This window comes from Stegostoma tigrinum, chromosome 1, assembly GCF_030684315.1.
Source record: "Stegostoma tigrinum isolate sSteTig4 chromosome 1, sSteTig4.hap1, whole genome shotgun sequence".
NCBI lineage: Eukaryota > Metazoa > Chordata > Chondrichthyes > Orectolobiformes > Stegostomatidae > Stegostoma > Stegostoma tigrinum.
Window position 1 is genome coordinate 166,752,479 of NC_081354.1, and position 288,358 is coordinate 167,040,836.

Sequence of the window (288,358 nt, forward strand, 5' to 3'; positions counted from 1 at the left end):
CCCATAAAATATCACCCGTCAGTATCAGTGAGGCTCCAAACTCATTCCCTATTTCTGTGCATTTAACTGGTCTCAATCATAAAACGATCCCACAACTAGCCTCAGGGTTAGTAGATGGGAGAAAGGTTCTTGAGGCACAACACCAAGCCTGGCTTCAAGCCCGGTAATGTGTTATAGTGGGTTGATTAAAACTAGTGGAGGGTAGGGCAATGTTCCAGTTTGTTTCCAGGGAGCTAGGGAATTTCCAGTCAGGGAAAATTCCAAAACTGTGGCAGTTAGTGAAGGATAAAATGTGCTTGAGCTAGCCTAGTGAGACCCCTGATATGCCCCAGTTCCTTAGGAGCTGAAGGAAATGTGAACTTCAGGGTCAATTTTGACAAACATTTTGCTTGCTTTCGCTTCTCACATTATGGCAGGTACAACCAATTTGTTTTTATTCGTATGAGATATAGGTCTCACCATTAAATACTGTGGGTCTGGAGTCACACATAGGCACACCTGATTGAAGAGACATTTCCAGCATTTTTTGTTTTCGGCACATGGAGGTCAAACCAGGTGAGGACAGCAGCTTCCCTTTACACCAATTGACAGTGGTCAACATTAGGTTGCTTTTGAAAATAAATCAAGCAAATCCCAGACGTCCACTGAATTCAAATTTCCACAGCTGCCATGTGTAGGATTGTGTGAACCCATGATTCCAGATGCTGAGTCTTTGGTTCCAGATTACTAGTCCAGTGGCATTTCAACTAAATCACCACTTCCTCTAGATAAGGCCCTGGGTACCTGTGAGTTCAAAGTGATTGAACCATTGCCATAGAGTCATAGAGTCCAGCAAGGAAACAGATCCTTCGGTCCAACTCATCCATGCCGACCAGATATCCTAAATTAATCTAGTCCCATTTGCCAGCATTTGGCCCATATCCCACTAAACCCTTTCTATTCATATACCCATCCAGATGCCTTTTAAACACTGTAATTGTACCAGCCTCCACCTCTTCCTCTGCCAGCTCATTCCATACACACACCACCCTCTGCATGAAAAATTGGCCCTTAGGTCCCTTTTAAATCTTTGCCCTCTCACCTTAAACATATGTCCTCTAATTTTGGACTCCCCAACCCCAGAGAGAAAACCTTGGCTATTCACTTCTCAGCTTCTGACACTCCAGGGAAAATAGCACTGGCCTATTAAGTCTCTCCTTATAGCTCAAACCCTCCAAAAATGGCAACACCTTTGTAAATCTTTTCTAAACTCCATCAAGTTTCACAACATCCTTCCTATATAAGGCAGACCTGAATTGCACACAGTATTCCAAAGTGACCTAACCAATGTCCTATACAGCCGCAATATGACCTCCCAACTTCTATACTCAATTCATTGACCAATAAAGGCAAGAATACCAAAAACGTTCTTCGTTACCTGGTCAACCTGCAACTCCATTTTCAAGGAACTATGAACCTGTACTCCGAGGTCTCTTTGTTCAGCAGCACTCCTCAGGACCTTATCGCAAAGTGTATAAGTCCTGCCCTGAATTGCCTTTCAAAAATACAGCACGTCACATTCATCTAAATTAAACTCCATCTGCCACTCCTCGGCCCATCGGGCCATCTGATCCAGGTCCCGTTGTACTTTGCGGTAACCTTCACTGACCACTAAAGTTGCTGTTTTAACAGGACTGTTCTTATTTTGAAGAAATAAAGAAGGGTGCGCCAATCCAGCCCTGAAGGAAGCTGTTCGTCACAATCTGAGTGTGCTGACAATCTAACTTGGAGGAATGGTTATTGCAGTCTCCCTAAATTCAGACCAAAAGCCCAGAGACTGAGTTATTTATATTGGGTTTAACGTTTTGCAGAGTTGACTTTAAAAAAAACCTGGACGCACAGTAGACCCATCGCAGAATCTGAGTGTGACGTTCACTGTCGTTTCTGCAGCCAGTTTTGTCGTTCTATAGCCCTACATCAATATTACAATAGAACTGTGGCAGTTTTAAGGCGGTAAGTAACTGCTCGAGGCAGAGGATTATTGGAGTTTGGTGGTTTACGTTTTACAGTCCCTCGTTTAGACCTATCGGTATCAAGGAAGTTTGAGACATCGCACAGAGAGGGACAAACGTGATATAAACCGTCCCAAATAATTTTTGAATGAATATTGTGGAGTGCCCACCCTTAAATGTGAGGTCGAAAGGTTACAATAATCTTGACTAGTAAGGACGCAGTTGAAGCATAAATAGCCCGTCGGTTCCCGCCGATTTCTGCAGAGGTTCCAGCCTCAACACCTTGCAGGAGAACCACAGCACACCGATTACATTAACAGCTCAACTTGCAGTGAGTATGCCCGGGCTGTACTCCTGTATCAGAGTAGAAAACCGTGCAACTACACAACAGCTGGCTCAGCTACCCAGGCTGGGTGTCTTTTCTTGCACAATCCCTTCATCTGCTGGTTTTATAAAGTTTGTTATTTTTAAACTCTGTCTTGCTGGGGAAACGGATCGATTCACACCGTACTGTAAAGAAGGATTTCCTCCTAATCTCCTTGTGATAGGCTTCGGTAGTGATCTTTAAATATATTGAGCAGTCTCCGCTCTCTAAGGCGTATTGGCAGTTAATTTAGACTTTATCAACGCAACATAACACCGAAATACGTTTTGGTACAGCGTTGGCAGTAATCTTTAACGGTGAAGTCATTTTAAAGATTGTTGTTACATTTAACATTAAGGCAAAATACATCTTTTAATAGTATACTTGTTTTCTGCAGCACTTATTTTTTGTATATAAGAAAAGCCAGAAACCAGCCGTCCGCAGCGACCCTGATGGCGATGTGTGAATTGTGGAGAGTTTGCGGGATGCTTCTTGTGACGGTCCTGGGCTGCGGGCGATGCCGGCCTCTGGATGGGGAGCCTCCGTGTGCGGCCAGCGGCCGAGCCAAGTACAGCCTCATCTTCACGGGCAAGTGGAGCCGCACCGCCTTCCCCAAACAGTACCCGCTGTACCGGCCCCCGGCTCAGTGGTCCCCTCTGATGGGTGAGTGTGGTGTGTTCCCTTGACGGAGTATAACCGCTCCCCACGCTACCTACAAACAACGCGTGCACAATTCTGACCTAAGAGACTACTTTTTTAAATAATAAAACTAAAGTGACTTTATAACATAGCTTCCCAACTGTAAAACCCTGTCAGGTCTGGATTTTTTTGACTGCCACTAAGACCAGTTTTAAAGTTAACTTTTTTAACAAAAAAAATTTACTTCCTTTCAGATATCTCACCCTCAGTCTCTTCCTGCCCGAATGAAGTGGCCGCTGCTCCTTCTCCCGCAAACCTTAGCGAAACATGGGGATGGCGCTGCCACCTGGCGGACACTTCATCTTCTCCAACTCTCTCTCTATAGCAATTCTTGTTAATCTTTTGGCAAGTTACAGTGGTATGTGTTGTGCTACAATCTTAGCTGTTTTACATCAACGAGAGGAGATTTTCCTCTCTGGGTGGCTTTTTAAAAAGGGTAATTGCAGCAACCAATATTTGGGGCAATCATCAATCAAATTAACCTGTATACACAGGATGAGATTGTTTCCATTAACTTCCAGTCACACCTGAGAAAGCTAAGGACTGCTTTCAGCATTTTTTAAACAAAATCAAGACTCCAGAGCAATATTGATGGAGTACAGTACTGACTAAAATTTGGGTGAGATATTAAAGCCACTTAGATACCCACCAACCTCCTCTGCCCCTGACATTTTTGTTCTTTATCTTAAAGGCACACTACTTCCCCTAGTGAGGTAAAATTATCATCCTGGCTCAGCCCTGTTTTCTAGACCATAGAAAAGGAGATATTGAATCTATTAGACAAGTGTGTCTATATTTTCAGAATGACCCTACAGTTATTTTAAATTGTTTCTTTCTGGAGTACAGAAGAGTGTAGTGCTATCTTGTTTGTGCAACTGAATTAGTAAAGCTGGTTTTCTATTTCCTGAAACAGTGGTTACCCACAGCAGTGACTATCACATGTGGAGAGTGGGTGAATATGCCAGCAATGGAGTTCGAGAATTTGCGGAGAAAGGTGAAGCTTGGTCTTTGATGCGAGAGGTGGAAGCATCAGGAGAAAAAATCCAGAGCGTCTATGGAGTTTTCTCAGCACCAGCTATCCCCAATGGCATAGAACAGACCTCCACTGAATTTGAAGTGCATACCAGACATTCTCTTGTGAGTATTCACCCATCTGCGTTATTTAGTCTGTACAAAGAACAATACAGCACATGAATAGGCCCTTCGGCCCTCTAACCCTGTGCCAACACATTTTGCCCTTCCATATTAAAACTGTCTTCACTTACAGGATCTGTATCCCTCTATTCCCTTCCTATTCATGTATTTGTCCAGGTGCTTCTTGAATGCTGCTCATGTGTCTGCTTCGACCACCTCCCCTGTCAACATGTTCCAGGCACTCACCACCCTTGTATGGAAAACCTTTCTGGCACATCTCCTTTAAACTCCACTCCACACCCCACACCTTGAACTTGCAACTCTTAGTAATTGACCCCTCCACCCTGGGAAAAAGTCTCATACTTTCCACTCTATCCATGCCGTTCACAATCTTTTAAACTTCTATCAGTTTATCCCTCAACCTCCTGGTTCCATTGAAAACAAAATCAGCTACCCAACCTTTTTCCATTGCTAAAATCTCCCATTCCAAGCAACACCCTGGTAAACCTCCTGTATCCACATCCTTCTGGCATTGTGGTGACCAGAATTGTATGCAATATCAGTTTAATCTATTCGGAAAATGGCCCATCATCTCTGAGTTAATCCATCAAAATGTGCAACAAAATTATCTTAAACTGGACAACCTTTTTTAAAAAATATTATTGGGGCTCATGATTTATCATAGAATGCAATTTATCACAGCATCGAGAGGCTATTCAGTCACCTCCAAGCCAGAGCAACCCAGCTGGTCTTGCTCCCCTGTGCTTTCTCCGCAGCACTGCAAATATTTTCCTTTCAGATTATTCTCCAATTCTCCTTTTGAAAGGTTTGGTTGAATCTCCACGCATTCGTCAGACTTGCAGTCAGAATCTAGTGTTTCTAAAACTATTATTGGCTTAACGAAGGGCAGCAAACTGGATGATAGACAATGAGGGGAATTCTACTTTTGGGTGATGGTGAAAAGTGGGTGTTATCAAATTAGTATTGTACAGCATGATCTTTATTTTCCTTGGAAGTCATGAGAAGGAAGTGTCGGGTGTGTTGCATGATGAGTTCCTAATTAAATGTCACCAATTTTGCACTAATATCAGCAATTAAAGTTATCCACTATGTGTGAATTCACCAAGATCCTTCCTAATATGATGCAAGGCATGAAATTGCTTGGCCTACTTACATTTGTAGAAAAAGATCAGACAAGTTTGCAGACGACACAAAGGTCGGAGGTGTCGTTGACAGTGTAGAGGGCTGTTGTAGGCTGCAGCGGGACATTGACAGGATGCAGAGATGGGCTGAGAGGTGGCAGATGGAGTTCAACCTGGATAAATGCGAGGTGATGCATTTTGGAAGGTCGAATTTGAAAGCTGAGTACAGGATTAAGGATAGGATTCTTGGCAGCGTGGAGGAACAGAGGGATCTTGGTGTGCAGATACATAGATCCCTTAAAATGGCCACCCAAGTGGACAGGGTTGTTAAGAAAGCATATGGTGTTTTGGCTTTCATTAACAGGGGGATTGAGTTTAAGAGTCGTGAGATCTTGTTGCAGCTCTATAAAACTTTGGTTAGACCGCATTTGGAATACTGCGTCCAGTTCTGGGCGCCCTATTATAGGAAAGATGTGGATGCTTTGGAGAGGGTTCAGAGGAGGTTTACCAGGATGCTGCCTGGACTGGAGGGCTTATCTTATGAAGAGAGGTTGACTGAGCTCGGTCTCTTTTCATTGGAGAAAAGGAGGAGGAGAGGGGACCTAATTGAGGTATACAAGATAATGAGAGGCATAGATAGAGTTGATAGCCAGAGACTATTTCCCAGGGCAGAAATGGCTAGCACGAGGGGTCATAGTTTTAAGCTGGTTGGTGGAAAGTATAGAGGGGATGTCAGAGGCAGGTTCTTTACGCAGAGAGTTGTGAGAGCATGGAATGCGTTACCAGCAGCAGTTGTGGAAGCAAGGTCATTGGGGTCATTTAAGAGACTGCTGGACATGTATATGGTCACAGAAATTTGAGGGTGCATACATGAGGATCAATGGTCGGCACAACATTGTGGGCTGAAGGGCCTGTTCTGTGCTGTACTGTTCTATGTTCTATGTTAACTGAACCACAGATACCAGCATGGACTGGCTCGGAAGGACTGTTGCTCTGAACTTTTTATTTCTCTATTTTCTAATTAATTCCTACAATTTGAAATGTTGAGCTTTTTATTTTTAATTTCTAATTTTTTTTACCTAAGAAGTCTACTGAAGAATCTGTACCGAGGTATCTTGGCATCTAAGATGGTGCTGTAAATGGCGACGTACTAACTTTTCACTGTGCTCATTTGAGTAGATGTGGCAGTAAGCTAATTCAATTCAATTAATTTTCAACAGAAAATCATCGAGTAAATGCAGCCTAGGAAGCACCCTGGGGTGTTCCTCCTCAGTGTTTGAGTTCACTTTGATCGTGGTAAAGGCTTTAAAATTGCATTGATTCCTGATGGAAAATGGGAATTTGTGTATCTCTTAGTTGACTCACTTTTACTGGAAATTTCACATTTGGGATGAAAGCTGCCCACAGGTTATCCAGCTGTGGGGGAGGGGGAAGTGGAACAAAAAAGCCAGATATGTGAATAAATAAGTGAGCTGTAAACCAAGCAACAGCTTTTGGATAGAAAGGAAAATGGACTGATAACAGCATAACTGGAAGTCTATTGCTGCCTGGCTGGTTGGCTGTTTGTCTCTTTCTACTTCTCAAAACAGCACTCATTGCAAAAGCAAATTGGAGAAACATTTATTCACTGTATCTACATCTAAACATCTATACTCGGGAGAATCTATAAATTATAGCACTGGTCAGGATACAAGACGTTAAATAAACAACAATTGTTTCAGTTCAAAGCCAAACATCTTAGTGCCTCTAAGGATATTTTCAACGGCCTATTCTTAACCTTCCTTTTTGTACGAGGCAGTCTCCCCTTTTAAAATTATAAACCTGTGCTTGTATGTATTTTTGTCTTTTTTTATCTCTGAGTTAGTAAGTAATAAAATGCCCTTTTTTATTTTCAGTTTAATAACTATTCTAATTAGCCTCTTCATTGTTGAATTGTTTTAATTGAAATGTAGTATAGCTGCATGCTAGAAATAATTTAAAACCTTCTATTACAGACAACTGAGGTGGCAGTAAAAATAGGGGAGCTGATTCACCCACCTCACTTGGGCATAACCGGGGAGAGAGCATGACCAAACAGAAATTTGACAGATTTATTTCAGTTACTTGATTTGGATCCTCAAACGTTTTGCTAAGCTCCTGTTGCCTGTCTGGCCAACGTCAAAAGGCCCACCCATTGGGAAAACCCTGCTGTTAAGGGATACTTGAAATATGGTGGCCAGTAGCAATGGAATCATGCATCAGCACACTGTAACCTTTTGATAGAAGGTTACAGATAACCCAGGGGTCATGGACTTCTGGTGAGGAGCAGCAGTTTTAAAAAGCATGCAATCTGAATAAACAAATATATCCAAACTATAACGTGAGAATGGTTTATCAGTCGCTACTTACTTGGAGAGCTTCCCTGTCTCCATCAACCTTCCTACTGCCTTAGTTAGCTACTTACATACCTTTATATTTTAGGGGTCAATTGTTGCATCAGTTATTCATTTAATTCCATTTATCCATTCATTTCATTGGTGGACGAGGAGAAATGAATATCTGAGGTGAACTATTCCTAACCTAGGCTCCAACCCCAAGAGATCATTCTTTCAATTATCACTTAGGTAGATGTTGTGTGAAATATTTTACTGACCCGCGCTGGAGACTTTGCAGGTGAGAGTCCCGTAAAAGTTTCCAGTTGGCTTCTCTGCTGCTCAGCTTTTTGCTGCCAACCATCTGAAATTTCCGAAGGGGACAAAAAGACCTTGCTCCAATTGAGGCCCTTGGCTTCTTCACAACTTCTACTAACTATGGCTTTGCTCCTGACTAATCTAGCTACTCCTGAGTTATTGGCCATTATTCATCATACTTTAGTCGGATATGTAGGTAATATACCAAAGTTATTAGAATCGTCAACTCAAACACTTCACTTGTCACTATTAATAAAGCACCATCCTGGATCAGACTGTTTGGTTAATGTAAAACATTTCATTCCAAAGGCAAAGTTGCCACAGTCCTACTGAATGATAGGTTGCTCTCACATTAGAGAGAGAGAGAGAGAGAGAGAGAGAGAGAGAGACGAGGTGGTGTTGATTTAAGTTGAGTGCCACCATGCCTTACAGGAGAGAAAGATTGAGAAGAAGAGTCATTCATGGTAGCTTCAGCCAGTGTAGGAATTCAACTCTCACAGGCATTGTTCTGCATCACAAACTTGCTGTTTGGCCAACTGTGCTAAACAGCCCTGATTTCCTTACTGATTACAAATCTGTCTATTTCAGTTTTGAATATTCTTCATGACCCAGGCTCTCCAGCACTCTGTGGCAATGAATACCACAGACTGACTACCTTCTGAGCGAAGAAATTCCTCCTCCTCTGTCTTAAATGGATAACCCCATACTCTCATTATGCCCACTGATTCTAGACTCCCCCACAACAGGAAACAAGCTCTCTGCCTCTACCCCGTCAAGTCCTCTGAGTATCATTTTGATAAGGTGCCTCTCATTCATCTAAACTCAAACTCCCCTTCAAGTCATGGGGTCAGCCTTGTGAACCCTCTCTGGACTACCTCTGATTGATGCATTCTGTCGCCTTCATCGTTCAGCAACAACTTGCCAGTCAACACCCTTTTCTCATGTAATACAAATTACTGCTGCCTTTGAAATTAAATGAAACGTCAGCTTTTGTGCTCCTAAGATTGGTGCTTGGCCTGCTGTGTTCATCCAGCTCCACACTTTGTTATCTCTGCTTCAAAACATTGTCTGTTTTACAGCCACCCAATATTACCAGCTTTTAGGTTTCCTGGAAATACTGTAGTGTTGTGTAGTGCTGATTTTAGTACCTCCTGTTATGCAGGCAAATAGGACTAGTTAAATTTGGGAAACTTGGTTACCATGGACAAGTTGGACTGAAGGGTCTGTTTCAGTGTTGTGACTCCATGACTCAGATCCTCTCTCATTCATCCTGGGGAAAATCCCGTTCAGCAGTACCCTCGAACCCATGCACTTTGGGAAGACTCTATTTTCTCCTTGTGTGATGTTTCCTTTAAGTCCAAAATGGTCTGCACAATGTTCTAGAAAGGAATTAATTAGTTAATGCATGTGTGACTTGAACATACCATGATGCAAAGGATAAATATAAAGCTAATTACGGTGGCTTTTTTATTAACCTTTCCTTTACGGCAGACAATTCAAGACACAGAATCTGTATGAGAGAAAACAAGCCTAGCTCTCTCAAAATGGAACAATTTTCAGTATGGCAGTTTTCAAGCAGATCCTTGTTTAGCAGGTCTCTAAGATTTTATTGCTTCTGTTGTGTAATGCAAAAGAACAGAGAGTTGAAGAGAAAAGGAGCAAGGAATTGTGGATTGGACAAGAACCAATACTACTAATTTGTGTGACCAGAGCCTGCGAGAGCCCCCCAGACCATTGTAATATGTCAGAAAAGGGAATCTCGGGCAATTCTGTGCCTTTGGGACTTGTCCATTGAGCGAGAGAGGGTTTGTAAACATGCGACTGCTTGGCGTAATTTTTGATGGAGCATGGCTCCCGGTGAATATGACTCAAGGACTGAAGCAATTGAGCAAGAAGTAAGAGATCCCACATAGCACAGGCCAAGTTGTTAGAAACTGAGATTGCATGTGCCTTGCATGTACATTTGTGTAAGGAGTAATGTAAGTCAGTATAAATACGTACGACCTTGTTCAATCCTCATTTCATTCTCCTGTTTTGCACCTTCTCTGAAACTTACTATATCCTTTATAGTCTTCCTTTGGTGGGGTTGGGGGGTGTTGCAAAGTTTAGTACCATCGGTTCCAAAATTCATTTTCAAAATGCCTGAAAAACTTTGCACCATTTTGTTGTTGAATATCTTAGGTGCTTGATAGTTCTCCTACTACCCTTACGTGTGTGCAGAAAAACAATATTCTAACAATGAACCAGCCCTTTTCAAGGAGACGGGGATAAAATTGAACCATTTAACGCAATAGATACTTCAATAAACTGTTGAATGCCCTGATGGTCACACAAAGTAGTGAATTGGATAGAAACTGAACATTGCTGCAGATGACCCGATCATTAATTCTACCGACTAAAGATCTTTGGGGCACAATTAATTGGGTGCATTGACCTATCTACCAAATCATCTTGTCTTATCTGCATCCCTTTCGAGGAGTTTCTTTTTTTCAAACTCATTCATGGGATGTGGGTATCACTGGCTGGACCTGCATTTATTACCCATCCCTAATTGCCCAGAGGGCAGTTCAAAATCAACCACATTGCTGTGGGTCTGGAATCACATGCAGGCCAGACCAAGTAAGGATGGCAGTTTCATCCCTAAAGAGAATCAGTGAACCTGATGGGTTTTTATCCCCCTGACATGGATTCATGGTTATCATTGGACTGAAAATTCCAGATTTTTATTCAGTTTAGATACTATCTAGATGCTGTGGTGGGGTTCAAACTGGGTCCCTGGAACATTAACTGAGTCTCTGGATTAACAGTTCAGTGATAACATCACTAGACCATTGCCTCCCTATGTTATATTGCCATCCCTCGCAAGAATTGTGTGCTTGTACTTGTACTAATATGGCACCTTTCTGGAGGCTGTTTTTAAATGACATTTGGTGAGTAACAGAATATGATTTGAGACCTCACACTTATGCAAAGAAAAGAAAATATTGATAGGTTTGTACAAGTCATGAAGTTATGTTTATCTCTGATCCAGCAATATGCATTATTAGCTTTCAAACCGTCAAACATAAATAACACTCCTTGGAAACATCAAAGGATTAATGGAAAAACTTTTTTTTTGACTTTACTGTTTTGGATTCAACCTGACTACATCTATCCATGCATGGACACCACATTTGTATAAAACAAAGAACTGCAGATGCTGGAGATCCGAAACAAAAACAGAAATTGTTGCCGAAACTCAGCAGGTCTGGCAGCATCCGTGGTAAGAAAGCAGTTGATGTTTCAAGTCCGGTGACTTAGACAAGTCACAAGACTCAAAACGTTAACTCTGCTTTTTTTCCGCGGATGCTGCCAAACCTGCTGAGTTTCGGCAACAATTTGTTTTTGTCTCAGGCAACACATTCATGTTTATTTGCTGGAACTTAGTTGTAGGTTTTAAAGTTTGGTCTGCCCACTTCGAAGTTAGGGAAGGAAACTGCCATCCGTGTGACTCCAGGCCCACAGTAACGTGGTTGACTCTGAACTGCCCTCAGGGCAATAAATGCTGCCTAGCCAGCAACGTCCTTATCACGTTAATGAATAAAGAGGAGATCTACAAGTTCATAAACACTAACATGGTAAACTAGAAAATTTGGTTTTGCAGTTTCTAGATAAAAAATGGCTGTCTCAAAATAAAACTGTCCTAAATATTTCTGAAGAAGGGTCTAGGCCCGAGGCGTCAGCCTTCCTGCTCCTCTGGTGCTGCTTGGCATGCTGTGTTCATCCGGCTCTACACTTTGTTATCTCTAAATATTGGTTGCTAAGTTTATTGTGGGTGAAGCTGCAGGTTTACTGGGCATCATCTCACTCAAATAGTGGAAAATTATGGCATGAATTGCTGGAAATTTCCTTTGCTTTATTTCATACAGAGAAATGTGAGAGTCTTTGTGACTGAATTAGCTGTGCTCAATATATGGCACTACTTTCATTTCTCTCCCACTTCCTCCATTTACACTGTCACTGTTTCCCACCCATGTCCCCATTCAAGATGACATTTATCTTCTTTGTCCTTATCTCTCTCAATTTGCATCTGACCTCAGATATCTTCCTGCTGACGGGCTGTGTTCCTCCTTGCTGTTGCCCCCTTCATTACATCTGTTAATAGATGGAAATTCATAAATTAGGACATTAATCCCAAACTCCTGGACAGCATTACTACCATGAAATTCAGTAGATCTGAAAAAATGGCAAACATTTTGCTTCCTCAAAAGCTTTGTACAGCAGAAACAATTTATTTTCTACTTGCAGATTCGGTTTTATGTCCCATCAACACCACAGCTGAGTTCTCCATAATTAACTCCATTTGGGAGCATAAGAATTGACATTAATATGTTCTGAATAGAGTAAATTTGCTTTGTTTGCTGTTCAGAATTGAATTTTATTTTCAGTTGTAGATGAGATGTCAGTATGAAAATTCTTTGTTGGCAAGGACCATTGTTACCATGGTAACTTGCCTTCCCTAACACTTCACTGTGTTTGTGTAGAGATGAGTACAATGATGAGCTGCTGTGGTATCACTAACTTACCTATTTTGTTCATTACTTCAAATCTCTTTATATACTGCATTCCCAGAGATTAAAAAAAAACTACTTTGCTTTGTAGAATTTCCATTTCAGATCACAGAATTGTTGCTGCGCAGAAGGAGGCCATTTGGATCATCTCTGGCTAGCTAAACAAGCATCTCTTTTTTAGTGCTGTTCTTGTTTCACCTTGTGACCTTTGCATATTGTTCTTTTCTCCAACACAATTTACATCCTCATGACGAGACAAACCCCTCACACTACCCTTACAATTAAGCCCAGTGCCAACCTGTTGAAGCAACAGAAAAAGGATTACTCGCATGCCAGTAGCTAAAGAAGCATGTGACTGAGTAAAGCCATTTCCACAACCAGTGGATCAGATTAAAGTTCTGCAATTCTGCTACATCCAATTGTGAATGGTGGTGGAAAATTAAGCAGCTCACTGGAGCAGAAGGTACACAAATGTCCCTATCTTCAATGTTGGGGGTCCAGCATAAAAGCTTCACCCTTCACACTGGTGGATGAAGACTGTAAGAGATAATTGGATGATCCATCTTAGCTTTCTCTATGTGTTAAAGGTCTCAGGCAACACAGATACCTGCCTTCAGCCAATTTGATTCATTCCAAGTGGCATCAAGAAATCGCTGAATGCACTGGGTATTGCAAAAAGCATCGGCATTTGCAACATTCCAGCAATAGTACTGCAAACACTAATAAACTGATGGGAGTGTCAACAGTGCTATGAAGTGGTGCTTGCTGAGCAAGAACCTGCTCTCTGACTCTCAGTGTCAGTTTCAGCTCTGCTAGGATCATTCAGAACATGACCTTCTTACAGCCTTGATTCAAATATGGACAAAAAAGCTGAATTCCAGAATTGTGGGAGTGACTGCCTTAACATCTGACTGACAAATATATCACAGCTCTTTCACTGTCAAGGGCAGCAGATACATGGGAGCATCGCCTGCAAGCTCTCCTCCAAGCTACCTCGCCATCCTGATTTGGAAATATTTATAGCCATTCCTTCAGTGTCACTGGGTTAAAATTTTGGAGCTCCTTAACAGCATTGTGGATGTACTTTTCCCAAATGAACTGCAATGGTTCAAGAAGGCAGCTCATAACCTTCTTGAGGGCATTTAGAACGGGCAATAAACATTGGCCTAGCCAGCAATGCCACTTCTCCTGAGCGAATCTTTAAACATTACATAAATCCTATGGTTAATGTAATGCTGATAGTTTAGCGGCCACAACAGAAACACATGTAAAATTAGAAAAGGACTCACTCTTTACTGGAAAACAATAATCTCTGTATATGAATACCAGAAACTTCAAAATGCTGAATGTCAAATCAGATCTTTTCAATTGTCTTAAAAATCTGTTTTGCAATTGTCAAAGAAAAAAACCCAAATTGGAAGTGTTCTGAAGGAAGATGGTTCTTTCATATAACTATTTAAGGTCTTGGAACGTCCATTCTGGCTTCTACTAAGATAGCTCAGACTCTAATGAGGATTAAGTAAATAGTTTGGATGTAGAAGAATCCATTTTCCCAGAAACTGTGCTATACCTTTTATGCATTCAGCCCTTTCACCCTAATCAAAAGCTTTTTACGAATTAGTTCATGGGATTGAAGCATCGCTGGCTAGGCTAGTATTTGTTGCCAATCCAAGCCGGCAGTTAAGGGTCAACCACACTGCTGTGGGTCTGGAGTCACACATTGTCTAGACCAGTTAAAGATGGCAGTTTCTTTCCCTGAAGGACATTAATGAACCAGATAGTTTCACTGATGGTGGTTTCACAATCATTAGACTCTTATTACCAGATTTTTATTGAAATTTTTATCACCATAGTGGGATTTAAGCCTAGATCCCCAAAACATTAGCTGGGTCTCTGAATAAACAGTACAGTGATAATACCACTAAGCCATCACCTCAGTTATGTTTTCACACATGCACTCTTAATAGCCAGCTCTACATTACCATTCCCTCTCTCAACTCCTCAACTATTGCTAAACTATTAGACTGCTTATCCTGATATCCTGTAGTGTTTGAATCAAAGTCTCCACAAATTAAATGTTGGCAAGACTGGAGCCCTAGTTTAGGTCCAGCTCTGCCCCCTGTTCCCTGCATACTGACTCGATCGCTTTCCCTGGCAACAGACTGGAATTAATCCAGCCTATTCCCAATTTTTTGTGTCATGGACAATGATTTAATTTGTTTATATATGATTTCTGTTATTAGTATAGGTGACGAAGTATGGTAACTTAAACACTTTTCACTGTACTTTTTAATAAAAATACAAGTGACAGTAAATTATTATTCTATTTTAAGATTCAACCCAAAGATGACTTTTCAATCTCATTCGTGTCATCATTAAATCCACCCTATTTTGAACTTTGTAACATCATCCCGTCTTGGCTAATCAGTTGCCTAAAAAAATCACATTCATACCTATAAACTTGACTATTTTCAACTTAGTCTATCCCTAGTAAAGATCACTGGGTCCTGCAATGAAATGTCGCCTTGCTTTACTCTTCCCCCACTGTCAAACCATAGGAATTTCCAAGCTAGCAAAATTATTTCTAAGTTTGCGATTGCCACCTTTTTGACACTCGAGCATTTATTACAAGAATGAATCTGGATTCTGCTGTAGTAATGCATTCAGGGAACTAATGATAGTTAGATGTCAAACCTGATTCAAAATTACATACAATTTTTAAATCCACCATACAAAGCAATGACATATATTTAAACAAATAGGTATTATGAAACCTGTACTCCCAATCCATATCATTTCTAAGTAAGTACGGAGGATCTTTGGCTCCAATCACAAAGGGGGAATTCCTTTTAAAACCTAGTTCTATCCTGTTTCCTACAAGGTGGCTGATTTGTGTTGTATATCCACATTTTAGCTTTTTAAGAATTTTTTTTGAATCCCTGCAACTATTCAAAATAACAGGAAGTTGTTGTGCTTCTTTTAGATCTTATAGCACAGAAGAAGTTTCTGGATGGTCATAGTAGTCTTTTCTTGCTAGTGAATAATTGACAGTAAACAAATTCACGGGTGTAAAATTAAAAATGGCAATGAGGCTATCTTTTCACTTTCCTATGCATGCAACACTATATCTGAGAAGCTGGGTCCTGGTAACATTTCAAATTCTCATACTGCTTTAAATCCTATTTCAAATCAAACGCCTTAGTTGTAGGCTGTGTTTTGATTTCCTTTGACACTGCTGGTTTTATTCTCATTTTCTACCAATTGGAATAAAATGTTGACAGCCTCTGGCACAGTCTGTGATAATTGGAAGCAAACTTTTGTTGATAATGAGCCTCAGTAAATTCAGCAAGGTCATTCAGAAGTAGATGGTGGACCCAGCGTCTTTCCAAGACTGGTACAAACACAAATTGATTTTTCAGTAAAAAGAACAATGAAAGAACTGAATGCAGAAAAAAATCAACAATAGCAAAATGCTGGACTCTATTGTACTTACCCCTGTCATATCTAGTAGTTTAATTAGCTACTTATCCTACTAGCTACAAAACTTCAAAATAAATCCTTAAGCAACTAGCACTGCTCATGATTGAATTGTTTTGTAATGCATTCTCAGCCTCTTTATCCAATCTGTTCTGCTTACTTCATGACAATATATAAAGATTAATCAAATTTCAAATTTCTTCTGCTTATTCCTAGATGTCCTTTATGGTTCGAATTGTACCAAGTCCAGACTGGTTTGTAGGAGGTGACAGTATTAATCTGTGTGAAGGAGATAACTGGAAAGAACAAATGTCTATAGACCTGCATCCTTATGATGCTGGGACAGACAGTGGTTTCACTTTTTCTTCACCAAATTTTGCTACCATTCCCCAGGAGACCGTCACTGAGGTAACTATATGATATCCATAAAAGTGCAAGTATTTTAACACAAATTCAGTAAATGATTTTTGCCAGGTCAAAAATGTTCACGCTATCTATATTTATAAAAGTACCAATTGTTTCTTTAATAAATACAGCAATTGTGTTGTACAGTCCTAGAGGATTGTATGCTTGATTTCTGGAATGTGCTGAAATAATGGTCTGGTTGTTGAAGTGCTAAAGTTGGCCACGCAGTGATGTATGTTGATCTTTGCTGTGATGCATCCATTGTAAAGAAAATAGCCTGCTGATGCTCATTGCCAAGGGCCATGAAGAAAAGGCACTTTGAGATACTGGAGGATAGCGTGTATACCATCATGGCTCAGGCCCTTTAAAGACAAGGAGCAGCTCATAGCCAAGGTACTGCACCCCCTCACGGTTTGAAGTCGATTGGAGTCAAGGAGTAGGATTGTACACCATTGTAAAAATTCCTCACTGAAATAATACAAAGCTGATTTTTGTTTACAGATTGGTATATTACATTTGTCAACTTCCAGGAATTCCATTAAATTCATTATTTCTTTCATGGGATGTGGGTAGCATGTATTACCAGGCCTAAATGGGCATTAGAGTCAGCCACATTGCTGATATCATGTGTATGCTGAACGAAGTGCAATAGGCAAATTCCCTTCTCCAACAGCAATGGTTACATGATCACAATTTGATTGGTTTTTATTCCACGCTTTTAAACAAATTCATGTTGCCTCATTGGCCATGGTGAGATTTGATACATGTTCCCAGAATATTATCACAGGGTTCTGGATCACTAGCCCAATGATTATACCATTATCCCACTGCCTCCCTCAATTAGTACTTTGATCTTTGTTTTCCTTAGGTATATTTTACAGGTAATACATGACTTGATTGAAATATTCATGGTCCTGAAAGGTCTTGACTAAATGGATGTGGAGAGGATGTTACCTGTTGAGAGATTTTAAAATTTAAAGTTTGGCCAAGTAAAATTGATATTAGGTGAAATTATTTCTTTGAGTTTATTTTACATTCATTCACAGGATGAGGGCATTGCTGGCTATGCAACATTTATTACCTATCCCTAATTGCCCAGAGAGCAGTTAAGGGTTAACCACATTGCTATGAGTCTGGAGTCATACGTAGGCCAGACCAGATAAGGATGGTAGTTTCATTCCCCAAAGGACATTAGTGAACCAGATGGGTTTTCCCCCCAGCAATCCACAACGATTGTTGTTGATGTCATCATTAGACTCCTATTTCCGGACATTTTATTGAGTTCAAATTCCGTCATCTGCTGTGACAAGGTTCAAACCAGGATTCCTAGAACATGACCTGAGTCTCTGATTAACAGTCCAGCTATAATAGCACTAGGCCATCACCTTCCCATGTTTCTTCGGAGTTCTATTCTTGAATCCATGAATATTTTTAAAACAGAGATAGAAAGATGTGGAGGCATTGGAAAAGGTGCAGAGGAGATTTATTAGGATGTTGCCTGAAGTGGAGGGAAGTTCTTACAAGGAAAGGTTGTGAGAGCTAGGGCTTTTCTCTTTCGAACGACGAAGGATGAGAGGTGACTTGATAGAGCTGTACAAAATGATCAGAGGTATAGATAGAGTGGACGGCCAGAGACTTTTCCCTAGGGTGGAGGTAGTTGTTATGAGGGGCATAGTTTTAAAGAGAGTGGAGGTAGATACAGGGGAGTTGTCAGAGGTAGGTTCTTCACTCAGAGAGTGGTATTAGCATGAAATGCATTGCTGGAGAGGGCAGTGGAGTCAGCCTCATTAGGGGCATTTAAGTGGCTATTAGATAGGCATATGGATGATAATATAAGGTAGGGGTGGAGGTTAGATAGACCTTAGGATTAGGGTAAAGGTTCAGCACAACATTGTGGGCCGAAGGGCCTGTACTGCGCTGTACTATTCTATATTCTATATATATAACTAGTTTCTTGATTAGACAAGAGAGTGAAAGTATATTGCAGGATAAGCAAAAATACAGTGTTAGGTAACAATGAGATCAGCTATGACCTTATTGAATGGCAGAACAGGATGAAGGGACTGAATGGCTTGTTCTTGCTCCTTGCTTGTACATGGGTCATGATTTTATATGCTTGTGAGTCTGTTTAGGTCTATGTTGGTATTTCTGGAGCCATTCTATTCTAGTAATCTAAGACATTTTATATAGGTCATTTTATATATTGCTGGACTGTTAATCCAGAGACTCAGGTAATATTCTGGGGACCCTGGTTTAAACCCTGCCACATCAGATGATGGAATTTGAATTCAATAAAATGTCTGAAAATAGGAGTCTAATGATGACATCAACAACAATCATTGTGGATTGTTGGGGGGAAAACCCATCTGGTTCACTCATGTCCTTTAGGGAAGGAAACTGCCATCCTTACCTGGTCTGGCCTATATGAGACTCCAGACTCACAGTAATGTGGTTGACTCTCAATTGCTCTCTAGCAATAAATGTTGCCGAACCGGCATTGCCCTCATCCTGTGAATGAATATAGTTCTGTTATTTTTCTCCGAATCATGAAATTGTTCACTGAAATTTGGTTGATGAATTATGATTTAGTGTTTAATGCACAAGATATTTCTACCTGGGTCACCAGAGATTGTCAATTTAACTGTTGACTGCCAAAATAAACAGTCTATTTGGATAGATAAGTATAAAGAAATAGAGGATGCATTCGTTAGCTGTAACATAATAGGTCAAGAAAACAACCACTATTCTGACTTTTACTTATTGAATGTGCTGCTTCATTCAGATAACGTCGAGCTCACCAAGCCACCCTGCAAACTCCTTCTTCTATCCCAGACTGAAACAGCTCCCTCCGATTGCCAGGGTGACATTGACAAAGCTGAAGGACAACCGGTTAATTGGGATTATTCCTGCCCAGTCCAACCTCATTCCCATGGGTAATGAGATAGATGATATTGTATCAGGTAAGTTGTAAAACACTTTAAATCCGTCTATGATTTTAATTAGCCATATAATCATTGAGTTATAAACCACAGAAACAGACCCTTTGGTCTAACTTGTCCATGCTGACCAGATATTCTAAACTGATCTAGTCCCATAAACCATCATTTGGCCCAAATCCCTCTAAACCCTTCCTATTTCTGTACCAACCAGATGCTTTTAAGTGTTGTAATTCTATCCACCTCCACCACTTCCTCAGGTCATTCCACGCATGTTCACCCTCTGCATAAAAATGTTGCCCCTCAGGTCCATTTTAAATCTTTCCCCTCTCATCTTAAACCTGAAATGGCAGATGGAGTTCAATCCAGGCAAATATGAGATGATGCATTTTGGAAGATCCAATTCAAGAGCGAACCATATGGTAAATGGAAAAGCCCTGGGGAAAACTGATGCACAGAGAGATCTGGGTGTTCAGGTCCATTGTATCCAGAAGGTGGCAACCCAGGTCATTAGAGTGGTCAAGAAGGCATGTGGCATGCTTTCATTCATCGGATGGTACGTTGAGTGCAAGAGTTGGCAGGTCATGTTGCAGTTGTATAGGACTTTGGTTCGACCACATTTGGAATATTGCATACAGTTCTGGTTGCCACATTACCAAAAGGATGTGGATGCTTTGGAGAGGGTGCAGAGGAGGTTCACCAGGATGTTGCCTGGTATGGAGGGCGCTAGCTATGAAGAGAGGTTGAGTAGATTAGGATTATTTACGTTAGAAAGATGGAGGTTGAGGGGGGACCTGATTGAGGTCTACAAAATCATGAGAGGTATAGACAGGGTGGATAGCATGAAGCTTTTTCCCAGAGTGGGGGACTCAATTACTAGGGCTCACAATTTCAACAATTACAACACTTAAAAGAGGGGAAAAGTTTAAGGGAGATATGTGTGGAAGGTTCTTTACGCAGAGGGTGGGGTGCCTGGAATGCGTTGCCAGCGGAGGTGGTAGAGGCAGGCACAGTAGCATAATTTAAGATGTATCTGGACAGATATGTGAATGGGCAGGGAGCAGAGGGATACAGATCCTTGGAAAATAGGCGACAGGTTTAGATGGAGGATCTGGATCGGCACAGGCTTGGAGGGCCGAAGGGCCTGTTCCTGTGCTGTAATTTTCTTTGTTCTTTGTTCTGAGCCCCCTAGCTTTGGACTCCCCCACCTTGGGGAAAAAGAGCTTTACTATTTACCCTATCCATGGCCATCATGATTTTATAAACCTCTGTAAGATCACCCCTCAGTCTCTGACACTCCAGGGGAAAATAGCCCCAGCCTATTCAGCCTCTCCCTGTAGCTCAAACCCTCCAACACTGGCAACATCTTTGTAAAGGGGTCTATGGGAAAAATGGGATTCGGGGCAGATCTTCAGGCAGTCTTCAGCATTGGCATCATCGAGTCACAGGTTACATTATTAATTCAATTGAAGTGAGACAACCAATAAAGTGCCAAAGTTCAGTTTACTGCTAAAAGCATCATAGTTTGAAGAAGCAGACAGTGATCAGCAAAATTACAGATTCTTCATTACTGCAGCCATCACTCCTGCTTGAAGATCTGCAGTCAGGATATGCTACACTTGTCTGTCTTGCGCCATTCTCTTACACCCCTGTATCTCATTAGCGTTACTTTTTTTTAGCTCTCATCAAATGCTGACATTTTGTTTTCTGGATGACATTTTTTAAGAATATATTTTTCTTTCACAATTTCAAGTACCCTTTAACTTGTACATGGAATTTCTAGCGTACATTTTAGCATACACATTTCAGTAGCATCCATTTTTTTCCAAAGATCCTTTAGATATTGACCAGGTTTCTCAGATGTCCAGGAAAGTTGATAGAAGTAGCATCTGCTGAGTTCTTCTTGTTAACACATCCTAATCTTCACAAAATTGCTTCTGTTGTTATCCTTGCTTTTGCAAAGCATTAGCATCTTCTGTTCTCATTTGTCCTAAATAGGGAACTTGTTCCAATATGACACTATCCACTGCAATCTTCACTCTCCCTACTTCCTGCAAATATATTTGATGAAGCTCAAAACTATTTTTTCCTTGGCTACAATATTCTGTATGGCCTCTTCTGATTCTATAATAGCACAGTGTTGTTGGCATACTGCTCTTGCTTCCAATTTTTACTCTTAAAAATGCATCTGACTGAGTATTTGACCAATAATGAATAACTGATTTTGGCGATGATCTAACACCTTGACTTTCTGCTCCCTTCACTTGAAATATATTTGGTTATCCCCTTATTAGTCTGTTTTTTTTTGCAATTTGCTTCCAGTTTGTGGATAAATCTCTCATCTTGACTGACGTTATTATATTCCAGCAAAACTTCTCAACTTGTGGTGATGTCATTCTGATTTGAATGCTTTTTCATAGCTATGAAGGTAGTGAAACCTGTGTTTTTTTTTACCAATTTCTGTTTCAAATGTGCCAATTCTTTCTATTATGACTTGCAAGATCACTGCAATGAGCTGACCCATTAAACTTGAAGTTCTCACATTATTGCCCTCCATTGCTGTAGTTTCTTCAGTAGCTTCATTATTAGTGCAGGTCTCAATTCACTTAGAATGTATCTTTTAGTATATATTTGATAGGAACTCAGTAGGATATTCAGCCTGTCAAGAATGCTGTCCCAAATGATGCAATCGCAGCTGATTTGAACACTTGAGAGCTTTTTATCCCTACAATCTCCATTACCTATGAGGTTTTATTCTGCTAACCAACCTGCTGTGCAAGATCTTATCAAAAGCTTTCTGAAAATACAAATATACTATGTCAATTTATCAATTCACGTTAGTAATACAACAAAATAGAATAGTTAGTAATAAGCTCCTTTATTATTCAAGTGTCCATTTGTCAGATCTTTTAAAATAGATTCGAGTATTTACTAGTTTCCAACCTACAGGAATTGTTCCAGAATTCATAGAATTTTGGAAGGTGATTGTCAATGTATTATCTGTCTGTATAGCCACCTCCTTGATACTGATCTGTAGACCATCAGGTTTCAGAGACTTACCAAGACTTCCAGCCCAATTAATTTCTACAATACAATTCTCTGAGCAATATAAATTTCCTTCGTATCATTATCCTTAGTCACTTGGGACTCTTGATTACTGGAAATTTCTTGAATCGTCCTCAGTGAGAACTGACACAAAGTAATAACTTAGCTTCTCTGTCATTTCTCTATTCCCCATTATAAATTCTTCTAATTCTGCCTGTAATTGACCCACGTTTGATTTAGGCAGATATTTTCCTTTGCTTAGGTACAGAAGCTTTTACAGTCCATTTCTTGTTTTTTTTTGCTAGATTGCACCCATAGTTTATTATTTTTATTGCCAGTTCCTTGAACACCTTTGCTATATTGTAAAAGCCTCCTAACACACAGATGTACTCCTATTTCTGGCCACTTGCTTCACATATCAAGCAATGTACTGTGGATGCTGGAAATCTGAAACAAACAAACATTGCTGGCAAGTCTCAGGCAGCTTCTGTGGGAAGAAACAGTTAACATTTCAGACAATTGATCTTCCATCAGAACTGAAGACAGATTAAAATATCAGAGATTTAAGCCAGTGTAACAGGGCAGGGTCCAGGAAGAACAAGACAAAATGCCTGTGATGGGATAAAAGACAAGGGAGATTAAGCAGTAAAAGATCTCACAATGCAACAGCCAAAGAGAGAGGTAATTGGTAAATTATATAAACAAAGGTGTTACCCAAATGAGGTATGATAGGCTTTACGTAACCTTCTGTAGAAGGAGGAAAGGATTAATTGTCAGATCTCAAAAAGACAGCACAATCTGCGAATGCTGGAGTCAGACCCAATACAGTGTTGTATTGGAGGAGCACACCAAGGCAGGCAGCATCAGCGGAGCAGGAAAGTTGATGTTTCGGGTTTACACTGATGAAGGGTGTAAACCCGAAATGTCGACTTTCTTGCTCCTCTGATGCTGCCTGACCTGTTGTGTTCCTCCAGCTCCACACTGTGTTGAGTCAGATCTCAAGTTCTGATTTACTGGCTAAATTAAAACCATATTATTGTCCAAATTTATCAAAGCAGGATTAAAAACTATGAGATTTGGCTTGCCTTTTCTCCACGCCGAAATTCTTTTTATTTACCCTAGACCTTGAGGTCAGGCAGGTGGAGGTGGAAATAGGTGGATTAGCCATAACTCTGCACTTCCACAGCTGCTAGGAATTAAACAACAGTCTAGATAGTTTCCTCTCAAGCAAATCTATATTGACTTGAGAAATAAAATGCATGAATTACAAAATGATGCAACAAAAAAATGATTTGAGTGAAAGTTCTTAGCTGAAGAGAATGCTTCGTTGTCAGAAGTGCTTTCTTTTTATCCACAACTTCAGGTGGTCTTTAAAGATCTACTGGTGTGGCAGTATCTAAAGAAGGCTACCCTGGGTTGTTGGGCAGTACTCCTCAGCAACATCACCAGAAGCATATTTATCATGCATATCCAGAATCAGAAGTCACATTCTAAGGATACAGCTAGGCCGTTTTGGACTGAGATAAGGATAAATTTTTCTATCCAGAGAGTGGAGGACCCTGTGGAATTCTCTGCCACAGAAAATGATTTAAGGCCAAAATATGAATGTTTGAGAAGGAATTAGATATAGTTCTTAAGGCTAAAGGGATCAAAGGGTATGGGGTAAAAGTAGGAAAGATGAGTTAGATGATCAACCACAATCCTATTGAAAGGCAGGACAGATGTGAAGGATGGAATGGCCTACTCCAACTGCTATTTTAAATGTTTCTATATCCATGAACTCATAGGATTTGGCTATTTTAATAACAGTTCAAAGCAATTCATTATGTTTGAGAAAGTTTTGACAATGAGTAATATATAGAAGCATAGGAAGTTTTACCAACTAAATGATTACTGTGATTTTGAAGACCAAACTAAGTTGCCTTTTACATCGAAGTGTGAAAAAAAACCTTTGTTTGCAACAACTCCTTTTCCAGACCAGTATGATTGCAACTGACGGGTTTCTTCATTACAGAGACCCCGTTGGACTGTGAAGTTTCCACCTGGTCTTCTTGGGGCCTGTGCATGGGGAAATGCACAGAGATGGGTGTGAAGCGCCGTACTCGCTATATCCGAATGAAACCGGCCAACAGTGGTACTCCATGTCCAGAGCTACAGGAGGAAGAGCCATGTGTGCTGCACAACTGTGTCTAAAAGTGACACTCGATGACAGATGGGCTTTGACACCCTTTGGAAATTGGAAGGGCTGAATCTCAACAAAGATGGGTCCCTATGAAATACTAATTAATTCAACGAATTGTTACTGATTCAGGGTTAAAAATGACAGCTAAGCTGACAGTCATTCTATGTAAATGCTAATGCTTCTCCTATCAGTTTGATGTCTACTAATTAGAGACTTAAGTTTCCACCTCCCTCATTTGTCATCAATATCCTAGTGTACAGAAAATGCTGCAAGCAATGATTCAAAACCTCAGTAGTAAACTAATCTCTTGAGTAAACTCTCAATTTAGACTGTGGCTTGGAAATCACTCTTGAATCTTGCATTTTTTATACTGTATAAATTTCAATTTAACAAAAGCTTTTGAATTCTTCTGTTTTTGTTGTTGGCGTAAATGGTAATCTGTGAATGCCTTCCGGGTTCTTGATCTGTGATGGTATTACTATCAGAAGATTAATGGTGGTTAGCAATGAGAATTTTTTATAATCTAAATGTAATTACTTGGCATTAAGTGCAGTAGCTAATTAATAGCTTTAAGAAAATAATGATGGAAATTGATTTGAAAGTTGCTGTTAACTTGTATTTTGCATGCATTCTTGTTTAAAAGCTCTCTTCGGCAGACAGAATACTATCTGAAAATCTTGAAGGAAGAATTAACATGATTTTTTATAGCATTCTCATGATTATTCATTGAGAGATTACATTACTAACTTAATTATTTCCTGAGGAAAAAAGTTCATTTTGATCTGGTTTAAAGCATTTTGTCCAGTTATGTCTTTCAGTTTAAACCAAAATTGTTTTTCAAAATCAATGTGTTTAGATTAAGGAAGTTATTGCAATTAAGTCCAAGTTCTTTTCTTTATCTCTAGAGGCATTTTGTTCGACAGAGAAATTATTGCAATGTGTGAAAAATTGTTTTATTGAATTTGGGGAGAAGCTTTCTTATGAAGATGTTGCATCCTTACTTATTTGTCCTTAAATTAACCCAAATTACAAAACATAAGTCATGAAATAATTTGTAGATGGGTTATATAAGAACAGGTGCAGGCCATTCAGCAACCCCCCCCAGCCTGTTCCACCAGTCAAGGAGATTATGGCTAATCTGTGGCCTAACTCCATCTACCTTCCCCTGGCCCATATCCCTTAATAAGTCTTTAATATGTTTTTGCTCCACAAAAAGTTATCAATCTCAGCTTTAGAATTAACAATTAATAACTGATCTAGCAGGGTTGGAGGGGATGCGATGGAGAGAGCTGGCTGAATTGGTTAGCTGCTTAAATTTTGAACTATTTCAGAGTATTTATCAAGGTATCAACCACCTCCAGCTTGCAACATGTGCTCATGATGAGACAATTCATTGGGTACGAATAGCTGAAATATTTCGGCAGTGTCATTAGGTAATTGAAGCCAAAGGATACTCTGATTGATCTATCATTGGTTGAATCAATCTGGGGTTCCTCACTAATTGATGTCTGGTGAATCCAATAATGGTATAGATTGCTACGCCAACATGTGGATGTGACAGATTAATGTCAATGCTATGGAACGGATGTGATACAATCCAAAGTCTATTCTAAATTATATTAGGAACCTTTAACTTTAACTCCATGCTTGTGGGGGAGCATCATATGAAGACCAAACACCAACTCATGACAAAGGAAAGAAATCCTCAGGAAGAGGCCCCCTGAATTTATGAACAAGGAACAAAAACAAAGTTCCTGGAAAAGCTCAGCAGATCTGGCAGCATCTGTAGAGGAGAAAACAGAGTTAACGTTTCAGGTCCAGTGACCCTTCCTCAGAATTTACATTGCACTAGTAATCAATCACAGAGTAGAATAGCCAACAGTGTAGAAATGTATCTTCGAGATTCTGTGTGCTGTCTTTAAAAAATCAAATACTTCATTGTTATAGATGTTACTGGTGAGATCAGTGCTATTCTAGTCATTTTGAATTTGATACACCGGTCTGACTTGCCAGTCCACTTCAGAGAGCATTTGCATTCCAAGCATGTTGGTATACAAATGGAATCTGAACATAAGGCAGAAGAAGTAAGGATGGCACTTTTTCATTTATAAATTGACATTTAAGAGAGAGTTGCATTTTGTGAAATTTATGTTTTTTTGTATTTGAAGACCTTTTTTAAATTTGAATTCCCATTTTCAAACAGCCATGAAGGAATCTGACCCCATGACTGACTAGGGTAGATTTTGATTTCGATAACATGACCACCACACTCCCATACCCCTCATTGTACTGAATACTTAAACAAGAAAGTAAGGAAATGCAGATGTGGTAATTAATCTTCCACTTAAATCTAGCTGAATTATAAGTCACACCAAAATTAAGAAGATTGATTGAAATAATTGATAAGATATTATCATATATGGTGACTGTTGTCTTTATAAATTATTGATCTTTCATTCTTTGTCCATAAAAATAAATGATTCACGAAAGTTCCTTTGGAAAGAAAATCTGCATGGCCTATGTATGACTCCAAACCCTCAAAAATCTTTGCCTTGGATATAGCTTAAAACTGATAAGTTGCATTCTAACAGATTGATCTTAGCTTGGTGGAGGATCATTGGGATGTGCAGTAAATGTTATTGCAATGCCAACAGCCCATGCATAAATGAATGAACAGCAATAAGCTCAAAGGGTCAAATTTTTAACTCTCCTCTGTCAAAACCGGGGAAGGCAGCATTTAAAAATGGCAAAATAAAAATGATGTGCTGGAGAAAATCAGCAGATTTGTGGAGAGAGAAACAGTTAATGTTTCAACTCTGAAATGACTCTTAAGGGTTTTTTTAAGTAAAACGCACCTACCTATTTTTAAGGGCAGGACTATGGCTATGAGATTTGGCAGATGTGACCATGCCTACTGTTTTGTGCTTGGGGTCACAACTGACAGTATGAGAAGCCCTATCTTAATGAACTCATGAAAATCTTTATTTGCATAAACTAGCTTATGTTCTTTATCCACATGTAGTAGATGTTGCTTCTGAAAGAAAAACTATAAATTCATGTTCATGAAAATTATGTCTGGTTTAAAGTAGGCGTGCATTGGCACAAATTGGATACATACCTGTGCAATAACATGCCTTTCCGTATGCAATGTGTACATGCATATATCATGAGAATTAAACATATATTTCCATTTATTTAAGGCTAATCTTCCCCTTCAAAGGCTTGAAAGGAGTGCTGTATGCATTTGTAAGAATCAGGCCACAGGTTAAAGGGTTAAATCATGAGTACAGTTTACATAAATTTAGCTTATAATACTGAGCTTATGAAGTGTCAGTTGACCTAAGGAGGAATTTGAAATGATTAGGGCACTTGATAAGGTTGGTATAGGAAGCTACTTTCTCTGGTGGGAACACCCAAAATAAGCTGGCTATCATCTCGGAGATAAATCAGAAAGGGCCTTACAGAGTAGAAGATATCTCCAACGCTCAAAAGGCTGTGGATGCTGGCTCAATTGATTTTTTTTAATGGCAGTGGGTTGCATTTGTAATGTTTAAATCAGCCTTCTTGGGAGCCTGCTTCTATATTTGAGGGTTGACAGTTGGGTTTCACAAAGTTTGGAAAAACCAGGCTGTTAAAATGTGGATGGGAGCAACTGATTGCAGAAGGTTGGTGTTCTCCATAGCACCCTTGGAAGAGCAAGACTACTTTCCCTTAACTCCTCAACCTAATCTTCGACAATCTGCCCAACATCTTTTACTATGATTAGTCACTCCTCTTGACCCTTGCCTTCTTCATCCTACAACTCTGATGTGCATCTCTCATTTGCAAGTCTCTGACCCCACCTCCAATCCTTGACCCCTTCCCAATGAAAAGACACTGGCCCTAACCGTTTGAAACTTTGACTTCTGACTGCCAGTTTTCCTGCCTGGTAGCCTAGCAGTGTGGCTGAACGCTGAGTGAGAAAAGGAGTGTAAAAATGTTGTTGTGATATTGTCTTTGTATGGTATCTTCTTTTCCCAGGTGTTCTCAAATTCTTTCCCACACCAAAGAGCTGTGTTCCTTCTGTACATTCCTATCTCCAGCTAAATATTGGAATGGGGGAGGGGGCAGAAATGAGCCAGATCATGTGAAAATGTGCTAATGAATTCATTCTCAAGCAGTCTGAAAACTGGAACTCACTGTCCGGACAAATTCCGGATGCTGAGTTGAATGGAATACTAAGTAAGAATGGTAATGATGTGGAGGAGATCTGTATGCAAGGAGTTAAAGTACAGATCAACACGATCAAATTGATTGACAGTATAATGACCCATATCTGTTCCTAATGTTCATTTGGACTCTTTTAACAATGTATTACACTATCTGAAGTATGCTGTACTCTAATATTTCATAAAATGGGATCCAAAAAATGCACTTGCACTTAGTTATTGATTGTATTGGAGTGTTGTGCATTTATTAATATTGAAAGGACTACTAGTCATGTCACTAAAAGATTGCAGTAATCTCCTACCAGTGTGTGTTGTCTTTACTTCTGAAAATGACTATCTTGCTGTTTGTTTATCTTTCCAATGAACATGCATGTGTATATAGCTGACTGCTTGTATATTGTTGTATTTAATAGTATAGTTAGCTTAATCGACCATTTTTATAACAGTTTTTTTGTACAAAACTAAAGGAGAAAAGTGAATCAATTACACATCCTTGTTATGAATTGAATAAATAAGTGTTCTAGATAGAAAGTTTGTTTCTGGCTTTAATTTCATGCTAGAAAAATAGGATCTGGACAAACCAGATGGGTTGTGCCTCCTCCTGGATACCACCCCCAGGCCTCCTATCCTCCCTCGACCTCTTCATCTCTAACTGCTGTCGAGACATTAACCGCCTCAACCTCTCCACCCCTCTCACCCACTCCAACCTCTCCCCCGCAGAACGGGCAGCCCTCCGCTCCTTCCGCTCCAACCCCAACCTCACCATCAAACCCGCAGACAAGGGTGGCGCAGTGGTAGTATGGCGCACTGACCTCTACATCGCCGAGGCCAGACGCCAACTCTCCGACACCACCTCCTACCGCCCCCTCGATCATGACCCCACACTCGAGCACCAAACCATCATCTCCAACACCATTCATGACCTCATCACCTCAGGGGGCCTCCCACCCACAGCCTCCAACCTCATTGTTCCCCAACCCCCCACGGCCCGTTTCTATCTCCTTCCCAAAATCCACAAACCTGCCTGCCCTGGTCGACCCATCGTCTCAGCCTGCTCCTGCCCCACCGAACTCATCTCCACCTATCTGGACTCCATTTTCTCCCCTTTGGTCCAGGAACTCCCCACCTACGTCCGTGACACCACCCACGCCCTCCACCTCCTCCAGGACTTCCAATTCCCTGGCCCCCAACACCTCATCTTCACCATGGACGTCCAGTCCCTATACACCTGCATTCCGCATGCAGATGGCCTCAAGGCCCTCCGCTTCTTCCTGTCCCGCAGGCCCGACCAATCCCCCTCCACCGACACCCTCATCCACCTAGCCGAACTCGTCCTCACCCTCAACAACTTCTCTTTTGACTCCTCCCACTTCCTACAGACTAAGGGGGTGGCCATGGGCACCCGCATGGGCCCCAGCTAGGCCTGCCTCTTTGTAGGTTACGTGGAACAGTCCCTCTTCCGCACCTACACAGGCCCCAAACCCCACCTCTTCCTCCGGTACATTGATGACTGTATCGGCGCCGCCTCTTGCTCCCCAGAGGAGCTCGAACAGTTCATCCACTTCACCAACACCTTCCACCCCAACCTTCAGTTCACCTGGGCCATCTCCAGCACATCCCTCACCTTCCTGGACCTCTCAGTCTCCATCTCAGGCAACCAGCTTGTAACTGATGTCCATTTCAAGCCCACCGACTCCCACGGCTACCTAGAATACACCTCCTCCCACCCACCCTCCTGCAAAAATTCCATCCCCTATTCCCAATTCCTCTGCCTCCGCCGCATCTGCTCCCACGACAAGACATTCCACTCCTGCACATCCCAGATGTCCAAGTTCTTCAAGGAGCGCAACTTTCCCCCCACAGTGATCGAGAACGCTCTTGACCGCATCTCCCGTATTACCCGCAACACATCCCTCACACCCCGCCCTCGCCACAACTGCCAAAAGAGGATCCCCCTCGTTCTCACATACCACCCCACCAACCTCCGGATACAACGCATCATCCTCCGACACTTCCGCCATCTACAATCCGACCCCACCACCCAAGACATCTTTCCATCCCCACCCCTGTCTGCTTTCCGGAGAGACCACTCTCTCCGTGACTCCCTTGTTCGCTCCCCACTGCCCTCCAACCCCACCACACCCGGCACTTTCCCCTGCAACCGCAGGAAATGCTACACTTGCCCCCACACCTCCTCCCTCACCCCTATCCCAGGCCCCAAGATGACATTCCACATTAAGCAGAGGTTCACCTGCACCTCTGCCAATGTGGTATACTGCATCCACTGTACCCGGTGTGGCTTCCTCTACATTGGGGAAACCAAGCGGAGGCTTGGGGACCGCTTTGCAGAACACCTCCGCTCAGTTCGCAAAAAACAACTGCACCTCCCAGTCGCAAACCATTTCCACTCCCCCTCCAATTCTTTAGATGACATGTCCATCATGGGCCTCCTGCACTGCCACAATGATGCCACCCGAAGGTTGCAGGAACAGCAACTCATATTCCGCCTGGGAACCCTGCAGCCTAATGGTATCAATGTGGACTTCACCAGTTTCAAAATCTCCCCTTCCCCCACCGCATCCCTAAACCAGCCCAGTTCGTCCCCTCCCCCCACTGCACCATACAACCAGCCCAGCTCTTCCCCTCCACCCACTGCATCCCAAAACCAGTCCAACCTGTCTTTGCCTCCCTAAGCTGTTCTTCCTCTCACCCATCCCTTCCTCCCACCCCAAGCCGCACCCCCATCTACCTACTAACCTCATCCCACCTCCTTGACCTGTCCGTCTTCCCTGGACTGACCTATCCCCTCCCTACCTATACTCTCCTCTCCACCTATCTTCTTTTCTCTCCATCTTCGGTCCGCCTCCCCCTCTCTCCCTATTTATTCCAGAACCCTCACCCCATCCCCCACTCTGATGAAGGGTCTAGGCCCGAAACGTCAGCTTTTGTGCTCCTGAGATGCTGCTTGGCCTGCTGTGTTCATCCAGCTTCACATTTTATTATCTTGGCTTCTGCCTGTACACAGCTTCGACTGAGTTCCTGTGGGGCTGTTTCCTCATACTATTGGGAGGGCTTTAAACTAATGAGGCAGACATGTGGGAAAAAAGACAGGATAATGAAGATGAACACTATGGTTCCTAAAAGCATTGAAGATACATTTGGCACTAGTAGAGAGAATAGCGAGTTAATAGATGAAGTGGGATGTGACAATATGTGCCTTTTAAGAGGGATTCAAAACATAGAACATTACAGCACAGTACAGGCCCTTCGGCCCCTGTCATACCGATCTCAAGCCCATCTAACCTACACTATTCCATGTATGTCCATATGCTTGTCCAATGATGACTTAAATGTGCTGAAAGTTGGCGAATCTACTACCGTTGCAGGCAAAGCGTTCCATTCCCTTACTACTCTCTGAGTAAAGAAACTACCTCTGACATCTGTCCTATATCTTTCACCCCTCAATTTAAAGCTGTGCCCCCTCGTGCTCGCTGTCATCATCCTAGGAAAAAGGCTCTCCCTATCCACCCTATCTAACCCTCTGATTATTTTATATGTTTCAATCAAGTCACCTCTCAACCTTCTTTTCTCTAATGAAAACAGCCTCAAGTCCCTCAGCCTTTCCTCGTAAGACCTTCCCTCCATACCAGGCAACATCCTAGTAAATCTCCTCTGCACCCTTTCCAAAGCTTCCACATCCTTCTTATAATGCAGTGACCAGAACTGTACATAATACTCCAAGTGCGGCCGCACCAGAGTTTTGTACAGCTTCACCATAACCTCTTGGTTCCGGAACTCGATCCCTCTATTAATAAAAGCTAAAACACTGTATGCCTTCTTAACAACACTGTCAACCTGGGTGGCAACTTTCAAGGATCTGTGTACATGGACACCGAGATCTCTCTGCTCGTCTACACTGCTAAGAATCTTACCATTAGCCCTGTACTTTGCCTTCCGGTTACTCCTACCAAAGTGCATCACCTCACACTTGTCTGCATTAAACTCCATTTGCCACCTCTCAGCCCAGCTCTGCAGCTTATCTATGTTTCTCTGCAACCTACAGCATCCTTTGTCACTAACCACAACTCCACCGACCTTAGTGTCGTCTGCAAATTTACTAACCCATCCTTCTACGCCCTCATCCAGGTCATTTATAAAAATGACAAACAGCAGTGGACCCAACACCGACCCTTGCGGTACACCACTAGTAACTGGTCTCCAGGATGAACATTTCCCATCAACTACCACCGTCTGTCTTCTTTCAGCAAGCCAATTTCCCGATCCAATCTTTCAGCAAGCCAATTTCCGATCCAACTTTCTGTACTATTTGTTCTGTACTATTCTTCTCAAAGAAGAGTTATAAACCCAGTGACAAGGTATCTGTGCCATGTAAAGCAGAGTAAATAGCTTTGGATTTTCTTTATAAAGTTAGGTAAAAGAAGCATGAGTGAGTGGAGTCAGGCTTACACAGACCCAGGGTTTTAGCTTTTTGCTTTTAGTTGATGAAGCTGGGATTTTGGCTTGAAGCTGCAAGCTAGCTTTCTCTGTGCTGCTACAAAATGCTGGACCTCTGCCTGTTGTTAGATTCATTCTTCCAGCTTTGCCTTTCTGCTAGACTAGAAATAGCACCCGAACAAATCTCTTTTGCTGAATTTGCCTTTGCCAAGGTTGTGTTTAGGGGATACTGCTATACTGCAACAGTCATGAGTAGTAGTTAAGTATTATATTATTTTGTTCAGTATTTTGATAGAATTAAAGTTATGCCAATTCTTATTTTTGTTTGTATTTTAACTGAGGTGTAAGAATAATGTGTGACAGCTTAAAGCCCAGTAGTTTGACCAACTGAATAATACCTGGAATGTAAAGACTTACACTCTCCTTCAAATAAGATAAAAGTTAAGGTCTATGGAATCTCTTTGATATGTTTTAAGGCGTTTGGCCTAGTCCATAAGAGGGAGAATGGAAAAAAAAATTAAATCTAAATCCAGGTTACTGTGCACATATGTGAATGCACGCACAGGGAGGTGATGGCCCAGTGGTATTATTGTTGGACTGTTAATCCCGCAACCCAGATAACATTCAGGAGATTCATCTTCGAATCCCACCATGGCAGGTAGTGGAGTTTGAATTCAATAAAACATACCTGGAATTAAGAATCTATTGGTGACCATGAATCAATTGTCGGGGGGAAAACCCATCCGGTTCACTAATGTCATTCTGGAAAGGAAACTGCCATCATGGCCTACATGTGACTCCAGACCCACAATAATGTGGTTGACTCTTAACTGCCCCCAGGGAAATTATGGATGGGCAATAAATGCTGACTGGCCAGTGATGCCCTCATCCCATTAATGAATATGGAGGGAAATGCATGTAGTACAGTTAACATGATTTCACAGGCACAGATTGTCTTTTGAATTGTGATAAGAGGTTAAGAGAAGGGCTGTTTAACATTTCTGGGCACAAGGTGTTTGGGTAGAAAATAAAAGGATGTAGCAGTTTTGGTTCAGGAGAGCATTGCCTTGCTGGTATAAGAGAATGTCTTTGAAGCTTCAATGACAGAATTGTGCTAGACCTCAGGAAAAAACAATGTAGTTGTTTAATGTAGTCTATCGACCACCAACTAATAGGAAGGATTTAAAGGAACAAATTTAAAAGGAAATTTTAGTTATGCCAATGCTATAGAGGAGGGATTATGTTGGGCTTCAATTGCAACACCAGTAATCCAGTCTATAATTGAGTTAAGGGCAGTGAGGTGTAAATATGCCTAGATTGCACTCAGGATACTTTCATACAGCAGCATGTGTTCATCCTTTCTAATTAGGCTGTACTGCTGGACCTACTTCTTGGAAATGACATAGACCAAGTGGCTTCATTGTCAGTTGGGCAACATCAAGGAGACACTGATTATTGCATCATAAGGTTTAGGATGATGGTGGAAAATGATGTCAATCACAGGGTTATACAGCACAGAAACAGACTCTTCAGTCCAAATCATCCATGCCGACCAGATATCCTAAATTAATCTAGTCCCACTTGGCAGCATTTGGCCCATATCCCTCCAAATCCCATCATGTACCCATTCAGATGCCTTTTAAATGTCATAATTGTACCCCTCCAACGAGTCCTCTGGCAGCTTATTCTATGAATGCCCCACCCTCTGAAAATGTTCCCCTTAAAGTCCCTTTAAATCTGTTCCCTCTTACCTTAAACCTAAGCCCTTTACTTCTGGACTCCCCTCCCTGGGAAGAAGACCTTGACTATTCTCACTATCTATACTCCTCATGATTTTGTAAATTTCTGTAAGATTACTTTAGCCTCCAATTCTCCATTAAAAAAAGCCTCAGCCAATTCAGCCTCTCCCTATAGCTCAAACTCCCCCAATCCCCGTAATACCCTTGCAAATCTTTTCTGAACCCTTTAACATTTTACACAATTGTTCCTATAGCAGAGAGACCAGAATTGAACAAAGTATTCTGAAAGTGGTCACACCAATATCCTCCACAGCTGCCACATGACATCTCAATTCCTATCCTCAATGTCCTGAACAATGAGGCAAATGTCCCAAATGCCTTCTTCACTACCCTGTCTACCTGCAACTCCACTTTCAAGGCCACATTCTCCAGGGCCCTACTATTAACTGTATAAGTCCTGTCTTGATTTGCCCTATCCAAATGCAACACCTCAAATTTATCAAATTAAACTCCATCTGCCACCCTTTCATTCTATTGGCCCATCTGATCAAGGTCCCATTGTACTTTAAGATAACCTTCTTCGCTCTACACCACCAATTTTGGTGACATCTGCAAACTTATTAACCATGCCTCCTACATTCACATGCAAATCATTTGTATAAATGATGAAAATCAGTGCAGCCATCATGATTCTCACAGCACACTGGTGGTAACAGAGCTCCAGACTGAAATACAACTTCCCTCCACCAACCTCTGCCTCCTATCTTCAAGCCAATTTTGTATCCAACTAGTTAATTCCCCTTGGATTCCATGTGATCTAACCTTACTAACAAGTCTACCATGTGGTACCTTGTCAAACGCCTTGTTGAAGGCAATACAGACAACATTTACTGTACTGCCTTCATCAATCTTCTCTGAAATGGAGCAGCCTTGATGGGCCAAATGGCCTAATTCTGCTCCTACATCCTATGGTCTGTAGGCATTTAAATCATAAAGGAGTGGTAATAGAATGAGTAAGATTGATTAGAGAGATTTAAACATAGAGACATCTTTAACAATAAGGAGATGCTTTCTAGGCCATAGTGACGGGGAGGAAATATCAGTCGATAGAAATGTTTGAAATTGATAAAGATGTAATACTAGACAGACTAAATAAGTTGCATCCAAAGATACTGGTGGAAGTAAGAGTGAAAATTTAGGGGATACAGACGATAATCTTTCAGATATAGAATCCCAACAGTGTGGAATCAGGGCATTCAGCCATTGAGTGTATACCAACCCTCAGAACAGCATCCTACCCAGACCCACCCATCTTGCATTTCCCATGACTGATCCACTTAACCTGCACCTAATCTTTGGACTGTGGGAGGAAACCAGAGCACCCAGAGGAAACTTACACAGGGATGGGGAGAATGTGCAAACTCCACACAGATTGTCACCCAAGGGTGAAATTGAACCTGGGTCTCTAATGCTGTGGGACAGCAGTGCTGACCCTCACTGAGACACCATGCCACTAAGATTCAGGAGAGGTGCCAGAAGCCTGGAGCATTGCTTCGAGCTTTGTTTAGGAAATGTAAGGGCCACGCACCAATCACGGATCTGTCAGTTTAATTTCAGTGGTGGGGAAGCTTCGAGAGACTATTTTTCAGGATAGAATGAGTAATTACACAGAAAGAGGTGAGTTATTCAGAAATGCCAGCATGGATTTCTGAGGAAGGCTTCATGTTTGACCAACTTGCGTAAGATTTTTTTAGAAGAGTTAACACAGTTGATGTAGCATACATGGATTTTGAGAAGTGTTTGATACAGCACCATATAACAGACTCATGAGGTAAGTTATAGCTTATATTATGAAAAGGTCAGTAGATATAAACTGCTGAGTGATAGAAAATAGACAGTAAGAGTCAATGCACATTTTTTGGGCTGGAGGAAGATTTGTAGTGCAGTTCCTCAGGTGTCAGTACTGGATCCCTGCTTTTCCTAAAATCTGTTAAAGAGCTGGATCTTGGAGTGCAGGGGACAATTTCAATGATTACAGATGACACAAATGTTTGAAGTTAGACACAAAAGTAAACTGGACAAGGACAGTGTAGAACTTTGAAAAGATAGTTAATCAATGTGTCAGCAGGCGTACAGTTCACAGATGAGCTTCAATGCAAAGAGGTGTGTGTTGATGTATTTTGGTACAAGAAAACATTGAAAGGCAATATGAAATAGGGGTGCAATTCTAAAGAGGATGAAAGTTCAGGTGGAATTGGGTATATATGTGCACAAATCATTGAAGGTGGCAGGATAAGTGGAGAGATTGGAGAGGGGATTTGATAGAAGTTTCAATATCATGAACAGGCTGGAGAGAGTGGGTGGTGAGTGACTATTCTTATTTGTAAAATGAACTATAATGACAGGGACATTGTGACTTGCAACAGAAGAAATATGATGAGAAAATTTTTTTTCGCGCAGTGAGTATTTAGTTTATGGAATGTGCTGTCTGGAAAAGTGTGGAGGCAGGTTCAATTAATGCATTTAAAAGGGCATTGGATGACACTCTCGATAGAAGAACTATGCATGGATATCAGGAAAAATGGGAGATTGACACCAGGTAATGATGTTCGGTTGAAGAGTTAGTACGGACATGAATAGCTGAATGACATCTTTCTGCACCACAATTCTTCTGTGATTGTGCATTCCAAGCTCAACACGTGACCCACTAGATTCCACCACCAACCAGGACTACCAGCTACTCTGAGCATCTCCCCCAATAATTGGACCTCCCTGGTGGCTCCCTGCCACAACTGGACTACCCACCTCTACCCAATCCCCAACCCCTGCCCCTGCCCCCAACCAAATTGGGCTGCTTCTGATTGCTACATTCATTCCTGCACTCCACAGTCTATTTCTTGCCCAATCCTTATCCACAATGTACCTACTGCTCTTGTCTATTTCAACTGTAGCTTTAGAACATAGAACATAGAACATAGAACAGTACAGCACAGAACAGGCCCTTCAGCCCACAATGTTGTGCCGACCATTGATCCTCATGTATGCACCCTCAAATTTCTGTGACCATATGCATGTCCAGCAGTCTCTTAAATGACCCCAATGACCTTGCTTCCACAACTGCTGCTGGCAACGCATTCCATGCTCTCACAACTCTCTGCGTAAAGAACCTGCCTCTGACATCCCCTCTATACTTTCCACCAACCAGCTTAAAACTATGACCCCTCGTGCTAGCCATTTCTGCCCTGGGAAATAGTCTCTGGCTATCAACTCTATCTATGCCTCTCATTATCTTGTATACCTCAATTAGGTCCCCTCTCCTCCTCCTTTTCTCCAGTGAAAAGAGACCGAGCTCAGTCAACCTCTCTTCATAAGATAAGCCCTCCAGTCCAGGCAGCATCCTGGTAAACCTCCTCTGAACCCTCTCCAAAGCATCCACATCTTTCCTATAATAGGGCGCCCAGAACTGGACGCAGTATTCCAAATGCGGTCTAACCAAAGTTTTATAGAGCTGCAACAAGATCTCACGACTCTTAAACTCAATCCCCCTGTTAATGAAAGCCAAAACACCATATGCTTTCTTAACAACCCTGTCCACTTGGGTGGCCATTTTAAGGGATCTATGTATCTGCACACCAAGATCCCTCTGTTCCTCCACGCTGCCAAGAATCCTATCCTTAATCCTGTACTCAGCTTTCAAATTCGACCTTCCAAAATGCATCACCTCGCATTTATCCAGGTTGAACTCCATCTGCCACCTCTCAGCCCATCTCTGCATCCTGTCAATGTCAATTTACATTGGAAGACTTCCCACTCACCTAAGTGGCAAACATTTTGGATGTGTTTAGAAAACGTACACCAACCAATTTTACCCAGATCTTAAAAAACTAGCAAACCAGTTGCCAACTTTGAAGCAGTCCCTCATCATTCCCAAACTTCTAAACAAATTTCCAATCCTATCCAGTCTCTGAGAGGGCCCTGGTTAGCTTTGGTTTCATATTCTATACCTACTGACAAGTCTAGTTCTTTTTGCCAGGTTCCAATTTGGAAAATATCATTGAGAAATCTACATTCCCACATTCTGTTGTAAAACTTTTATTTATTTGTGTGACGTGGGCTTTGCCGGCTGGCCAGCAATTACTGCTCATTCCTAATTACCCTTCAGAAGGTGTCTTCTTGAACAACAGCAGTCCACTTGGTGTAGGTGGAGCAATAATTTCACCCAGTAACAGAACAACAGCAGTCCACTTGGTGTAGGTGGAGCAATAATTTCACCCAGTAACACTGAAGGAATGGCAATGTAATTCTAAGTCAGGATAGCGAATAACTTGGAGGAGAAATCGCAGGTGGTGCTGTACCTATCTATCTGCTGCCCTTGTCCTACTGGAAGGAAGGTTTCCCTCAAAGGAGCTTGATGAAAAGTGTGAATAAACCAATGGTTATGCTGTTCTGTGTGCAGGCAGGACAGACCCAGCAGAGGGGATGGCACAGTGGTATACTGTTGCGAAGGCGTTGCTCTAGGAGTCCTGAACATTGATTCTGGACCTCATGAAGTCTCATGACTACAGGTTAAACATGGTCAAGGAAACCTCCTGCTGATTACCACATACTGTCCTTCCTCAGCTGATGAATCGGTACTCCTCCATGTTGAGCAACACTTGAGGAAGCACTGAGGATGGCAAGGGCATAAAAAGTACTCTGGATGGGGAATTGAAATGTCCACCACCAAGACTGACTCAGCAACAATACTGCTATCGAGTTGGCTGGGTCCTAAAGGACATAGCTACTGGACTGGGTCTGCAGCAGATGGTGAGGGAAGCAACAAGAGGGAAAAACATACTTGACCTCATCCTTATTAATCTGCCAGCTGCAGTTGCTTCTGTCCTGACAGTATCGGTAAGAGTGAACATCGCACAGTCCTTGCGGAGATGAAGTCCAGCCTTCACATTGAGAACAAACTCCGCCATGTTGTGTGGCACTATCACTGTGTTTTGTACAGATCTAGCAACTCAAGATTGGGCATCCGTGGGCCATCAACAGCAGCAGAATTTTACTCCAGCACAATCTGTAACCTCATGGCCCAGCATATCCCCCACTCAACCATTACCATTAAGCCAGGGGATCAACCCTGGTTCAAGGGAGAGTGCAGGAGGTCATGGCAGGAGCAGCACCAGGCATACCTGAAGAGGGGGTATCAACCTGGTAAAACCACCAAGCAGGATTACTTGCACTCCAAGCAGTGAAAGCAGCAAGTGATAGAGCTAAGAGATCCCACAACCAATGGATTAGATCTAAGCTCTGCAGCCTTGCCACATCTAGTCATGAATGGGGGTAGACAATTAAACAACTCACTGGAGGAAGAGGCTCCACAAATATCCCCATCTTCAATGATGGAAGAGCCCAGCATGTCAGTGCAAAAGATAAGGCTGAAGCATTTGCAGCAATCTTCAGCCAGAAGTGCAGAGTGAATGACCCATCTCGGCCTCCTCCAGTGGTCCCCAGCATTACAGATACCTGTCTTCAGGCAATTCGAATCACTCCATATGATATCAAGAAATGGTTGAAGACACTGGATCCTGCAAAGACTATGGGCCCTGACAGCATTCCAGCAATAGTACTGAAGACTTGTGCCCCAGAACTTGCTGCTGCCCTAGCCAAGCTGTTCTGGTACAGTTACAATGCTGGCATCTACCCGACAATGTGGAAAATTGCCCAAGTGTGTCCTGTACACAAATCCAACCCAGCCAATTACCGCCCCATCAGTCTACTCTCGATCATCACTAAAATGATGGAAGGTGTCATCAACAGTGCTATCAGTAGCACCTGCTCAGCAATAACCTGCTCAGCGATGCCCAGTTTGGGTTCCGCCAGGGACACTCAACTCCTGATATCATTACAGCCTTAGTTTGAACATGGACAAAAGAGCTGAATTCCAGAGGTGAGGTGAGGGTGACAGCCCCTAGATATCAAGGCTGCATTCGACCGAGTGTGGCATCAAGGAGCCCTGGCAAAACTGGAATCATTGGGTATTAGGGGACAAACTCTCCAGTGGTTGGAGTCATAACCAACACATAGGAAGATGATCATGGTTGTTGGTGGTCAATCATCTCTGCTCCAGGTTAGTGTCCTCGGCCCAACCATCTTCAGCTGCTTCATCAACAACCTTCCCTCCATCATAAGGTCAGAATTGGGGATGTTCTTCAATAATTGCACAATATTCAACACCATTTGTGACTCCTCAGGTACTGAAGCAGTCCATGTTCACATGCAACAAGATCTGGACAATATGCAGGCTTGGGCAGACAAGATGCAAGTGACATTTGTATCACACAATTGCTGGGCTATGACCATCACCAACAAGAGAAAATATAACCACTGTCCCTTGACATTCAATGGTGTTACCATCATTGAATCCCTTACTATAAACATCCTTGGGGTTACCATTGACTAGAAACTCAACTGGACTCACCACATAAACATACTGGCTACAAATGGCTCCCCAAAGCCTATCCGCCATCTACAAGGTACAAGTCAGGAGTGTGATGGAATACTCCCCACTTGCCTGGATGAGTGCAGCCCCAACAACACTCAAGAAGCTTGGCAACATCCAGGACAAAGCAGCCCACTTAATTGGCACTACATCCACAAGCATCCACTCCCTCCACCACCGACACTCAGTAGCAGCAGTGTGTATTATCTACAAGATGCACTGCAGAAATTCACCAAAGATCCTCAGACAGCACCTTCCAAACCCACAACCACTCACATCTAGAAAGACAAGACCAGCAGGCATATGGGAACACCACTTCCTCCATGTTCCCCTCCAAGTCACTCACCTTGCTGACTTGGAAATATATTGCCATTCCTTCACTGTCATTGGGTCAAAATCCTGGAATTCCCTCCATAATAGCATTGGGGGTCAACCCACAGCAGGAGGACTGCAGCAGTCCAAAGGGACAGCTCACCGTCACTTTCTCAACAGCAGCTTGGGATGGGAAAGAAATGCTGGCCAGCCAGCGACACGCATATCCCACAAATAAATAGAGAAAAATAATTGTAAGTTGAGGCAGTTTCTGTAGGAAAAATTGTTTCTATTTGTCCTGCGCATTGAATTGAGATGAACCGGCTGACTTGTAACTCATGTCCATGTACTTCATAACCTGCACTTCCCTTCGACATATGGAACCTTCCAGAAATAGGGATGGGACTTTTGGGTTTTTGTCTTTTCTACCATTTTTATACATTTCTGCAGTGCATTTTGATAGCCAGACCCTTTTTCCCAGGGCCAAATGAGTTAAACTAGGGAGCAGAATTTTAAGGTGATTGGAGGAAGGTATAGGGGAGATGTCAGAGGTATGTTCTTTACACAGAGAGTGGAGGGCATGTGAAATGCACTGGCAGCAGTGGTAGTGGAGTCAGATACTCGAGAGACTTTTAAGCGACTCTTGGGTAGGGACATGGAGGAAAGTAAAATGGAGGGTATGCAGGGTAGATTGATTTTAGTAGGGTAATAGATCGGCACAACATTGTGGGCCGAACAGCCTGTGCTGTACTGTACTGCTCTATGTTCTATGTCTTAAGTCCTCATTAAAAGTATAAAAGACTGCATTATTCTACTAATATCCAGCCTGTTATAGTTAAGATATTAATGTCCCTGTGGTCCAACTCCAACCGTCTCTTTCTGAAAAAGCAGTGATTCACCCATTAATAAGTATGAGAACATAACCTTTATAACCGGAACAAACCATGAAAGCCAGTAAAACCCATCAGTTTTTGATCAGTGCCACATGTTGTACATTGACAAACTATCCTGTTCTCAATTGCTTATGGTGTGTTACTACACCATTCAAAACAAAAAAGCCTTAATTACAACCTGTGGTCTGGCTTGAGTTAATTAAATTCAAGCAAAGTGGTATGAGGCTTCAAACACACTTAGCACTGTGGTGGTGTCTCTTTGTCAGAGCCAGAAGGCCCAGGTTGAAGTCCCATCTGCTCTAGAGGTGCGTCATGACATGCCCTGATGGGAGTTGGGGTGGTTGCTAGTGTAATTGAAGATTTAGTCCATATGTACGGTCTTTGCTAGTCTGGAGTTCCCCGTTGTTCTTGCGTTCTACCATTATGTCCAGGAAAGGTAGTTGGTTGCTGTTCTCTTCTCCTTTTGTGAATTTTATCCCAGGAAGTTGCTCATGGGTCCATGGGTTTCTTCCAATTTTGTCCACTTGATAATCATGAAGGTGTCACTTACATATCAGACCCAGATTGGGTTGTATATTGGGAAGCTCTGTCTGTTCTGACATTTGCATGACTGCTTCTGCAATCCCACTGGTGTTTCATTGATTTGCTTGTATGTGCCATCGTTGAACAAATAACCAAAAACAAAGTAAATTACAGCACAGGAACAGGCCCTTCGGCCCTCCAAATCTGCACCGATCCAGATCCTCTTTCTAAACTTGTCACCTATTTTCCAAGGATCTGTACCCCTCTGCTCTCTGCCCATTCATGTATCTGTCTGGATACATCTTAAATTACGCTATCGTGCCTGCCTCTACCACCTCCGCTGGCAACGTGTTCCAGGCGCCCACCACCCTCTGCGTAAAGAACCTTCCACACATGTCTCCCTTAAACTTTGAAATTGTTGAAATTGTGACCCCTAGTAATTGAATCCCCTACTCTGGGAAAAAGCTTCTTGCCATCCACCCTGTCTGTACTTGTCATGATTTTGCAGACCTCAATCAGGTGCCCCCTCAACCTCCATCTTTCTAATGTAAATAATTCTAATCTACTCAACCTCTCTTCATAGTTAGCGCCCTCCATACCAGGCAACATCCTGGTGAACCTCCTCTGCACCGTCTCCAAAGCGTCCACATCCTTTTGGTAATGTGGCAACCAGAACTGTACGCAGTATTCCAGACGTGGTTGAATCACAGTCCTAATACAACTGTCACATGACCTGCCAACTCTTCTGCTCAATGCCCTGTCCAATGAATGAAAGCATGCCATATGCCTTCTTGACCATTCTATCGACTTGCATTGCCATCTTCAGGTACAATGGTCCTGAACACCCAGTTCTCTCTGTGCATCAATTTTCCCTGGGACTTTTCCATTTACCGTATAGTTTGCTCTTGAATTGGATCTTCCAAAATGCATCACCTCACATTTGCCTTCATTGAACTCCATCTGCCATTTCTCTACCTAACTCTCTAATCTATCAATATTCTGGTGCATTCTCCGACAGTCCCCTTCACTATCTGCTACTCCACCAATCTGCGTGTCATCTACAAACTTGCTAATCAGACCATCTATATCTTCCTCCAAATCATTTATGTATATCACAAACAATATGGTCGCAACACAGATCCCTGTGGAACACCACTGGTCACAGTTCTCCATTTTGAGAAATTCCCTTCCACTACAACTCTCTGTCTCCTGTTGCCCAGCTAGTTCTCTATCCATCTAGCTGGTGCACCCTGGACTCCATGCGACTTCACTTTCTCCATCAGCCTCCCATGGGGAACCTTATCAAATGCCTTACTGAAGCCCATGCATATGACATCTACAGCCCTTCCCTCATCTATTAACTTTGTCACTTCCTCAAAGAATTCTATCAAGTTGGTAAGACATGACCTTCCCTGCACAAAACCATGCCTTCTATCACCAATAAGCCCATTTCCTTCCAAATGTAAATCGATCCTATCCCTCAGTATCTTCTCCACCACTGACGTCAGGCTCACCGGTCTATAATTACCTGGATTATCTTTGCTACTCTTCTTAAATGAGGGGACAATATTAGCAATTCTCCAGTCCTCCGGGACCTCACCCATGCTCAAGGATCTGCAAAGATATCTGTTAAGGCCCCAGCTATTTCCTCTCTCGCTTCCCTCAGTAACCTGGGATAGATCCCATCCGGACCTGGGACTTGTCCCCCTAATACCTGTCAGAATAACCAACACTTCAGTCCCTCCTCATGGTGACTTGACCTACAGCAATCAAACATCTATCCCTAACCTCAACATCCACCACATCCCTCTCCTCAGTGAATGCCGACGCAAAGTACTCATTAAGAATCTCACTCATTTTCTCTGACTCCTCACATAACTTCCCTCCTTTGTCCTTGAGTGGGCCAACACTTTCCCTAGTTACCCTCTTGCTCCTAATGTATGAATAAAAGGTTTTGAGATTTTCCTTAACCCTGTTTGCTAAAGATATTTCATGACCCCTTTTAGCTCTCTTAATTCTTCATTTCAGATTGGTCCTACTTTCCCAACATTCTTCCATAGCTTCATCTGTTTTCAGTCACTTTGACCTTATGTATGCTTCCTTTTTCCTCTTTGTCAGTCTCACAATTTCACCTGTCATCCATGGTTCCCTAATCTTGTTCTTTCTATCCCTCATTTTCACAGGGACATGTCTGTCCTGCACCCTAATCAACCCCTGTTTAATGTCCTCCCACATTTCAAATGTGGATTTACCCTCATACAGCTGCTCCCAATCCATATTCCCCAGCTCCTGACGAATTTTGTTATAGTTCGCCTTCCCCCAATTCAGCACACTTTCCTTAGGACCACTCTTGTCTTTGTCCATAGGTATTCTAAAACTTATGGAATTGTGATCATTATTCCCAAAGTAATCCCCTACTGAAACTTCAACCACCTGGCCGGGCTCATTCCTCAACACCAGGTCCAGAATGGTCCCTTCCCAAGTTGGACTATTTACGTCCTGCTCTAGAAAACACTCCTGGATGCTCCTTACAAATTCTGCTCCATTTAAACCCCTGATGCTAAATGAATCCGAGTCAATGTTGGGAAAATTAAAACCTCCTATCACCACCACCCTGTTGCTCCTACATCTTTCCACAATCTGTCCACATATTTGTGTCTCTATCTCATACTTGCTGTTGGGAGGCCTGTAGTACAGCCCCAACATTGGTACCGCACCCTTCCTATTTCGGATCCCTGCCCATATTGCCTCACTGCTCGAGTTCTCCATAGTGCACCCCTTCAGCACAGCTGTGATATCCTCTTTGGCCAGTAATGCAACTACTCCACCCCTTGTCCCTCCCTCTCTATCCCGACTGAAGCATTTATATCCTGGGGTATTTAGTTGCCAATCTTGCCCTTCCCGTCAACCAAGTCTCAGTACTAATCCAAGCCCTAAGTTCATCTGCCTTACCTACTACACTTCTTGCATTAAAACAAATGGACCTCAGACCACCTGTCCCTCTGCATTCACCATCTGCTCTCTGCCTACTCTTCCCCTTTGTCACACTGACTTCATTATCTAGTTCCTGTTAGTTACTGCCTCCTTATTGTCCACTAACCTCCTCATTCGGTTTCCATCCCCCTGCCACATTAGTTTAAACCCTCCCCAACAGCATTAGCAAAAGCAGCTCCTAGGACATTGAGAGATAATGGGAACTGCAGATGCTGGAGAATTCCAAGATAATAAAATGTGAGGCTGGATGAACACAGCAGGCCAAGCAGCATCTCAGGAGCACAAAAGCTGACGTTTCGGGCCTAGACCCTTCATGAAGGATTCTGTTCTTCATGAAGGGTCTAGGCCCGAAACGTCAGCTTTTGTGCTCCTGAGATGCTGCTTGGCCTGCTGTGTTCATCCAGCCTCACATTTTATTATCCTAGGACATTGATTCCAGTCCTGCCCAAGCATACACCATCCAATTTGTAATTGTCCCACCTCCCGCAAAACTGGTCCCAATGTCCCAAAAGTCTGAACCCTTCCCTCCTGCACTATCTCTCAAGCCATTCATTTATCCTGCTTATTCTTTCATTTCTACTCTGACTAGCACGTGGCACTGGTAGCAATCCTGAGAATACTTTCTCTGACATCCTACTTTTTAACTTGGCTCCTAACTCCCTAAATTCTGCTTGTGGGACCTCATTCCATTTTTTACCGATATCATTGGTGCCTATATGCACCACGACAGCTGGCTGTTCACCCTCCCCCATCAGAATGTCCTGCAGTTGATCTGAGACATGCCTGACCCGTGCACCTGGGAGGCAACATACCATTCAGGAATCTCATTTTCAATCACAGAAGTGTCTATCTACTCTGCTTACAATTGAATCCCCTGTGACTGTAGCCCGTCCACTCTTTTTCCTGCCCTTCTGTACAGCAGAGCCAGCCACGGTGCCATGAACCTGGCTACTGCTGCCTTCTCCTGGTGAGCCATCTCCCCCAACAGTGTCAAAACGGTATGGCTGTTTTGGAAGGAGATGACCACAGGTGAAGTAGATTGTGAGGCACAGATCTGGGAATTAGAGAGGGTGTGATTTGTGATTATTATTATTATTACTATTATTATTATTGTTATTATTATCATCATCATCAACATCATCATCAGATTTGTGATTATTAAATGCACAAAACTAGAAGAAACACAGCGACACATAAAATTCCCTGCTTCTATTTGTGGAGGCATTTTTGGGCATTGTTGATTATAACCCTTATCATTCTGGATCTGTTCTGTTCTGCTGTCCTCTGTGCCTGTGGATTGTTGATAGGTAGTTTACATTTTAAGCTTTGTGGTAGTATCTGCTTTCTGAGGCATTCGTGCAGGAAGTGCAGTTGTTATAAAATTGCATGCCAAAAAATACACTGTACTCTAATGTAACTGACTGGGAATGGACATCCACACTGGAACAAGCCATCCTTATACAACAATAAAAAACCAGAACAAAGGAAAGAATAACCCTACAAGAAAAACTGTCCAAAATCACCTACAACAATGACATGGACAACACAGATTCATGGATTAAAAACATCTCAGACTGACCTCTTACAGACACTGAGAAGACTGTCCTAGTATGAAGACTGAATTATAACTACAGAGATGCTAAAAAGACTGACTTCCTGGTTGCACCGGAATCAACACTAAAGAACAATGGACTCACGGAAGAATTACAACAGACGATCAGACAGGCAATAGTCCCAACTCTGAGCAAAAAAGGCAAGTGGAACATATTCAACACGGAAGAGCGGAGAGCTTAGGAAAAGCTGTGGCAAGATGGGAACATTGTAATCTCACCAGCAGACAAAGGGCATGACAGTAATCCTCAATAGAGCCCAATGCATCGAGAAAGCTAATACACTACCAGCAGATATTGACACCTACCAACAGGTGGTGATAGACCCGACACCATAGCTAGCAAACTGAATTACAACGATCCTGAGACATCAGCAAGACAGACTTCCAAAAAATGAAGCCAGCCTGAGGGATCCAACACACCTCGCTTCTACAGACTCCCTGACATGCACAAACTGGGGGTCCCCTCAGATCCATTGTCTCGATACCAGTCACACCAACATATAGACTTGCCAAACAGCTACAACAGAAATTGAAATGCTTAGATGACAACACTACCCATTCAAGATAATGATATCCTTTGGTGTAACAGCACTATTTACATCCATTAACATCGACCTAGCCAAAGAAACAATTGCCACATTGCTAGATGAATCAAGTATGCCGACAACCCAGGACACCATCATCAATAACAACACTACCATGAAACTACCAGATCTGTGCCTCACAATCCACTTCACCTTCAACAACAACACATGCAAACAAATCAACGGAAAACCAGTGGGATCCCCAATATCATGGCTTATTGCAGAAGCAGAAATGCAAAGGTTAAAACAGACAGCACTCCCCACTACACAACCAAAACTTTGGGTCCAATATGTAGATGACACCCTCGTGATCATCAAACACACAAAATTAGAAGAAACCCACTAACACATAAACAACATCCTCACTCGGGTAAAGTAAAATCACAAAAGAAGAGAACACGTGGCTGCGCAGCTGGTGTAGGAGGGAGGGCTTCAGATATGTAGATAATTGGGATGCCTTCTGGGGAAGGTGGGACCTGTACAAGAAGGACGGGTTGCTTCTGAACTGCAAGGGGACCAATGTCCTGGGTGGAAGGTTTGCTCGAGTAGTTTGAGAGGGTTTAAACTAGTATGGCAGGGGGGTGGGAACCTGCCTGTATACCGGAGGTGAGAGTTGATGCAGGTGAGGCAGTAGCAAGAGGTAGACCAGCTAGTGGGAAGGATTTTCCTGGGAAGGAACCAAGGGATCAGTTAAAGTGTGTTTGCTTTAACGCAAGGAGTATCAGGAATAAAAGTGATGAACTTAGAGCATGGATCAGTACCTGGTGCTATGATGTTGTGGCCATAACAGAGACATGGGTTTCTCAGGGGCAGAAATGGTTGCTGGATGTTCCAGGGTTTAGAGCATTTAAAAAGAATAGGGAGGGGGAAAAAGAGGAGGGGGTGTAGCACTACTAATCAGAGAGGGTATCACAGCTACAGAAGCTTCCATTGTCGAGAAAGATCTGCCTACCGAGTTAGTATGGGTGGAAATTAGGAACAGCAAGGGAGTAGTCACCTCGTTAGGGGTTTACTACAGGCCCCCCAATAGCAGCAGGGAGATTGAAGAAAGCATAGGTCGGCAGATTTTGGAAAAGTGCGGACATAGTAGGGTTGTTGTAATGGGTGACTTTAACTTTCCCAATATTGACTGGAACCTCCTTCAAGCAGAAGATTTGAATGGAACTGTTTTTGTAAGGTGTGTTCAGGAGGGTTTCCTAACTCAGTATGTTGACAGGCCGATGAGGGGAGAGGCCATTCTAAACTTGGTGCTCGGAAAGGAGCCGGGGCAGATCTCAGATCTTGTGGTGGGACAGCATTTTGGTGATAGTGACCATAACTGCCTCACATTCTACATAGCTATGGAGAAGGAGAGGATTAGGCAAAATGGGAGGATATTTAATTGGGGAAGAGGAAACTATGATGCGATTGGACATGAGTTAGGAAGCATGGACTGGGAACAACTGTTCCATGGTAAAGGCACTATAGACATGTGGAGACTGTTTAAAGAACAGTTGTTGCGAGTGATGAATAAATATGTCCCTCTGAGACAAGCAAGAAGGGGTAAGATAAAGGAACCTTGGATGATGAGAGCGGTAGAGCTTCTTGTCAAAAGGAAGAAGGTAGTTTACATAAGGTGGAGGAAGCTAGGGTCAAGTTCAGCTCTAGAGGATTACAGGCAGGCAAGGAAGGAGCTCAAAAATAGTCTGAGGAGAGCCAGGAGGGGACACGAGAAAGGCTTAGCAGAACAGATTAGGGAGAACACAAAGGCATTTTACACTTATGTGAGGAATAAGAGAATGGTCAAACAAAGAGTAGGGCCGATCAGGGATAGCATAGGGAACTTGTGTGTGGAGTCTGAGGAGGTAGGGAAAGCCCTACTTGAGTTTTTTGCTTCTGTCTTTATGAAAGAAACAAACTTTGTAGTGAATGAAACCTTTGAAGAGCAGGTGTGCATGCTGGAATGGATAGAGATAGAGGAAGCTGATGTGCTGAAAATTTTGTCAAACATTAAGATTGACAAGTCGCCAGGCCCAGACCAGATTTGTCCTCGGCTGCTTTGGGAAGCAAGAAATGAAATTGCTTCACCACTTGCGAAGATCTTTGCATCCTCGCTCTCCACTGGAGTCGTACCTGAGGACTGGAGAGAGGCAAATGTAATTTCTCTCTTCAAGAAAGGAAATAGGGAAATCTCCGGCAATTACAGACCAGTAAGTCTCACGTCTGTCATCTGCAAGGTGTTAGAAAGGATTCTGAGGGATAGGATTTATGACCATCTGGAAGAGCATGGCTTGATTAAATGCAGTCAACACGGCTTTGTGAGGGGCAGGTCATGCCTCACAAACCTTATCGAGTTCTTTGAGGATGTGACTAGAAAAGTTGATGAGGGTCGAACTGTGGATGTGGTGTATATGGACTTCAGGAAGGCATTTGATAAGGTTCCCCATGGTAGACTCATTCAGAAGGTCAGGAGGAATGGGATACAGGGGAACTTATCTGCCTGGATACAGAATTGGCTGGCCAACAGAAGGCAGCGAGTGGTAGTAGAAGGAAAATATTCTGCCCTGAAGTCAGTGGTGAGTGGTGTTCCACAGGGCTCTGTCCTTGGGCCTCTACTGTTTGTAATTTTTATTAATGATTTGGATGAGGGGATTGAAGGATGGGTCAGCAAGTTTGCAGACGACACGAAGGTTGGAGGTGTCGTTGACAGTATAGAGGGCTGTTGTAGGCTGCAGTGGGACATTGACAGGATGTAGAAATGGGCTGAGAGATGGCAGATGGAGTTCAACCTGGATAAATGCGAGGTGATGCATTTTGGAAGGTTGAATTTGAAAGCTGAGTACAGGATTAAGGATAGGATTCTGGCAGTGTGGAGGAACAGAGGGATCTTGGTGTGCAGATACATAGATCCCTTAAAATGGCCACTCAAGTGGACAGGGTTGTTAAGAAAGCATATGGTGTTTTGGCTTTCATTAGCAGGGGGATTGAGTTTAAGAGTCGTGAGATCTTGTTGCAGCTCTATAAAACTTTGGTTAGACCGCACTTGGAATACTGCGTCCAGTTCTGGTCGCCCTATTATAGGAAAGATGTGGATGCTTTGGAGAGGGTTCAGAGGAGGTTTACCAGGATGCTGCCTGGACTGGAGGGCTTATCTTATGAAGAGAGGTTGACTGAGCTCGGACTTTTTTCATTGGAGAAAAGGAGGAGGAGAGGGGTCCTAATTGAGGTATACAAGATAATGAGAGGCATAGATAGAGTTGATAGCCAGAGACTATTTCCCAGGGCAGAAATGGCTAACACGAGGGGTCATAGTTTTAAACTGGTTGGAGGAAAGTATAGAGGGGATGTCAGAGGCGGGTTCTTTACACAGAGAGTTGTGAGAGCATGGAATGCGTTGCCAGCAGCAGTTGTGGAAGCAAGGTCGTTGGGGACACTTAAGAGACTGCTGGACATGCATATGGTCACAGAAATTTGAGGGTGCATACATGAGGATCAATGGTCGGCACAACATCGTGGGCTGAAGGTCCTGTTCTGTGTTGTACTGTTCTATGTTCTATGTTCTAACACCAACCCTTCCTGGACATAATGGTAGAACGCAAAGACAACTGGGAACTCCAGACTAGCAAAGGCCATACATACGGACCAGATACTCAATTACACTGGCAACCACCCCAACGGCCACAAATGGAGCTGTACGAGGACACTGTTTAAATGAACCACAACACTTTGCAGCAACCTGGAACCAAGCAAAGCACAACAAGAGCACTCATACGGAATCTTCAAAAGAAGTGAATACCCGAAAAGCACATTCCACCGTTACCTCTGAGACAGAACACAACGGGAAGACACAACATGACCAGAATCACTTATCATCCTACCGTACATCAAGGGCATGTTAGCGATAACCACAGGAATACTTAGACCCCTAGGTATCAGAATAGCCCACAAATCAACAACCACCCTGCGACAGATACTGACAAACGTAAAGGATCCCATGCCCAAAACTGGCAAAACTGGGCTAATATATAAAATAACACACAAGGGCTGTGAGAAGCACTACATAGGCCAACCGGAGGAATATTGACAATACTGATACCTGAGCACCAATTAGCCACCAAGAGACATGACCAATTCTCACTTGTATCATTACGCAGGGACAAAGAGGGGCACAAATTTGAATGGGACAATGCATCCATAATCGCACAAGCCAAACAGAACCATGACAGGGAATTCCTGGAGGCCTGGTATTCTAACTGGAACTCCATCAACAAACACATTGAGTTAGACCCTGTGCACGAACCGCTGAGAAACAGAACTGGAAGTTGAACCAAATACCCGACAAACAGAGGCGTTTAAATAACAAGCAGGGCAGAACACCAACGCTTCACTGGAGGCGCACTGACAATGTTACCTAGCAGGGTGACGAAAGGATGCAACTAAACACCGACTCAGTGAGCATGTCTACAACCTAATATTCTATGTCTTATGCTTGGTTAAAGGGGAGAAACAAATTGAGCAGGGATTCAGATCTCTTTTCAATTAAACAAAACATTTACACATTCTCTTCAATAATTCTTGCAAAATCAATTTTGAGGGATCTGCAATTATAAGTTTGTGTCTGATGGGCTGGGCTTATATGTCATGTGACAAAATATCCAGCTGGTCCGATGGAAAAGTGCTTCAGTAAAATCAGTACAGATTTTATATGACGTGTCAGTTGGTAGAACTACAATATTCAAACCTCTGGCTCTCTGAATACTCCACGAATTTTGCCAAATTCTAAAGTAAAATGAAATATCTAGTCACAGAATTTCTGTTCATTTTGAGCTGGAGTCTCACCTCCTCTCTCTATTTTCATCAGGGGGAGAAAGAAGAAAAGTGTATCATAGAGGACATACCAGGTGATACCCTGGTTACAGGTGAGAGTGTATACATATTGATGCTATTTTAACAAAATCCAGAGAAAGACTTCATCATTGATTAAGAAGATTTAAAACACCTATGATATTTTTTACATAAGTCACAAAATTACTTGCTTTTTTATCAATTGTAGATGATTAAGGTAATATGAGTGATGGTAATGAAATACAACCCAAATTATCAAAAACTAAATGAGTGTTCATTTTTTACAACTCTATTTTAAATTGATTGGACACTCCACGCATGTCTATTTTCATCTCTGTCTTTGCCAATCTGCCATTTCAGTGAATGTCTTTGTTGTCAATAGATCCGCAGCAGTATGTTTATAACATTATAAATGGGAATCTTTGTTACTCAGCATTTACATTTTATAACCGTAGAATTAATTGAAGCTAAAAGTTTCTACACACAAATTAAACAACTTGTAAATCATGAAGGAAGTTATCTGTTACTGTTAAGCTGAAAAGGTGTTCTGCACCACCTGCAACATTCTCAGGACAAAAGGTGTACATTGTTTGCTCTGAATGTCCTTGGAAGTTTCATTGATTACATGCATGTTGCAAAAATGTTTCTTTATCAGTTTGCTAATAAATTAATGTTACATAATAATGAATACTGCACAATAGTTCTCATTCTCAAATTCTACATATATTGTTAACTGAAGAATCTTTACTTAATGAAATCTATTAAAATTTCATTTACAAATAACTCCCTAATCATGTGCAAAGTTCGTAGAGAATGAGAGACTGACTGTCGATAACATTGGCTTTAGCATGATAAGGTAATTTACTTTGCTGCTTTGTCAAAATGTAGGTGATTCTTGAAGACTTTAAAATACCAGATTCATTGTTTCCACAGTTAGAATAACTTTATTTAATCTTTTTTGGTCAGTTGAATTCTTGTCAATATACCAAAAATGTAACTGCATATTAATTTATTTCTGGACAAACTGAGAGTTCCTTTGATTGGTTGACAATGCCCGATGCTGTTTCAAAGATGCACTCAAAGATAAATGATCTTCTCAGCAGTCCTCAGACTATGGGGAAGAAAATAATTCAGGAGATAGAAGAAACATGTAAGAAAGGCACTATTACAATACCCACTGAGCACTTCAATATACAGGTGAATTGGGAAAATCAGACTGGCAGCAGATCCCAAGAAAATGAATTTGTGGAATGTCTATGAAATGGTTTCTTTGGAGCAGTTCATGGTAAAAGCATACCGGGGAGCAAGCAATTCCAGATTTGGTGATGAGTAATAGGGCAGATTTGTTTAGGGAGCTCAAGGCAAAAGAACCTGAGGGGACAATGACTATAACGTGATGGAATTGGCCCTGCAGTTTGAAAGGGAGAAGCTTGAATCAGATGTAATTACAATTGAGTAAAGGGAACTATGAGGGAGGAGCTGGACAGATTTGATTGGAGGGGATGTCTCGCAGGTAAGACAGGGGAACAGCAATAGCAAGAGTTTCAGGAGTTTTTTGGAAGGCACAACAGAAATTGATCACATGAAGAAGAAACATACTAAGGGGAAGACAAGGTAACCATGGCTGATAACAGAAGTCGAGCATGGATAAAAGCAGAAGAATGCATACAATGTGGTGAAGATTAGTGGGAAGCCAGAAGATTGGAAGCCTTAATAAAACTATCAAAGCACAATAAAAACATCTATAAGAGGAGAGAAAATGAAATATGTTGTAAAATAAATGTACTATATATATAGCTAGGAATATAAAAGGAGATAGCAAGAGTTCTGTTTTAGATAACTAAAAGGTAAGGGAGAGGCAAGAGTAAACATTAGACTGTTGGAAAATGAGGTTGGAGAAGTAGTAATGGGGAACAAAGAAATAGCTGAGGAAATGACTATCTATTTTGTATCAGTCTTCATTGCAAAAGACAACATTAGTACACCAGACCCTCAACAGAGTCAGGGAGAGAGATGAATATATTGGCATCACTAAGGAGAAGGTGCTGAGGAAGCTGAAATGTTTGAAGGTAGATAAATTACCCCGACCAGATGGAGAACAGTCCAGGGTTCTGTAAAAGATAGCTGAGGAGATTGTGGAGATATTGGTGGTGATCTTTCAGGAATCACTGGAGTCAGGGAGTGTCCCAGAGAACTGAAAAATGGCTCATGTTTAAGAAGGGAAGGAGGCAGACTACAGGAAACTATAGGCTGGTTAGCCTGACCTTGGTAAGATTTTAAAGTTCATTATAAGGATGAGAATGTGGAATACATGAAAATGCATAGTAAAATAGAGTTGAATCAGCACAGCTTTGTCAAGGGAAGTCATACCTTATAAATCTGTGAGAATTCTTTGAGGAGTTAGTGAGCAAGTTAGACAAAGGAGGGCCAGCGGATGTCATCTATTTGGATTTCCAGAAAGTCTTTGGCAAGGTACTGCACAGGAGGCTGCTAAATTAGCTAACAACCCATGGTGTTAGGAACAAAGAACTGGCATAGATTGTGGTTTGGCTGACTGACAGAAGGCAGAGTGGGGATAAAGGAGTCTTTTTCAGGACTGCATCTGGTGACTAGTGTGACTTCTGCAGGGGCCAATGTTGGGACCACAATTATTCACATTATACATTAACAATCTGGATGAAAGGACTGAAGACATCTTTCCTAAATTTTCAGATTACACAAAGATAGGTGATGGAACAGGTAGTGTTGACAGGGTGGGGAGGTTGCAGGAAGACTTAACAGGCTAGGAGAATGGGTTAAGAAATGGCAGATAGAGTACAATGTGGGAATATTTTATTATTCACACATGGGACATGGGTATTGCTGGCCGGCCAGCATTTATTGCCCATCTCTAATTGCCTCTGAGCTAAGCCATTTCAAAGGGCAGTTGAGAGTCAATCACATTGCTGTGGGTCTGGAGTCACATGTAGGCTAGACCAGGTAAAGATGGCAGTTTTCTCTTGTAAAGGACATTAGGGAATAGATGGGCTGTTCCCTGACAATCAACAATAGTCTCATGGTCATCAGTAGATTCTTAATTCCAGATTATTATCAAATTTAAATTGTACCAACTGCTATGGCAGGATTTGAACCCGGGTCCCGAGAACATTAGCTGAGTTTTTGGATGAATAGTCTATTGACAGTACCACAAGGCCATTGCCTCCTCCTGTGTAAGGTTACATACTTTGGTAGGAAGAATAGAGGCATAGACTTTTTTTCCAAATGGGGAAAGGTTTCAGAAATCTGAAGCACAAGGGGACTTGGGAGTCCTTGTTCAGGATTCTCTTAAGGTTAACCTGCAGATTCACTTGGCAGTTAGGAAGGCAAATGCAATGTTAGCATTCATTTTGAGGGGGCTAGAATGCAAGAGCAGAGATGTATGCTGAGTCTATTTAAGGGTCTGGTCAGACAGCATTTGGAATATTGTGAACAGTTTTGGGTCCCTTTTCTAAGGAAGGATGTGTTTGTATTGGAGGGGATCCAGAAGAGGTTTATAGGAATGATCCCAGGGATGAAGGGCTTGTCATATGAGAAGCAGTTGAGGACTCAGGGTCTATACTAGATGGAATTTAGAAGGATAGGGAGAATCTCATTAAAATTTACAGAATACTGAGAGGCTTTAGTAGACTGGGTGTGGAGAAGACGTTTCCACCAGTAGGATACAATATGACCTGAGGGCACAGCTTCAAAGTGAAGGGACAACCTTTGAGTATTGACAGATGAGGAATTTCTTCAACCAAAGGGTGATGAATCTGCGGAACTCATGCCACAGGAGACTGTGGAGGCCAAGTTATTGAGTGTAGTTAAGACAGAGATAAGATCAAGGGTTACACGGAGAAGGCAGGAGAGTGGAGTTGAGAAACGTATTAGTTATGATTGAATGGCGAAGCGGATTCGATAGGCAAAATGGCCTAATTCTGCTCCTATACCTTGTATCTGATGGATGTGCCCAAAATCAGAATACCTCCATGTAAATGAGAATGAATTCCAGGCACTTTTTCAAACTAAAACAATGGCCATTTCTCTATTTATTACATACGATGAGATATAAACTATGCAATCTTCACATTTTACATCACTTCTCAATAATTCACTTTTATTGAATTCCTCATAATGAAGGCATTTGCTTTCAAATATTGCAGGAACTATTTTATAAAGCTATGTGCATTACAGACATTTCTTAAATGAGCAATGTTGATGAGTCAGGACTAGTAGTGTAAGTCACCAACAGAACATCTACGCTGTCTCTAATTTCTGGGTTATGAACTACATGTGGACTGCTGTGGTTTAAAAAGTCAGTTCATGACCTTCTCAAAGGCAACTAGAGTCAGGCAATAAACTCTGTCCAGCCAGCGATGCCCATTTCCCATGAGTGAATAAATAAAACATTGCTTCAGCCACTGCACAGACCTCTGCCTTGTGTGCATGCAGCATCCTGAGAAACTGATATGTCAGTTGGCACGTGTGGACCCTTGGACCATTTCTTAGAGGGAACCAATACAGTATGAAACAAAACAAAAGTTGATCACAAAATTGGTTAAGTGATGCAACACTTGCATTATAAAAACAAGATAAAGGGGCGAGTGAGGAAACAGGAGGTTCACAATTTTGCAGAGTATGATTTGTAGCAATTTACACTACAGCATCATTTTCACAGTCAGAGCTCTTGCCTCAGTTCACTCTTTATAATTGGTAGTGATTAGCATGACAGCAATTAATAATTACCTGGACTCTCCTTCTGTTCAGGACATTACAAAATCCAATCGTGGGATTTGGCCACACGAGATTTTCTTCCTTCTGCTCCAGGTTTGGGGATGTTTGTGAATGTCAAAGGTCCGGATGGGCAGGTACAAAAATATATAACATTATGAATTTTTAATACATTATTGCAGCTGACATGGCTAACGGTTAAATAAAACTTATGAAATGGTAAAGATATTGCACACAATAAATTCTCCTGCTTAAGTTATAAAAATGTTTTTGGTTTTTTAGATTCTTTTTTCACCCCATGATCTGAATGTCCTGGCTTACAATGATCCGCTTGTACTGCTTGTAAACAAATCTTTTCACTGTACTTAGGTGTGCATGACAGTAAATAAAACAAATCAAATCAAATCAAGTAATAAGATAAAAGTCCATTGTGTTGGAGGTAGCATATTATCATGGATAAAAGATTGTGAAACAATGGAAGACAGAGTGCTAGGATAAGGGGTGCAGTTTCAAGATAGCAAAACTGTACCGAGTGGAGTCCCACTGCTAGGACCACAAATATTTACAATATATTATCCCTTGATTGAGGGAAGTAAATGTACAATGGCTAGGTTTGCTGATGATAGAAAATAGGTGAGAACGCAAGTCATGAGGATGACACAAAGAGTCTACAGGGAGAGATAGACAGTTTAAATGAATGAGGAAAAACTTGACAGATTGAATATGATGTGAGAAACAGTGAGGCTATGCACACTGGAATGAAGAATAGATGAGATGAATATTATTTAATGGGGAAAAATTACCAAAAGCTGCAGCATAAGGTGAGATTCCTCATACATGAATCACAAAGCCTAGTAACCATTTTCAGCATGTGATAGGGAAGAAAGAAATGTCAGCTTTTATTTCAAAGATATGTCCCCTATTCCCCTTACATCCTAGTGCCAAACTATGGCCCTATGTCCACCACACTGCATCCACCCCCACACCCCCATATTTGAAAAGTTCCTCAATTATTGACTTTTGACAGTCCTCTGGGCTGTGAAGTCCAAAGCTTCACCACTCTCTGAATGAAGTAAGTTGTCCTCACCTCACTCGTAAATGGCCTGCAGAAACAGGCCAGCAGAAACATCATTCCCTGCAATAATTTTGTAAGTTTTAACAAGATCACTCTTCATTCCTTGAATTTTGCTCATTATTTTTGTTTTCACATATTGATAGAAGAGTTTATGGTCCACATTCGTGTTCCTAGTATCCTTGCATTCTCTTTTTCCTTAGCAATTTCTTTGCCATCCTTCACTGGGTCATAAATTGCTCCCAACCGCAGACTTATCACAATTTCTGACATTCTTATAAGCTAGCTTTGGATTTCATCTTTCCAAGCCTACCAGGTTGCATTTTGAACGTGCCAATTGAACAGCAGATCAGGTTGAGCAGGTAGAGTCATGAATGGGCACACTAAAACCCATGCCACTCACACACCTCACCGCAAAAACTGTAAATGTGTGCCGGACATACAGGTACAGGCTCCCACTGCCATTTTTTGCAATGATAGAGAAAAGTCAGGCTGATATGTTTGCTTTCACTTGAATGTCTTTCATTCAATGTATAATAAAATAACTGCAGAAAATTGTGTCATGGCTAAGTAATTCATGTTCCTTGTTTTCTTGCAAACAGGTTTTGTTGCATAAACTGTATGGGCCGGACAGTCGTTTTACATTTCAGTCACACTTTCAAGGGGAGCACCATATCTGCCTCATGTCCAACTCCACCAAAATAGCTGTGTTTGCTGGGACCAAACTGGTATGGCTATCAGTTTACAATTTGCTTTTGAGAGAAATTGTAAATTACCATTTACAACAGAATGGCTCAAATGCTGAGAACACTTAATTGGCTCAGCAAGGGCTGGTGACGGAGCGGAATTATGGACTGGGAATCTAGAACCTCAGGCTAACGTTCTGGTGACATGGGTTCAAATGCCACTATGGCACTGGGTCAATTGGAACTTAATTAAAGAAAATTCTGAATTGAAAAGCTGATCTAATGGTGATCATGTAACCACTATAGAACATAGGACAGTACTGTACAGGTCGGGCCCTTTGGCCCCCATGTCATGCTGAACATGACACCAGATGAAACTAAACCCTTCTGACTGCCGTTGGTCAATATTCCACCATTCCTTGCATATCCATGTGCTTACTTAAAAACCCTTTAAAGCGCCCCTATCGTATCTGCCTCCACCAGCACCCCTGGCAGCACATTGAAGCGCATTTCAGAGGCTCCCTTATCGCAGGTGGCCTCATCTGAATATATGGGACTGAGATGGAGGAACTGAGAGTTTTCCTCCACTTGGCTGAGCTTGTCGTCACCCTCAACAACTTCTCTTTCAGCTCCTCTCATTTTCTCCAGGTAAGAGGGGTGGCCATGGATACCCGCATGGGCCCTAGTTATGCCTGTCTCTTTGTGGGGTACGTGGAACATTCCTTGTTCCAGTCCTATTCCAACCCGCCCCCCGCACCCACAACACTTTCTCTGACACATCAATGATATCATCAGTGCTGCTTCCCTCTCTCATCTAGAATTGGAAAACTTCATCAGTTTTGCCTCCAATTTCCACCTTGCCCTCACTTTCACCTGGTCTATTTCTGACTCCTCCCCCTCTTCCCTTCCGCGACATTTCTGTTTCCATTTCTGGGGTTAGACTGGCCACTAATATCCATTGCAAACCCACCGACTCCCACAGCTACCTGGACTATACATCCTCACACCTCACTTCCTGTCAAGACTCCATCCCATTCTCCCAGTTCCTCCATCTCCATCACATATGTTCAGATGAGGCCAACTTCGACAAGGGAGCATCCGAAGTGTCCACATTCTTCCTCAACCAAGGATTCTCCAGCTCCATTGTCGACAGGGCCGGCAATCGGGTCTGACCCATCTCCCTCACTTCTGCTCTCACCCCTTCGCTTCCCTCCCACAACAGCGATAGGGTTCCCCTTATCCTCACTTACCATCCCACCAGCATCCACATCCAGAAGATCATCAGATGCCATTTCCGCCACCTCCAGCCAAGATGCCACCACCAGACACATATTTCCCTCTCCTCACTTGTCCACCTTCCGCAGGGACCGTTCCCTCCGGGACACCCTGGTCCACACTTCCTTCACCCCCGACACCCCCAACAACTCCCCACAGGCCTACGGCACCTACCCCTGTAACTGGCGAAGGTGCAACACCTGTCTATTTACCTCCTCCCTCCCCAGAATCCAAGGGCCCAAACATATCTTCCAGGTGAAGCAACACTTCGCCTGAACTTCCAAGAATCTAGCCTACTGCATTTGCTGCTCACAATGTGGTCTTCTCTACATTGGGGAAACGAAGCATAGACTTGGCAATCGCTTCACAGAGCATCTACGTTCTGCTCGCAAAAAAGACCCTGAACTACCTGTTAGAGATAATGGGAACTGCAGATGCTGGAGAATTCCAAGATAATAAAATGTGAGGCTGGATGAACACAGCAGGCCAAGCAGCATCTCAGGAGCACAAAAGCTGACGTTTCGGGCCTAGACCCTTCATCAGAGAGGGGGATGGGGTGAGGGTTCTGGAATAAATAGGGAGAGAGGGGGAGGCGGACCGAAGATGGAGAGAAAAGAAGATAGGTGGAGAGGAGAGTATAGGTAGGGAGGGGATAGGTCAGTCCAGGGAAGACGGACAGGTCAAGGAGGTGGGATGGCACAATAATAACATCAGACAATAGTGAGAGCTCTTTTTCTGAAACTGAGTATTTGTTATTCTGGTAACAAAGTGTAGAGCTGGATGAACACAGCAGGCCAAGCAGCATCTTAGGAGCACAAAAGCTGACGTTTTGGGCCTAGAGTCTTCTGTTTTAAATAGCCAGGAATAACTTTACTTTATGTTGAAATTATAATTGCATTGAAGTTCAACAGAAATTCTTCTCAACACCTTTTGTAACCATAGTAAGAGATAGACAGGATCGCCATCCAATAATTTTAGGGAAGCTCAACTAAATTCAGAACTATATATTGCTGGGCCCACTGTTTTCTGTCACTTACAGAAATGATTTAGATGTGAATATAGGAGGTATGGCTAGTAAATTAGCAGATGACACCTAAATTGGTGGTGTATTGGACAGTGAAGGTTGCCTCAGAGTACAACAGGATCTTGATCAAATGGACCAATGGGCTGAGGAGTGGCAGATGGAGTTTAATCTAGATAAATGTGAGGTGCTACATTTTGTGTGGGGGGGGGGCATGGTGGCTCAGTGGCTGTGTGGAGTTTGCACACTCTCCCTGTGTCTTTGTGGGTTTCCTCTGGGTGCTCATGTTTCTTCTCACATCCAAAGATATGCACGTTAGGTGGGTTGGCCATGGGAAATTGCCTGTAATGTTCAGGGGTTTGTAGCTTAGGTGTGTTATAGGGAGATGGGTCTGGGTGGGATGCTCCTAAGGTTGGTGTGGACTTGTGCTGAAGAGCCTGTTTCCACACTGTAGGGATTCTATGAAATACGGCAGGGCTTATACACCTAATGGTCACAAAGTGACCATGCGGTGCAGGTTCATAGCTTCTTGAAAGTGGAGTCACAGGTAGACAGGGTAGTGAAGAAGGTGTTTAGTGTGTTTGTCTTTATTTGTCAATGCATTGAGTATAGGAGTTGGGAGGTCATGTTGTGGCTCTACAGGACATTGATTAGGCCACTTTTGGAATACTGGCTTCAGTTCTGGTCTCCCTGTTACAGGAAAGATATTGTGAAACTTGAAAGGGCTCAGAAAAGATTTACAAGGATGTTACAACAACAGCAAAAACAGAAGTTACTGGAAAAGCTCAGCAGGTCTGGCAGCATCTGTGAGGAAAAATCAAAGTTAATATTTTGGGTCTGGATGAACCTTCCTCAGAGCTGATGGCAGCTAGGAAAATGTTGGTTTATATGCAGAGATAGGGTGGTAGGATAGGGAATGGAGTCCAAAGAAAGAGAAGAGCAGTTGAATATACAAAGGAGTTGATAATGATCTGGCTAGGAGGGTGATTAGCTGTTAATGGGGACTGTTCATGACTAACAATAGGTGTAATGGCAGACTACATGATAACAAGGCCTGGTGCATGGAGCTGGGGGCTTGGACATGAGAAAGTTTGGACCCTAAAATTATTGAACTCGATTGTGAAACTGAAGACCTGCAGGGTCCCCAAGCAGAAAATGAGGTGTTGTTCTTCGAGCTTGCGCTGAGCCTCGTTTGAACACTGTAGCAAAAGGTTAACTCTGAGTTTTATTCGCAGGTGCTACCAGACTTGCTGAGCTTTTCCAGCAACTTCTGATTTTGTTCCTGATTTACAACATCCGCAGTTCTTTTGGCTTTTGCAAGGATGTTGCCAAGGTTGCAGGGTTTGAGCTACAAGAGGCTGAACAGGCTGCGGCTGTTTTCCCTGGAGTGTCAGCGACTGAGGAGTAACCTTAAAGAAGTTTATATAATTATGAGGGGCATGGATAGGGTAAATAGTCACAGTATTTTCCCCGGGGTAGGAGATTCTAAAACTAGAGGACATACATTTAAGATGAGAGAGGCAAGATTCAAATGGGACCTCAGAGGCAATGTTTTCACGCAGAATGTGGTGCATGAATGGAATGAGCTGCCAGACGAAGTGGAGGCTGGTACAATTACAACATTTAAAAGTCATCTGGATGAGTATATGAATAGGAAGGGTTAGAAGGATATGAGCCAATTGCTTGCAAATGGGACTAGATTAATTTAGGATATTTCATTGGAATAGATGAGTTGGACCGAAGGGTCTGTTTCTGTTCTATACATCTCACTGAATCTATGAGTACATAAAGTTATCTTTTCAGGAGTTGCTGCACTTTTCATTTTTAATACCAATGCCATTTCATCTATTCTGTTTTACAGCGCATAAATCTGGATGTTCAAGTTGGTGAACAGGCCATTGATGAGTCTCTCAAAGAAACTAAAGACACAGTCAATGAAGTGAAGGAAAGATTGCTGTATTTGCTGAACCAGATGCAATATATCAGCAGGCAGCAGGATTACCAAAGGGTATGACGGGGTTTGTATGCAAGGAATAGTTATATCAGCTTTCGGAATTATAGAGATACGCCCCCTGACCTGAATGGCCTTCTGAACTTTGGATTTTTCATCATATTAGAGGTAGCTCTCTGGCCTGAACAAGAGTCTGTCAAAACCTAGGTGGAGTTTTGGTGTGGCAGATCTATGGGCATTGTTTTTAGTTATGAATGTCACTGACTAGGCCAGCATCTATTGCCGATCCCTGATTGTCCTGTACATGTAGTTGATGAGCTGCCTCCTTGAATTGCTGCAGCTTTGGACTCAGCAGTTCTGTTGGAAATGAGTTCCAGGATCTTGACCCAATGTCGGTGAAGGAATGGCAAAATGATTCTCAGTCAGGATGGTAAGCTTGGAGAAGAACTTGCAGATGGGACTGTAGCCATGCATTTGGTACCATTATCCTGTTTGATGATACAGGTTGTGGATTTTGAAGGAGGAGCCTTAGTGAGTTACTGCAATGCATCTTGTGGATGGTTCACACTGCTGCTCTTGGGTGCCAGTGGTGAATGAAACAAACATAGAACATAGAACAGTACAGCACAGTACGGACCCTTCGGCTCACGATGTTGTGCCGACCTATTATCCTACTCTAAGATCAAAGTACCCTACATACTCTACATTATATTATCCTCCATGTGCCTATCCAAGAGTCGCTGAAAAGTCTCTAAAGTATCTGACTCCAATACCACTGCTGGCAGCGCATTCCACACACCCACCACTCTCTGTGTGAAGAACCTACCTCTGACATCTCCCCTATACCTTCCTCCAATCACCTTAAAATTATGCCCCCTCATAATTGTCATTTCAACCCAGGGAAAAAAATCTGACTATCCACTCTTTCTATGCTTCTCATCATCTTGTACACCTCTATCAAATCACCTCTCATCCTTCTTTGCTCCAATGTAAAAAGCCATAGCTCCCTCAACCCTTCCTCATATGACCTGCCATCCAGTCCAGGAAGCATCTTGGTAAATCTCCTCTGCACACTCTCTAATGCTTCCACAGCTTTCCTATCACGAGGTGACCAGAACTAATCACAATATTCCGAGTGTGGTCTAACCGAAGTTTCATAGAGCTGCAGCATAACCTCACCGCTCTTAAACTCAGTTTCCCTGCCAATGAAAGCCAACACACGATACGTTTTCTTTACAACGCTGTCAACTTGTGCAGTAACTTTGCGAGATCTATGGACATGGACCCCGAGATCCCTCTATTCCTCCACACTGCCGAGAATCTTGCCATTAACCCAGTATTCTGCATTCATTTTCAACTTTTCCAAGTGAATTATTTCAACAAAGTTATGGAAAAGTTCCTGTTTTATGTAATTTTGATGCTGTAATAGAACACACAAATAGAATAGGAAGTGAAATTATTTCATCATTTCAATGAAAGCTCTTATGACATTCAGAAAATTGAGTGGAATTTTCAAATAAAGTCCTGTAGGTATGATCAGTTAAGTAATACATCTACATCTTCTTTCTTATCTGCAGTCACGTGAAGAAGAATTTCGTCAAATAAATGAAGAAACTAACAGTAGCGTCTTATGGTGGGCCATTTTTCAAACCGTTATCCTCCTCTCAATGGGAGCTTGGCAAATGAAGCAGATGAAAAATTTCCTGATAGCCAAGAAACTAGTATGAATTTATGGCCATGTTTATGCCACAATTGATACTTTATCTGGATATTATTGAATAGTTGGTAGTGGACTTTGCCGAACAGCAATTGGTTGCTATTTTTCCTACTTTACAACAGTGAATAAACTTCAGAAGCATTTAATGCGTTTTAAAGCATGTTGGAATGCCATGGACTTGTGAATGACAATTATACAAATGTAAGTCTTTATCTTTCATTGCCAGATCTAGTGGTCACTGCTGAGGCCTTGTTGTAGGATGATCAAAGTTATGAATAAGTCTGTGATTTTAGAAAAGACAAGCTGGACTAACTGTTCTACATTCAGAAAATAAAGGCATGAAAATAAAAATAAATAAATAAATAAAATGATTTTAACGAAATAAGCAAGCAGAAAAAGCAAGCTGAAATATTTGCTTGTGAACATATAGATTAAATAAGATTGCTGTTAAAGCTGAAAAATCAGACCAATTATGTGAACCACCCTCATCTTTTAAATGTTAAGATGATAAAATTAAAGCTAAGTATAAAGTGTTTGCAAAGAACTGAAGATTTTTAATCAACAAGTTGTTTTAAAATGGGTGTAAAGTTTGGTGTCACTTCAGCGAAGTTGGAAATTAGCAATGTCTCGTCACAATAGTCTCTAACATGGGATAAACAGCAGAGCGCAGCTGCTTGGTTTTTGCACTAATTGGCCTTCAACACCTGTTCTAGTCAAGAAGTTTAACACAAAGATTAAATTCCTTCAAAGCTCTGGGTTTTATCCCAGGTTGTCAGGTGGTGGTTGGAATCTGTGTGCAAATTAAATATTTTCAATAAAACAATCCTTTAGCTGAATGGACATCTCAAATAATGCGATTTTTTTTCAATTACAGTGAAATCGTGATTGTCAAGTTCAATAACCCAAAATTACGGTTGCAATGAAGTAGTCAACCATTCCCGGTGGCAGAATAGCACATCTAATAGAATGATGCCTATGATAAACTGCTGTTCCAATCTGGTAATTCTGAATTAGCTGATGTCATGTGAGTTTGTCATGCAACCAGTCCTGAAGTAGGGTCATACCCTAAGCGTTGACTGCTCATTTCCTCCAGATGCTAAAGTGTGAAGCTGGATGAACACAGCAGGCCAAGCAGCATCTCAGGAGCACAAAAGCTGACGTTTCGGGCCTAGGCCTCTCTGATGAAGGGTCTAGGCCCGAAACGTCAGCTTTTGTGCTCCTGAGATGCTGCTTGGCGTGCTGTGTTTATCCAGCTTCACACTTTACTATCTTGGATTCTCCAGTATCTGCAGTTCCCATTATCTCCTCCAGATGCTGCCTGGCCTGCTGTGCTCTTCCAACCTCCTGTATGTCCACTACACCAATCAATCATTGAGGAATTATGCCATGCTATAGCGTGTAACAATGGAACACTGGGCAAGCAATCATCTCACATTAAGATCTCTCTGTGAAAGGATATTCAAACCCAGTAAGCATGGCTAAATTTGTGAGCAAGTTAAAAGTGTTGGTCAGGGAGCAAGTGGAAAACCGGGTACAAAATGAAAAGCGGACTTCACTATGGACAGGGAAATTCAACCAATCATTCTTACGCACAATGGCAAATGGAATTTAATTTTCTCATATGTGTGAGGCAATGTATTACGGGAGGTTTAAAAAAAGGAAGGATATACACAAGGAGATAGTAAGAACTGCTCAGAAATGAAGAAAAGTCCTGACCTGAGGCGTCAACTTTCCTGCTCCTGATATGCTGCCAGGCCTGCTGTGCTCCTCCAGCTTCACACTGAGTTATCTAGGAATATACACAATGAATGGTAGGTCCATTGGGAGCAATGAGAAACCAGGATCCTTGGTGTACAAGTTCATAGATCTCCGGAGGTGTCAACACAGGTAGACAGGTAGTGAAGAAGGCATACGGGATACCTGCCTTCATTAGCCAGCATGTAGCATATAGGAGCAAGGCAGTCTTGTTACAACTTTATAAAACATTGGTTAGGCCACAAATGGATCACAGTGTGTAGTTCTGGTTGCCGCATTATTGGAAGGATGTGAATCCACTGGAGAGGGGAGAGAGGAGATTCACCAGGATGTTGCCTGGGATGAAACGTCTCAGTTATGAGAACAGACTGGACAGGCTGGGTTTGCTATCCCTGGAGCAGAGGAGCCTGAGGAGGGATCTGATTGAGGTGTACAAAATTATGAAACGTATAGACAGGCTAGATCATGAAAATCTTTTCCCCATGTGTTTAAGACCAGACAGCATAGGTTTAAGGTGAGGAGTATGTGAGTTAGAGGGGATCTGAGGAAATATTTTTTAACCAGAGGGTGTAGAAATACGGAACTCTTTGCCTGAGACAGTGGTGAAATCAGGTACTCTTGAAACTTTTAAGAAGCATCTGGTCAGGTACTTAAAATGCCAGGACATAGTAGGCTACGGACCAAGTGCAGGTAAATGGGATTAGTGTAGATTAGTGTTTATGGTCAGTACACAGATGATGGACTGTGGGGTCTGTTTCTGTGCTGTTTGTATGAGTTCAGCTAGTACGCACCCTCTCCAGCATGGAAAAGGATGAGAACAGCCCCCTGCCCCAATTGTGAAGCAGCTCTGCCAACGTGGATCAAGGCAACTTGAGATTCCCATCTCTGATTCAATCCTGGAGGAAAGGACAGTCACCCCAGCAAAGAGGCTATGTCTCAAGGAGCTCACTTGCAGTGACAGATAGCTGAATCAATTTAAGACAAGAAAAACTGACTGGTAAGCAGTGAAGTTTGTCAGTTATGGAAGGAGTGGGAGATGATTGTAAAGATGTCTCGTCTGCATCCATATGAATGACACACTTCTAACATGAATGAAGCTGGATTGGTTCACTGTCTTTAATGTTTGAAAGTGAAATTTGTAAAAATGAAGAGTGAAGCAAAGAACTTATCATTGTATTGATTTGTACAATTATATGTATTGAAAATTGCTGCTTGTTTCTATATTAGAGATTTACAAGGGTTGGAGGGTTTGAGCTATATGAAGAGGATGAGTGGGCTGGGGCTATTTTCCCCAGAGTGTCAGAGGCTGAGGGTCAACCATGTAGAGGTTTATAAAATCATAACAGGCATGGATGAGTTAAATAGACAAGGTCTTTTCCATGGCGTGGGGGAGTCCAAACTTAGACAGCATAGGTTTAAGGTGAGAGGGTAAAAACTTAAAAGGGACTCAAGGAGGAACTTTTTCACGTGCAAGGTGGTGCATGTATGGAATGAGCTGTCACAGGAATTAGCAGAGGCTGGGACAATTTCAACATTTAAAAGGCATCTGGATGTGTAAATGAATAGGAAGGGCTTAGAAGGATATGGGCCAAATGCTGGTAAATGGGATAAAATTAATTTAGGATATCTGGTCAGCATGAACGAGCTGGACCAAACGGTCTGTTTCTGTGCTATACGTCTCTATGACCCTGAAGTCCAAGAAGCTACATTGTTTTGTGAATGTCAAAACACCCGACATATCCATGCAATATGAGGCTAAAAACCTGCCTAAATGACCTGCAGGATTTTTGAGGCAGAGATCAGGAAAATGAACAAAATGTAACGAAGAAAGAAGAAATTGTTTGTCATCAATGTGGAAAACTTTTGCACTTTAATCTCCAGAGCATTAAGCTGATGTCCTTGTCACCAATGTCATGTCCAACCACCAGCCAATGGCTCAAGCTGTGTACGGCCATCTAAAAACTAACCACATATAACCATATGACCATAAGACATTGGAGTGGAAGTAAGGCCATTCAGCCCATCGAAACCACTCCACCATTTAATCATGGCTGATGGGCCTTTCAACTCCACTTCCCTGCACTCTCCCTGCAGCCCTTGATTCCTTGTGAGATCAAGAATTTATCAATCTCTGCCTTGAAGGCATCTAACGTCCTGGCCTCCACTGCATTCCACAAGCCCACCACTCTCTGGCTGAAGAAATGTCGTCTCATTTCAGTTTTAAATTTACCCCTCTTATTCTAAGGCTGTGCCCACGGGTCCTAGTCTCCCCGCCTAACGGAAACAATTTCCTAGCGTCCACCCCTTCTAAACCATACATTATCTTGTAAGTTTCTATTAGATCTCCCCTCAACCTTCTAAACTCTAATGAGTACAATCCCAGGATCCTTAGCCGTTCATCATATGTTAAACCTACCATTCCAGGCATCATCTGTGTGAATCTCTGCTGGACACGCTCCAGGGCCAGTATGTCCTTCCTGAGGTGTGGGGCCCAAAATTGGACTCAGTACTCTAAATGGGGCCTAACTAGAGCTTTATAAAGTCTCATATGGAAGCTGACCTCTCACTTTATCAGTCATTGATAAGGAGTGAGTCTAGAGATCCCGTTCATAGTGAAGGAGGTGTGAAAAATGGTGATGGGAGCCACGACTGACAACTGCTTGTGTCATGTTGGGTTCAAAAAGGCTATGATTTTGCAAGATGCCAAGAATGAAGAGGAGCAGGGTTACACCAACTAGCCAAATGATGTGGTTCTTTCCGATTGCCTCAGGAGACGAGCATGGAGATTTTAGCAGAGATATTCATTGAAACTTACCCTGAGGTAGATTACAATGTAAACTCTCAAAGGAACTGATGGATGAAGCAGGGATAGATACAGTACATTCGCCAAATGAGCAGCCTGATGGTCCTGAGGAGTCTGATGATAGCCTGCCTGCTCCTCCAACTGTCTCCCCAGCTGAAGTGCCAGAGATCTTAGTGATGATCCCAGATTTTGCACAATAGTACAAAAACAAAGAAACATACCTGACTGAACTGACAACATGGCAGGCTGTATCATGCTCATCTGAAGTCACAAAGCAGAAAGGGTCCCTGCTTTTCTGGGCTTAACTCCCAATATTTTGAACACCTTTTGTTTTACAAGGCTAGGACATTGTAAAGTTTGAACACATTGGAAATAAAGCCAGTTTCATATTTACTTCTTTACTATGTTTTCATTTTTGTTTACACAGACTGCATTTGTCAGCAATCCGTTACACTGAAAGCTCCTCTGCTATCTTGAAATTCCACTTAACTGGAATTTGTGGGGATTCCCAGCAATTTGACTTACTGTGACTTAACTGTATTGATAACGTTACTTCTGTAACATGCTGATTTATGGAGAGATACAATACCATGATCATGATATATAACAAAATCATGATTAGGTGTTAATATTGTTCACACTTCTTAATCTACATCAAAAAGCCTACAGTGATGTGACATGAGAAAAACCGGAAGTGCTGGAGAACTGCAGCAATTCTGGCAGGTCTGTAGACCCAGAAAAGGAGTTAATGTCAGAAATCAGATTTGCCTTTGTCAGAGATAATATTCTTTCTCAGTGATGTAAAAGAGTACTGAGTTGCTAAAATAATTTTGATTTGATTATTATTGTCACATGTACTGAGATACAGTCAAAAGTATGTTTTGTGTGCTAATTAGACAAATCATACTTACATAAGTACATCAGGGTAATAGAACAGAATGCAGAATGTAGTGTTACAAATACAGAGAAAGTGCAGAGAAAGAACAGCTGTAATATATGAAGAGGTCCTTTCATAAGTCTGATAACAGCAGGGAGGAAGCTGTTTTTGAAACTGTTGGAACATGTTTTCAAACATTTGTATCTTCTGCCTGGTGGAAGTGGGCAGATGACAGTGTAATGTTTTATGTTGACACCTTTCCCGAGGCAGCAGGAAGTGTAGACGGAGCCAATTGAAGGAAGGCTGGCTTTCGTGATGGACTGCGCTGGCAGTCTTGGGTAAAGCAGTTGTCATGCCAGGTTGAGATGCATCCAGATAGGATGCTTTCTATGGTCCATCTACAAAAATTGGTAAGAGTTATTATGGACATGCTGAATTTCCCAGTAACTTTCTTGACTGGCATCCAGTGGCGAGACATAGAAACATTGAAAATAGGAACAGGACAAGGCTACTTGGCCATTTGAGGCTGTACTGACATTCAATATGATCATGGCTGATCATCTCACTTTGTCCCTATGGTCTTTTACTTCTTTGGCCCAGAGAACGATATCTAAAGACTTCTTGAAAACGTTACATATTTTGGCTTTTAACCACTTGCAGTTGCAGAGAATTTCACCACTCTCTGGATGAAGAGTTTTCTCCTCATCTTAGTGCTAAGTGGTGTGTCCTTGTACCCTTGGACTGTGACTCCTGGTTCTGGGCTCCCCAGTCAACGAGAACATCCTTCCTGCATTTAACCTGTCTAATCCTGTTAGAATTTTATAGGTTTCTACGAAATCTCCCCTCGTTCTTCTAAACTTCAGTGAATATAGTCCTAACCAATCCAGTCTCTCTTCATAGATAACAAAGTGTGGAGCTGGATGAACACAGCAGGCCAAGCAGCATCTTAGGAGCACAAAAGCTGACGTTTTGGGCCTTGACCCTTCATCAGAAAAGGCGGTTGGGGAGAGAGCTCTGAAATAAATAGGGAGAGAGGGGAGACAGATCGAAGGTGGATAGAAGAGAAGAGAGGTGGAGAGGAGATATCCACATTCGCTCCACCTACTCCTCTCTCCCTATTTATTTCAGAACACTCTACCCTTCCCCCTTTTCTGATGAAGGGTCTAGGCCCGAAATGTCAGCTTTTGTGCTCCCAAGATGCTGCTTGGCTTGCTGTGTTCATCCAGTTCCACACTTTGTTCTCTCGGATTCTCCAGAATCTGCAGTTCCCATTATCTCTGATACAGTTTCTCTTCATATATCAGTCCTGCCATCTAAGGAATTAGTCTGGTACACCTTTGTTGCATTCCCTCCATTGCCAGAACATCTTTCTTCAGATAATGAGGCCAGAACTGCACACTATATTCCAGTTGCAGTCCCAAGGCCCTATACGATTGCAGGAAGACATCCCTGCTCCTGCATCGAATCATCTCAAATCCTCTCGCTATGTCGGCCAATATATTATTTGCCTCTTTCACTATCTGCTGCATCTGCTTGCTTACATTCAGTTGCCGATGCACAAGGACATTCAGGTCTGAAATATATAGCAGGTTGCATTAGGAAGGATATGCCTTTTTTGAAATGTTGGCATTATTATTTTGTTATTTTTTAACATTTATGTAATAATAAGTTTTTGGAGTATGAGAGATGACTAGCAGCTTAAAGGATTAAATGAAGTGTTTATAAAAAATAAAGATATAAATAATGCTCAGGCAGCTGGTGCATGTATGAATGGCCTCTTTCTGACAATTCTGTGATTCCGTAAGATGGAGGATAGGCTATCAGTTTAAATTTACAATGTGTGTTTAATTCTTTGCTTTTGAAACTGAAAATGCTTTCTGTGCTATTAAGCAGAAATGAATGCTCAACTTTTTGCCAGTTTCACCATATGCATATGGAACATGTAACTGAGCAGAAGGTGCAACACACATATCAGCATGTGTTTTTGTGGGAAATCTTCAAGCTTGTCTCCTGTGACCTTGATTATGAGCCAATGCAACAGAAGAAAACAGTGGACAATGTGTTGCATTCCCGGGGGAAATTCAACACTGCAAATTGAGTGAGCAACTGGAAGCGAACAGGGAGCAGCAATTGCAGCTGCAACAAACTATGCAGATTTGATGATAAGAGAGAAATACATCAAAATTACCATGCAGCATTCTACTTCTGAAAAAAAATGGCTGCTTATTTGGGAGCAAGATGGAGGTTATAACCTGCAATACATAACTGCGATAACAAAATGCCCAAAAAGATCAAGGCTACACTTTAACTACAAATGAACGTCTGGAGTAATAAGGCAGTGGGCTTCAATGATTTTGGATTTTTTTACTCTTTAATTCCAGATCTTGTATAAGTGAACCCCTACATCCTGGACTCTTCTTTAGTTTTTTAGTCAGATATCTATGTAAATCTGCCATATTCTGTAGCACAGTCAGTACATCAGTTCAGGCTGATGAAGATTCTGGTCCCAAGAAAAGGAACATTCTGTTAAATAACCAATCTCAGTTTTTAATGATTGCTGTATCCAGAGTAGAGATGGCTGTAATGGGAGAAGACTTTTTCAGCTAGAGGGAGTCTAACAGAAGGGGTTTGGAGAAATAAAGGCTGAGAATGGCTAGAGCTGAAGAGTTAGAAGACATTTTATGTGATCTTGCTGTGTATTACATGCATGATCGAATGACGGTGTTTAGAACTTGGACTGATGCACAACTCCCGTTTGTAAAGGAAACTCCAAGGTGATAGGTCCCAACAATAACGATCCTGAACGAACAGACTTTTGAAGTTTATTTTAGTTCACTTGTAAGCCCCCTTGCCTTCAAAAGGTGGCATGACAACACTACATTAGACTTTGATTTAGCTTTCTACAAATTTATTGAGATTTAAAGGTAACATTCACCATGTTTTATGACAGAATTTGTTAGGTTTAGCTAACTCCCTTGCAGAAAGTGATAAATATTTTACAGCTATTTTAGTAAGGTCTACTACAGGTAAGAAATTAAATATTCACCAGTTATAGAAGGTATCATGCCTACGTTTATTTGAAATCTGCAGGCTGTTTAGCACTAAATTTGAGCAAAACAGGTAAATGCACCTTTCAAAAGGGCACCGAAACATGTAGATTTATGAAATTGCTAAACTTAAGAAAATCACAAGAAATCATGCAATTAGGTCAGAATTCTACTACCCCATGGAGATGTTGCAATTGTTATCCGCATCAAACATTTCTTCTGGAAGTTTATGTCACATGTGAACCACTCTGTGTTAAAAAGTTGCCCTTCATGTCTTTTTAAAATCTTTCTCTTCTCACCTTACAAATATACCACCCTCTTGAAATCCTGCCACTTGCCATTGACCTTATCTGTACCCCTCATGATTTTATAAACATCCATAACGTCATACCCTCAACATGCTAAGCTCCAATGAAATAATTCTGACTTGGTGAGAGAATGGGATTCGACAGGAGCCGAGAAAATAAGGAGATATGAGACTTAGAACCAGCTGGCTATCAACGTCATTGAATTGGACCCCAAATAATGCTGCAGTTAAGGACCATTGTGTTAAAGCTGGCATTTTCTAGCGATTGCAGCGATCCACCCCTGTCATGACCAGATGTTGCCAGTTCAGTCCAGGTGGACTCCTGACAGCAGAGTTCCTTTGTCCCAGTGACAAAAGGCCACAACCACATCTTCAGCTGCTTCATCAAAGAACTTCCCTCTATCATAAGGTCAAAAGTGGGAATGTTTGCCAATGATTATACAACGTTCAGCAACATTTGCGACTCCTCAGATACTGAAGTTGTCCATGTTCAAATGCAACAAGATCTGGACAATATCCAGGCTCGGTCTGACAAGTGGCAAGTAACATTCATGCCACACAAGTGCCAGGCTATGACAATCACCAATAAAAGACAATCCAACTACCATCCCTTGACATTGAATGGTGTTATGATCACTGAATCCCCCACTATCAACAATGTGGGGGTTATCATTGACCAGAAATTCAACTGGACTCAGCACATAAACACCCTGGCTACAAATGCAGGTCAGACGCTAGGAATACTGTGGCGAGTAATTCACCTCCTGACTCTCCATAGCCTGTCCACCATCTACAAGACACAAGTCAGGAGTGTGATGGATAACTCCCTACTTGCCTGGAGGAGTGTAGCCCCACAACACTCAAAAAGTTTGACATCATCCAGGACAAAGCAGCCTGCTTAATTGGCATTACATTCACTCCCTCCACCACCAACATTCAATAGGTGTAGTGTGTACTAGTTACAAGATGCTCCACAGAAATTCACCAAAGACTCTCAGACAGCACCTTTCAAACCCACAGTGTGGAGCTGGAGGAACATAACAGGTCAGGCAGCATCAGAGGAACAGGAAAGTGGATATTTCAGGTCAGGACCCGGTTCTGAAGAAGGGTTTCTGAAGAAGGATCCTGGCTCAAAACGTCAACTTTCCTGCTTCTCTGATGCTGCCTGATATGCTATGCTCCTGCAGCTCCAAATTGTGTTGTCTGTGACTGCAGTGAGTGCTGTTCTTGCGATCTCCTTTCAAACACACAACCACTTCCATCTAAAAAGACAAGGGCAGCAGATCATTGGAACACCACCACATTGAAGTTCCCTTCCAAGCCAAACACCATCCTGACATAGAAATATATTGCCATTCCTTCACTGTCATTGGGTCAAAATCCTGGAATTCCCTCCCTAAGGGCATTGTGAGTAAACCCACAGCAGGTGGACTGCAGCGGTTCAGGAAGGCCAGCGATGTCCACGTCCCACAAAGATGAATTAAAAAATCCAAAATCAAGACAGCTGAAGGGCTTTCCCTTCATGGACAGGAGCTGGGGATGTGGATTGGGAGCAGCTGTTTGAGGATAAATCCACATTTGAAACGTGGGAGGCTTTTAAAGAAAGGTTGATTAGAGTGCAGGACAGACATGTTCCTGTGAAAATGAGGGATAGAAAGGGCAAGATTAGGGAACCATGGATGACTGGTGAAATTGTGAGAGTAGCAGAGAGGAAAAAGGAAGCATACATAAGGTCTAGGTGACTGATAACAGATGAAGCTTTGGAAGAATATTGGGAAAATGGGACCGATCTGAAATGAGGAATTAAAAGGGCTAAAAGGGATCATGAAATATCTTTCATAAACAGGGTTAAACAAAATCTCAAAGCCCTTTATCCATACATGAGGAGCAATGCGGTAACTAGAGAAAGGGTTGGCCCACTCAAGGACAAAGGAGGAAAGTTCTGCGAGGAGTCAGGGAAAATGAATGAGATTCTTAATGAGAACTTTGCGTCGGTATTCACTGAGGAGAAGGACATGACGGATGTTGAGGTTAGGGATAGATGTTTGATTACACTAAGTCAAGTCGGCATAAGGAGGGGGAAGTGTTGGGTACTCTAAAAGGTATTAGGGTGGTTAAGTCCCCAGGTCCGGATGGGATCTATCCTAGGTTACTGAGGGAAGTGAGAGAGGAAATAGCTGGGGCCTTAAAAGATATCTTTGCAGATCCTTGAGCATGGGTCAAGTCTCGGAGGACTGGAGAATTGCTAGTATTGTCCCCTCGTTTGAGAAGGGTAGCAAAGGTAATCCAGGTAATTATGGGCCAGTGAGCCTGACGTCAAGTGGTGGGGAAGCTGCTACAGAAGATACTGAGGGATAGGATCTATTGACATTTGGAAGAAAATGGGCTTGTTACTGGTAAAAAGCATGGTTTTGTGCGGAGCATCTTGTAACTAGTACACACTACACCTATTGAATGTTGGTGGTGGAGGGAGTGAATGTAATGCCAATTAAGCAGGCTGCTTTGTCCAGGAAGGTCATGTCTTACCAACTTGATAGATTTCTTTGAGGAAGTGACAAAGTTGATACATGAAAGAAGGGCTGTGGATATCATATGCATGGGCTTCAGTAGGCATTTGATAAGGTTCCCCATGGTAGGCTGATAGAGAAAGTGAAGTCGCATAGGGTCCAGGGTGTACTCTCTACATGGAGAGAGGACTGGCTGGGAAACAGGAGACAGAGAGTTGTAGTGGAAGGGAGATTCTCAAAATGGAGAACTGTGACCAGTGGTGTTCCACAGGGATCTGTGTTGGGACCATTGTTGTTTGTGATATACATAAATGATCTGGAGGAAGATACCAATGGTCTGATTAGCAAGTTTGCAGATGACACGAAGATTGGTGGAGTAACAGATTGTGAAGGGAACTGGCGGAGAATGCAGCAGAATATAGATAGATTGGAGAGTTGAGCGGAGAAATGGTAGATGGAGTTCAATCCAGGAAAATGTGAAGTGATGCATTTGGCAAGATCCAATTCAAGAGTGAACCACATGGTAAATGGAAAAGCCCTGGAGAAAATTGATGCACAGAGAGATCTGGGTGTTCAGGTCCATTGTACCCTGAAGGTGGCAACACAGGTCGATAGACTGGTTAAGAAGACATACGGCATGCTTTCATTTATCGGACGGGGCATTGAGTAGAAGAGTTGGCAGGTCATGTTTTGTTGTATTGGATTTTGGTTAAACCACATTTGGAATATTGCATACAGTTCTGGTCACCACATTACCAAAAGAATGTGGATGCTTTGGAGAGGGTGCAGAGGAGGTCCACCAGGATGTTGCCTGGTATGGAGGGGGCTAGCTATGAAAAGAGGTTGAGTAGATTAGGGTTATTTACATTAGAAAGACGGAGATTGAGGGGGGACCTGATTGAGGTCTGCAAAATCATGAGAGGTATAAACACCTCCTACCGCCTCCTCGATCATGACCCCACACCCGAGCACCAAACCATCATCTCCAACACCATTCACGACCTCATCACCTCAGGGGACCTCCCACCCACAGCCTCCAACCTCATTGTTCCCCAGCCCCGCACGGCCCGTTTCTATCTCCTTCCCAAAATCCACAAACCTGCCTGCCCTGATCGACCCATCGTCTCAGCCTGCTCCTGCCCCACCGAACTCATCTCCACCTATCTGGACTCCATTTTCTCCCCTTTGGTCCAGGAACTCCCCACCTACGTCCGTGACACCACCCACGCCCTCCACCTCCTCCAGGACTTCCAATTCCCTGGCCCCCAACACCTCATATTCACCATGGACGTCCAGTCCCTGTACACCTGCATTCCGCATGGAGATGGCCTCAAGGCCCTCCGCTTCTTCCTGTCCCGCAGGCCCGACCAGGCCCCCTCCACCGACACTCTCATCCACCTAGCTGAACTCGTCCTCACACTCAACAACTTCTCTTTTGACTCCTCCCACTTCCTACAGACTAAGGGGGTGGCCATGGGCACCCGCATGGGCCCCAGCTATGCCTGCCTCTTTGTAGGTTACGTGGAACAGTCCCTCTTCCGCACCTACACAGGCCCCAAACCCCACCTCTTCCTCCGGTACATTGATGACTGTATCGGCGCCGCCTCTTGCTCCCCAGAGGAGCTCGAACAGTTCATCCACTTCACCAACACCTTCCACCCCAACCTTCAGTTCACCTGGGCCATCTCCAGCACATCCCTCACCTTCCTGGACCTCTCAGTCTCCATCTCAGGCAACCAGCTTGTAACTGATGTCCATTCTAAGCCCACCGACTCCCACAGCTACCTAGAATACACCTCCTCCCACCCACCCTCCTGCAAAAATTCCATCCCCTATTCCCAATTCCTCCGCCTCCGCCGCATCTGCTCCCATGATAAGGCATTCCACTCCCGCACATCCCAGATGTCCAAGTTCTTTAAGGACCGCAACTTTCCCCCCACGGTGATCGAGAACGCCCTTGACCGCGTCTCCCGCATTTCCCGCGACACATCCCTCACACCCTGCCCCCGCCACAACCGCCCCAAGAGGATCCCCCTCGTTCTCACACACCACCCTACCAACCTCCGGATACAACGCATTATCCTCCGACACTTCCGCCATTTACAATCCGACCCCACCACCCAAGACATTTTTCCATCCCCTCCCCTGTCTGCTTTCCGGAGAGACCACTCTCTCCGTGACTCCCTTGTTCGCTCCACACTGCCCTCCAACCCCACCACACCCGGCACCTTCCCCTGCAACCGCAGGAAATGCTACACTTGTCCCCACACCTCCTCCCTCACCCCCATCCCAGGCCCCAAGATGACATTCCACATTAAGCAGAGGTTCACCTGCACATCTGCCAATGTGGTATACTGCATCCACTGTACCCGGTGCGGCTTCCTCTACATTGGGGAAACCAAGCGGAGGCTTGGGGACCGCTTTGCAGAACACCTCCGCTCAGTTCGCAACAAACAACTGCACCTCCCAGTCGCAAACCATTTCCACTCCCCCTCCCATTCTCTTGATGACATGTCCATCATGGGCCTCCTGCACTGCCACAATGATGCCACCCGAAGGTTGCAGGAACAGCAACTCATATTCCGCCTGGGAACCCTGCAGCCATATGGTATCAATGTGGACTTCACCAGTTTCAAAATCTCCCCTTCCCCTACTGCATCCCTAAACCAGCCCAGTTCATCCCCTCCCCCCACTGCACCACACAACCAGCCCAGCTCTTCCCCCCCACCCACTGCATCCCAAAACCAGTCCAACCTGTCTCTGCCTCCCTAACCGGTTCTTCCTCTCACCCATCCCTTCCTCCCACCCCAAGCCGCACCCCCAGCTACCTACTAACCTCATCCCACCTCCTTGACCTGTCCGTCTTCCCTGGACTGACCTATCCCCTCCCTACCTCCCCACCTACACTCTCTCCACCTATCTTCTTTACTCTCCATCTTCGGTCCGCCTCCCCCTCTCTCCCTATTTATTCCAGTTCCCTCCCCCCATCCCCCTCTCTGATGAAGGGTCTAGGCCCGAAACGTCAGCTTTTGTGCTCCTGAGATGCTGCTTGGCCTGCTGTGTTCATCCAGCCTCACATTTTATTATCAGAGGTATAAACAGGATGGGTAGCAAGAAGCTTTTTCCCAGAGTGGGAGACTCAATTAGTAGGGGGTCACGATTTCAAGGTGAGAGGGTAAAAGTTTAAGGGAGATATGTATGGAAAATTCTTTACGCAGAGGGTGGTGGGTGCCTGGAATGCGTTGCCAGCAGAGGTGCTAGAGGCGGGCATGATAGCATCACTTAAGATGTAGTTAGACAGATACATGAATGGGCAGGGAGCAGAGGGATACAGATCCTTGGAAAATAAGTGACTGGTTTAGATAGAGGATCTGGATTGCGCAGGCTTGGAGGGCCAAAGGCCCTGTTCCTGTGCTGTAATTTTCTTTGTTCTGTGACAGCGGCTTTTTATTTGTGAAGTTCAATGGGCTTTGGCAGTAATCTCATGACCTTGTTGTTACTAGACTAAGTCCTGTCGACCCTCTATCAAATCTGTTCATCAGAATACCAGTACAGAATGGATCGGGAAAAGTCTTCCATCAGTGGAAGCCAGACGGCACAGTTTTCAGCTAATTTATAAAGAAGCAATGGCGACAACGGAGAAAACATTCTCATTCAGCGAGTTGTTAGGATCTGGAATTCACTCTCGTGAGAATTTGGAAGCATGTTCAATTACAGTTTGGTTCCACATCTAAAAAGGATGAATGTGCTGGTTTACGAGACGCGTGAAGGGGCAATTGCTAGCACAGAACCAATGGGCCAACTGGCCTCTTGTTGCACTATAACCAGCATAACATTCTAACTAGTGATAATGGGAACTGCAGATGCTGGAGAATCCAAGATAACAAAGTGTGGAGCTGAATGAACACAGCAGGCCAAGCAGCATCTCAGGAGCACAAAAGCTGACGTTTCGGGCCTGAAGGGTCTAGGCCCGAAACATCAGCTTTTGTGCTCCTGAGATGCTGCTTGGCCTACTGTGTTCATCCAGCTCCACACTTTGTTATCTAATATTCTAATAATTTATGATTCCAAAATCCTGGAACCAAGTGGTTGTTACAGTTCCAGAAGGCAGCTCAGCACCACCTTCTCAAGGGCAACTATTGTCATATGGAACAGAAACAGATCTTTCGTTCCAAAATGTTTACGCAGTCCCGGAAATGGAGCTCATCCCATTAGCCTGCGTTTGGCCCATATGCCTGTAAACCGTTCCTATTAAAGTACCCATGCTTTTAAATGTTCCAATTGTACCTGCCTCTTCGAGGGATGGGCAATAAATCCTGGCTCAACAAGAGATGCCCATATCCTATAAGTGAATGACTTAAAAATAGTACTTTTGGAATAATAATTTGGAATAAATCATTGTTATATCGCAAAATCAACACAGCAAAACAGTGGGGGCCCTTCATGTTTCAAGTATTCTTTCATGACTTCTTGACATTGTAATGTCTCTATTTTAAGAGTATATGTTTAATTTTCAAGATGGTGCAGATAATTCTTGTAAATAACAATGAACAGATAATATCAGATACTGTCCAAACGACAGTATGATGAAAACTGGGGGAAGTCGTTTGGTCAGAGATAATGAGAACTGCAGATGCTGGAGAATCCAAGATAACAAAGTGTGTAGCTGGAGAGAGAGCCTCTCTGATGAAGGGTCTAGGCCCGAAACATCAGCTTTTGTGCTCCTGAGATGCCGCTTGGCCTGCTGAGTTCATCCAGCTCCACACTTTATTAGAGATAATGGGAACTGCAGATGCTGGAGATTCCAAGATAATAAAATGTGAGGCTGGATTATTATCTTGGTGGTCTTTTGGCGCCGCATTCATGTTTCTACCTCCGTGACTCAGATCAAGTCTCACCTGTTGCAGACGTGTCAGGCTGATGAAAAATATCTATGCACCAGTCTCTGATAAGGACACAATTTCTGCAAGTTCTCAATCCATCTGACAATTTGAGTCTGCGGCTCGAAGAGACAAACGAAAGCCATCCGGCCACGCATGCGCGACTGCGTGCGCTTGGGTGTGGGAGGCGGGTAAATGCCCGCGGCCGGCGGCCGGGAGAACACGCATGCGTGGGGAGAGGGGCGGTCCCGAGAGGCGGGGAGACGGAAAGGACTGCGCGTGCGCTGGAAGGAGCATGTGCGGTTGACGGGCGAGGTGAGAAGGACTCGTCTCCAGGGGCAACGGCCAGCGTGAAGGAGCGGGCAAAGCCGGCAAAAACTGTACGACCAGAACTACTGAGGAGGCCTGTGCCTTTACATCGAGTCAGTGCCTTTAAACCAAAGAGTCGTCCTTTGTATGTTGAGTCTTTGATGACATAAAACCGTAAGAAATAGGAACAGGAGTAGACCGTTCGGCCCCTGGATTCTGCTCCGCAATTCAATAAGATCATGGTCGAGTGGAGCGCCCTCACGACAACTTTCCTGCGTGACAAAGGGCAAGGGGGAGCTCAATTTGGGAATGGATAACATAGGCCCCTGACTGTGGTAAAAACGGAAAGAACCGGAAAGATGCAGTAAATCAGGAACAAATACAGAAATTGCTGGAAAATCTCAGCAGTTCTGGCAGCCCCTGTGAAGAAAAAAATTCAGGGTTTATGTTTCGGGTCCGGTGATCCTGAGAACTGATGGTAGATGGGAAAATGTCATTTTATATGCAGAAAATAGGGAGGGTGATGGGTGGGGAGTAAACGATAAGATAGAGCCCGAAAAGAGAGAAGAGCAGTCGAATAGACAAAGGAGTTGATAACGATTTGGCTGAGGGTGAATACATGCTAATGGGGACTTATAATGACTACAGTAGGTAGTGTGTAATGGCAGGCTATGTGATAATAAGGCCTGTGATAATGGGAACTGCAGATGCTGTAGAATCCAAGATAACAAAGTGTGGATAACAAGTGTGGAGCTGGATGAACACAGCAGGCCAAGCAGCATCTCAGGACCGCAAAAGCTGACGTTTCGGGCCTAGACCCTTCATCAGAGAGAGGGATGGGGAGAGGGAACTGGAATAAATAGGGAGAGGGGGAGAGACAGACCGAAGATAGAGAGAAAACAAGATAGGTGGAGAGCAGAGTATAGTATAGGTGGGGAGGTAGGGAGGAGATAGGTCAGTCCAGGGAAGATGGACAGGTCAAGGAGGCGGGATGAGGTGGTAGGTAGGAAATGGAGGTGCAGCTTGAGGTGGGAGGAAGGGATGGTTGAGAGGAAGAACAGGTTAGGGAAGCAGAGGCAGCTGGGCTGGTTTTGGGATGCAGTGGGGGAGGGGGCGAACTGGGCTGGTTTTGGGATGCAGTAGGGGAAGGAGAGATTTTGAAGCTTGTGGAGTCCACATTGATACCATTGGGCTGCAGGGTTCCCAAGCTGACTATGAGTTGCTGTTCCTGCAACCTTCGGGTGGCATCATTGTGGCACTGCAGGAGGCCCATGATGGACATGTCGTCTGAGGAATGGGAGGGGGAGTTGAAATGGTTCGCGACTGGGAGGTGCAGTTGTTTGTTGCGAACCGAGCGGAGGTGTTCTGCAAAGCCGTCACCAAGCCTCCGCTTGGTTTCCCCAATGTAGAGGAAGCCACACCAGGTGCAATGGATACAATATACCACATTGGCAGATGTGCAGGTGAACATCTGTTTGATACGGAAGGTCATCTTGGGCCCTGGGATGGGGGTGAGGGAGGAGGTGTGGGGGCAAGTGTAGCACTTCCTGCGGTTGCAGGGGAAGGTGCCGGGTGTGGTGGGGTTGGAGGGGAGTGTGGAGCGGATAAGGGAGTCGCGGAGAGAGTGATCTCTCCGGAATGCAGACAAGGGTTGGGATGGAAAAATGGTTTGGGTGGTGGGGTCGGATTGTAGATGGCGGAAGTGTTGGAGGATGATACGTTGTATCCGGAGGTTGGTGGGTTGGTATGTGAGGACGAGGGGGATCCTCTGGGGGCAGTTGTGGCGGGGGCGGGGTGTGAGAGATGTGTTGTGGGAAATGTGGGAGACGTGGTCAAGGGCGTTCTCGACCACTGTGGGGGGAAAGTTGCGGTCCTGCAAGAATGTGGACATCTGGGATGTGCGGGAGTGGAATGCCTCATCCTGGGAGCAGATGCGGCGGAGGCGGAGGAATTGGGAATAGGGGATGGAATTTTTGCAGGAGGGTGGTTATGAGCTGGATGAACACAGCAGGCCAAGCAGCATCTCAGGAGCACAAAAGCTGACGTTTCAGGCCTACACCCTTCGTCAGAGAGGGGAATGGGAAGAGGGAACTGGAATAAATAGGGAGAGAGGGGAAGCGGGCCGAAGATGGAGAGAAAAGAAGATAGGTAAGAGATTACAAGAGCGTTGCAGTGGGAGAGAGATTCCCTGAGGTTGGTCCAGAGGGAGGAGGGTAACTTCTTCAGGTTAGGCATCCCTGGAAGAGGCTTCGCAGTGAGGTTAAAATTGTATCTGTGATAATGGGAACTGCAGATGCTCTTTCCCACTGCAACTCTCTTGTAATCTCTTACCTATCTTCTTTTCTCCATCTTCGGTCCGCCTCCCCCCTCTCCCTATTTATTCCTGTTCCCTCTCCCCATCCCCCTCTCTGATGAAGGGTCAAAGCCTGAAACGTCAGCTTTTGTGCTCCTGAGATGCTGCTTGGCCTGCTGTGTTCATCCAGCTCCACACTTCGTTATCTTGGATTCTACAGCATCTGCAGTTCCCATTATCACTGATACAATTTTAACCTCACTGCGAAGCCTCTTCCAGGGATGCCGAACCTGAAGAAGTTACCCTCCTCCCTCCGGACCAACCCCAGGGAATCTGTCTCCCACTGCAACTCTCTTGTACTCTCTTACCTATCTTCTTTTCTCTCCATCTTCAGTCTGCCTCCCCCTCTCTCCCTATTTATTCCAGTTTCCTCTCCCGATCCCCTTCTCTGATGAAGGGTCTAGGCCCGAAATGTCAGCTTTTGTGCTCCTGAGATGCTGCTTGGCCTGCTGTGTTCACCCAGCTCCACACTTTTGATAATAAGGCCTGATGCGTGTCGTAGGGGGCAGGTCATGGGAGAGTTTAGGCCCTAAAATTATTGAACTCGATATTGAGTCCGGAGGGCTGCAGGGTCCCCAAGCGAGGTTTTGTTCTTCCAGCTTGCATTGAGATTTCCTGGAATACTGCAACAAGCCAGAGGCACAGATTTTGGCCAGGGAACAGGGTACTGTGTTAAAGTGACAGGCAACGGGTAGCTCAGAGATAATAAAGTATGGAGCTGGATGAACACAGCAGGCCAAGCAGCATCTTAGGAGCCCAAAAGCTGATGTTTCGGGCCTAGATTCTTCTGTTTTAAATAGCTAGGAATAACTTTACAGATAGAAGATGGACAGAGGAGAAGATAGATGGAGAGGAGACAGACAAGTTAAAGGGGTGGGGATGGACCTTGCAGGGGTGAGTATAGGTGGGGAGGGGATAGGTCAGTCTGGGGAGGTCGGTGAGGTCAAGAGGGCGGGATGAGGTTAGTATGTAGGAAATGGAGGTGTGGCTTGAGGTGGGAGGAGGGGATAGGTGAGAGGAAGAACAGGGTAGGGAGGTGGGGACGAGCTGGGCTGGTTTTGGGATGTAGTGCAGGGAGGGGAGATTTTGAAGCTTGTGAAATCCACATTGATACCATTGGGTTGCAGGGTTCCCAAGCGGAATATGAGTAGCTGTTCCTGCAGCCTTTGGGTGGCATCATTGTGGCACTGCAGGAGACCCAGCATGGACCTGTCATCTAAGGAATGGGAGGGGGAGTTGAAATGGTTCATGACTGGGAGGTGCATTTGTTTATTGCAGAGCGAGTTTAGGTGTTTTGCCAAGTGGTCTCCAAGCCTCCAGTTGGTTTCCCCTATGTAGAGGAAGCCATAGCGGATGCAGTATACCACATTGGCAGATGTGCAGTTGAACATCTGCGAGATATGGAAAGCCTTCTTGGGGTCTGGGATGGGGGTGAGGGAGGAGGTGTGGGGACAAGTGTAGCACTTCCTGCGGTTGCAGGGGAAAGTGCCGCATGTACTGGGGTTGGAGGGGAGTGTGGAGCGGACAAGGGAGTCGCGGAGAGAGTGGTCCCTCCGGAAAGCAGGCAAGGGTGGGGATGGATAAATGTGTTTGGTGGTGGGGTCGGATTGTAGATGGCGGAAATGTCGGAGGATGATGCGTTGTATCTGGAAGTTGGTGGGGTAGTATGTGAGGATGAGGGGGATTCTCTTTTGGCAGTTATTGCGGGGACAGGGCGTGAGGGCTGAGTTGTGGGAAATGTGGGAGACATGGTCAACGGCGTTCTCAACCACTGCGGGGAGGGTAGTTGTGGTTCTTGAAGAATGAGGACATCTGAGATATACGGGAATTGAATGCCTCATCCTGGGAGCTGATGCGGTTGAGGCGAAGGAATTGGGATTAGGGAATGGAATTTTTGCAGGAAGGTGGGGGTAGGAGGTGTATTCTAGGTAGCTGTGGGAGTCGGTGGGCTTGAAATGGACATCGGTTTGTAAGTGGTTGCCTGAGATGGAGACAGAAAGGTCCAGGAAGGTAAGGGATGTGTTGGAGATGGCCCAGGTGAAGTTGAGGTTGGGGTGGAAGGTGTTGGTGAAAAGGATGAACTGTTCGTGCTCCTCTTGGGAGCATGAGGCAGCGCCGATACAGTCATCAACGTGACGGAGGAAGAGTTAGGGCCAGCGTAGGTACAGAAGAGGGATTGTTCCACGTAACCTACAAAGAGGCAGGCAGAGCTTGGGCCCATGCGAGTGCCCTTGCCACTAATATCCCTTTTGTCTTTAGGAAGTGGGATGATTCGAAAGAGAAGTGGGTGAGGGCGAGTTCGGCTGGGCGGATGAGGGTGTCACTGGAGGGGGACCTGGTCAGGCCTGTGGGACAGGAAGAAGCGGAGGGCCTTTAGGCCATCTGCAGGGGGACTGCAGATTTACAAGATCTGGACGTCCACAGTGAAAATGAGGTGTTGGTGATCAGGGAATCAGGGTCTTTTTTGCGAGCAGAATGTAGATGTTCTGTGAAGCGGTCACCCAGTCTATGCTTAGTTTCCTCAATGTTGAGGAGACCATATTGTGAGCAGCGAATGCAGTAGACTAGATTCTGGGGAGTGCAGGTGAAGTGTTGCCTCTCCTAGAAGATATGTTTGGGTCCTTGGATAGAAGGGATGGGAGGAGGTAAACGGGCAGGTTTTGCACCTTCGCCGGTTGCAGGAAAAGGTGCCATGTGGGTATTGGGGATGAAGGATGAGTTGACCAAGGTGTCCTGGAAGGAACGGTCCATGTGGAAGGCGGATAAGGGAGGGGAGGGGAATATGTGTCTGGTGGTGGCACCTCACTGGAGATTGTGAAAATGGTGTCTCATGATCTTCTGGATGAGAATGCTGGTGGGATGGTAGATAAGGACAAGGGTAACCCTATCCCTGTTGTGGGTGGGAAGATTGGGGTTGAGGGCAGACATGCAGGAGATGAATCAGACCCGGTTGAGGGTCCTGTCGACAACAGTACCTTGGAATCCTCGGTTGATGAAGAGGGTGGACTTTTCAGAGAATCCCTTGTCGAAATTGGCCTCATCAGAACATACGAAATGGAGGAACTGAAAGAGTGGGATAGACTCTTTACAGGAAGCAGGGTGTGAGGATGTTTAGACCAGGTAGCTGTGGGAGTCAGTGGGTTTATAGTGGATATTAGTGGCTAATCTATACTTAGAAATGGAAACAGGGATGTCAAGGAAGGGAAAGGAGGAGTCAGAGTTAGACCAAGTGAAAATGAGGGCAGGGTGGAAATTGGAAGCAAAATTGATGAACTTTTCGAATTCTGAATGAGAGAGGGAAGCAGCCCTGATGATATCATCGATATATTGGAGAAAGAGTTGTGGATGGGGGTCAGAATAGGACTGGAACAAGGAATGTTCCACGTACCCCACAAAGAGGCAGGCATAACTGGGGCCCATGTGGGTACCCTTAGCCACCCCTCTGACCTGAATAAAATGAGTGGAGTTAAAAGAGAAGTTGTTTAAGTTGGGGAGTTGTTGAGCTTGGCCATGCGAAGGAGGGTGATAGTGGTTGGGTTCAGGTTTTTGCTCCAGGAAGACGCAGAGAGCCCTAAGACCCTCCTGGTCGGGAATAGATGTTTAAAGGGATTGTCCATCCATGGTAAAGAGGAGATGGCTGGAACCTGCAAACTGGAAATTTTGAAACCGGCGTAAAGCATCAGAGGAGTCATGGATTTACATGGGCAGGGATTGGACTGGGGAGAGAAGACTGTGTTAAGGTAAGAAGAGATGAGTTCTGTGGGGTAGGAGCAAGCTGAAACAATGGGTCTCCATGGACAGTACTGTTTGTGGTATTTTGGAAGGAGGTAGAAGTAAGCTGTGTGGGGTTGGGAGACTGTTAGCTTCGAAATAGTCGGAGGTGGTCACCAGATGAAGTAAGTTACTGTAGTAGATGGCCTGATGTGTCATGGTGCGGTCATGGTCCAGGGGAAGATAGGAAGAGGTATCTGAGAGTTGGCAGTCCGCCTCTGCAATGTAGAGGTCAGTACTCCAGACGACAACAGCACTACCTTATTGGCAGGCTTAGTAACAAAGGGTTAGATCTAAGTGCACGAATGACTGTGATTGTGTGGGATCTCAGGCAGTTAGATCTAAACACTTAAGGAGCTGGGGATCTGTGGTAATTTTGTTTTGTTTGGAGATACCTGTGCCGAGATGCATAAAAGTAATCAAAAGTTAAAGAAAAAATTTGGTTTGTTAATGTTCTTTAGGGAAGGAATCTGCCACAGTTACCTGACCTAATCTACATGTGACTTCAGACCCACAGCAATGTGGTTGATTCCTAATTGCCCTCAGGGCAACAAATGACAGTAATGCCCACATCCAGTAAATGAATGCCCAACAAAAAAATAGTGGACATTGAGAGCTCTCTGTAGAAATTTAGAGTTATTACAGAACAGAAGGAGGCCATACTGTCTGTCAAGGCTGTGCAGGATGCCTGCAAAGAATAATTTAGTTAGTCCTACTGTTCTACCATTTCCCATTGCCCTTTAGCTCTTCTAGTACTCCTTCAAGCCTGTCCTTCTGTTATGTACACTGTAGTGTGTAGTTTGTAAAATGCAATTTGTTTTAGTTTCCCAATTGTGCCTCTTGTTGCCTACTTTTTAATTTTATTTTTTTCATTCTGAGTAATTTATGAGACAATGCAGTTATATGGTGACATTGCTTTCAGTTATTGATTGATGTGAGGAATTTAGACTCTCACAGAAGCAAGTTTAGAAGAATTCTTCAATATCTTCATGTTTATCAAGCCTCCATTAAATTTAAAGCGACAACACAAGGAAAACATTAATTATCTAGACTGCACAGTGTTTAACTTTGCACAAAACAACAGTCATAGATTGACAACAAAATAACTGATGCACACTTCAATATAAACAGAGTCCAGATCAGTGAGTTCACAGCTAATGTGTTTCCACTGCATACCAACAAAGCTGGATGATTTTAATCAGGCTATTACTATCTATTTTACTGTATCTCAAATCTCAATATCAGATTTAATGATTGACAGTGTTCATTACAAGAGCATCTGCTGCAGTTTGGCCTCTAGTAGCTCCTTAGCATATATGCAGCATTCTGCCAAAGATTCCATGTTTCTTTGCAAGTAATTCAATACCTCAGTGACTTAACATATTTCTAACTCCTAGCCAGCCAAGTGTTCCTTTTCTGACAGTTTTGAAACTGCGGTGTCTTCTTTGTAACCTCTCTCTCTCTCTCATAGAACATTTATAGAACATTACAGCACAGTACAGGCCCTTCGGCCCTCGATGTTGTGCCGACCTGTCATACCAATCTGAAGCCATCTAACCTACACTATTCTATGCACATCCATATGCTTGCCCAATGACGACTTAAATGTACTTAAAGTTGGCGAATCTACTACGGTTGCAGGCAAAGCGTTCCATTCCCTTACTACTCTCTGAGTAAAGAAACTACCTCTGACATCTGTCCTATATCTTTCACCCCTCAATTTAAAGCTATGCTCCCTCGTGCTCGCCGTCACCATCCTAGGAAAAAGGCTCTCCCTATCCACCCAATCTAACCCTCTGATTATTCTATATGTCTCAATTAAGTCAGCTTTCAACCTTCCTCTCTCTAATGAAAACAGCCTCAAGTCCCTCAGCCTTTCCTCATAAGACCTTCCCTCCATACCAGGCCACATTCTAGTAAATCTCCTCTGCACCCTTTCCAAAGCTTCCACATCCTTCTTATAATGCGGTGACCAGAACTGTACGCAATACTCCAAGTGCGGCCGCACCAGAGTTTTGTACAGCTGCAACATAACCTCTTAGTTCCGGAACTTGATCTCTCTATTAATAAAAGCTAAAACACTGTATGCCTTCTTAACAACCCTGTCAACCTGGGTGGCAACTTTCAAGGATCTGTGTACATGGACACCGAGATCTCTCTGCTCATCTATACTACCAAGAATCTTACCATTAGCCCTGTACTTTGCCTTCCGGTTACTCCTACCAAAGTGCATCACCTCACACTTGTCCGCATTAAACTCCATTTGCCACCTCTCAGCCCAGCTCTGCAGTTTATCTATGTCTCTCTGTAATCTACAACATCCTTCGTCTCTATCCACAACTCCACCAACCTTAGTGTCGTCTGCAAATTTACTAACCCATCCTTCTACACCTTCATCGAGGTCATTTATAAAAATGACAAACAGCAGTGGACCCAACACCAACCCTTGCGGTACACCACTAGTAACTGGTCTCCAGGATGAACATTTCCCATCAACCACCACCCTCTGTCTTCTTTCAGCAAGCCAATTTCTGATCCAAACTGCTACGTCTCCCACAATCCTATTCCTCCACATTTTATACAGTAGCCTATTGTGGGGAACCTTATTGAACGCCTTGCTGAAGTCCATATACACCACATCAACCGGTTTACTCTCATCTACCTGTTTGGTCACCTTCTCAAAGAAATCAATAAGGTTTGTGAGGCACGACCTACCCTTCACAAAACCGTGCTGACTATCCCTAATCAATTTATTCTTTTCTAGATGATTATAAATCCTATCTGTCATAACCTTTTCCAACACTTTACCAACAACTGAAGTAAGGCTCACTGGTCTGTAATTACCAAGGTTGTCTCTACTCCCCTTCTTGAACAGGGGAACCTCATTTGCTATCCTCCAGTCATCTGGCACTATTCTTGTAGACAATGACGAGTTAAAGATCAATGCCAAAGGCTGGGCAATCTCCTCCTTGGCTTCCCAGAGGATCCTAGGATAAATCCCATCCGACCCAGGGGACTTATCTATCTTCACCTTCTGAAGGATTTCTAATACCTCTTGCGTGTGAACCTCAATCCCACCTAGTCTAGTAGCCTGTATCTCAGTATTCTCCTCGACAACATTGTCATTTTCTAGAGTGAATACTGTCAAAATATTCATTTAGTGCTTCCCCTATCTCTGACTCCACACTCAACATCCCACTACTATCCTTGATTGGCTCTAACCTTACTCTCGTCATTCTTTTATTCCTTATATACCTATAGAAAGCCTTAGGGTTTACAGCTTACTTTCTCACCTATTTTGATGTCACTTGCAATTTTGGCTATCATGCATTCTATCTCTGCATCCAAGTTAATATAGATTGTAAATAGTTGGGGCTTGAAGACTGAACTCTGGCATCCCTGTAGTTACATCTTGTCAACTAGTAAAAGACCCATTTATCCTGACTCTCTGCGATCTGTTGTTTAGTTAATCCTCTATCCAATATTTATCTCTGTTCATTTATTTTCAATTTCTTTTCTCTTTATTTCAATATTTTAACTTCATTATCAGCCATATTGATTAAGATAGACACTATGATGTTGTAAAGAATCTTTTAAAAAGTTACTATTTTAAATAAAGGATCATATCAGCAAAATTTGAAATTCCACAAAGCCTTTTAAGGGAAGTGAGGGTTTTAGCAATATTATGAAGCTAGTGTGCAATTACAGAGCCAGTTATACTGCATTTAACAAGATGTTTCAACAAGATCTTTCAAGAATTTACCGGGAGAGTAACAACCCAATAGCATATTCTCTGACCAGTATGGAATTGGATACTGGCAGCACCTACAATAATGCTGAACTTCATTCTGAGCACATAATACCATTTAAATTATGTGAGGCCCAATGTGTTTCTTCTTAAAAATGGTGAGATAAGAGTGGTGTACAAATGTCTGGAGTAAGAATAAGAACACCAGGAATAGTTGACCTTTCAACTAGATTGTAGCTGATGTGTCTAGGTTTTCCTTTGTCTCTTCAGATATTCTGGCATTGATAGCAGTTCAGATATTCACCAGGTTGTCTTATGAGGAAAGGTTGAGTAGATTGGGCCTATATTGGAATGTAGGAGAATGAGAGACGACCTTATTGAAACATATAAGATTCTTTGGAGACTTTACAGGTTAGATAAGAAAAGTTATTTACCGTTAGGGTAGACTCTGGGTCTAAAGGGCATTATCTCAGATAAGGAGTTGCATATCTAAGAGAGAGATGAGGAGGAATTTCTTCTCTTGGAGAGTAGTGAATCTGTGGATTTTTTTGCAGAGAGCTGTTTGAGGGTAGTCATTAAATATATTGAGTGCTGAGGTGGACATTTTTGCTCAGTAAGGGGATTGACGGGTATGAGGAAAAGGCAGAAAGTAGAGGTTGAGGATTACCAGATTAGCCAGGATCTCACTGGATGGCAGATCAGACTCGATGGGCTGAATGATCTACTTCTGCTCCTATGTCTTATTGTGTTATGGTGTGGGCTGGTTCCCTTTTCAATAGCAAAATGCCTTTTTATCCATCTTATTGGAGGTATTATCCTCATTTCCATTCACAGCATGCAAAACATGCTTCGTCATACAGTTGCCAGATTCGGCAAAGATAAATGACCTGAAGCTGCTACTGAGAAAAATTGAGAATATGGGATTTGCCATTGTCAGGCCAGCTGGTCAAGGGAATTGCAGAATTTCAGATTATTTTTGTGTTCTACACCTTCAAAGTCCATAAAATAGATTTAAACTCAGGTTTTCTTAGTCTCTTTTCCATTGTCCAAAATTCTGGCATTACTGAGACATATGGAATGTCACAACTAGAGTCTACCTATCATGGAAATCAGAATTCTATTTCATTATGGAACCCTAATTTACATGCTACGCTGAAAATACATGGACACCCTTTCAAATTGATGTATTGGTGTTAGGATGGCAGGAAGGATACTTGCCTTATTTTGGCAAAATTTAAATTAGTCAAAGGTAAAAAAGTTGACATTAGCTTCCTGGCCATGTCAGTACCGTTTGTGAAATAGTACTGTGTAAAATGCAGTTACCAGCGTTAAGGTGGCTGCAGTCTTTTCCCTGCATTCTTGGTACATGTTTGTAAGGTATGAAAATGTACTGTAAAACTCAAGGATATTTCTATGACCCTTGGTATGCCCTTTCATTTTTGGCTTCAATCAGCATGAAAATCCCATGAGCCTTAAAAGTAGTAAAATTCTTAGTTTGTTTTATTAAGCTTTCTGAGCAACTATTATTAACTGTTTTGATTTTGTTCCTTAGTTGATTTAACTTATCTATCTTCCAGTTCCTGTCAAAGAGGCTTTCCTATATTTAAAAATAAAATTTGAAAATGATACTTGAATTTTTTTGTTAGGTGGTCTGGATGACATGGCGGTCTGGGTTTTTTGTAACTACTGTTTTCAACAGCCCAAAGCAAGTAGAAGCAGATTTGTTCTGACCACTTGTGGACACGTTGTCTGTGAAACTTGTCTCAACAAAGGTAGGAGTGGATTACTGAAGTATATTTTCATGTGGAGGTTTACTGTTGGAGATGCAAAGTTGCTGTGCAGATCTGAATTGGATTAACTCAATTATTACTTAATATTGATTTGATGAAAAAGAGAGCCAGTTTTTACCAGCTATAGCTCTCAGTCTCAGTAACATTACAAAATGCCTTAAATCCAATGAATTATTTTGGAAGTACAGAAACTTATGTTAGAAGTACTTTTACGCCCACAGGACTTTCCAATATAGTTCACAGGCAATTTTTGAAATTATGGATGTAGCAAATATGGCAGCCACTTTACAAATATTAAGTTCACTGAATAAACAATGAGATTGTTGGGAAAATTTATTGTAATTATGTGAGTTGAATGATGAATATGGTGAGACGTTCCTGGTACTACTATGGCTAATAGCCAGGTATGAATGTGTTGAGATTTGTTGCTGGTAAAGCAGAGGTGTGAACTAACTGTCCAGATGAGAAGCAATGGAATTGTTGTAAATATTCAACAAGCTCACTCATCAGCTTTCAGGAAAGAAATATTTTGAGTTGAATTTTAAGTTATGGTTTGTGCCTCCAAGTTGTCCAATGGAAAATTGAACATAATATTAATTGATTAATCACATTGGTTGCTCAGTTCTCCAGTCAAAATCTTCCTTCAGTTAGGGCCCATGCTGTAATTGGACCTGAAAAATAATCCTGAAGTTTAATTACAAGTAGTATTAGGGAGCTGCATCCTTCAAACATTACTTTTTGTATACTAAAACAGAATGGTAGAAGCCTACATTGAATGGTTGAGAAATTGCTTTGCATTACTTTCTTCCGAACTGGAAAATAAAAAGTGGATGTACACGGATGTTGTAGTGGCTCAAGAAGGCAACACGCCACTGTCTGCTGAAGAGCAACTAGGGATGGTCAATAAATGCTGGCCAACCAGTGAAACCCAAGTCTAGTGAGAGTATGAGAAGATCAGAGAAGTGATACATTGGGTTGAATTCCTGGAGAGTCATCAGCCATAACTTTATTTCTGGGGGTCCATTGAATTTAAGTAGAGAAGTAGGGATATTTTTGCAGAAATTTCCTCTCCTTTTCCACTTTTTAATTCAGTTGTGGGACATGGACATTGCTGGTTTTACCAATACTTATTGCCTACTCCTAGTTGCCCTTGGGAAGGTGGTGGTGAGCTGACTTCTTGAACCACTGCAATCCATGTACTGCACGTTGACCCACAATACCATGAGGGAGGGTGTTCCAGGATTTTGACTCAGCGACAGTGAAGAAATGGCGATATATTTCCAAGCCAGGGTAGTGAGTGTCTTACAGGGGAACTTGCAGGTGGTTGTACCCCAAGTATCTGTTATTCTCGTCCTACTAGATGGAAGTAGTCATGGGATTCGAACGTGCTGTCTAAGGATCTTTAGTGAATTTCTGCAGTGCGTCTTGTAGATAATGCACAATAGTGCGACAGACCATTGGTGGTGGAGGGAGCAGATGCTTGTGGATGTGGTGCCAATCAAGTGGGCTGCTTAGCCCTGGATGGTGTCAAGCTTTTTGAGTGTTGGTGGAGTTGCACCCATCCAGGCAAGTGGAGCATATTCCATCAGAGATAATGGGAACTGCAGATGCTGGAGAATCCAAGATAACAAAGAGTGGAGCTGGATGAACACAGCAGGCCAAGCAGCATCTTGGGAGCACAAAAGCTGACCCTTTGGGCCTGGACCCTTCATCACAAAAGGCAGGGTGGGGGGGAGAGGATTCTGAAATAAATAGGGAGAGAGGGGGAGGCGGACTGAAGTTGGATAGAGGAGAAGATAAGTGGAGAGGAGAGTATGCATGGGGAGGTAGGGAGGGGATAGGTCAGTCCGGGGAGGACGGACAGGTCAAGAGAGTGGGATGAGATTAGTAGGTAGGAAATGGAGGTGCGGCCTGAGGTTGAAGGAGGGGATAGGTGAGAGGAAGAACAGGCTAGGCAGGCTGGGACGAGCTGGGCTGGTTTTGCGAAGCAGTGGGGGGAGGGGAGATTTTGAAGCTTGTGAAATCCACATTGATACCATTGGGCTGCAGGGTTCCCAAGTGGAATATGAGTTGCTGTTCCTGCAATCTATGGGTGACATCATTATGGCACTGCAGGAGGCCCAGGATGGACATGTCATCTAAGGAATGGGAGGGGGCGTTGAAATGGTTCATGACTGGGAGGTGCAGTTGTTTACCGCAAACCAAGCGTAGGTGTTCTGCAAAGCGGTCCCCAAGCCTCCGCTTGGTTTCCCCACCGTAGAGGACTGTATCGGCGCGTTCTCATGCTCCCAAGAGGAGCTCGAACATCTCATCCTTTTCACCAACACCTTCCACCCCAACCTCAAGTTCACCTGGACCATCTCCAATACATCCCTTACGTTCCTGGACCTTTCTATTTCCATCTCAGGCAACCACCTGCAAACCGATGTCCATTTCAAGCCCACCGACTCCCACAGCTACCTGGAATACACCTCCTCCCAGCCACCTTCCTGCAAAAATTCCATCCCCTATTCCCAATTCCTTTGCTTCCGCCGCATCTGCTCCCAGGATGAGGCATTCCATTCCCTCACATCCTAGATGTCATCGTTTTTCAAGGGCCGCAACTTACCCCCTGCAGTGGTTGAGAATGCCCTCGACCGCGTCTCCCGCATTTCCTGCACCTCATCCCTCACACCCCTCCCTTGCAATAACCGCCCCAAGAGAATCCCCCCAATCCTCACATACCACCCTACCAACCTCCAGATACAATACATCATCCTCCGACACTTCCGCCATCTACAATCCAACCCCACCACCAAAGACTTTTTTCCCACCCCACCCTTGTCTCCCTTCCGGAGAGACCACTCTCTCTGTGACTCCCTTGTGCGCTCCACACTCCCCTCCAACCCCTCCATACCCGGCACTTTGCCCTGCAACCGCAGGAAGTGCTACACCTGCCCCCACATCACCTCCCTCACTCCCATCCCAGGCCCCAAGATGACTTTCTACATCAAGCAGATGTTCACCTGCACATCCGCCAATGTGGTATACTGCATCTGCAGTACACGGTGTGGCTACATTGGTGAAACCAAGCGGAGGCTTGGGGACCGCTTTGCAGAACGCCTACGCTCGGTTTGCAGTAAACAACTGCACCTCCCAGTCGCGAACCATTTCAACTCCCCCTCCCAATCCTTAGACGACATGTCCATCCTGGGCCTCCTGCAGTGCCATAATGATGCCACCCATAGGTTGTAGGAACAGCTACTCATATTCCGCTTGGGAACCCTGCAGCCCAATGGTATCAATGTGGATTTCACCAGCTTCAAAATCTAACCCCCCCACCAATTGCATCCCAAAACTAGCCCAGCTCGTCCCCGTTTGCCTAACCTGTTCTTCCTCTCACCTATCCCCTTCTTCAACCTCAAGCCGCACCTCCATTTCCGACCTACTAACTTTATCCCACCTCCTTGACCTGTCCGCCCTCCCTGGACTGACCTATCCCCTCCCTACCTCCCCACCCATACTCTCCTCTCCACCTATCTTCTCCTCTATCCACCTTCAGTCCACCTCCCCCTCTCTCCCTATTTATTTCAAAATCCTCCCCCCATCCCCCTTTTTTGATGAAGGGTCTAGGCCCAAAACATCAGCTTTTGTGCTCCTAAGATGCTGCTTGGCCTGCTGTGTTCATCCAGCTCCACACTTTGTTATCTTGGAGCATATTCCATCACATTCCTGACTTGTGCCTTGTGGACAAGCTTTGGGGAGTCAGGAGGTGAGTTATTAGCTGTAGTGCTCCTCGCCTCTGACCTGCCACTGTGTTTAGGTTGTCACTCCAGCTGAGTTCCTGGTCAATGGTAACCCTCAGGATATTGATAGTTGGGGATTCAGTGATGGTAGCAGTGCTCCATGTCGGGGGGTTGATGATTAAATTGTCTGTCGTTAGAAATGGTCATAGCTTGGCATCTGTGTGACACGAATGTTTCTTGCCACCAACTTAATGTTGGAATTTAAGTCCATTGATGAAGCAGCCGAAGATTGTGAGGAACTTCTGCAGATCTCTTGGAACTGAGATGACTGACTTCTAATACCACAACCAGCTTCCGTTGTGACTGCTATGACTCCCACTAATGGAGAGTTTGCCCCCGGTATCTGTTGATTCTGGTTTTGCGAGGGCTTCTTGACGCCATACTCGTCAAAACGACATTGATATCGAAGGGCTGTCACTCTCACCTCACCCCTAGAATTCAGCTCTTTTGTCCATGTTTAAAGCAATGCTGTTTGAGGTCAGGAGCTGAGTGGCCCTGGCAGAACCCAAAGTGGCCGTCATTGAGCAGGTTATTGCTCAGTAGGTGCTGCTTGATCGCACTGTTGAAGACATTTCCATCACTTTACTGATGATTGGGAGTGGAATGATGCGGTGGTAATTGGATGGGTTTGGTTTGACCTACTTTTGTGTACAGGACGTACTTGGGCAATTTTCCACATTGTAAGGTAGATGCTAGTGTTGTAACTATACTACAACAACTTGAACAGGGGAGTGGCATGTTCTGGATCACAAGTTTTCAGTACTATTGCTGGAATGTTGTCAGGGCCATAACTTTTGCATTGTCCATTACCTCTGAACTGTTTCTTGATATTATGGTGGAATGAATCAAATTGGCTGAAGAACGGTATCTGTGGCTAGGAACTATTGGAGGGAGCAGAGATGGATTATCCACTCAGCAATTCTGGTGGAAGATAGCTGTGAATCTTTTGCACTGATGTGTTAGGCTCTTCCATTATTGAGGATGGGATATTTGTGGAACCACCACCTCCAATGAGTTGTGTAATTGTTCACCACCATTCGCAACTGAATGTGGTGGGAGTACAGAGTTTAGGTGTGATCCACTGGTTATGGGATTACTTACATGCTGTTCTGCAGAACATTCACAAACAGGATCCTGTCACCTAATTATCCACTGAAATCTTAAATTTGCTAGCCTTAGTTTTTGGGCCCAGTTGGCTGGAGTTGCCTTTTGTGTAGATTTCAACTACTATGCTGCTCTCATCTATAGAATATTATTAGCTATGTTGAGCTGTTTGAAATGGTTATTGATAACGTATTCCTTTCAAATTATATATTTAATAATATTGTTAAATTTAAGAAGGTTGTAAATGAGAACGGCTAATCTGTATTTGCAAATTGAGGTATTTAATGATCTCAGCAAGTCTTGCCATGTTTCCAAAAAGATTTTGGGTTTATGCTCATAAGGGATGTGATATTTTGCGTCAGAGAGCTGCTGGTCCATCAAAGTCAGTATTCAAATACAAGAATGTGACTCTGGCCACTGCTGATATGGCTCCTCAGGGCTTGACGAGGCATTCAGTGACAGATTGGCACTTTGTACAGTGTTTGAGGGTGAGGAAGGAGAGACAGTGAACGAGTTGGGAGCAGGATTTGAGAGGCATTTAGGAGAGGGTATCTAGCGGGTGAGGGACGGTTAACATCTTTTAGGGGTCCTTGTAATGGATCAATGGACTAGTTAAGGAAGGAATGCCTCTTTCCTGACCACTACCAGGTCAGGCACCTGGATGTTTGGTGTGTGACATCTTGCTGTAAGATCAACCTTAATGGTGATGGGTCAGGCTCTTCAGGCTTTAGTTGCAAAGTTAAAGAGCTCAATTGCCTCATTGGCAGGCCACTTGGCACCATCACTGCCACTGATAAAACTGTGATGAGGGCAGGGACAAGAAAGTGGGGGTGGGATGAATACCCCCTGGTTAGAACATAGAACATAGAACAGCACAGCACAGAACAGGCCCTTCAGCCCACGATGTTGTACTGACCATTGATCCTCACGTATGCACCCTCAAATTTCTGTGACCATATGCATGTCCAGCAGTCTCTTAAATGACCCCAATGACCTTGCTTCCACAACTGCTGCTGGCAACGCATTCCATGCTCTCACAACTCTCCGTGTAAAGAACCCACCTCTGACATCCCCTCTATACTTTCCTCCAACCAGCTTAAAACTATGACCCCTCGTGCTAGCCATTTCTGCCCTGGGAAATAGTCTCTGGCTATCAACTCTATCTATGCCTCTCATTATCATGTATACCTCAATTAGGACCCCTCTCCTCCTCCTTTTCTCCAATGAAAAAAGTCCGAGCTCAGTCAACCTCTCTTCATAAGATAAGCCCTCCCAGTCCAGGCAGCATCCTGGTAAACCTCCTCTGAACCCTCTCCAAAGCATCCACATCTTTCCTATAATAGGGTGACAGAACTGGACGCAGTATTCCAAGTGCGGTCTAACCAAAGTTTTATAGAGCTGCATCAAGATCTCACGACTCTTAAACTCAATCCCCCTGTTAATGAAAGCCAAAACACCATATGCTTTCTTAACAACCTGTCCACTTGGGTGACCATTTTAAGGGATCTATGTATCTGCACACCAAGATCCCTCTGTTCCTCCACACTGCCAAGAATCCTATCCTTAATCCTGTACTCAGCTTTCAAATTCGACCTTCCAAAATGCATCACCTCGCATTTATCCAGGTTGAACTCCATCTGCCACCTCTCAGCCCGTCTCTGCATCCTGTCAATGTCCCACTGCAGCCTACAACAGCCCTCTATACTGTCAACGACACCTCCAACCTTTGTGTCGTCTGCAAACTTGCTGACCCATCCTTCAATCCCCTCATCCAAGTCATTAATAAAAGTTACAAACAGTAGAGGCCCAAGGACAGAGCCCTGTGGAACACCACTCACCACTGACTTCCAGGCAGAATATTTTCCTTCTACTACCACTCGCTGCCTTCTGTTGGCCAGCCAATTCTGTATCCAGACAGCTAAGGTCCCCTGTATCCCATTCCTCCTGACCTTCTGAATGAGCCTACCATGGGGAACTTTATCAAATGCCTTACTGAAGTCCATATACACCATCTCCACAGCTTGACCCTCATCAACGTTTCTAGTCACATCCTCAAAGAACTCGATAAGGTTTGTGAGGCATGACCTGCCCCTCACAAAGCCGTGTTCACTGCATTTGATCAAGCCATGCTCCTCCAAATGGTCATAAATCCTATCCCTCAGAATCCTTTCTAACACCTTGCAGACGACAGACGTGAGACTTACTGGTCTGTAATTGCCGGGGATTTCCCTATTTCCTTTCTTGAAGAGAGAAATTACATTTGCCTCTCTCCAGTCCTCAGGTACGACTCCAGTGAAGAGCGAGGATGCAAAGATCCTCGCAAGTGGCGAAGCAATTGCATTTTTCGCTTCCCAAAGCAGCCGAGGACAAATCTGGTCCGGGCCTGGCGACTTGTCAATCTTAATGTTTGACAAAATTTTCAGCACATTAGCTTCCTCTATCTCTATCCATTCCAGCATGCACACCTGCTCTTCAAAGGTTTCATTCACTACAAAGTTCGTTTCTTTCATAAAGACAGAAGCAAAAAACTCATTTAGGGCTTCCCCTACCTCCTTAGACTCCACACACAAGTTCCCTATGCTATCCCTGATCGGCCCTACTCTTTCTTTGACCATTCTCTTATTCCTCATATAAGTGTAAAATGTCTTTGTGTTTTTCCTAATTCGTTCTGCCAAGCCTTTCTCGGGCCCCTCCTGGCTCTCCTCAGACCATTTTTGAGCTCCTTCCTTGCCTGCGTGTAATCCTCTCTAGCTGAACTTGACCCTAGCTTCCTCCACCTTATGTAAGCTGCCTTCTTCCTTTTCACAAGAAGCTCCACCGCTCTCGTCATCCAACGTTCCTTAATCTTACCCCTTCTTGCCTGTCTCAGAGGGACATATTTACTCATCACTTGCAACAACTGTTCCTTAAACAGTCTCTGGTTGTCAGGTGTCTTCACGTTTAAACCTGCTAACAGCGGAATGTTAATTTTTTTTTCATTATTCATTCATGGGTAACAGGGCGTCGCTGGCTAGGCAGCATTTATTGCCCATCCCTAATTGCCCAGAGGATAGTTAAGAGTCAACCACATTGCTGTGGGTCTCGAGTCTCATGTAGGCCACACCAGGTACGGATGGTAGTTTCCTTCCCTAAAGGACATTAGTGAACCAGATGGGTTTTTCTGACAATTGACGATAGACTCATGGTCTTCATTAGATCGTTAATTCCAAATATTTATTGGATTCATATCCCACCATCTGCCATGGCAGGATTCAAACCCAAGTCCCCAGAACATTATCTTGGTCTCTGGATTAACAGTCTAGTGATAATACCACTAGGCTATCGCCTCCCCTTAATCTCCCATTATCTACTTAATGAAACTATCGGAAACAATTTTAACTGCAGAAGAAGTAAATTTGTATACCAAATGAGGATTTCCATTCATAAGCCATTGATTGAAAAGCATGTTTTGACGGTGTGCTAGTCCTGCTGCACTGTATTGCAATAAATAAAAGTTGTTGAATTCTTAATGTATCAACCAAAGCAATTCAGAATCTTAACAGTTTGAAACCTTGAGCATTTTTTCAGGATTGCGATCATTATTGACCAGATGCTTGTGGCGAACTAAACATTATGGCCAGCAAGATAGGCCAGAAGCAGTGTCATCAGTAGAAAGTGGATTGTCTTTCAGCTTCCAAGTAGCAATTCTATTTAAAAGTTGCACATTAGAAGTATCATTATAAACTCTTCATTTGCTGGGATGGGTACACCTCCAAAAATACTTGAGAAGTTCAACACTATCCAGGACATTACATCCATTAGTTTTAACCACTCACCACTACTTAACCCTTTGGCTCAGGGTAGCTGGAGTCTGTGCTACATGCAGCCTAAATTGTAATAACTCATCAATATTTCTCTGGCAAGGCCTGCCACACCTTAATTGTCTAGAAGGATAAGGGAAACAGATACATGGGAACACCATCACTTCCACAATCCTGGCCAAGACATACATCATCCTAACTTGAACATATTAATAAATTGTCAATCCATCATCCTGGATTAAAATCCTTGGTCTGCATGTCAACATGTTAGGAACAGTTTCACCATGGACTGGAGAGGTTCAAGAACAGAAGGTCCATCAAGGACAACTGAAAGTGAATTCCATGGCTTTGAATGGGCAGGTCAGATTTTTAAAAAAGTAGCAGATTAAAAACATTTTTGCAGCTGAACATCAGAATTGAGCTCCAGATCTGTATTAACACAAGTAGAACCATGACAAATTTTATTTAAACAAAATTATGCGGTACCTTCAATATTATTCAAATAGGATAATTTTGAGTGAGCTATATTTCTGTTTCAATTTTTCAAATGTGTTTTCCTAAAGGAAAAAAGATATTTCTAACATTTGATACACTTTTTAGGGAATATGGACATATGCTGTGTATGCAAAGCACGTTGTCACACTTTATTTCTCTCAGATAAGGTATGTTGTGAGTGTGTACCATTTTACTGCTGTTTGGTTTTCTAGTTCATGAATCCTCTCTCCCACTATTACCTTGGACTTGGGTAGTTTAGAAGTGAGTTATAAATATCATTTGAAGTTTGAAATTTATATGTGTATGACTATATGATGACAGTATTTTAGACTAATTCTATTAACCAAACAAATTGAAGTTGATCTTTACATATATAATAATAGATTGTTGTATATCAATTTTTATCTTTTTTTGTTACATTAAAAAGCCAAATTTTAGGCAGCAGACTTGCATAAAAACACTAAATTGATAGGTGAATGTGTTTCAGTAACTTAGGAGTGCGGTAACAATACTGATGTAAATTACTACAGTTGTTATTTTTTTCAGCGTACTCCAGAAGGGCGATGAATACAGTAAATAAAGGACTGTTCAAAGAAACAATACATTTTTTGTTCTTTGTTGATTATAATTAAGGAAAATATAAGTATATAAGGAGGCAAAAGTGAGTGATAGCCCCAAAGAGTGAAATAAATTCAGAATCCAGCGAAAGAGAAAATAAAAACAAAAGGAGAGAAAACAAACTATGGAGGTTAAAGACCATAAGACAGAGCAGCAGAAATTAGGTAATTTAGCCCATTGAGTCTGCTCCACCATTCAATCATGGCTGATAAGTTTCTCAACCCTTTTCTCCTGCTTTTTCCCCTGATACCCTTGATCCCCTTGACAATCAAGAGCCTATCTATCACGATCTTAAATATACTTAATGACCTGACCTCAACAGCCTTCTGTGGCAGTGAATTCCATCGATTCACCACTCTCTGGTTGAAGAAGTTTCTCCTTAGCTCCATTCTGAAAGGTCTTCCCTGTACTCTGAGGCTGTGCCCTCGGGCCCTAGTCTCCTACTAATGGGAACATCTTCCTAACATTTACTCTGTCCAAGCCATTCAGTATTCTGTAAGTTTCAATTAGATTCCCCCCTCATCCTTCTAAGCTCTATCAAGTATAGACAGAGAGTCCTGAAATGTTCCCCATATGTTCAGCTTTTCATTCCTGGGACCATTCTAGTGAACTTCCTCTGAACCCACTCCAGGGCTAGTACATTTTCCTGAGATATGGGGCTCAAAACAGTGCACAATTCTCCAAAAATGGCCTGATCGGAGCCTTAAAGAGCCTCAGTAGTACATCCCTGCTTTTACCGTCAAGTCCTCTCAAAGGAAGTGCCAAAGTTACATACTAGCAAAGAAAATCAAAACTGACATGTGAGCTTCTTTAAATATATGAAGCAGAAGAAAGAGATCAAAGTGACCTCTTAGAAAATCAATCTTGGGAGATAGTCACAAGGAACAAGGAAATGGCAGAGAAAGTCAGACCAGAAGAACATGATATAGGAACTGAATTAGGCCATTCAGCCCATTGAATATGCTTGGCTATTTGATCATTGCTGATACGTTTCTCAACTTCAGTCTTCTGCCTTATTCCCATAACTCTTGATCCCCTTAGGCATCAAGAGCCTATGCACATCTGTCTTAAATACACTTGGTGACTTGGCGTACAGCCTTCTGCAGTAATGTGTTCCCCAGATTAATTACTGTCTGGCTGAAGAAATATCTCTTACGCAGCTGAACCTATGCTACCACTATTTAATTTAAAACCCTATCCACAAACCTGGTTATACAGTTCTTCAGAACTCTGATCCCACCATGATTCACATAGAGCCTAGCTGCCCCCAGTACTGGTGCCAGTGTCCCATGGATTCAAATCTGTTTTTCCCTCTTTGGTTACTCACAGAAAGTTAGCACACAGATCCAGCAGGTAATTAGAAAGGCGAACAGAAAGTTGGCCCTTATTTCAAGGGTGTAGAAATATGAGAGTGGGAAAGTCTTCCAGCAACTGTGCAAGGTGCTGGTGAGACAATATCTGGGGTACTGTGAACAATTTTGATCTCCTTATTTCAGGAAATATAATATTTAGTTAGAGGCAACTCAGAGAATGTTCACTAATATGATCTCTGGTATTGAGGGGTAATTTTATAAGCAAAGGTTGAACAGGTTGGGACTCTAGTCACTGGAGTTTAGAGGGACAAGAAGCATCTTAGTGAAACACATAGGATTCTTAAGGGATAATGGGAACTACACTTGCCCCCACACTTCCTCCCTCACCCCCGTCCCAGGCCCCAAGAAGATTTTCCACATCAAGCAGATGTTCACCTGCACATCTGCCCATACAGTATACTGCATCTGCTGTACCCGTTGTGGCCTCGTCTACATCGGGGAAACCAAGTGGAGGATTGGGAACCACTTTGCAGACCACCTACGCTCGCTCCGCAATAAACAACTGCACCTCCCAGTCGCAAGCCACTTCAAATCCCCCTCCCATTCCTCAGACGACATGTCCAGCCTGGGCCTCCTGCAGTGCCACAACGATGCCACCCGAAGGTTGCAGGAACAACAACTCACATTCTGCTTGGGAACCCTGCAGCCCAATGGTATCAATGTGGATTTCACAAGCTTTAAAATCTCCTTTTCCCCCCACTGCATCCCAAAACCAGCCCAGCTCATCCCAGCCTCCCTAACCTGTTCTTCCTCTCACCTATCCCCTCCTCCCACCTCAAGCCGCACCTCCATTTCCTACCTACTAACCTCATCCTCCCCCCTTGACCTGTCCATCCTCCCCAGACTGACCTATCCCCTCCCTACGTCCCCATTTACACTCACCTCTACAGGCCCCATCCCCGCCCCTTTACCTGTCTGTCTCCAGTCCACCTATGTTCTCCTCTATCCATCTTTAATCCGCCTCCCTCCCACCCTATTTATTTCAGAACCCTCTCCCCCGTCCCCTTTTCTGATGAAGGGTGTAGGCCCGAAACATCGGCTTTTGTGCTCCTAAGCTGCTGCTTGTCCTGCTGTGTTCATCCAGCTCCATACTTCGTTATCTCGGATTCTTAAGGGACTTGAGGTAAATGCTGAGAGAATGATTCCTCACAAGGGAGAGTCTAGGACCAGAGGCATGGTCTCAGGATGCAGGGAGACCAATTTAAGACTGAGATGAGGAGGAATTTCAACTGTCAGAGAGTTGAGAGTCTTTGGATCTCATTGCTGCAGAATTGTAGGGGCAGTGCCTTTATCTATATTTCAGGCTAATTCGATTCTTGATCAGTAGTGATATCAAGAGTTGTGCGGAAAGGGCAGGAAAATGAATGTGAAGAATGTTAGCTCAGCCATGATGATACTGAATTGCAGAGCACATTTGAGGAACCAAGCAACCTATTCCTGTTCCCGTTTTACATGGTTGTATGGTCTAAATAATTAGGACTTTTTTTATCTGGGAACATAGCCTTTAAAGAAATTTAGTGGATTAAGAATGAAAAGCTCATTGCCTGAAGCTTTTTGGCGTATTCTCAAAAGGTAAAGTTTCTCAAACAATTTATAAGTCAAACGAATTAAAGGATTTAATTCCTGCATTGCAAGAAAATATCACACCTTTCTATTTCCATCACACCTATCAATCAAGCCTAGCTGCCACATGTAAAGTACACTTCGTACTTAATTCAAAGGCCTGCCAGATCTCAATTTGTTCTGAAGCCTCTTTCCTAACCCTTGTTTTTTGGTCCTGGGCTGAACTTCAATGTTGGTTTGCAGTCTTGGCCCCTTGTACGCCAGAGGCTGGCTTGTGGCATCAGTGGATCCCTCCCCTAATTATGACTTGAAACGTGACTTCTGGTGGACCTGTTCCCCAAATTACACGTCAACATAAACCTGGCATCAACATAAATCTAGCATAAGTCTCCCCCAGTGTGAAGTGCAGCAAAGAAGAGATAGAAGTAGAGGAGAAAAACAGCCTTAATAACTTAATGTAATGAGGTCTTCCCAGACCCTCCATAGGATGACAATAAGATGAAATATGACATAGCGATGCTTATAAGGGAGAATCAGTTCTGAAGAAGTGTCACTAGACTCAAAACGTTAACTCTGTTTTATCTTCACCACCTGCTACCAGACTTGCTGAGTTTGTCCATAATTTCCATTTTTGTTTGTACCATTCATGACTCCTCGGATATTGAAATAGCCCTGGACCAAATGCATCAGATCTAGACAACATCCAGATTTAGATGAAAAGTGTTGAGGGATATACTTGCCATACAGAGAGACATAGATAAGCTGCAGAGCTGGGCTGAGAGGTGGAAAATGGAGTTTAATGCGGACAAGTGTGAGGTGATGCACTTTGGTAGGAGTAACCGGAAGGCAAAGTACAGGGCTAATGGTAAGATTCTTGGTAGTGTAGATGAGCAGAGAGATCTCGGTGTCCATGTACACAGATCCTTGAAAGTTGCCACCCAGGTTGACAGGGCTGTTAAGAAGGCATACAGTGTTTTAGCTTTTAATAATAGAGGGATTGAGTTCCGGAAAAATGAGGCTATGCTGCAGCTGTACGAAACTCTGGTGCGGCCGCACTTGGAGTATTGCGTACAGTTCTGGTCACCGCTTTATAAGAAGGATGTGGAAGCTTTGGAAAGGGTGCAGAGGAGATTTACTAGAATGTTGCCTGGTATGGAGGGAAGGTCTTATGAGGAAAGGCTGAGGAACTTGAGGCTGTTTTCATTAGAGAGAGGAAGCTGACTTAATTGAGACATATAGAATAATCAGAGGGTTAGATTGGGTGGATAGTGAGAGCCTTTTTCCTAGGATGGTGATGGCGAGCACGAGGGGACGTATCTTTAAATTGAGGGGTGAAAGATATAGGACAGATGTCAGAGGTAGTTTCTTTACTCAAGAGTAGAACATAGAACATAGAACAGTACAGCACAGAACAGGCCCTTCAGCCCACAATGTTGTGCCGACCATTGATCCTCATGTATGCACCCTCAAATTTCTGTGACCATATACATGTCCAGCAGTCTCTTAAATGACCCCAATGACCTTGCTTCCACAACTGCTGCTGGCAACGCATTCCATGCTCTCACAACTCTCTGCGTAAAGAACCTGCCTCTGACATCCCCTCTATACTTTCCACCAACCAGCTTAAAACTATGACCCCTCGTGCTAGCCATTTCTGCCCTGGGAAATAGTCTCTGGCTATCAACTCTATCTATGCCTCTCATTATCTTGTATACCTCAATTAGGTCCCCTCTCCTCCTCCTTTTCTCCAATGAAAAGAGACCGAGCTCAGTCAACCTCTCTTCATAAGATAAGCCCTCCAGTCCAGGCAGCATCCTGGTAAACCTCCTCTGAACCCTCTCCAAAGCATCCACATCTTTCCTATAATAGGGCGCCCAGAACTGGACGCAGTATTCCAAGTGCGGTCTAACCAAAGTTTTATAGAGCTGCAACAAGATCTCACGACTCTTAAACTCAATCCCCCTGTTAATGAAAGCCAAAACACCATATGCTTTCTTAACAACCCTGTCCACTTGGGTGGCCATTTTAAGGGATCTATGTATCTGCACACCAAGATCCCTCTGTTCCTCCACGCTGCCAAGAATCCTATCCTTAATCCTGTACTCAGCTTTCAAATTCGACCTTCCAAAATGCATCACCTCGCATTTATCCAGGTTGAACTCCATCTGCCACCTCTCAGCCCATCTCTGCATCCTGTCAATGTCCCGCTGCAGCCTACAACAGCCCTCTACACTGTCAACGACACCTCCGACCTTTGTGTCGTCTGCAAACTTGCTGACCCATCCTTCAATTCCCTCATCCAAGTCATTAATTAAAATTACGAACAGTAGAGGCCCAAGGACAGAGCCCTGTGGAACTCCACTCAGCACTGACTTCCAGGCAGAATATTTTCCTTCTACTACCACTCGCTGTCTTCTGTTGGCCAGCCAATTCTGTATCCAAGCAGCTAAGTTCCCCTGTATCCCATTCCTCCTGACCTTCTGAATGAGCCTACCATGGGGAACCTTATCAAATGCCTTACTGAAGTCCATATACACCACATCCACAGCTCGACCCTCATCAACTTTTCTAGTCACATCCTCAAAAAACTCGATAAGGTTTGTAAGGCATGACCTACCCCTCACAAAGCCGTGTTGACTGTATTTGATCAAGCCATGCTCTTCCAGATGGTCATAAATCTTATCCCTCAGAATCCTTTCTAACACCTTGCAGACGACAGACGTGAGACTTACCGGTCTATAATTGCCGGGGATTTCCCTATTTCCTTTCTTGAAGAGAGGAATTACATTTGCCTCTCTCCAGTCCTCAGGTACGACTCCAGTGGAGAGCGAGGATGCAGAGATCTTCGCAAGTGGCGAAGCAATTGCATTTCTCGCTTCCCAAAGCAGCCGAGGACAAATCTGATCCGGGCCTGGCGACTTGTCAATCTTAATGTTTGACAAAATTTTCAGCACATTAGCTTCCTCTATCTCTATCCATTCCAGCATGCACACCTGCTCTTCAAAGGTTTCATTCACTACAAAGTTGGTTTCTTTCGTAAAGACAGAAGCAAAAAACTCATTTAGGGCTTCCCCTACCTCCTCAGGCTCCACACACAAGTTCCCTATGCTATCCCTGATCGGCCCTACTCTTTCTTTGACCATTCTCTTATTCCTCACGTAAGTGTAAAATGCCTTTGTGTTTCCCGGATTCCTTCTGCCAAGCCTTTCTCGTGCCCCCTCCTGGCTCTCCTCAGACCATTTTTGAGCTCCTTCCTTGCCTGCATGTAATCCTCTCTAGCTGAACTTGACCCTAGCTTCCTCCACCTTATGTAAGCTACCTTCTTCCTTTTCACTAGAAGCTCCACCGCTCTCGTCATCCAAGGTTCCTTAATCTTACCCCTTCTTGCCTGTCTCAGAGGGACATATTTACTCATCACTCCCAACAACTGTTCCTTAAACCGTCTCCACATGTCTATAGTTCCCTTACCATGGAACAACTGCTCCCAGTCCATGCTTCCTAACTCATGTCTAATCGCATCATAGTTTCCTCTTCCCCAATTAAATATCCTCCCATTCTGCCTAATCCTCTCCTTCTCCATAGCTATGTAGAATGTGAGGCAGTTATGGTCACTATCACCAAAATGCTCTCCCACCACAAGATCTGATACCTGCCCCGGCTCGTTTCCGAGCACCAAGTCTAGAATGGCCTCTCCCCTCGTCGGCCTGTCAACGTACTGCGTTAGGAAACCCTCCTGAACACACCTTACAAAAACAGCTCCATTCAAATCTTCTGCTCGAAGGAGGTTCCAATCAATATTAGGAATGTTAAAGTCACCCATTACAACAACCCTACTGCGTGCACACTTTTCCAAAATCTGTCGACCTGTGCTTTCTTCAATCTCCCTGCTGCTATTGGGGGGCCTGTAGTTAACCCCTAACGAGGTGACTACTCCCTTGCTGTTCCTAATTTCCACCCAAGTAGTAAGGGAATGGAATACTTTGCCTGCAACGGTAGTAGATTCTCCAACTTTAAGTACATTTAAGTTGTCATTGGACAAGCATATGGACGTACATGGAATAGTGTAGGTTAGATGGGCTTCAGGTTGGTATGACAGGTTGGCACAACATCGAAGGCCGAAGGGCCTGTACTGTGCTGTAATGTTCTATGTTCTATATGTATGCTAGGCAATGACTTTTTTCAACAAGAGAGAATGTAAACCTATCCTTTTGAGGTTTTCTGGCATTTATGTTCCTGAATATCCCCACCATCAACATCCTCGAGGAGCTATAATTGACAGAAACTGCACTGAATTAGCTATATTAAAACCATGGTTACATAGCAGGAGAGAGGCTGGGGATTTTGCAGCGACGAACTTGCCTTCTTATCTCCCAACACCTGTCTATCATCTACAAGGTCAAATGCAACCATGTGAAAACTGTACACTTGTCTGAATGCAGGCAACTCCAAAAACTCTCAAGTTCAAGACCATCTAGGACAAAGCATGATTGGCATCCCATCCACCACCTTCAATATTCACTCCTTTCACCATCGACACGTGGTTACTGCAATGTGTACTATTGACAGGATGCAATGCAAAGTAACTTAAAAAGCCTCATATAGCAGCAAATCAAAACAACTAACATTGACAACAGATTTTTATAGATGCATTTAAATGGATGCTCCATAGAAAGTATCCTATTTGGATGCATCATACCTTGATGTGGCAAGTGGTCTGTCCAAGAGTGCAAGAAACTAGAGTTGTGAACAGAGCCAAGTCTATCATAAAAACCAGCCTTCCATTCACTCCATCTACACTTTCCACTGCCTCACGGAAGCATCCAATATAACCAAATATTACATCCTCCCACACCAGTTATACTCTCCTCCATCCTCTTCCATTGGACAGAAGATAGAAAGTTTGAAAACATGTACCAACAGATTCAAGAACAGCTTCCTCCCCACTGTTATCAGACTTAAGAATGGATTTCTCATACATCAATGTTGATCTTGCCCTGAACCTTCTCTGTAGCTGTAAGATTACATTCTCCATTCTGTTCTATTACGCTGATGTATTCGTGTAAGGTATGATTTGCCTGGTTAACATGGAAAACAATACATTTCACTATATGTCAGTACATTTAACAATAATAAATCAATCACATCTCCATCTCCAAGTCACATACTATCATATTTTGGAACTATATTGCTTGTCCTCTCCGTCCTTGAACTCCCTCCGTAACTGCACAATGGTGTCCCTACATACCAGTTAAGTAGGCAGCTCACCACTGTTTTCTCCAGGCAATTAGGAATAGGCAATAAATACTGCTATACCATCAACAATGACATCCTGTGAATGTATTTTTTAAAAATGCTGAGACTAAAGATGAATTTAGATCCACATTGAAAATTTCAAAGCCGAGATTTTGAGACTGTAGAGGATGGGGACTGGAACTTGATACAGAATAGGATATGGATACCAGTGTTTTGGATAAGCCAAAGTTCAGAGTGGTTGGAGATTAGGAGAGGTTTGTAATAATTTAATCGCGAATGAATATTTCAGTAGCAAATGGAATGAAGTTATTTTGGTATTGCACGAACTTGTGTCTAATGAAGACATTTTCTCAGTACTCAAGTACTTCTTTGTAGGAGTCAACAAAATGTGGAGCTCGAGGGACACAGCCGGTCAGTCAGCATCTGAGGAGCAGGAAAGTGGACATTTTGGGTTGGGACCCTTCATTAGGGCTGGGAAAGGGGAAGGCAGCTCAGAAATAGAGGGAGGGAGTGGAGCTGGGGAAAAGTAGGTCGGATAGTGATAGGTGGATGCAGGCAGGGAGTTGTCGATATTGGTCAATGGGAAGAGTGGGACGGATAGATGAGAAGGGAAATGGACAGGATGTGTCAAATTTAAGAGGCGAGGATGAGAGGGAGATCTGGACATGGGATGAGGCTGGGGGTGGGGAGATTTTGAAGCTGGTGAACTCTGAGCTGAGGCCATTACGCTATAAGCTCCTGGGACTGAATATAAGATTTTGTTCCTCCAGTTTATTTGTGGCCTCGTAACAGTGGAGGAGGCCCGGTTTGGATATGTTGCCAGGGGATTGAGAAGGGGAGTTGACATGGTGGGGAACTGGAAGATGGTGTTGAATGAAGTGTACAGAATGCAGATGCTCCACAAATTGGTCACTGGGTCTGCACTTTGGCCTCCTCCATATGGGAGAGACATACTGGGAGCAATGGATGCAATAGACCAGGTTAGAAGATATTTAGCTGAATCTCTGTCGAATTTGGAATAATTGTTTGGGACCTTGGATGGAGGAAAGAGGGGAGGTGTAGGGGCAGGTGTAGCACTTTCTGTCGTTGCAAGGAAAGGTGCCAGGTATGGTGGTAGTGTTGGGTGTGTGTGGAGTGGACAAGGGTGCTGCGGTGTGAGCAGCACCTACAGGAAGCAGATAGGGATGGGGAAGGGAATAATGTTTTGGTGGTAGGATCTGATTGCAGGTGGCGAAAGGCAGAGGCTAGTGCGTTGGATTTGGAGATTGGCAGGGTAGTGTTGTTTCCTGGAGTGGGGTTTGAGGGCAGAAGTGCAGGAAATGCAGAAGGTGTGGTTGAGGGTATTATGGATCATGAGGGAGGGGAAATTACGGTTCTTGAAGTAGGACGATATCTGGGATGTCCAGGAGTGGAACGCTTCATTCTGGGAGCAAGTGCAGCAGAGGCAGAAGAATAGGGAGAATGAGATTGCATTTTTGCAAGAGGGTAGATGAGAGGAGGTGTAGTTGAGGTAACTGTGGGAGTCAGTGGGCTTGAAATGGATGCCCGTCCTAAGTTGGCTACTGGAGATGGAGGTGGAGAGGTCCAGGAAGGGGAGGGAGGTGTCAGACATGGTCCAGGTGAATTTGAGGTCTGGGTGAAAGATGTTGGTGAAGTGGATGAACTGTTTGAGCTCCTCATTTGAGCATGAGGCAGCACAGATACAGTTATCAATGTAGCGGAGGAAGATGTGAGGGATGGTGCCAGTGTGACTACGGGAGATGGACTGTTCCACGTATCTTGCAAAGAGGCAGGCATGTCTCAGACCCACGTGGGTGCACGTAGCCACCCGTTTAGTTTGTAGAAAATGGGATGAGTTAAAGGAAAATTTGTTGAGGGCGAAGACAAGTTCTGCCAACCAAATGAAAAGTATCAGTGGATGGGGGCTGGTTGGGCCCACAGGAGAGAAAGGAATAGAGGGCTTTTAGGCTGCCCTCGTAAGGGAGACAGGCGTAGAGAGACCGAATGTCCATGGTGAAGAGGAAGGGTTTGGGTCCGGGGAATTGAAAGATTTGGAGAACGTGGAGGGCATGGGTAGCCGTCATGAAAGGGCCTGACTAGAAATGTCGACTTTCCTGCTCCTCAGATGCTGTCTGACCTGCTGTGCTCCTCTAGCTCCTCATTTTATCAACACTGACTTCTAGCATCTGCAGTTCTCCACATCTTTGAAGGAGTTGCTTAGAGTGTGTAATTTTTAGCAAGTAATACACTTGCAATTTTTTTTTGTGTAGATGGATCCAGATCTCAAGGCACTTTTTACACAACCAGAGAAGGTTTGTGAAAGATATTTAAAAGAATTTGTACAGGTAATGAATTTCTAAAATGATGATGTAAGTATGGAATTTTGTTGCATTTTAATTCATATAAATGACCAATCATTGTTATGATTCTAATTGTACTATCTTAGATTATGGATTTCCAGGAGAAACACAGAAGACATTTATGTGCAAATGAGGTAGAAGAGGTAACTGTTATTCTTTGTTGAGTTCTTTCTAATTGTTACTGCCAATAATTATAATATGCAGTGGAAAACTAGTGTTGGTTACATCTAAATAATAATGATGATCATAGAGCATTTCTGTGTGGACTAATGCAATTTCTAACAACACTAGAACAAATAACAGACAGTATTCTGTGGAGGAAAAACTGGTAAAAGCCCATTTTTATCTGTTCTTGGGAAGATCCAAAACATCTTTTTCCATTTCAGCACCTGACTGGCAATCAGTGGGGATCAAGGACCTTAATAGCAGAAGTCCTGCTTGCTGTATTGGTCAGTAGATCCAGTTTTTTAAAATTTTGTGTTCCTGAGATATGGTTTTTGCTGGCATATGCCAGCATCCCTAATTACCTTTGAGAAGGAGATGGCGAACTGTCTTCTTGAACGAATGAAGCCCTTGGGGATAATAGGTATGTGTGCTAGTGAAAGTGAAGGAATGGCAGTGTAGTTCCATGTCAGGATGATTTGAATGACAATGCCACTAGGGATGCAGTGGCTGCAGTTTTATCATACTTAATGGAGGCCTAAGATTGTTGCTGGATTCCAAGCTGGGGTGAGAGTGATGGCTGGAGGGGAGCCATGGAATTTCAGTTTCCAGGATAGAGTGTAATGGAATTTGGAGCAAAGGCAGAGGGTGACTCTCACTGGGCCCTTATCTTCCCCAAAGCTTTGTTCCTCTGTCAGCGTCCTTGGGGAAAAAGAAGCCTAGAAGCAATCCCGTATGGGTTGTTGCGAGGTTAATGACAGTAGTTGTGGAATTAAACCCTTAAGAAAGTTTGAATTGTCCAATGACAATTCCTAGTTGATGGCTAGGTCGCAAGGACTTCCATTAGGATGGAGTTAAAAATATGTTTGTCTTTTCCTGCCACTGTCCTGCTTTATTAAATGACTTCCCGGCACCAAATTTGCCAAGGGAGAGAGCATAACGTTCTGTCCAATGTATTTTGAGGGAAAATTGAAATACTATTAGCATTATTATTATTCAGTTGAGGAGCAAATCATTTAAAACCATTTTTGATGTGCAGGACAATTAGTTTGGATGTCTCGCAGTGGACTTAGAAGCAATTGTTCCAGTTGAAAATTGGTTATAGCAGGAGGCTCATAGATAGATGCAAAAATGCTGTGTCCTCCAGGCATCCATGAAGAACATAGAACATAGAGCATTACAGCACAGTACAGGCCCTTTGGCCCTCAAGTTGGTGAAGGTCAAACAACTCTTGGAAGTCCCCAATGATTCAGATTGCATGAGACTACAATCATGATCAGTGCTGAAGGACTGCAGATTTTTGGCTTTGTAATAATCTGTGTCACAAAATCAATGAGAAAGCACTAGTATTTGCCATGTGGGATCTGTGGAAAATCTGAGCTTTTCATCAATCATGACAGATGATTCAAAATCTTAGGACCATTTTTTTTGGTACGTGAGGTGTAATGAAAAACAAATGTGAATGAATAATTGACCAGTGGAGTGTAAAACAGTGTAATTTTTCCTGCCCATGAAGTACTTCTGAACATAATAAACAGGCCAAATCTGACCCCACCAATTACTGCCCATCAGTGAACTCTCAAACTTCAGGAAAGTCATGGAAGGTGTCATTGACAGTGATACTGAGCCATTGACAGTGATACTGAGCAGCACTTGATTAGCAATAATCTGATCATTGATACTCAGTTTAGGTTGTGCTTGGCCCTCTCAGCTCCTGACCTCATTATAGCCTTGGTCTAAACATTGAAAAAAAATCTGAAATCCAGAAGTAAGGTGAGAGTGACTGTCCTCGACATAAAGGCTGCATATGACTAGCTGTGGCATCAAGGACCTTTAGCAAAACTGAAGTCATTGGGAATCAGGGAAAACTCTCTGCTGATCGAAGTCGTAACTGGCACTAAAAAAGATGGTTGTGGTGGTTGCAGATCAATCATCTGAACTCCATGATATCTTTACTGGAGTTCCTTAGGTTAGTTGTCTTCAACTTCAGCTGCCTCATCAATGACCTTTCCTCCATCGAAAGGTCAGAATGGGACATTCTTTTAATACTGTACAGTATGTAGCACCATTCGTGATTCTTCAGAAACTGAAGAATTCCTGTCCATTTTCAACAAGATCTTGAGCTGAAAAATGACAAGTAACATTCATGCCACACAAGTATTTCAATGATCATTTCCAGCAAGAGAGAATTTAATCATCATCTCTTGACATTCAGTATTAACACCATCACTGAGTACCCCACTGATAACATCCTGCGGTTACATGGGGCAAGAAACTCAACTGCGTCAGTCATATATGTACCTTGGCTACAAATGCAGTCAACGTGTTTGGAATCCTTGAACCTCCTCTTTCCCGAAAGCCTGTTTACCATATTCAAGACACAAATCAGATATGTGATGGAATACTGTCCACTTACCCTGATCAATGTAACTCCAACAACATTCAAGAAGCTTGATGTCACTTGGTACAAAACAGCCCGGTTAATTGGCTTCGTTTGCACAAGTATTTCACTCCTCTCTCACTACTGATGCTCAGTAGCAGCAAAGTACATCACTCACAAGATGCACTTCAGAAATTCACACAGGAACCTTAGACAGCACCTTCCAAACACACAACCACATCTGGAAGGACACGGGCAGCAGATTTATGGGAATACCACCACCTGCAAGGCCCTCCCCAAGTCATACTTCATCCAGCATTGGAAAAAAGAAATCACTGCTCCTTTAATGTCGCTTGTTCAAAATCTTGGAATTTCCTCCATAACTGCATTGAGGTTTACCAACACCAAATGGATTGCAGTAGTTCAAAAAGGTAGCTCGTTGTCATTTTCTCAAGGGCAGCTACGGATGGGCAATAAATGTTGGCCAGTGACTCGCCCACATCCTGTGAATGCATAATTTTTTTAAAAAGTTAAGACATTTGATTTGTTAGGTGAGACTGAATGCCTCCATCTACTCCTACACTCACGTCTCTGGATGCATAGAAATTATGATTTTAGAAAGGAAACAACAGTTTATTCAGTGCAAAAATATGTCAGATACTGGTGGCATGGAGAGGCATCAGGCTGTCTTGTTTTTTACAGATTAATTTTGAGCCAGTCATTCACAGAAGGGTCATGGCGCAGAAGAGGGCCATTCAGCTCATGGTGCCGGCACCTAGTGCACACTGTGACTTAATGCCATTTCTCTGTTCTTCACACACCCTTGCATATTCTTTCTATTTAACAATCATCTAATGCCTTTCCAAATGCCTCAGTTGAACCTGCCTCCACTGCATTTTCAGGCAGTGTGTTCCAAACTCAAATCACTCACGTGAAAAAGCTTTTATCACTTTTTAAAAAAATCACGTTAACTCTGTGCCTTCTCATTCTTGATCCTTCTGTGAGTGGGAGCAGTTTCTCCCTATCTGATTAAACCTACCCCTCTTGGTATTGAAAACTTCAATCAGATCTCGTCTCAGCCTTCTTCGCTCTGAGGAGAACACACCTAATCTGTCATGAAAAAAAGAAGTGTGGATATTGAGATCTGAAAAAATACAAAAGCTGTAATTGCTGGGGAAACTCAACAGTTTCTGGCAGCATCTGTGGAGAGAAAACGGAGTTAACATTTCAAATCCTAAAGTTCTGAAAAGGATCACAGGACTTGACATATTAACTGCTTTCTGTTCACAGATGCTACCACAACTACATAGAACATTACAGCACAGTACAGGCCCTTTGGCCCTCAATGTTGTGCCGACCTGTCATACCGATCTCAAGCCCATCTAACCTACACTATTCCATGTAGTTGCTGAGTTTCTCCAGAAATTTCTGGGTTTTGTTCTTCCCACTCTATCCTTATAACTTAATTTTCTTGTCCATGGAGCCATTCTTTTAGAACATAGACCAGTACAGCACAGTATAGGCCCTTCGGCCCACAATGTTGTGCTGAACTATAATCCTACTCTAAGATCAAACTAATCTGCATACCCTACATTTTACTATCATCCATGTACCTGTTCAAGAGTCCCTTAAATGTGCCAACTACCGCCACTGGCAGCGCATTCCACACACCCACCGCGCTCTGTGTAAAGACGTACCTCTAACATTTCCTCTATACCTTTCTCCAATTATCTTAAAATTATGTCCCCTCGTAATAGTCATTTCTGCCCTGGGAAAAAGTCTCTAGTTATCCACTCCATGCCTCTCATCATCTTGTACACCTCTATCAAGTCATCTCTCATCCTTCTTCGCTCCAATAAGAAAAACACTAGCTCCCTCAACCTTTCCTCATAAGACCTGCCCTCCATTCCAGGTAGTATCCTGGTAAACCTCCTCTGCACCCTCTCTAAAGCTTCCATCTCCTTCCTATAATGAGGTGACCAGAACTGAACACAATATTCCAAGTGTGGTCTTACCAGGGTTTTATAGAACTGCAGCATAACCTCGCAGCTCTTAAACTCAAATCCCCTGCCAATGAAAGCCAACACACCAAATGACTTTTTAACAACCCTATCAACCTGAGTGGCAGCTTTGAGGGATTTATGGACGTGAACCCCCAAGATCCCTCAGTTCCTTCACACTGTCAAGAATCCTGTCATTAACCCTGTATTCTGCATTCAGTTTCAACCTTCCAAGATGAATCACTTCACACTTTTGAGTTGAATTCCATCTGCAACTTCTTTGCCCAGCCCTGCATCCTATCAATGTTCCGTTGCAACCTTCAACAACCCTCCATGTTGCCCACACCTCCACCAACCTTTGTGTCATCAGCAGACTCACTAACCTACCCTTTCACTTCCTCGTCCAAGTCATTTATAAGGATCACAAAGAGCAGAGGTCCCAGAACAGATCCCTGTGGAACACCTCTTCTCTGCTCTCTCAATAGCATTGCAATAGTATGGCATGCAGAACTGTACACAGACTCCAAGTGCAGTTTGACAAGTATCTGATTCATATTGACATAACCCCCTTGTTCTTGTGCTGTATTAATGAAACTCAGAATATTTGTATTTTATTAACTGCTTCTCTACCTCCTGTAATAGTGACCCTTCGTCCTGTTGTTCAATGCTGGTCATTAAACACCTGCCCACTGTGATCCTCTTTTCCAGCTCTTGGCCTGTTATAGGATTGTCAGAGTGTGGAAACAGGCCATTCAGTCCAACAAGTCCACACCGACCCTTCGAAGAGCATCCCCCCCAAACCAATTCCCCAACCCTATCCCTCCATTTCCTGTGGCTAATGCACCTAACCTACATATGTCTGAACACAGCAGGCCAAGCGGCATCTTAGGAGCAAGAACGCTGACGTTTCGGACCTAGACCCTCCTTCAGAAATGGGAGAGGGGCAGAGGGTTCTGAAATAAATAGGGAGAGAGGGGGAGGGCGAATCGAAGATGTATAAAAGAGAAGATAGGTGGAGAGGAGACAGACAAGTTAAAGGGGTGGGGATGGAGCCAGTAAAGGTGAGTGTAAGTGGGGAGGTAGGGAGGAGATAGGTCAGTCCAGGGAGGACGGACAGGTCAACGGGGCAGGATGAGTTTAGTAGGAAGGAAATGAGGGTGCGGCTTGAGGTGGGAGGAGGGTATAGATGAGAGGAAGAACAGGTTAGGGAAGCGGGGATGAGCTGGGCTGGTTTTGGGATGCGGTAGGGGGAGGGAAGATTTTGAAGCTTGTGAAATCCACATTGGTACCATTGGGCTGCAGGGTTCCCAAGTGGAATATGCTTTGCTGTTCCTGCAACCTTCAGGTGGCATCGTTGTGGCACTGCAGGAGGCCGAGGATGGACATGTCGTCTGAGGAATGGGAGAGGGAGTTGAAATGGTGGGCGACTGGGAGGTGCAGTTGTTTATTGCGGAGCGAGCGTAGGTGTTCTGCAAAGCGGTCCCCAAGCCTGTGCTTGGTTACACCTTGTTATCTTTACATAGATAAGCTGCAGAGATGGGCTGAGAGGTGGCAAATGGAGTTTAATGTGAAAAAGTGAGAGGTGATCACTTTGGAAGGCATAACAGGAACACAGAGTACTGGGCTAATGGTAAGATTCTTGGTAGTGTGGATGAGCAGAGAGATCTCGGTGTCCATGTACATAGATTCCTGAAAGTTGCCACCCAGGTAAATGGGGTTGTTAAGAAGATGTATGGTGTGTTAGGTTTTATTGGTAGAGGGATTGAGCTTCGGAGCCATGAGGTCATGTTGCAGCTGTACAAAACTCTGGTGCGGCCGCACTTGGAGCATTGCGTACAGTTCTTGTCACTGCATTGTAGGAAGGACGTGGAAGAATTGGAAAGGCTACAGAGGAGATTTACCAGGATGTTGCCTGGTACGGAGGGAAAGTCTTATGAGGAAAGGCTGAGGGACTTGAGGCTGCTTTTGTTAGAGAGAAGAACGTGAAGAGGTGACCTAATAAAGACATACAAGATGATCAGAGGATTAGCTAGTGTGGACAGTGTGAGCCTTTTTCCTCGGATGGTGATGGCTAGTATGGGAGGACGTAGCTTTAAATTGAGGGGTGATAGATATAGGACAGATGTCAGAGGTAGGTTCTTTACTCAGAGAGTGGTAAGGACATGGAATGCCCTGCCTGCAACAGTAATAGACTCGCCAAGTTCAAGGGCATTTAAATGGTTATTGGATAAACATATGGATGATAATGGAATAGTGTTGGTTAGATGGGCTTCAGTTTGGTTTCACAGGTCAGCACAACATCAAGGGCCGAAGGGCCTGGACTACACTATAATGTTCTTTGTTCTATCTCGGATTCTTCAGCATCTGCAGTTCCTATCATCCCTGAACACTATGGGCAATTTAGCATTGCTAATCCACCTAACTTGTACATCTTTGGTCTGTGGGAGGAAACAGGAGCCCCCAGCAGAAACCCACACAAAACACGCAAACTCACATAGACAGTCATCTGAGGATGGATTTGAACCCAGGTCCCTGACGCTGTGAGGCAGCATTGCTAACCACTGTGCCACTTGCATGTCTTGTAACCATTTACTCAACCTGTTCAGTCACGTTACGGTACACTTCTGGAGGAGCTGAGACCTAGGCCTTCTAGGACACTACCACCAGGTCGGAATACTACCACTGCAGCACATGAGCCCCTCACCTATAACCTTGTATGATATGATATTTCAGGTGTTCATCTAAGTACTTCTTAAATGTTGTGATTGTTCCTGCCTTTATCGCCCTTTTAGGAAGTGAGTTCCAGATACCCACCACACTCAGGTCGAAATGTTTCTTTTCCTTAAAATCTCCTCGAAAGCTCCGATACCTAAAATCTATGATTCATTATTATTGATTCCTCTACTACTATTTCTTCCTATCCACCCAATCTATGCCCCTCATAATTTTGCAGATCTCAGTCAGGACCTCTCTCAGCCTTCCCTGCTCAAAGGAAAACAACCCTATCATTCTAGGCTCTCTTCATTGCTGAAACACTCCAAAGCCCAGCAACATCCCAGTGAATATTCTCTGTATCATCCTTCCTGCAGTGTGATGATTCGAACTGAATGCAGTAACTGTGCACTAATTAAGTAAATAAGCTGTAGCTTAACTAAGATATTATGCAGCTCCATCATAATCTCTTTGCTGTTGTATTCATTCCCTTGACTAATAAAGGCAAATATTCCTTATTAGATTAGATTCCCTACAGTGTGGAAACAGGCCCTTCGGCCCAACAAGTCCACACCGCCCCTTGAAGCATCCCATCCAGATCCATCCCCCTACAACCCACACACCCCTAAACACTACGGGCAATTTAGCATGGCCAATCCACCTTGCCTGCACATCTTTTGGACTGTGGGAGGAAACCGGAGCACCCGGAGAAAACCCACGCAGACATCGGGAGAATGTGCCAACTCCACACAGACAGTCACCCGAGGCTGGAATCGAACCTGGGTCCCTGGTGCTGTGAGGCTGCAGTGCTAACCATTGATCCACCATGCTGCCCCCAAAGATTACGTCTTCACCACTTTATTTACCTTTCCTGCTGCCTTAAAAGATCTGTTGATATACATATCAAGGCCCTTCAGATCCTCTGTACATCCCTGGGTTCCACCATTCAATGTTTCACCGTTCATACCTCTTGCCTTATTAATCCTCCCAAAATGCATTGCCTTCACTTTTCAGGGTTAAATTCTATTTAAAATCTCACCTATGTCTTTCAAATGTTTCTTGCCACTGATGTTAGACTCACTGATCTGTAGTACTCTGGCTTATCCCTTCCACCTTTCGTGAATATTTATGCCAAAGCATAACAGGTCAGCTTGGCTGTCTTCTGGTCCTTTCCGTCATCTGTCCTGCCATCTTGAATGAACCGTACACTTATATAGCCAGGTCTCTGTTTCTGCACCCACTTTGGAATTTTGCCCTTATTTTGTATAGCTGGTGCATGTTCTTCCTACCAAAATGCCTTATCTCATACTTTTCTGCCTTGTACTTCATCTGCCATGGATTTGCCCACTCCACAAATACGTTATTGCCCTTTTGGAGTTGTACACTTTCTTCCTTTCATGTTACCATGCTTCCAAGTTTTGTATCATCTACAAATTTTGAAATTGTCTCCTGCACACCAAGGTCTGAATCATTGGGATATAACAGAAAAAAAGGTTCTGAGTATGCTCCCTGAGTAACACCATTACAAACCTTTATCTAGCCCAACAATTATCATTGGCCATTACTCTACTTCCTATTACTCAGTGGATTTTGCATCCACGTAGCTATTGTCCATTTTATTATATGGCCTATAGATTTTCTCACAAGTCTCTTGGTATGGTATTGTGTCAAATGCTTTTTAAAAGTCCATATAGACCACATCAATCTATTACCCTCATTGAGCCTTTATGTTATATCCTCAAGAAAGCTCCAAGTCAGTTAACATAATTTCCCTTTTGGAAATGCATGTTGGTTCTTCCTAATCAACTCGCCTTTTTCCATTTGACTGCTACTTTTATCCCAAATTATAGTTTCTAAAAGCTTCCTCACCTGTGAAGTAAAACTGACTGGTCTTAATTATTGGGCGAATTCTTACAACCTGTTTTGAACACTGGCATGATGTGTGCCATTTTGCAATATTCTGACACTTCCTCATGTCCACGGATGACTGAAAGATTAAGGACAGTGCCCATGAAATCTCCATTTTCACTTCTTTCAATGTCTTTGGCTACATCTGATCCAGTCCTGGAGCCTTGTCAGCTTTAAGTACCAACAGTCTATCCGACACTTCCTCCTTATCAATTTTGAGCTCTTTGAATAAAAACGATTTCTCCTTTGTTTCAGCCTCCGTCACACTCAGGCAAAGCCTCCCTCACGTTGATTGAATGGTAAAGGCATTGCCATGAACTGCAGGAGGGGTTGCCTTTTTCCACAGCCCTTTCCTCATTTAACAAGGGACAATGTGAGGACATATTTCTTGTCCCTGTCTGAATATATGTAGCCTTGGGCATGCAAGCCTCACCAACAACTGTAAATTAGTTCCTGGTGTAATTGTTTTTGCATTCTGGATTATTCTGTAAATGTCCAATAGAAGAATCACATCTAAAGCTGGACGCTATGTTTTGAGTTTTGCATGCATAGGCTTGTTGAGTACAGTATGCTGCTCATTGCGCACACTTAAAGGGAAGTATTATTTGGTCTGGTCTGTCAGTTGTTTCAACATCTGGCTGACAAACCTGGCAACATGCTGAAACTACAACTTAAATATTGCATTGAGATACCAGGGTATAGAGCTGGATGAACACAGCAGGCCAAGCAGCGTCAGAGGAGCAGGAAGGCTGACGTTTCAGGCCTAGATCCTTCTTCAGAAATGGGGGAGGGGAACGGGGTTCTGATAAAAATAGGGACAGAGGGGGAGGCGGATAGAAGATGGATAGAGGAGAAGATTGGTGGAGAGGAGACAGACAGTCAAAGAGGCAGGGATGGAGCCACTAAAGGTGAGTGTAGGTGGGGAGTTAGGGAGGAGATAGGTCAGTCCAGGGAGGAAGGACAGGTTAGGGAGGCAGGGATAAGCTGGGCTGGTTTTGGGAAGCGGTAGGGGGTGGGAAGGGGAGGGCAGATTTTGAAGCTTCAAAATCTCCCCTCCCCCTACCACTTCCCAAAACCAGCCTAGCTTGTCCCCGCCTCCCTAACCTGTCCTTCCTCCCACCTATCCCCTCTTCCCACCTCAAGCCGCACCTCCATTTCCTACCTACTAACCTCATCCTGCCCCCTTGTCCGTCCTCCCTGGACTGACCTATCTCCTCCCTAACTCCCCACCAACACTCACCTTTACTTACACTCACCTTTACTGGCTCCATCCCCGCCTCTGACCTCCCTGTCTCTTCTCCACCTATCTTTTCCTCTGCCTATCTTCTATCCACCTCCCTCTCTCTCCCTATTTATTTCAAAACCCCCTTCCCCTCCTCCATTTCTGAAGAAGGGTCTAGGCCCGAAACATCAGCCTTCCTGCCCTTCTGATGCTGCTTGGCCTGCAGTGTTCATCCAGCTCTGCACCTTGGTATCTCATATTCTCCAGCATCTGCAGTTCCTGCTATCTCTTAAATATTGCATTTCCCATTTGTGTAGTAGGCATAATGTCTTTTTGACAAGATGATGGAATCTTGTTTATGGAGATTACCTCTTGTGTGATTTCCAGACAAGAGCTAGGTAAGGTATGAAATAGATGAGGGCCCTTCAGAACCAAAAATGGTGGCCTCATTTTCTTTGATGAGTTTGCATGATGTATAGCAAGTGATGATTTGATCAGGTTAGCCAGCCGTTATTGTGCTGGATAATCTTGAAGTGCAATAGAAATTCCAACGTTTTATTGGCCATTGAATGTAGGATTGTGTACATTTTGTACTACTAAGTAATTAAATATATATACTTTTTTATCATTTCAGCATGCAAAATTGAAAGCATATGTGCAGCATATCACCCAGAGAAAAGAACAATTTCAATGGTAAGAAGTTCTTTGTCTCTGTTGCTATGTTTTGCAACTATAAGTATTTTAGGAGTTTTGAAACAGTTATTGCATGTAGTAAACAGCTGACTGATGCTGACAACATTGACATTATATGGTCATCCAGAGTTACCCCCACTGCAGCATTTCCAAAGTTGAGGGATCATTGTTTGCACCACCTGACACAATGAACAAACTTTTATTGCTGCTATTGTTACCTACTCCTTATATGTACTACAACTGACTATGATCAAAGAATTATACAGTAAGAAAACTTCGGCCCATGATGTCTGTACCACTAAAACTACACTAAAGCTACATAAATCCTATTTACTAGCCCTAGACCCTTAGCCTTGAATGTTATGACAATGTCACAGGGGAGGCACTGGCCTCGTGGTATTGTCGCTGGACTGTTAATCCAGGGACCTGGATAATGTTCTGGTGACCTGGGTTTGAATCTTGCCATTGCAAATGGTGAAATTTGAATTCAATAAGTATCTGGAATTAAGAATTTAATGATGACTGTGAATTGATTGTTGGGGAAAAACCCATCTGGTTCACTAATGTTCTTTAGCAAAAGGAAACTGCCATCCTTAACTGGTCTGGCCGATGTGTGACTCCAGACCCACAGCAATGTGGTTGAAGCTTGACTGCCTTCTGGGCAATGAATGCAGCCTAGCCAGCAATGTTGTCATCCCATGAATGGATACAGTTCTACCTCATTATGCTTATTCCTGGCGATATACATAACTGTTTCTCAGGTTGCAGTGGTGAGACTGGAGTACTGTGTACAGTATATAAGTGTCCTTTTCAAGGGAGGATGTTAATGCTTTGGAAGCAGTTCAGAGAAGATTTACTAAACTAATACATGGAATGGACTTAGGAAAGGTTTGATGGGCTAGGCTTGTACCAGGGCTGGAATTTAGAAGAGTAAGAGATGACTTGATTGAAACATATCAGATCCTGAGGGGTCTTGGCATGGTGGATGTGGAAAAAATGTTTCCACTTATGAGTAAGCTAGAAGTAGAGGTCAATATAAGTGTTGCCAATTTAAAACAAGGTTGTGAGGAATTTCTTCCTCATATAGTATCTCAAAAATTTTCAACATTTTCCCTGGAAGCAGTGGAAGCAGTCCTTGAATATATTTAAGGCAGAGGTAGGTAGATTATTGATAAGCAAGGAGCTGCAGGATTATTATGGTTAGATGGGAATATGGAGTAATCAGATCAAAATTATCTTATTGAATCATGGAGCAGACTCAATTAGTTGAGCAGCCTCCTCTAGTTTTGAATTCACATGTTTGTACATAGCTGTTTAAAGGCCCAATGTTAGTGGTTAGAAGTTCTTTTTTGTTCAGAATTGTTATTGTTGTAGATTGTATTGTATGTTAAATGTAAAATTATAGAAAATTGACATGCTAACTCCTAAAATACCACCTAAATGGCATACATTTCAACAGAATTTGTAGTTCTGTGTATGTCTTAGAAAATGTGAGTGTAAAGCTTAGGTCTAAAGAATTTTACTGTGTTGGGTGAGACCACTCAGCCTATATGCTATCCTTCATTTCCTCTAAGCTGCACTCTTATGTTCCGTGCATGCTGTCACATTGACTTCGGTTTTGGAAGTTGATGCTGTGCACTTACCTCGGTGGTTCACACACTGCAAAAGTTGATGATAAGGAGTATTGGTGCTATCCATTTGTTTCCCTGGGTGAATTCTTATCACCTTTCTCTTTTTGAAATTGCAATATATTTCCTTTCCCATTATCTCTGATACTATTTTAAGCTCTCTGTAGTGTCATGACCACGCGGGACATGCCTTTGGAATGATCTGGGAGCTGCAAATTTGTATAACTTCAGTCCTCTTTAGTATTTGAAGTGTCCCAAGGGTTAACTTTATTCTTAATGTCTCCCTTTGTGATGGATTAATACCTTCCTTTTAAAATATTACCTTGTACTCTTATTTCTGCCACTGTTTGCGGAAGGCATTCAGAATTTAAACAGTTCTCTGTAGTAAGATAATAAAATGTGAGGCTGGATGAACACAGCAGGCCAAGCAGCATCTCAGGAGCACAAAAGCTGACGTTTCGCATCAGATGGTCTAGGCCCGAAACGTCAGCTTTTGTGCTCCTGAGATGCTGCTTGGCCTGCTGTGTTCATCCAGCCTCACATTTTATTATCTTGGAATTCTCCAGCATCTGCAGTTCCCATTATCTCTGATACTATTTTAAGCTCTCTGTAGTGTCATGATCACACGAGACATACCTTTGGAATGATCTGGGAGCTGCAAATTTGTATAACTTCAGTCCTCTTTAGTATTTGAAGTGTGCCAATTTAAAAGTAACCAGTCTTAAAACTTTAGTCTTAAACAAAATCAAAGGTTAGCTTATTACACAACAACAGCTTAAATTTATAAAACATAATAGTTGGTAGGATAAGGGCAAAGAGACTAAAAGTAGGGAAGGATAAAAGTTCCTTGAAAGGTAAGCACAAGACGAATCTGTTGTGTTGCAGATTTGGCTTGCTTGCAGACTTCCTTTTCTGAGGCGAAAGGGTTGAAAACATTAATTCAGGAGTTGCAATGGCTTCTGTTGTTGAATAGTTGGAGGTAGTTTATTCAGAATGAGAGAGGAGATTTTTGGGGACAACGAAAGCTCCTTTATTTGCAGCACTATGAATTGTAACCTATAGCAGTCTGGTTCACTGTAGCAGTACCTTAGATGATTTGCTTCCCTCCACTTCCGTATTAAGGCACCTCTTCCTTTCTAATGGTGTCTCTCAGACTTCTTCTTAGAGTTCACAACAGCCTACCTTATTACAACTAAGGCAAAAGGCCTGCTATATCTGATGAATCTTTGTTCAATGAGAGTTATACTGGAATTTCTGGTTGTGCTTCTTCAACCTGCTGGCCTGTCAGAAGCTTTGAATTCTTACATATTTGGAAACACCCATTGTGTAGCCCAAGGGTTAACTTTATTCTTAATGTCTCCCTTTGTGATGGATTAATACCTAAATTTGTTTTTAGGCTGCAGTAAATCATCATGTGTCGTAGGATTCAGGAAGAATTCATTGGGCCCTACATCTGTTTTATAAAAGATTGGCCTTCTTTACGAAATGCATACTTGAATTATACAGTTGACAACAGATGTAAAACAGAAATGGTGGTTTAGTGGCAAGATTATTGGACGAGTAATCCAGAAAACCAGTCTAATGTTCTGGGGATATAGTTTTGAACCCCATATGTGGCAAAAGTTTAAATTTGAATTTAATGAAAATGTCTTGAATTTAAGAAAGAAACGCTAGATTAATGACTTAGTAATCGTGACCACTATTAATTGTCATAAAAACGCATCTGCTTCAATAATGTCTTTAGGGGAGGAAATCTGCCACTCATACTTGGTCTGACCTATATGTGACTCCAGACCCATAGAGTTGTGGGATGGATCTGAACAGTGTGGAATCAGAAGCAAGCAGCTCCACAATTTACTTTAATGGACCGTAGTTTATTAATTAGCTGAAGATTGTTTGACTGAGAATCTTCAGCAATGATATCCTATGGCAGTGATGATTTGCTTCTGACACTAAAACCATGAATGGGGTATTTCTTGAGACTGAGAGTGGAGGAGAGCATGAAAGATTGTTGGTAGTGGTTCAAGTTTTCCTGCATGATATTTTTTATGGAATCTGGGCACACCACATTTTTGCCCATCCCTAGTTGCCCTTGAGAAGGAGGTGGTGAGCTGCCTTCTTGAATTGCTCCATGTGCTACAAATTGACCTGCAATGCCCTTAGGAAGGGAATTTCAGGATGTTGACTCAGCGACCATGAAGAAACAGTGATTTATTTCCAGGTCAGGATGGTGAGAGACTTGGAGGAGAAGTTGCAGGTGGTGGTATTCCAATGCATCTCCTGCCATTGTCCTTCTAGTTGGAAGGTGCTGTCGTAGGACCTTTGGTGAATTTTTGCAGTGCATTTTATATCTAACATACACTGCTGCTACTGAGCGTTGATGTTGAGGGAGTGAATGCTTGTAGATGTGCTGCCAATCAAGCGGGATGCTCTGTCACGTATGGTCAAGCTTCTTGAATGTTGTTAGAGCTGCATTCATCTAAGCAAGTGAGTAGCATTCCATTACATTCTTGACTTGTGCTTTGTGGATAGGCTTTGGGAGTCAGATATGAGTTACTTGCTGCAGTTTTCCTAGCCTTTGATCTTTTATAGCCACTGTGTTTATGTGGCAAGTCCAGTTGAGCTTCTTGTCAATAGCTTCCACCAGCATGTTGATATTAGGGGTTCAGTCATGATAATGCATTGAATATCAATAGATGGTGGTTAGATCGTCTCTCGTTGAAGATGGTCACTACCAGCCATTTGTGTGACTTGAATGTTACTTGCCATTTGTCAGCCAAAGCCTGGATATTGTTCAGACCTTGTTGCATTTAAACACGGATTGCTTCAGTAGCTGTGGAGTCATGAATTGTGCAGAAGATTGTGCAATCAGAGGCAAACATTCCCACTTCTGACCTTATGATGAAGGAAAGTACATTGATGAAGCAGCTGAAGATGGTTGGGCCTAAGACAATACTCTGAAGAACGCCTGCAATGACGTCCTTGACCTGAGATGATTGACCTCCAACAATCACAACCATCTTCCTGTGTGCCAGGTATGACTCCAAGCAGTGGAGGGTTTGCACCTGATACACATTGATTCCAGTTTTGCAAGGGCTCCTTGATGCTACACTTGGTCAAATGCAGCCTTGATGTCAAGATCTGTCACTCTCAACACACCTCTGGAATTCAGCTTTTTTGTCCAGGTTTCAACCAAGGCTGTGATGAGATCAGGAGCTGAGCGGCCCTGGTTGAAGCCAAACTGGGCATCACTGAGCAGGCTATTGCTGAGCAGGTGCTACTTGATAACACCTTCGATGACACCTTCCATCACTTTGCTGATGACTAAGAGTAGATTGATGGGGTGATAATTGGCAAGTTGGATTTTCCCTGCTTTTTATGTATAGGATATACCTGGACAATTTTCCTAACTATTGGGTAGATGCCAATGTTGTGACTGTACTGGAACAATTTAGCCAAGGGAACAGCAAGTTCTGGAGCACAAGCCTTCAGTACTATTGCTGGAATGTTGTCAGGGCCCATAGTTTTTGCTGTATCCAGTGACTCCAGCCATTTCTTGACATCATATGGAGTGAGTTGAATTGGCTGAAACTGGTAACTATAATGCCAGGGTCCACTGGAGGAGGCCCAGATGGATCATTCACTTCATGCATTTGCTTATACATTGTTGACAATACTTTGGCCTTATCTTTTGCACTGATGTTTTGGGCTCCCCCATCATTGAGGATGGGTATATTCATAAAGCCTGCTCCTCCAACAGGTTGTTTATGGTCCACCAACATTCATGACTGGATGTGGCATGACTGCAGAGCTTAGATCTGATTCGTTGGTCATGAGATTGCTTAGTTCTGTCTCTCACTTATTGGTTGTGCTATTTGACATGCGAGTGGCCCTGTTTGGTAGCTTCACAGGTTGACAACTCATTTTTAAGATCAAAAACTAAAAGTTCTGTGGAATAATCACTTGACATGAAATGTTTACTCTGTTTTCTCTCCACAGTTGCTTCCAGACCTGCTGAGTTTTTCCAGCACTTGTTGTTTTTGTTTCCTTTTTAGGCATGCCTGCTGCTGCTTCTGGCATGCCCTCATGCACTCTTCATTGAGCCAGGGTTGGTCTCCTGGCTTGATAGTAATGATCGAGTGGGGGGATATGCTGAGCCCTGACATTGCAGATAGTGTTAAAATACAATACTGCTGCTGTTGATGGCTCACAGTGCCTCATGGATGCCCAGTCTTGAATTGCTAGATCTGTTTGAAGACTGTCCAGTTTAGCATGGTTATAAAGCTGCATAGCACAATGTTTTTCTCAATGTGAAGCGAGGACTGAGTCTCCAGAAGGACTGTAGTGGTTGTAACTCTAACCGATACTGTCATGGACAGATGCATCTGCAACTGGCAGATTGGTGAGGATGAAATTAAGTACAAAAACCGAAAGAACTGTGGATGCTATAAATCAGGAATAAAAAAGCAGACGTTGCTTGAAAAGCTTAGCAGATCTGGCAACGTCAGTGAAGAAAAATCAGAGTTAATATTTTGGGTCCGGTGACCCTTCCTCAGAACTGATGGTAGCTGGGAAAACGTCAGTTTATATGCAGGAAATAAGGAAGGGGATGGGGTAGGGAGTAAGTGATAGGATAGAGCACGAAGAGAGAGAAGAACAGTTGGACAGACAAAGAAGTTGATAACAATCTGGCTAGGAGGGTATATTAACAAATATTCACCCTCCTTGCCAAATCATTATCATAACCTCTGTCTATCCAATTGCTCTTCTTTCTCTTCAGGCTCTATCCTATCGTTTACTCCCTTCTCCACCCCCCTCTCTATTTTCTGCATTAAAACTGACGTTTTCCCAGCCGCCATCAGTTCTGGGGAAGGGTCACCGGACCCGAAATGGTAACACTGATTTTTCTTCACAGATGCTGCCAGACCTGCTGAGCATTTTCCAGCAATTTCTGTTGTTTTTTTCATGAAATTAAGTATGTTTTTCCCTTCTGTTGGTTCCCTCACCACCTGCTGCAGTCCCAAGCTAGTGGCTACATGATTTAGGACCTGACCAGCTCCATCAGTAGCGCTACTCATCCATTCTTGATGATGAACATTGACATTCCCCAATTAGAGTGCATTTTGTGCCTTTCTCACCCTCAATGCTTCCTTTAAGTGTTGTTCAGTGTGGAGGCGTACTGATTCATCAGTCGAGGGAGGATTGTACATGGTCATCAGCAGCAGGTTTCCTTCATGTTTAACCTGAAGCCATGAGACCTCATGGGATCTAGAGTGATGTTGAGGACTGTAAGGGCAACTCACAACTGTATGTTACTGTGTTGCCACCTCTGAGGGTCTGATTTGCTGGTGGGACAAGACATATCTTGGGGTGGTGATGGCAATATCTAGGGCATTGTCTGTAAGGTATGATTTTGTTAGTATGACTGTGGTAGGATGCTACTCAACTAGTCTGTGAGACAGAATGTTGGTAAAGAGGACTTTGCAGGGTTGACAGAGCTGTTTCTACCATTGATCTGAGGTTGATGCCAGGTCTGGCAATGCCTGTGAAGAAAAATCAGTGTTAATGTTTTGGGTCCGGTGACCCTTCCTCAGATCTGATGGTAACTGATGGTTGGTCCAGTTTCATTTTTGTTTGAGACTTTGTAGCACTAGGTACAACTGAATGGCTTGCTAGGCCGTTTCAGAGGGCAGTTGATGCACATTTCTGTGGGTCTGGAGTCTAATGTGGGCCAGCCCACTGACCTTACATCACAGCTATGGGAACATATACACCTGATGGGCTACCATTGAATGCTTGCATGGACATAAATGATGGCTTTGGATGTGTACTGCACAGTTAACTTGGGCAGACACATCATAAAATGTTTGAGTGTTTTTCATCACTTGTAGCTGTTTTATAACACCTAACTTGCGGAAATCACATTCTTCTTGTTAATAAAGCACATTGGCAAATACATCTCTTGAGGTTCATATTTATGTCTGTATTTATTACTGCAAGCATGATATTCATGTTCTGTCTTATTCAGAACTCTTGCACACCCAACTTCCAGAAACTGCATTCTTCTTGATAGTAATGCACGTGAGCAATCACAGTTCTGGGGATTTGCAACTCTATCTGTGACTAAGCAAGTCTGACATTCAAATACCCTTGCTAATATTTCTTTATGGTTCTTTCCTGAAGGAGGGGAATGTGCACAATTAGTGCAAATGTGCCCTGATGGACAATAATAGAGTTGTGATGGATGCCTGACACAAGACACCTGATCCCCCTTTGAGAGCAGGCTGTTGAGCTGGCAGGAGAGCATACTGATGGTGAAGAGAATATTTGATATCTATAGTCATCGAGTGAGAAAGCCTCCAACCTGTTATTCCTAGTAGCACAATAAGCACCACTAACTTAATGAAACCAGAATTACAGAATTGTTACAGGCCATTTGGCCCATTACACCTCATTGGTTGCATTACTTTATGCCAATCGCTTGCTTTCCTCCCATGTGAAGGTGGTGGTGTTTCTAGTTATGTTAAAATATTGCTGATAAAGCCTTCCATTCATAGAACATAGAACAGTACAGCACAGTATAGGCCCTTCGCACACAATGTTGTGTCGACCTATTATTCTCCTCTAAGATCAAACTACCCTGCATACCCTACATTTTACTATCATCCATGTACCGATCCAAGAGTCGCTTAAATGCCCCTAATATATCTGACTCAACTACCACCGCTGGCAGCGCAATCCATGCACCCACCACTCCCTGTGTAAAGAACGTACCTCTGACATCTCCTTATCCCTTCCTCCAATCACCTTAAAATTATGCTCCTTGTAATAGTCATTTCTACCCTGGGGAAAAGTTTCTGGCTATCCAGACTATCAGCATCTTGTACACCTCTATGAAGTTACCTCTCGCCCTTCTTCACTCCAATGGGAAAAGCCCTAGCCCCCTCAACCTTTCCTCATAACCTGCCCTCCAGTCTGGACAGCATCCTGGTAAATCTTTTCTGCACCCTCACTAAAGCTTCTTCATCCTTCCTCCCTTCTTCTGCGGCTAGCTGCAATGCTTTTGGTGTACTGTCGCTCAGTTCAGTCTTCAGTGCATTGAAGAACCTGGTTCCCTTTTTGAGGCACTGTGTGGATGAAAGTCTGCTGTACAGCCACCTGCATGACCAATAACTGGTTTCCTCTCCGTCATTCTGCCATGTACAAGATCTTTGTAGCTTTGATCTTTAAATTGCTTTCCGGTGGTAGTTTGCTTAGCCTGACTCTTGGTAACCTTCATTATCTCCTGTGACACAATCATATGACCTTGGAAGTTGATAAATTGACAAGAGGACTCCAGGAGCAGGTAATGATCATTTATTTCAAACACATGTATGGAGGCGAGCATTAAGGCAGGTCTCAAAACTTACTCTCCTGAATTACAAAACAGTTTCAAGTTTTATACAGATTATAGCTTGCACATCACAATTACAATTCTAATTCTCACTGTTCAACATCCACATGTCCCATGAACCCTTGTTTTGCACTGTCTTTGTAGACATTGTCTGTTTCTCATTCAAGGCCTTTTACTCCTACTAGTCCTGAAAGTGCGGATGCCTTGCTTGTTTGTTCTGGCTTCGCTCTTTATTGACTATAAAGCTATTTTAATCCTTAACTAATTTAGCCCCTTCAGAACTTACAGCCTATATAATGGCTGCATTGTCATATCTTAGTTTGTGTGTCTTTGATGCCCTTTTTCTCAAAATTACAAAAATCTGTGGTTAAGAAGGCGTTTAGCACACTTGCCTTCATTGCTCAGACCTTTGGATATAGGAGTTGTCATGTCATTTTGAGGTTGTACAGGACGTTAGTGTGGTATCTTCTGGAGTACGGCGTGCAAGTCTGGTTGCCCTACTATAGGAAGGAAGTCATTAAATTGGAAAGGGTTCAGAAAAGATTTACCAGGATATTGCTGAGAATGGAAAGTTTGAGTTATAAAGATATGTTGGGAATTTTTTTCACTGGACCGTTGGAAGTTGAGGGATGACTTCATAGAGGTTTATAAGATCACGTGGGGCATAGATAAGTTGAATAGCAAGGTTCTTTTCCCTGGGGGCAAACTTTAAGTAAGAGGAGAAAGATTTAAAAAGGACGGGAGGACTTTTTTTTATACAGAGAGTGGTTAGTGTGTTGAATGAACTGCCAGAGGAAGTGGTGGATACAGGTACAATTACAACATTGAAAAGACGTTTGATTAAATACATGAATGGGACAGGTTGGGAGGAATACAGGCCAAATCCAGGCATGTGGATTTAGTTTAGTTTGGGAGCATTGTTGGTGTGAACTAGTTGGACCGAAGGGTCTGTTGCCATGCTGTATGACTCCATGACACTAATCACAGGACATGGGATGGTGTGTAATGCATTGATAGAGCTTATCTTTTTTTCTGAAGTGAATGTTTTTCTTTAGTTCTAAGGCTTTAACTGAATGGTCATGCAATACCATTTTTCAGTTTCTGTTTCAATTTTGGTGTGTTTATGATTTTCTTTATAAACTCATGAAATGTGGGGATAGGGCAAGGGGAATGAGGAAGGCAGAGGCTGTTTACATGTGGTAGGGTAATATTATGAGTAATTACACACAATGTCCCAGAAAACACAATCACCTTCCCTGGGTGTGTCCTGTCTCTCAGCAGGATGGACTCAGCAGATATGGCAGCATTGAGGAATACAGTTGGGATAGTGCTCTCCTAGGATTTCTCAACATTGACAGCATATCCCCACTTTACAATTAGCATCAAACCAGGGGATCACCTCTGGTTAAATGAAGAGTGCAGGAGGATATGACAGGAGCTGCACCAGGAAAGCCTAAAAATGAAGTATCAACCTGGTGAAATTACAAAACAGGATGACTTATAAGGTTTCCACCAAAGTGGTTCTTGTCAGTAGAGCCTCCTCAATCTTCTTATGATAGTCTAGATGGTGTAAATTGACCAATGTTATCTTCAAGTACAGTAATAGTTTATAAACTTTATATTTTGCCTATTGATAGCTTCTGTAGTTAGTCCCAACTTCTTCAGCCTTCTGGAATTGTACCACAGATATAACCAACTGAGTTTCAATGGCTACATGGCCTTTATATGTAGTTTCAATCTGTTTCAGTCTCTCCAGAAATTTTCAATTCAATCTTGACCTTGTTAGCTGGAAAGCTCAGTTTCCTTCCTCTGTTTCCTGTTTCAGTTTTCTTCTTGTTCTAGCCAGCATGGAGGCAGAGTGGGTCTCCCGTACTGAGTGTTCTTGAGTGGTTTTTTTAAACTTTTAACATTTTACTTGGAGGGAAATTGAAGAGGCGAGTGCTAGACTGGAGGCTGATGCGGGGAACGATTCCCAGACCAGAGGCTGGCAAAGGAAGTTAAGTCCCAGACCATAGACCAGCACGGAATGGTGAGACCCAGACTGGAGGCTGACGCAGGGAGGCGAGTCCCAATCTGGAGGCCAGCTCGGGAGGCGAGTACCAGACTGGAGGCAGTCACAGGGAGGCGAATTCTGAACTGGAGACTGTAGCAGGGAGATGATTACTAGAGTGGAGGTTCAATTTCCCACGTTGGCTGAGGTCACCATGAAGGCCTTACCTTCTCAATGCCACCCCTCACTTGAGCCTTGGTGACCATGGGGATAAACTCACCACCAATTGTCTCTCTGTATGAGAGAGCAGCCTCTGGTTCTATGGCAACTTAACTGTTAAATTAACTTCCACCGATTTCAGACTATTACAAAGGACAGGGAGAGAATTGTACAGAACAAAGTAGAGAATGACAAGTAAGCAGAAGAAATGATTATGGAAAAATAATTACTTCTTTTGGTTGATTGAGCAACATGACACTGATTACTAAGCTTCATTTATTTTACACTGGGGGCCTTCATACTGCACATATAACACTTAAGACACTACAATGTAGACATTCTTCATAGATGAAATTACCATGGTAAATCTCAGAATACCTCAGAATTACTGCCCCAAAGTTTAATGTTTCTTCAACTACATTTGACAAGAACACTACAAATTGTTAGAAAAATGATAAAAGCCACAATATTGATGATGATGTAATCAGTGCAAAACTGATAACTCCATTTCTATTTTCAACTATGATGTAATCATTAACTCCACATTCAACAATGATTTGTTTATGTTACAGTGAAATTATGGAATTGAAGAACTACATTGCAAAACTAGAAAGTTCTTTGCATCAAAGGTAAAGATTCTAGATTCTACAAATTGTATGATGCCTAGGATGAGAGGAAAACTTTGGTCTAAAAAGCTTTTACTCAGCTCTTGATTCCTGATAAGTAGTTTCTTTATATTCAGACTTAATTGAAGAACTCAGAGATAGTAAGAACGGGACATGCTAGAGTCAGAGATAACATTGTATGGAGCTAGAGGGACATAGCAGACCACGCAGCTTCAGAGGAGCAGGAAAGTTGACATTCTGGGTCAGGACTATACAACTTACAGGCTCTAGTTTTGTTTTATCCTGAATTTGCATATTATCTCTTGAAACAAAGTTCCAGCTGAGAAACTAACATCCTTCAACTGATAATAAAATGTGAGGCTGGATGAACACAGCAGGCCAAGCAGCATCTCAGGAGCACAAAAGCTGACGTTTCGGGCCTAGACCCTTCATCTGATGAAGGGTCTAGGCCCGAAACGTCAGCTTTTGTGCTCCTGAGATGCTGCTTGGCCTGCTGTGTTCATCCAGCCTCACATTTTATTATCTTGGAATCTCCAGCATCTGCAGTTCCCATTATCTCTGATCCTTCAACTGGATGTGGTTCTTAGCTATGTGGTCCCTATATTAAACTCTGACCTTGATTTTTGGGGAGTTGTGGAAACTTCATAGCTAATTTGAAATGGTGCTGTGAAGCAGAATCGGAAGAAACTGTTTTCATTGTGAGAGGAACAAGCGAGGCATTGTTGCTGAGTTCAAACAGACCCCATCTTTTCAGGTGTGAGAACCTTATCCCATATTGTGACAGTTGTGATTTATTTCTGAATAGATGTGAAAGCCATAAATGGCAGATAAAGTCTTGGAACTGATATGATGTCAAGGTTATTTAAATGGTCAGCCGGGTGTGAATGACCTGTGGCGACTGATATGGGGAAAATCTCGGCAACCAGGGTTTGGGTACCATGTGGTGTGAGTGTTTTGTCTTGGTGTAAATGGTCTCTTGATTGGGTGCGGTGATTGAGGATTGGAGGGCCTGCTATTGAAGCATAGGAAAACGGTGCAGAAATAAGCCATTTGGCCATTTGAGCCTGCTGTGCCATCTTATATGATCATAGTTGAGCATCCAACTCAGTACCTTTGATCCTTTTCGCCCTAAGAACATCCAACTCCTTCCTGAAAGCTTTCACTATTTGGCCTCAACTGCTTTCTATGACAGAGCATTCCACAGGCTGATCACTGTCTGGGTGAAGAAACTTTTCTTCATCTCAGCCCTAAATGGCCTGTTCCATCTCCTAACCTGTGGCCCCTGGTTTTGACTCACCAGTCATCCAGAATACCCTTCCTGCGTTCACCTTGTCTAGTCCACTTAGAAATTTATAGGTTTCTATACACTTCCTTTAAACTTCCATAGATATAATCCTTACTGATCCAGTCTCTCCTCATGTGTCAGTCTAGCCATTCCTGGAATCTGTCTAATAAATCTTTGTTGAACTCCCTCCATTGCCAGATAGTCTTTGCTCAGTTAAGGAGACATAAACTGCACACAATACTCCAGGTGTGATTTCACCAAGGCCCTGTACAATTGTAGTGGGACATGCCCGATGCTGTACTCAAATCCTATCACTATGAAGGGCAACATATGATCTGCTTTCTTCACTACCAGCTCCACCTGCATGCTTACTTCCGGTGACTGGTGTGTACAAGGACATCCAGGTCCTGTTTCACCTCCCCATGTCCCAATTTATTGAAGGTCAATTAATAATCTGCCTTCCTGTTTTTGGTATGAAGGTGGATAACCTCACATTTATCCACGGTACCCTTCCTCTGCCATGCATTTGCCCAATTGCTCAATTTGTCCGAATCACGCTGAAGCACCTTTACACCCTCCTGATAGTTCACCCTCCTATCCAGCTTCGTCCTACCTACAAACTTGGAGATTTTACATTTAGTTCTCTTATCTAAATCATTAATATATATTGTGAATAACTGGAGTCCAAGTACTAATTGCTGCAGTCCCTGCCTACCACTCTGAAAAAGACCTGTTTGTTCCTAGTCCTCTATCCATGTCAGTATGCTATTCCAATCCCATGTTATTTAATTGCATGATAGTCACTCTTGATAGATTTTATCGAAAACCTTGTTGCAAAGTTTAAGTCAACTGCTTGGATGATTTCATTGTCCACCACTGAGAGCAGCTCAGCAGCTGCATTACCAATTGAGCTGTTTAGAAGGATGAGAGGGGATCTGATTGAGGCATATAAGATTATTAAGGGATTGGACACTCTGGAGGCAGGAAGCATGTTTCCACTGATGGGTAAGTCCAAAACCAGAGGACACAGTTTAAAAATAAGGGGTACGCCATTTAGAACAAAGTTGAGGAAAAACTTCTTCACCCAGAGAGTGGTAGATATATGGAATACAGTGAAAGGCAGTGGAGGCCAACTCTCTGGATACTTTCAAGAAAGAGATAGATAGAGCTCTTAAAGATAGTGGAATCAGGGGTTAAGGGGATAAGGCAGGAACAGGATACTGATTGTGGATGATCAGTCATGATCATAATGAATGGTAGTGCTGGCTCGAAGGGCCGAATGGCCAACTCCAGCACCTAGAGTCTATTGTCTATTGAGCTGTTCAAGGACGATTGGACATTGCTGTTAGAATATGTCTGTGGCAGGTCATGAGGGAAACAAGAGGGAAAAACATACTTGGCCTCATCCTTACCCCTTTGCCTGATGCAAGTGCATTTGTCCATGACAGTATCAATAAGTGTGACCATCACACACTGCTTATGAAGACTAAGTTCCGCTTCCACATTGAGAATAAACTTAATCATGTTGTGGCACTATTACTGAATGGATTGGACTTGAAACAGATCTAGCAACTCATTTATGAAGTGCTATGGAACATCAGCAGCAACAGAATTAGAATCAAACACAATCTGCAAGCTAATGATCTGGCATATTCTCCACTGCATCATTACCATCAAGCAAGGGGATCAACCCTGATTCAATGAAAAGTACAGAAGGGCATACCAGGCATACTCACTAAAAATGAGGTGTCAACTTTGATGTAGCTACAAAACAAGACACTTGAATGGTTTATCTTTTGACTGTATAAGGGAGAACACGCATATTTCTCACTGGGGAAAAAGCTTGCAAATTTTTTCTTTTCTTATTAAGATGTGTTACTAGAACCATGGAAGTAAATCTTGGGAGAGTTAGGCTAGGGTGATTATGGTAGTAAAAAGTGCTGGAAAAGCTCAGCAGGTCTGGTAATGTCTGTGGAGAGAAAACAGAATTGATGTCTTGACTCCAGTGATTCCTCTTTGGAACTGAGAATCATTTGATTCAATACATTAACTTGGTTTCTGTCTCCATAGATAATTCTGGATCTTCTGAGTTCCTCCTGAAGTAAAACCAGAAACTGCTGATTTCCAGCATCCACATTGTTTTCATTTTATTTGAGTGATTCTGACAGCGTTATGATAGCTTCAGAAATCTTCGCATTTCAGTATACTCAAGAGAAGAAATGTTTTCTGTTTGTCACCTTAAGAAAATATATTCCCCAGAAACAGGAATTGCTTATAATGGTGAACTCATGGCCTGTCTGAATTTTACATCAAAAGAATGAAGCAGTCTTGGATCTCAGAGATGAAATTCTCAGGCTTTAAAAACATATGTATAAGAAATGCTATTCTTACATTGGCAGGTCAGATCTGCTAATGATGAATGAACAACTGAAGCCTTAATCAGGCCTCCTTTTTTTCAGATATAAATGTTCTGTATATTTCCAGCATTCTCTGTTTTGATTAATTCTTCCAGCATTTGCCTTTTTTTTATTATAACAAGCTGTTGATTCCCAAGATGATGCCACACAGGCTTTTCAAATAGTCTTGAGGTTTGTGTAATGGCAATGTAATTATTTTCAGATATTATGGTATAGCATCATACGTTTAGCTTCCTCTCTAAAGATAAAATTGGCAGTTGTATTTGGACTCCATTGCAAACGACTCTGTACACCTGGGAGAGGATTCATCTGTACTTATAAATCAAAAATTGAGCATGGACCAAATGCTTTGGAGAAAAAAAGTAAATTGCAAAAGATTTGATTTAAACCGACTCAAGGCGTGAATATTTTTGGAATCTTCTTCCATGTTGTCCATCAGCCAGATGTTAATGCAAATGCATGAATGGCCAGTTGTTTGTAATCAAGCGAGTATGTGCAATACCCAATAACTGTTAATGCCTAACATACCTACCTCAAGCAAGCCTAAAATGACTTTAGAAGCAACTTGCAAATAATGAGGTATTCCATACGAACACAGTTTTGTTCTTTTATCTTTGACAAAGCTCATAAGTATAAACAATCTCCCACAACAATAAAGTAGAAATTCTTCCAGAGTTGCTAGCAAATTCACCCTCGGCTGAATCAAATAAATCTTCTTCAGAAATGTTTGACTATAATGGAAATATCTAAGGACCAAGATCCACCTGTCTGTGACCTCATGGATATTCTTTCAAGGTTTGCTGGAACAACCTCAGATCACTCTAAATATATACAACTAGCCCTTAACCTGTTGCAAATCTTAAGGCATCTCTTGGTGAATAAGCTAGGAATTTGGCACATTTTGCTACATACAAGAATGTGTCTAAGAGACCCAATATCCCCGGCTAACCCAGCAAAATTGATCACGACTTTACTTCAGTATTATTTTGTTCCATTTAACAGTGGCAATTTTGTCTTTGGGTGAGAGAATAAAATAGTAAATATCAGAGCAGGTGAAATTTGCATATATATCAATTTCATTTTTATATTTGAGAATGGGTATGGTTATTGAACTTTTTAACTAAGGTGAGTAAATTTTGATGTAACTGTTAGGTCTTATTTTGCTGAATATGTGTTTCTGTGCACCCATCTTCTAGTTATGTGTGTCGCCACGCAGTCTGTTTCCCAGAAACAAGGTAGAATTGTCTACAGTGAAGCCCAGAAACTCCCAGCAAAGAGTTTCCAGGTTCCAGCTTAATTTTTGGCCACTTGAATATGTTCTCAGTAAATTTACAGCAGACGTAGCGAAAGGTTTGCTATTTTTCAGTCATATAGTGATGCAGCAGGGTGATTTGTTACATTTTCTAGTCTGAGTACTGTATTATGTTCATTGTAAATGTTTTAAAGTATAAATTCACTGGGGAAAAGCTTTAGATGGAAAAGTGACAATAGGTTTCTCCAGAATTGTTTTAAAAATAACATTATGTTAGCAACCTGGAGATAGCAAGAACTGCAGGTACTGAAGTCAGACTCAATAAAGTGTAGTGCTGGAGGAACACACAATGAGAGGAGCAGGAAAGTCAACATTTTGGTTTCATCAAATGAAGGGTGCAAACCCTAAATGTTGACTTTCCTGCTCCTTTGATGCTGCCTGACCTGCTATATTCCTCCACTTCCACACTGTATTGACTTATGTTGGCAACCTGCTGCTTACGGTGAGTTAGATTCTCATCTGAAGAATCCTGAGTGAGACAGGCTTGTCACCTACCCTGTTCATCACAGAAATGTCACAAAAGATGATCTAAATGACTTAATTCATGTATATAAAATTATTATCTGCCATGCTTTGGAGAGTCAGGAGGCAGAGTTGAGAATGGTGCATTACAAAAGAGAAAGTGCTAGAAAAGCTAAAAAGTCTAAAAATTGATAAATCTCCTGGCCCCAATGGGCTACATCCTAGACTTCTGAGCGAGGTGGCTGAGGAAATAGCGGAGGCTTAGGTTGTGATCTTTCAAAAGTCACTGGAGTCTGGGAAAGTCCCAGATGATTGGAAAATCTCTGTTGTAACCCCCTTGTTTAAGAAAGGATCAAGACAAAAGATGGAAAATTATAGGTCGATTAGCCTAACCTCGATTGTTGGTAAAAGTCTAGAATCCATTGTTAAGGATGAGATTTCTAAATTCTTGGAAGTGCGGGGTCGGATTAGAACAAGTCAGCATGGATTTAGTAAGGGGAGGTCATGCCTGACAAACCTGTTAGAATTCTTTGAAGAGGTAACAAGTAGGTTAGACCAGGGAAACCCAGTAGATATTATCTATCTAGACTTCCATAAGGCCTTTGAATAAGGTGCCTCATGGGTGGCTGCTGAGTAAGGTGAGGGCCCTTGGTGTTCGAGGTGAGCTACTGGCTTGGATTGAGGATTGGCTGTCTGACAGAAGGCAGAGTGTTGGGATAAAAAGTTCTTTGTCAGAATGGCAACCGGTGACGAGTGGTGTCCCGCAGGGTTCAGTGTTGGGGCCACAGCTGTTCGCTTTATATATTAATGATCTGGATGAAGGGACTGGGGGCATTCTGGCGAAGTTTGCCGATGATACGAAAATAGGTGGACAGGCAGGTAGTACTGAGTAGATGGGGAGGCTGCAGAAGGATTTAGACAGTTTAGGAGAGTGGTTCAGGAAATGGCTGATGAAATTCAATGTGAGCAAATGCGAGGTTTTGGACTTTGGAAAAAAGAATACAGACATGGACTATTTTCTAAACTGTGAGAAAATTCGTAATGCAGAAGTACAAAGGGATCTGGGAGTGTTGGTCCAGGATTCTCTAAAGGTTAACTTGCAGGTAGAGTCCGTGATTAAGAAAGCAAATGTAATGTTGTCGTTTATCTCAAGAGGGTTGGAATATAAAAGCAATGATGTGCTTCTGAGACTTTATAAAGCTCTAGTTAGGCCCTATTTAGAACACTGTGTCCAGTTTTGGGCCCCACATCTCAAGAAGGACATACTGGCGTTGGAGCGTGTCCAGTGGAGATTCACATGGATGATGCCTGGAATAGTAGGTTTAACGTTCGATGAACGGCTGAGGATCCTGGGATTGCATTCATTAGAGTGTAGAAGGTTGAGGGGAGATCTAATAGAAACTTACAAGATAATGTATGGCTTAGAAAGGGTGGACGCTGGGAAGTTGTTTCCGTTAGTCAGGGAGACTAGGACCCGTGGGCACAGCCTTAAAATTAGAGGGGTTAAATTTAAAACGGAAATGAGGAGACATTTCTTCAGCCAGAGAGTGGTGGGCTTGTGGAATTCATTGCCACAGAGCGCAGTGGAGGCTGGGACGTTAAATGTCTTTAAGGCAGAGGTTGATAGATTCTTGATCTCGCAAGGAACTAAAGGCTACAGGGAGAGTGCGGGTAAGTGGAGTTGAAATGCCCATCAGCCATGATTAAATGGCAGAGTGGACTTGATGGGCTGAATGGCCTTACTTCCACTCCTATGTCTTATGGCCTTATGCTGGGAGAACTTGGTGGATATTCACCCATGTAACCTTCAAAGAGTATTTCTGAGTCACTCTTCAGAATAGAATTTGCCTACATGTATAATTGCATAGTTGATAAAGTGAGGTTAGAAATATTAACAAGTTTGTATCTATTTGGAATTAGACAACAAACATCACGATTGGCTACCCCATCTTCCATAAGGGAATGTGTTTCAAGTAAGTCTTTCTTTAATCTTTTTTAGAGAAGTACAACAAAAAACTGTTGTGGTTACTCAGAAAATATAGGCCATAATTTTTGTCCGCTGATTATGAAAGCAAAATATATAACTCATCAGGCTAATAAACAAATAAAATGGAAACTTGGACTTCTGCAGCACATATTGTAGCACTGTTGTAGCAAAATATTAATAAATGTCATGATTTGTGAAATCGTATTTTTAATATCTGCTTTTCAACTGAAAATAATAAAGTACTTCAGCAGTACACATTCAATAAATGACAGCAGCAGTGTTATGAAAGCTCACAGGTGATTCAGTAATTAAATTTTGGCTACAGCAGTAATATGAAACTTGTGTTTAATGCAGTGAATTTACATATTTATTATATTTCCTCCTTGCTACCTTTAACGTAGCATGAAAATTAGGGCTGAAATTTACCTCAACATTGAAAAATATAGATGTTGTTCTTAATTTCAAAACATTGAAAAATATAGATGTTGTTCTTAATTTCAACTGCTGGGTGGCACTGTTTAGCAATCCAGCTGTGTTCCTACACAGTATCACCAGAGGCGAGAACATAACAACACAAAAATGCCAGTGTTGAACTTGTTTATTTCCAACTAATATCCGGCTGAGAGTGAAGTAATCTCAAACTAATCCTTTCACCAGTGCACAAATTGAAAAACAAAATGAAGCAAAAATTTCCTCCCCTTTAGCAAAAAACTGCCATAATAGAAAAAAAAGCAAAAGTAACTTTCAATTTTGATTTGGGCATCAAATTTGAACTTGTTGATTAAGAACTTGTATTACACATCAAAAATTGTGTTGACTTGGTAAGGCCAGACTTTCATCTGTATCAAAGCACTTTTCACTCCAAAGTTTTAGCAAACGTAGTGAAAGATTCACCTTTGGGTGTGATGACAATAATGGTAAGTATGGTAACAAAACAGTGAGAATGAAATAAAATAAAACAAACCGTATGCATTTCTCCTCAAGTCTTAAATGTGTACTTCAAAACCTCATCTTTGAGTGGCAATTAACTTATTTCCATGTGTTTGCTTATTATTAATAACCCCAATTGTTGCATTTGGACTTCAATACTTAACCAGGTGGTGCAAAAACCTGACCCATAAAACGGACTGCAGCTCACCGAATGCCTGCCCTGGCTATCATGCTTCTTCTATACAACTTTGCTGCATGGCCTGGAGCCACCATCCCCTTGAACTGTCCAGCTACATAACTCGGCATCAGCAAGTCATCAGTCTCACCATATCATCATGTCAGCTCTTGGACCAGCCCGTCTGTGGATGACAAGATAATAAAATGTGAGGCTGGATGAACACAGCAGGCCAAGCAGCATCTCAGGAGCACAAAAGCTGACGTTTCGGGCCTAGACCCTTCATCAGAGATGACGTTGGGTTCTTCATGCAAAAGACAAAGGGAAGCAGTCCTTAGGTGGAGCGGGGCTATGGTCAGTCATCGGGTGCCGCTAGAGATACAGTAGATACACAACAGTGTTAAGGTGAGGAAGGAGGCCATTCAACCCAACGTATCTGCATCTGAGCATCATGACTTAGTGCCAATGTTGTGCCTTTTCCCTGAAAGATGCACATTGTGTCTACTTAAAAAATCATCTAGTGTTCTCTTGAATGCTTCAATTGAACTTGTTTCCACCTATTTCTCAGCAGCCCAAACTATAACTACTACTAAGTTTTATTTTGGCAATGTATCTTTGCAAAACTGTCCCCTAGTTCTTAATCCATTCATAAGTGGGCACAGTTTCTCCCTATCTGCTCTGTCCAAGCATCCTATTTATCTTTGCCTTTGCTGTCCAAAATAGCAGTCCAAACTTCTCCCACTTTTCCTCATAACTGTCTCATTCCTGGAACTATTCTTGTGAACTTCTGTACTGTCTCCAATGCATTCACATCCTTCCTGTAGCATGATGCCCAGAATTGTATACCATGACCCTGCTGAGGTCTCATCAGTGTAATATATAAGTTCATCATACCCTTTTGCTCTGGTACTCTATGCCCCTATTTATGATGCCTAGAATAGTATACATTTTATTAACAGCTCTCTATATCTGACTTACCATCTTTAATGGAGTATATACGACCAGGTCTCTCTGCTCCTGCCCACACTTTAGAGTAATACTTCTTATTTTATGCTGTCTCTGAGTATTCTTTCTACAAAAGTACATAGCATCAAACCACTCTATTGTAAAGACCACATTTTTTTGGGAGCTGTGGAGTAAAAATGAGAAAAGATCTTCTTTAAGCCAAACTAAGAAGAAAATTGCAGTTTTAAAAATAAGTTATTGGGACACATTGAAAGTTTTATGTACAACATGCCTTATTGAATCTGTGAGGAAGAGGCACAGACAACGTGGTACTGCATGTTTGTGTTCTGTACAGTTCTGTCCAGAGATAGTTTTTTGATTGGCTTTTCAATTGGCACCAGTTGTTTTCAGGACACCTGACTGCAGTAACAACCTCTTGATTGGTTCCTGGGCAGGAACCATCTTTGGTCCGCCTCCACCTCTCTCCCTATTTATTTCAGAATCCTCTCCCCACCCCCCTTTTCTGATGAAGGGTCTAGGCCTGAAACATCAGCTTTTGTGCTCCTAAGATGCTGCTTGGCCTGCTGTGTTCATCCAGCCCCACACTTTGTTAACATATAAGTACTGTTTGGTAGTTTCACCAGGGTGACATCTCATTTTTAGATATGAGTGATGCTGCTCCTGCCATGCCCTCCTGCACTCTCCATTAAACTAGGGTTGATCCCTGGTTTAGTGGTAATGGTTAAGTGGAGGATATGCTGGGCCATGAGGTTGCAAATTGTGCTGGAGTACAACACCTTATGGATGCCAAGTCTTGAATTGCTTGACCTGTTTGAAGTCTTTCCCATTTAACACAGTGATAGAGACACACAACATGATGGAGGGTATTCTTAATGTGAAGGTGGTAATTTATGTCCAACAGAAGTGTGCGGTGGCCACTCTTAGCTGCAGTTTTATGGGTCGGGTTTTTACACCACCTGGTTAAGTATTGAAAGTACAGATGCATCTGTAACTGGCAGATTGGTAAGGATGAGATCTCCACTACCTGCCAAAGACCCAGTTCTGCAGTATGTTATGAAAGATAATTGGGTGAGAGATGAGCAAAGCTTGTCCATTACAACCCACAACCACTTCCATCTAGAAGGACAAGGACATCAGACATATGGGAACACCACCAAATCCAAGTTCCCCTCCAAGTCACTTAACATCCTGACTTGAAAATATATTGCTGTTCCCTCACTGTAACTGGTTCAAAATCCTGGATTTCCCTCCCTAATAGCATTGTGGGTCAACCCACAGCAGGAGGGAATGCAGTGGTTCAAAAAAGCAGCTCACCACTACCTTCTCAAAGGCAACGAAGGACAGGCAAGAAATGTTGGCCAGCTAGCGATGCCCACATCCCACAAAAATGAATAAAAGATTGCTATCTTCCCTGGGAGGTCTGAAAGGGCTGCACATCTCTTACTTGGGTGTGACTTCACCAGGATGAAAGCTACAAACAGAATGGAACAGACATAGTAAGAGGGTAAGTGAAGTGCAGAATGATTCATAATGAAGTGTCATTCATGTCGCCTACGTGCCATCAGTGTAATTTTTAAAAATTTTCCTCCCACTTTGCCGGTGCCTTCCAGACGTTCACAGCTGGGGTGGAGCAAGCCTGCTGTGTAGTTCGTCTGGAAGAATTGGTTGATTTTTTTTACAGCAGAGAGCGGCGGGAGGTGGGTGGAAGTGAGGTCGGAACAGAGAGGTTGTTGGGAAGATAAGTGTTTGCTATTTATGCGCTTACCTCGAAGCCAACAGTCTTTTTTACAGCAGAGAGTGGCGGGAACTGGGTGGAAGCAGAGAGGCTGTTGGGAAGGTAAGTGATTGCTATTTAAGTAGCCATGTTCTCAGCCCCAGGTCCTATATGGTAGGGCCTCCCTCTCACCCTCTTCCTCTAACCTAATTAAGAGTTCACAGACTCGCAGCAAAAGAGAAAGGGTTGAGGGAAGTGCCTGGTGAGAAAAGTGCGAGCCCTTGGCTCAGGAGTCTTTGGTGAAGAGGCTGAGTGAGGAGATTATGCCACAGTTGAAGAGGGTGAAGACATGACCGCCAAGCTGATTCAATGTGCTGCATGCATGATGTGGGAGGTCAGGGACACTGATGGTGCCGCTGGCTCCTGTAGTTGTGGAAAGTATGTCCACATTCAGCTTCTGAAGAAGCATGTTGCAGCACTGAAGAAAGAACAAGATGACCTCAGGCTCATCCGAGAAAACGAGAGTTTTCTGGACAAGACTTTCAGTGAGGTCATTACGCTGAGGATACCAGAAGAGAGAAGGGGGGTGACGATAAGGAAGGAAGAGATGTTTGAACTACAAGAGACCCCAGGGGAAGTACCTCTTGAAAACAGGTTGACTGAAACAAGTTGACTGTCTTGGAAACTGTCGAGACAGACAACACTGCCAGCCCGAGAGGCGGACCTTTCTGCGAGTCGAAAATTGGCGTAGAGGCAGAGCCGAGGAGTCAGACATCATGCAGAGCCGTGGTAGTAGGGGACTCCATAGTGAGAGGGACTGAAAGGGATTTCTGTGGCAACAGGCGGGATTTGAGGGTGGTGTGTTGCCTTCCTGGTGCCAGGATCCAGGACGTCACCGACAGATTGCAGGGAATCCTCAAGGGCAAAGGTGAAGAGCCAGAGGTGGCGATGCATGTCGGCACAAATGACATCGGGAAGAAGAGTAGGGACATTCTACAGCGGGAGTTCAGAGAACTCGGAAGAAGGATGAAAAGCAGGACTTCCAGGGTGGTTATCTCTGGTTTGCTTCCAGTTCCTTGGGCTGGAGATGGCAGGAACAGGGAGATAATGGACTTGAATGTGTAGCTGAGGGACTGGTGCAGGAAGCAAGGATTTAAATTCTTGGATCACTGGGGTATGTTTTGGGGTAAGGATAAATTGTACAAGAGGGACGGGTCGCACCTTAATAGGTGGGGGACCAGCATTCTGGCAGGCAGGTTTGCCACTGCAACACAGGTGTGTTTCAACTAAGTATTGGGGGGAGGGGCCAAACTGGAAATTTAAGAATCAAGTTAAAGGGAGAGTGAGAATAAGAGAAGTTAGGAAAGACAACAGAATCGATGGAGCAGAAAACTCAAGAAGGGATCGTACAGTATGGCCAAGTGAAATAGTGATGATAGGAAAGGTGAGGGGAGTAACGAATTAAAAGTATTATATATGAATGCACGAAGCATAAGAAATAAGGTGGATGAGCTTGAGGCTCAGTTGGAAATTGGCAGGTATGATGTTGTGGGGATAACTGAGACGTGGCTTCAAGTGGACAGGGCCTGGGAAATGAATATTCACGGATAAATGTGCTATTGAAAGGACAAACTGACGGGCAGAGGGGGTGGGGTGGCCCTGTTGGTGAGGAATGATATTCAGTCCCTTGTGAGGGGAGACATAGAATCAGGAGATGTAGAGTCAGTATGGATAGAGCTGAGAAATTCTAAGGGTAGAAAGATCCGAATGGGAGTTATCTACAGGCCCCCAAACAGTAGTCAGGATGTCGGGTGTAAGTTGAATCAAGAGTTGAAATTGGCCTGTCACAAGGGTATCACTACAGTTGTTATGGGAGATTTCAACATGCGGGTAGGCTGGGAGAATCAGGATGGTACTGGACCCCGAGAAAGGGAGTTTGTGGAGAGCCTCCGAGATGGATTCTTATAACAGCTTGTACTGAAGCCTACCAAGGAGAAGGCAATTCTGGATCTGGTGTGTGCAACAAACCAGATTTAATCAGGGACCTTGAAGTAAAAGAGTCATTAGGAGTTAGTGACCATAATATGATAAGTTTTAATCTGCAATTTGAGAGGGAGAAGGGAGAATCGGAAATGTTGGTATTGCACTTAAACAAAGGGAACTATGGAGCTGTGAGGGAGGAGCTGGCCGAAGTTCAATGGTACAATACCCCAGCAGGGATGGCAGTGGAACAACAATGGCAGGTATTTCTGGATATAATGCAGAAGGTGCAGGATCATTTCATTCCAAAGAGGAAGAAAGATCCTGAGGGGAGGCAGGGGCAGCCGTGGCTGACGAGGGAAGTTAAGGACTGTGTAAAGATAGAAGTTTAACATAGCAAAGATGAGTGGGAAGCCAGAGGACTGGGAAACTTTTAAAGAGCAACAGAAGATAACTAAAAAGGCAATACGCGGAGAAAAAATGAGGTACAAAGGAAAACTGGCCAAAAATATAAAGGAGGATAGCAAGAGCTTTTTTAGGTACGTGAAAAGAAAAGTAATGGTTAAGATTAAAATTGGGCCCTTGAAGACAGAAATGGGTGAATTTTTAATGGGGAACAAAGAAATGGCAGAAGAGTTGAATAGGTACTTTGGATCTGTCTTTACTAGGGAAGACACAAGCAATCTCCCAGATGTAATAGTGGCTGAAGGACCTAGGGTAATGGATGAACGGAAGGGAATTTATATTAGGCAGGAAATGGTGTTGGATAGACTGTTAGGTCTAAAGGCTGATAAGTCTCCGGGACCTAATGGTCTGCATCCCAGGGTACTTAAGGAGGTGGCTGTAGAAATCATGGACGCATCGTTAATCATTTTACAATGCTCTATAGATTCAGGATCAGTTCCTGTGGATGGAGGGTGGCTAATGTTGTCCCACATTTCAAGAAAGGAGGGAGAGAGAAAACAAGGGATTATAGACCAGTTAGCCTGACTTCAGTGGTGGGAAAGATGCTGGAGTCAATTATAAAAGATGAAATTAAGACTCATTTGGATAGCAGTAACAGGATGGTTCAGAGTCAACATGGATTTACGAAGGGGAAATCGTGCTTGACTAATCTTCTGGAATTTTTTGAGGAGATCAACAAGGGAGAGCCAGTGGATGTAATGTACCTGGACTTTCAGAAAGCCTTTGATAAAGTCCCTCATAGGATATTAGTGAGCAAAATTAGGGCACATGGTATTAGGGGCAAAATACTGACTTGGATTGAAAATTGGCTGGCTGACAGGAAGCAAAGTGTAGTGATAAATGGGTCCCTTTTGGAACAGCAGGCGGTGACCAGTGGGGTACCACAAGGTTGGGTGCTGGGACCGCAACTGTTTACAATATACATTAATGATATAGATGAAGGCATTAAAAGTAATTTTAGCATATTTGCTGATGACACAAAGCTGGGTGGCAGTGTGAAATGTGAGGAGGATGTTATGAGAATACGGGCTGACTTGGACAGGGGCTAGGTGAGTGGACGGATGCATGGCAGATGCAGTTTAATGTGGATAAATGTGTGGTTGTCCACTTTGGTGGCAAGAACAGGAAGGCAGATTAATATCTAAATGGAGTCAAGTTAGGTAAAAGGGAAGTTCAACGAGATCTGGGTGTTCTTGTACATCAGTCAATGAAAGCAAGCATGCAGGGTTAGCAGGCAGTGAAGAAAGCTAAAGCTGGCCTTCGTATCAAGAGGCATTGCGTATAGGAGCAAAGAGGTCCTTCTGCAGCTGTACAGGGCCCTGATGAGACTGCACCTAGAGTATTGTGTACAGCTTTGGTCTCCAAATTTCAGGAAGGATATTCTTGCTATTGAGGGAGTGCAGTGTAGGTTCATGAGGTCAATTCCCGGAATGGCAGGGCTATCATATGTTGAAAGATTGGAGCAACTGGGCGTGCATACATTTGTGTTTAGAAGGATGAGAGGGGATCTGATTGCGATGTATAAGATTATCAAGGGATTGGACACTCTGGAGGCAGAAAGCATGTTCCCACTGACACGCGTGTCCAGATCCAGAGGGTACAGTTTAAAAATAAGGGGTAGGCCATTTAGAACAGAGTTGAGGAAAAACTACTTCACCTAGAGCGTGGTGGATATATGGAGTGCAGTGGAGGCCAAGTCTCTGGATACTTTCAAGAAAGAGGTGGATAGACCTCTTAAAGATAGTGGAATCAAGGGTTATGGGAATAAGGCAGGAACAGGATACTGATTATGAATGATCAGCCGTGATCATAATGAATGGTGGTGCTGGCTCGAAGGGCCGAATGGCCTACTCCTGCACCTATTGTCTATTAATCATTTCAAGGGGCATTTTGGCCTAGCGGACCAGACCTGCAAGACTTTCTGGCCGGATGCAGGCTCACCCTCCATGGATTGGAATGCTGCAGGTTTCAGCATCACATACAATTTGAGCTTAAGGTCTGGGCACAGTTGGATTTTCTGAAAGAAAACTTTTGTGGTACCTACGTGTGGCTCCTCCTCCCTCTGGGTAAGTACTAGCATCATCCTGCCTCTGTGAGAGGAAGGAGTGTTTCTTTTGCTTCCCTCTTTTGTTTGCCATTCGTGCTGAGTATCAGTTTAAGATGATGAAGTGCACGTCTATGCATTTCCTGCAGACACTGAGTGTGCTGGACTGGATCCGTTTGGCTGTCGCCAAACAATTGACGCGGACAGCCAAATTCCTGCATGATGGTAGCACTTACTCTTGTGAAGTCTGGAAGGTCAATATTCTTCTTTTGGCATTGCTGGGCATTTCTTTTTAAATCATTCATGGGATATGAGTGTTTCTAACTACGGCAACACTTATTGCCCTCTCCAAGTGCCCTTAAGGTGTTAGTAGGCTGCCTTCTTGACCAGCTGAAGTCCATTTGTTGTAGATAAGGAGGGATAGAGTTCCAGGATTTCGATCTAGCAACATCTGAGGAACGGTGATGTATTTCCAAATCCAGATGGTGAGTGGCTTGGATAGGTACTTGCAGGTGGTGTGATGCCTTCCTATATCTGCTGCTTCTAGGTAGAAGTGGTAGTGGGTTTGAAGGTGATGTCTAAGAAACTTTGGTGAATTTCTTCAGTGCATCTTGTCTATGGCCAGCATTAATTAACCATTCCCAATTGTCCAGAGGGCAGTTGAGAGTCAGCCCTTCAGGAGTCACATGTAGGCCAGACCAGCAGTTTCCTGACCTAACAGGGCATTAGCGATTCAGATGGGTTTTTCCTGACAATCAACAATGGTTTCATAGTCATCATTAGACTTTTAATTCCAGATTTTTATTGAATTCAAGTTCCAGGAAATGGCAGGATTTGAACCCAAGTCCCCAGAATAATGCCCTGGGCCTCCAATTTTGCTCAGGTTCCTTGATGTTAATGACAGTTATTCTCACTTCAGTCTGGAATTCAGCTGTTTTGTCCATGTTTGAACCAAAGCTGATGTCAGGAGCTGAGTGGCCCTGGCGGAACCCAAACTGGGCATCAGTGATCAAGTTGTTGTTGAGCACCTTCCATTGCTTTTCAGATGATCAAGAGGTAAACTGATGGAGTGTTAATTGGCTTGGTTAGATTTGTCCTGCTTTTTGTGCACAGGACGTACATGGGCAATTTTCTATTTTGTTGGGTAGATGCCAGATACAGCTTGGCTAGGAGAGCGGCACGTTCTGGAGCATGTATTTCAGCACTGTTGCCAGAATGTTGTCAGGGACCGTAGCCTTTGTCATATTCAGATCCTCCAGCTGTTTCACGTGTAGTGAATTGAATTGGCTAAAATCTGGAATCTGTGATGCAGATATTGCTGAAGGAGACTGAGATGAATCATCCAGTCAGCACTAAATAAAAACCAAAAGAACTGTGGATGCTGTTAATCAGGAACAAAAACAAAGTTGCTGGAAAAACTCAGCAGGCCTGGCAGCATCTGTGGAGGAGTTCTGAGGAAGGGTCACCAGACTCGAAGCGTTAACTCTGGAGGAGAAAACAGAGATGCTGCCAGACCTGCCGAGCTTTTCCAGCAACTTTGTTTTTGATCCAGTCAGCACATCCTGCTGAAGATTGCTACAAATGCTTTACCCTTGTCTTTTATTTTCATTTGCTGGGCTCTGAGGTTTGCTTACCTGAGCCTTGTCGATACAGGATGACTTATTCCAGTGACAGGACTTCCTTTGGCAGTCTGGAGAAACAGCATTCCGTCTTTCAACCACCTGAACAACCAGCACTTGCAGGTTCTTATTGGAGAAACAGGATGCCAGCTTCCCTTTCTGAGCCATTTTACTTAGTTTCAAAGGTCGAGCAGCAGAGTGTGAAGGCCTGTTTGTGGTTTACACACACGTGGAGAAGGCAGTGTTGGTGGTCACAGCCCTGACGAAGGAACCCCCAACTTGAAATGTTAACTCTGTTTTCTCTGCACAGATGCTGCCGGATCTGCTGGGTTTCTCCAGCAATTTTTGTTATCATTCTAGTTTATGATTCTCAATTTTCAGCTCACGAACTGAGGATACATACTGGTCAACAGTATTTGAATCATTTCACTTCTACCAGCTATGCGCTACTTGACTGTACTATCAGTTTATGGAAAAAATCCTGGAACATTAAACAACAGCTGAAAGCACGAAAAAACTCAGGACTGTTTCTAATTTCTCTGTCATCATCAGAATGTCATCGTATGAGAAACTTGAGCAATCTTACTTTTTGCAATTGGAATAACTTTGTAATATAATTATGATGTACTATCGTCTATTAAATTATTTCCACTCTACACTAAAATAGAATCAAGGAGGAGCTTTTAAAATTAAAAATACTTGAATTTTCAAACATCTAACATTCTGAATAACAAAGTGTGAAGCTGGATGAACACAGCAGACAAAGCAGCATCTCAGGAGCACAAAAGCTGACATTTTGGGCCTAGACCCTTCATCAGAGAGGGTGATGGGGAGAGGGTTCTGAAATAAATAGGGAGAGAGGGGGAGGCGGACTGAAGATGGATAAAGGAGAAGATAGGTGGAGAGGAGTGTATAGGTGGGGAGGGGATAGGTCAGTCTGGGGAGGACGGACAGGTCAAGGAGGCGGGATGAGGTTAGTAGGTAGGAAATGGATTTGCAGCTTGAGGCGGAAGGAGGGGATAGGTGAGAGGAAGGGAGGCGGGGACGAGCTGGCCTGGTTTTGGGATGCAGTGGGGGGAGGGGAGATTTTGAAGCTTGTGAAGTCCACATTGATACCATTGGGCTGCAGGGTTCCCAAGCGGAATATGAGTTGCTGTTCCTGCAACCTTCGGGTGGCATCATTGTGGCACTGCAGGAGGCCCAGGATGGACACGTCGTCTAAGGAATGGGAGGGGGAGTTAAAATGGTTCGCGACTGGGAGGTGCAGTTGTTTATTGCGAACCAAGCGGAGGTGTTCTGCAAAGCTGTCCCCAAGCCTCCACTTGCTTTCCCCAATGTAGAGGAAGCCACACCGGGTACAGTGGATACAGTGTACCACATTGGCAGATGTGCAGGTGAACATCTGCTTAATATGGAAAGTCATCTTGGGGCATGGGATGGGGGTGAGGGAGGAGGTGTGGGGCAAGTGTAGCACTTCCTGCGGTTGCAGGGGAAGGTGCTGGGTGTGGTGGGGTTGGAGGGGAGTGTGGAGCGGACAAGGGAGTCGCGGAGAGAGTGGCCTCTGTGGAAGGCAGACAAGGGTGGGGATGGAAAAATGTGGGGGTGGGGTCAGATTGTAGATGGCGGAAGTGTCGGAGGATGATGTGTGGTATCCAGAGGTTGGTGGGGTGATGTGTGAGAACTAGGAGGATTCTCTTAGGGCGGTTATTTAGGGGGCGGGGTGTGAGGGATGTGTTGCGGGAAAGGTGGGAGACACGGTCAAGGGCGTTCTTGACCACTGTGGGGGGGGATGTTGCGGCCGTTGAAGAACGCGGCCATCTGGGATGTGCGGGAGTGGAATGCCTCTCCCTGGGAGCAGATGGAGAGGAGGCGAAGGAATTGGAAATAAGGGATGGAATTTTTGCATGGGAGGTGGGTGGGAGGAGGTGTATTTTAGGTAGCTGTGGGAGTTGGTGGGCTTGAAATGAACATCAGTTCCTAGCTGGTTGCCTGAGATGGAGACACAGAGGTCCAAGAAGGTGAGGGATGTGTTGGAGATGGCCCAGGTGAACTTGGGTTTGGGGTGGAAGGTGTTGGTGAAGTGGATGAACTGTTTGAGCTCCTCTTGGGAACAAGAGGCGGCGCTGATAACTGCATCCCAAAACCAGCCCAGCTCGTCCCCGCCTCCCTAACCTGTTCTTCCTCTCACCTATCCCCTCCTCCCACCTCAAGCCGCACCTCCATTTCCTACCTACCAACCTCATCCCGCCTCCTTGACCTGTCCATCCTCCCTGAACTGACCTATCCCCTCCCCACCTGTACACTCCTCTCCACCTATCTTCTCCCCTATCCATCTTCGGTCCACCTCCCCCTCTCTCCCTATTTATTTCAGAACCCTCTCCCCATCCCCCTCTCTGATGAAGGGTCGAGGCCCGAAACGTCAGCTTTTGTGCTCCTGAGATGCTGCCTAGCCTGCTGTGTTCATCCAGCTTCACACTTTGTTACCTTGGATTCTCCAGCATCTGCAGTTCCCATCATCTCTGATAACATTCTGAATAGACCATTTTGGACTTTTAATAAATACATGAAATCCCTTACCTTTATGGATCCTATAGGAGAGAAGTAAGCTTGCACAGAGCTTCTTCTGGTATTCCTCGTTGATATTATTGAAGAACATCACTCAAGCTTGCTGGCAGCAGCTTATGGCCCTGCTGTCAACACACAACTTTTCCACTGTCTCCTGCACTGACAGACCAAGCTAGTGAAAGTTGACCGGAGGAAATCAGACTAATGGTTATACACATGACATTTAATCATGCTGATTTATGTGCAGAGAAGTGAGACTTATTGGATGAGATACAAAATTTGTTCAAATCCTTTGAATGATTGCAGCGCATTTCTTTTGTGCTTTGAATTTTTGGGATGATAGTTCCCATTTGCAGGTCAAGTGTGGTGGGGAGTTCCATGTCACTTTGTTTGCCATGACCCTTGAATTTTCTAACATGATCTACTGCTTTTCACCTCATTATTTATGCAGCCAAACTGGTGAACACCTATCTTGGCGAATTACATAGCCAGGGAGGCAGTAATGCTCACCATTGGTGAGATCTTTTGGCTTACCTAATGGTGGTGCCACATTTAGGGGAGGCGATGGTCTAACGGTGTTATCACTGGACACTGTTAATCCCGAGACCAGATAATGTCCTGGGGACCTTGGTTTGAATCCCACCATGGCAGATGGTGGGATTTGAATTCAAGAAACATCTGGAATTGAGAGTCTAATGATGATCATGAACCCATTGTCAATTGTCAGGAAAAATCCATCTGGTTCACTAATGTCCTTTAGGAAAGGAAACTGCCATCCTTACCTGGTCTGGCTTACATGTGACTCCAGATCCACAGCAATGTGGTTGACTCTTTACTGCCCTCTGGGCAATGAGGGATGGGCAATAAATGCTGCCTAGGCAGCAATGCCCTCAAAACTGTATACCACCTCAGATATTGCAAGCAATTAATTATGTCTCAAACTGGTTCCTGACCCCGAAAATATCTGAGAAAAGATAAACTAGTTCCAAACTTTCTGGACAAAGATTTGGAGGTGCTGGTTGGTGAACTGGTAGACAGGAGAACAGCTCTTTCATCTGCTGATTGCAAAAGCAAGCCACATTGACAGACTCAGTCAACCTGCACAGAAGTGGCAGTGTCCAATTTGCTGTGTCCACATCAAAAGGGACATCCAGCAATGCTATAAGAATCTCAATGATCAGCTGCTGTTCATAAGGGTGAGTGCCACTTTCGTTTCTGGTATTTCGCACTCACAGGGTCAGTGTTCACTCTCACTATCTACCACTGCACCCTGACTTCCCTAAGCTCAAACACAGCTCTTGGTATTGCGTATTTAATGTCTGCTGCAGCGTCCATGTGCATCTCATAGAATGTAGGACAGTACGTTACAGAAATGGGCCGTTTGGCCCACAGTGTTGTGCTGAAAATGATGCCAAATTAAACTAATGCTTTCTGCCTGCCCTTGATCCATATCTATCCATTCCTTGCAATTTGTTATGCTTATCTGAAAATCCCTTAAACATATCGCTATCATATCTACCTCCATCACCACCTCTGCAGTGTGTTCCAGACTCCTACCATTCTCTATGTAAAAAAGCTTGCCCCTCACATCTCCTTTGAACTTTGCCCTCTCACCTTAAATGTGTGTTCCCTTGAATCAGACATTTCAATTCTGGGAGAAAGATTCTGACCAGCAGCTCATAATTTTATAGACTCCTATCAAATCATCCCACAGCCTGAGCTGCTCCAGAGAAAACAACCTGAGTTTTTCTATCCTCTGCACATAGGTCATATCTTCTAATCCAGGCAGCATCCTAGTAAGCCTTTTCTGTACCCCCTCCAAAGCCTCCACATCCTTTCTGTAATGTGGCGACCAGAATTAAATGCAATACTATAAGTGTGGCCTAACCAAAGTCTTATAAAACTGCAACATGATATCATAGCTCTTGTGCTCGGTTCACGACTAATAAAGGTCAGCATGCCATATGCCTTCTTTACCACCCTATCTACTTATATGGCTACTTTCAGGAAGTTCTGGTCTTGATTCCCAAGTTCCCACTGTACGTCATGCGTCTGAAGATCATCCTTCCAAACTACTTATCCTTCTTGCCCCGTGCACTTCTTACTCACCCAATGGGATCATTTCACCACCTTCTAATCATGCATGATCACTAACTGGTCTTGAGTCACTTCCATCGTACTCAATCCCTTGCTTTATCTCACTTACAGGAAATAAACAGCCTGCCTCCCAGATAGATTCTCAACAGAATCCCAGCTGACCAACTATAACCTCGGACTGCTTGCATGTGATTTTCAGGACTAACTGTGGCCAACCCCTGTAGCGCACTCGGATCAGCCCCCTGACCAACTGCAGCAGTACCCACTGAGTGATTGTAGTCACCCCACTAAGGATTGTTCTCATTTGACTTTCACATAATTTGCTTGAAACACATGCAATATGTTTGCCATGTAAGCCACTGGCAGATGCTACCACTCTGATATTGATGTAACATGGTGCCATTTAGTGATGTGAAATTCCCTGGATTTTACCCCATCTGGTTCATTTTTGGAGGAGAGGAGAATTGGAAGTAGAATGTAACTAAGGAAGTTGGAACTGTAGTGAGATATAAACGCATAAAAATAAGCTGGTCACCACTCAAGGGCTAGATTCTGAAGTTGCCAATCAAGGCTTGAGAAAATTACTAAAGTTTTTTCTCATAATTCAGAATATCATTTCATCTTTCCCACCCTGTTTTGCCACCATATGATTAATCTTCCCACACCAAGAAAGGGATGTTTGTCTATTTCATATAAAATTTCTGCACTTCATGTTTTGTTAAGAAAGTTCTTCAAATGCTAACATTTTAGCCTCTTTTTGTTCTTTAGCACCTTCAATGAAGTCAGTGATGTACTCTTCAGTCCCACAATCAAGACCAGCCACAACTGAAATGTATGTTGTTTTAATTATGATGCATCTTTCTGAAAAGAGGGCATTTGTCCTGTGAAGGGAAATCATACAAAACAGTGCTGGAATTAAACATACAGTTTGTGTTTTGAAATTACTTTTGAGCAAATTTTCATATTAACTTCAGCACCAATTGCAATTTTTAAGTGCTTTCTGACAGGAAAATGTGTAAATATTTTATGTATGTTGTTTAACTATCCTTTTAAACAATAATTTCCAAAAAGGTCACAGAAAATGGAGATTGATGCAAGACCGAGTCCATCTGGAAAGGTAAGTGTACTTAACTTAACATCAGGAAAAACATAGGGCATTTGGTGCATTGCTATTTATGGCATAAATGTAGCGTTATGGTTAGCAGCCTGATTGATTGACTTTATTTTATAACTTTTAACAAAGCATTTCTGTGCTGCGAAAGTGTAATGGTTAGTATGTAGTAAAGTACAAATACCTAATACATGGTCTGGAATTCTTCACTATTTTAGCAGAAGTATTAACATATCAATATTCAAAGGGTAAATGACTCTGCTAAGATAGCTTTGGACAAGTTTTATAACTTCATCTGTAATAGTGTGGGCTATATGCTTTCCTTCACCTTTCTTTTGCCTATATTTGTTTTGCCATTCTTCTGTTTTTCCATGAGTTTGTGATCCCAGATTTCACTATGGGCCTAAATTCCAGTTATTGCCATTGGGAGCAATTTGCTTATCAGGTGCAAGTATAATATTGTTTTAACGAAGAATGGTCTGTTATTGACCTTTGTTTCCTTTACTTTTGATCTTTTTGCCAAGATACAATCTGATGCATCAATAGGTCCAGCCAGACTATCATTAATAAGCCCACCCCGAGATGGCCGGATGGGTGAGTGCCACAGATTATTTCCTTCTGCAGATTGAAGTTGAATGTTGATTTCAGCTAATAGTAGCAGAATACAAGATGAATCTACAAAAACCGATAGAACACACAGAATAATAGAATTGTTACAGTCTCTCTACAGCTGTTGTCTGAATGAGTGTTTCAATTAGTGCCATTCTTCTGGTGTCTGCCCATAAGCCTCCAGATTCATCATTTACAGATAGTTTTTTAAATTCCCCTTTCAATGTGCCACTTGAACCTGAACCATAGGCGCAGGCAGTGGTTTCCAGATTTTAACCACTTGCTGCCTGAGAAAGGTACCACTCGTATCCTTATTGCTTTTTCTGTCAATGACCTTAAACTTGTGCCCTGTTGTTTTCAATCAGAAACATAGAAGTTTGCAGCAGGAGGAGGCCATTCAGCCCTTCAAAACATCTGCACCATTCATCACAATCATGACTGATTGTGCAACTCAATAGCCTAATCCTGCTGTCTCTCCATAACCTTTAGAACATAGAACATTACAGCACAGTACAGGCTCTTTGGCCCTCGATGTTGTGCCGACCTGTCATACCGATCTCAAGCCCATCTAACCTACGTTATTCCATGTACGTCCATATGCTTGTCCAATGACGACTTAAATGTACCTAAAGTTGGCGAATCTACTACCGTTGCAGGCAAAGCGTTCCATTCCCTTACTACTCTCTGAGTAAAGAAACTACTTCTTACATTATCGAACGCCTTGCTGAAATCCATTTACACCACATCAACTGGTTTACTCTCATCTACATGTTTGGTCACCTTCTTAAAGAACTCAGTAAGGTTTGTGAGACACAACCTTCCCTTCACAAAACTGTGCTGACTATCCCTAATCAATTTATTCTTTTCTAGATGATTATAAATCCTATTCCTTATAACCTTTTCCAACACTTTACCAACAACTGAGGTAAGGCTCACTGGTCTATAATTACCAGGTTTGTCTCTACTCCCCTTCTTGAACAGGGGAACCACATTTGCTATCCTCCAGTCATCTGGCACTATTCCTGTAGACAATGACGAGTTAAAGATCAATGCCAAAGGCTCGGCAATCTCCTCCCTGGCTTCCCAGAGGATCCGAGGATAAATCCCATCCGGCCCAGGGGACTTATCTATCTTCACCTTCTGAAGGATTTCTAATACCTCTTGCGTGTGAACCTCAATCCCATCTAGTCTAGTAGCCTGTATCTCAGTATTCTCCTTGACAACATTGTCATTTTCTAGAGTGAATACTGTTGAAAAATATTCATTTAGCGCTTCCCCTATCTCATCTGACTCCACACACAACTTACCACTACTATCCTTGATTGGGTCTAATCTTACTTTCATCATTCTTTTATTCCTTAAATACCTATAGAAAGCCTTAGGGTTTTCCCTGATCCTATCCGCCAACAACTTCTCATGCCTCCTCCTGGCTCTTCTGAGCTCTCTCTTTAGGTCTTTCCTGGCTACCTCGTAACCCTCAAGTGCCCTAACTGAGCCTTCACATCTCATCCTAACATAACCCTTCTTCTTCCTCTTGACCAGAGATTCCACCTCCTTCGTAAACCGCAGCTCCCGCACTCTACAGCTTCCTCCCTGCCTGACAGGTACATATTTATCTAGGACAGACAGGAGCTTTCCCTTGAATAAGCTCCACATTTCTAATGTGCTCATCCCCTGCAGTTTCCTTCCCCATTCTATGCTCCCTAAATCTTGCCTTATGTCATCGTAATTGCCTTTCCCCCAGCTATAACTCTTGCCCAGTGGTATACACCTATGCCTTTCCATCACTAAAGTAAACATAACAGAATTGTGATCGCTATCACCAAAGTGCTCACCTACTTCCAAATCTAACACCTGGCCGGGTTCATTACCCAGTACCAAATCTAATGTGACTTCGCCCCGAATTGGCCTATCTACATACTGTGTCAGGAAGCCCTCCTGCACACTCTGGACAAAAACTGACCCATCTATAGTACTCGAACTATAGTGTTCCCAGTCAATATCTGGAAAGTTGAAGTCCCCCATGACAACTACCCTGTCTCTCTCACTCCTATCGAGAATCATCTTTGCTATCCTTTCCTCTACATCTCTGAAACTATTCGGAGGCCTATAGAAAACTCCCAACAGGGTGACCTCTCCTTTCCTGTTTCTGACCTCAGCCCGTACTACCTCAGTTGACGAGTCCCCAATCATCCTTTCTGCAACTGTAATACTGTCCTTGACCAACAATGTCACACCTCCGCCCCTTTTACCATCTTCTCTGTTCTTACTGAAACATCTAAATCCCAGAACCTGCAACAACTATTCCTGTCCCTGCTCTATCCATGTCTCCGAAATGGCCACAACATCAAAGTCCCAGGTACTAACCCATGCTGCAAGTTCACCCACCTTATTCCGGACGCTCCTGGCAATGAAGTAGACACACTTCAATCCAACTTCTTGCTTGCCGGTGCCATCTTGCTTCCCTGAAACTTTATTTCGGACCACTCTACTCTCAACCTTTTCTATAGTCGAACTACAATTTTGGTGCCCATCCCCCTGCTGAATTAGTTTAAACGCACCCGAACAGCCTTAGCAAATTTCCCCCCCAGGATATCGGTACCCCTCTGGTTCAGGTGAAGACCATCTTGCTTGTAGAGGTCCCACCTACCCCAGAAAGAGCCCCAATTATCCAAGAACCCAAAACCCTCCCTTCTGCACCATCCCTGTAGCCATGTGTTCAACTCCTCGCTCCCCCTATTCCTCGCCTCACTAGCACGTGGCACGGGCAACAAACCAGAGACAAGAACTCTGTTCGTCCTAGCTCTCAGCTTCCATCCTAGCTCCCTGAATTTCTGCCTTAAATCCCCATCTCTCTTCCTACCTATGACGTTGGTGCCAATGTGGACCACGACTTGGGGCTGCTCCCCTTCCCCCTTAAGGATCCCAAAAACACGATCAGAGACATCACGCACCCTGGCATCTGGGAGGCAACACACCAACCGAGAGTTTTTCTCGTCCCCACAGAACCTCCTATCTGTCCCCCTAAATATGGAGTCCCCAATGACTAATGCTCTGCTCCTCTTCCCCCTTCCCTTCTGAGCAGCAGGGACAGACTCTGTGCCAGAGACCTGTGCCCCACTGCTTTCCCCTGGTAAGTCGTCCGCCCCAACAGTATCCAAAACGGTATACTTAGTGTTGAGGGGAATGGCCACAGGGGATCCCTGCACTGCCTGCCGGTTCCCTTTCCGTCCCCTGACCATAACCCATTTGCCTTTTTCCTGTACTTGAGGAGTGACTACCTCCCTGTAACTCCTCTCAATAACCCCCTCTGCCTCCCGAATGATCCGAAGTTCATCCAGCTCCAGCTCCAGTTCCCTAACGCGGTTTTCAAGGAGCTGGAGTTGGGTGCACTTCCCGCAGATGTAGTCAGCAGGGACACTAGTGGTGACCCTTACCTCCCACATTCTGCAAGAGGAACATTCAACTGCCCTGACCTCCGTTCCCATTATTCTAAATTCCCAAAGACTTAAAAAAAAGAATAAAAAATAAACTTGATCCCATTTACCCCCAACTGTTATATCTAGCTTCCTGTTGAATGCATTCACTGTTGGCGTTAGTTACTTCCAGGGTTATGATCACTGTCTGGGTGAGGAAATCGTTCTCCATCTACATCCTAAATGGTTTACCCCAGACTCTTAGGCTGTGACCCCTGGTTCTGGATGCACCCACCATCAGGAATATCTTCCCTACACCTACCCTGTCTCCTCCTATTAGAATTTTATACGTCTCCATGAGATTCCCCCTCATTCATCTGAACTCCAGTGAAAACTATCTTAACTTAGTCAATCTCTCCTCATACATTAGTTCCGCCATCCCCGGTACCAGCCTGGTAAACCATTGCTGCACTGTTTTGAGAGCAAGACCATTCTTCTTCAGAAAAGGAGACTAAACCTGCACACAATATTCTATGTGTGGTCTCACCAAGGTCCTGTATAACTACAACACATCTATCGCCTTGGTGAGGCCACACCTAGAACTGCTCTAGCAAATACTCCCCCAACGACATCAGTCTAGTCCTACCCAGATGTAACTTGTCCAATTTGTACAGGCCCCACCTCCCCCAGCACCAGTCACAATGTCCCAGGAATCTGAAACCCTCCCTCTATGCCATTTTTTCTGCCATATGTTCATCCGTTATATCCTATAATTTCTACTCTGAATAGAATGTGGCACTGGGTGTAATCCTGGCATCACTACCTTTGAGATCTGATTTCTTAACTTTCCTCCTAGCTCCTTGTATTCTGCTTTTAGGACCTCATCCCTTTCTCTATATACGTCCCTTGTACTGATGTCTATCACAAAAGTGGCTATTCACCCTCGCCCTCCAGAATATATGTCCCGTGTACAATGTGTATCACAACATTAGCTATTCACCCTCACCCTCCAGAATAACCTGTACCTGCTCTGAGACATCCTTGACCTAGCACCAGGGAGGGAACATACCATCCTGGAGTCTCATTTGTGGCCACAGAAACACCTGTCTATTCCCCTGACAATTGAATCCCCTATAACTATTGGAGACAAGAAGACTGCAGATATTGAAATACAAGGTAGACAAACAGGAGGCTGGAAGAACACAGCAGGCCAGGCAGCATCTGGAGGAAAGGAGCAACTAATACCTAAAACGTTGACTGCTTCTTTCCTCTAGATGCTGCCTTGCCTGCTGTGTTCTTCCAGCCTTCAGTATGTCTACCCCTATAACCAGTACCCTGGCACACTTTTTACGTTTCCTGTCTGCAGCAGAGCTGACTGTGGTGCAATGGGTTTGGCTACTGCTACTGCTTTCCCCTCAACCATTGAGAGGCTATTCCCCTCAACAGCATCTAAAACGGTGCAACTGTTTACCAGGGGAATGGCCACAGGAGATTTCTGTACGACCTGCCTGTCTCTCTTGCTCTGTCTGGTGGTCATCCATTCCCTTCCTGCCTGCAGAGTCTGAGACTGGCCACCTCTCTATGTATGTGTTATTCACAATACTCTCTGCCACACAGATGCTCTACAGTGTCCCCATCCACCACTCCAGCTCTGAAACTCGAGCTCTGAAGTTCTCAATCCTTTCACCAGTGGAAAGGATTTTCCTGATCTAGCATGTGCAGAACCCTCATGATTTTGAATCGATCGCTTTTCAGTCTGCTCCAGGGAAAACAGTCCAAACTTTTCCAGTCTATCTTTATAACTAAAATACCTAACCCCGGAAACATTCTTGGAATCTTTTCTAGGTGCATAGAGTCACAGAGCTGTATAGCATGGAGTTAGACCCTTTGGTCCAACTCGTCCATGCCGACCAGATGTCCAAAGTTAATGTAGTCCCATTTGCAAGCATTTGGCCCATATTCCCCCTAAACCCATCTTTTTCATGTACCTATCTAGATGTATTTCAAATGTAATTAGATCAACCTCCGCCACTTCCTCTGCCAACATATTCTATACACACACAGCCCTCTGCATGAAAAAGTTGTCCCTTTTAAATCTTTCCCCTGTCATGTTAAACCTATGCTGTCTATTTTTGGACTCTCCCACCCCAGGGAAAAGACCTTGGCTATTCATCCTATCCATGCTCCTCATGATTTTATAAGCCCCTATAAGATCACCACTCAGCTTTTGACACAGCAAAATAGCCCCAGAATGTTCAGCCTCTCCCAACAGCTCAGACCCTTGAACCCTGGCAGCATTCTTGTAAATCTTTCCTGAACCATTTCAGGTTCTGCAACATCCTTCTTAAAGCAGGGAGACCAGAATTGCATGCAGCCTTCCAAAAGTACACCTTCCACCCCAACCTTCAGTTTACTTGGACCATCTCCAACAAATCCCTCACCTTCCTGGACCTTTTTATCTCCATCTCAGGAAACCACCTACAAACACATGTCCATTTCAAGCCCACCGACTCCCACAGCTACCTGGAATACACCTCCTCCCACCCACTTCCCTGCAAAAATTCCGTCCCCTATTCCCAATTCCTTCGCCTCCGCCGCATCTGCTCCCAGGATGAGGCATTCTACTCCCGCACATCCCAGATGTCCTCGTTGTTCAAGGACCGCAACTTCCCCCCCGCAGTGATCGAGAATGCCCTCAACAGTGTCTCCCGCATTTTCTGCACCTCATCCTTCCCACCCCGCCCCCTGCAATAACCGCCAAAAGAGAATCCCCCTTGTCCTCACATCCCACCCCACCAACCTCCAGATATAACGCATCATCCTCCGACACTTCAGCCATCTACAATCCAACCCCACTACTAAAGACATTTTTCCAACCACCACCTTGTCTACCTTCTGGAGAGACCACTCTATCCGTGACTCCCTTGTCCGCTCCACACTCCCCTCCAACTCCACCACACCCGGCACCTTCCCTTGCAACTGCAGGAAGTGCTACACCTGCCCCCACACCTCCTCCCTCACCCCTATCCCAGGCCCCAAGATGACTTTCCACATCAAGCAGATGTTCACCTGCACATCTGCCAATGTAGTATACTGCATCCACTGTACCCGTTGTGGCTACCTCTACATTGGGGAAACCAAACAGAGGTTTGGGGACTGCTTTGCAGAACACCTACACTCCGTTCGCCGTAAACAACTGCACCTCCCAGTCGCGAACCATTGCAACTCCCCCTCCCATTCCTTAGACAACATGTCCATCATGGGCCTCCTGCAGTGCCGTAATGATGCCACCCGTAGGTTGCAGGAACAGCAACTCCTATTCCGCTTGGGAACCCTGCAGCCCAATGGTATCAATGTGGATTTCACCAGCTTCAAAAACCAGCCCAGCTCGTCCTGCCTGCCTAACCTGTTCTTCCTCTCACCTATCCCCTCATCCCACCTCAAGCCACACCTCCATTTCCTACCTACTAACCTCATCCCGCGCCCTTGATCTGTCTGTCCTCCCCAGACTGGCCGATCCCCTCCCTACCTCCCCACCCATACTGTCCACTCCACCTGTCTTCTCCTCTATCCATCTTCTATCCGCCTCCCTCTCTCTCTCTCCCTATTTACTTCAGAATCCTCACCCCATCCCCTTCTCTGATAAAGGGTCTTGGCCTGAAACGTCAGCTTTTGTGGTCCTAAGATGCTGCTTGGCCACCTGTGTTCATCCAGCCCCACACTTTGTATTCTTGGATTTACCAGCATCTGCAGTTCCCATAATCTCTAACCAAAGACCTGTATGGCTACAACATGACTTCCTAACTCCTGTACTCAATGCACTGAATAATAAAGACAAGCATTCTAAATGCCTTCTTTACTATCCTACCTACCTGCAACTCCACTTTCAAGGAACTATGAACCTGCACTCCAAAGTCTCTTTATTCAGCAACACACCTCAGGACCTTACCATTAAGCGTGTAAGTCCTGCCCTTAATTGCCTTTCCAAAATGCAACACCTCACTTTTTTTTAATTCATTCATGGGATGAGGGTGTAGCTGGCTAGGCAGCATTTATTGCCCATCCCTAATTGCCCAAAGGGCACTTGAGAGTCAACCACATTGCTGTGAGTCTGGAGTCATATATAGGCTAGACCAGGTAAGGATGGCAGTTTCCTCCCCTAAAGGACATTAGTGAACCAGATGTTTTTTTCCAACAATCAACAATGGATTAGCGCTCATCATTAGACTCTTAATTCCAGATATTTGTTGGATTCAAATTCCACAATTTTCCATGGCGGGATTCGAACCTGGGTGTCCAGAATGTTATCTAGGTTTCTGGATTAACAGTTATCTAAATTAAACTCCATCTTCCACTCCTCAGCCTGTTGGCCCATCAAATCAAGGTTGCATTGTATTCTGAGGTAACCTTCTTTGCTGTCCACCACACCCAGATCATAGAAAAGCTTTAGCATGGAAGGAGACAACTCAGCATGTCGGGTCTGCACAAGCTAAATAAACTAGCTGTTCACTCTAAGCCCATTTCCCAGAATCTGGTTCATAGCCTTGCTGATTACAGAGTTTCAGGTGCAGTTTCGGGTTCCTTTGAAATGAGTTTAAAGGTTCCCGCCTTAATCACCAAACCGAGTAGCAAATCCCACTCTTCAGTAAAAGAATCTTTGTTTCTTGTCACTGAGCCAACTTGTTTCTACCTCACCACATTTCATTTTTTTTTAATCATTTGTGGGATGAAGGTTTCCGTGGCTGGCCCAACACTTACTGCCCATTCCAAATTTCCCTTGAGAAGGTGTTTAGGATTGTCTTCTTGAATTGTTGAAATTTATTTGGTGTAAGTAAACCCAAAATGTAGTTAGGGAGGGCATTCCAGGATCTTGATCCAGTGACACTGAAGGAATGTGATATATTTCCAAAATCAGGATGGTGAGTGGCTTGGAGTGGAAGTTACAGTCCTTCTAGATGACCATCTCAGGAGCCTTGGTGAATTTCTACAGTGCATCTTCTATATGGTAGACACAACTGATTCTGTACTTTGGTGGTGGAGGGAGTAAATGTTTGAGAATTTTTAAAATTCATTCATTGGAAGAGGCAGCAATTTTTCCCCATCCATAACTGCCCAGAGGGCAGTTAAGAGTTAATCACATTGCTGTGGGTCTGGAATCGCAGGTAAGCCAGACTAGGTGAGAATAGCAGTTTCATCCCTCAAGGGCATTAGTGAACCAGATGGGTTTTTCCAACAATCGACAATAGTTTAATGGTCGTCATTAGACTCTTATTTCTAGATTTTTATTGATTTGATTTATTGTTGTCAGATGTACTGAGGTACAGTGAAAAGTATTGTTTTGTTGTGCTATACAGACAGATCATACCTTATGTAAGTTCATTTGGGTAATAGAACAGAATACAAAGTATTGCGTTACAGCTACAGAGAAGGTGCAGAGAAACATTAACTCAGATATATGAGAGGTCCTTTTATAAGAGTGAAAACTGTAGGGCTGAAGCTGTTGGTACATGTTTTCAAACTTTTGTACCTTCTGCCAAATGGAAAAGATAATAACCAGGTTGCACACTCTACTATAGGGGGATTAGAAATTAGGTCCCCAGAACATTGCCTAAGTCTCTAAATTAACAGTCCAGTGATAATACCACTAGGCCATGGATTCTCCATCTGGTGCTAGTCAAGTGGGTTGCGTGTTCTGGATGGTGTCAAGTTTTTGAATATTACTAGGCTGCAGTCGCCCAGACAAGAGGGGAGTTTCCATCACACTCCTGACTTCTTAGATGATGGACAAGCTTAAAGGAATCAACCTAATGGTCTTAATTTTTCTCAGCAGTTGTCAAGTCAAATACCTATTAACTTCCATGTAGACAACATGCACTACATTACATGTGAACATATGAACAAGGACCAAGCGTGCAGCACTCACAACAACACTCAGCTCTTTGAGCCTGCCCTGCCATTCAATAAGATGATGGCTGACCTGATTTTAACCTCAATTACTCTCATCCTCAAAAAAAAACTTTTCAGTTGATATAGAGTAGGTTAGATGGGCTTGAGATCGGTATGACAGGTCAGCACAACATCGAGGGCCGAAGGGCCTGTACTGTGCTGTAATATTCTAATGTTCTAAAGTCACAGTCTACCCTTAACAAAACTATGCTAACTGTCCCTGATTCATCCATGCTTCTCCACTGTGGTCCACTTCTGAGTTCAGACTTACTGGCCCCACAGATGTGGACAATAATACTACAATGTTGTACTGCACCTTTTTTGGAAGATGAAGGATCATTAATGAGCAATCAGAAGTTGTTAATCTGTCACGTTTTAACCCAGGCCCCTGGGCTAATTGGACTAACTGAGCCAGTGGGAATGTGCCTGATAAAAATGACAGAGTTAGACACACTGATGATATAGTTGGGCTATTGTTGAGTTTGTACTTCTCCAAATTCTCCTAAGTAACTTGCGATGAAAGTTAGAGGAATGGCAGACAAAACAGTAGTGGCCAATCTTGTTCTTTAGAGTTATACAATCATAGAGGTCGAGAAGCACAGAAAAAGGTCCTTTGAATCATCAAGACTTTGCTGGTCAAAAACAAGCACCTAGCCATTCTAAGATAACAAAGTGTGGAGCTGGATGAACACAGCAGGCCAAACAGCACCTTAGGAGCATAAAAGTTGATGTTTCGGGCCGAGACCCTTCATCAGAAAAGGGGAATTGGTTCTGAAAAAAATAGGGAGACGGGGGAGGCGGATTGAAGGTGGATAGAGGAGAAGATAAGTGGAGAGGAGACAGACAAGTTAAAGGGGTGGGAATAGAGCCTGTAGAGGTGAGTATAGATGGGGAGGGAGGGAGGAGATAGGTCAGTCTGGGGAGGACGGACAGGTCAAGGGGGCGGGATGAGGTTAGGAGATGGGAATGGAGGTGCAGCTTGAGGTGGGAGGAGGCGATAGGTGAGAGGAAGAACAGGTTAGGGAGGAGGGGACGAGCTGGGCTGATTTTGAGATGCAGTTGGTGGAGGGAATATTTTGAAGCTAGTGAAATCCACATTGATACCATTGGACTGCAGGGTTCCTAAGCGGAATATGAGTTGCTGTTTCTGTAACCATCATCGTGGCACTGCAGGAGGCCCAGGATGGACATGTCATCTAAGGAATGTGAGGGGGAGTTGAAATGGTTCGTGACTGGGAGGTGCAGTTGTTTGTTGTGAACCGAACGTAGGTGTTCTGCAAAGCGGTCCCCAAGCCTCCGCTTGGTTTCCCCAGTGAAGAGGAAGCCACACCGGGTACAGCGGATGCAGTATACAATATTAGCAGTTGAACATCTGCTTGATGTGGAAAGTCATCTTGGGGCCTGGGATGGGGGTGAAGGAGGAGGTGTGGGGGCAAGTGTAGCACTTCCTGCGGTTGCAGGGGAAAGTGCCGGATGTGTTGGAGTTGGAGGGGAGTGTGGAGTGGACAAGGGAGTCGCGCGGAGAGAGTGGTCTTTCTGGAAGGCAGACAAGGGTGGGGATGGAAAAATGTCTTTTGTGGTGGGGTTGGATTGTAGATGGCTGAAGTGTCGGAGGATGATGCGTTGTATCTGGAGGTTGGTGGGGTGGTATGTGAGGATGAGGGTGATTCTCTTTTGGTGGCTATTAGATTAGATTGGATTCAATTCCCTACAGAGTGGAAACAGGCCCTTTGGCCCAACAAGTCCACTTGGAGCATCCCACCCAGACCCATCTCCCTATAACCCACACACCCCTAAACATTATGGGAAATTGAGCATGGCCGATCCACCTAGCCTGCACATCTTTGGACTATGGGAGGATACCGGAGCACCTGGAGGAAACCCATGCAGACACAGGGACAATGTGCAAACTCCACACAGACAGTTGCCCGAGGCTGGAATCGAACTCGGGTCCCTGGTGCTGTGTGATTGCAGTGCTAACCACTGAGCCACCGTGCCACCCAATTGCGGGGACAGGGTGTGAAGGTTGAGTTACAGGAAATGCGGGAGACACGGTTGAGGGCGTTCTCGACCACTGTGGGGGTGATGTTGCTGTCCTTGAAGAACGAGGACAGCTGGGATGTACAGATGCACCGCTTCGTCCATCACAGACGCCGACTCCACTCTGCCGCCACTGACGCCGACGCAACTCCTCCCACCCCCATCGGAACTCCGACGGAACCCCACCCACAGCCAATGCCGACGCAACCCTGCCCACAGCCGACACCAACATCGCTGCCCCCACAGCTCCACAGCCGGCAACCCCAGAGAAGACAGCCACACTGAGCCCTGCCGAGTCTTCACCATCTTCCTAGACCTCCCCCTGACAGAGGAGGAACAGTCAGTCCTCAGCAAGGGCCTCACTGTTGTCCCCCTCCACCCACACATCAATGAATACCAGTCACGTTTGGACATCAAGCAGATTTTCTGCCACCTCCGCCTCCACCCTTACTTCTCTAACCGGGAGCCCAACCCTCCCTCTACAGACCCCATCACCCACCTCCAACACACGTCCTCCTCCCAGACACCACCCCAAGGCCTCCTACCCTCCCTCGACCTCTTCATCTCCATCTGCCGTTGAGACATCAATCACCTCAACCTCTCCATCCCTCTCACCCACTCCAACCTCTCCCCTGCAAAACATGCAGCCCTCCGCTCCAATCCCAACCTCACCATCAAACCCGCAGACAAGGGAGACGCAGTTGTGGTATGGCACACTGACCTTTACATTGCTGAGGCCAGACGCCAACTCTCTGACACCTCCTCCTACTGCCCCCTTGGATCATGACCCCACCTCCAAGCACCAAACCATCATCTCCCAAACCATCCACAACCTCATCACCTCAGGTGACCTCCCACCCACAGCCTCCAACCTCATTGTTCCCCAATCGCACACTGCCCGCTTCTATCTCCTTACCAAAATCCACAAACCCATCGCCCTGGTTGACCTATAGTCTCTGCCTACTCCTGTTCCATCAAACGTATCTCCACCTATCTGGACTCCATTTTCTTCCCCTTGGTCCAGGAGCTCCCTACCTACGCCCGTGACACCACCCACGCCCTCCACCTCCTCCAGAACTTCCAATTTCCTGGTCCCCAGCACCTCATTTTCACCATGGATGTCCAGTCCCTATACACCTGCATTCCCCATGCAGATGGCCTAAAGGCCCACCACTTCTTCCTACCCCGCAGGCCCGACCAGTTCTTCTTCACCAACACCCTCATCCGCCTAGCGGAATTTGTCCTCACCCTCAACAATTTCTCTTTCGATTCCTCCCCTTCCTACAGACAAAAGGAGTGGCCATAGGTACCCGCATGGGCCCAAGCTATGCCTGCCTCTTTGTCGGTTATGTGGAACAGTCTCTCTCCCATATCTACACTGACCCTAAACCCCACCTCTTCCTCCATTATATTGATGACTGTATCGGCGCCGCCTCATGCTCCCAAGAGGACCTCGAACAGTTCATGTACTTCACCAACACCTTCCACCCCAACCTCAACTTCACCTGGACCATCTGTAACACATCCCTCACCTTCCTGGACCTCTCTGTCTCCATCTCAGGCAAACACCTAGCAACCGATGTCCATTGCAAGCCCACCAACTCCCACATCTACCTGGAATATACCTCCTCCCACCCACCTTCCTGCAAAAATTCCATCCCCTATTCCCAATTCCTTCACCTCCGCTGCATCTGCTCCCAGGATGAAGCATTGCACCCCCATACATCCCAGATGTCCTTGTTCTTCAAGGACCGCAACTTCCTCCCTGCAGTGGTCAAGAACGCCCTCAACTGTGTCTCCCGCATTTCCCGTAACTCATCCCTCACACCCAGTCCCCGCAATAACCGCCAAAAGAGAATCCCCCTCGGCCAGAACTAAGGCCTTGACCCCTGTTCTAGTTCCCAATTTTTCTGCTGAACTGATTGTATAATCTAAAATAGATGCAATGCCTTTGGATTTTCTAAATCCATTTGATAAAGTGCCACATGGAAGTTTATTCCAAACTGTATTAGCCTGGATTGAGAATTAGGTAATGAACAGAAATTCAAGGCCTAAACCAACAGAAAACCAAGGCAGTACTCGGTCTCTCATGGTGAGTGGACTGTTGGACGCTGAGGGGTGACCTTATAGAGGGTTATATAATCATGGGGGGCTTGGATAGGGTGAATAGACAAGGTCTTTTTCCCTGAGAGGACATGGGTTTAAGGTGAGACGTGAAAGATTTAAAAGGGACTTCAGCGGCAATTTCTTCACACAGAGCGAGGTGCATGTATGGAATGAGCTACCATGGGAAGTGGTGGAGTCTGGTATGGTTCTAACATTTAAAAGGAATAGGAATATAAGCATAGAAAGGGTTTGGAGGGGTTTGGCCCAAATGCTGGCAAATGGGACTAGGTTTATTTAGGATATCAGTTTGGCATGGACGAGTCACACTGTAGGGTTTAACAGGTACAGGTCTATGACTGTATGAGTGAGGTGTGATGGGGAGGTAAGGAAAGGCTATCAAGGCATAAAAATGCTGTTGCCGCTGTATATTTTTGGTATAATTTAAATTCAACTGTAAGTCAGCTCTCACAATGTTTATTTGTTCATTTGAGATTCTAACCATGTAGGTAATAGGGAGATTCCAGTAATGTCTCTTCAGGAGATGTTTATTAAGTAACAACAATACTTTAGAAAACTTCACAAAGCTAAGCAGTCACTTTATTGACTGTTGCTTCCCAACTGAGCCGAGGCAGAGGGTGACAAGTGGTCTTCTCTCTCTCTCTCTTTTTCTATCTCTCTCTCTTTCTGTCCCTCTTACTTGTGATCTTCTGCTTCTGGCTTGAGAACAGTCTCATGTCTTCAGTTTCAAACAAGGTATGCACTTCAGCCACTGAAAACAGGTATTTATTAACTCCTTCCACAACCACAATCCATGTGCATGGTGAGTGACATTATTGCTGTTTGATCCAAGTAAAGTGTGACTGCTTTAAATGTTGTGTGATCAATTGCCAAGTGGCTTTTCAGATTTTTGTCACAGCTCTTAGCCCCTAGCTGGTTCCCTAAAATGGGTTTAGCATTCCATGTGGATGAAATGAATTGACTGTCAATTGGTGAAGCGGATGTGTTAGGATGCCAGATGGATGAGGTGAATAGCGTGCCAGGTAGGTGGATGAGTTCTTCAAGTAGGATCAGAGGTGCGGGGGGTGTGTGTGGGTGGTGGGATGATCAGGTCTCAATTTGTGTTGGTTTGGGCCGGATGAAATCAGTGCTGGCTTGGAAGGTTGGTGTCAGGGATGGACTGGAATTGGTGTGGAATTAGGGGAGGGTATCAGGCTGATGAGATCAAGTTGGAATGTGACAGAATGTTGGGATAGAGATTTTTGGAGGTAGTGTTGGAGGATGGGGATATAGCATTGAGTCCAACATTGTGTTGGTTGAGGATTGCAGGGAGGTGCTTGGTATTAACTCCAGCAAGCTTGGGAATTGAGTGGTTAGGTCCAGATGCTGGATCTGGCAGGGTCAGCCTTATGGTGGATGAGGTTGGAAGTGCATGATGTTGGGTGGGCTAGTACTTCGGTTGGCAAGGTTGAACTGGCAGTAGCGAGTAAGGGGTGATATTTGGCATTGACACCATGCAACTCTTTGCAAGCTCCTTACAGCAGATCTAACTTTAACATTTCTTCTAACCTTTCTACAATTTTAAACTTAAATTCTAAATCTGTAAAAATTACTAATAATGTTCTTTTCTCATCCAGTGCACGCACTGTGCAATGTAACCAATATGCCTCCAAGACTTTTTGATCTGTACATTGTTGCTTTCTCTGACCTGCCTGTCCTGCTCATAATCAAAGCTTTTCACTGTACTCTATTGCACATGACAATACATCAGTCAATCAATGTTAAGACAGGGGTGTTCAGGTTCAGAGTAGTGTATTTGGAGTGAATCAGTGGTAATTTACATGTTCAGACTAATAGCTACCCAGACGTTAGAATAGGTTTTCACTGCTCTAATGTTTCCTGACTAACAATTAAGCATAAGTAAGTCAGAATCCTCCAAATTCTCTGAATTTAAGGGACATGTTCAGAAGATTCCAGATGCAGGGGGAGTTGCTACTTGGAATTTTCAGTTTTCCTGGCAATTCCCTTGGATTTAGCTGCGTGAGAACTTCCACCTTGCCCCAATGCATAAATCCTATCTACAATTATCTGGCCATCAGAATATCAGGACAATTGTCTTAAGTAATGAAAATCAGAAAGGATTATATTGTGACAAAAAGTGATCACAAACCTATCACAGAGCTTTATTCTGAACAAAGGATACAAAATTTAATTCCCCATGTCAGAAGATATTCTTCAGACCACATTGAGCCTGCCACATACAGTAGAACCTTCAAAATCTTCAGGGGTAGAGGCTTTGCTGATAAGTGGCAGCTGCTGCCCAATAAAGATATCCTTGAACTTCAGGGAACAAACTCAGTTCCACAATCTCTTAATGTAGTTCATGTTGAACTGTTATTAGGATAGGCACTCATTATGAAATGCTATTTACCTTTATTGCCTGGAACTTTTTTTCAACTATTCCTTTGATTTTCTGGTTCAAAGATTAGCTCACGAAATCAAACGAAAATATTTATTCCAAGGCAGCAATGCTATAAGAAAAATATGATATATAGAGGAATGGATTTCAGACTGGGGAAAAATCTGGGAAGAAAGAAGGAGGTCTTGAGCTAATCGTTTCCTTGACAATATGAGTCTAACTTATTTGAATCCGAACAAAAGCAGCTAGACTAAACAATTGAATTGGCTTCCTGTAAATTCTGAATATTTTTAAAGTCATGGTCACTGAATTTTCCATAAAATTAGACTAATTGCGTATTGTATTTAGCCAGTACTCTAAAGCCAATTCATTCTTGGAGCAGACCAAAGCATAACATTAAACAAACACAACACAGAAATGGAAAGCAGTCTATTCAGCCCTACCTATCTGTGGCTTCAACGATATTTGTCTGCCTGCTCCATATCCTTGAAACCCTTACCCAACAATAACGTAATGATTTTAGACTCGCAAATTTCAATGGAATATAATGAAATCTGAGTTTATATTGTCTACAGTACATTAATTAACCTCGGGCTAAATGGTCTCCTTATCCTTGTTCATCTGGATGCATGATTGGACAAAATGCAAGATCAGGCTGTTATATGACAAGTAACATTCATGTGACACAAGTGCCTTGTAATGATCTTCTCAATAAGGATTCCAACCATATCTTCTTGATATTCAGTAGTATTGCTATTGTTGAATTACCCACACTGAACATCGTGGAGTTGTCAGTGATGAGAACTAGAACTGGGCCAGCCATATAAATACTGTGGTTACACTAACAGGTAAGAGGCAAGGAATTTTGTGGCAAAACTGACCAAGATCAACAAGTTACAAGTAAGGATTGTGATTGAATATTTTCTGTTTGCCTGGATATGTTCAGACACCAACAATACTCAAGAGGCTCAACACCATCCAGGACAAGAGATAATGGGAACTGCAGATGCTGGAGAATCCAAGATAACAAAAAATGGAGGTGGATGAACACAGCAGGCCAAGCAGCATCTCAGGAGCACAAAAGCTGACATTTCGGGCCTAGAGAGGGGGATGGGGAGAAGGAACTGGAATAAATAGGGAGAGAGGGGGACGCAGACCGAAGATGGAGAGAAAACAGGATAGGTAGAGAGGAGAGTATAGGTGAGGAGGTAGGGAGGGGATAGGTCAGTCCAGGGAAGATGGATAGGTCAAGGAGGCAGGATGAGGTGGTAGGTAGGAAATGGAGGTGCGGCTTGAGGTGGGAGGAAGGGATGGGTGAGAGGAAGAGCAGGTTAGGGAAGCAGAGGCAGGCTGGGCTGGTTTTGGGATGCAGTGGGGGGAGGGGACGAACTGGGCTGGTTTTGTGATGCAGTGGGGGGAGGAGGGGAAGAACTGGGCTGGTTTTGGGATGCAGTGGGGGAAAGGGAGATTTTGAGCTTGTGAAGTCTACATTGATGCCATTGGGGTGCAGGGTTCCCAAGCGGAATATGAGTTGCAACTCATATTCCGCTTGGGAAACCTGCAGCCCAATGGCATCAATGTGGACTTCACAAGCTCAAAATCTCCCTTTCCCCCACTGCATCCCAAAACCAGCCCAGTTCTTCCCCTCCTCCCCCCACTGCATCACAAAACCAGCCCAGCTCGTCCCCTCCCCCCACTGCATCCCAAAACCAGCCCAGCCTGCCTCTGCTTCCCTAACCTGCTCTTCCTCTCAGCCATTCTTTCCTCCCACCTCCCACCTCAAGCTGCACCTCCATTTCCTACCTACCACCTCATCCCGCCTCCTTGACCTGTCCATCTTCCCTGGACTGACCTATCCCCTCCCTATCTCCTCACCTATACTCTCCTCTCTACCTATTTTGTTTTCTCTCCATCTTCAGTCTGCGTCCCCCTCTCTCCCTATTTATTCCAGTTCCCTCTCCCCATCCCCCTCTCTGATGAAGGGTCTAGGCCCGAAACGTCAGCTTTTGTGGGCCTGAGATGCTGCTTGGCCTGCTGTGTTCATCCAGCTGCACACTTTGTCACCATCCAGGACAAAACAGGACTTGCTGCTTGACTGGCGCCTCACCCACCACATACAGCATTCAGTCTATCCGAAATTGATGCGCTATGGCAGCAATGTAACATCTACAAGATGGAGTGCTGTACCTCGCCAAAGCTCCTTGGATAGCACTTTCTGAACCAAAAACCTCTAGCATGAAGAACAAGGGCAGCAAACACATGGGAACACCATGAACATCATTTTTTTGAAGAAGGGTCTAGGCCCGTAACATCAGCCTTTCTGCGCCTCTGATGCTGCTTGACCTGGTGTGTTCAACCAGCTCTACGCCTTGTTATCTCAGGAAGACCATGAAGTGCAAGTTTTCTGATAATCACACACTTTCCTGACATGAAACTTCATCCTTCTTTCTTCACTGTCATGCTGAGACAGTCCTGGAACTCTCTACGGACTGCAGCAATTCAAGAAGACAGCTCATCAATAACTACACTAGAACCACTGGGAATTGACAATAAATGCTGGCTTAGCCTGTGAATTAATAATAAAATAAATCTAAACTAAACTAAGGGCCAAGATCAGCTAGTCTAAGCTTGAGCTTGACCATCTAAAATTTCCCATTCCATGGCAATGCCCGAATGAAAATATCCATTGTTCCATTTTTGTTCTTGGGACAGAAAAGTGGTTTAAAGCATAATTCTGCTTTGCTAAATATCACTCTGTAGTTCATATCAGTTTGAGGAAACTGCAAATTGGTCAGATTGTGTTTTTTAAGGTCTCATTGGCTGTCATATTAATAGGATTCAATAACCAGTTTAAGGAATTGATCAGTGTCTAAGTGCTAGTTCTTAGAAATAGCTTATAAGGCCCTAGCCTTATGGACAACATGGTTGATTTTCTTTCTTATCTACAGATTATGGTGTTAGCTTCCAAAATGTTGTGCATCTTTTGAACACAGTTTTATTTGTTCTGGTTAATATGTAATTGTGCCTGTTTATAAACTAGCTTGCTTACCTTTCCTTCTCCTGGATTTCAGAAAAATTGTACAATTAGGTGACACATATTTTTTCCTGCAACTAGTTGGCACAGCTGAACAAGCTAACACTTACACCTCCTAACATCCTGCCTGAAATATAAATGTACAGGTACCTTTCTCGATTCATTAGGTGAAGGTTACCACAGATGAAGTGAAGCTAAACAGAATTTTCTGCTAATTCACGAAGTTGAAGAGAACAGCCTTATGTGTCTACTTATATGTACTCTAAATTAAAAGAACAACAGACTTGTCTGCAATTCACCAAATCTTGTGGTTGGTTAGCTCGCTGAGCTGGTTCATTGTTTTTCCGCAGACGTTTCATTACCCTGCTGAGTAACATCATCAGTGCAGCCTCTGATGGCTACATATCTATTCTAAAACCTTATTCACCAGATCTGGTAACATGTAACTGAAGAGTTCACTTGTGTCAGTCATTTACAACCATCACGAAAGGCCCTAAAAGATATCAAAATCAGTGGTATGTTGAATATATTGAATTACCAGTTCTTCATTTGTCCTTAAATTTTTCAATCTTCATTTAACAATGTATAGGATCAGATAAGGCAAATCACATTTATATCCAAATAATGAACTGTTCTTGAGCCCAGATCTTAATACCACTGGTAAGGGTAAGGAATACCTGTATGAATAAACTTCTTTCTGATTAAGATTAGATTAAATTCTCTGGCATTCAGATTGACTACTGACATCATTTTGTTTTTAAGAATAAACTACCTTCTGAGAAAACATTTCAAAGCATGTAGATTGACTTCTAAGCCGTAGTCAGCATTTTGTTTTAACATTTTCTGAGGGCTTCTATGTTGATTTGAAAATGTTTAATTTTAGCTGTTAGCTACAGTAAATCCTGTTAAATTGAAAGATATCAAAAACATGGTAGGTAATTTTTTTTTATAGTATCTCCTGCTCCTGAACCATCTTACCCCCAATCCTGTTTCTTGAAGGTCTTGATTGCCACAAATTCTGCTCTCTGATCCTCCAGGTCACTGTGAACCCTTCTTCCCAATGATGCTACAGATTGGGGCCTGTCTTTAATCCTTTTCGCCCACACTCTCACTTCAAACCCTCTGACTTGCAAATTCTCTTGCCCCATACTTGCCCTTTCACCAATCCTTGTTTTCACCTAACCTCCTGTTCAGGACTCTTCCATTCACTAATTCCTACTTCATAACTCATTGTGACTTTCAACAAAGCAGCACTGCATCTTCCGCTTCTTGAGGCAAATGGGAGCATTTCTTAAGAATAAAGTTGATTGTAACGGCTCCAGTTTGGCACTGTTGCAACAGTGCAGCCTGCACTTTCATAAATCCAGAGCTTTGGCCATGAATTGGATTTGGAACTGGATTAACTGACAACAAAATTTTGGGAAATGGAAGCAATGAGCAGGAGAGTTGATGGAAACAAAAAGTTGGAATTTTGGCAAGAAAAGGGTGGGTTAGCAGTCAAGAGTGGCTGCTCCAAAATGGAGATGATTGGTTATACGGTCCCAAGTTAGAGCAGTCGCAAATCACTTTGAAATGAATCTCACAATGCTAAATGTGACCTATTAAGTGAATGATGTTAAAGTAAAAGAATGTTAAATAGGGCAAAATTACACGAGGACTTGGTGTACTTAAGGATCCTTTTTGCTCGTTCCATCTTTGCCACCACTGTTCGACCTTTTAGAAACATAGAATTGTAAAATGTTAAGTTACAGAAGGAGGCCATTTGACCCATCATGTCTGTACTGGCTTCCAAAAGTGCTACCCCCATTCTCCAGACTTATCTCCGCAGCCCTCTAAATTTAGCAATTCTGCATCCAGGAAAAAGGTATACATGCATTATTTTTGCGACAAATCTGCTTTGTTTCCATTTTGTATAGTTAGTGGAAAAATTACTGATATGATTCTATTGTTTTGTTATGTGAAAACAGTTTATTTATGAAACCAAACTTTACTGTTGGTTTAGGTACTGTGCCTTACAGAGGAATGAATAAAGTAGGAGCTTTTAGGTATGTATTAGAAAGTCTATCCCACATTTGGAAATACAGCAAACCTTTTTTATTAACTGACACCTAGGGGAAGAGGAGGATCAAATATTCTGGATAATCAAAAGATATGCTATAACCACAGTAAACTCTGATCGAGTGAAGCTTCAAGACATCAACATCCCTCAAAAAATCTGTGTAAAAACGTCAACACCTCCTAAAATCAGTGTAAAAACACAAAGTAATAACAACATAATGGAGTGGACATACACATCACTGTTATACATACAGCATACGTACTTGCTGGCTTCTCAAGTGCCTGTTGATAAGGTGCCGATTTAAACAAAGTTTGCTGTAGTCTTCTCAAATACTGATAAATTGTCTTAACTAGTGACCCATGGTCTTCTTTTTATGTTTACTTATTACAAAAGGCAATGATAGCAAGTGTTTTCATGTAAAGAAATGAGGAAGATGTTGCTAAACTTAAAAGAGTTCATAAAAGATTTACAAGGATTGTTGCTGGGATTGGAGGGTTCCTGGAGTGTCAGAGGCTCAGGGAGTAAACTTATAGAGGTTTATGAAATTATGAGGGGCATAGATAGGATGAATAGCCAAGGTTTTTTTCCCATGATAGGGGTGTCCAAAACTAGGTGGCATAGGTTTGAGATGAGAGAGGAAAAATATAAAAGGGACCCAAGGGGCAACCTTTCACACAGTGCGTGGTGCGTGTTTGGACTGAACTGCCAGAGGAGGTGGTGACGCAGGCACAATTATTCTTTTTCAGTGCCGCATAACTTGATAACTCTAAGACTCTGTATCAGTTCAGCAAAAATTATTGTGGATTTCCTACAATCACTGTAAATCATCCAGCCTCAGGCAGGAATGTATTAACACTTCTTTAAACTGTGACATATTGCATAGAGCTTTACAATAAAGTTCTGCTGTTTGTACTTACACCCATCACACATTCATTTACCTGTCAAGAAATGGTTGATCTTATGGGGCACTGCATTGTTTGTTGGCCACACAATATTCTGGCAATAGCACTGAAGATTTAGGCTAGCAACGTCTCTTGCCAAACTGTAATAAGAACATAAGGACGAGGAGCAGGAATAGGCCATCTGGCCCCTCGAGCCTGCCCCGCCACTCAGTAAGATCATGGCTGATCTTTTTGAGACTCAGCTCCACTTACCCGCCGGCTCACCATAAACCTTAATTCCTTTACTGTTCAAGAATCTATCGAGCCTTGTTTTAAACACATTCAGCAAGGGAGCTTCAACCGCTTCACTGGGCAGGGAATTCCACAGATTCACAACCCTTTGAGTGAAGAAGTTCCTCCTGACCTCAGCCCTACATCTGCCTCCCTTTGTTTTGAGGCTATGCCCTCTAGTCCTAGTTTCACCTGCGAGCGGAAACAACCTCCCTGCCTCCACCTTATCTATTCCGTTCATATTCTTATATGTTTCTACAAGATCTCCCCTCATTCTTCTGAATTCCAGTGAATATAATCCCAGCCTACTCAGTCTGTCCTCATAATCCAACCCTCTCAACTCTGGAATCAACTGAGTGAATCTCCTCTGCACCCCCTCCAGTGCAAGTATATCTCTTCTCAAGTAAGAAGACCAAACTGCACACAGTACTCCACATGTGGCCTCACCAGGACCCTATACAGCTGCAGTGTAGCCTCCCCTGTTTTAAAACTCCATCCCTCCAGCAATGACAGAGAAAATTCCATTTGCCTTTTTAATTACCTGCTGCACCTGCAATCCCACCTTCAGCGATTCATGCACAAGGATACCCAAGTTCCTCTGCACAGCATCTTGCTGAAATTTTTTACCATTTGAAACATAGTCCATTTTGCTGTTATTCCTATCATAATGGATGAATTCACACTTACAGTACAGTACAGCTATAGTTACAGTACAGCTAAAACCCTAGCATCCATCTAGTAATATGGGAAATTGGTCAGATATGTCCTGTTCATAAAAGACAGGACAAATCCACTCCAATAAATTACTGCTCAATTATCTATTATTCATCTTCAGCACATTTATGAAAGGGGTTGTTGTTAGTCCTATCAAATGGCACTTACTCAGCAATAACTTGTTCACTGACATTCAGTTTGGGTTCTTCAAGGGCCACATTTCAGCCTATTCCAAATGGAAAAAGAGTCCCTGCCACCAAGAAGGCTAGTGAAAAACATTCCTGACATGTGCTCCACAGTTATTGATTTGTAGAATTTTAGTTAGGTAGAGCTGGGTCTTCCCCATTTGGTAGACATGATTTTGGAGAAGCAAATAAAACTAGAGCCAAGATTCTGGATTTTTTCACTTCAGAAATTTATCCACTTCTCTTTGATGTTGTTATTTAATTTTCTTCTATCACCCTTCTAGGCAGTACAGTATAGATTTTCACAACTTGCTGAATAAAAGACGTCACTCATAATGGGAACTGCAGATGCTGGAGAATCCGAGATAACAAAGTGTCGAGCTGGATGAACACAGCAGGCCAAGCAACATCTTAGGAGCACAAAAGCTGAAATTTCGGGCCTAGACCCTTCATCAGAAAAGGGGGAGGGGGAGAGAGGGGAGGCAGATCGAAGATGGATAGAGGAGAAGATAGGTGGAGAGGAGACAGACAAGTTAAAGAGGCAGGGATGGAGCCAGTAGAGGTGAGTGCAGATAGAGAGTTGGGGAGGGGATAGGCCAGTCCGGGGAGGACGGACAGGTCAAGACGGCGGGATGAGGTTAGTGGGTAGGAAATGGGGGTACAGCTTGAGGTGGGAGGAAGGGATAGGTGAGAGGAAGAACAGGTTAGGGAGCGAGGACAAGCTGGGCTGGTTTTGGGATGCAGTAGTGGGAGGGAAGATTTTGAAGCTTGTGAAATCCACATTGATACCATTAGGCTCCAGGGTTCCCAAGCAGAATATGAGTTGCTGAATCCTGCTGTGTTCATCCAGCTCCACACTTTGAATAAAAGACATACCATTTTATGCTACATTTGTTTCAGTTGAGTTCAATCTGATTCCTCCGGTCACTGCCACTTTTTCCATCGAAAATAATTTCTTCTTATTTCTTTTCTGTTTTTCCTGTAAAATGAGCAAAGTCTCTCCAGGCCCTGAACAGCATAGACTATGGCAAAGAATGTTGAGCAAGGCCTATCTTGAATTCAAGCCCAACAAGTTGCATTTATAACCAAGTCCTGAGCATCAAAATGAGATTCTCATTAATGAGTGGTGGGAGGCTTAATAGTAGGGATTATCATTCGTTACCACCCTCATTTCTAACTAATCTCACCTCAGTAATGTGCAGGCTCTCATGATCTTACTCACTGGATAGAAACGAGATACTGAGAATTCCCATCATGAAAGTCTGAACAGGATATCTGGTGACTGCTGTTTGCAGCTTGCTTCACCGGACCTTAATCTTGTACAGCCAGAATCAACATCTCAGGGCATAGCCCATAGGCAATGGCCAAATGCACACTAGGTTCACAGATGCTGACATCCAATTCGTGACAACCTCTTGCAGCATCATGGCACATATATTTGGTCCATTTACAGTATACTTCTGCAGCTTCAGTGCTGCAATTTGGAGCACACTGGCACCATTCATTGGAATGCTCCTGCAAGGATACTTTGAGTATTGGGATTGGTGCCCAAGCCATGGACTGGACCAGGTCACATCTCAAGACTGTTTGTTTGCTGTCTTAGTGCTCACTCACTTTGAGCCTACCTGGATATTCACAACAACCCTGCTGAGCTTTATCTTGATTTTATGCTTTGCACTTTAGATATTTACAGACCTTCTGATTTGTCTTAGAATTTAACTCTGACACAGCCAGGCAACTTTTTACGTTTGTCAGCAGTCATCGATAAACGGTGTGGACATTTGCTGAATGGCTCAGTCCGACATTAATCTCACACTTGTCCTATGTGCCAGCTGTGTATGTTCCAAGCACACTGCATGTGCAGCAACTGAGTGGCCAGAATCAAACAGTGTGGAGCTGGAGAAATACAGCAAGTCAGGCAGCATCAGAGGAACAGGAAAGTCGACGTTTTGGGTCAGGACCCTTCATTGAAATGGTTCTGATGAAGGATCCTGATCTGAAATGTCAACTTTACTGTTCCTCTGATGCTGCCTGACCTGGTGTGTTCCTCAAGCTTCACACTGTGTTGACGCTGACTCCAGCATCTGAAGTTCTTGCTATAACTGAGGGGCCATGTTTCAGAGTCTAAGAGGAGTAGTGCCCAGTCAAGAACACGAAGACTGTCTTCAGTCAGAGAGCCTGAGCACAGTAATACAAAACTATAAAGGACTGGAACAGGCTTTTTGGCCCACGAAGTCTGTGTCAATTCCTAATCCTTATTTAGAGCTACTACTGATTGCCCTTACATGGTTTCTGTCCCTCTGTTCAACTCCCGTTCTTGTGTCTGTCAAGAGACGCCTTTAACATTGCGAACATGTCTGCTTCCACCGCCTCCACTGGCAGTGCGTTCCGGGCACCCACAACCCTCTGTGTGAAAACTTTTCCCTGCACTTCTCCCCTAAGCTTTCTCCCTCTGAGCTTGAACCTGTGCCTTTTCTTGCTTTTTTTCCACCCTGGGGAAAAAACCCTAACCACCCACCCTATTTATGCCTCTTATAATTTTGTGGACCTCTATCGGGTCACCCTTTCAGCTTCCATCTTTCCAAGTTTATCCAACCTCTCTTCATAACTAAAATCTTCCAGATCAGGCAACATCCTCATAAACCTTCTCTGCACCCTGCCCAAATCATCCATGTCCTTCTGGTTGTGTAGTGACCAAAACTGATAAGAGCCGCTTCTGATATCTGTCCAGGAGCTTGGGAGATGGCTAGGGCAGTAAGCTTCCAATTGTCTGTATCTCTGCAAGCTGGCGTGTGAGTCACAGTCAGCCCATGGATCCCAATGCAGGTCATCTGGAGAGTTCTGGGAACACACTTGAAAAGTTACATAGGCATTAGCAAGGTGTCTGGTTACTCATCATTCACGGTTTTCTGCCTAAATTGATCAAGGTCATGGGCCAAGGTCAGCCCTGTGGGTCTATCCAGTAAGTTTCAAGTTGGGGCTTTAATGAGGGGCTTTGGCTGCAGGATGGAGGCAGATGATCTCATTTGTGCAGATTGTGGTCAAAATGTTGACTTGCAGAGATGATTACAGTACTGAATGGAGGGCAACTCAATATATAGGCAGGAGAGATGATTACACATGGTAGTGAAAGAGGTCATGTGGGAGAGATGTGATTCATCAATTGTGAGCAGAACCCTGGCTTCCATGGGGGAACAGTTCACTACTAGACTTAGGATGTTTACTTGATGTGCCTGGGGCTGGAGAGTAAAGTGAACAGATGAAGACACGGATAGATAGGTTGGTGCCTACGTGGGGAAATACGAGGCCTATGGGGCTGCCTGGGAGGTCTAGTAGGAATGGGATTGTTTGGGAATTCACAGGATGGAGAAACTGAGCATGAGCTTCACTGTTTTAGGAGCAACTGCTGTTGCCTTCTATTGTGTTATAAATGACAAGCGTACAACAGAAATAAAATTGGCTGACACCTGGACTGTATGGCATAAGTGCATTGTTCTGCGCTGACATTTTAACTTCTAGCAATGTGAGGCCCTTCAAAGGGTAACACTATTACATAAACCACCTTATGAGTGACGCATGTTTTGTGAACCTTAGCCATTAGCCTACTGTATGCAGTCCATATCTTTGCCCCATGTACTCCTGACCATATCATGCAAGATCATGAGTGAATCCCACTTATGCCTGTGATGCAATAGCTTTGTTTCTCTAACTGGAAAGCTGGAGTTGACAAAAGTACTGAAGACCTACCAGTTACACGTTGCTGGTACATGGTGCATGAGCTGCTTCCTTCACACCTTGGACCATTGAACATTGAATCATGACAAGAATGGGTGGACTGTGAATTTTCAATGTTGCAGTTGTGGCTAGACAGAGATTTGCATGCAGAGCTAGTGGTGAAAAGTGAACACTTATTTATAAATATTATAAACAAACAGATTATAAATAAATGCAAAATTATTGACACTCGAGTGTCACCTATGCCACCTATATGCTCTCTAAAGACTTTGTTTTCTTACCCTCTTGCTGCATCTCAGTACATTCCTGAATACTGCAGCTGATTCAAAGGGAGCCTGCATTTTAGTGAAGCCCATTGGCCTTGGAAGTGTGGTCAGATGGTCTCAGAGGCTTTCTTGTCTGTCAGACCCAGACATGCTGAATGTGTACCACCCAGAAGCACATGCACCTTCCTTGGCTTGAGTTCCTTTAGGTCTGAGGCTGGCAGACAGCGCAGAGGTTGAAGGTCTGACCATTTCTGGAGTAACCTGAGAGAAGACTTCTGAGGGACCAGTGTGTGTGGTTCTTCCTCGAGCTGGATGCCTACTGGCACCACCCTGTCTCCTTTTGAGGAAGGAGTGCTTAGAGTGAGGTCAGGATCTCTTGTTCCCCTGTCATCTTGGCATTAGTTCTGAGTACAAATGGCTAGAGCAATGGATTGCACATCTGTATGATCTGCCAGGCTGTGAGAATGCTGGATCTGGCTTTTGGTGGCAATCGCCAGCCTGTCCATAGAGACAGCCAGATGTTTACTCACTTAAGACAGCAGTGTGCAAACTGCGTTGCTGCAGACTTGCAGCCTGTATTGCCCAGTGTCCCATCCAAACCTGCCTGCTTCTACACCTAGATAATAAAATGTGAGGCTGGATGAACACAGCAGGCCAAGCAGCATCTCAGGAGCACAAAAGCTTTTGTGCTCCTGAGATGCTGCTTGGCCTGCTGTGTTCATCCAGCCTCACATTTTATTATCTTGGAATCTCCAGCATCTGCAGTTCCCATTATCTCTGCTTCTACACCTAATTGCTCATATGATCCTCTCCTGCCTGGGGCTAAGTAGTTGCCTAGTCTCCACCTGTCCTGTAAGTGCAGTGACCTGAGCCGTTTCTCCCTTGGCCAGCTGTGGAAATGCAGCAGTGAGGTGCTCACTAGCAGGTGCTCCTGAGTCTAATCTAAATAAAATATTCACTGAGGTGTAAGTAGTGAGCAGGAGGCAGCCTTCCCAGTGTTTCTGTAGAGGCATCGCACAGGCTGCTGTTGCCTGCAGGAGTCAAAGGAAAGGAAGCATTGAAACCAAGGGACAGGAATTTTAGGATAATGGGAGAGACGAGCAGCAACAAACACTACATCTTCCCTGGTTGCTGGGACATTGAATTGGATTAGACTTACAGTCATGTACTCACACGAGCAGAGTGAAAAGTTACAAGCTGCCACTTCTGGCACCATCTTAGGTACAGGGCAGAAAAATAGGGAAAGCAAAATTCAAAAGTGAATCATTACAGTTCTTCTTATTAAAAAGTGGAAAAACAAAGAAACACAGTTAACAGTTCAGCATCGCAGTCCATAAGAGCCTGGCCATTCTGGTCTTGTACTCCACACAAGGGCTCAGCCTACCCCACTTCAGGCTTGACCTCATCCCTTCACCATCTCGGACTGCCTTCACCCACTTGTGTATCGAGTTTTTCACCATCTCCACAGGAGCAGTTTGTCTTTGCCTGTCAGAGTGAAATGCCTGTCCTTGCAGTAATGAATGTCCAGCACCCTGCCACCCGTTCTTGGCTGTTCAGCCCTATTATATTCTGTTCTTTCCTGTTATGAAAGAAAGGGAGGGATTGAGTGACGTGAAAGTGTTTGACACAGCTGTTAGTCCTAATGCAGCTGGGAGAATTGCAACAAAATGTCCTGAGTGAGTGAGAACGGGGCCTGGAGGGTTAGTAGTACTGGGATTTGGGTTGGCTTCGGAAAATTAAAGGAAAATGTTGCACGCATGAATGAGAGTTATAGATCATGAGCCTCAGTGTAATGTTAATACAGTAGCAAGGATAGAGTGAATGTGAATTTGCAGATAGTTGCACTTAATCTGGTGGAGCACAGAAGGCCATTGACCTTACTCCTGCATTGCTCAGCATTTTTCTAGACCATGGACACAACACTGACCAAGGTAGTACCCTTGGACCACACCCTGTCCGCCAAGACCTTCAAGTTCTTGCCTGAAAGCTAGAGTGCCAATTTCTCCTTGTCAGGTATGTCTAACACAAATGTTTACAACTATGTAAGGTGGTGTGGAGGGGCTTCTTTCCTTTACTCCGCACACAGGCCGGTGTCTGGGGTTCCCCGATTACTGTGGTGGTCTCTCCCCAGCAGGCTGTGAAACTTCAGAGACCCGGAATGCCGCAGCAGGGCAACTCTGCTGGAGAGAGCGCTGAACCGAACTCGCTGTTTATAGCTTGACCAGTGAGTCGGAACTTATCTCCACACAGTAATCGCGACCACCACCAATGCCTGGGTGATTCCCTCTCTTCTTTGTGGGACAACGGTCACCTGGTACCTACCCACTTGGGCAGTACCCCCAAGATAGGGAAAAAGAGAGATCAAACTGCTTATACTGGCCAGCAATCCCCTTTGAGTGTGCGGTTCAAATTGCCTAGATCACCCTTCAGTCCTTGACACTGGAATTATAGCCTGGGATTTGCTGTGACCTCAGCCAAAATTGGTGTACCCAGAAGGAGCACAGACGGACTCAAATATGAGTTCAAAAATACCAGTGAACTTTATTACAGGAAAATTCAACTTGCCCAATCCGCACAATACCTCGATAAAACCTATATTCTATACTATGATATAAAATATAAGAAAACTGGAGCGGACACAATGTAAATCTTTAACCTTACACAATTTACAGGATACTTTTACTTTAAGAATCACACAACCACCCTCCCCGCTGCCATGCCTAACCAACAACTCCAGAGTACAAACATCCCAGTCCTGAAAAGGTTTCTTACGGTCTCAGAGGGACTTGTTGCTTGTCCGGTGGGGCTCCTTCTCTGCCTCGGGTGTTGTTGTGGACTTCTGAAGTCTGAGGTCGCAGACCGGGTCAATGTCTTTAGCCCCAAGGGGTTGGTGTCGAACAGAGTAGTGAGCTCAGAGCGAGGAGAGTGAAAAAGAAGAAGAACAGCCCTGATAGCTGGCCCTGCTGCCCCTTTTACCCTCGTGCTTCCAAAGAGCCAGCCCACTCCGCCCCTCAGGTAATTCCATTTCACAAGCATCTCCTGCGATTGCTGGGGCTGGTTTAATCTCATCATTCGTGGAAACAAAAGGGCCAATACCGTCCCAAATTTGCTTAACTGAAATTTTGATGACTTCATGGAGCCTCCGAAACTGTTTTCAGATTAGAGTAAATTGTTATCCCATTAACTAGTTAGGCTCCATTGTTCACAGTTTCGGGTTCATTACCATTTCTATTCCAGTCCCTTGATACGATGTCCAGTTCTTTACAAAAGGCCATTTTCTTTCAGTCTTTCCTTTTAAAACTGGGGATTGCCCTGAAACTGCTACAGTGGTTCCAGACTGTCAGCATTTGACCTGGTGGGAATGGTCTTTTAAATTAGATGCCTGTGCTAGGGATGCCAGTAAAGACTGGAGCATCCTGGCTGCAGGGAATACTTCCAGCCACTGTGAGAGGGAGAATCAGATAACATCTGACAAGAACAGTACCAAAGGAACATGTCAGGTAGTTAGTCAGACAAGTTTGTGATGGTCATGTGGGAAGACCCACTAGGCCTCGCGAAGAGAAATTCTCCATGAAGGTCAGAAAAAAAGTCTGGCAGTCAAAATATGTAAAAATTCAGCCCAATATCTCTATTCTCAATTGCACTGCAACAGTGAGTACGATTTTAAAATTTCACTGCAACAATTCATCAGTGCTCTTTTGATAGCAACTTAAGATCCATGATTTCTACTTACTAGAATTTCAAGATTCTTGGGAATATTGTGATCTGCAGGTTTCTCTCCAAGCTACTCAGCATCCTGAATTGAAGCTATTTGGCTAGTTAGTAAGATGAAACTTTATTCCTAACATAACATGAAGAAGTGGTTCAAGAAAGTGGCTGACAACCAACATCTTAAGGCCAGTTGGAGATGGGCAATAAGTGCCAATGATACTCCATGTCCCATGAATGAAGAATATGAAAATATGAACATCATTCTCTTATGAAGGTGGAAAACATTAAACATCTACATGATTGGGTTGAGGACACCTCAAAGATGTCCTTGAGCTGAGATGACTGATCTCCAGCAACCACAACCATTTTCCTCTGTGCCAGTTATGACTCCAACCAGCAGATTGCCTCTGATTCCCATTGATTCCAGTTTTGCTTGGGCTCCTTGAAGCCACACTTAGTCAAATGTGGATGATTGACATCAAGGGCTTTCATCCTCACCTCACCTCTGGAGTTTAACTCTTCTTCCCATGTTTAAACCAAGGCTTTAATGAGGTCAAGAGCTGAGTCGCTCTGGCAGAACCCAGACTGGGTGTCACTGAGCAAGTTATTGCTGAGCACGTGCTGACTGATTACACTGTTGATGATACTTTCCATCACCTTAGTGATGATCAAGAGTTGACTGATGCACTGATAATTGGCCAGATTGGATTTGTGCAGCTTTTTGTGTACAGGGCATACCTGGCCAATTTTCCATTTTATTGGAAGATGTCAGTGTTGGAACTGTTTGTCTAGGGCATTGGCAGGTTCTGGAGCTCAAGCTTTGAGTACTCTTTCCAGAATTTTGTCAGGGTCCATAGCCTTTGCAGTTTCCAGTGCCTCCTACCATTTCTTAGTATCACGTGGAGTGAATTGAATTGGCTGAATAGCAGTATCTGTGATGCTGAGGACCAATGGAGGTTGCTGAGATGGTTCATATATGTGGCACTTCTGGTTGTATGTTGCTGTGAATACTTCAGCCTTATCTTTTGCCCTAACGTGTTGGACTCTTTCATCATTGAGGATGGGGATATTTGTGGATTTTCCTCCAGTGAATTGTTTAAATGCCCACCACCATTCAAGACTGGATGTAGTTACAAAGCTTAGACCTAATATTTTTGTTGTGTGATCGCTTTGCTCTTAGCTCTGAGATCATTTGCTCCTTACGCTGTTGGCATAGAAGTCATTCTGTTTGGTAGCTTCACCAGGTTGACACTTCATTTTTTGGTATGCCTGGTGCTCCTGGAATATCTTCCTGCGCTCTCCATTGAACCAGGGTTGATCCACCGGCTTGCTGGTTAGTGTTGAGTGCAGGATATGTTGGGCCATGAAGATGCAGATTATTTTGGAGTACAATTCTGTTGCTGTTGATGGCCCACAGCACCTCATGGATGCCCAGTCTCGAGTTGTTAGATCTGTTCAATGGCTATTCTATTTAGTACAGTGATTGTGCTGCACAGTATGACAAAGCATTTCTTCAATGTCAAGGCAGGACTTTGTCTGTACAAGGGCTGTGCAGTGATTACTCTTACCAATACTGTCATGGATGGATGTATTGGCAGCTGGCACATTGGTAAAAATGAGGTAAAGTATGTTTTTCTCTCTTGTTGGTTCCTTCACCTCCTGCCACAGATCCATTCTGGCAGCTATGTCCTTTAGGACCTGACCAGCTCGATCAGCAGTGCTGCTACCAAACCATGCATGATGCTGGATGCTGGATGCTGAAATCCTCCACCCAGAGTACATTTTTTGCCCTTATAATCATCAGTGCTTCCACCAAGTGTTGTTCATCAGCTGAGGGATTATGGTACATGTAGTTCAGCAGAGGGCTTCTTTGTACACGTTTCGTCTGAAGCCATGAGACTTCATGTGGCCAAGAGCCAAATGTTGAGGACTCCCGGAGCAAATCCGTCCCAACAGTACTCTGCCACCACCTCTGCTGGCTCTGCCCTGCTGGCCGGACAGGACATATTTAATGATGGTGTAAGTGGTGTCAAGGATGTCTTCTGTAAGGTATGATTCTGTGAATCTGACAATTCCAGGCTGCTACTTGACTAGTCTGTGAGACAGCTCTCCCAATTTTGGCAGAGGCCTGCAAATGTTGGTAAGGAGGACTTTCAGGGTCCAGAGGACTGCTTTTGCTATTGTTGTTTCTGGAGCCATGATCCTGGTGATCCAATTAAAGATGTCTCCACAATTGCGAATATTGTGATAAGAAATATCAGGGTCCTCCTCCTGGTTAAAGCATCATTAAATATGATTACTTTTATAAAAGCTCATAAAGTCGATGACGTTATTTACTCTTAACTTGAAGTGGCGTAGAACCATGGTGTGTACTTCTGATTCTGAACAATAAGATTATGAATTTATGCCCAAGTGAAGGCTGCATGGTTATTAAAATGGCGAATACAAAGTGTTTTTGATTCTGGCAAGGTCACATGAACTCCCTGAGCATTGACAATGACTCAAATAGAGATCAGTGCATTATAATATTAATGGCTCAGAATTAGAGTGGAAGGAAAAGAAAATATACGCACTTCGAGTAATAACGCAAAGTTAACATGAAAAATCTCACAATCCAAACTGCTTCAAATTCAACCCCATTTGAATTAAATGGAAAGAAATATGTAGTGTTTTTTAAAAGGGCTGTTGATTCACTGTCAACCATTTTGTACTGTTACCTAAGACTAATGTCATACTCATAATCCAATTCTGAAACCAAAAAACAGAAATTGATACAATGTACAACAATATGTATAGAGTTCAGAAATAGAAAAGATACAATGAAAATTCTCTTTAAAGAAACTACAAACTTTTGTCACGTTTTCTGTGAAAGGTAATGCTGTGTTAATAACAACTGAGAAAGAATTCACTGTTGTGTTTGTTTCCTCTACTTAAAGGACCTCAGGCCTCTCAACACCAGTGCAACAAATTGGGCTTTCAGGCTCCTTGTCATCTACTGCTCTGGATTATGGGGAAGGAGGATCTCGGGACAGTTCAAGCTATAGAAATATACAATCCTATCTTCCAACACAGTCTTCATCACAGCCATCTATCTCAAGGCCTCTCATAACCATGTCAAATCTTCTCATGAGCAAGTGTCATTTTTCACTTTCTACTTGTTATTTGACCAAGGTGTACATTTAATACATAAACTTATGTGTGGGGTAAGAAAGCAGATTAAATTGAGTATAATACTGAATTATTTTATTAGTTTGATTAGCTGTAATACCATCTTTAAAAAAAAGCATAATGGAATTATATGACTAACTAAGGAAGTTAAGGATGGTATTAAATTAAAATAAAAGGCAAACAATGCATTAAAGATTTACGGTAATCCAGAAGATTCAGAAAGGTTTAGAAGTAAACATAAGATGATTTAAAAATTGAATGAGAACATAGGTAATGAGAAAAAACTAGCAAGAAATGCAACAGTGTTAGCATTAGAAAGACAATGAGATTTATATTTGTTCAAGATGGAGAGCAAAAGTTTGGAGAACAAGGAAATATCAGAGACTTAGAAAGCTATTTTGTATCTGTCTTTCCGATAGAGGTCACTAAAAACATTTCAATAACAGTCAAAACTCAGGAGGCAGAAAGGGTTTGAGGAACTTCATAGAACATAGACCAATACAGTGCAGAACAGGCCCTTCGGCCTTCGATGTTGCGCCGATGTGTGAACTAATCTAAGCCCCTCCCCCTACACTATCCCATCATCATACATATGCTTATCCAAGGACTGTTTAAATACCCCTGATGTGGCTAAGTTAACTATGTTGGCAGGGAGGGCGTTCCATGCCTTACCACTTTCTGAGTAAAGAACTTGCCTCTGACATCTGTCTTAAATCTATCACCTCTCAATTTGTAGCTATGCCCCCTTGTACAAGCTGAAGTCATCATCCTCGGAAAAAGACTCTCACTGTCCACCCTATCTAATCCTCTGATCATCTTGTATGTCTCTATTAAATCCCCTCTTAGCCTCCTTCTCTCCAGTGAGAACAGACCCAAGTCCCTCAGCCTTTCTTCATAGGGCCTGCGCTCCAGACCAGGCAACATCCTGGTAAATCTCCTCTGCACCTTTTTCAATGTTTCCACATCCTTCCTGTAAACTTCACTCGAGAATGTGTAGAAACATAGGACCTAAAGACTGATAGTTCCCTTTAATGTGATCACCTGCATTCTATCTTAAAAGTAGTGGATACAATCTATTACTCTTCCAAAATCCCCTAGATTCTGGAAAGAAAATGAGAAATAAGGGCAGGAGTAGGCCATTCAGCTCCTCAAACAAGGCCCACTGTTCTATAAGTCCATGGCTGATCCGCCAAAGGCCTCAACCCCTCTTTTGTAATGATGGTAATGAGGTCAGCTAGCTGCACCTCATAGAACATGAGTTGTCTGAATGGGGTTTTTAATCTGGTCCAATCAGTGAGCCCTGGCTGACAGACAAGAACCGGAGTGTTGGACATCCTGTTCACTTTGGGAGCTGGCTCTGAGGAAGCCTGATCAGTGTCGAGTCCCAGTGTTTGTATGTATGCTTTTGACATAGCCCTGCATAGAGTGTCTCGAGTTCCTCTCCCTGCATGATACTGGTGAATGCTTGAATAAACAGCCTGAACTCTACTACCTCCTGAAATATAGTCCTGGTTGGATCGATTGCTCCTACAATATATAAATAAAGGATGACTAGGTGACAGAACACCAGCCTCTGTGGAGTTTTTTCAGTGATGATGAGAATGGGACTGTTTTGCTATCACACCGATAGCAAACTACAAAGGCTTTCCAGCTCCGCTACTGAAGAAACTCGCTTGCAACAGTCGTCTTTGAGTTGGGATAAACACTTCTGGAATCATACCGTTATTTGGGAAGTTTGATTTGTTTCGAGCCTGCTGTCGAAGACTGAGCCTAGTGTGTGGAAGGAATGTATTATTTTTCCAGGCAAAAGGCATTAGGGTAGATGAAAAGCAACGAGTAGTTATTCTCACAGCTTGTGGACCTGCAGCTTTTTTTGGTCATTACAAGCCCAACTTTCCTTGAGACACTAAATACTAAAATCTTTCAAGAGTTGACAGATTTACTTAAGGAATATTATGACACCACACCTCCTGTAATTCTGAGATGTTATCAGTTTTACTTGGCAATTCAAGTACCAGGGTAATCCGTGTTGGAAGATTTTCTGTTGTCTTTTTACACAGAAGAGAGCGATTTAGGTGCTTTCTCCTTAGAGGCTGGATGTTTCTGCTTTATTGACCAAAAACAAGACTGCCCAGAAACCAATCATAAAGTTCTTAATATGCTAAGTGCTCCTAACCATAGTTCCTGAAAAACTAAATAGCTACTCTGAGCAAAACTGCTCTGAACACAAAGTCATGGAGCCAATAAGTCCAGCACCTTATACGATTTGAATAAAGCAACATTGTAGATGCAACAAAAACAATAAGGTGGCTCGACGATGAGTACTGGAAACAAACGACACCTGGGACCCAGGTTCGATTTCAACCTTGGGCCACTGTCTGTGTGGGATTTGTACATTCTGCATAGATTTCCTCCATGTGCTCCAGTATCCTCCCACAGTCCAAAGATGTGTAGGTTTGGTGGATCGGCCATGCTAAATTATCCTGTAGTGGCCAGGTTTGTGTGGGCTAATTGGGTGAACCATGATAAATATGGTGTTAAAGGGATACGGTAGGAAGTGGGTCTGGGTGGAATGCTGTTCAGAGGGTCAGTGGTGACTCGATGGGCCTAATGAACTATTTCAGCACTTAGGGATTCTGTGATTCTATAACTGACAATGAGTTCCAGCAACTCAGTATTAAAACTGCCAGAGTTTCTTTGGTTTAAAGGAGTATCTTTTCTCTTTGAATTGACTTCCACAGGAAATGGTGGATACAGGTAGAATTACAATGTTTAAAAGACATTTGGATAAGTGCATGAAAGAGAAATTTTTGGAGGAATTTTGGGCCAAGTGCAGGTTGATGGGACTAGTTTAGTTTGGGATTATGACCAACCTTGACTGGTTGGACCAAAGGCTCTGTTTCCGTGCTGAATGACCGTATGACTGTCTTTAAAAGAAGCCCAGGGTATGTTAGTAGCTATCTTTGCTTTTGCTTGAATAGTGGCATTTAGATAATGATGATGATCAGTCTATAGTTTTGCACTTTAATTTAGGCAGAATTGTCAAAATTATCTTCAGACAATAAACAGAAATCTAGTAATTTGAACTAGCTTATGCATTATTGGATGACATACGTACTTTATTACTTGGTGACAAATACTACCAATTAACATTACATTAATGCCAGTGGTAATTTAGGAAATAAGAATTTGTCCAATGTAACGAAAGTATATGACAACTGGGAATAAAATGTAAATGCTGTGCTGAAATATAATGCCATTTTAGGGTCTAACCAAGTTCTATTACCACAACTCATTACAAGAATGTATTTGTTCCACTGCCAAAAGTGGGTTGACCTTGATATGTGTGTAAAACGAGGAATGGTTGCAATTTTAAAAGTTGTTTTCTTAATTTACCATGATCCCACACCTTCACTAACTTATAATATGATGTTTGAGTTTGTTTTGTCTTTATCAGTTCTGAAAAACATAGCATTAAACTAACCCACACTAATTAACTCATTATAGAATAATATTTAAAAAGAGAAAATGAGGAATGGTACTGGTCATGAATTACTATTATCCACAGGATGTCAAAAAGATTTAAACATCTGATTTACCCCAACTTGATTTGTGACTGTCATCAACTGATATAGACAGTTACAAAATGCCTGCTACTTCCAACAAGCTGCACAAAGTTTTTTTCAGAATAGAATAGAATCCATACAGCATGGAAACAGGCCCTTCAGCCCAACAAGTCCACACTGACCCTTGGAGCATCCCACCTAGATCCATCTCCGATAAACCACCTAATCCACATATCCCTGAACACTACACGCAATTTAACATGGCAATCCACCTAACCTGTCCATCTTTGGACTGTAGAAGGAAACTGCAGCACCTGGAGGAAACCCACACAGACACAGGGAGAACAGGAACACTGCCGTGAGGCAGCAGTGCTAACCATGGAGCCACCATGCTGCCCCTAGATTTTAACAAATCCCTAACTATGTTTAGCCTGTTCAGGAACCTAGATGATTTTAGAGGTCTGTACTCTGCTCTATCCTCATGAATATTGCTGATGTGGAAACAAAAGTAGGGCATCTAGCTACACAGTGTTACTGCCATTGTTTCCTGGACACCTGCCTCCATTCTGATTCGAATTGAGCAGTGAAACTCTGGCCCAATAATGTCTTCCTCACAACTTTGTTTCCCACCTGCAAATTTGGCTACCATTGACTCTGTTCTTTCCTCAAAGCCTTTAATATAGATTGTAAATAATTGAGGACCTGACACTTTACTCTATGGCAATCTATTACTTACCATTTTCCAACTTGTAAATGATCCTTTTCTCAAATTGGAGACCTGTGACTAGTGGTGTTCCACAGGGATCTGTGCTGGGACCACTGTTGTTTGTGATATACGTCAATGATTTGGAGGAAGGTGCAGGTGGTCTGATCAGCAAGTTTGCAGATGACACTAAGATTGGTGGAGTAGCAGATAGCGAAGGGGACTGTCAGAGAATTACAGCAGAATATAGATAGACTGGAGAGTTGGGCAGATAAATGGCAGATGGAGTTCAATCCGGGCAAATGCGAGGTGATGCATTTTGGAAGATCTAATTCAAGGGCGAACTATACAGTAAATGGAAAAGTCCTAGAGAAAATTGATGAACAGAGATCTGGGTGTTCAGGTCCATTGTTCCCTGAAGGTGGCAACGCAGGCCAATAGGGTGGTCAAGAAGGCATATGGCATGCTTTCATTTATTGGATGGATTATTGAGTACAAGAGTCAGCAGGTCATGTTACAGTTGTATAAGACTTTGGTTCGGCCACATTTGGAGTACTGTGTACAGTTCTGGTCGCCACATTACCAAAAGGATGTGGACACTTTGGAGAGGGTGCAGAGGAGGTTCACCAGGATGTTGCCTGGAATGGAGGGTGCTAGCTATGAAGAGAGGTTGAGTAGATTAGGATTATTTTCATTAGAAAGACGGAGATTGAGGGGGGACCTGATTGATGTCTACAAAATCACGAGGGGTATAGACAGGGTTGATAGCAAGAAGCTTTTTTCCAGAGTGGGGGACTCAATTACTAGGGGTCATGAGTTCAAAGTGAGAGGAGGAAAGTTTAAGGGAGATATGCGTGGAAAGTTTGTTACGCGGAGGGTGGTGGATGCCTGGAACACATTACCAGTGGAGGTGGTAGACGGAGACATGTTAGCATCTCATCCTGGAGACCAGTTACTAGTGGTGTACCGCAAGGGTCGGTGTTGGGTCCACTGCTGTTTGTCATTTTTATAAATGACCTGGATGAGGGCGTAGAAGGATGGGTTAGTAAATTTGCAGATGACACTAAGGTCGGTGGAGTTGTGGATAGTGACGAAGAATGCTGTAGATTGCAGAGAAACATAGATAAGCTGCAGAGCTGGGCTGAGAGGTGGCAAATGGAGTTTAATGCAGACAAGTGTGAGGTGATGCACTTTGATAGGAGTAACCGGAGGGCACAGTACTGGGCTAATGGTAAGATTCTTGGTAGTGTAGATGAGCAGAGGGATCTCGGTGTCCATGTACACAGATCCTTGAAAGTTGCCACCCAGGTTGACAGGGCTGTTAAGAAGGCATACAGTGTTTTAGCTTTTATTAATAGAGGGATGGAGTTCCGGAACCAAGAGGTTATGGTGAAGCTGTACAAAACTCTGGTGCAGCTGCACTTGGAGTAATGCGTACAGTTCTGGTCACCGCATTATAAAAAGGATGTGGAAGCTTTGAAAAGGATGCAGAGGAGATTTACTAGGATGTTGCCTGGAATGGAGGGAAGGCATTACGAGGAAAGGCTGAGGGACTTGAGGCTGTTTTCGTTAGAGAGAAGAAGGTTGTGAGGTGACTTAATCGAGACATATAAAATAATCAGAGGGTTCGATAGGGTGGACAGGGAGAACATTTTTCCGAGGATGGTGACGGCGAGCACGAGAGGGCATAGCTTTAAATTGAGGGGTGAAAGATATAGGACAGATGTCAGAGGTAGTTTTTTTACTCAGAGAGTAGTAAGGGAATGGAACGCTTTGCCTGCAACGGTAGTAGATTTGCCAACTTTAAGTACATTTAAGTCGTCACTGGATAAGCATATGGACGTACATGGAATAGTGTAGGTTAGATGGGCTTCAGATCGGTCTGACATGTCGGCACAACATTGAGGGCCGAAGAGCCTGTACTGTGCTGTAATGTTCTATGTTCTATGTTCTATGTTCTAAAAATGTTCTATATATCTGGACAGATACATGGATGGGCAGGGAGCAAACGGACACAGACCCTTAAAAAATAGATGACAGGTTAGACAGACGATCTTGATCAACGCAGGCTTGGAGGGCCGAAGGGCCTGTTCCTGTGCTGTAATTTTCTTTGTTCTTTGTTCTTTTATCCCAACTCTGTTTCCTTCTGAAGCCAAACCTCCGTCTGTGCGAATATATTTCCATCAACACCATGGGATCTTTAATTGTGCTGTAACCTCTTTTATGTGGAATCAAATTAAATGTCCTTTGAAAGTTCAAAATTGGGACATTCCCATCTTAACACACTGACATATGTTGGGCGGACAAAAAAAGATGGTCAAGAACTATTTGAAAGGTCCAATACCCATGCTGTCAATTTTGACTGGCAGAGAATAGGGGAGGATCAAGAGTACTAACAGTGCCTGCCCCATCACAAATGTTGGCATTTCAGACCTTCTACAATTTTCAAGGGGTCAGGATGCTTTTGATGGCAACATTGTTCATGTCTGAAGAAGGGTCTCGACCCAAAACATCAAGCTTTCCTGCTCCTCTGATGCTGCTTGCCTGCTGTGTTCATCCAGCTTCACACCGTGTTATCTCATTGTTCATATCAACTTAGAGGTGTCAGGAACCATGGTGAAACCATTGTTTGGAACCAGGAATCACATGGCAAGTAAGTTCAAAAGGGGTTGCCAACTTCTCATGGCATAATGAAAATGTGTGTTGTAAGTTATATTGAGTCATGGAGTCACACAGCATCAAAACAGATCCTTTGGTCGAATTTGTCCATGCCAACCAGACATTCCAATCTGACCTAGTCCTGTTTGCCAGCATTTAGCCCAAATCCCTCTAAACCCTTCCTGTTCATTTCCCCATCCACATGCCTTTTAAATGTTGGAATTGTACCAGCCTCCACCACTTCATCTGACAGTTCCATAAACGCACTGCCCTCTGCCTGAAAAAGTTGCCCCTCAGCTCCTTTTTAAATCTTTCCCCTCTTATCTGAAGCATATGCCTTCTAGTTTTGGAATCCCCTACCCTAGAAAAAGACTTTGGCTATTCACCTGTCCAAGCCCCGAATGATTTTATTAACCTCTATAAGGCCATCCCTCAGCCTCCAATACTTCAGGGATTCAAGCCTATTCAGCCTCTCCTTATAACCCAAACCCTCCAGTCCCAGAAATATATTTTCAGTAGAGAGATTGTTGATAGGGCAATTCTTGAATGGTAAGTGACTTTTAATTTGAATATAATTTTGAAAATTAAAATACCTTCAAATGCATAAGACTGCATTACCCACTGGATAAAAATGTTATTTTGAATTGCCCAGTAATTAAATTCAGATTTAACTATGTGAATTATCCCCTTTTATATTCATACATTTATTGGAATTGAATTCAGCCATCTGTTTGGCTGCTTCAGAGTCTTGACAGATGATTGAACTTCTTGCTGACTTCAAAGGATTTGATGTATTCATCTCTGGAAGTTCTGGCATGGTTTGTTTTATTTGTTCTTTCATGGGATGTCGGTTTCACTAACAAGGACAATATTTGCCAGCGATAGCTCATTGCCCTTGGATGAGTGGCTTTTTAGGGCATTTTGGGTACAGTTAGAATCAACCACTTGCTGTAGTCACAGGTAAATCAACCTGAGTAAGGATGAAATATTTCCTTCCCTAAAAGACATTAGTGAATCAGATGGACTATGATATTGACGATAACTTCATGGTCACTGTCTGCTTTCCATTTGAATGTATTAATTCAAATTCCCCTGGCTACTGTGATGAGGTTTGAGTCTGTGTTTTCAGACCATTAGCCAAAGCTCCTGGATTACAAGTCTAGTGACATTATCAATACACCATTGTCGTTATTTAGCAAATACAAATCCCTGAAGCCAAGCAAAACAGCCTCCTCACCTGATAAGTTTAAGATAGTTAATCTGGTACTTGGCCTGGTAGTGCTGGTGGGGTTGCAGGGGAGGAGTGGGTGGTGAAGAAACATAGTTTGGTAGTGTGCAGAATTGTTTGTGTTTCTCTGCAACTGCATAAGGGCTTTGTACTGAGGATACAGTAACGGAAGTCTGCAGTGTAAAGTTCCTAGCTCATTCAAAACCTATTGAGTAAGGACCACTCTCACTGTAGTGGTTCAAAGGCTGCCATTCAGCAGAGGTGGATTTGTCACAAGAAGCTTGTTAGTGATGCCCTGTGATTGCCATTCCTTGATCAAAAATATACATGCTGGTGTTCAATTATTTCTTACTTGAATGCTTGGCTGAATTCCAGTACAGCTACTGGATATAGTTTAGCAGAGATTGGTGTCACATCTGTCAAGGGAATACAATATTTCTATAATTGTCAGATGAGTGAACTTTTTAGAGGATTATCTTTTGTAAAATGGATTTTGAAGAACTGTTCATTTATTTTGACAGATTTCTGAATTTCTTAAAGGATTTTGTTCTTTAAACAAATTTTGATGTAATGCTTGTTTATTTTGACAGATTTGTAAGCTGCTCAAAAAGTCCCCACTATTTTTATTGAGATAATGAGTCAGTGTATATTGAATACTGGAAGAGGTGGGTGAGAGCTGATGTATGAGGAGGGTGAGGGTTTATGGAAGGTTAAGAATTACAGGATGATGAGGGGAGAGTTTGGGGAGAGTGCGGTGAATGGATGATGTTAAGAGTGGAGTGTTAAGAAGGTGAAAAGAAGGGTAACTGATGATTTGATGGGGATAAGTGGGGTGATGATTGGGGACCTCAAACTCACCTAGGGGTTTAGGTACTTTATCCTTTGAAATTTGTGTCACAGGTAGACAGGGTGGTTCAGCAGGCATTTAGCGCTCTTGCCTTCATTGCTCAGACCTTTAAGTATAGGAATTGAGACGTCATGTTGCGGTCATACAGGATGTTGGTAAGACCTGTTCCAGAATGCTGGTCACCCTGATATCAGAAGGATATTTTTAAATTGGAGAGGGCTCAGAAAAGATTTGCCAGGATGTTGCTGGGATTGGAGTTTGAGTTCTAAAAATAGGCCGGGACTTTTCACACTTGAGCATAGGAGATTGAGGATTATCCTTATAGGAGTTTATAAAATCATGAGGGGCATAGATAAGGTGAATAGCAAAGGTCTTTTCCCTCAGGTGAGGGAATTCAAAATTAGGGGGCATATTTTTAAGGCGAGGGGAGAAATGTTTGAAAAGGACATGAGCAACATTGTCACACTGACTCGTGTAGAATGAACTGCCAGAGGAAGTGGATGTAGGTGCAGATACAATATTTAAAAGACATTTGGATAAGTACATAATTAGGAAAAGTTTGGAGGGATATGGACCAAATACAGACAGGTGGGACTAATTTAGTTTGGGAACATGGTCGATGTGGACTAGTTGAGCCGAAGGGTCAATTTCCATGCTACATGATGTAAAAGTGAGATGTTAATGCCTTGCAAATAGAACTCTCACTGATCACTAGCGAGAATCTTGTCTTATAGTTGAGCCCTTGTTTGGCATGTGGAACTTTTTGCCTTTGACATTGAGAAGCTTCCCATTGGCCATCTCATGCAATTTTCTCAGCTTACTCGCCAATGCCTGTGTTGCTCAGTATTTGAGAAGAATCGACCCCAAGTGTTTTAATTTCTTCTAGAAATTGAGAGGTTTGCTGGAGAACCAATAATTGTCAATCACGTTATTATGGGACTACATTTACATGTAAAAACAAAATACTGCAGTTGCTGAACATCTGAAATAAAGGCAGAAAGTGCTGGAGAAACTCAGCAGATCTGGCAGCACCCGTGGACAGAGAAACAGAATTAACTTTTCAAACCTAATGTGACAGTTCTTCAGAACTCAGAGTTATGTATAGGCTGAATCTAACAAGGATATGAATAAACAGGTTGTATTTTTATGACAATTGTTTTTGATCAGTTCAAAATCTTAAATCTGCCATGACTGGGATTGAATTTATTGTTATTACTCCAACTCACTGGACTTCTGGTGGGAACATCACTACCCATAAACTGTCCTTGAAACCAGTACTATCCTATTTTAGAACTATTTCACTGTCACTGGGCCAAAATCCTAGAACTCCTTTTGTAACATCCTATGGAGTACTTGCACCAGATAGACTGCATTACTTCAAGAAGATTATTGTTGCTGATTTAGCCAACAATGCCCACGTCCCATGAAAGGTAAAAAGCCTAATGACTACACTATAGTCCCTTGACAACAAATGTACAAGGCATATGGTGAAAATAATTTGGTCTAAAGGAATAACTTATCAAAAATTCATTAGACTGGTTAGAAAGGCTGTTGATAAGATTTTAAGGAAAAAGTGAGCAGAGTATAAGCTAAATATGATGATTTATATGCAGCTTAAAATGTTAGGTGGCCTTAACGTTGTTCAAAACTAAAGGGAATAATTTTAAGGTGAGAGGAGAAAGATTTAAAAGGGACATGAGGGGCAACTTTTTCACATAGAGGGTAGTTCATGTGTAGAACAAACTGCCAGACGAAATGGTAGAAGCAGGTACAGTTACAACATTTAAGAGACATTTGGATTGGTACGTGATTAGGAAAGGTTTAGGAGGATATGGGCCAAGTGCAGGCGAATTGTACTAATATGGAGAACTTGTTCAGCAAGGATGAGTTAGACCGAAGGGCCTGTTTCCATGCTGTGTGAATCTAAGTAACTGTTTTAAAAACCTGTACTAGCTATAGAACATAGAACTGTACAGCACTGTACAGGCCCTTTGGCCCACAAGGTTGTGCCAAACTTTTACCCTAAACCCAAACCTAAATCTAACCTCCACCCCAACCTTATACTATCATCCATTTGCCTATCTAATAGCCACTTAACTGCCCCAAATGACTTCCCTATCCTCTCTGGCAATGCTTTCTACGCCCCTACCACTCTCTGAGTGAAGAACCTACCTCTGACATCTCCCCTATATCTACCTCCACTCACTTTAAAATTATGCCGCCTCGGAAAAAGTCTCTGGCTGTCTACTTTATCTATATTTCTGATCATTTTGCACACCTGTATCAAGCCACCTTTCATCCTTCATCGTTCGAAAGAGAGAAGGCCTAGCTCTCTCAACCTTTCCTCGTAAGACCTTCCCTCCATTCCAGGCAACACCCTGGTAAATCTCCTCTGTATCTTTTCCAACACTTCCACATCCTTCCTGTAAAGAGGCAACCTGAACTGGACACAATACTCCAGATGTGGCCGAACCAGAGATTTGAATCGCTGGAGCATAACATCACGGCTCTTGAACTCAATCCATTTATTAATGAAAGCTGACACACCAAATACCTTCTTAACAACTCTATCAACCTGGGGGGCAGCTTTCAGGGAACTTTGGACATGAATCCCAAGGTCCCTCTACTCCTCCACATTGCCAAGAATCTTTCCGTTAATCCTGTATTTTGCATTCAAATTCGTCTTTTGAAAATGAATCACCTCACACTTTTCAGAGTTAAGCTCCATCTGCCACTTCTCAGCCCAGATCTGCATTCTATCAATGACCTTTTGTAACCTCGAACAGCCCTCCGCACTATCCACAACTCAACCCACCTTCATATCATCTGTGAATTTACTAATCCACTCTTCCACTCCTACATCCAAATCATTCACGAAAATCACAAATAGAAGAGGACCCAGGACAGACCCTTGTGGTACACCACTCGTAACTGAGTACCATGTTGAATATTTTCCGTCCATTACCACCCTTTGCCTTCTAAAGGTCAGCCAATTCTGAATTCACTCTGCCACATTTCATCCTATCCCATGCCTCCTTACTTTCTGCATGAGCCTACCGTGGGGAACCTTATCAAACGCCTTACTTAAATCCATGTATATCACATCCACTGCACGACCTTCATCCACGTGTTTGGCTACCTCTTCAAAGAATTCAATAAGGTTTGTGAGGCATTGTCTACCCCTCACAAATCCATGCTGACTATCATAAATCAAACTGTGCCTATCCAAGTGATCATAAATCCTATCTCTCAGAGCCCTTTCCAATAATTTGCCCACCACTGCGAAGGGAACTAAAATTAGTGAATTCTTAACTGACATTCTGAGTTTTTGTTGAATTCAAAAGAAGTTGTTGAAGTTTGAAGTTGATTTAGATTGTTTTATCATCAATATCTTAGAAAGAATGGACAGATATTCTGGTAAGTTAGATAAATACTTCTAACATTTGGTTTGGAAAAGCGAGTGAGGTAATTCTGAGAGGGTTTGAGGAGTGAACATTTGAAATAATAAAAATAGAAAAACCTGGCAACTGAAAATGCTATCCAAGGCCACAGACCATCTTAAAGCACTTTACAGCCAATACTTTTTGAAGTGTAATCTCTTGTAATGTAGGAAGTGTAGCAGCCAATACGCACATAGCAAACTCCCACAAACAGCAATGTGATAATGACCAGATAATCTGTTCTTAGGGTATTGATATAACTCCTGCTCTCCTTCAAAATAGTGCCTTAGGACCCTTTACGTTCACATGAGCAAGCAGCTGCAGCCAGGTGTTAATGTCTTATCCAACATATGCCAGCCCTGATGTGGCTACCTTCATTGGAGTATCAATTTTGATTTTGTGCGCACATGTTCAAGTCAAACTTGAACTCAGATGTTTTTAACTCGAGCGTAAAATTGCTGCCAGTTCAGCCACGTTCGTACTCATTAGCTATTAAAGAATAGTCAGCAAGTATTCTGTTTAACAGTTATGGTAAATAATCTATGGTCAACATCAGACATTTAAATCACTGTTAACATATTTGGTATGAAGCCTGAAGCAGATCATAGTAAATCAGTAACGAAATTTATATTTCTCACTGACGTTATTCCTTTGTTAAAACGAAAAATGTTTTGAGAGTGTAAAATGGGCTAATGTTTGCTATCACACATTTAATGTTTTTACACACTGTAGCTCGAGGGTTATGTGATGTGTCGTGTATTAAATTAGTCAATTGCTTCACTTTTTAAGATCACTTTCAGTTACTTGAGATTTCATTCAGTACACATTGCAGCTAATGCACAATTGAGCAATTTTCCAAAGTCCACCTGCAATAGCAATACTCGTAAAACCAAATGAACATTCAAGTGCCCAAGAGTATGCATAGCTACAACGTGTTAACAATCGAGAAAGGAAGAAAGAGTAAATGAACTCACATTGTAGATCAGACCTTGCTTCGGGTCTACCAGATAGGGAAGATGGCCACAGATGGATGAATACAATACTCGACCGTAAAATAAATTAAATTCAAATATACAGTAAAAAAGGCAAATAAGATGAAGCTGTGTAGGGGAATTGGAAGAGATTGTCAGAACCACATCCAGGCTAGAACTTGTGGCATCATCTTGACAATGTAGGGGAATGATGTGCCACTTACTTATGCAGTGAACAAAAACAGAAATTACTGTAGAAACTCAGCAGACCTGGGGTTTGGGGAGACAGAATGCAAACTAGGTAACTGCTTTGTGGAACACCTGTGTTCCGTCCATAAACATTATCCTGAATTTCCAATTCAACACACCACTGTGTTCCCATGCCAACATTTCTGTCATGGCTCTGTTGAAGTACTCCCACGACGGTCATCACAAGCTGCAGGAACAACACCTAACCTTCTGCTTAGATATCTCACAGTCTTCAGAACTCAGCATTGAGATTAATAATTTCAGACTATTTGCCTACGATTTATCTATCCCCACAACCCCAGCTCCTGTTATGAAACTGTTGCTTTCACAATGGCCAACTATTTTCAATTATTAATAGCCCCCTTATCTTCTTCCCTGGTTTGCTATCAACAATCCCTTTCTCTGCCTCCTTCTTTTCTCTCTGTGTGTTCCCTATTTCCACCTATCTACTCACTCCTCACCCCTACCATTATCAACATAAATACCACTTTTTGACACTTTCAGTTTTGAAGAAGGTTCGCAGGACTTGAAATGTAAACTTTGTTTTCACTTCATGATGCTGCCAGACCTACTGAGTTTCTCCAGCAATTTCTGCATTTGTTTGTTTCAGATCTCCAGCACCAGCAAATCTTTATTTTATTTTTCTATTCCTGCAGTCAATCTGGCCAATGTTATCATTTTGAAGTGTCTAGCTAAAGCAGGTGGTAGGTTGTTTTAAACGACATATTAGCATCTTCTGATGCACATCGAACTCCAAATACTACTTTACAGCTGAACGTGGACAGCATGTGATTGTACAGGAGAAGAAAACCCTTTAAGACAGAGATGAGGGGGAATTTATTCTCTCCTAGAGAATCTGTGGAAATCTTTACAACCAAGGTCTGTTCAGGCTGGATCTTTAAGTATATTCAAGGCTGAGATAGATGGAGTTTTAATCAGTAAAGGAAACAAGGATTATAGGGAGGGTAGGGGCGGGGAGTTGAGGGTTATCAGATTAGTCATGATCTATTTTAATGGCAGAGCAGACTTGATGGGGCTGAATAGCCTACTTCTGCTATGTTTTATGGTCTTAAAGTAAGTTTTAATTTATTATGACATAAAAACAGAAAATGCTGGAAAAACTCAGCAGGTCTGGCAACATCTGTGGAGAGAGAAACAGAGTTACTGTTGTGACTCCAATATGACTGTTCCTCAGAATTTGTTCTGTTTGGACAGAAGGAGCAGTGATACTCCTCTAGGCATTGTCACATTCGAGATGAAGATGCCTTGGTAATCCTCAACATTGACTCCGGATCCATGAGTAACATTTCCCTAATTATTTTTCCTGCTGTTTTGAGCACCAGGGTCCATTTGTGGCTGCAGCATCCACAAAAGGAAGTCAATATGTTAGCATTCCAATTGGTGTGTGTGAGAAACCTCCCAGTTGTCTCATCGCATCATGTTAAACATGGACAGGGGGCTTATCGAATACCGTCCCCTAGGTTGATGAATCAATACTCTTCCATGTTAAACAGCACTTGGAGGAAGTATTCAGCATGGCAAAAGCACAGAATGTTCTCTGGACTTCAGTGCCCATCACCAAAGGTTTTACTGACAGGAGCTTCAGGGATATTGTCACGCCAAAGATTCAGCTAGATCAATGGGTGACTGCCAGAAGGGACAACCAGGCAGGCAGTGCAGGAGTCCCCTGTGGCTATTCCTCTATCAAACATTAGCCTCAGAGGAAAGCAACGGCAGCAGCCAGTTCAGTGACACCCTGACTGACTCCACTGTATAGTAGGAGTGTAGACAAACAGTGGTGAGAGGGGACTCTATAGTCAGGGGCACACATAAGTATTTCTGTGGCTGTAAGTAAGATCCAGGATGGTGTATAGCCTTCTTGGTGCCACAGTCAGGGAGTGGGCACAGGATATTCGGAAAGGAGGGTGAGCGATCAGCTTTGGTCCATATTGATACTAACAATGTAGGCAAAAGAGAAATGAGGTCCTACAAAGGGAATTTAAAGAATTAGGTAGAAAGTAGAAAAGTAGGACTTCTAGGGTTGTAATCTTAGGATTACTCCCTATGCCATATGCGAGTTGACTGCGTGGCTGTAGGAATTCTGGTTTGTGATCAGTAACCTGCCAATTTTTAGGTGGTTCAAATCACCCCTAGATCCCTGGTTCTGAAATTGGACTTAATTTAGGTATGTGAAGTGAAGAAGGCAGTAAGCAGGTGTTTCAGGGCAAAGAATGTCCATGTTTATTAAATGCAAAGGTGAGTACATCACAAGAAATAAAAAGGCAAAAGTAATAAACATGGAAATAAAACAAAGAATGATAAAAATACAAGAGTTAAAAAAAGCAAGTCCAAAACCGTGAAACTGACACTATCAATAATTAACACAGGCTAATTACTATTAGAAACTAAACAGTAATTTCAAGCACTGACATTTTAATCAGAGTTACCAACTACGGGGTTCCCTGCACTGTCACCGACCCACCTTCCCCTTCCTACTAGGTAGGTTGGATACTTTGGGTCTCAACGAAATTGGCTCACCACTGGGGATAAACACGATTATGAAAAACAGCTGGCAGTTCCCACTTGCCGTAACCAGTACTTCATTGAAGACTTCAGACGATGCTCAGTCTGGTTTGAGAACTTGGGTTTTCTTACTTTCTGGTGGTTTTTTGAGCCGGTTTTCACCTCAGGATGTGCCTGAGGCCTTGTCAGTCATGTTGGTGGTTTTTGGAGGTCATTGGTCTTCAGATCTGCTGGTCGTGGTCGGTTGCCATTGGTTCCCCTGGTACGGAATAGCCCTGTGTTGGTAGGGTTCAGGGATATAGCTGTGCATATACTTCTTAGGTAGAGTAGCTGCCTGGGATCCCTCTTCTGTTGGTAGCTGCGTTGATGGCTCTCTGACTCTCTCCTAGATCAGGGCCAACAGTTATACAGACTGTGTGCTCCGTTATGACCTCGCAAATCTGCTGAGCTATTGTTCCTCCTCTCAGGGATTGTTCCTCCTCTCGGGGCTGAACAGGCTTCCTGAGCACTAGAGTAGGTGTAAATGTTTTTTTTGATTGAGTTGAATAGTTTTGATCGGTTTGGAATGTCCATCATTTCCCTTGGATGGGTATCTGTTCAGCTCACATAGTGGTGTGAAGGGTTTTTTGTAACATCCAAAGTGAAACAGGTTTGCATGCAGCACAATGGTGTGGAATGTTCAGTAACTTTGTGCCTGAGCACTGATTTGGAATTGAATGGGTTTATACCTGTGTGAGCTCCAAAGGGTCCGAAATGGCTGAGGTTGCTTATTTCCTGTAGAGTGGCTTGCATTGTTTTAGCTGCAGCATTAATGGGGGTTTTCCTTTGGTTTCAGTTAGCTCACCCCTTTCCCAGACATCTGCCCTGGGTTTGTATATTTCCCAGTCTGTCTCAACCAGTCTCTTTCTGGCTCAGTTGCAGCCCATGGTTTCTGGAGTCCCATTGACTTTAATCCGATATAATTTACACAACTTCTGCCTTCAGAGGGGTTTAAGTCTAGGATATGTCCACAAACTGATAGGGATTTTTGCCCCACCTTACATGGCTTAAGAGCTAGTGTAGGAGGGAGGGCTTCACATATCTGGATCATTGGAATCTCTTCCAGGTTAGGAGGGGCAGGTACAAGAGGGATGGACTGCACCTGAGCTGGGGGGCACCAGTATCCTGGCAGCAAGGTTTGGTAGTGACATTCAGGAGGGTTGAGTGTGACACAAGAGTGGGAGCCACAGTAGTAGGTCAATGTGTGGAATGATTGAGAGGCTTAGTCAAGTAAGTCTAATAGGAAGAACAGGGAGGGCCAGGTTAATGAACATGGCAGGACTGGCAGTCTGAAGCATGTTTATTTTAATGCAAGGCGTATAATTGGTAAAGCAAATGATCTCAGAATCTGGATTAATACATGGAATTATGATCATGTAGCCAGGTTTTCTGACAATCGACAATGGATTTATGGTCATTGTCAGACTCTTATTTCAACAGTTTTATTGAATTCAAATTCCACTATCTGCCATGGCAGGATTCAAATCTGGGTCACCAGAACATTTCTTGGGTCTCTGGACATTTAAGAATGTTGCCTGGATTGGAGTATATTAGCTATGAGGATAGGTTGGACAAACTTGGATTGTTTAGCCAAGCATCTAAGAAACCTCCGAAGATGAGATAGACACAGCAAATGTCACAGTTTCAACACCATTACCATCTGAAGAAGAAGATGAGCTTCGGCTGAGACACAGATACGATAACAACATTTAAGAGGCATTTGGATAGATACATGAACAAGCAGGGAATAGAGGGATATGGACCTTGTACAGGCAGATGAGGTTAGTTTTGACCAACCATAGCAAAATAGAATCAATGAAACCACGGGAGTCCTCAGTAAAAAACAGGACAGTGGGAACCTCAGAGGAGCAGAGAGATCTTGGGGTGCTAATCCAAAGATCCCTGAAGGGGGCAGGGCAACTGAATAGGGCAATTGAGTAGGCGTACAGGACACTTGCATTTATCAGTTGTGGCATAAACGATAGGAGCAGCGAGCTTATGTTGGTGCTGTACAGAACTTTGGTTAGGCCACCACTGGAATCTATATGCACTTTTGATCACTGTAAGAATTGTGTGATCATACTGGATGGGGTGCAGAGGAGGCGCACCAGGATGCTACCTGGGAAGGAACTGATTGTGTATGAAAAGAGGCTGGATAAGCTTGGGTTGTTTGCATTAGAGTGAAAGGGGAATCTGATTGAGATGTAGAAGTTTATGAAGGGCATGAACAGGGCAGATAAGAAGCAGTTGTTCCCCTTAGTTGAAAGGTCGGTAACAAAGGAGCAAAAGTTTCAGATGAACGGTAGGTTTAGAGGGGATTTAAGGAATTTTTTTTCACTGAAGGGATGGTAGAATCTGGATTGCCCTGCTAAGGAGGGTAGTTGAGGTAGGAAGCCTCACAATCTTTACAAAAGTAGTTGGATGAACACTTGAAATGTCATAACATGCAAGGCTGCGGGCGATGTTCTGAAAAGTGGGACATGATGTAGATTTAGAGAAGTTTTTTTTGTCAGTACAGACTTGATGGATCAAAGGGCCTTTTCTGTATAATTCAGTGACTCTCCATTAGTTGGAGTCATGCCTAACACAAAATCATCTCAGTCCCAGGATATCATTGCGGACATTGCTCAAGGGATTGCTCAAATCCCAAGCACAGACAACTGCTTCAACAATTATCTTGCTTTCATTATAATCATTATAAGGTCAGAATGTGAATGGTGTCTGATGGTTCATAACTCCCCAGACAGTGAAGTGTTCATATACAGTGAGACATGGACAACAGAGATAACAAGGTGTAGAGTTGAATGAACACGGCAGGCCAAGCAGCATCAGATGAGCAGGAAGGCTGATGTTTCGGGCCTAGACCTTTTTCAGAAGAACATTTCTGAAGAAGGGTCTAGGCCCAAAACGTCAGCCTTCCTGCTCTTCTGATGCTGCTTGGCCTGCCATGTTCATCCAGCTCTACACCTTGTTATCTCAGATTCTCCAGCATCTGCAGTTCCGACTGTCTCTGAAACTAGACCTGGACAATTCCCTCCGGGTGCTCCGGTTTCCTCCAACAGTCCAAAGATGTGCCAGTTAGGTGGATTGGCCTTGCTAAATTGTCCATAATGTTCAGGGGTGTGTGGGTTATCAGGGGGATGAGACTGGATGGGATGCTCCAAGAGGCAGTTGTGGACTTGTTGGGCCGAAGGGCCTGTTTCCACACTTTAGGGAATCGAATCTAATCTAATAAAAATATCCAGGTTTGGGCTGATAAGTGGCAAGTAACATTTGTGCCATACCAGGCAATTACTGTCTCAAACAAGAGAAAATTTAAACATCATCTGTTGACATTCTGTGGTATTTGAATTGCTGTATCTCCCACTGCCAACATCCTTGGTACTTCAATTGACTAGAAACTAAACTGGCTCAACCACATAAGTACTGTTACTACAAGAGCAGATCAGATGCTGAAAATTCTGTGGTGAGTATTTCACCTTCTGACTCCCATGTATATCTGTTCACCATGCACATACGTGATAAATTTATTAAAAGTCTTTGATGAGGTAACAAACAGGATAGATAACGAGGAAGCCAGTAGATGTATTGTATTTGGATTTCCAAAAGGCTTTGATAAGGTACTCTATGTGACACTACTTAATAAGAGACTTCTAGGAGCAGTATATTAACATTGGTAGAGAATTAGCAAATTAATGGAAGAAAGAAATAAAAGGGCATTTCAAGGTGAAAACTTGAGAAGTGCCACACGGATCAGCGCTGGGGTCACAAATACTTACAATATATTTCAGTTACTTGGCTGAGGGAAGTGAATGTCCAAGTTTGTTGACGATGCAAAAATAGGTGGGAAGGCAAGTAGTGAGGATGATCCAGAGTCTGCAGAGGGATAAACAGGTAAAGTGAGTGGGTACATTGTTGGTACATGGAATATAATATGGGGAAATGTGAGGCTATACACTTTAGCAAAAGAATTGAAGAGCTGAATATTACTTAAATGGGGAAAGTCTGCCAAAAGCTAAGGCACAGAGAGATTTAGGGACCCCTGTGCCTGAATCACAAAAATCCAGCACCCAAATTCAATGGGTAATGGGAAAGCAAAGGACAACCTATATTTCAAAGGAATGGAATGTGAAAGTAAAGAGGTCTTGCTATAACTGTACAAGACACTCGGCAGACCGCATGGGAAATACATTGAACAGCTTTGATTCCTTTATGCAATGAAAGATATTTATCAGAAATCACACGACGCCAGGCTATAGTCCAACAGGTTGATTTGAAAACACAAGCTTTCAGAGCCTCAGCCTTTCTTCAGGTGTTATTGACATTGCCCACCCCACTCCAATACCAGCACCTTCACCGGAAAGATATTTCAGTCATTGCAGACAGTCCAGGGCAGGTTTAGAACATAGAACATAGAACAGTACAGCACAGAACAGGCCCTTCAGCCCACGATGTTGTGCCGACCATTGATCCTCATGTATGCACCCTCAAATTTCTGTGACCATATACATGTCCAGCAGTCTCTTAAATGACCCCAATGACCTTGCTTCCACAACTGCTGCTGGCAACGCATTCCATGCTCTCACAACTCTCTGCGTAGAGAACCTGCCTCTGACATCCCCTCTATACTTTCCACCAACCAGCTTAAAACTATGACCCCTCGTGCTAGCCATTTCTGCCCTGGGAAATAGTCTCTGGCTATCAACTCTATCTATGCCTCTCATTATCTTGTATACCTCAATTAGGTCTCCTCTCCTCCTCCTTTTCTCCAATGAAAAGAGACCGAGCTCAGTCAACCTCTCTTCATAAGATAAGCCCTCCAGTCCAGGCAGCATCCTGGTAAACCTCCTCTGAACCCTCTCCAAAGCATCCATATCTTTCCTATAATAGGGCGCCCAGAACTGGACGCAGTATTCCAAGTGCGGTCTAATCAAAGTTTTATAGAGCTGCAACAAGATCTCACGACTCTTAAACTCAATCCCCCTGTTAATGAAAGTCAAAACACCATATGCTTTCTTAACAACCCTGTCCACTTGGGTGGCCATTTTAAGGGATCTATGTATCTGCACACCAAGATCCCTCTGTTCCTCCACACTGCCAAGAATCCTATCCTTAATCCTGCACTCAGCTTGCAAATTCGACCTTCCAAAATGCATCACTTCGCATTTATCCAGGTTGAACTCTATCTGCCACCTCTCAGCCCATCTCTGCATCCTGTCAATGTCCCGCTGCAGCCTACAACAGCCCTCTACACTGTCAACGACACCTCCGACCTTTGTGTCGTCTGCATACTTGCTGACCCATCCTTCAATCCCCTCATCCAAGTCATTAATAAAAATTACAAACAGTAGAGGCCCAAGGACAGAGCCCTGTGGAACCCCACTCACCACTGACTTCCAGGCAGAATATTTTCCTTCTACTACCACTCGCTGTCTTCTGTTGGCCAGCCAATTCTGTATCCAAGCAGCTAAGTTCCCCTGTATCCCATTCCTCCTGACCTTCTGAATGAGCCTACCATGGGGAACCTTATCAAATGCCTTACTGAAATCTATATACACCACATCCACAGCTCGACCCTCATCAACTTTTCTAGTCACATCCTCAAAAAACTCGATAAGGTTTGTAAGGCATGACCTACCCCTCACAAAGCCGTGTTGACTGTATTTGAACAAGCCATGCTCTTCCAGATCGTCATAAATCTTGTCCCTCAGAATCCTTTCTAACACCTTGCAGACGACAGACGTGAGACTTACTGGTCTATAATTGCCAGGGATTTCCCTATTTCCTTTCTTGAAGAGAGGAATTACATTTGCCTCTCTCCAGTCCTCAGGTACGACTCCAGTGAAGAGCGAGGATGCAAAGATCTTCGCAAGTGGCGAAGCAATTGTATTTCTCGCTTCCCAAAGCAGCCGAGGACAAATCTGGTCCGGGCCTGGCGACTTGTCAATCTTAATGTTTGACAAAATTTTCAGCACATCAGCTTCCTCTATGTCTATCCATTCCAGCATGCACACCTGCTCTTCAAAGGTTTCATTCACTACAAAGTTTGTTTCTTTTGTAAAGACAGAAGCAAAAAACTCATTTAGGGCTTCCCCTACCTCCTCAGGCTCCACACACAAGTTCCCTATGCTATCCCTGATCGGCCCTACTCTTTCCTTGATCATTCTCTTATTCCTCACGTAAGTGTAAAATGCCTTTGTGTTTTCCCGGATTCCTTCTGCCAAGCCTTTCTCGTGCCCCCTCCTGGCTCTCCTCAGACCATTTTTGAGCTCCTTCCTTGCCTGCATGTAATCCTCTCTGGCTGAACTTGACCCTAGCTTCCTCCACCTTATGTAAGCTACCTTCTTCCTTTTCACAAGAAGCTCCACCGCTCTCGTCATCCAAGGTTCCTTTATCTTACCCCTTCTTGCCTGTCTCAGAGGGACATATTTACTCATCACTCCCAACAACTGTTCCTTAAACAGTCTCCACATGTCTATAGTTCCCTTACCATGGAACAACTGCTCCCAGTCCATGCTTCCTAACTCATGTCTAATCGCATCATAGTTTCCTCTTCCCCAGTTAAATATCCTCCCATTTTGCCTAATCCTCTCCTTCTCCATAGCTATGTAGAATGTGAGGCAGTTATGGTCACTATCACCAAAATGCTCTCCCACCACAAGATCTGATACCTGCCCCAGCTCGTTTCCGAGCACCAAGTCTAGAATGGCCTCTCCCCTCGTCGGCCTGTCAACGTACTGCGTTAGGAAACCCTCCTGAACACACCTTACAAAAACAGCTCCATTCAAATCTTCTGCTCGAAGGAGGTTCCAATCAATATTAGGAAAGTTAAAGTCACCCATTACAACAACCCTATTAGGTTGTTTCAGGTATGGAAGGCTGTTCTTATGAGGAGAGGTTCACTAGTTTGATATTATACTCTGAAGAGGGATATCTAGACCTGAAATATTATTTCTGCATTCTCTCCGCAGATACTGCCAGATCTGCTGAGTTTCTCCAGTAATTTCTGCTTTTGTTTTGAGCTTATACTCATTAAAGTTTAGAAGGGGGAGAGATGACCTTATTGAAACATTTTACACTCTTAAGGGGCTTGATAGGATAGATGCAGGGTAGCTATTTCCCTTTGTGGGAGAGTCTCAGAGTAGGAGCATGTCCACTTAAGACAGAGAATAGAAGCATTTTTTCTCCAGTGGGATATTGAATCTATGGAACTCTACCTATCAAGGCTGGATCAATAAGTATATTCAAGGCTAAGATGGCCAAATTTTTAATGAATAAGGGAATCAAGGGTAAAGCAGGAAAGTTGAATTGAGGATTATCAGTTCAGTCATGATCTCATTGAATGGCACAGCAGGCTCATTGGATTATATCACTTAATTCTGCTCCTAGGCCCTATGGTCTTATAATCAGTTAGTACCTTGTTCTCATGCTGTCTGAAATGGTGTCCTTTTGATTTAAATGTTTCTTGTATCATAGTTCTTATGAGTGCAAAACAATAAGTTTTGATTTCTTGTTTCATTTGAGCAATGTTTATTCATTTCCTTCAGTAATGGTGAAGAGTAGCAGCAGTGTGTACCATCTGCCAAATTCACATTGGTAACTCACTAAGGCCCCTCTGAAAGTGCCTTCCAAGCTTATGACCTAAATCATCTAGAAGGACAAGAGCAGCGGGTGATGGGAATGCCACCACCTGCAATTTTCCTCAAAGCCGCATATCTTCCTGACTTGGAACTTTATCACCACTCCTCCACTATTGCTGGGTCAAAATCTTGGAACTGTTCCCTAACAGCGCTGTATATGTTTCTACATTTCAAGGGTAGCAATAGCTCCGAAAGACAGACTGGGAAGGGCCTAAGCCCGAAACGTCAGCTTTTGTGCACCTAAGATGTGCTTTGGCCTGCTGTGTTCATCTAGCTCTTCACCCATGGTCCTCCACCCCGTCCTAACCTATCATGTTTTTCTACCTTTTTTTCAGTTCGTGAGGCTACCCAGAGTCAGGGAACAGCCTCCCAGCACTTGTTTACCGTTTGTCAACTTTCCATTTCCATATTGACAGATGCCATGACTTGTAAATTGCACAGAGGGATTTCTACCATATAGAGTGCAAATCAAGAATGGTTATTATTATTTTTTCAGTACGGAATTGATTGGGTCTAGTCTCTTGTTGATTTGATTTGATTTATTGTCATGTGTACCTAAGTACAGTGAAAAGCTTTGTTTGCAAGCAGTATAGGCAGATCAGAGTAAACCAGGACATGCAGACCAGGGTGGAAAAAGAAACTTGGACAGAGGCATACACTAGGCAAGATGAATATTAACAAGATCGATATTATCTGAAGTTAGAAAGTCCATTCATCAGTCTAATAACGATAGAGAAGGAACTGTTCTTGAATCTGCTGGTGCATGTATTCAAGCTTCTGTATCTTCTGCCTGACGGAAGAGGTTGTAGAAGAGCTTTACCAGCGTGTGATGGGTCTTTGATGATGTTGACAGCCTTTCCACAACTACAGGCTGTATAAATAGAGTCCATGGATGGAAGTTTTGCTTCCGTGATAGTCTGCACTGTGCGCATAACATTCTATTATTTCTTATGGTCCTGGGCAGACTAGTTGCCATACCAGGCCGTTATGCATGTGGACAGTACGGTGCAACTGTAAAAGTTTGTGGGGGCTTTTATGGACAAGCCAAATTTCCTGAGCCCTCTGAGGAAGAAGAGCCATTGTTGTGCCTTTTTGACTGTCATGTCTACGTGGGAAGTCCGGGACAGGTTGTAGGTTATTGTTGCTCCTAGGAATGTGACACTGTCCACCCTCTCAATCTCTGCTCTGTTGATGCAGATGGGGGCATGCTCTCCTCCTTTCTTTCTAAAATCAATGATCAACTCTTAAGTTTTTCTGACGTTGAGGGAGAGGTTGTTGTTGTTACACCAATCACCAATCCCTTTATCTCCTTCCTGTATTCTGACTCATGGTTGTTTGATATCCATCCGACCACAGTGATGTCGTCAGCAAGCTTGTAGCTGATGTTTATTTGGAATTTGGCAATACAGTCGTGGGTGTACAGGGAGTACAGTAGGGGGCTGAGAACACATCCTTAGGGGGTTCTAGTATTGAGTGTTATTGTGAAGGAGGTGCAGTTGTCCATCTTCACTGATTGTGGTCTCTGGGTCAGAAAGCTGAGGATCCAGTTACAGAGGGTGGAGCCGAGACCAAGGTCTCGGAATTTTGAAATCAGTCTAGAGGGTATAATGTTGTTGAAGGCAGAGCTATAGGTAATGAGCAGGAGTCTGATGTAGGTGCCCTTGCCCAGATGTTCCAGGGATTAGTGCACGGATAGGGAAATGGCATCTGCTGTGGACCTGTTACGTCAGTAGGCAATATGTAGGGGTGTACCATGTATAATTCTGCCAGCCTAAACCTAAGACATTATTGCTGTTGAATGAACATAGATGTGAGAGCTAACATAAATCTGGGCATCAGAAATTCAAGAGGTGAAATTCTTGGTGACAGTCATATTACTACTGAACTGACCAAAACGGGTGTATACTTTGTACTCTAGCCACATTTTACACCAAACTATTGCAGGATAAATTTCAGCTGTAGATGAAGAACACTCTGGAAATTGTTACCTGCTTCAAAATAAGGACCTCCCCCATTAAAGGGAAAAATAAGAGTTTTTTTTGTCAGATGCTCGTGAGACTTTGGACCTTTCTTCCCTAAAAGCAGAGTCTTTGAATGTTTTTAAGGCAGAGGTTAATAAGTTGTTGATAAGCAGGGTGTGAACGATTACTGAGGGGAGGCGGAGTGGTGCAGACAGGAATGTGAAGTGTGAAGTAATCAGATCAGCCATAACCTTATTGAAAGGTGGAGCAGGCTTGAGGAAATGAGTAGTCAACATCTGCTCCTGGAATTGTATGCGGATGGTGACCTAACTGAAGTTTCAATAGCTTTAAATTGAGGGGTGAAAGATATAGGACAGATGTCAGAGGTAGTTTCTTTACTCAGAAAGTAGTAAGGGAATGGAACACTTTGCCTGCAATGGTAGTAGATTCACCAACTTTAGGTACATTTAAGTCGTCATTGGATGAGCATATGGACGTACATGGAATAGTGTAGGTTAGATGGGCTTGAGATCGGTATGACAGGTCAACACAACATCGAGGGACGAAGGGCCTGCGCTGTGCTGTAATGTTCTATTCTATTCTATTCTATACTTAAAGGAACTTACAAAAGTGTGTGACTAAATTGTTGCTGGACCCTCCCAGTATCTGTGAACCCCACCTCTTGTCAAACCTCACATTCCTGTATCTCCAGCTCACTGTTTCCTCTCCTGAAATCTAGTTGCAAGACTCTGGACATGAATGCCCACAATTAAGAAGAGCAGCTTGAATTTGCATGAGGTAAGCTGTAAACTGGAGAGACTGTGAAAGGGAGGAAACTGCAAAAGGCATGAACCAGAGAGTCAGCAGTGTCTACAGTTGGCATAGATTGTGAGCTGGAGAGCCAGCAATGTGTGGGAGGGTCAGGAATGATAGAACCCATGATTGGAGGGCCTTGAGTGAGAAGGACTGATAGAGGATAAAAGGGTTGACAGCAAGAGAGAGAGTTGGAGCTAGAGAGGCTGCTGCAAAATGGTGCTGAACCACTCACAAGAGTCCAAACCCTTAATAACTTTAAAACATTACTACCAACAATAAGAACATGGGCCACATTAACTGACTAACATTCAAAAATAACTTAAATTCCTGACAACTTAAAATGGGGACTTAATCTCACTCACCTCCTGACTCCCAAAATCTGTTCGTGATCTATAAGACACAAGTCAGGGGTATAATGAAATATTCCCCAATTGCTTGATTTAGATTTAGAAGCTTGACATGCCATTCAGAACGAAGCAACTTTTTGATTTGCACCCAACCACTGTCTCAAATACACAGTAGCAACAGTGTATCCCATGAATAATTTGCACTACAGCATCTCCTTTGGCAGAATGTACCAAACCTTTATGCAGCTCTAGAACATGACCAGCCATACGTGCTGTGAAATGTGTTGCTAAGGCAGGTTGGTGAATGTACCAGCACCTCAGCACAGTAATACCCTCGGAGAAGATAGAATAATTAATCGCTTAAGAGAGGTCAAACAGGCAGGTCCATCTCATTGAAGAAAAAATCTATCCAGCTGCAGTGTTTGGCCGTAATTGCTGCCTTTGCTTCCAATAGCATTCTTTTATGGGAGGTAAAGCTGCTGTTACAGTGGCCCACATGGATTGCTTTAGGGTAGTCGTCACCATTTTAAGCTGCATTGACTGTTCGCTGTTCTGCACTTTTAATCATGCTTTTTTGAACTGTTCACTCCTGGCTCTCCACTGTTTTCCTGGTTCACCATCTCTACCTTTGCCACCCCAAGTCTAGGATAATACAGCCCCAAATCTGCAAGATTTCACCATGGTATTATAGATTGCCATGGGATCATGGAACAATGGAAAAAAAATTCAGTCCACATGAGGCATATTGAAATCTAACATTTTGAAGCATTTCGATTAAAATCACCACAGATTGTAATGTGTAATGAATAGTTATATGTGGTCAGCGCACACTTCATTGCTGATAATTTTTGTTTATTAATAATTTTTCTATTTTCAGGGCCATAAATTACTTGGATAGCAAAACCTCAGACAGGTTAGTTGTAAAAAATAGAATAAAAAGGAATAAAATCTTTTAATTCTCTGTTATGATTGTTATAAATCATTTAGTTGTATAAATCAGGTGTGTAAGTCTACAGTGGTACTAATCTTGTCTATGATAATGTAAAATGGATTGTAAAGAACCAGCGGTCCATTTACATCTTCCGATCTTTGTACTGGTGTATATCTTGGAAATACAGATAGTTCTGCTATAATGCGTGTTTTGTTAACTCAAATTGTAACACTATTGATGAATAATGGATGCTGTTTGGATAACATGAACTTCCTTCTGTACAGATATAGCAATTTTCTATAGCAATTTCTCTATAATGTGATTTTCTACAGCAATTTTCTGTAGCGTGAGGTCACATGAGAATGCAACTATCAGGAGAACTACCTGTATAAATCAAAACTGAAGTTATTCAATGGAATTTATTGTATTTCACAAGTTTGTTCAGTAAAATTGACATGGATGACATAAAACTTTTTCCCCAATTAATCACACTTTTCAAGAATACTAGCCCTGTTAGTTTGATGTGAGACACTGTCACTGCACAACGTAAGCAAGATTCAGTATTGGCAAGTGAGACTTCCAGCTTTGCACGATATGTAGATGATACTTTGTCCTCTGGTGCTCATTAACAGAACTGAAATGCTTTGCATCACTTGCCCAAGGGGCCAGTTATTCAGAGGTATTTATTATACTTTAGAGCCTTATTTTCTTCTCCAAGAATAGATTCCTAGCAATTGTGAACATATCAGATGTTGGCAACTCTCTGGTGCCTTGGAAACCATAACCTTAGTTTCCAGTTTGAGATTATGGTCCACACGTTGTCTTTTACTCAGTTGGCTGAAGAGTGTACTCACATATTAGAGGTGATGATAAGATTCGTGACTGCCATCATTGAATGGAGGTTCTCATGATACAAAAAATGCTCTACATTTCCCAGGATCTCACCATTGATCTTAACGGGGAAGTTCCATGGATCTGTTCAGAAGGGAACTTTAATGTATGAGGTGTTTAGTGAAAGGTACATTTGCTCATGTGCTTCAGAGAAGGAGTTGACAATGACCTGAAATTCAATGACCTGAGCTCACAAACAAATATTACGTGCACATGAAGGAAACTTTGACAGCCCACAGGGCCTCAAAGCACTGAAGAAATATCATTGGCATCGCCTTAGCAAAATTCTCTAACTTCAGTGGCAAGAAAGGTTGACAAACAGCAGAATCCACTCCGAAGTCTAGTATCAAGATACTGATCACTCAAAACCAGCTGTGTTAGTTGAGATTTGTCAATTGTATGCCTGACACCAAACTCTCAGAGCAAGTAAGTGTTCTACTTGGAATTTGATTGTGACAGTAGACTCCTAGGCAAAACAGTAGAAAAGCTTTAGGGATTTCCTGAAAACAACCCTGAACTCATGAAAACTCTATGGTAAATAAAAACTGAAAGAGCTGTGGATGCTGTAAATCAGGAACAAAAACAAAGTTGCTGGAAAAGCTCAGCAGGTCTGGCAGCATCTGTGAAGGAAAATTCCTTCCTCAAAACACTATGGTAACTTATCTGAGTCCCTGATTTAAGACTAATCAAAATGGATGAGATTTATTCTGGAAATCCAGAATGCTTGATGGGAGCATTCAGAGAAGCCTAGACATTGGTGTGATTGCATAAATCTCCAAACATCTCAGTTACCTAACCCTTGAAGCACCATCTGCTTTGCATGTGGTAAAGTCTGCCAATCCCACTTTGCACTTCTCAGCCAACCCAAAAACATCAGACTTGAGTGGATGTAAATCATCCTTCATCTCAAGTGGCTGTCTAAGAAGAAGGGAGCATCAGCCTTCAAAACAAGTCAAAGACTATTTGACTGTGTCTTTTCCATTCCCCGCTCCACAGCTCTTGACAACTGCCCCCCTCGCTGAAACATAATAAGACAGGGTCCCCCTTGTCCTCACTTTCTACCCGACCAGTCTCCGCACCCAATGTATCATCCTCAAACACTTCTGCCAATTCCAATTAGACCCCACCACCTGGAACACCTTCCACTGTCCACATCTCTCTGCCCTCTGCAAGGACCATTTCCTTTGCCACTCCTTAGTTTGTGCCAACTCCCCACCAACCACTCCAATCCGCCTGGTACCTTCCCCTATAACCGTAAAAGATACAACACCTGCCCACACACCACCTCCCTTACCTCTATCCAGGCCCTAAACAGCCCTTCCAGATGAGACAGAGTTTCACACGCGCCTCTTCCAACTCACTGTATTGCATCTGACGCTCCCGCTATGGTCTTCTCTACGTCACTAAGACCAAATTTAGACCAGGTGACTGTTTCACTGAGCATCTTCGCCTGGCTTCTAACGGCTATCCTAACCTCCTGGTCACCGCCCATTTCAACACCCCGTCCCAGTCCCCCTACGACATGTCCGTCCCCAGCCTCTTCCAGTGACGCAGTGAATCAGAATGCAAATTTGAAGAGCAACACCTTATCTTCCACCTGGAAGACTCAACAGCCTGGAAGACTCAACATTGAGTTCGCCAGTTTCAAATAACCTTCCCATCCACCCCCAGCCCTCTTTCTACCACCACATCCTCCCTTCCATTCCACCTTCTGACTGTCTCTTCCAGCCACCAAATGGATTCATCCGTCCCATCAACGGACTAGGTCATACCTACTAGCAGTGTCCACCTATCACCATTCCTCTTCTGCCCCCGCCCCCACCTTTATCACAGCTCCCCCTACCCTCACATCCTGTCCTGAAGAAGGGTAATACCCAAAATGTTGATTGCTGCTTTCTTCCAGATGCTGCCTGGCCTACTGTGTTCTTTCAGCCTCCTGTTTGTCTACTTTGGATTCCAGTATCTGCAGTTTTTTTGTCTCTATTTTACTGTAGTAGTTCTGTTTATGATGTGAGCCTCTGTGGGATGCATCACAGTAATGTTCAACTGTGACCTCTCGATTTCCACTTTTGAAGTTCTGATGTAGCTGGCTGGATACCAATCAAGATTGACAGTCTAGGCCAAGAGCATCCACATCAATAAAGATTTGGGCCTGAACATTGGTGCAGTCAGATCTGTATAGCAATCTTTATCACTGAATCAACTAACTAAGCTATTCAGAAAGCTTCTGTTTATTATGTAATGTTACATTATATCTGAGCCAGGAATCTTTTCCAGAGTACATAAACTATGAGGAGGTGGAATACTTTTAAATGCAGTTGAGTGGACATGCAGCAGAGGTTATTTGCATACTGTTCAAAAATTGTGACATTTTAAAATCATGTTTATGTTATTTACAATCTTATTTGGACTGATTCCTGTTGTGTGAACTCATTAGTTATGATTTCCATCGAAAGTAGTTATTTGCAAACTGTTGTAAGGTCCTTAATGAGCTTTGTTTCACAAAGAAACTTGATATAAACATGTCAGTTACTTTCCTATCATCCTGCTTCCAATCAGTCAGTAAAGGAGATACCTGTGCTGCAAACAGATGACAACATCACAACAATAACTCATTCACTAAGTCTAAGTTTGGGTTCCACCAGGAGTATTTGGCTCGAATCATATCACAAACTTGGTTTAAAATAAATACAAGCTGAATACCAATGAAGATGATAGCATTTGCCTTTGATATAAAGGCACTAAAGATCCTAACAAGCCAATTCATGGTGATTAAAGGGAAAAAAATATCTAGTGGCTGGAGTTATACCTGACTAAAAAAATGTAGTTCTGATTGTTTAAGGCCAGTTGCCATAAGCCAAGATAGCAAAAAAGGATATTTAATCACAAGTTACAGGTTGCTATTCTGAAAATGCCCCCTTTTCTAACTCTTTGTCTTTTATTAGTTAGCTAATCATTTGTCCATGCTAATATACTACCTCCAACACCATGGGTTCTTAATGAGCATAATGTGTGGTACCTTATTAAACACCTTCTGAAAATCCAAATATATTACAATCATTGCTTCTCCTTTATCTATCCTACTTGTTACCTCCTCAAAGAATCCTAGTATATTTATCAGGCATGATTTCCCTTTGTGAAGCCATGCTGACTCAGCTTCATTATATTATCTATTTGCAAATGCTCTGCTATTGCATCCTTTGTAACTTTTTCCTGATAATAGATGCTAAGCTAACTTTGGATATCTGTATTTTGTCCCCTTTTTTTCAATATAAATGTAACATTGCAGTTTTCCAGTAGAAAATTTCTGCAACTAACGATTCTTGGAAAATTACTAACGTAGAACATAGAACAGTACAGCACAGTACAGGCCCACGATGTTGTGCCGAACTTTTACCCTAAACCTAAAGTCTATCTAACCTCCACCCCTACCTTATACAATCATCCATATGCCTATTTAATAGCCGCTTAAATGCCCCTAATGAGGCCGACTCCGCTACCCTTGCCGGTAATGCATTCCACGCCCCCACCAATCTCTGAGTAAAGAACCTACCTCTGACGTCTCCCCGTATCTACCTCCACTCACTTTAAAACTATGCTCCCTCATAATAGCTACCTCCACTCTAGGAAAAAGTCTCCGGCTGTCCACTCTATCTATACCTCTGCTCATTTTGTATATCTCTATCAAGTCACCTCTCATCCTTCGTCCTTCTAAACAGTGTATCCACTATCAATGTAGCTATTTCTTTTAATATTCCATGGTATAACCCATCTCCCCAAGAGACTAGTTCATCTTTAGTGCCATTAGGTCCCTAATACATTTTCTGCAATGATAGTTATTATATTTATTTTCTCTTCACGTTTTGTCCCTAGATTATTTAATATTTTGGAATTCTATCAGTGTTTTTTCTGTGAAGTCTGATGCAACTCCTCTGCCATTTCCTGGCTCCTTGTTAATATTTCTCCAGCTTCATTCTTGAAAGGGCTTATGTTAACTTTGGTATCACTTTTCTATTAGATATATTTAGAGAAAGTCTTGCTGTCCATCTTGCTATTACATGCAGGTTTATCCTCAAAGTTTATTTTCTCCTTATTTATTATAGTTTTCATTGTCTTTTATTGGTTTTGAAACTTTTCCAATCCGCTGGCTTGCCACTGCCGACGAAACCCCGCCCACGGCCAACAACCTCATCGCTCCGCCCACAACCTCCACAGCCAGCAACCCCAGAGGAGACAGCCACACTGAGCCCTGCCAAATCTTCACCATTCCCCCAGACCTCCCACTGACTGAGGACGAACGGTCAGTCCTAAGCAAGGGGCCCACCTTTGTCCCCCTACAACCACACATCAACGAATACCAGTCACGGTTGGACATAGAGCAGTTTTTCCGCCGCCTTCGCCTCCACACTTACTTCTTCAACCGGGAACCCAACCCTCCCTCCACTGACCCCTTCACCCGCTTCCAACACAAGTCCTCCTCCTGGACACCACCCCCAGGCCTCCTACCCTCCCTCGACCTCTTCATCTCCAACTGCCGCCGAGACATTAACCGCCTCAACCTTTCCACCCACTCTAACCTCTCCCCTGCAGAATGGGCAGCCCTCAGCTCCAACCCCAACCTCACCATCAAACCCGCAGACAAGGGTGGCGCAGTGGTAGTATGGCGCACTGACCTCTGCATCGCCGAGGCCAAACGCCAACTCTCCGACACCACCTCCTACCGCCGCCTTGATCATGACCCCACCCCCAAGCACCAAACCATCATCTCCAACACCATTCATGACCTCATCACCTCAGGGGACCTCCCACCCACAGCCTCCAACCTCATTATTCCCCAACCCCACACGGCCCTTTCTATCTCCTCCCCAAAATCCACAAACCTGCCTGCCCTGGTCAACCCATTGTCTCAGCCTGTTCCTGCCCCACCGAACTCATCTCCACCTATCTGGACTCCCTTTTCTCCCCTTTGGCCCAGGAACTCCCGACCTACGTCCGTGACACCACCTACGCCCTCCACCTCCTCCAGAACTTACAATTCACTGGCCTCCAACACCTCATTTTCACCATGGACGTCCAGTCCTTATCCACCTGTATTCCGCATGCAGCTGGCCTCAAGGCCCTCTGCTTCTTCCTGTCCCGCAGGCCCGACCAGTCCCCCTCCACCGATACCCTCATCCACCTAGCCGAACTCGTCCTAACCCTCAACAACTTCTCTTTCGATTCCTCCCACTTCCTACAGACTAAGGGGGTGGCCGTGGGCACCCGCATGGGCCCAAGCTATGCCTGCCTCTTTGTAGGTAACATGGAACAGTCCCTCTTCCGCACCTACACAGGCCCCAAACCCCACCTCTTCCAGCATTACATTGATGACTGTATCGGCGCCGCCTCTTGCTCCCCAGAGGAGCTCGAACAGTTCATCCACTTCACCAACACCTTCCACCCCAACCTTCAGTTCACCTGGGCCATCTCCAGCACATCCCTCACCTTCCTGGACCTCTCAGTCTCCATCTCAGGCAACCAGCTTGTACCTGATGTCCATTTCAAGCCCACCGACTCCCACAGCTACCTAGAACACACCTCCTCCCACCCACCCTCCTGCAAAAATTCCATCCCCTATTCCCAATTCCTCCGCCTCTGCCGCATCTGCTCCCACGATGAGGCATTCCACTCCCGCACATCCCAGATGTCCATGTTCTTCAAGGACCGCAACTTTCCCCCCGCAGTGGTCAAGAACGCCCTTGACCGCGTCTCCCGCATTTCCCGCAACACATCCCTCACACCCCGCCCCCGCCACAACCGCCCTAAGAGGATCCCCCTCGTTCTCACACACCACCCCACCAACCTCCGGATACAACGCATCATCCTCCAACACTTCCGCCATCTACAATCCAACCCCACCACCCAAGACATTTTTCCATCCTCACCCTTGTCTGTTTTCCGGAGAGACCACTCTCTCCGTGACTCCCTTGTTCGCTCCACACTGCCCTCCAACCCCCACCACACCCGGCACCTTCCCCTGCAACCACAGGAAATGCTACACTTGCCCCCACACCTCCTCCCGCACCTCTATCCCAGGCTCCAAGATGACTTTCCATATTAAGCAGAGGTTCACTTGCACATCTGCCAATGTGGTATACTGTATCCACTGTACCCGGTGTGGCTTCCTCTACATTGGGGAAACCAAGCGGAGGCTTGGGGACCGCTTTGCAGAACTCCTCCGCTCGGTTCGCAATAAACAACTGCACCTCCCAGTCGCGAACCATTTCAACTCCCCTTCCCATCATGGGCCTCCTGCAGTGCCACAATGATGCCACCTGAAGGTTGCAGGAACAGCAACTCATATTCCGCCTGGGAACCCTGCAGCCCAATGGTATCAATGTGGACTTCACCAGCTTCAAAATCTTCCCTTCCCCCACCGCATCCCAAAACCAGCCCAGTTCGTCGCCTCCCCCCACTGCACCACACAACCAGCCCAGCTCTTCCCCTCCACCCACTGCATCCTAAAACCAGTCCAACCTGTCTCTGCCTCCCTAACCGGTTCTTCCTCTCACCCATCCCTTCCTCCCACCCCAAGCCGCACCCCCATCTACCTACTAACCTCATCCCACCTCCTTGACCTGTCCGTCTTCCCTGGACTGACCTATCCCCTCCCTACCTCCCCACCTATACTCTCTCCACCTATCTTCTTTACTCTCCATCTTCGGTCCGCCTCCCCCTCTCTCCCTATTTATTCCAGTTCCCTCTCCCCATCCCCCTCTCTGATGAAGGGTCTAGGCCCGAAACGTCAGCTTTTGTGCTCCTGAGATGCTGCTGGGCCTGCTGTGTTCATCCAGCCTCACATTTTATTACCATAATTAATATAGTGCCTTTTTTATATGCCCTCATTATCTCCTGATTTATTCTCTGCCCTACTGCAACTACTGTTTGGGGGCCTGTAGATTACTCAGTGTCTTCTTCTCCTGTTTATTTTTTACCTCCATCCATTTGAATTCTGCATCTTCCAATCCAAGATTGTCTCTTTTTATTATGCTTATTCTACGCTGTACTAACAATGCTACCTCACCATCCTTTCTTTTCCATCTGTCCTTTTGAAAAGTCACTTACTCCTGAATATCTCGCTCCCTCCTTCGATCTTCTTGTAACCGTATCTAAGTAATGGCTATGTTATACTCTTTCACCTGCATTTGTGCAATTACTTATTTTGTTCGAAATGCAAAGCACATTCAAGTAATAAGCCATTAATTTTGCTTTTTTACCATAATTTTCTCATTTGACTCTGTTTACTGCAGTTTTTCAACGTCTGTACAATCTGTCCCTTCCTGTTCTGTTCTGGGTACTGTTATCCAAATAACTGCCCGCCATGCTGCCATATCTTCTGCTTTGTAAACCCACATTTCCCCTCTCCCAAATCCTCCCCCCTCTCCAATTAGTTTTAAGCTCTGTCCACAGCTGTATTTATTCTGTTGGCTAGGTTGCCAGTCCCAGCACAGTTCAAATAAAACCCATCAACTGGAACAGTTCCTTCCACTGCATTCCTGGTGTAGGTGCCCCACGAATTGACAACCATTCCACACACATCAATCTTTGAGCCACACATTAAATTTTATTTACCCCGTTCCAAATTGCTTGTGGCTCAGGTAGTAATTTTTATTTTAATTGACTCACAGATGCCACTGGCTGCTTCAGCATTTATTGCCCTGCCCTGTTTGCCCTTGAGAAGTTGGTGGTAAGCTGCCTCCTTGAATCCCTGCAGTGCCTGTGTTGCTGTTAGGGACAGAGTTCCACAATTTTGTCCCAATGACAGTAAAGGAACAAGAATATATTTCTGAGTCAGGATGGTGAGTGGCTCGCAATGGAACTAGCAGGTGGTGGTGTTCCCATGTTTGTTCTGTCCTTGCTTTTTTAGTTGGTAGTGCTCATGTGTTTCATTGATTATTACCTTCAATGTTCTGCTGTTGAGATTGAGGACTCTCTCAATCACAGAGCAAGGAGTTAATTGTCAGTTGAGGATAAAAGATGACATGTCAACAATGCAATTTTGGAAGATGGCACATCTGAGCAGATATGATAAGGACAGAGAAACTGGGAGAATGGAATGGAGTTCTACAGGCAGTAAAGAATCATAGTCATGAATCTATACCTTAATTTGAGAATTTAAAAATATGATTTAAATTTTTTTTTGCTGACAGTAAATTGTAAAATATGCCACTGGAAATGTATATATATTCACATTTATTACAGTCAGATAACATTGTTTCACATTGTTCAGTTAAGCCACCTATAACAACCAAGTTGAAAACCTGAAACTGAAATCAAACTACATTTTGTGCATTACAGAAATTTGAAGATCTGATCAATAAACTGCAGGAAAAATACGATGTCAATCCACAGACCTGGACGTCAATGTAGCTGTACTGCAGCTCATTAAATGGTTATGTTTTATTATTATCAAATTCAAGGTGTAGTGTGTACAGTTCTTTAAAATATTTTTATGAAACAAATGTAATAAATTCTGTACTTTTTTCACTTTTGCTTTAACTTGTAGCTCAATGTTAGATTTCTCATTTTACAGAGATTGTATCTTTACACAAATAAATGTGAATCCCAGCTAACTGAACTGCGAGTTTGCTAACCATTTAATCTGCCAAGTTTCTCCTTTCATCTCTTCTGAAAAGCAAGTTGTATTATCGTAGTGACTTTGACTTTAGTAAAGTAGCTTAATGTGTATCAGAGGGGAGTTATGAAACAAAGTATCATACCAAATCACATAAGGAGAAGCTAGGGCAGATGACCAAAAGTTTGAGTTTGGTTGAAGTGGTAGTGTTTAAGGAATGTCTTAAAGTTGGAATGTGAGATGTGGATGCAAAAGGGTTTACGATGGGAATTGCAGCACTTAGCATCCAGGCCTCTCAAAGTGTAACTGCCTATGATGGAGCAATTAAAATTGGGGGAATGTTCAGACAGGCAGAATTAGAGGAGTGCAGATTTGTCAAAGGGTTGTCAAACTACATGAAATAACTAATAGGAAAGCTTAAGCCCACATAGAGATTTGAAAACAAGGATGAAAATTTGAATTCATGGCATTATTTAACTTCGAAACAATTTAGGTCAGCGACAGTTGGGACTGAAAAGGACTCAGTGTCATTTCGGATATAGGCAGTAGAATTTAACTAGGGTGAAAAGTAGGAAGACAGCCAGGAGTATGTGGAAATAGTAAAGACAGATAGCAAAGGCATGAATGAAGGTTCAGCAGTAGACTGTTGAGGCAAGGATAGAACTGCGTGATGCTACAGAGATTAAAATTGGTAATCTTTGAATTAGCCTTGGTTATATGCTTGAAGGCATCAAACCCTTGCTGATGTACATGTTAGAGTACAACATTCACCCCATAGTACTTCATTCAAGTTCCCATTCATTCATATTTGAGCCTCCATTTACAAATTAGGGCTGTTAATATCATTCTATCATGTACGTATATATTATGTGTTATATACCATAAACCAAACCTGTGTAAGTCATTGAATATATATGCTGATGAATTAGATCATTAAAAAGATGTTAGAACTTAGAACAGTTTTCATATCTGTTTTCTATTTTCATCTTGAATGAAACTATTTTATGAACACTACTCCCTAGTGCTATTTTCATATTGTGCAAACAAGGAGCAGGCATAGATTATTCAGCCTTTCAAGTACACTCCATCATTCAATAAGATCATGGCTGATCAGATTGTCAACTCAAATCCACATACATACAACCACTGATAACCTTTCACCCCTCTGAAATCTATCTTTTTCTGCCTTAAAAATAATCAAGAACTCTGTGTCTGTCACCTTTTCACAGCGAAAGTTCCAAAGACTGAGAAAAAAAAGTCACTTCAAATCTGTTTTAAGTAGGCTACCCCTTAGAGACCTTTGGTGCTTGATTGTTTTATAAATGACGACATCTTGACACACCCAATGTGTCCAGTCCCATTAGGATCTTGTATGTTTTAATCCAGTTGTCTTTTATTCATCTAACCAGAAGCAGACACTAGCCTAGCCTGTCCTGCCTTATCTCATATGAAAACATATTCATTCCAGGTATTACACAAACAGGGAGTGCTGGAGCAACTCAGTTGGTCCACTACCATCTGTAGGGAGAAGAGCAGAGTTAACTTTTCGAGTCCAATGACCTCTTTGTCAGAACTGAACAAAGCTAGTGGCATTTATGTTGATGGTGGGTCTGGATTTAGGTGGGGGGAGAGATTAGAGTACATGGAGACAGTGCCCACAGAGAGAGAAAAAAAAAGTGATAAGCAAACAAAGATATTGCTGATGATAAGCTGAGGAAGAAATAATTGCTAGGAGATAGCTAACGCAAGAGTAAATGGTTAAAAATGGCTGTGCTGTGAGGTGCACATACATAACAGGACCTAACTGTTTGGGGGAAGTTAACAAACAAGGAAAACTGTATTCATATTCTCAAATTGTTAAACTCGATGTTGTGTCTTGAAGGCTGTAAGGTACCTAGGTGAGAGATACCTTGGAGTGTGCAGTATTGGTCGTCCTACTATAGAAAGGATATTATTAAATTAGAAAGAGTGCAGAAAAGATTTACTGGGTTGCTACCTAGACCAGAAGGCTTGAGTTATATGGAGAGCTTGAATAGGTAGGGACATTTTCCCCTGGAGTGTGGGAGGCTGAAGGTTGACCTTATAGAGGTCTATAACATCATGAGAGACATCGATAAGGTAGGTAGCTAACTGCTTTTAGGGGAATCTAAAACTAAAGAGCATGGGTTTAATGTGAGAGGAGAGAGATACAAAAGGGCCCAGGGGGCAATTCTTTCACACAGAGGGTGGTGAGTGTCTGGTGAGGCTGCTAGAGGTAGAGGCGGAAAGTGAGTACAATTTTGTCATTTAAGAAGCATTTAGAAAGGTCCGTGGATAGGATGGGTATGGAGGGATATGGACCAAATGCAGGCAAATGAGACTAGTTTAAATTGTGAAAATCGGGCAGCATGAGTAAGGTGGGCTGAAGAGCTAGTTTCCATGCTGTAGACCTCTATGTCACTATAAGGTGTTATTCCTCCTGCTTGCATTGAGTTTTGGTGGCGCATTGCTGCAGGACTTGACAGAAGTATTGGTATGGCAACATGACTGTGTGTTGAAATGGCAAACAACTGGAAGATCAGGGTCATTTTTATGAACAGATTCTTCTGTGAAGTGATCATCCAGTCGAAGCTTCATCGCCTCAGTATAGAATGGGGCTGCATTGTGAGCAGCAAATACAGTAGGCTAAATTGAAGGAAGTGCAGGTAAGTTGTTGCTTCACCTGGGAGATGTGTCAGGGCCCTTGAAATTTGAGGACAAAGGAAGTAAACAGGCAAGTGTTGTATCTTCTGTGATTGCATGGCAAGATGCCACAGCGATGTGGGGAGGTGTTGCAGTGGAAGAGGAGTGGACCAGGATGACCTGAAGGGAACAGTCCATATAGAATGCTGACAAGGGAGGTTAATAGAATATGTATGTGGTGATGGAACCTGTTGGTGGTGGTGGAGATAGTGGCTTCTGACCCCTTGGATGTGGAGACTGTGTGGTGGCAAGTGAGGACCAAGGGGTTCCTACTATTGTTATGGGAGGGGAGGCAAGGGGTGAGGGCAGAAATATGGAAAATGAATTGGACACAGCTATGGGCCATGTTGAACACAGTGGCAGACAACCCTCAGTTGAGGAAAAAGGCAGACATTTCTGAGCACCTGCTGTGGAATGTAGCATCATCAGAACGGGTGCGAGAGAGACAAGGAAACTGGAGAATGGAATGAAGTCTATGCAGGAAGCAGGGTGTGAGATCCAGGTAACTGGGAGTGGTGGGTGTGCAGTGGACATTGTTTGTCAGCTTACCCAAAAGTGGAAACGGAGGTGTTGAGGAAAGGAAGGAAGGAGTCAGAGATGAGCCAAGTAAAGGTGGGAGAAGGGTGGAAATTGTAAGCGAAATAGACAAACGTTTCCAATACTGGCTGGAAGAGGGAAGCAGCACCGATAATGTAACTGATGTACCAGTGAAAGAGTTGTGGGTGGGGGTCAGATAGGACTGGAACAAGGAATGTTCTGCATACCTCACAAAGAGACAAGCGTAACTGGGACCCATGCTGGTACCCATTGGCCACACCTTTGACCTAAACAAACTGCAAGGAATTAAAGGTGAAGTTGTTCAAAGTGAAGACAAGTTCAGCTATGCAGAAGTGGGTAATGGTGGCTGGGGAAGGTTCTTTTTCCATAAAGAGGAAGACAGTTTTGAGATGATCCTGATGTGGATGGATGTGGAAAGGGATTGCATGTCCATGGTGAAGAGGATGCAGTTGGTGCTTGCAACGTAGAAGTTTTGAAACTGATCTAAAATGTCAGAAGAATTGCAAATGGAACTGGAAGTGGACTGAATGAGGGAAGAAGCAAGGTAGGAATAAATACGTTCCATGGAGCAAGAACAGGCTGAAACAATAGATTTTCCCGGCAGTCTTATTAGTGGCATTTAGGAGAAACTAGAAGTAGGCTGTCTGTTGGGAGCTTATGAGCCGGGAAACAGGGAGTGTGGGTGCAGGGGGTTCCCAAGATGAAATGAGAATAGGATAGTCATTGGAAAAATTAGCTTAATCTTCAACGGTGGGGGTCATAGTCCACGGGAGATAGAAGGAGGTGTCCGAGAACTAGTGTTCATCCTTCACAATGTAGAGGCCAGTACACTAGACAACAACAGCACAGCCCTTGTTGGTAGGCCTGTTTTCAAAGTCAGGGTTAGACCTGAGAGCATGGAGTGCAGTCAGTTCAGGGGACGCTAGGTTGGGTTGGGAAAGGGAGGCAGAGTAATTGAGGCAACTAGTGTCATGTTAACTGTTCTCAATGAACAAGTCAAGTGCAGGTAAAAGGCCAGAGGGAGGAGTCCAGGTGGATGGAGAGTGTCAGAGCTGGGTGAACAAGTCTATGGGACAGGGAGAGGACTCTTGTTGAAAGAAGTGTATATATAGATATGAAGGTGATGGAAGAAGAGTTTAACGCCATATTGTGGTTGACATTGTATTGAAGTAAGACACAGAGGAATAAAGCTAAGACCTTAGCTGCATACTGATGGTTTAGCATTAGAGATCGGAAGGTCAGTAGGTGTGGTAAATACCTTGTAGGAGGTGGTGTTAGGAGAAGCAGGGAGAAGGGGAGAGGAGGAAGATTCTATAGGGATGTGGGCTCATCTAAGCTCTTGTAGCTTGTGTTCCTTAAAGGAACAGAATTTTTCTTGCTAAAATAATGAATGAACTGAAGAAGCCAGGGTGGCTTTGAGAAAATGTACGGTGGTACTGATGGAGAGAGAGTTTGAGATTAAACATGTAGCAATGCATGGCACTGAGTATGAATCACAGGATGTAGCAAGAACAGCTGTAAAGGAGTGTATTACATCACAGAAATACCTGTGATCCTGGCTGAATTGAAAACACAAAGGATGAAATTTTAGTTGGAATCCAAGTCGGGTACGCCTGAACTGAAGGCAGTCACTGACGAATAAGATGTGGCTATGAAAGTGAGTTTTGGCAAATCACTTGTCAAACACTAAAAGGTGAAGCTCTCCTCACTTTCTTCAAAGCCACCTATCAGTTCTAAAAAAACATCATGCTGGACCTGAAACGTTAACACTGTTTCTCTCTCCACAGCTGCTGCCAGAATTGCTTATTTCCTGCAACATTCTACGTGCTTGTTTCAGCATTTTTATTCCCTTTCAATGGTACATTGAAACAGCTATTGTGCCAAATATTAATTCAGCTCATAGGGATAATTTTAAGTAGTCAGTAAAGAACCATCCATTAGAGTCAGATGATTAGTTGTACATACTCTGTCAGGCACCACTCTGCAAACATGGAGCAAGTGACTTGGGAAGGGGTTTCATGTGCTGTCACAAGCAAGAACAGGGATCAGACCCTGGGATTGGCATCATTCCGCATTATACTTTAGCCATCTCACCAACGGAGCACTGCAACAGGGTGCCTCAGAGTGTCTGTTGCATGCACAATTAATTTTGCTGATGAGATTCTCCCAGTTTCTCTGATTTGTTTCTGTTTGTTATTTCCCTGAGATTCCATCAGTCTTCCACGAAAGCCATAACATCCCACGTCAGCTCCACCATATCTTGCAGAAATACATTAGATTATTGACGGCAACAATATAGATTATTATCAATACGGAAGTGAATGTTGGCAATCTATTTGGCTGTGTGGGGTATCTGGCCCAGCCAGAGCCTGTTGTCACTCTGTCTTGCAGGCTTCCAGACTTTCCTGCAGAGGGCAGTGAAAAGCTACCAGGAGCTGTTGATTGCACTAATACCCACCATTGCTCGTTCATTCAATGTTGTTGACTGTTTAATCATTGTAGACAACTATATTTTTGAATAACTACATTTTTATTTGCTTGCATATAATTCTGAACTTTATTTTGAGTATAAAAATACTTCTTTTATTTATCAATGAGCAATTAGATCTGAGGCTCAAATTTCTTGGGTATTTAATCTGTTGAAGAGTGAAGTTTTTTTTAAGAGAAGGGAAATGGTAATCATTGTTGCAAAAAGAGAAGATAGGATCAATGTTGGGTGATATTGGGGGTCAGGACGAGAAACTGAGTAGACGGTTTTGAGAGCAGACAGATTGGTTTCCATCAATGTGATGAACTTCAAGAGAGCTAAGGGAGATTCTGTTAAATTATCAATTTGTGCCTGGATGAAGAGGGAAACGTGTCAGAGAGATGGAGTGAGAGGAGGGAGGATATATAGTTGGAGCAGCTGCATGGTCAGTCTCATAGGAAGAAAGGTGAGACTGCCTGTGAATTATTTTTCTGTCAATGATAGGATGTCAATACAGTCAATCACCGGGAACCTGAGGATTGGCTTTTGGCTCAAACAATGTTCATCCCAAACTTCTGAGGGACTTGGCTCAAATCATGGGAGGGTCTTTAGGATATTTTTTGAAGAGTTGAATGGACGCAAACCAAACCTAGGGGGACTGGAAAAGCAAGTTAAAAAGACAGGAAATGGTTGGGTTCCAAGCAGGTAAGCAATATGGTCATTCTTCTTAGACTTAACCTCCCACCCACATTTCTGCTCATGAGATAGAGTTAAATTAACCCATAAGCATTTCAACAGTAATCTAATCTAGCTAAAGTTATTCTTCATAGTTTATTCATATTTATCGAATGCAATTCCATAGCCATAGAGTGATACAGCACGGAAACAGGCCTTTCGGTCCAACCAGTTCCATGCTAAACTTAACCTCAAACTAAACTGGTCCCACCTTCTTGCTCCTGGTCCATATCCCTCCAAACCTTTCCTATTCATGTACTAATCAAAATGTCTTCTAAATGTTGTAATTGTGCCCACATCCACTACTTCCTCAGGAAGTTCATTCCACCTGCGAATCACCCTCTGTGTAAGAAACTTGTCCCTCTTGTCTTTTTTAAATCTCTCTTCTCTTACTTTAAACATGTGCCCCCTAGTCTTGAAACCTGCCATCCGAGGGAAAAGGCACCTATTATAAACCCCATCCATACCCCTCATGATTTTATAAACTTCTTTACCTGGTCCTCACAAGCTCTTGTACGGAGTATTCATTGTCACATGTAGAATTTATATTTTCCAAATGGGGCACACAAAGGTTCCAGGCCTTACTCATAACAGACAACAAACCTGCGTTTGTGGTTGGAGCTGTCCCTCCTGGGCATTTTACAAGTGAAAGAAGGGGAATTAATCTGAAAAGTGTTGCTTTTGAGGAGGTGTGGCCCCAATAATTGCAGCTTTTTCTAAATAGGTTGTTCAACATGGCAGATACGAGTGCTTAAGCACAACCTGGTATCGACTTTGAATTGCTTCAGGCCTCTGGGGAGGAAATAGCTTTTGTAAGATCTAGTTGTGCCTGTCAGAGCTATTGTAAGATTAATGGTCTGGTCAGGTATCAAGTTCAGGATCCCTTGAGTGCATTTTCTGAAAATTTCTACAGTGTAATATTTCACCTATATTTTTCACCATAAATACTGTTAACCTTCATTATAAAATTGTGCATTTGCACATGAAATTTAATAATATTTGAACTGAAATCCATCCAATAAAAACATTGAAAATTACTGAAACAATTAAATCATCAGGAAATTAATTGGGAATAAACATCTACTTGTAACAATAAATTAGACTTGAGTTTTATTGCACTTTTTTTTCTTAAAGTTTACTCTATGATTTATATTCCATTTACTGGTGCGTGTGTCATATTCATTTTAACTGGATCTTGTTGGATTATTTCGGAAATGATGCTGTTTAGATCCCTTTACTTTAAGAAAGAGGTATTATTTCATTGGAGTCAGTTCAGAGAAGGTTAACTAGGATGATCCATAGTATGGAGAGTTTTATGAACAAAAGCTAAACAAGTTGTGATACAACTCATTAGAAATTAGAAGAAAAAGAGGTGATCTCATAGGAACACGTAAGAGTTATTCAATGGCACGACAGGGTAAATGCTGATAGGATGTTTCCCCTCATGCGAGAGTCTAGGACTAGTGGCCATAGTCTCAGAATTAAGGACGCCAACAGTGGAAGCAGAGTCTTTATGTCTATTTAAGGCTGAGATAGATAGATACTTGATCATTAACGGAATCAAAAGTAATGGGGAAAGTGCAGGAAAATGGTTCTGAAGAATGTCGGATCAGCCATGAACCTATTGAATAGTGGAACAGGTTTGAGGGGCCAAATGGCCTACTTCTGTTTCTATTTCTTATGGTCTTAAGGAAGTGAAATATTAGTAATATAATTGTGTCTTCTTTTATTTTGAAGTAAATCAAAATCTTAGTTATTCTTTGACTGTCATTTGCTATGGGAAAAGATTACTTTTATTTATATTGAAAATTCAATTTTTTACCAGTCCAGAAAATCAGCATGATACTGATCTTGCTTTTTTTTTAAGTCGCTGAGTAAACACAGTATATCACAGATGGATTGCAGGTTTTATTTTAAAATGCAAAGAATCATTGAACGTACTTTTCATTGTTCACCCCTTCCCAATGAAAAAACAGTGACAATCTCTCCTATTGTTCTCAAGGTCAGCAGCAGATAACTAAAATTTGAAATATCTGAAAGATAGCTAGCTGTCAGATGATGGATATTCTCAGAAACACACATTAAATATTGCACAGACCAAATAGGTAAATCTGAAGTAAGTTTTATGTTAAGCTGTGATTATAGGGCAAGGAAGTGTTGAGTTAAATAATAAAGGAAATGTTTAGGACTCATTAAGATAAACTTTTTTACATGAACAGGAATCACTACGTGGAATGTTTTTTCAGTTAATGTTGTACAAATAGATTTTTAAAAATATGTGAATTGGTTGACCTCATCTGTAGTTAGTTTGCAGCATTGTCTAGGTGGTGATGAGGTGGTGGTGGGGTTGGGGGAGGGCGAGAGGTGAGAGGGCGAAGGTTGGCATCTCAAAATAAATGTGGGTATTTTAGCTACGCTATCTTTTGCAGGAAAACTGATCATGTCAGCATTTTCTGTGCGTAGGTTAAGGAGTTTAATAATTGCTTGCATTGATTGCTCCATAAAGAATATGAAAAACATGATTTTGTATGATGCTTGATTACATTTAATGTTAAAAGTCTGTCTACTTTTCTCTTGAAAAGAAACTGAGGCCGGTGATGGGATCTGACCAATTTTTATACAATCTCTAACTTGAATTGATGACTTGGGAATGAAAGGCAGTGTCTACCTACATACCAAGTGATTGAAAAATAGATCTTTCAGTTCTGTGCACTGGGCAGGCAAGTAAAAGGCAAATTCCCAAATCATTCATATCGTGCGTCAAGTATTAAAAGTTCAAAAAGCTGCACATTTCAGTCTCAGCATGTAATTATGCTCCATTTTGGGTGTAACCTAAAGTTTTTATACCCATTTGCTAATATTTTGCCAACTAAGTGAAAAACTCATATCAAGAGTATGTTCACTGAAGTCCATCTAATATTTTAGAAGCAAAACCGTTGTCACTCCATGCTTCCTATACCTCCTTAAGTATTGCCCATGGCCCTGACTATTTCTTACAGGTTTGAAGCAACTTAGCGGAACAAGTATGCTGTATCCATTATCAATGGTATTCTGTCCTCAATAACACAGCAATCAAATATACATCATGTAACAACTTAACTGAACATCTATTGTCTAGCTGAAGTATACACTGAAATTTCTGGATTTTGCTGCTTCATTTCCCGAACTTAGTCTGATGTCTTTATATTGTTCCTCTTTAAACAGAATGTGCAACTCGGAAACTCGTAAGAACACCAACAAGGAAGTAAAAATAGAAACTGAAATAGACAATGATACTTGTCGAGCCTGATCCACCATTCCATATGTCGGGAATATATTACATACTGTGATGTAATTAGCCCAAACAGCCCCACCTTTCTTCATCTCACCCCATCGCCCCAACTGAATCATGCGGCAGAGTCCTGGCTAACCGCATAACCAGGGTTGTGGATAGGGTTTGAAGCTAAATATTTGGGAGGAAAGATGTACTAGCATTGGAGGTCGTCCAGAGGAGGTTTACACGAATGATCCCTAGGATAATGAGCTTGTCATGTGAGAAGTGCTTGAAGACTTTGGGTCTGTAGTAGAGGGAGTTCAGAAGGATGAAGGGAGATCTGATTGAAACATAGAAAATGCGGAGGTGCCGGAATAGAGTGGACATGGAGAAGGTGTAAGAGAGACTGGGAGCTAAGGGCACAGCCTCATAGTGAAGGGATGGCCCTTTAGAACTGAGATGAGTTGGAATCTCTTCAGCCTGAGGGTTTAATTTGTGGAACTTATTGCTGCAGAAGGCTATGGAGGCCAAATCAATAAGTGTATTTAAAACAGAGATAGACAGGTTCTTGATTAGGAACGGGATCAAAATGTGGAGAAAAGGCAGGAGAACAGGGTTGAGAAACATGTCAGCCATCATCAAATGGCAGAGCACACTCGATGGGCTAAATAGCCTCGTTCTGCTGCTATGTTTATGGTTTTTGTTCTTAATCTTTTCTCCCTGATGTGTTTATCCAGCTTCTTCACTAATGGTGTTCATCTATAATTCCTGTCAGCTCTGCCAGCAAGACAAGTTATGAAATGTTGGGGTAATTTTAACCCAACCGGCCTGTCATGATCCTAGGAGGTAGAGCATTGCTGGTTTTACATCTTGTCTTATATTGCTTTCATTGAAGCCTACAGTGACTAATGTTGGGCAGAATACAAGTCTGTCATTCTATTAATCTCACGTGTCTCCAGCCTGGTGAGTTGGGGTAACATTGCCTCAAAACTTAACTTATTTGTTACAGTCCCAAATGCAGACTGACCTGTGACTGTCTCCACTTTTTTTTTACTTTTCTTGCAGATTTTCAAGGACAGCAGTTTTCTTTCTCCTGTAGCATTTTTGCTGAAATAAATGTGATTCCAGAAATTGAATTCCCAACATGATCAATTCCAAAATATAATAATTGGAATATTTAGCTTGAGCCTCCTAATTCGACATACTTAGTGTACAGACTTGGCTGACATGTCTGAGTCACTCAGCAGAAAATATCTTTATCAGTCACTGCAGGAAGCTGCTATTAATATGACTAGTATCCTCTGAGAGAGAACTATTCTGAAACATTGACAGTGTTAAACAAACTCTCAATAGAGAAGTCATTATTATTGAATTGTGAACAGATGTGGAGGCTGTCAAAAAGTCCAGCAGATATTTGCCTATTATGGTAACCAACTGTATTCTCAAACACTTTATAGGTGACACCGACTACACTTGAGTTGAATTAACATTTTTGAAGTGCAATCCTGCTCAAAAGCACTATTAGTACTTTTATTCAGACATAATGACAAGATCAATCCCAAGAGGACAGCTCAAACCAACACACAACAGTTTCGGAAGGGATTTTTCTTGGTAACTCTTTTTGTTTTGGGGCACAGTAATGACAGTAACCTGAAACAAATGGGTCAGGGTGGCTCACTGCCAATAACCTGGCCCAGAAATAATCCATCAACATATTGCTCCTGGGAACCTGCCAGCCTGTGAGCTTGATGCGTGTAAATGATAGTTACTGGCTTTGGTTAACTGGATTCACTTCTTTCCTAGAATTCTGCTCCTCAGATATTACGCCTGGTCCACACAAACAAAAAGTGCTATCACAAAAGTACATTGTAAAGACAAGTATGGTGTCACAGAAACAGTAAAATTGTGAGGGAGGCTGTAGGGGCAATTTTAACATGTGTTAGAGCAAAAGTAGGTTGGATCAATTATCACGCATGACACTGTTTGATCATTACTTGGCCCTGGAGATCAGCGACCAGATAGTGTGCTTGTATCAGACAGAACTCCCTTGCAATGTATGGACCAGATATAATTGACATGGGATTGCAATTGCCACTTTGAAGCACAAAAGCATCAGCTGTGCACAGCCCAGCTTCTTTTCATTTGCACCAGGTGTTGAATTACCAAGAATTCCCAAAGGCATTGCTGGTGGATTTCTACTCAGAAAGGTGCTTGACAAATTTAAATCATTATTTTAGTGGGACCAAGGGATGCAGCATAACTTTTTCAGGTGTTGTGGGCGTGGGGGTGTTTACAAAAATAAAATTAATTGTAGGGTGTCATCGAGACTTCTGGGACTTCCCTTCTGCAATGTGCTCAGGTTCTACCTGCTGGCCAGCGTAGCCTATAAGGTATGAGATAATGAAAATAAAAGATTACTTTAGAGTAAGGAAGTTTTCAGTAGTGTTTGGATAAAACCCTGAATAGGTTATTTGAAGCTGAAAATATTTAAACTCAAGTGTAACTGCATTGCAGGAAAAGGCTATCCATTTTGTCAGACTGGAAGTAGAACCTATTGAAGTGTTAGAGAGGGAGATTTTGTTTGTTGGTGTGTATTGCTGTACAAAGGTTTCTTTTGGATACTGTACAGGTTTTTTTGGGATCTGTAAAGGAGTTTTTTTTAATTAACTAGAGCATATTTAAAAATCCTTAAGTTTGTGTTATAAGTAAATAGCCTGGTTTGTTCTATTTTATCTTCATTTCTTTAGCATAATAAAATTTTGCTTTATTATTAAAACCAAATCTGCAATATTTGGTGAGAAGCTATCTAGTTAAAACCAAACAAAACAAAATATGATCTATCAAGCCATATTTCAATCTAAGATTTGAATAGCCCAATAACAGCTGGGATCATAACATAGGCAAGAACAATGCAGAGTGCTACAAAAAAGGAACTTTCCTACACTCTATTTAGCTTCATCCAACTGCATGGATCCAGTTACAAGAGAAATATTTCTCATGCTGTGCAGCTGTAATCACTTTTCATTACACTCTCGCTGACACTCTTAGGCACCAAGAGTGATGATGGGAAGGAAGTGTTGGAGTGGGGAATGTATGTTTGGGGTATGGCACTGATTCATGCATTTGAAAGTGTTTTACAATACATGAGAATATTGTCTGTGCCTGACTGCTAGAGCTACCTTCCACCAGAATACTTGCACTGCCTGATTCTGTGGCTTTCTTCATTGATCACCACAGAATGTGTCTCTCCTTTTAACTTATCTCAGCCAGTTACAGAAGCACAGAGGAGTTGCAGTGTAGAAGGAAGCATTTGGTCCATTATGTCTGTACCAGCTCTTCAAAACAAATGTCACTACGCAATGCCAATCTCCTGCTTTTTCCTCATACTCATGTATACTATTTCTATCCAAATTATCATCCAATGCCCTCTTGAATTCTCCAGTTCTGTCACTGGCACTGGGTCAAAATCATGGAATTCCCACTTTAACAGCACAGCAGGTTATTCTATCCCAGTGCCAATAGCAGCTCAAGAAAGCAGCTCACCACCATCTTCTCAAGGGCAACTAGGCACAAGCAATAAATGTTGGCAGCCAGCAACACCCATGCCACACAAGCAAATAAAACAAAAGTTGAACCTGCATCCACCACATTTCCAGAGAGTGCATTCTATACCCGTATTCGCTGAATGAAGATACGCATTTTTCTTATCACTCTTACTTCTTCTGCAAATCGTTTAAATCTCTGTCCTTTGATTCTTGTTCCTTTTATGAGTGGGACTGACTTCTCCCAATCCAATCTTTTGAGCCCAGTCATGATTTTGAAAACCCCTATCAAATACCCTCTCAGTCTTTTTCTCTCCAAAAGACAACAGTCCCAGCTTCTTTAATCTATCTTTATACTGATGTTTCTCATTCCTGGAACCATTCTTGTAAACCTCTCCAAGTTCATGTCCTTTCTATAATGTGCTGTTCAGAACTCTACATAATATTCTGGCTGAAGTCTAACAACGGTCTTATATAAGCTGAACATCACTTCTTTGCTAATGAGATAATGGGAACTGCAGATGCTGGAGAATTCCAAGATAATAAAATGTGAGGCTGGATGAACACAGCAGGCCAAGCAGCATCTCAGGAGCACAAAAGCTGACGTTTCAGGCCTAGACCCTTCATCAGAGAGCCTCTCTGATGAAGGGTCTAGGCCCGAAACGTCAGCTTTTGTGCTCCTGAGATGCTGCTTGGCCTGCTGTGTTCATCCAGCCTCACATTTTATTATCACTTCTTTGCTCTTCAGTTCTATGTCCCTATTAAAATGAAAACGTCCAAATATCTGGATGCTTTCACCACAACAGTCGACCGGGACAACTCCCCCTCTGCCTCTGTCTCTCAACGTGCTTCATGATTTCTCTCAATCTCAGGCCTTTTAGGCAGCTTCAGTCTCTTAAACACTGGCATTGCATAACATATCCTGCCCCAACAGGAACAAGGAGACTGTAGAAGGTTGAGCCTGAGGCCCCTTCCCACAGCCAGTTTCTACCTGGGCTTTTCATACTGACACTCTGACACAAACAGGGGTCATGACCCCACTCCTTGGGAAATCAGCATCCAATAGTGATTTTCTTCAAATCGGCTGAATTGTGGTCAGAGGGTGGGATTGCTATCCATTCAGGGAGGGTGTGGGGGCATCTTTGATAGTATCCCCACTACTAAGCCAGAAGGCTCAGTTCAAGACGTATATTCTCTAGAGGTGTGCAATAGCATCTCTGAACAGGTTGATTAGGAAATCGCCTCCAATTCCTGAAGGGTGTGTGAGTCTCTGAAGGTGGAGGACCACTAAATGGCCCACAGCTTGCTAGGAGCTGCAGCCTGGAGCTCAGGTAAGAGGGAGAAAGGGCTCATCCATCTTGATGTGCCCTCTCTGCAACTGGTGAATGCTTTAAACTTTCAAAACTGCCTCAACGGCCCAGCCACCATAATAGAGGGGAAACTGCTCCATAGTGTGTATGTGGGCACATTTGTAGCCAGGCGGATGTGGGCAACTTCAAGGCTGCCTGGAGCATGGGCTAGCACCCTGGGCTGCTGCCAGAAAGCCTCCTCCAGGCATATAGCCTAGTTTTCAACATATTGGGAGGCCTGAGGACTGAGTGGAAAATGTCAATCAGCACCTGTCAAAATGGTTCAGTGGTGAGCACTGCTCCTCACAGGGCCAGGGACCCAGGTTTGATTCCAGCCTCGAGTGGCTGTCTGTGTGGAGTTTGCACATTCTCCCCGTGTCTGCTTGGGTTTCGTCTGGGTGCTCTGGTTTCTTCCCACAGTCCAAAAGATGTGCAGGCTAGCCATGGGAAATGCAGGACTACAGGGATAGGGTGGTATTGGTTCTTTGGAGGGCTGGTGCAGACTCAATTGGCTTAATGGCCTCTATCTACACTGTAGAGATCTTATGACCTTAAGTAGCCATTTGGCTACTCACTACCTCCGATGTGTAGAACTTCTGTCACCAAACCCACCTCCAGTAAAATGGCCCATGATCAGGGCAATGCAAAGGGCAAGCTGGCATATCTGTTAGGGTACTGCTTTTCACATCTGCCCACCACCATAGTCAACTCTCTGTGTAAATAAAAATCCTATCTCTGGTCTCCTGTGGGGTCATGCGGGCAGAGTCCCATATGAGATAGTGGGGCTGTGGGAGACGGTGCATCATGACCTTCTCACGGGCAACAAATGCTGACCCAGCCTGTGAAGTCTATATCCCATGAATGAAGAAATTAAAGAAAAAATAAATACTGTATACAGAAGGAAAAGGGTGAGACTTATACACAATTTATTATGCTTCTGTCTTATTCCAGGCTTCCAACCATGTGTAGGGTCTTCCAGGTGTAAACTGCTTACTTAACAGAAACTAATAACGTTACAGTGTTGTTATGGGCCATTTATGTTCAAAGAAGCAATCTGAAAGCCCAACAGCTAACTGACAGATCTCCACTGCACTGCTGCAGCAAGCAGACTTTGTGTGTTGGGATGAAACACTCTGGACCAGGCTGCATTTCTGTATAGTTCACTTGCTCTATTAGCATTTGCCCCCTTTGAACCAATGCCTTGCATTTTTGCAATTCTCTCCCTCAGTCAGAGACACTTGGCTCACCATACTTCAGCCATGCCTTGCAATTTATCATAGACACAAAGCCTGGAAGCTTGTCATGGTTGCCAGCAATCCTCAATCTAGCCAAGAGAGACAGCTTTCAGCCAGGAGCTCCTGGCACAGTAAGTCAGTGCCTGTCCAGGGGTTTGGACGCAGTCGATCAGCCACTTTGAAAAGTCAGGACCAGGTCCTTCTCTTCAGAAAGGGTGAGAAGCTGGATGTAGGGCAATACACCACCACATCTGCCTCAAATCTTTCTGCCATGTTAAGGGCTGTTTTCTCTGAAAATGATAGAAAGCGTGAGATGGAGTGAGCGGAGAGCAAGTGTTTGTGTTGGTGTAGCTGGGGGAAAGGTTGTGAAATGCCCTGAGTAGGCAGCACAGAGGGTAATGCAGGGTTAGTGATGTGAGGGGTTGGGATGGGTGACAGTGATGAGGAAAGATGTTGTGGGAAATAGTGAGAGTGATAGAGCTAACAACTGAGCCCTGGGGAGAGGTGGATGCAGTTGTGAAGATAGAGCGAGTGTGAAGTTGCAGGGTGTGCCACTTACCTTGGCTGATGGAGAAGTAGTTGACTTTCATGCCGCATTGTGGGGAATTTCCCTACATTGTTGAAAGTGCACTTATCTGGGCAGCAACACTGGGGGAGGCTCCAGGGTATAACGTCATGGCCGGGCAAAGGACATCCTTCCCTGCTCCTCAGATGCTGCCTGACCTCCTATGCTTTTCCAGCTTCATATCTATTGCTTCATCCGCACCATCCTGTTCAGCAGGACCTTGTGATCACTGTCCCCACATTGAGGTGTTAATTTCCTCTTACCTGCCAAACCATGGCACAGACTGATGTCTCAGCAATTTTGAAGATTCTGCTTATGCCATTCCAAGATATCCCAGCACTGGGGACTTATTGTGGAAATGGTGAGAAATAGAATTGATCCATCATCCATCCAGCAAGAGGGACAGGAAAGGTAATTGATGAGCCAGGTTTGGGATGATAAGGCAAGAAAACTCACTAACCTTCCTGAGAGAAGGCCCCCATGAATTCAGCCAATTGACTCTGTAATCAGTACAAATAATCTATATTTCTAACTTCTGTAATTGCTTTATCTCCAGACTGCCTGATTCCATTTCAAGTTTACAGATTGATTAGATTCCCTACAGTGTGGAAACAGGCCCTTTGGCCCAACAAGTCCACACTGCCCCTTGAAGCATCCCACCCAGACCCATCCACATCCCCCTATAACCCACACACCCCAAAACACTACGGGCAATTTAGCATGGCCGATCCACCTAGCCTGCACATCTTTGGACTGTGGGAGGAAACCAGAGCACCCGGAGAAAACCCACGCAGACACAGGGAGAATGTGGAAACTCCGAACAGATAGTTACCTGAGGCTGGAATTGATCCGGGCCCCTGGCGCTGTGATGTTGCAGTGCTAACCACTGAGCCACCCCCGAATCATTCATTGCTCAAATTCTTCCTCTATAAACTTTGAGCTTGTAAGATAAGCACAAGTCATGTTTTAACTGTAATTAACTCCAAACTTGTTTGAATTTCATTTACTTCAGTGTTGCTTATCGGTTTCTCAATCAGATCTCCTAAATTGCCTACAGTTAAAATATAAACGCTAAAAACCAGAAGTTACATTATAAAACATATGAGTTATGTCCTAGATATAAATGGAAAATCTTACTTCTATGTAGTTGTTTTCACAACCTCAGGCTACTCCTTACCAAAACAACTAGAGTCAATTTTTGAAGTGTTGTGATCATTGTCACATAGCAACCAATATGCGAACAGCAAACTTTCCTATATTGCAATGTAATGTTGACCAGAAAATCAGTTTTTGTGATGTTGTCTGAAGCATTACATATTGGCCAGCACATTAGGGACAACTCCCTGTTCCTCTCTGAAACAATGTGTGGGACTTCTTAAATCCAGAATGCATGTTGAACTTCAGTTTAACATCTAATGGAGGGAGGTGTTGGCCTACCGGCAATTTTGCTGACTACTAATTCAGAAACCCACCTGGCATTCTGGGGAATACCCAATTCTAAAGGATGCTCACTGAACCTGAAATGTTAACTCCAATTTCTCTTCACAGATGCTGCCAGATCTGCTGAGCTTTTCCAGCATTTTCTATTTTCTCCCAAATTTCCAGCATTTCACACGTTGACATTCTGGGTGCCCAGATTCAACCCCCACCCCCCTCCAGGACAAATGTTGGAGTTTGAATTCAATAAAATTAAAAATTTCGAATTAAGAGCATGAAACCATTGCCGATTGTCAGAAAAACTAATGGCGTTTAGGAAAGGAAACCTGAAATGGCCTAGCAAACCACTCAGTTCAAGGGCAGCTAGAGACAGACAATAAATGCTGGCCAAGCAGTAATGCCTACATCCCATGAGTCAATTAAAAAATTGTCCCTCTATCAATAGCACTCAGTGCTGCACTTGACTGTCAGGCTAGTCTTTGACTCAAGCTTCTGTAGGAGACCTGAACCCACAATTGTCAGCCTCAGAGACAATGACATTATCAGCTAAGGCATAGCAAACACATTCATATAGATTGTGAAACCTTCTGGAAAGGGGACTAAACTGGACATTTAGAAGAATCATGAATCACAATGGGACCAGTTACATGTCAGGATACTCCAATTGCGGGATTGCTTATTGAATTATTGGGGTGATGATATTGCAATAGGAAAGCAGAAGTTAGGCCAGCCACACGCCCATAGTATAGAATTGTGTTGCTCCCAGGAATGGGAGGTAAGGGGCTGGGGAAACATAACTGGGTGGGAAGCTCAAAATCAGTTTCCTGATGACTGGTGAATTTTTACAATGCAGTTCCCAGAACTTTAAAGGCATATTGAGGTTCTCGGCTAGAGGTGGAGAATGTCTTTCCTTGGGCATTTTCATGTCATACATTCTCATTATAAGGGCAACTTGCCAAAATCAGATTCCGCTTCCTGATTATATTATCCCTGAGTAAGCAATATCCACCAGCCAGTTCACAATTGTATACAAGAGGCACACAGCAGTTGGCTTATTGCACTTGCTTCACCTTGGAGTCAGTGCCCACTGCTTGGTGCCCACCTCCCAACTTAGACTGGATAATGCACGATTCTGCTGCGTATCGATCTGTGTACAGAGATAAATAGATTTTTGATCAGGAGGGGAAATGTGTCGAATATGTCATGTGGAAAATGCAAGAAAGTGCAGATTGGCCTCAGTCCTATTGAAAATTGGAACAGGATCCAAGGGCTGAGGGGCCTACTCATTTTCCTATTTCTTGCGGTCTTATTGACTGCATTACAAACAATTCCAATGTGTACCAAGAGCCATTTGCCTCCAGGCTGTATTCTAAGGCAGAGGTCAATTCAATTGCACTTCCTGTATGATATTCTCATTGATTGAAAATGACTAATAATGGTATTATAACTCTTTTTCCCATGTGGCCTGTGGGAATCTTGTCGAGCATGGCATGGAAAATGATGCTGCTTTGTCAAGTATCACTTTTAAAGTGATGTGTCACACCTAGCTATGGGTTTTACTCCATTGTCTTGTGACTTTTTATTTATACCTTGCTGACAGATGTAATTGAAGTTAAAGGTTGTGGGGGAGGAGGAGAGTGGCCGAGGAGACATGGCAAGGAGGGCCATTTGCATCTGACTTACATCAACATCAACCAAATGGACAAAGACCACCTACCTGGAGAAGGTCTGATCTTGTTTCACTGCAGACTCAGTCACAGAATTGGTTCCCTTTGTTTTGGACTCTCAGATGGGTTCCAGGGCCAAGGTGGGTCTACTAATGGCTATCAAGATGACCGTAGCCTTGATCTTCTGTACTGTTGGATCCTTTCAAGTGATGACAAGGGTTATATGCCAAACCTTGCAAGCAGCAGTGCAGGTGTTGTTTGCCAGAATTATGCCCTTCATTTTTTTCCCATGTGGATCAGCCAGCAAGGTATGAAATGATTGCTCTTTTGTTTGTCTCTGATTTCCCTGAGGTGCAAGGTGGGTCATGAAATCCTTTACCCCCAACTGTTAGTGTGAAAAAGGGGTGTTCTAGTTTGTACAAGAGTAGCCATTGGCATCAATGTAATGACTTCACAGGGAGTTGTTATACACCTTCGTTTCGAGGTGCTGTCCAATGCCGGGTACACTCACGGGCAGAATATTCTGGTGGATGCCAGGAGCCCTGGGGTCAGGACCACACTGCAGCCCTGAAAAGTTCATGTCACGAGAGCGCCCTCCGGAGTAGCTTTCTGAGAGGTGCCTTCCCCTCCCCTTCACCCCGGCCTCCTCATTGATCACTCCCACATTCACCTTCCTCTCCAAAAACGACAATGAAGTGGGCCAACCCAAAGGTTGGCATCACAGGGCACCAGCAATGGCAGATGGGCACTGCTGAGGCTGAAAGGTGAATATGAGGCGGCCTCAACACAGAGGTGCTCTGTGATGCCTTCTGGAAATTCACAAATGAAGTGGCTCACAATGGGCAGCGAACCCTTCTGGGAAATTTTCTTGCAGGAATGAAAGCACCAGGGAGCCATCCTAAGATAACAAAGTGTGAAGTTGGATGAACACAGCAGGCCAAGCAACATCTCAGGAGCACAAAAGCTGACCTTTCAGGCCTAGACCCATCCTAATGTGTTTTCTGCCTTTTTCCTCAATCCGTCCTGCTTAACATTAGTCTCCATGGGGCCTGGAAATTGCAGCCCATGGCTTATCATTCTAAGCAGCTAAAAAGCAAGACTTTTACTGGCCACACCAAGTTGGAAAACAATAGCTCACATGTAAAAACCAAAAGAACTGCGGATGCCGTAAATCAGAACTAGAAACAAAGTTGCTGGAAGAGCTCGGCAGGTCTGGCAGTATCTGTGGAGGAGGAAAAAAGAGTTAACATTTCGGGTCCAGTGACCCAGTTCTGAGGAAGAGTCACTGGGCCCGAAGTGTTAACTCTGTATTCTCTTCCACAGATGTTGCCAGACCTGCTGAGCTTTACCAGCAACTTTGTAATATCTCACGAGTTATTTTATTAACATTAAAGTTAGGGAAGGTATGAAAGCTGGAGGGGTAGCAGTTTGGCAAACATTGCAGTTCTAGAGGGAGGGAATGTGTCAGGCCGGTCAAGGACAGAAACACTTGGCTAGTTGTAAGAAAAATAAATGATACAATTAAGTTGCCTGATGTAGTCTTTAGTTTGTCAACTACTGAGAAAAATGAAGAGAAAAAGAAATTGCTACAAATCTGGTTAATCAAAAAATTTGATTATATTTGTCAGACATAGAGTCATACAGTCATACTTGCTAACCATATTTGATTTAATCTGTGCCTTTCCAAGTGCAGATATATTTTGTTCCTCAGAATTCCTTCCAATAATTCCCCATTACTGAGGTCAGCCCAGTAGGCCTGAAAAACTATGTCAGATGATGCCTATTACATAAACAACATCAGGAAGATACTACATGTCCTGACACACTCATCATGCTACGTTACATCAGGGGCACATCTGAACTGACCACAAGACTTCTACGACCATTAGGCATCAGGGTAGCATACTAACCCACATCAACCCTATGACAACTGCTCACCCAAGCCAAAGACCCACCCACGAGCATCAATTGGCAACAAAAAGACACGACCAATACTCACTCATCTCTATCCACATGGATAAGGAAAATTACCGGTTCAATTGGGACAACACCAGGATCCTGGGACAAGCTAAGCAGAGACAAGCACGGGAATTCCTAGAAGCCTGGTACTCCACAAAGAAATCCATCAACAAACACATAGAACTCAACCCCGTATACACTAAGGAAAACCGAAAGTGAGGTAATCCAGCTCAACAGACACTAGAGTTTAAATAACAGGTGGGAAAACACAACAGCGCTTCATCGGAGGCTGCACTGATGACTTTACCCAGCAGGGTAATGAAAAATCTGCGGAAAAGCAACGAACCAGCTCAGCAAGCCAACCTACCACAATGTTAGCAGTCTCCCAAATCTTCAGGCACCTCAGCTGTGGCCACAGAGGGTCTAAGAATTGCTGCCAGGGCCCCTGACATCTCTTCCCTCAACAGCCTGGATATGTCTTATCTAGGCTTATCATTTAGAGTCATGGAGATGTACAGCGTGGAAAGAAACACTTCAGTCCAACTTGTCGATACCAAATAGATGTTGTAAATTAATCTAGTCCCATTTGTCAGCATTTGGTCCATATCCTTCTGAACCCTTCCTATTCATGTACCTGTCCAATTGCCTTTTAAATGTTGCAATTGAACCAGCCTCCAACACTTTCTCTGGCAGCTCATTTCATGCACCACCCTCTGCGTAAAAATGTTGCCCCTAAGTTCCCTTTTAAATCTTTCGCCTTTCACCTTTAATCTATGCCCTCTGGTTTTGGAATTCCCTATCCCAGGGAAAAGACTTATCTATTTACCCTATCCATGCCCCTCATGATTTTATAAGGTCAACCCTCAGCCTCTGACATTCCAGGGAAAATAGCCCCAGCCTGTTCATCCTCTCCCTATAGCTCAAACCCTTCAACTCTGGCAGCATCCTTGTATATCTTTTCTGAACCCTTTCAGGTTGCACAACATCCTTCCTATAGCAGGGAGAGCAGAATTGCACACAGTATTCCAAAAGCGGCCTAACCAATGCCATGTACAGCCACAACATGACCTCTTAACTCCAGTACTCGATGCACTGACCAATAAAGGAAAGTGTACCAAACGCACTCCCCTTCACGATCCTATCAAGAAAGTGGCAGGGAAAGTCACTCCATTTGGAGCTCCACTCTGTTCATCTGTTCCCTTTCCTTTTCCTTTCTTTTTCTTCTTCTTCTCAATCCTCTCTCCCGTAATTCTAGCCCCCCACCCCCTGCCCTTTTAACTACCTACCTAAGGAGCCAGAATGGAGTCGGGTCATGACTAGGAACTGCGTGGCAGGAGTTGAAAGTGCAGGCCGTGTCCCTCAGTGATGGTGGTTTAAGTGTGGGCTGGAGCGACATCGGAGGTAAGAGCAGGATGGTGAGGCCGCAGCAGTTAGCGGCGATGATGGCCTGGTGATTGGAGTGGTGCCTGTACCACTGTGGAGTTGGGACTTGGGGCTCTGAGATCTGGATTTTTATTTTCTTTTCTACCTTTTGGTCTGTTAAACCTTTTAATTTTGGAATGGTGACTTTGTGCACCTTTCACTACGCTTATGTATTCCTATGCTTAGTACATGTGTCACATAAATAAATCTAAATCTACCTGGGACTCCACTTTCAAGGAACTATGAACTGCTCACCAATGTCTTTTTGTTCAGCAACACTCTCCAGGACCTTGCCACTAAGTTCTGCCATGAGTTGCTTTTCCAAAACGCGAGACCTTTCTCTGAATTAAATTCTATCTGCTATTAATTCTGCTAATACCTCTCCTTCTCTCTCTAAGTTAATTTCTAGGTTAAGAAGAAGTTAATTTCTCCTAATACTTAATAGGCCACCAACTTGTTGTCTATACTTGCGTGGTCCTTTTCAATTGCGAAGGCCAATGCAAAATATTCATTGAAGATTGTGCAAGGTCTTTGAAGTTTGCACACAGACGACTTATATGGCTCCTTGCTGTCTTGAGTCAGGGTCACATTCTCCAAAATATTCACCTACCAATATGCTTTTCACCTCCCAGAGCTTATTTCTGAATATTAGTCCTGAGCTGCCAAGTTGATTTTTATACATTACTGGCTTAAAAAAAAATTCTCCTGGATGAGTGCAAGTATAGTCATGAGATGGGATTTAAGGCATAGGCTGTAGAATGTCACGTGTGAAGGCATGGTGATAAGATTGAAGTGTGTGAGATAGCATGGGCTTGACACAGCAGTGAGATTAGAATCATAGAAAAATTATGGCACAGAAACAGGCCATTTATCCATTGTTCCTGCACTGTCTGAGTGAACTTGCCACCTTCTATTTCACTTAGAGGTACATGGTCTGTAGCCTTGCGGGTTACAGCTCATGTTGACACTAACTTTATGTGAATCATGCCCTGTGTAACTGACCTCCTTGTTAGGGGGAAAAGGTCTTCCCCCTCTATTTGATCTAAGGTCCTCATTACTTTGTACACATTCACCTTCCTCTGTTCTACAAAAAACAACCCAAAGTCTACTCAATCTTTTCTCATAGCTGGTCATCTTCAGGACCTGGTAGCATTCTTGTAAATGTCCTCTGTATTTTCACAAGAGAAATTTGGTGGGGAAGAAGTGATTCCTTCTGGTGCTGTATCTTTTTAACACTTTCTGTGCTTCTGAGTGTGTGAAATGACAGCAGAACCATTGACCAGGAAACTGGGAGTGTGGAGTCAGGGTGGGGTGTAAAGGTCGACAGAAAAGTCTGGTGTGTGGGGAATTTGTGGAAAGGCTTGGGTGTTTGGACCTACTTCGGGAGAGGGGTTGAAATTTTAGTGATTGCTTTTGGCATGCTGCAGGAGCGTTTCCTTGGGATGAACAGGCCACAGGAATGGAGTACAGGCAGCTTTCCGGAGTAGCTGCTGCTAAGTCTGGCACTGAGAAACATTGAGTTGCTGTGTACCACTTGTGGTTGGAGCTTGAAGTGGCAGGCAGGGCCAAATCTAAGAACAGGGAAAGGAAGTGAGCTGAATTCCATTTCTTTGCACTGTTTTGAGAAGTTAAATGGCTGTTTAGCAGTGCCTAAAAAATGCCAGCCAATCAACATGGGACATTCAATGGTGCGTGAGAATGAATATTTATAATGCTCCTCATGGCCTAATCTCTGTCCTGTTTGCTCTTATAGCACGTACTGTATTGCAGGCAAGCAATGCAGTGGATTGACAAGCATCCCTAATTATGATAGAAAAGCTTAATCAACATGCATTGAACTCATTGATATTATACAGGTGGTAACTTATAGCCTGCATAGTCTCATAGTGCAGCCAAAACTCAGATTGCTAACAGTTGGAATGACAAAGAGTGGAAGAAAAATGCAGACATATTTTTGATTCTGGCCTCAGGGTATTTTCTAATTCCCGTCTCAGCCTTGGATCAAGTACAATTACTCAAATTGTTGTACGGTGATTACTAATGCTGTGCAATTCCTTCACTGGGCTTCACTGTCGGGCTGCCAAAATATGTTCTAGAAATCAATGCAATTTGACGATTCACGTTGTGAATATCTTACATTGTACAATAATTTACAAAGGTTTGAACTCTAATGACCAACTTTAAAAGTCAGTAATTATTTCTTCCCCCTTTTCAGCAGGTTTCTTTTCTCATGTCATACAGCACATTTTGATTGGAGAGAGGAGGAAGTAAAGCCAGGCTACTCTGAAGGTTTTACAATATACTCAGCAACCAAGTTCTTCAGTCAGCCAGGTTTTTGTTTATTTTTTGGAAGTATCTAGCTCGTTTATTGCTTTAAAAAGGGATGGCAAAGTTGCATACATTTCATATGGAATTAAAGTGAAAGGAGACCTCTTTTATATTTCCCCATAGCCGCCTATTTATCTTTCCATTTTACTAACTATAGGCCTCGATTTATTTGTCATTTCTTTTTTGGTTTGGTAATGTCACATTTATTTCTAATCCCTGGGGAATTACAAGTTAACCACTTCCTTTAGGGTTGGAGTTATATGTCAGCGAGACTGTGCAAGTGCAGTAATTTCCTTTACTTGAGGACAATAGTGAAGCAACTTGTTTTAAAATCACATTCCAACAACTTTCATTCTAATCTCAGCAGCCAAATATCAAGGATTATTATACTTTAAATGCTGAGATGGATGTCTATTCCCCAGACCACTGCCAATGCATTGCAATAGGAAAGCTTTGATATATCGCCAATATTGTATTCACATTCCTCTTCCTTCCTAAAGGAACCCTTTACCTTTGTCTTGGCTATCCCTATAAAATCGAAATCATAACCGCAATGAAATTCCCAGCTTGGATCCTGTGACCAAACTCTTTAACGCTTTGTATCTGGCTGCTGTTCAAATTCACTAGTTCCAACATAGGACATACAATATTCTGTCATTTTTGCTCATAACCCCAAAAACGTTAACACTGGAATGACTGAATGTTCTGTTATTCAAATAGCCAGTTACTTAATCAATGAACATCAAGAATCAGACCAATACTCTCTTGTTTATCCATCTCAAAAGTAGATAATAGGTTCAGTAATTATGAAAGGAGTTACTACTCCCCCTGCCCAGCCCCACTGTCACTTCCACATCATGGCCATGAGCCAGAGAAGGCAAGTTTGATATGTTATCAATCTAACCCCTATATTCTTGGGTCCAGATTGTTTATTTCAGTCTTGACTTAGCTCAAGATAAAGCACAGCCCACTTGAAAAAAAGGGCTGCATTTACATAGCAACTTTCCCAACTTCAGGCTGTCCTCAAGTGCTTTCCAAAGAATGAAGTATTTTTGAATAATGATCACTGTTGTACTGTAGGAGTGTGATCTTATGTTTTCATTTTTCCTGATAAATACAGCTGTCTGAAAATCATAGCATCCCTAGAGTGTGGAAACAGGCCATTCGGCCCCACAACTCCACCCTGCTCCTCCAAAGAGCATCCCACCCTGACTCATTCCCCTACCCCTGCATTTTCCCATATCTAGCCCACCTAACCTAAACATCTCTGGACACTGCAGATAACTTAGCATGGCCAATCCACCTACCCTGCAGATCTTTGCACTGTGGGAGGAAACCAGAGCACCCAGAGGAAATATATGCAGACGCAGGGAGAATGTGCAAACTCCACAGGGACAGTTGCCCAAGAGAGGAATCGAAACTGGGCCCCTGGTGCTTTGAGGCAGCAGCACTACCCATTGAGCCACCGTGCCACCACTAACAGCGCTTCCATTTCCTGACCAGGAGTCAAACCTGGGCTGTGGCAGGGAAAGTGCCAAATTATAGCTGCTAGACCACCAGGGACTGGTCTTGTTATTTTGGACTTTAATCATTCCCAGTTTATCTTTCTTATCTCTTATCAATCGCTGGATCTGTTTGGCATCCCATCCACAAATTGATACTGTCCTCAAGATTGTATAGCTTCTGCACGTCCACATTTTGTAAATGTTATTTGGTAAAATGATAGTGTTTATTAGACAATCCACCAATGCTCAGGTTTCACTAAGTCAGATTTCTTGAAGCATTAAAGATTCACATCAGGAGAAACAATATTGTTGACATATTATGAATAGGTCGATGCTTGGAATTTGACAGAAGGGTCAATGGGGACTTTGAACGGTGAGGTACAAACTGCTTCTCAAAGTTACCATTTTCTATTCTGGGAAATTGCTGAATTACTGCCGCTTCATTCTTCAAAAACATCCCCTAATCCCTAAAAAACAACACCATCTAACCATTGTAGGGAAATAATATAATCTCAAGTGCACTGGCTGCATTGGCTGTTTGAAGGCACATTGGGGGCGCTGTGTAAGTTGATGCGCAAACTATTCTGCCTGGCTGAAAACATGAAGTCAGTTCAGGTAGAGCCAATGTGACATCTCCGGGCCACCATCTGTTTGGGGAGAGTTGGTTACTTTTCCTGAATAGTTACAGTTGAAGGGAGAATGATGAAATGGACTGGAAGGAGATGGGTAAAGCGACCATATAACAAAATAGGTAACGTGATTGGCAGATAAACGAAGCGCTCCAAACATATTACAGGATGCTCCTGTATTTCAGGATAAATTGGACTTAAAGAACAGCAGGGATTCAGTTGCAGTATTACCCCGCACTATATGTTTTGCATTCACCCATTGTATACCTTTCATTATACATATATCGATGCACAAAACTACGTATGATCACAGAAACTTTGTTGTGTATCAGTTCAAACTTCTTCTCTTCCAATATCCTGAGATGGCTTTCAGTTAGGGATGCAGAGATGACCCTATAGAACTGAGATGAGGAAGAATTTCTTTAGCCAGAGGGTAGTTAAACTGTGGAGTGCATTGCCACAAAGAGCTGTGGAGACCAAGTCGTTGAGTGTGTTTATGACAGAGATAAATAGGTTCTTGATTAGTAAGGGGATCAAGGGTTACAGGGAGAAGGCAGGAGAATGGGCTTGAGAAACATATCAGCCTTGTTTGAATGGTGGAGCAGAATTGATGGGCCGAATGGCCTAATTATGCTTCTATATCTTACAGTCCTGTGGTTCAAACTTTTTGGGACAAGTGACCATCCAATGGCTGTCATGGATACCCAGAAGTTTCTGTCATTTCATTTTAGCATGGCTCTGGAAATCTGCTCCTGGTAGATACTGGCTGAGAATGGACAAACGATAATGATCAGGGAACCATGTATTGGCATGAGTAGATATGAAGTTGCTATGGGTGGTATAAAGGGTCATGGAGATGAATGATGGGGTAGGGATTGGCATGGGAGGTTTCGAGACAGGTGTTAGGGGTCCAGAATTCTACTATGCCCCACAGGAGCTGCCCAATAGTCCTGTGCATGCTGGTGAGCATGCCAATGCATGGGTCTGTGTATGCGGATGTCGCTGATGTGCACGTATCATGGACACTCATGCAGTAAAAAATGAAATTGGGGGAATGTTGGTGGGTGTATGCTTTGCATGGATTGGGAATGAGGAATGGGGGAGTTCTGAGGGATGTGGAGGAGGTGTGGGCAAGGTACTGGGGGGGCGGAATATTTAACTATACACTGGGATGAAGTTACACAGCACTGAGGCCGTTTATCTTGGAAGTTGACATCCCTTTCAGCTGCCTCCAAACTGTCTTGGTGGGTGTTCTATCATTTTCCTGTAGCCCCCCTTGCCCCTGGCTACCACTCCTTCTCTCACTCTGACCCCGCTGGAATAAAAACCACTGTATTTTTGATTCCTTTCCCTGAATCTGCTTACCTGTGTTTGGGTGCACTGTGTTGCTCCCCTGTCCGGGGGATCTAGAATGAGATAGCTTAGTTTCAGGGTCAGGATGTGTTCATTTTAGATGATGGAGGAGAAATTCCTTCAGAAAATGAGCAATGAATCTTAGAAATTCTCAGACTCTTGAGAGTGATTCTTGTAGCATCATTGAAGGTATTGCAATTAAGCCATTCACTACCCTCAAGTGCTTAATGGGGATGCCTGTGCCAAATGAACTGCAGTGGGTTAAGAAGGCAGGCTACCTACCACCAAGGACAATGAGGGAGAGGCAATAAGAGCGGTCCTAGACAACAATACCCACATCTCATACATGTGTTGTTTAGATAAAAACCTTGTGCCTGATAGCTTGGGGAAAATCAAAGACAGTACCATCTCAGTGAAGGGAGCAAGAGCTGTAGATGCTGGAATCAGAGTTAATACAGTGTGGAGCTGGATGACCACAGCAGGCCAGGCAGCATCAGAAGAGCAGGAGAGTAGATATTTCGGGTTGGAACCCCTCATCAGGACTGAGTCTTTCCTACAACAGGGTGACCAAATACTCCACGTGTGGCCTCACTAATGACTTATACAACTGAGATCAGAGATAATAGGAACTGCAGATGCTGAAGAATCTGAGATAACAAGGTGTAGAGCTGGATGAATACATCCGGCCAAGTAGCATCATAGGAGCAAGAAGGCTGACGCTTCAGGCCTAGGTCATTCTGATGAAGGGTCTAGGCCTGAAACGTCAGCCTTCCTGCTCCAATGATACTGCTTGGCCTGCTGTGTTCATCCAGCTCCACGCCTTGTTATCTCCAATACTCTATGCCTTGACAGGGCTATGTACTTGTACTTCTAGGTCCCTCTTCCACAACACTCCTCAGGACCTTACCATTTACTGTATAAGTCCTACCTTGGTTTGACTTTCCAAAGTGCAGCATGCCACACTTATCTGTATTGAATTGCATTTGCCAATCCTCAGCCCACTTCCCCATCTGATCAAGATCCCTATGTAATTTTTGATAACTTTCTTCACTATCAATTATATCACCTAATTTTATAAATGTGCAAATGTACTAATGGCACTTTATACATTCACATCCAGATCATTTATATAAATAACAATGAACAAAGGTTCCAGCATAGAACCTTGAGGCACACCACTAGTCACAGGCTTCCAGTCTGAGAAATAACTTTCAACCATCACCGTCTACTTCCTACCATTGAGCCAGTTTTGAATTCAATTAGCCAGCTCTCCCTGGACCCCATGTGACTAATCTTCATGACTAGCTTGCCATTTGGGGCTTTGTCCAGATACACAACATCCAGTGCCCTACCCTCACCCATCCTCTTGGCTGCCTCTTCGAAAAACTCTAAAACATTTGTCAGACATAGCTTTTCGCACACAAATCCATGCTGACTAATCCTAATCAGACCTTGACTATCTAAATGTTGGTTGATCCTGTTGGTCAGTATCCTCTCCAATAATGTGCCTATCACTGATGTCAGGCTCACTGGCCTGTAGTTCTCTGGCTTGTCTTTCCTACCTTTCTTAAACAATGAAAAAGCATTAGCCACCCTCCAGTCTTCAGGAATGTCACCAGTAGCTAAAGCTTATCTGTAAGGACATTTTCAATTTCTTCCCTAGCCTCCCACAACACCCACGGGTGGACTTGATCAAGCCCAGGAGATTTATCTAACTTACTGCACTTTAAGACTGCAAACACCTCCTCTCTGGTAATGTGCATGCGGTCCAAAACATTCCCATGTTTCCCTTATTTCCTTAGCATCCATGATTCTGTCCTCAGTAAACAAGAGAAATTTTCATTAAAAATCTTCCCCATCTCCTGTGGCTCCACATAGAGACCACCACGCTGAACTTTAAGGGGACCTATTTTCTCCCTAGCCATCCTTTTACTCTTAATATAGCTATAGAACCTCTTGGGGCTATCTATAACTTCATCTGCCAGATCCATTTCATATCCTCTTTTTGTTCTTGGGATTTCCCCCGTAAGTGTGCTCCTATACTTTTTATAGTTGTCTAGGGATTTACTTGAGCCCAATAGCTTAACCCCAATGTATGCCTTCTTCACTTTCCTGATCAGAGCCTCAATATTCCTCATCTGCCAGGGATCCCTAAACCTGCTAGCCTTTCCCTTTACCTTATCAGGGACATACTGTCCCTGGCCTCCCATTTGCCAGTCATTCCTTTTTCTTCAAACAGACTCAGCCAATTGACCTCTGCTAGATCTTGCCTAATGGTCCCAAAATTGGCCCTGCTCCAGTTTAGAACCTTAACCTGTGGATCTGTCCCATCTTTTCCATAACAATATTAAAACCAAGAGCATTATTGTCGCTGGACCCAAAGTGCTCTCTGGCTGACACTTCAGTCACTTGCCCAACCTTGTTTACTAAGAGAAGGTCCAGTGTTGCAACCTCGTGAGTAGGGCCCTCTACATATTGATTTAGGAAACACTCTTGGACACATTTGACAAATACCACACTGCCTGTGCTTTTTACATTCTGGGAGGCCCAGTCAATACAGGGGAAATTAAAATCTCCAACCAAGACTACTCTATTATTCCTCTAGTACCCACTGGCTATTTGAGGGACTATAATACAGTCCCAACGGAGTGACCATCCCTTTCTTGTTTCTAAGTTCTAACCATACAGCCTCATTGGATCATCCCTTAAGAATATCCTCTCTAAACATATGCAAGCACCAACTGCCCAGTTTGGACTTTGCCAGGGCAATTCAGTTCCTGACCTCAATAAAGCCTATTTTCAAACATGGACAAAAGAGCTGAATTGGGAAGGCAAAGCAATGGCCTGGTGGTATTATCCAGACACCCAGCTAATGCTCTGGGGAACTGGGTTCAGATCCCGCAATGAAGGATGATGGAGTTTGAATTCAATAAAAGTCTGGAATTGAGAGACTAATGATGATCGTGAAACCATTGTTGATTGCCAGAAAAAGTTATTGGGTTCACTAATGCCCTGCAGGGAAGGAAACTGTCATCCTTATCTGGTCTGGCCTACATGTGACTCTAGAGACAAAGCAATGTAGTTGAATCTCAACCACCAATGGACAATTAGCCATACTGCTCTAGCCAGCGATGCCCGCATCCCATAAATGAATTTTAAAAAGCGATTTTTAAGATTAGCATGACAGCCCTTTACATCAAGGCCCCATTTGACTGTGTGTGGCATCAAGGAGCCCTAGAAACCATGGTTTCAGGAGAAAACTCTCTGGTCATTGGAGTCATTGTGGTTCTTGGACTCTCAGCTCCAGGAGTCTCTGCAGGAGTTCCTCAGGATAGTGTCCCAGGCTCAAACATCTTCAGCTACTTGGTCAATGTCCTTTTCTTCATCATAAGGTTAGAAATGGGGATGTTCGCCGATGATTACACAATGTTCAGCACCATTCATGACTCCTCAAATACCGAAGCAGTCTATGTTCAAATGCAACAAGATACGGACAATATTCAGACTTAGGCTGACAAGTGACAAGTAACATTTGTGCCACACAAATGCCAGGCTATGACCATCACCAACAAGAGACAATCTAACCACTGTCCCTTGACATTCACTGAATCCCTCACTGTCAACATCCTGAAGATTACCATTGATCAAAAGCTGAACTGGACTCACCACATAAGAACTGGCTACAAGAGCAGGACAGAGGCTAGGAATATTGCAGTGAGTAACTCACCTCCCTTCTCCCCAAAGCCTGTCCCCTATCTACAAGGCACAAGTCAGGAGTGTGATGGAATACTGCCCACTTGCCCGGATGGGTGCAGCTTTAACAACACTCAATACGCTTGACAACATCCAGGACAAAGCAGTCCGCTAGATTGGTACCACATCCACAAACATCCACTCCATCTACCACCAAGGCAGCAGTGCGCATAATCTACAAAATGCACTGCAGAAATTCACCAAGGCTTCTCAGACAGCACCTTCCAAATCCACAAGCACCACCATCAAGAAGTATAAGGGCAGCAGGTACGTAAAATAGATGCAAATTCCACTCCAAGCCACTCACCAGCCTGACTTGGAAATACACTGCTGTTCCTTCAGTGTCACTGGCTCAAAGTTCTGGAGCTCCCTCCTTACAACGTATCGACTGTAATGGGTTCATGATGGCAGCTCACCATCGCCTTCTCAAGGGCACCTAGGGATGGACAATAAATGCTGGTTCAGCCATGAATGTCCACATTTAGATCGAATAAAACAATCATATAAAGACTAGGCCAGTAAAAGCCTATGCAATCAGCATTTTGGGTCACATTTTAGCAAGGCAGGAGATCCAAGAAGAATTTACTACATATGATGAGGCTAATGCATTTGATATGTGCTTCAGTATTCAGTGAAATACATTCACAGAGAGAACAAAATTTTATAAATGAAAGTAAAAGCCCGCAGACAGCATTGATGAATTTATCAAAGATCACATCACAGAGCAGATAACTGTGAATAACTGATAAAAGATAGAAAGATAGATAGAAAGTTTAGAAGATAGAGATTGCCTCATGGTTGGAGCATTGGAAAAGTACTGTTGGATTTCTTACAGTACAGGGAGAATTTGAATTCACCAAAAGCAGTGAAATGAGTGAAACAAGTTGACGCAGGAAACCGAACAGAGCCTATATTTGAGGCATTGGGAAGGTTTTCTGGGAAAAACTGAGGGAGTACAAGTTGTAGGGCACACAATGAAAAACCAGTCGAAGCTGAAGCCATAGAACAATAAAGAGTGGGTGGCAGATGTCATTACACATTGTTCTCCCTCCGAAAGGAAGCTTGTATATCGGCATGAAGATTGTTTTGCAGGTGAGCAAAATCTAGCAAGACTGGGCTTTTTGAATAAGCAAGAAAATCTGAACAAATAATTGAAGGGAATGAGCAATATGCATGAGATTGAAAAGTCCAACAGTAGATAACTTTCAGCCCGGAAATAAAGGAATCTCAAGGGCAATATTGGAGTGCTGACATAAATGTAACCAAGCATGAAATGAATTTTAAACATGATCCAGGGCAGGTGCACCAGTTCTCTCAGATACAGTAAAATCATTGAATCACCATTCAACTCCAGGGGACAGGAGGTATCTAATGAAAAGTGACAGGCCAGTTGACTGCAAAACTACAGCATAAGGAGACAGCTGTCAGTGAGACTTTATGTGATTGAAAATAAAGAATTCTCTTTACTGAGCAGCAGAGCTTGCACGGACCTGGGACAATGAGATTTATTTAGTGCACAGCCAAGAAAAATTTAGCCTGGCCGATCCACCCAGCCTGCGCATCTTTGGACTGTGGGAGGAAACCAGATCACCCAGAGGAAACCCATGCAGACACAGGGAGAATGTGCAAACTCCACACAGACAGTCACCCTAGGCTGGAATTGAACCCGCGTAGGAAGACGAGTATATCTAGGTATGGAGGGGGTGTCATGACTGGTCAAGGGTTTGTTGGGGCAGCACACGTTGGTGCATGGGCATGAGGAAGGCATTTTAAACTTACATTCTAAGATGTTCCCTCACGCAAATGATGGGTCATGACATCTCTCAGGGAATGTGAACTGTGACCTTTGAAAGCCCTGGTCTGATTCCATGAAAATGATGGAACAATAGGCCAGCCCTAGCTCTGCAATGGAGCCAATTGGATTCAGAGGCCCCAGTGCAAGCTTGCCACTTAAACCACCCCTAGGAAGCACTCCTGAAAATCGGAAACCTCCAGAAGAAGTGGGCTTGGGATTCCAGAATCGGATCTTAAAAAAGACCACGACTCTTCCGAGTCAATGCAACTTGACAAAAATCAGCCCTCGGAGAAGGGAAAGGCCATGGAGAATTTTAAAAGGTAAATACTACTTAAATGTGATGCAAAAGGCACAGGATATTGTCCTTTGATTAGCTGAGGTATAGACAAGAGAGGTTATGTTAGAATTGGAACATAGGAATTGGAATAGGCCATTCAGCCCCTCAAGCCTGTTCAGCCATTCAATGAGATCATTACTGATTTGTATCCTAACTCCAAATACCTGCCTTTGGCCCATATCTCTTAATACTTTTACCTGACAAAAATTTTCAGATTTAAAATTAATAACTGATGCTGCATCCACTGCCATTTGTAGAACAGAGTTCCAAACATCTGTCACACAAAAAAAATGCCTCCTAATATCTCTCTCAATTATTTTCTGGCCCCAGTTCTCAGCCTATGCCCTCTAGTTCTAGAATCCCCAGCTGGTGAAAATAGTTTATCTTTATCTACTCTGTCTTTTTCTGTCAATATCTTGAAGACTTCAGTCGGATCATCCCTTAAGTTTCTAAATTTTAGAGAAAACAGGCCTAATTTGTATACTCTCTTCTCGTAACTTAACCCCTGAAGTCCAGCTATCAGTCATTAATCTGTCATTAATAGTCATTAATGGGGTGGCACGGTGGCTCAGTGGCTAGCACTGCTGCCTCACAGCACCAGGGACCCAGGTTCAATTCCAGCCTCAGGCGACTGTCTGTGTGGAGTTTGCACATTCTCCCTGTGTCTGCGTGGGTTTCCTCTGGGTGCTCCGGTTTCCTCCTACAGTCCAAAGATGTGCAGGTTGGGTGGATCGGCCATGCTAAATTGCCCGTGTTGTTCAGGGGTGTGTGGGTTATAGGGGGATGGGCCTGGGTGGGATGCTTCAAGGGGCAGTGTGGACTTGTTGGGCCAAAGGGCCTGTTTTCACACTGTAGGGAATCTAGCTCTCTCAACTTTTTCTTGTAAGACCTTCCTTCCATTCCAGGCACATCCCGGTAACTCTCCTCTGCACCTTTTCCAATGCTTCCACATCATTCCTGTAATGAGGTGACCAGAACTGGGCACAATACTCCAGATGTGGCCGAACCTGGCTTTTGTATAACTGAAGCATAACTTCACGGCTTTTGAACTCAATCCCTCTATTAATGAAAGCTACACACCATAGGCCTTCGAAACAACTCTATCCACCTGGGTGGCAGCTTTCAGGGAACTGTGGACATGAATCCCAAGATCCCTCTGCTCCTCCACACAGCCACGAATCTTTCTGTTAACCCTTATTCTGCTTTCGAGTTTGTCCTTCCAAAATGAATCACCTTGCATTGTCCTTCCAAAATGAATCACCTCACATTGTCCTTCCAAAATGAATCATCTCACATTCTTTCGAGAATGGTAGGTAGAAACAAGTTTGTCTAGAATTAAAGCCAATAATCAGGGGCTATACATTTAATTCTTAATGAAAAAATAGAAGGAAAACATATACTGGTGTTGGAGAAGGTTTGCTATGCTGATGCCAGGTATGGAAGGCCTGTCTTAAGAGCAGAGAAAGAGTAAGTTGAGCCTATGATCATTGGAGTTTAGAAGAATGAGAGGCCATCTTATTGAAATATTCAAGATTTTTAGGGAATCTGACAGGGTAGATGTGGAGAGATTGTTTCCTCTTGTGAAAGAGTCTAGGACCTGATATAAAAATCTCCAAAGAAAGGGTCAAGACAGAGATGAGGAGGATGTTTATCTGTCAGAGGGCATTGAGCCTTTATTGCAGAGAGCTGTAGAGTCTGGGTCATTAGGTACATTCAAAGCTAAGATAGACAGATTTTTAACCAGTAAGGGAATCAGGGGTTATGGGAAAAAGGGAGGGAAGTAGAGTTGAGATTATCAAATCAGCTATGATCTTACCGAATGGTGAAGCAGACTACATAGGCTGAATGGCCTACTTATGCTCCTCCCTCTTATGATCTTACGAGTTGAAGAGGATTTGGAGCAGCCAGATATCGATGGTAGCCAGAACTCACTGTCTGCAAGGATGGTAGGGTAGAACCCTCACTGCAGTTAAAGACTACTTGGACGTGCATTCAAAGTGCCATAACCTACAAAGTTTGAAGCCATGAGCTGGACAGTGGGGTGAGACTGAATTGCTGTTTTTCGACCATCGTAGTCATTATAGGCTGAATGGTCTCCTCTGGTTTTGTCAATGTTTATGACTCTATGAACTCAGGATATCTTGTGATAGGTGATGTGAGTCCCTACAGCTATGTACTATACTGCTGTAAAACAGAAGCACTGGAGAAACCCACAGCACTGGCACAATCTGGGCAGAGAAATAAAAACAAAGTTAACATTTTCTTGTTCAGAAATGAAAGGGACTGGAAAATTATGCTTTTTATGCTGCTGGCAAAGTGGGAGGAGGAGTGAGTGGAACAGATGGTAAGGCTACCGCAGAGGGAAAGATGAAGGATTACTGGTGCTGGTAAAGGACGGATTGAGATGTAAAATGGGTGTGAATGGTAGGTTTGAAGATGAGAAAATAGGTCAAAAAGACACAAACATGAGACGGAGGAAGAGGATGGACCAGGGGCTGACTGATCCAAATGACAGACAGCATTCACACTGTGAATTTGTTGAACTTGATATTAACTCCTGAAGGTTATGTCCCTAAGAGGAAAATGAGGCGTTGATCCTCTAGCTTGTGTTGGGCTTTCCTGGAGCACTGCAGCAGCCTCAGGCAGAGAAGTGAGTGCATGAGCAAGATGGTGTATTGAAACTGTAAGTGACCGTAAGATTGGGGTCATGCTTGGGTACTCCACAAAGGAGCAATCCAGTCTGCATCAGGTCTCACCAATGTAAGGGGAACTATATTCTGAGCAGTAAATACAGTAGATCAGGTTGAAGGAAGCACAAAGAAAACATTGCTTCACCTGGAAGGTGTGTCTGGGGCCTTGGACAATGAGGAGGGAGGAGGAGAATGGGCAAGTGTTACACCTTCTGTGGTCTCATGGGAAAGTGCCATGGAGGAGTGATCAAGTGTTATGAGTGATGGGAAGAGTTGGCCAGTGTTGTGGAGATAATGGTCCCAGTGGAATGCTAACAATGGAGAAGTGGTAAAGATGTTTTGGTGGTGGCAACCCGCTGTAGGTGGCAGAAATGGCAGGGTATCCATTTGATTTGGAAGCTGGTGAGGCAGACAAGGGGATATCTGCCCTTGCTCTGGGACAGAGGGGAAGGAATGAGAGTAAAAGTGTGAGAAATAAGTTAGGCATAACTGAGAGCCATAACAACCACAGTGAGAATAGTCCTTTGTTGATGAAAATACTATATTGCTAGCCTTCAAAAATAGACAAGAACCATATGCCAAAGTGCTATGAAATAATGCTCCATCCTTGACACAATACCTGCAGTAAACATAGCTTGACAGCAGATCTCACAAATGTAATGTAAAAGCGTAAAACATAATTTTCAAAGTATGCCGGTGGCATAGCAAACAGCAAAAATAGAATATTTCCCTGAGGAGTGGTAGCACTCGGCAGCTGTCACCTGTGATCTCCTGAACCAAGAACCATAGCGAGGCCGAAGATTCCTCAGTAATTTGGAATGATGATTGATGCTGGTTGTCCCACCGAGCCTATGTATATGTTTGGATGCATGGAGGGTGAAGGTTTAACAAGAGCAGAACTATTGTAACCTTCAGCTCAGAGAAAGAATCCAGCTTTAACTTTTCCTATATCTTTGACTTTGTTGCTGATAATATCCACGTGGCCTCATGAAACCTAGCCTTCATTTTTTCAATGTTTGTTCTAGCCCACTTATTATGCATGATCTTTTATATTTTACCTTCTACACAGAGCTTTATTTGTTCAACTAATTCATGAATTCGCAATACCATTAGTCCCTCTTGGTGGCTATAAAGAACCCTTTTCCTCCTGTAAATTTCAGGGCTGTTATAACATTATAACAGTCTGAATGTGTTCTTTTGATTATATTCAGCACAGTGCAGTGTATCTGCTAATGACCTTGGGACAAATCTATAAGTAATCAGAGTGAAGCAAGCCTGTTGTTCATTAATAACTGCAGTGGTAATGGAAAGTGACAGTTAATGTATTTTATTCAAGCAAACAGGCCTGATGATAGTACTTACAATTCCAAATGGATTTGATCAGGATAGAATTCACACAGCTTTCATGGCTCTAACTGCAGTTAAATTAACCAAGGCTTGAATTGTATCCAATAGAATCACAGAGGCAATTCATTGTACTTACATCGTGATCTTCATCTGGTATCCTCATGGAAAAGAACTCCAGGACAAAGAATGTGATATCACTTCAATGTTGGTATATAATGCTTTCTCAAAACTGTATATTTGCATGCAGCTTAAATGTTCATCAAGGAGAATAATTTGGAATTGATGAACCAAGTTTCTGTATTAGACTGAAAACCTACCACTTGCTGTCATTCCATGGGTTCTAAACATATTTTGCTCATTGTAAAAACAAGATAGAAAGCATAACATTTTAGCAACACTGCAAGATAGCTTTTTGGGACCTTACACTTCCTAGGATTGATGTTATATCGATGCATTTTTCATGTGGCAATGCATGTGTAGCAAAATAAACTTCTCTTAAAGATGGGAAACCAAGATGGAGGATGGGAAAAAAAGTTATGGCTGTAAGAACTGCTTTTTTTTTGAGATTTTTCAGTGTTGGAACTGATTTCCTTGAATTCTGGGAGCATTAATTACTATTTTATTAGCAGTTGCATTGTTTTGGAACTTACGGAAAACAGAGGATCAAAACAATGGCCCTTTAAAAAGGAGGAAGACAGACTAAGGTAGAGACCACATGGGAAGTGAATCAAATGGAGAAAGAAGCCAACACTGCTGTCTGACCCAGCAATGAATTTGCACAACTGACTGTACTTTTGTTTGATTTGAAGTATCCCTGGGCACCAGAGTTTGTCTAAGAAAATATTAACAAACAGTGAAATTCACAACTGACCTTATGTAAACTTTTGTATGGTAGCTCACAGCAGAGGAGCAGCTAAGTAGCTTTTCACAGTGTAACCTGACTGTTTTTCTATTGTAAATCTACAGTAGTGGGTTAAAGGGCTTTTTTTTATTACATACTGTTATTGATATCTGTGACTTGATTAAACCTTAAAAATATAAACCATAGGTACTAAAAACATACTAAAAACACTGTTTTTAGAGTAGTAAGACTGTGCTGTTTTCAGGGTCTGTAGATTGTTAAGGTGCATCAATGGTCTTTAGCAGAGTGATGTGCTCTTCCTGTTTGATGTGGGAGGTTAGGGAGAGTTTCCATGTAACTGATAATTATGTCTGCAGGAAGTGTGTTTGATTGTGAATCCTGTCGGATCATATGGATTTGATGGAATGGCAGTTAGAGGCAATGAGGAACTTTGGGGTGTGATGGATGGCAGTTGCAGGGGGGAAGATAAACCAAAGATACAGTCAGACAGAAAGATGGCCTCCATGAAAGGTAGGAGAGGGAGGTAGGTAATGCAGGAATATCCTGTAGCTATACCCATCTCAAATAAGTATGTAGTTTTAGAAAAGGGAATTGGGTGATGGGCTCTCAGGGGAATATAGCACTGACAGCCAGGTTTCTGTTACTAAGACTGGCTCTAGTGTAACACAGGGTTTGTCAGGTTCCGAGCGATTGATAGTGATAGGGGGCTGCCTGGCCAGAGTCACAGACAGACATTTCTGTGGCCAACAGCGAGATGTCAGAATGGTGTGTTGCCTCCCTGTTGCCAGGATTAAGGATATCTCAGACAGGATGCAGAATATTCTAACAGGAGAGAGGGACCTATGGGAGGTTGTTGTACACATTGGAACTAACAACATAGGAAGAGAAAGGGGCAAAGTTCTGAGGACAGAATATAGGAAGTTAGGCAGGAATTTAAAAAGGAGGTCCTCAAGCGTAGTAATATCTGGATTACCCCCAGTGCCACAATCTAGTGAGGGTAGGGATTAGGAGGAGAGAGTAGATGAGTGTCTGGCTGAGAAGCTGGTGCAGGGGAGGAGGTTTCACATTTTTTGGTCATTGGAATCACTTCTGATTTCAAAGCACCCCATATAAGAAGGACAGATTGCACCTGAATTGGAAGGGGGCTAATACACTGGCAGGGAGATTTGCTGGAGCTGCTCGGGACGATTAAAACAAGTAAGGGGGGGTGGGATACCCACGGAGATAGTGAGAAAGACACCAGTCTGAGACTGATAGAGTTGGGGAAAGGAGCAGGTCAAATAATCAGGGCAGGCAGGGACAAAGCAGAGAACAAGAAAGGACTAATAAGTTAACCTGCATCTATTTCAGTGCAAGAGGGCTAACAGGTAAGGCAGATGAATTGAGGGCATAGTTGGGAACATCAGACTGGGATATCACAGCTATGACAGAGATATGGCTCACGGATGGACAGGACTGGCAGCTAAATATTTTGTGTTTAAGATGTTATAGAAAGTATAGAAAGGGGGTGAAAAAGCAGAGGGTGAGTGACATTTTTGATTAGGAATAACATTATGGCTATATTTAAGGAGGAAATTCCTGGAAATGCATTAGGGAAGATACTTGGGTGGAACAGAGAAATAACAAAGTGGTGGTCACCTAATGGGGTTGTATTAAAGACCCCTGAATAGTCAGCAGGAAATTGAGAAACAAATTTGTTAAGAGATCTCAATTATCTGTAAGAATAATGGGATAGTTATGGTCGGGAATTTTAACTTGCCAAACGTAGACTGGAACTGCGATGGTGTTAGGGTCTTGGATGGAGAGGAATTTGTTAAGTGTGTGTAAGAAAGTTTTCTGATTCATTATGTGGATGTACTTCATAGAGAAGATGCAATATTTGACTATCTCTTGGGAAATAAGGGAGAGCAGGTGACTGAGATGTCAGTGGAGAAACACTTTGAGGCCAGTGACCATAATTCTATTACTTTTAAAATTGTGATGGAAGAGGATAGACCGGGTCTAAAAGTTAAAGTTCTAAACTGGAGGAAGGCCAATTTGACGATATTAGGCAAGAACTTCCAAAGCTGATTGGGCATGGATGTACATAGCTAAAGGGATGGCTGATAAATGAGAAGTCTTAAAAAGTGAGATAACGAGAGTCCAGAGACAATATGTTCCTGTTAGGGTGAAGGGCAAGGCTGGTAAGTGTAGGGAATGCTGGATGACTAAGGAAATTGAGGTTTTGGTTAGGAATAGGAAGGGAGCATAGACCACAGAGCTCAAGATAATCCCTAGAAGAGTATAAAGGTAGTAGTGTACTTAAGAGGGAAGTCAGGAGGGCAAAAAGGAAACAACTAGGGTTAAGGGGAATTCAAAGGAATTCTACAATGAAATTAAGAACTAGGGAGTGAATAGGGCCCCTTAAAGATCAGCAAGGTTACTTGTGTGTGGAACGGCTGGAGATAAAGTGAATACTGAACAAGTTTTTTTTCTTCGTTAGCAGGATGAGGGCATCTCTGGCTAGGCAGCATTTATTACCCATCCCTAATTGCCCAGAGAACAGTTCAGATTCAATCATATTACTGTGCACCTGGAGTCACCTGTAGGCCAGACCAGATAAGGATGGCAGTTTCCTTCCCTAAAGGGCATTATTGAGCCAGATGGGTTTTTCTGCCAATTGACAGTGGATTCATGGCCATCATTAGATTCTTGATTCCAGATATTTTATTGAATTCAAATTCCACCAGCGGCCGTGGCGGGATTCGAACTTAGGTCCTCGGAATGATTATCTGGGTCTCTGGATTAATAGTCCAGCAATAATACCACTAGGCCATCGCCCTCCTCTGATTTGACATCAGTGTTTACTGTGGAGAAGGACATGGAAGATAGAGAGCATGGGGAAATAAATGGCGATTTCTTGAAAAATGCCCATATTACAGAGGAGGGGGTGTTGAACTTTTTAAAATGCATAAAGTTGGATAAATCCCCAAGATATGATCAGTGTACACTAGACTGCTGAGGGAAGCTAGGTGAGTGACTTCTGGGCCCCTTGCTGAGGTATTTGTATCATCAATAGCCACAGGAGATGTGCAGGGAGACGGGAGTTGGCTAATGTGGTGCCATTATCTATCTTGAGCTCTGTGGTCTATGCTCCCTTCCTATTCCTAACCAAAACCTCAATTTCCTTAGTCATCCATTATCTAAGAAAGGTAAGGAAAAAGCCAGGGAACTATAGACTGGTGAGCCTGACATTGGTGGAGGCAAGTTGTTAGAGGGAATCCTTAGGGATAAGGCTTCTATGTATTTGGAAAGGCAAGGACCAATTAGGAATAGTGTCTCACTAACTTGACTGAGTTTTTTGAAGAAATAACAAAAATGTTGATGAGGGCAGCATGATGAATGTGATCTATATGGTCTTCAGTAAGGCATCTGACAAGATACCTCATGGTAGACTGGTTAGCAAGGCTCGATCACATGGAATACAGGGAGAACTAGCGATTTGGATCCAGAACTGGCCCAAATGTAGAAGACGGGGGTAGGTGGTAGAGGGGTATTTTTCAGACTGGAGTCCTGTGTGCCGCAAGGATCAGAGCTGGTTCCACTGCTTTTTGTCATTTATACAAATGATTTGAATGTGAGCATAGGAGGTGTTTTTAGAAAGTTCGCAGTTGACACAAAAATGGAGGTAGAGCGGACAGCGAGAAAGTTACCTCAGAGCAAAACAGGATCTTGATCAGATGGGCCAATGGGCCAAGGAGTGGCAGATGGAGTTTAATTTAGATAAATGTGAGGTGCTGCATTTTGGAAATGCCAATCAGGGTCGGACTTATACTCTTAGTGGCAAGGTCATGGGGAGTGTTGCTGGACAAAGTGACCGTGGCATGCAGGTTCATAGTTTCTTTCAAGAAACAGGTAGACAGGATAGTGAAAGTGGCATTTGGTATGCTTTCCTTTATTGGGCAATGCATTGAGTACAGGAGTTGGGAGGTCATGTTGCAGCTGTACAGGACATTGGTTAGGCCACTTTTACAGTCCTGCTTTCAATTCTAGTCTCCCTACTACAGGAAAGATGCTGTTAAACTTGAAAGGGTGCAGAAAAGATTTACAAGAATGTTGCCAGGGTTGGAGAATTTGAGCTATAAGGAGAGGTTGAATAGGCTGGGGCTATTTTTCCTGGAGTGTCAGAGGATGAGGGGTAACCTAATAGAAGTTTATAAAACCATGAGGGGCATGGAAAGGGTCTTTTCCCCAGGGTGGGGGTATCCAAAACTAGAGGGCACAGGTTTACGGTGGGAGGGAAAGATTTAAAAGGGACTAAAGGGGCAACTTTTTCACACAGAGGGTTGTGTGTGTATGGAAAAAGCTGCCAGAGAAAAGTGGTGGAGGCCAGTAAGAATACAACATTTAAAAGGCATTTGGATGGCTATATGAATAGGAAGGTTTAGAGGAATATGAAACAAATGCTGGCAAATGGGATTAGATTTATTTTAGATATCTAGTTGGCATGGACGAGTTGAACCAAAGAGTCTGTTTATATCCCTGTATATCTCTGTGACTCTATAGGAAACATATGAAGGCCTCTTGAAAGATGGGCAGCTTTTTGGTTCGGCCACATTTGGAGTACTGTATGCAGTTCTGGTCGCCACATTACCAAAAGGAAGTGGATGATTTGGAGATGGTGCAGAGGAGGTTCACCAGGATGCTGCCTGGTATGGAGGGTGCTAGCTATGAAGAGGATTTGAGTAGATTAGGATTATTTACATTAGAAAGACGGAGATTGAGGGGGGAACCTGATTGAGGTCTACAAAATCATGAGGGGTATAGACAGGGTGGATAGCAAAAAGCTTCTTCCCAGAGTGGGGGACTCAATTACTAGGGGTCATGAGTTCAAAGTGAGAGGAGGAAAGTTTAAGGGAGATATGCGTGGAAAGTTCTTTACACAGAGGGTGGTGGGTGCCTGGAACGCGTTGCCAGCGGAGGTGGTAGATGCAGACACGTTAGCGTCATTTAAGATATATTTGGACAGGTACATGGATGGGCAGGAAGCAAATGGACACAGACCGTTAGAAAATAGATGACAGGTTAGACAGAGGATCTTGATCGGCGCAGGCTTGGAGGGCCGAAGGGCCTGTTCCTGTGCTGTAGCTTTCTTTGTTTCTTTGTTTGTTTATATTGCAAGGTGACTTCACTTGGAATCAATTGTGGTATTGCCTGAAGTAGCATGATCCCAATAGCACTCTTACGAGGCCCCATATTAATTCCATAATATATTAAGGGTACTTTTCATGTTGATGACAATAAATGTAAAATACACTTTGCTTTCCAAAACATTATTCAATAAATGCTTGATTAGTTTTAATAATACACAATTTCTCATTGCGTGCAATTTTTATTCAGTGTGCATCGGTGTTAATCATAGAGACACCAAACTACAATTCTGTAGACCATACTCTAACATTCATTAGATGTGCATGGCCTCCAAAAAGTTGCCATGGAGGAGGTTAATAGCTCATTGGGGTAGTAAGAGCTGCCAATGCTGGAGTCTGAGATAACACAGTATGGAACTGGAGGAACAGAAGGCCGGGCAGCATCAGAGAAAGAAAGGTCCCGACGCGAAATATCAGCTTCCCTACTCCTCTGATGCTGCCCGGCCTGCTGTATTCATCCAGCTCCACACTGTGTTAATAGCTTATAGGATGCTTCTTTATCATACTTTACTTCTCCTCACCCTGTATTACTGCTCTTCTGGTAAAATAGCAAACATTGGAATCAGGAGTCCCTTATCTGGCTCTCAGAAACTTCTGGTATGGTGAGCAGACCAATCATGATGGTATCCCAGTACCTCTAGTTTTCAGAAGTGAACTTCTCTCTGATGTTCCTATTCAAGCTCCCAACTAAAGAAATGCACCGGCCTTAGCCTCTGTTAACTCCAGTGTATGGGAGTAAAGTTAATACCAGTCATTATAGTTCCATGCCTGGGTGAGAATTGACACTCTGCCCATTATCTGTAATTCAAAGAACTAGTAGCATCTGACTTTGATCAGAGATAATGGGAACTGCAGATGCTGGAGAATCCAAGATAACAAAGTGTGAAGCTGGATGAACACAGCAGGCCAAGCAGCATCTCAGGAGCACAAAAGCTGACGTTTCGGGCCTAGACTCTTCATCAGACCTCCCCACCTATACTCTCCTCTCCACCTATCTTCTCCTCTATCCATCTTTGGTCCGCCTCCCCCTCTCTCCCTATTTATTTCAGAACCGTCTCCCCGTCCCCCTCTCTGATAAAGGGTCTAGGCCCGAAACGTCAGCTTTTGTGCTCGTGAGATGCTGCTTGACCTGCTGTGTTCATCCAGCTCCACACTTTGTTATGTTGCATCTGACTTTGATCCCAGTTTCATTGTGCTGTATTTACAACTTAATGCTCACTTTTGGATTAAAAATAAACAGACTTTAGAATAATATTAGAATCATTTTTAACTTCAAGAATCCCAAAATGTAGCAGCTATGTATAAATTTCTACAGCCATTTGAAGTGTTGGAAAGAAATAATCACTCGTGCTTTAAGAATCTTTAGGGATATTATCTTTGATCATTGAAGCTGGTCCTCAGAACTTCCATTACAGTTAGCTGTCATTTCATAATTTCAAAGCTTCACTAATAGTTAGTGATGTGTAAGATTTATTAGTCCAAACCTTTAACTTTCATGCTTACTTTTATTTCAATTGACTAAATAGAAGCAGACTGTAGGGGCATATCTGATTTGGAGAGTCTTCAGATTTTGTTTTGTGAGCAGTGACATTAAAACATTTGGTGCATGGGGTTGTTACAGTAGTACAAGCTTTGAAAGCTCTGCTGGTAAAATGTGCTGAGAATTCAGGAAAAACAAAACAAAGATTTGAAAAGTGCTGCTTAATTTCACCCTTCTTTTCTAAGAGTTGAGCTTTTTAATATTAACTCGCATGTCTCCTATGGCATTACTTAGTGAATTCGATGAAGCACTGAGAGTAACAACAAAGTATAGCATGGAAAGTATCACTGTGAGTCAAGAGTGCATTATGCATTTAATATATAATAAATGTCACTTCCAGAGGGTGACATTTCACAGGTCCTACTTTTCAAGATTGGGGAGCCTGATAGGTTAGACTTACTTTGCATAGAGAAGATAAAGTAGATAATTTTGAACTGAAGGGCAACCTAAAACTAGGGGCCACACTCATAAGGAGGTTACTGACAAATCTAGTCAGGAATTTTAGGTATGTACTTTATCCAGAAAGTGATTCAAACATGGAACCCTCTCGTACAGGAGGACAATTGACGCAAATAGCAGCAAAGTATTTAAGGGGAAGTTAGATAAACATCTGCGGGAGAAAAGAACAGATGATGGTGATAGGGTGATGAGGGATGGAAGGAGTTATGTGGCATGAAGCAGTGGCAGGATGACTTGCTCTTGTTCCACTATTGTATGAAAGTCCCCACGATATTTATCTGTAAAATACTCTGCTAGTCTCTGTGTGGTCGAATGTTGCTGATATCATCATGCTGTTCATGCTCTCACTACATTTAAGTACACAGTGGTCATAGAAAGCAGCAAGAATTCACGCCCCCAATCTTTATCGAATGAGTTGGGCTTTCATATTTCTCCCTTTGTCAGCTGACAGTATTGATTTTTATGCAGTTGGATCTCTAGCCACCACCATCCTTCAGCCTAATGGCAATTCATTGCTTGATGTTAATGGCAGAAGAGCAATCTCCAGGAAGCAAGGAGGCTATCAGTCAATGCACCTGATAGGAAGAAAGCCCCAGGAACCTTTTGACTGAGAGGTGTGACTTCTCACAATTGAACCAAACTGAAGTAAGGTCCTCTAGGCTGCACTGTCCTTTATTTACAAGGTCACCTACGGAATTTTCTAATGTATGAGTAATCTGATTACCACCCAACATTACATTTTAAATTCCAACATTTTTATTTCAAAGTACAGTCAAAATATCTTTGAGCCTGTATGAGTAGAGGTCAAAGCAGATGTACCTGATTTAATTTGACTGCTGAAACAAAAAGATTTGGAACCATTCGTAACACCTATATTGGTTCAATGGGTTTATGGGCTTTTAGTTGATCTGTGAAACCACACATAAACTAGGAAGGACAGAATTGGACTCCAGCTCCATGTTTGGTGAACTGAAGACAATTGTAACAGTGCTTGATGCTGGAACATGTTACATCATTAGTCAGGTAAAATTTCTTTTATTCTCCTATGTAGCCAACACGGGTGAGACTGACCTTTATTGCCTTTCCCTAATTGCCCTTAAAGTGATTGCTAGGATGTTATAGAGGGCAGATAAGCATTAACCTATGAGTTCTGAAAAGAGTTATACTGGACTCAAAACATAAACTCTGTATCTCTCTTTCAACCTTCCCACTGATGCTGCCAGGCCTGCTGAGTTTCTCCAGAATTTTCTGTATTTTTGTTCCCCAGAACATTAGCGTGGGTTCTGGATTACCGATCCAATAGCTTTATCACTATGCCATTGTGTCTTCAGATTGGATTCGATGGTGATGCCCTACCAACATAGAACATAGAACATGGAATAATGCAGAGCAGAACAGGCCTTTCGGCCCTTGATGTTGTGCCAACCTGTGAACTAATCTAAGCCCCTCCCCTTACACTATCCCATCATTATCCATATACTTATCCAAGGACTGTTTAAATGCCCCTAATGTGGCTGAGTTAACTACATTGGCAGGCAGGGCGTTCCACACCCTTACCACTCTCTGAGTAAAGAACCTGCCTCTGACATCTGTCTTAGATCTATCACCCCTCAATTTGTAGCTATGCCCCCTTGTACAAGCTGAAGTCATCATCCTCGGAAAAAGACTCTCACTGTCAACCCTATCTAATCCTCTGATCATCTTGTATGTCTCTATTAAATCCCCTCTTAGCCGCCTTCTCTCAAAAGCAATATAGTTAAATACTTAAACAAAGCAACATAGTTAAACAACTTATGGATGCTTGCAGCCCGAACTCACACTTGAAGTATGCTCTTATAAGTGCCAGCAGTTGCACAGAATTCTATCATTCATGACGACAGGGGAAACAGTGAGCTTTGAAGATAACAAAGTGTGAAGCTGGATGAACACAGCAGGCCAAGCAGCATCTCAGGAGCACAAAAGCTGACGTTTTGGGCCTAGACCCTTCATCAGAGAGGGGGATGGGGAGAGGGAACTGGAATAAATAGGGAGAGAGGGGGAGGCGGGCATTGTTTGCTTTTAATTAGGCAATTTATAATTTCTTAGCAAATGTCACTGGATGGCTATAAGTCATGTGCACTTGTGGACAGGTCACATGAGGAAATATTAATGATGCTCCTACTGCTACTTTTTTTCAACAACACTGTTGTACAGGGGGACAATACAGGGGGAGTCCTCTTTGGTTGGTCAGCTCCTGTTACCAGCATAGATATGATGGTCCAAATGATCTTAGACCATAACAGCATTAGTAATAACGACAGGAGTGGGCTGTTTGGCCCCTTGAGCCTCCTTCACCACCCAGTAGGATCAGAAAGGATCATGCCTACTTCCTGCCCTTGTTCTGTAACCCTGGATTCCCCTACTGGTCAAATATCCATCTCTCTCAACCTTAAGTATACACAAGGACACTGCCCCCACAGCTCTCTATGATAAAGAGTTCCAAAGACTCATAACTCTCTGGGAGAAGAATTTCCTCCTCATTTCAGCCTTAAATTAGTGCCCCTTTATTCTGGTACTATACCTCTGATCCTAGACTCTCCCATGAAAGAAAATATCCTCTCAGCATTTACCATGCCAAAACCCTGAAGAATCCTGTAAGTTTCAATGAGATCACATCTCATTTGTCTAAACTCCAGTGAGTAGACTTCCAATCTATTTAGCCCTTGCTCATAAGACAATGCCTCCATACTGGGATCATCCTAGTGAACCTTCTCTAATCTGCTTCAAATGGAATAATATAATTTCTTAAATAAGGGGATAAAAACTGCTCACAGTACTCCAGATGTGGCCTCACCAGCTCCTTGTAGATTTGTAGTAAGACTTCCCTACTCTTACACTCTAACCCACAAGAAATAAGAATGAACATTCCGTTATCCTTCCTGATTACCTCCTATACCTATGTGCTAGCTTTCTGTGTTTCATGTACAAGTTACCCCATGTCCCCTTGTGCTGCAGCTTCCTGCAGCTTTTCTGCATTTAAATAATATCTGTTCTTTTGTTCTTCCTTCCAAAATGATCAACTTCACACTTTTCAACATTATACTCCATTTGCCAAATTTTTGCCCAATTACTTAACCTATCAGTATCACTCTGTAAACTGTTCATATCCCTCTTACAGTCTATCTCTCCACCTATTTTTGTGTTATCTGCAAATCTGTTCACATTTACTTCCTTCCTCCCAGTCATGAATATGTATTGATCCCGGCTGCTAATCTGAAAAAGAACCCCTTACACCCCTCACTGTATTCTGACCATTAGTCAATTTCCTATCCATGCCAATGTGTTACCTCTGGCACTACATGCTGTTACCTTATGCATTAATGTTTTGTGAGTTACCTTGGTGAATGCTTTATGAAAGTCAAAATACAGCATATCTACAGGTTTCCCTCTATCCATACTGGTTGAGACTTCTTCATAAACTTTACTAAATCACTCAGAAATTTGATGTAAATTTTAATGATTTTACAAATCTCATAGTAGCCACTCTGCTTTAAATGTTTGCTGGTAAAGGCTCTTATGGTATTGCATAGTTGTTTAAACAAATTTGTAAATTTACTTCAGAGATCCACAAGAAGTGATGTTGTGTTCAGAAAAAGAGAAGAAAACTACTTGGGCCCATTATTGTTTGATTATTTACTTTTGAATTTAATTCTGGCACTTGGTAAACCACATCACTGTGTAATGTAATGACATGCTAATTGTGTTTCTTTCAGGATTGAACCTCAACGTGGTAGGCCCATTAAATCCAGTTGAAGAGCAATCAATGCAATTATGCCATAATAACAATTAAAAACAGGAAATGAGTGACTTTGCAGCTTCTTTCTATTCAGGCTCAAGCTGCAGCTGTGCAGGAGGCACAAAACGTTGTGGAAGGTACATTACATCACGTAACAAGGATGTAAGCTGTTTGGGAAATGTGGGGTGATGACATCCAATACTACAGCATAGAAGGATTGTTTTAAATTACACAACAACACAGCACTAGATTGCTTCAAGGTAGTACTTTAATTTATTTCCTTAAAAATAAGCAAATTAATTGGATAATTGGAAAACTTTTATTTCTTTCCAAATTGTGAAAATGGATTAAAATCTGAAAAGAAAGAAGTAAAGAAAATGGCCAGTGAATTCTTTTGTTGAAAGCATCTGCCTGATTGGTGAATCCACCCTGCTTTCCTTAGATGCTGATGGAACATACTGAGTCCCAGCATTTTTAGTTTTGCTGCACTCAGGAAAAGCATCTGAGATGATATTTCAGTGGCTTGTCAAATTTCTCAATGTATTTTAAAGTTACAGGTTTGCTTTTATATGGATGGTGAATATTAATTTAGTCCAGTCCTGATCACTGGTCTAAAATGAGAAGGATAAATGCAAGGACATCAGAGGTTAGGAATTATACAACTTCACTGTCAGGGTAAAGTTTCCATAGGTGTAGCATGCATAGAGAAATTTGACAACAAGGTTAAAAAGTTTAAAGTAGAGACATTGCTTAACCAGGAGCCAATACAGATTAGTCAGCACATGTGTGATAAGGAAACAGAATTTGGAGCAAGTTCGGACATAAAGTGCTGAGTTTTGGATAACATCACGTTTACTGAGGGGAGAATGTGGGAGTGCAGCCAGCAGTGCATGAGAATAATCAAGTCTGGAGCTAACAAACACAAACAACATTAAGGCTGGCCACTTACACAGTAAGATTTTACTTTTAACATGTCAGTAATTTGGTCAAGATGTGCTGTGTTTCTAATGAGAATCCCTTGCAGTAAGTATAATGCTGAATTTAAGGGCTAAAATGATGGCGCATTCACCATCTGGAGAGGCTGGTGGGCTTAAAGCAATGGAATTGCACCTTCTAAAATCAAATACAATTGAGTTTTGAATTAACATTGATGCCCTCCAAAAAGATTCACCTGCCAATGATGGAGAGTTTAAGAAAAATGGTTGTCTCTACTGACTCTCTGAAATATCAATAACAGTGCTGCAGTGAATTCTGCTTCCTTCTGAGAATAATGGGTGAAGAATATTATCTCTGATAATTAATATGCAAGACCACATACTTTTCCTTGAAATCCAAGAATCAATGGCTTTGGCTGTTATCATTTTCAACCATTCTCTAGTTTGCCACATATATAATTTATTAATTTTTCCATAAAGATTCCAGACTTTTATCACCTTCCAATTTTTTGTTTCACCAAACCTTTAGAATATAATGGCCAATTCTAGACCCCACAATCACTATGCCTTTATTGATTCCATCCTGTAACAATCTGTTCTATATTAGCCACACATGATGTTTGTAGGCATTTTGCAAAATGGATTTAATTGCTGGTCTTTCTGATTTCTGTACTGTAGGGGTGTTGACATTCCTGTTCTACTAACTGCTTTACATGAACTGAATGAGTCCCTAGTGAGTCTGGAGGGCTCACTCTCAGCACAATGTATTAATTTGCTCTTCAGTCAGACGTCAGTTGGTCAATGCTTCGTTGTCCATTGGTCACACCTGTGACTTTAATTCTTTTGATGGTGTTCTTACTGTAGGCTTTACAGCTGTTACTCGAAGGCTTTTAATAAGCTTTCGTTCAGGCTGTTCCTTTCCTGAATTATATGCTTTTATGAGGCCTCTGTCTGCATGTTACAGGTATTAAGTTGGGCTTGTATCTTTGAACTGCTGGGTCCCCAGATTCAATAGGTGTAATTCCCCTCCAAACAGCCAGTAATTCATTTAGTGTTGGTTTTGACCAAGATTTTAATTTTTCCCATGGTAGGATCATTTTGTAATGTCTACACAGTGGTTCTTTCATTGAGGAATAGTGTTGCTCCTCAGCCATTACCATGATGACATTTCTGCCACACAATTGTCAGACAACAACTATCACCGAGAAGAGACAACTTAAGCCCTGACGTTGACATTCAATGGCGTTATCATCACTGAATTCCCCCCACTATCAACATCCTGGGGATACCAATGACTCAGATATTGAAGTGGACCGGCCATATCAATGCTATGGATACAAGAGCAGGTTAGAGGCTGGGAATTCTTCGGTGAGTAACTCACCTCCCCACTTCTAAAGCCTTCATTCCATCTACAAGGCACAACCCAGGGGCTGTGTGGGCTCCATGTGTGTGTGTGTTCCTTAGGCTTATGTGATCTAGTGGGAGCAAGGTTCTCTACTCTCTGGTCTAACAGGAAGAGTAAACAAAATATAGTTTATTCCTTCTCTGAAACTATTTACAGGCTCTATATTATACAAAAACTGTTGGCAGGAAATAGCCTTAGCCCGAGAATCTACTTTGCTCGCTCACTCAGAAATCCTGACACTATCACCGTGGGTGATACTTATTGAACTTAATCAAGTTTCTTCCAAACCTATGTGCAGCTCCAGCAACACTTGAGAAGCTCGAAGCCATTCAAGACAAAGCAGTTTGCTTGACTGGCATCCTATCCACTGCCTTAAACATTCACTCTGTCAACTACTGACACAGAGTGGCAACAGTGTCTACTATCTGAAAGGTAAACAGCACAAATCATCACAGCTTTGCAAACCCATGACCTTTACTGTTTGAAGAACAAGAACAGCAGATGCATAGGGACACCACCACCTACAAATCACGCACCATTCTGTCTTAAAAATTTACCATTGTTCCTTCCTGTACTGGGTCAGCATCCTAGAACTCCTTCTGTCACAGCACTGTGGATGTACCTACTCCAGGTGGAATGTAATAGCTTAAGAAGGAGGCTCACTGCCAATTTCGAAGTGCAATTAGCAATGTGCAACCAATTCTTGGCCTATGTAAACAATGCCACCTCCTGTGAATAATAAGGAAACGCTAGGGAACAACAGGTTGATAATAAATTTTTAAAGATAGATACCAACTATTAAATATTATCCATAGACTTACTTATGTTTGCAGAATAGAGCAAAGCTATTTGGCCATTGAACCTACATCAGTCAACAAAGATCTGACTAAACTAATCACTTTTCCAGTTTTTGGCTCATAGCTCTGGAGGCTACAGCAACACAAATAAATGCCGAAATACTGCTTCAATATTTTGAGTTTCTGATTTATCTGCCCTTTCAGGCAGCGAGTTCCAGACACCCTCTGGATGAAAAAAAATGCCCCACAGCTCCCCTCTCAGCATTCTAACTCTGACCTTAAATCGTTGCCCCTTTTATGAATGAAAGAAAGTGTCTTCTTTTTCAGAGCAAACAAGGCCTGTCATAATCCTATGCACTCTATCAGCTCTCCTGTCAACCTGCACTGCTCCATGGAAACAACCCTGGTCTACCTGACCTATCCTTCAGGTACAGACTCTCCAGCCCGCACAGTACTCTAACTGAGCCCCAACCAGCATTTCATATAGCTTTAGCATAACTTTCTTACTCTTGTGTTCAATGTCTCATCCTATCTACCTTTTGAACCACTTTATCCACTTAATGCTCTGAATAATTTCATTACATCTTCATCTTTCACCATTAACATTTTAATAATCTCTATCACTACTTCTCTCTAACAGAGTCTTTGCTTCTGCTACAACACCCACAATCAGTTTTCTTTCACCCATTGTCTTCAGATAGAATTTATTCTATTCTTTTCCATTTCTGGACATAAGTGAAAACTATGTTAGTTTGCAGTAAGAGGAACATACTATGGGTGTGGACTATCAGAAATAAAACCAGAAAATGTTTGACAAACTCAGCAGACATGACAGTACCTATGAAGAGAGAAGCAAAGTTACAGTTTCGATTCTGATATGGCTCTTCTTCAGAAGTACCTAGGTTATTTTGTTGAAAATATGCAAACTGTTACTGCTTTCTTGTCTCAAATCTGAGGAACTTTCATATAACAGAAAGATTATACTGGAGGAGCTAGATGTATTAAATAAATATAACAGATGCTGGAAATACTCAGCAAGTCAAGTATGGTTTTTGGAGAGAGAGGTAGAGTTGTGTTTTAGGTTAAAAATAACCTAGATCCTGAAAATAATGCTAAAAATCTGAAACAAAAACAGAATTTGATGGAGAAACTCAATGGGCCCAGCAGCATTTGTAGAGAGAGAGAGAGAGAGAGAGAAGAACAGAGGCAATGTTTCAAGTCCAATGATGCTCTGTTGTCAGATATCGTCAGAGTTCTGATAAAGGGCCATTTGTCTCAAAACATTAAATCAGTTTCTCTCTCTACAGATGCTGAAAGATCTATTGAGTCTCTCCAGCACTTTCTGTTTTGTTAATGTTTTGGGTAATGACCTTTCATCGGAAGTAGGAAAGTGTTTCAATATGGTTTTGGTTACTAAAGTCTTTACTGTAAACCACAGAAACTTTCGCCCTCTTCCCCGACACCTTGGGCCTCCATGATCATAGATGTCCTTTCAGCAGCAAACATGGCTGACTCCTTGGTGCTGCTGAGTGCCATTAATTGGCCAACAAATCTCACTGGACAGGACTTGTAGCTCAGGGATTCTAATTCCAAGCCAAGGTCCGCAGGTGGCCTTGTTAATGCCTGCTTGGAATTAAATTTGACAAGCCTTGCCTTAAAACAAATCTGTTGTTCCTTTATCGCTGGCTGGTAAGACCCTGCCTCCTTGATAAGATTCCGCTAACTGTTCTTGCTTTATGTTTACAGATGGTGTCTAGCTTTTTAAAAGGTCAGGAAGAGTGTGGTTTTTCTAGGACCGCAGAAAGATGGGAGAGAAGTGACAATTTCACCGGAGTAGTGATCCGGGTGCCCAGGAAACATGGATTTAAACATCAACATGACAGCTGAACTCAACCATTGAACCTGGAATAGAAATCTTATCTCAGCATTGATGACTATGAGACAATTGTTGTTAAACTCTGCATATTTCACTAATGTTCTTTGGGGAAGGAAATCTGCCACCCTTACTTGGCCTGGCATACACTGTTTTAATTTCATTCATGGCAAGTGTCATCTCTGGCTGGACCAGCATTTCTTGCCCATCCCACAATGTCCAGAGGGCAGTTCAGAGTCAATCATATTGCTGTACGTCTGGAGTCACATGTAGGCCAGACCAGGTAAGGGTGGCAGATTTGCTTCCTTAAAGGACATCAGTGAACCAGATTGGATTGTACAGTAATGAACAATGGTTGTGTGGTTGCCATTAAATAAACATTTTATAGCTCAGTTCTAGAGTAATTAGTGATAGGCAAGAAATGCTGCCTTTGCTGGTTGTAGCCGCATTCCATGAAAGAAATAAAGAAGAAGCCATTGCCTGCACCATTATTACACCCCAGATGCCACGTGTCAATGGTACCCTCTATTGAGATGTAAAGAGATTTGATTCCCTCAACATAAAGCTAGTGTGTGGCCACATGTTGGTCAATGTCCAGTTGCATATGGCTGTCATGATGC

General features: G+C 43.1%; 3 protein-coding genes across 5 annotated transcripts; all 3 read left to right on the top strand.

Moving 5' to 3' along the window:
* Positions 1-1,751: 1,751 nt before the first annotated feature.
* Positions 1,752-29,290, top strand: LOC125458265 (spondin-2). Of its 3 annotated transcripts, none has more exons than XM_048543414.1 (6): positions 1,752-1,992; positions 2,753-3,018; positions 3,968-4,191; positions 16,243-16,434; positions 19,214-19,391; positions 24,427-29,290. In XM_048543414.1, exons 2-6 carry the CDS (start codon positions 2,808-2,810, stop codon positions 24,603-24,605), a joined length of 984 nt encoding a protein of 327 aa, XP_048399371.1. In that variant the 5' UTR covers positions 1,752-1,992; positions 2,753-2,807; the 3' UTR covers positions 24,606-29,290. The 3 variants fall into 3 exon arrangements, with proteins under 3 accessions (XP_048399371.1, XP_048399363.1, XP_048399381.1); XM_048543406.2 differs by lacking the exon at positions 1,752-1,992 and adding an exon at positions 2,138-2,322; XM_048543424.2 differs by lacking the exon at positions 1,752-1,992 and adding an exon at positions 2,654-2,672.
* A 19,183-nt stretch (positions 29,291-48,473) lies between these two features.
* Positions 48,474-65,705, top strand: LOC125458279 (transmembrane emp24 domain-containing protein 11-like). The gene is made up of 6 exons (XM_048543437.2): positions 48,474-48,640; positions 53,165-53,298; positions 58,010-58,110; positions 59,648-59,773; positions 63,889-64,035; positions 65,556-65,705. The coding sequence occupies exons 1-6, from the start codon at positions 48,474-48,476 to the stop codon at positions 65,703-65,705; spliced, it is 825 nt and encodes a 274-aa protein (XP_048399394.2).
* Positions 65,706-82,149: 16,444 nt separating this feature from the next.
* LOC125456273 (probable E3 SUMO-protein ligase RNF212) lies at positions 82,150-233,108 on the top strand. Its single transcript, XM_059651554.1, has 13 exons — positions 82,150-82,293; positions 114,104-114,178; positions 114,280-114,336; positions 125,212-125,270; positions 137,073-137,129; positions 144,523-144,575; positions 159,913-159,976; positions 160,216-160,261; positions 160,780-160,849; positions 181,825-181,867; positions 194,601-194,794; positions 222,698-222,733; positions 231,980-233,108. Exons 2-12 carry the CDS (start codon positions 114,104-114,106, stop codon positions 222,703-222,705), a joined length of 726 nt encoding a protein of 241 aa, XP_059507537.1. The 5' UTR covers positions 82,150-82,293; the 3' UTR covers positions 222,706-222,733; positions 231,980-233,108.
* Positions 233,109-288,358: the final 55,250 nt, after the last annotated feature.

Bases quoted from the DNA above. Each gene is read 5' to 3' on its own strand.
- LOC125458265 (XM_048543414.1), top strand. From the start codon at position 2,808: ATGGCGATGTGTGAATTGTGGAGAGTTTGCGGGATGCTTCTTGTGACG. The intron at 3,019-3,967 runs GTGAGTGTGGTG...TTCCTGAAACAG, and splicing joins TCAGTGGTCCCCTCTGATGG to TGGTTACCCACAGCAGTGAC. The intron at 16,435-19,213 runs GTAACTATATGA...TGCTTCATTCAG, and splicing joins CCCAGGAGACCGTCACTGAG to ATAACGTCGAGCTCACCAAG.
- LOC125456273 (XM_059651554.1), top strand. From the start codon at position 114,104: ATGGATCCAGATCTCAAGGCACTTTTTACACAACCAGAGAAGGTTTGT. The intron at 114,337-125,211 runs GTAACTGTTATT...TTATCATTTCAG, and splicing joins GTGCAAATGAGGTAGAAGAG to CATGCAAAATTGAAAGCATA. The intron at 125,271-137,072 runs GTAAGAAGTTCT...TTTATGTTACAG, and splicing joins AGAAAAGAACAATTTCAATG to TGAAATTATGGAATTGAAGA.
- LOC125458279 (XM_048543437.2), top strand. From the start codon at position 48,474: ATGCCGACAACCCAGGACACCATCATCAATAACAACACTACCATGAAA. The intron at 48,641-53,164 runs GTTAAAACAGAC...CAAATTCTAAAG, and splicing joins GCAGAAGCAGAAATGCAAAG to TAAAATGAAATATCTAGTCA. The intron at 64,036-65,555 runs GTATGACGGGGT...TCTTATCTGCAG, and splicing joins GGCAGCAGGATTACCAAAGG to TCACGTGAAGAAGAATTTCG.